We start from the raw sequence: 288,358 nt of genomic DNA on the forward strand, positions 1-288,358 counted from the left end.
GCCTTTCCTTACCCCCTCTCTTCCCGGTCTTTTTGTGCTAGACCAAGGGTAAGGGCACTTGGTAGGCCTTCTTTTGACAGCTCAGAGCAAGAGGCAGAAAGCTTTGGAAGGTGTCAAATGTGTTATGTTGCTGTGTCTAAAAAATGGTGTTATTTCTGTGACTGTCTTTGGAAATATACTTGACCCTTGAACAACACAGTTTTGAACTGCGAAGGTCCACTTATACACTGATTTTTTTTTTCACTAAATACATGGACATACTGTAAATGTATTTTCCCTTCATTATGGTTTTCTTAATAACATTTTCTTTTCTCTAGCTTACTTTATTGTAACAATACTGTATATAATACATATAACATACAAAATATGTATTAACCGCTAATGTTATCAGCAAGGTTTTCAGTCAACAGTAGGCTATTACTACCAGTTAAGTTTTGGGGGAGTCAAAAGTTATACATGGCTTTTCGACTGCATGGGGATAAGCGCTCCTAATCTTCTTGTTGTTCAAGGGTCGACTGTACCTTTATTAAATGTACTAAGCTTGTGCCTCTTCTTGGTTACAAATCTTAGCCAAACTTGTCTCATTGTGGTGTTGATGATTCTAGTCTACACCCATAACTGTATGTATATGTTGCACAGCAGTTTGAGGGCTCATGTGCATTTCCAGCCCCACCTAACGCTCATCACTTCATTCCTGGGATCGCCATGCTTTTAGCATCAAACCTCGTGTTTGACCAGGGTTGGGTGATGTAAATTGTAAACCCTCCTTAAGATTGTGACATAGAGCTTGTTTCTGGACTTTCTCTTAGAGCTTATGGGTCTCAGTGAGACTGTTTTGAATATGAAATAACCAAAGAATCTTTTTTTTTTTCCTGGATAACCTCCAGTATTATCTCAAGTCCTACTCAGAAGTATAACTTCTCTGGGGAATGCTTCTTTGATGAAAGACTTGCCCTGAGACTGGTCCTCCTGAGTACCTTTATATCAATGGTTCTCCATATCCCACAGCTCATGTGCTTATGAGTTGGGTCTAGACTGATAATTTTTAGAAACTAGTATAAGCTATGTCAAATATATTTTGAGCTTCTTGTATTACTTTGCCCAGTTAGCACAACTCTTCTGCTGGTTTCTCTCTTTCATTCCTTGTTTCCTTAATCCTGTACAATAGGATAAAAACGTATACCTTGGAGTACAGTTGTGTCTGATGACACGTACATGTATACAAGCAACTAAAATTATAGATGTTGGGGTGGCAAAACTCCAGCCAATGCCCAAGATGTTCATAGCTGCAAAATGTTAGGTAAATTAGACTGAGAGTATCATCGCCTCTTTCCTAAAAGTTCCCAGACACAATTCTTTCTCAAAAATGAGGTTTGGACGTATTCGAGAAAAAAATGAAAAAAGTTTAAAAACTCTTTCTGCTAGAGTAAGACAAATGGCTTTGGAAGAGGTACTCTTAGGACAATTAGAGTGAGTAATGTTAGAGTCATGAAGACAAAGAGAAGCTAAATTCAGGGCCATGTGTCCAAATAATTCTGATTGTTTAGACTCCAACCCTTTTATTTCCTTTCCTGGGGTGGCCCAGACTCATGGCTGGGGGGTATGCATCTCGTCCCTACCCAAGTTGTATTACCAAGTTTTCCAGGAAAGGGAAAGGAGGTCTGGAAAAGCAGATATAAGAACAATTAGCTCACTGATAAATTTTATTTCATTTGTCTTTTCAGAAGTCCTCTGTACAATCTTGTTTTAAAAACCTGGTATTGAGCCCTATACCAGATGCTCTGTGAGACAGACATTGCTGATACTTCTACCCCTGGGGGATGGTTTTAATCAAGTTTTATCCTGCTAGCCATCTAATATTAATTTAAAATTTCTGAATGCCCCAAGAATAAGGGCAGGATTCATCATTAAGATTTCTAAGAGGCACCTTAGCTGAGCTGCTGATAAATGAAGCCCAGGTCCTTTCTCTAAAGCCTCTCTCCCTACCCTTTGCCCCTCAAGGAGAGGCTGGCTTATTACTGCAGAGTTCTGTCCATTGATTGGGTCAGCATTAATTTCTTCAGTGCCGGATAATGCCGCACTTGGAGTATCTTCCTTGCTTCTTTCTCTGTGCTGAGTCCCTGCTGGGACCAAGGGAATCGACAGGCTGAGCATGGGGCAGCCAGATTCAGTGGGTAGACTGGCATCCCCTGGGTGACAAGCAGTGCTTTTCCTGTTTGCTCCATCAGACATCTAACGTTTTCCCTTGTTAATGAGGTGGGCCCCCAACTCCTCCACTGTGATTTCGTTTCTGCACATTTTCTAACTATCAGGCATATTAGATCAAAGAAAAGAAGGATGAAGATGCTTATGAGGCAGACTGGAGAGGATACAGCTCCCTGAAGTGTGGCTTTGATCCAGACACTAGGGGGTCCCTCGTTGGAGTCACTGGCTACAGTATTTGAATAAAGTTTGAAATGCTGTAAGTGATTTTTGTTAATAAAGGCAAAGAAGCACACAAATCAAAAGTTTCAGATTGGAACACAAAAGATACCTTAAACAAAAGGATTCATAGCAGTTCAAAATAACGGAGGGGAACAAAAGTATACCAGATGAATGTTAACACATGGAAAGTGTATCTGTGACTCTTAATATCAGCAAGGTGGAAATATGGCACAAAATATCAAACGACAAAATGAGGGGCAGTTTATAATGCTACAGGATATACTTCATACTAAATATGTTATGAATACTTATGAACCAAATGCTGTAACAACAATCATAAAAGAAACAAGATACAAACAGAAATACCCAGAAACACTACTGATAGACAATTGTAATGCAACTCACTCAGACTATGATGGATCAATGGTCCAAAAATGAGTAGAGAACTAGAAACACTAAATAACCTAGTAGTTTCTTCATGTTTTATCCAAATACTTTTAAAAAATGGAACTTCTCAATATTTGCAAATGAAGCAACTGACAAAGGATTAATCTCAAAAATTTACAAGCAGCTCATGCAGCTCAATATCAAAAAAACAAACAACCCAATCCAAAAATGGGCAGAAGACTTAAATAGACATTTCTCCAAAGAAGATATATAGATTGCCAACAAACACATGAAAGAATGCTCAACATCATTAACCATTAGAGAAATGCAAATCAAAACTACAATGAGATATCATCTCACACCGGTCAGAATGGCCATCATCAAAAAATCTAGAAACAATAAACGCTGGAGAGGGTGTGGAGAAAAGGGAACACTCTTGCACTGTTGGTGGGAATGTAAGTTGATACAGCCACTATGGAGAACAGTATGGAGGTTCCTTAAAAAACTAAAAATAGAACTACTATACGACCCAGCAATCCCACTACTGGGCATATACCCTGAGAAAACCATAATTCAAAAAGAGTCATGTACCAAAATGTTCATTGCAGCTCTATTTACAATAGCCAGGACATGGAAGCAACCTAAGTGTCCATCATCGGATGAATGGATAAAGAAGATGTGGCACATATATACAATGGAATATTACTCAGCCATAAAAAGAAACGAAACTGAGTTATTTGTAGTGAGGTGGATGGACCTAGAGTCTGTCATACAGAGTGAAGTAAGTCAGAAAGAGAAAAACAAATACCGTATGCTAACACATATATATGGAATCTAAGAAAAAAAAAAAAAAAGGTCATGAAGAACCTAGGGGCAAGACGGGAATAAAGACACAGACCTACTAGAGAATGGACTTGAGGATATGGGGAGGGGGAAGGGTAAGCTGTGACAAAGTGAGAGAGTGGCATGGACATATATACACTACCAAATGTAAAATAGATAGCTAGTGGGAAGCAGCCGCATAGCACAGGGAGATCAGCTCGGTGCTTTGTGACCACCTAGAGGGGTGGGATAGGGAGGGTGGGAGGGAGGGAGACGCAAGAGAGAAGAGATATGGGAACATATGTATATGTATAACTGATTCACTTTGTTATAAAGCAGAAACTAGCACACCATTGTAAAGCAATTATACTCCAATAAAGATTAAAAAAGATAAAAAATGGAACTTCTCATCAACTACGTGCTTATCCTGAGATGCATGTCATACCAGAAAGACAGGATAGACTCCTGACTTCATTATTGTTCTCTGATTTACCAGTTTGCAAAATAATGGGTTGTTCATCGAGCATCCTCCAAAGGTGATTGACCCCATGATTTTGTTTTATTCTATTATGAATTCATGGTTTTAAATATGCTTGATGTATTTCAATCCAGTAAAGGTATTATTCACACTGACATTCAAATTGTCCCATCTTTGTTCACTAGGAGCATTTTCAAGTTGATTCCTGAGTCCTTTCGACATGATAACAAGAATCTTTAACCTCTCCTTCAATTTCTGATACGACAGGATGACTCAGGCTTATTGAGTTACCTCTCACCCAAGGTTGGAACATAGTCATTTCATCAAGGAGAACTGGTTCCTTTGAAAATAGATTTTAGAGATAAAATCTGCATTCTAAGAGTGCTCAATGTTTCTAGGCCTTTTTGGTGGTCAAAATTATATAAAATATGGTATATATGTAAATATAATATATAAATATATAATATAATCATATATATTTAAAATAAATCATGAGTTCGTATTGAAATTTCAAGTTCAAATTTACAGCTAGAGGGATTTTACTTAGCTTTTCCAATCTCATATTTTTATCTGCTTTTTCCCACACCTAAAATTCTACTTTCTAAAATCAACATAATTACCAATTTAATACACACATAGCAGTCTCAATACCAACAATACACACATAGCAGTCTCAATACCAACAATACCAACACTACCACCAAAGATATGATTACTGAAAATAGGTTATAATTTTGGGGGGCTCTCTTTGTCCTTACAGTCCATCCGCTGGTGATATATAGTCAAATTAAGGTATTTTAGAGCCATTTGAAATAATTTCTCTTCTGTGCAGTTTGCCAGCTTGGCATACTATTGTGTTCCTTTGTTTCATTTTGCTTTGCTTTCAGTTTGTAGGGATGATTTGTAAAATTTTTATTCTGTTTTATAGTTATGTAACATATTTACATGGTTTCAAAGTTAAATGTACAAAATGTGGTATACATATATGTGTATATACATATATATATATTAAATTTTGTGTGTGTCATGATCTCTTATATATTTTCTAGAAGCTTAGTTGTATTTTTTTAAACATCTTTATTGGAGTATAATTGCTTTACAATGGTGTGTTAGTTTCTGCTTTATAACAAAGTGAATCAGCTATACATATACATATATCCCCATATCTCCTCCCTCTTGAGCCTCCCTCCCACCCTCCCTATCCCACCCCTCTAGGTGGTCACAAAGCACTGAGCTGATCTCCCTGTAGAAGCTTAGTTTTGATCTTGGTTTTCCAGGACTCTCAGTGGTTCTATGAGCTGAGCTACTGAATGTCTTTTTAATAAACCCTTTTTTTTTTTTTTGCTTAGTCTACTAGGCTTGGCTACTGTTGCTTGCAACTAAGAAGCTTAACTGGTACTGCAGGAGTAGCTGTTGGATGGGCAACTGAGTCCATTTGCAGATTGATCTATACTTCCTGAAACTAGTTTTGCATGAACAAAATCTCAATGTGTCGATTTGAAAGTTATTAAAGTGTCTGTTACACCTTTGCCACCCTCCTACCTTGTCCTATATTCATGTAACTAAGGGACACCACACAAGTGCTTTGCCACAAAATAGACATGGGAGAGGCTGGCATAAATTTTAGGTATCCACCTCGGTTGGCATTCTGTTTCATTTCTGCCTTACCCTGTTATGTACAGTCTTATACACATTTCAAGAGGTTTGTTGTGTTCTCTGAGGCCTGTTCATGACTCTGCTCCAAAGGAGGTTGAGAGGCTTATTTTCTCAAGAGTCTCCACTTAATGTGTTGTGGCCACCAATGTGCTCTTGGAGAGCGATTCCTTTTATTAGATTATAAAACACACAGTGCAGTGGCGTCCATCCTCCTTGCAGAATGCAGTGACCTCTGATCTAAATGGAATATCACTTCCTCTGTTTGAGTCCAGTGTAAGTCTGAATTGAGACGTTATCACAGAGAAGTAGTTGAGAGAGAAAGTACTTCCTCTCAAGTACGCTTGAGCATACATGGTGCCCTGAAAAAAGTGAGAGATTTGAACTTTGCGAATCTGTGATCTAGTGGTGAAATATAGAGATGTCATATCAAAATAGCATCACTTGGCTCTTTTCCATGCTAAGCGTCTTAAAAGTTTCTAGACATTTCTGATCATGTTGTGTATTTTCTCCTTGTTCTTTGGCAGCAGAAACACCTTTTAATGCCTTTTCAAATTAGGCTATCACCTTCCACACAATCTTAGTTTTTTATAGAAGATGGTATGCCTTAGGTTGTATTTTTCCAATGTTCTGTGGAACATTTTCCTGTGGGCATTTGTAGGCATGTACCCAAAATATTCCAAATTCAAATGAATTTGGGAACTTCTACAGAGATTCACCCTGTAGAGGAATTCATGTAGCCCATGCGAATGTCAGAGCATTTCAGCCACAATGCTGCTCTCCAAGCATGGGTGCTAACGTTCTTCATAGCTGTGCTCACCTAGAACATGGCTTGGAAGTAAAAACGGTGAATATTTACTGGGGGCGCAGTTCTTCAGTTTAGTCCTACACAGTTCCACAGCATCATGCAGTTAATCACACAATCCTATACAGCTGGTATACCACTGTGCTATTCTACAGGTGAACAAAAACAAAGGAGGCACAGAGATATTAAATACTTACTCGAGAGCACTTGGTTAAATATACATTATATAGTAAATGAAGGAGCCAGGAATCAAACCTAGACATTCTGACTTTTGAGTCAATTCTGAACTACTATACTTGCTGCCTTCTAATGAAAATTGCTACCCGAGAAGTATCTCAATCATTCATATGTTTTTATGACACATCTCATAAGGTTAGTGAGGCTTCAGATTGTCTATTGTAAAGGATGCTCAACATCACTAATCATTAGAGAAATGCAAATCAAAACTACAATGAGGTATCATCTCACACCAGTCAGAATGGCCATCATCAAAAAATCTACAAACAATAAATGCTGGAGAGGGTGCGGAGAAAAGGGAACCCTCTTGCACTGTTGGTGGGAATGTAAATTGATACAGCCACTATGGAGAACAGTATGGAGGTTCCTTAAAAAACTAAAAATAGAACTACCATACGACCCAGGAATCCCACTACTGGGCATATACCCTGAGAAAACCATAATTCAAAAAGAGTCATGTACCACAATGTTCATTGCAGCTCTATTTACAATAGCCAGGACATGGAAGCAACCTAAGTGTCCATCGACAGATGAATGGATAAAGAAGATGTGGCACATATATACAATGGAATATTACTCAGCCATGAAAAGAAACGAAATTGAGTTATTTGTAGTGAGGTGGATGGACCTAGAGTCTGTCATACAGAATGAAGTAAGTCAGAAAGAGAAAAACAAATACCATATGGTAACACATATATGTGGAATCTAAAGAAAAAGAAATGGTTCTGAGGAACCTAGGGGCAGGAGAGGAATAAAGATGCAGAATGGATTTGAGGACATGGGGAGGGGGAAGGGTAAGCTGGGACGAAGTGAGAGAGCAGCACTGACATATATACACTACCAAATGTAAAATAGATAGCTAGTGGGAAGCAGCCGCATAGCAGAGGGAGATCAACTCAGTGCTGTGTGACCACCTAAAGGGGTGGGATAGGGAGAGTGGGAGAGAGATGCAAGAGGGAGGGGATATGGGGATATATGTATACGTATAGCTGATTCACTTTGTTATACAGCAGAAACTAACACACCATTGTAAAGCAATTTTACTCCAATAAAGATGTTTAAAAATTTTTTTGCTTACATATACATATACATATATCCCCATAGCTCCTCCCTCTTGCATCTCCCTCTCTCCCACCCTCCCTACCCCACCCCTCTAGGTGGTCACAAAGCACCAAACTGATCTCCCTCTGCTATGCGGCTGCTTCCCACTAGCTAGCTATTTTACATTTGGTAGTGTATACATGTCAGTGCTGCTCTCTCACTTCATCCCAGCTTACCCTTCCCCCTCCCCATGTCCTCAAGTCCAATCTCTATGTCTGCGCCTTTATTCCTGTCCTTCCCCTAGGTTCTTCAGAACCATTTGTTTTTTTGCTTTTTAGATTATGTGCTAGCATAAGGTATTTGTTTTCTGTTTCTGACTTACTTCACTCTGTATGACAGACTCTAGGTCCATCCACCTCACTACAAATAACTCAATTTCATTTCTTTTTATGGCTGAGTAATATTCCATTGTATATATGTACCACGTCTTCTTTATCCATTCATCTGTCAATGGACACTTAGGTTGCTTCCATGTCCTGGCTATTGTAAATAGAGCTGCAGTGAACATTGTGGTACATGACTCTTTTTTTTTTTTTTTAATTATTTATTTATTTATTTATTTTTGGCTGTGTTGGGTCTCCGTTTCTGTGTGAGGGCTTTCTCTAGTTGTGGTGAGCGAGGGCCACGCTTCATTGCGGTGCGCGGGCCTCTCACTGTCGCGGCCTCTCTTGTTGCGGAGCACAGGCTCCAGACGCGCAGGCTCGGTAATTGTGGCTCACAGGCCCAGCTGCTCTGCGGCATGTGGGATCTTCCCAGACCAGGGCTTGAACCCGTGTCCCCTGCATTGGCAGGCAGATTCTCAACGACTGCACCACCAGGGAAGCCCACATGACTCTTTTTGAATTATGGTTTTCTCAGGGTATATGCCCAGTAGTGGGATTGCTGGGTCGTATGGTAGTTCTATTTTTAGTTTTTTAAGGAACCTCCATACTGTTCTCCATAGTGGCTGTATCAATTTACATTCCCACCAACAGTGCAAGAGGGTTCCCTTTTCTCCACACCCTCTCCAGCATTTATTGTTTGTAGATTTTTTGATGATGGCCATTCTGACTGGTGTGAGGTGATACCTCATTGTAGTTTTGATTTGCATTTCTCTAATGATTAGTGATGTTGAGCATCCTTTCAGGTGTTTGCTGGCAATCTATATATCTTCTTTGGAGAAATGGCTATTTAGGTCTTCTGCCCACTTTTGGATTGGGTTGTTTGTTTTTTTGATATTGAGCTGCATGAGCTGCTTGTAAATTTTGGAGATTAATCCTTTGTCAGTCGCTTCATCTGCAAATATTTTCTCCCATTCTGAGGGCTGTCTTTTCATCTTGTTTATGGTTTCCTTGGCTGTACAAAAGCTTTTAAGTTTCATTAGATCCTATTTGTTTATTTTTGTTTTTATTTCCATTTCTCTAGGAGGTGTGTCAAACAGGATCTTGCTGTGATTTATGTCATACTGTGTTCTGCCTATGTTTTCCTCTAAGAGTTTTATAGTGTCTAGCCTTACATTTAGGTCTTTAATCCATTTTGAGTTTATTTTTGTGTATGGTGTTAGGGAGTGTTCTAATTTCATTCTTTTACATGTAGCTGTCCAGTTTTCCCAGCACCATTTATTGAAGAGGCTGTCTTTTCTCCGTTGTATATTCTTGCCTCCTTTATCAAAAATAAGGTAACCATAGATGCATGGGTTTATCTCTGGGCTTTCTATCCTATTCCATTGATTTACATTTCTGTTTTTGTGCCAGTACCATACTGTCTTGATTACTGTAGCTTTATAGCACAGTGTGAAGTCCGGGAGCCTGATTCCTCCAGCTCCGTTTTTCTTTCTCAAGATTGCTTTGGCTATTTGGGGTCTTTTGTGTTTCCATACAAATTGTGAAATTTTTTGTTCTAGTTCTGTGAAAAATGCCAGTGGTAGTTTGATAGGGATTGCATTGAATCTGTAGATTGCTTTGGGTAGTATAGTCATTTTCACAATGTTGATTCTTCCAATCCAAGAACATGGTATATCTCTCCATTTGTTTGTATCATCTTTAATTTCTTTCATCAGTGTCTTATAGTTTTCTGCATACAGGACTTTTGTTTCCTTAGGTAGGTTTAATCCTAGGTATTTTATTCTTTTTGTTGCAGTGGTAAATGGGAGTGTTTCCTTAATTTCTCGTTCAGATTTTTCATCATTAGTGTCTAGGAATGCAAGAGATTTCTGTGCATTAATTTTGTATCCTGCTACTTCACCAAATTCATTGATTAGCTCTAGTAGTTTTCTGGTAGAGTCTTTAGGATGCTCTATGTATAGTATCATGTCATCTGCAAACAGTGACAGTTTTACTTCTTCTTTTCCAAATTGGATTCCTTTTATTTCTTTTTCTTCTCTGATTGCTGTGGCTAACACTTCCAAAACTATGTTGAATAATAGTGGTGAGAGTGGACAACCTTGCCTTCTTCCTGTTCTTAGAGGAAATGGTTTCAGTTTTTCACCATTGAGAATGATGTTGGCTGTGGGTTTGTCATTTATTATGTTGAGGTAAGTTCCTTCTATGCCTACTTTCTGGAGGGTTTTTATCATAAATGTGTGTTGAATTTTGTTGAAAGCTTTTTCTGTATCTATTGAGGTGATCATATGGTTTTTCTCCTTCAATTTGTTAATATGCTTTATCACATTGATTGATTTGTGTATATTGAAGAATCCTTGTATTCCTGGAATAAATCCCACTTAATCAATGTGTATGATCCTTTTAATGTGCTGTTGGATTCTGTTTGCTAGTATTTTGTTGAGGATTTTTGCATCTCTGGTCATCAGAGATATTGGCCAGATGTCAAAAAATTTTTCCTTTTTTTGTGACATCTTTGTCTGGTTTTGGTATCAGGGTGATGGTGGCCTCATAGAATGAATTTGGGAGTGTTCCTCCCTCTGCTATATTTTGGAAGAGTTTGCGAAGTATAGGTGTTATCTCTTCTCTAAATGTTTGATAGAATTCTTCTGTGAAGCCATCTGGTCCTGGGCTTTTGTTTGTTGGAAGATTTTTCATCAGTTTCAATTTCAGTGCTTGTGATTGGTCTGTTTATATTTTCTATTTCTTCCTGGTTTCGTCTCCAAAGGTTGTGCTTTTCTAAGAATGTGTCCATTTCTTCCAGGTTGTCTGTTTTACTGGCATACAGTTGCTTGTAGTAATCTCTCATGATGCTTTGTATTTCTGCAGTGTCAGTTGTTACTTCTCCTTTTTCATTTCTAATTCTGTTGATCTGAGTCTTCTCCCTTTTTTTCTTGATGAGACTGGCTAATGGTTTATCAATTTTGTTTATTTTCTCAAAGAAGCAGCTTTCAGTTTTATAGGTCTTTGCTATTGTTTCCTTCAATTCTTTTTCATTTATTTCTGATCTGATCTTTATGATTTCTTTCCTTCTGCTAACTTTGGGGTTTTTTGTTCTTATTTCTCTAATTGCTTTAGTTGTAAGTTTAGGTTGTTTATTTGAGATATTTCTTGTTTCTTGAGGTAGGATTGTATTGTTATGAACTTCCCTCTTAGAACTGCTTTTGGTGCATCCCATAGGTTTTGGGTCATTGTGTTTTCATTGCCCTTTGTTTCTAGGTATTTTTTGATTTCCTCTTTGATTTCTTCAGGGATCTCTTGGTTATTAACTAGTGTATTGTTTAGCATCCATGTATTTGTATTTTTTACAGATTTTTTCCTGTAATTGATATCTAGTCTCATAGAGTTGTGTTTGGAAAAGATACTTGATACGATTTCAATTTTCTTAAATTTATTGAGGCTTGATTTGTGACCCAAGATATGATCTATCCTGGAAAATGTTCCATGTGCACTTGAGAAGAAAGTGTCATCTGCTGTTTTTGTATGGACTCTCCTATAAATATCAGTTAAATCTATCTGGTCTATTGTGTCATTCAAAGCTTGTGTTTCCTTATTAACTTTCTGTTTGGATGATCTGTCCATTGGTGTAAGTGAGGTGTTAAAGTCCCCCACTATTATTGTGTTACTGTCGATTTCCTCTTTTATAGCTGCTAGCAGTTGCCTTATGTTTGAGGTGCTCCTGTGTTGGGTGCATACATATTTATAATTGTTATATCTTCTTCTTGGGTTGATCCCTTGATCATTATGTAGTGTCCTGCCTTGTCTCTTGTAACATTCTTTATTTTAAAGTCTATTTTATCTGATATGAGTATTGCTACTCCAGCTTTCTTTTGATTTCCATTTGCATGGAATATCTTTTTCCATCCCCTCACTTTCAGTCTGTATGTGTCCCTCGGTCTGAAGTGTGTCTCTTGTAAACAGCATATATATAGGTCTTGTTTTGGTATCCATTCAGCGAGCCTCAGTCTTTTGGTTGGAGCATTTAATCCATTTACATTTAAGGTGATTATCGATATGTACCTTCCTATTACCATTTTCTTAATTGTTTTGGTTTTCTTTTTGTAGGTCCTTTTCTTCTCTTGTGTTTCCCACTTAGAGAAGTTACTTTAACATTTGTTGTAGAGCTGGTTTGGTGGTGCTGAATTCTCTTAGCTTTTGTTTGTCTATAAAGGTTTTAATTTCTCTGTCGAATCTGAATGGGATCCTTGCTGGGTAGAGTAATCTTGGTTGTAGGCTTTTCCCTTTCATCGCTTTAAATATGTCCTGCCACTTCCTTCTGGCTTGCAGAGTTTCTGCTGAAAGATCAGCTGTTAACCTTATGAGGAGTCCCCTGTATGTTATTTGTTGTTATTCCCTTGCTGCTTTTAATATTTTTTCTTTGTACTTAATTTTTGATAGTTTGATTAATATGTGTCTTGGCATGTTTCTCCTTGGGTTTATCCTATATGGGACTCTCTGTGTTTCCTGGACTTGGATGACTATTTCCTTTCCCATATTAGGGAAGTTTTCATGTATAATCTCTTCAAGTATTTTCTCAGTCCCTTTCTTTTTCTCTTCTTCTTCTGGGACCCCTATAATTTGAATGTTGGTATGTTTAATGCCGTCCCAGAGGTCTCTGAGACTGTTCTCAATTCTTTTCATTCTTTTTTTTTATTCTGCTCTGCAGTCGTTATTTCCACTATTTTATCTTCCAGGTCACTTACCCATTCTTCTGCCTCAGTTATTCTGCTATTGATTGCTTGTAGAGAATTTTTAATTTCATTTTTTGTGTTGTTCACCATTGTTTGTTTGCTCTTTAGTTCTTCTAGATCCTTGTTAAACATTTCTTGTATTTTCTCCATTCTATTTCCAAGATTTTGGATCATCTTTACTATCATTACTCTGAATTCTTTTTCAGGTGGACTGCCTATTTCCTCTTCATTTGTTTGGTCTGGTGGGTTTTTGCCTCTCTGCTAATGCGTGGGGTTGTGTTCCTGTCTTACTAGTTGTTTGGCATAGGGTGTCCAGCACTGTAGCTTGCTGGTCGTTGAGTGGAGCTGGGTTTTAGCATTGAGATGGAGATCTCTGGGAGAGCTTTCACCGTTTGATATTATGTGGAGCCGGGAAGTCTCTGGTGGACCAATGTCCTGAACTCAGCTCTCCCACCTCAGAGGCACAGGCCTGACATCCGGCTGGAGCACAAAGACACTGTCAGCCACACAGCCAGGTATGTGGGGAGTTTCTTGCCTTTTGGGAAGTCTGAGGTCTTCTGCCAGCGTACAGTAGGTGTTCTGTAGGAGTTGTTCCACACGTAGATGTATTTCTGATGTATTTGTGAGGTCTTCTGCCAGCGTACAGTAGGTGTTCTGTAGGAGTTGTTCCACACATAGATGTATTTCTGATGTATTTGTGGGGAGGAAGGTGATCTCCACATCTTACTCCTCTGCCATCTTGAAGTATTCTCCTCAAGCAAATGTTTGACATTTATTTTTCCATTCAACTCAGAATCCTTGATGACCTCTTTTGCTCTTCATTCACATTGCTAGATTGCTGAGAGGATGGTGTGAAGCTTTTGCTAATCTGAAAATTAAATCAAATCCTTTCCATTTTGAGCTTGAAATTTTAAGTGTCAGTGATTATTAACTAATCAGAGAGTTAAGGCTGCCTAATAATCAGGGGCTTTATACAAGATGACAAATCCATTTGGTGACAGTTTCTTTTTCCAAGCAGTTTTCACCATGCAAATCAAAACTCCTAACCAACCTGGGCCATGTCTAGGCTGGGCCAAACTTGACTAAGAATAATTTGTATGCTGACATGGCTCTTTGTCCCAAATAGGAAAGATGAACCCTAGGTGACATATGAAAGTAAATTACCCCCTCAACTCAGCTAATACCTCCGTTTGATTTTACAAGTGAATAGACAGAATTTGGTTGCTGGTGTTTGTTTCTTTGACAGAAATCAGAGGAAAGGGAAGGTTTCTATTTTGCCCCCTGCTCTTTCTGTTCCTCCCTTGCCCGTTTTCTCCCTTGGATGCAGGGAAATTCAAGGGCAAATTGGGTTGTAGACTATAAAGAAGGTTCTCACATCTCCCCTGCCCTCCATCTAGATCAGCTCAGCCACGCAATATGGCAAACTTAGATCATTTTCAGGAGTTTATGAAGAGTCCCATAGCTGTGGTCTGCTGTGAACTGTGATAGAGTTCTCCTCCTGTTATTTCCATTTTAGTCTTTGAAACTAAAAGCTTTCAGAGTGATCAGGGAGATGAGGGCACTGGGTCCACACATTATGCTCTTTGTCTCCAGTGATTATGGATCCCATGGACTCACTGCACTTCAGTCCAATTACTGTCATTATCGTCAAGGATTTGGCGGGACTTTGTCCCTGGGAGTTAACTTCTAAGACTTGGAATTTGCCAAGTGATAGGAGTGTCTTTATTGTGAATCAATCAAGTTTGCCTACATAATGAATCCTCAATAAAACTCTGGACACCAAAGATTGAGTGAACTTCCCTGGTCAACAATGCTCTGAGTATTGTCACACTTCAATACTGGGAAGGGACCACGTCCTGAGGATGAGAGCTTTGCATTTGGAACCCTCACAGACTGTGCCCTATGCGTCTTTTCTTTTGGCCGCTTCTAATGTGTATCCCTTTGCCATAATAAAGCTGTAATCATATGTAGAGCACTTTCAGTGAGATCTGTGAGTCTTTCTAGTGAATTATGGAACCTAAAGTGGTTGTGGGAACATCCAAATTTGTAGCTAGCTGGTCAGAAGTGAGGGTGTCCCTGGGGACCCCTGAACTTGCTGCTGGTTCTGAAGGGAGGTCAGTTTTATGAAGGACTGTGCCCTCAGACCTCGTGGCCTGACAAACTCATTGGACTGCTCTTCCAAAGCTTCCAGCCAGGCCTGTCTTTGCCTATCAGAAACAGTACAGGCTCAGCTCGTATCACAGTGAATGAACCAAGACCAGTGCCACATCTGTGAAACGCTCTCTTTACTCTCCCCACTGGCTAATTCTTCTGTTAAATAGCTTGGAATATGTTCCAGTTTTTCGTATACAAAGTGGCCCCACTTAGCAAATAGCACTCCACACCATTATTAAAAATCACAGTTAAGAAAATAACAATTAATGCTGTGTCAACATTTGCTAGTTGATTTGATATTTTTATACATTATGAAATGTTACTATCAGCCACCACACAAAGTTGTTACAATAGTATGGTATTCCTGCATGTACATTACATCCACATGATTTATTTCTTTTATAGCTGGAAGTTTGTACCTATTAATCCCCTTCACCTGTTTTGTCTGTCCCCCTTCCCCCTCCCCTCTGGCAACCATCAGTTTGTTTTCTGTATTTATAAGTCTGTTTCTGTTTTGTTTGTTCATTTGTTTTGTTTTTACATTTCACATATAAGTGAAGTCACACAGTATTTGTTTATCTCTGTCTGACTTATTTCATCTAGCATAATACCCTCCAGGTCCAACCATGTTACTTCAAATGGCAAGATTTCATTCTTTTTTATGATTCAGAAATATTCCATTGTATATATATATATACCACTTCTTCTTTACCCATTCATCTATCAATGGACGCTTAGGTTGCTTCCATATCTCAATTATTGTAAATAATGCTGCAGTGAACATAAGGGTACATCTATCTCTTCGAATTAGTGTTTTCATTTTCTTTGGATAAATACCCAGAAGTGGAATTGCTGGATTGTATGGTAGTTGTAGTTTTCATTTTTTGAGGAACTGCCATACAGTTTTCCACAGTGGCTGCAACAATTTACATTTCCACCAACAGTGTACAAGTGTTCTCTTTTCTCCACATCCTCTCCAACACTTGTTATTTGTTGTGTTTCTGGTAATAGCCATCCTGACAGGTGTGATGTGGTATCTCATTGTGGTTTTGATTTGCATTTCTCTGATGATTAGAGATATTGAGCGTCTTTTCATGTCCCTGTTGGTCATCTGCATGTCTTCTTTGGAAAAACGTTTATTCAGGTCTTCTGCCCATTTACTCATACTTTATATTGAGTTGTATGAGTTCTTTATGTATTTCGGATATCAATCCTTTATCAGATATATCATTTACAAATATCTTCTCCCACTCAGTAGTAGGTTGCCTTTTTGTTTTGTTGGTGGTTGCCTTCACGGTGCAAAACCTTTCTAATTTGATGTAGTCCTATTTGTTTATTTTTGCTTTTGTTTCCCTTGTCCATGGAGACGTATCCAAAAAATATTTCTAAGATCAATATTAAAGAGGTTACTGCCTATGTTTTCTGGTTTCAGGTCTTACATTTAAGTCTTTAATCCATTTTGAATTTATTTTTGTATATGGTGTAAAGAAGTAGTCCAGTTCGATTCTTTTGCATGTAGCTGTCCATGAGACTGTCTTTGCTCCATTGTATACTCTTGCCTCTTTTGTGTAGATTAATTGACCAAATGAGTGTGGGTTTATTTCTGGACTCTCTATTCTGTTGCACTGATCTATGTGCTTGTTTTTGTGCCAGTACCTTACTGTTTTGATAGCTGTAGCTTTGTAGTATAGTTTCAAGTCCAGGAGTGGGATACCTCCAGCTTTGTTCTTCTTTCTCAAGATTGCTTTGGCTATTCAGGGGTTTTTTTTTTTTGGTTTTGTTTGTTTGTTTGTTTGTTTGTGGTTCCATACAAATTTTAGGATTACTTGTTCTACTTCTGTGAAAAATACCTTTGGTGTTTTGACAGGGATTACATTGAATTTTTAGATTGTTTGGGCATTTTAATAATATTTATCCTTCCAATTCACAAGTAGGGTATATCTTTCCATTGATCTGTGTCGTCTTCAATTTTTTTCCTCATTGTCTTACAGTTTTCACTGTATGCTCTCAGAACATACATGTCCCAACATGTAGGTACATTTCTGGAACTGGTAGCACTCTTTGTTTTGGTTTCCCAAGTAGATACTGAGAGAACTTGGATGCAAAGAAACACGAGGATAGAAGTGGAGAAATGAAAAAGGGAATGTAAGACAGCTTATAAAAGGTGAATTAACAAGCCTGTCACCACAGTAGGTAACCAAACTTAATCCTGCTTGGGAACTCTTGAAGTCTGAGTGAATTTGTGCTTCTGAGATATCTATAGTGGCCTTCCCCAACCCCACAGGAGTATTTATACAGCAAATTCTATTAGTAATTCAATAGAATTACCAAATTCTATTGTTAAGACTGTTGTGCTTGCAGCCTGCCTTGGGCATCATGGGCTCTAGTTGCTAGAGAAAGCCCCCGGGGAAGTGGAAGTCAGCATTTCCCACACTATAATGGTTAGACATGAGAGGTTATGGGTGGACACTGACAAGTTCTGTTATACATTCCTCATAGTGACGGAAACTCTCTCCCTGTGCTGTCTAGTACAGTAACCAGAAGCCACATGTAACTATTTAAGTGAAAATTAATTAAAATTAAATAAAATTAAAATTTTATTCCCTCAGCCACATTAATTGTGTTTCAAATGCCTCATGACCGTATGTAACTAGGGACTACTACATTAGACAAAGTGGATATAAAACATTTCCATTAACAATAAAAGTTCTTTTGTTCAGCACTAGTCTATGCTGTTATGTAGGGAAGTTGGGGAGATATCCCTTCTAGAAAGCAATTTGGAAAAAAAAAATCAAAAACCTTATAACTGTTCATACCTTTGACTGACCAGTCTTAATTGGTCAAGGAATTAATCCTTGAAATATCTGTGAGCCATCATGAATAAAGATGTTTATTGTAGTATTATTTTTAATGCCAACACACCCACACAAAACCAGAAACAATTTAAACATTCAATATTTGGGGTGGGCTAATTATACTTCCATAAGTTGAAATGCTACCCATTAAAAATTATATTTTACAAAGTTGAATAAGGTGGAGAAATTTTTTAATAGCAGGAGAAATGGCAGAAATAAAAAATAAAAATAACTATGTACTATAGTCTTAACTATATTAAAACATATACATTATAGGGTTTAAATATTTTTCTATCTATCTTACATGTTTTCCACATTTCCTATAATGATAATGTTATCTCTATAGTCATAAATAAAATTAAAACAGTACACACATACACACAATTGTTAAGGTCTTTGAAATCTTTGTTTTCTTTTCTCAGTCATTGATAATACTCTTAAATAGAACGTGACTACAGGCTGAATTGAGGTGACAGACACTGGAGATATTCCCCCAGGTTTGATTTTGCCTTACCACAACTTTTCAGGTATGATTATTCACCCATTTTAAAAATTCCTTTCTATCTTGGCACCCAACCCATATTTCTATATCTTGACCACAAGATGTTAATAAGATTTCTTTAACCAGGACTGAATTTGTTCGTTCAGCTTATTCAACAAACATTTGTTTAGGAGCTGTCGTCCTCTAGCTGAACAGGAAGGGTCCTGGGGTTTTGCACACTAGAGGTGGACAAACATCACCATAGCCGTGAGCACAGCAGACCCTGTCTTGGGCGCGGCTGTAGGAGTTTGACAGTCCCCTGTCCCCTTGCCCCTGCTTGGCCCCAGCCTGCTGAACCTTCCCACCAGAGAGTCCTTTGGGTTTGACATTAATGCTCTAAGTGCAAAAAGTTCCAATATCATACCATTCATCCAATGGTCTCAAAAGAATCGCTTCAGCATTTAGGTTCTTAGGAACTCTTTAGGGAACTTGGTGGAAAGAAATCTGCATTCTTCTCTTTAGTAATTTAATTGACACTGTTCTGCATCACAGCTTCTACTACATGAGTAAGATATAATACCATGGAGTCATTCTTTATTTTATTTTATTTTTTTTTAAAGTTTTATTTATTTATTTATTTATTTTTGGCTGTGTTGGGTCTTCGGTTCGTGCGAGGGCTTTCTCTAGTTACGGCAAGTGGGGGCCACTCTTCATCGCGGTGCGGGGACCGCTCTTCATCGCGGTGCGCGGGCCTTTTCACTATCGCGGCCCCTCCCGTTGCGGGGCACAGGCTCCAGACGCGCAGGCTCAGTAGTTGTGGCTCACGGGCCCAGCCGCTCCGCGGCATGTGGGATCTTCCCAGACCAGGGCTCGAACCCGTGTCCCCTGCATTAGCAGGCAGACTCTCAACCACTGCGCCACCAGGGAAGCCCTCATTCTTTATTTTTAAACTTTGGCTCCTCAACAGATCACAATTTATTGTCAAACATTTGGTAGTATTTGTATGAGCAGGTACTTGTATTATGAACCACGACTAGAGCAAAATAATTTCTCCAGCCATGAAACTTGCCGATATTTCAGAGTCTGTAGTTTGATAACCATTAAAATTGTCGCTGTGGGGATGTTTTCTGACTTTTTTTCTTTGAGCGTCTCCTATACTAGCTAGCATAGCATCTACTATACTAGTTCATTGACTCATAGGGAGCTGTGCGTTTTACTAGCTCTGCATTTTACTAACTATTCAGTTTGCTAGCTATGAATTTGCTCATAAGGAGCTCTGCAGTTTATTACTCCAATTAACTGATGGCTTGCTCTGTGCCAGGCATAGTACTAAGTGCTAGAAATACAAAGCTGGATACTACACAGTCCTTATCCTCAAAAATCATATAATGGGGAAAACCCAGGTTCATGATCAAACAATATTATTTCTATGTGATGAATGTCATAATAGAAGCATAATATGATGTTACAGTGCACCGAATTCATGCTTTACCACCCCCTGTTTCTCTTAATTCCTATGACTTACTTAATATAAAATGTGTCAGCACACAGGCATAAACCTCTGTCCAATAAATCAGTAGTGTAAGCTATCAATTTTTCATTATTTCATAGCAATTAAATACCAGGCTCTGGGTCCCAGTTCCACCAGAGTAAGGAGAAAGACAACCAACCACACTCCTAATCCCTAGGCCTGTGCCATGGATCCCATAACTTGGGCGCTGAAATATTGAGGGGGAGGGGACAGGTGGCATCTGGCCTTTGGTGGTTCGATACACAATTTCCCATCACGACATCCACTGTGCCCATTGACACGGTCCTTGGGTCCAGAGGCTCACTATTACATCTGGGCCACGATTGGGCACACGAAACTTGGTCCAGGCCTCCCAGGTCACATCTGTGCAGACTCACAGCACAGCAGTGCTGGTCCCCGGTATTGCTCTCTCCCTGTCAGTGCTACTGAGATGGCAGAGGTAACCCCCAATCCCCGAGAGAACTCTCCCTCCAGTCTGGGGAAAGTCCTCCTCTGTTCGTGTTTTACCAGGACACTCTCTCTAAGCCTAAGTACCTAAACTTCCCTTAGGGCCCAAGCTTTTGCTTATAATAACCAGGAACACCTGTGCTCATTTCTGATTTCTACACTGCCATGTTCCTCCCGAGTGGCAATGAGCCCAAAGCCTGCTTGGGAGAGGGCTGGTAGTGAGGAGGGAGAAATGTGTGCTTGGGAATTACCCCAGATGCACAAAGAAATGCCTCTGCTGAGCACTGTCTTCTCACACCTCCCACCTGCAGGCCTCCAGGAGAGCCTCTCTTGAGTTGATGGCATACAATTCAAGAGGAGGCTGAAAAAGAAAGTGTTTCCATGGCAAAGTCTTTGCTTGTTTCTGCAAGTCTGTTCTCTCTGCCTCGCTTTATACCAGTTCTCAGCCCTGATGCACACTGGAATCACTTGGGAAAGCTTTACAAATTACTAATGCCTGTGAACCCCGCCTCCAGAAATTCTCGTTTAACTGGACTGGCATGGAAGCTGGGCACAGCCCCCTGGAGAGGAACATGCAGTCAGAGGTAATGATTGAAGCATTACTATATCCATCTCCTCCTGGTCCTTCCAAGCTCCATTTTCTAGACTGCCCTTTGCTTCTCAAATTTTTTCACATCATGACATACAGAGGAAAAAAAAAATTTTTAGAGAGCAATGGGCTGAATATGAGAGTGTTTGGAGCCTCTGTACACCTGGAAGAAATGCTAGCTATGGCAAAGAGAGAAGTCAGTTCTCACCGCCTGTCAACAGATTGGAGGCAACCAGAGTGCCCAGACACTGCAGCTGAGCCACTCTAGGTTAAGACAGGCAACTGCCCTTGTGTTTACAACCTGTATGTCTTTTCCTTCAAAGCATATTCACACAATAAATGTTAGTGTATCTGTGCATTGAAATGTTTACTCAATAGCCTTTGAGGTCCTATTATGTGTTTGTTGTTAGCGTTCAGCAGAGGGAATACAAAAATGAAAAGACATAGTTGTCACCATGCAAGGGCTTCTAGTGTTTTTTAGGATGAAAGTGCCTTATAGGTTGGTCTCATTAAATATAATTCATTTTACTTGCCTTACTGGGCCTGATAAAAAGTGCATTCTCATTCAACTAGCTGTGCATCCTTGGGCAAGTCCCTTAACATTTCTGAAACCCTTTTTTCCTCCATCTAGGAAATGAGAGGATTTTGCCCGATCTGGATGATCCATGTAAGGTCTCCATGTCTGCTAACGAAGTAGAAAGAAATCAGAGTATGTTGAATGATTCCTCTGACATTTAAAACCATGAAAATCAAGTTACTAAAGCAGGGACTTGAACAGATATTTGTACACCCATATTCATATCAGCATTACACACAGCAGCCAAAAGGGGGAAACAACCCAAATGTCGATTGACAGATGAAAGGATAAATAGAATGTGATATAAATATACAAAGAAATATTATCCAGCCTTAAAAAGGAAGGATAATACAACATAGAAAGCATTATACTAAGTGAAATAAGCCAGATACACAAGGACAAATATTCTATGATTCCACCTATATGAGGTACCTAGAATAGTCAGATTCATAGAGAGAGAAAGTAGAATGGTGGTTATCAGGGTGAAGGATAGGAGTTATTATTTAATGAGTAGAGAGTTTCAGTTTGGAATGGTAAAGCAGTTCTGGAGATTGATCATAGTAATGGTTCTGCTCAGTGTGAATGTACGTAATGCCACTGAACTGCACACACAAAAAGGGTTAAAATGGTAAATTTTATTTTATATATATATATATATATTTAACCACAACAAAAACTATTTTTTAAAATGAGGTTACTACATTTATTTTACATTCTTAGTTTTATGAAAAATCCTTGTAAACACAATAGCACTACATTAATTTCAGTGATATTTACATGATTATTTTTATAAATTGCTAAAAAGTTTTTCTATGATATAATTTATGCCTAATGACATGTTAGGTTTGTAACCATGTAACCATGGTTTGTAAACTTTGACCTGTTGCGCCCTAAAAACTGGAAATAAGTCATGATGAATATTTCAATTGCTTCTCAAACTTGGCTAATTAGAAGGACCACTAGAAATGATTCAAAGTATTTATTACTGGGACTTACCCCAAGCCACCTGAATCAGAATCTTCTGGGAAAAAGCTTGGGAATCAATATTTTCATGAAGTCCCCCCGGTTGACTCTTATATTAGATAAGGTGGGAAATACATTTTTGAGATCAAATTCTGAATTCTGAGTTCAACTGAGAGAGAAGCAGGTAATCAGCAGCACCCAGACGCCCCTCAGCAACACCTCTTACCCCTCTCCGCCCCTGGTCTGCCTGTCAGGTCCCACCAGGTGACAGCTCCACTAATACTCTTTCTCGGGAAAGTTGATGCTGTGCTGAATAACTGCAAATATTTCTGCAACAATGGATGGAAAACTGTACTAGGAAGAGAACAACCTGATGTGGATAACTCAACAGGGGATTTGGGCAATTGGATTAAAAGGGTAATGTGATCAGTAGACAATGAATCTACGATTAAGCCAATAGCAGACTGACAGCTTAATTCACTTAGGCATCTCTCCTTAGCATTTTACTAGGAACAAGTGCCCAGGCAAGCATTTTTTAAGCTGTATTCTAAATGCCAAGAAATTTGAAATGACAAATTAGTTTTAGGCCTGGTTGCAGAAATATGGATTGTTTTTTCATATTTTAATCTTTTGGGGAAGACCTAATTTCTGAATCCAATTTATTTTTCTTCCTCTTCCCCCAAAGTACTCTCACCGTTACTCTGGTGTGCCACATTTGTTCTCAAATGCAATCAAAGGATGGTAGAAGTGAGTAGGATGAGAGTTAAGACTGAAATGTGGAGAGTTTTACAAATTTACCATGAAACAAATTTTAAAAACGTGTTTACCACGTTTAACATGAAAACTTTATTACATTCCTACAATCTTTATTTCCAATATGATTATCTTATTGTAACCGAGCAGGACCCTATGGGGCCTTTCTGGGACAGACCCTTGCCCCATATTCTCTGCTCTAGTTCCTCTCTGAAGTACCTAGATAATACTATCTGATGCACATTTACCGGTTGTTTTAGAGATGTGAAACCCCCCACCAAATGGAAGACACGAACTACTTGATGACCATGAGCACATAGCCCTCAGGCCTCCTGGAGCCTAAAGATTGATAACTAATCCCTGTGACACAGCCCTGTTACCTTACCGTCAGCCAATCAGAGAATGTGCATGAGCTGATCACACACCCCGGGACACCCCTCCCTCACCTGGCCTTTAAAAAATGCTTTCTTGAAACCCATGGGGAGTGCAGGCTTTTTGAGCACTAGCTGCCCTGAACTCCTTGCTTAGTGCCCCGCAATAAACACTGCACTTGCCTTCACCACAACCCGGTGTCAGTAGAGTGGCTTTACTGTGAGTGAGCCAGTGGACCCAAGTTTGGTTCGGTAACATTATCATTTATTTGTTATCATTCACTATAATCTCTTCCTCTCCTCCTTACTCTCTCCCCTAGCCTGGCTTGCTCCCTTGTTCAGTTTTGGTTTCATTCTCTCTGTCTCTCTCTCTCTCTCTGTCTCTCTCTCACACACACACCTCACACACAAACTCAAGCACACACACTCAGACTGACCAGTCAACTATAGACTACCAATTGGTACCACTTTGACTGTTTTGGCCAATTTTTTAGGAAGAGTGGCTTGGTATCAGCAAAATGTTTGAACATTCCAGCCTGTCTTCGGAGAAACCCAGGGGTGACAGAAGCATGAGCGTTGGTCTCTCAATCTGTATAAATCTTGTAGGAGAGCTACAGAGTCCTGTGCCTTTTTCATCCCCACACCTCCCACGTGTGGCTGCAGTGACAACGCATTAAGAAGATCCTCTACCTTGTGTCCTCTTCCTCCAGAAGGGACCTAAAAAGTCAGACCAACACTTGGTGTAACAGATCAAGAGAGCCCAGCTTGGCTCTACCAGCTAAACCTTCTAGGAGGCTGCAGAAATCAACTGTCACGTGCTCTAACAGATGAGTGACTCCGAAGAAAGAGTTTAATAACTGTAATGTTTTAATAGCATCCGTTCTTGCCACCATACAGAGCTATAAGATAAGCAGTTCTCACCTGTACTATTGCATACCCATTGAGCTATGTAAGAAGAATTACAGTAAGCCAGGGTCTATGATCAATAAAGTGCCTTTTACTTCAAGAGTATAGTTACCAGGAAACAAAAGCCCCAACATACCAGGGCTTTCTGAAGCACAAAGCTTTGCGTCCTTGACTTTGATTCAAGACCTAAATTCTAATATATGTATTATCATCTCCGCCTTAAGTTTGCTGTGACACATGTTTTTCTGATAGGTATTATTTCTTCTAGGACTTAACAAAAAGTTAATTAAGAACTAAGTGTATTCAAAGATAATTATTGTGCACATATATGCACACACATATATGTATACACATACATATATATACATGTATATATAGGTAGTTATCACTCTTCTCAAAACCTTCGTCCTTCAAGAGCTGACAGTCATTAGCTTTCCGAGATCCAGCCTGTTTCAAACTTGCTATATGCTTCCTATACCCTACACCTCCTCAGAGAGTGTCTTACTCTTCTTTCAAGGAAGCAGCCTCTACCCAAATTCTTGCCGTTCAGAAATATGAACCCAGTGTTGCAAGAACATCTGATTTTTCAAAAGAAACTAAGATTCCAGATTTATAGGTGAAATCTTCCATTTTTAAAATGAAATAAAGGAACCAAAACCACTTCGATGGGCTGCATTTGATCCAGTGCTCTCTCTTTTAATTTTCTGATGTAGAACAGATGGACTGAGGCCTCTCCAGCAATGATCTATAAATATCACTTTTTACCTTTTATCTTTAAAACCCTAACTTTCCTGAAAATAACAGTAACATTCTTACATGGGAACGATTTTGAGAGTAGCAAATCAAAAAATAAAACACATTGATTGCACCAAAATGAAAGAATCACTTTTATCTATGAGTATGTTTTCCCAGTCTTTGTGTTACCTTTGTGTGTTATTCTATTTTTATTTTATTCTTTGTACAAGTTGAATCATACTATTTTAAACCGATTTTCACTTATATATATTTCGCAACTATTTCTCTAAAACACAGTCTTTAATCACTACATATTCCATCTTAAATATAAATGACCACAATTTATTGGTCAGTTCCTGTTGCTGAAACTTAGTTTGTCTGATTTCTTTGCAATTCTAACTATTGCTTTGGCAAACATCTTTGTGCTCATTCTGTTAATATCCTCAGGGTAAATTCTTAGAAATGTTATTTTGGGGTCAAAGCATTAGAGTATTTTGAAGATTTTTGATGTATATTAGTAGTCTTTAAAGTTGGATAGATTGGGGTTCAAATCTACTCTTCCCCTCACCATCTATGAGATCTTAGGTGAATTACTTCTGTAAACTTCAAGGTTTTCATCTATAAAATGAGAATAATACGTCAGAATAAATTGTACCAGTTTATACCTCCCTTAGCAATGTGTAAGAGAATGTTAGACCTCTTGCTAATCTTTTTTCTCACCTTTTCTAGTAGAATAAATAAGAATGATATTTAATTTAATTATTTTATTTCACAAAATGTGGCACATTTTTAGATATTTAATTACTTAAAATTTTGTTCATGAATTGCCTGTCCCTATTTTTCTATTGATATATTTATCTTTTTATTGGTTTTAAGGAATTATTATAGTCTCCACAATTTTATGTGACATATATGTATATATGCACTTTTTCATTTTTTTGTGGTCATATCTATCAATCTTTTTATTTTATAAACTTATTTCAGATTCATTTAATTTTTAAATTTAATTTTTCATATATAATTATTTAACTCATCCAAGTAATTTACTTTACAGGTGATATGAGGTAGTGTCCCAACAAAATTTGTTGAATGATCCCTTCTTTCACCACCAACTTGAGAAAACATCTTTTTAATACTTCCATATATTTCTGTTTTCAGGTTTCTATTCTGTTTCAATGATCTGTCCTCTTTTGCTCCAATACCATGTTTTTATATTTATTATAATTTTATACTTTTGAACATCTGGGAGTGCAAGTCCTTTTGCCAGGCATTTCTAGCTCTTTCTGTCTATTTATCCAGTACCAGTACCATAGTAAGTAACAGTATATAAACACATTTAAATATTAATTGGAATTTATAGATTAATTCTGGAAGAGTCTTCTCACTTACAGATTCAGTTTTTGATAAAAGTTGACAGCACAGCTCACAGTTACCCTCTCTGGCCAGAACCCAGGGGATGTAGTTCATGTTGCTGTTCCATAAGCTTTGACAGTCAACTAGGAAGAAGCAAGGATGCCGCAGAAGTCGGACTGAAAAGCCAAAAGACCTGGGTGTTTGTGACTCAAAAGTCCCAAAAGACCTGAAACTCTGATTCACTGCTATTTTTGGTTCATTAATTTAATTAAACCTCTCAGATACATTGCTGTTTATTTTCTTTATAAGTGTATATTTATTACACTTTTTGCTGTTTATTTTACACTTTATAAGTGTAAAAACAAAAAATTTAAATGACTATTATTGTGCTCCCCACTTCTCCTCTCCCTCAAATTTTGGGGGTGGTGTGAATCACAGAGACCTCTGATAAGTTTTGCTGAACAAAAGGAACCAACCAAGATTTATTAGTAGTTTTCAGAAAATCAAGGTTCAATCAGTAAGTTCAACTATAAGAAATTACTGATCTTAGACTCTTGTATGTACAAAAATGGCAATTTCATATGGCTTAGCTTAATGTATACTGACAGTTCCTTTTGGTGTGTTTCACTTGCTTGGTGTCAGCTAGCTTTGTACATCTCGCTCCCTTTTTGCCCACGATGTATGAAAAAAATTAAAACTCTTATTTCCAAATTTTTTGGAAAGACTAATATAAATATCTATCTTTCTAAAATGAAGAAAAATTGGTCCATATGTGAATGTTTAGTAAAAGTTAAACCATTCCTTCTCATGTGCAATTTACGTCAAGAAAGACCACCCTTTCCTGTAATTCATCTGGCTCAGCTGCATAAATAATCTTTCTGAAACATGGTGTATATGATCAGCTCAATGACTTCTTTCTCAAAGCTTAAGTATATCTATAAACTCTGAACTCAGTATTCCAAGCTCTCCAGCGATCTTTCCGACCCTCTCTGCTGTCACCCCCTACAATGTGCTCACCATTCTCTGCAGTGTGGTCCATTTTCAGGTCCCAAAACATAACTTGCTTATTTCTGACCTTTTACCTGTAGTTCATTCTATTGATCCCATTTCTTCTGGCTCTTTCACTACCTAAACTGTACCTTTTGTTCAGATTCCAAATCAAGATGCATTCCTTTCCAGGAGGGTGGGAAAATTCAGCCCTTAGTGTTATTTATAGCACCCATTATAATTAACTCTATATTTATATTCTGCTTATGTACGTGTATTATCTTCTTGGTAAGGCTTCTAACTTCTTTGATGTATCACCATTCACCTAGCTCTGAGCTATCTAGGCAGTAAACCTTTTGATGACTAAGGTATGCAAGGTATTCTAGTTGACGATTCCAGTTTTCATTCCTCCTGGTCTGGTGATAGTTGGAATGAACAACTGCCCAAAGCAGATGAGATGTTATGCTCCAGTGGAGTTCAATGATATCATTGCTTCATGTCAAAGCAAGGCTGCTACCCAACAGAGCTGTCTGGACATCGCTCCACGTGACAGCCACATCCCTATTTTTGTCCCTCGATTTTCCTTCTTTTTCACCAACAGGACCTGATTTTTGCTAAATGGCTGGTTCCTTCAAGTACAGCCATGGCAGGAGATGTCCTTTCCCAGAGCAGGACGATGAATTGATCCAAGAGAGTTAGCGCTTTTAAAGATCTTTTTGTTTTGTCTCAGCTTTTGAACTCTGGGAAAATAAAAGTAAAAGTGCAAACAAAAGGGAAAGAGACAAAATATTTTTACATTTTCTTAAAAAGTGTTTATTTGTGGCTGATGTTGTTGTATATTACATTGCTCTTGAAGATTACAAACCACACCCACAACAGTCGGCATTATTATCTTCCTTTGGAGTTTTAACAAACTTATTAAATAAGACTTGCCCACATTCAGGTTGCTTTAGCTAAAGTCTTGCCTCTCCCTGGCTTTAATTAGATGAGATCCTTTAATATTTAATACCAATTTATTTAATTGAAATATAATTTAATCAAATAATAAGACTGGTTTGGCTGGAGTATCCCAACAGAATACTATTATTAATTATTTTTCTTTTTTTATTATTGAGTCTTAAAATATTTAGTGATCATACTTGCCCTCACATTTCAAAATCTTCAGATGTTTCTGAAACTGCTGGATACGCAGTAAAGCTGCTGGATACATCTTTTCACATTTGCCATATCTTTTATTCCTTTATGATGTATAAGATCATAAATAATATATCCATTATTTATGTGAGAGGAAGTTTTAAGGTTGGTGCTTAAAGATGTTACATCACCTAGGCCACGATATTATTTTATTTTATGAAATATTCAGAAAAACAAATGGGTTATACTATACTTATTTTAATCTTATTATTTTGTATGAGGTTATAATTTGATAACTGTTTTGTTTTACCCAGAAGTAGATTTTGTAGAAATCTGGGAATTAAAAAATCCAAAAGGTTTCCAAGGATTCATTTTATTTTCAAATTTCCTTTTATCCTTCCATGGCTGTAGGGCAGTATCTTCTGCTCTGCATACCTTTTAATCTTGAAGTTTAGAGAACTGTTGTCTTTTTGTTCTCCCTCTTCTACTTTTTTTCTAAGTCCTACTCTTTGCAAGGAAGCCAGAAGTGTGACAGGAAGGTGTGATTTTTAATTTACACCAGAGTCTCGCAAATAATGACTTTTCACACCCTGCTTTTGCTGCTTAGCCTAGGGGAGGAGTATTGAGGCTACTGTCCTAGCAAATTAAATCCACTGCTGTAATTTGGGGCTATGTTTGTCTACATTTAACCGTTGTTCTCAATTTTGCAACTTGGTGTTTGTGAATACTTATGAGAATGTGTCTTATTACTTTGAAGTGTCCTTGTTTTTTAGGAAATGATTTTTGAAGGCTGTTATTTTTTCAGATTGTCAAGAATGAAAGGTAAACAGGATCTCCCGTTCCACCATTCTAACTGTTGGAAATTGTGACATTCAAACACACAAAAGTGAAAAATACAATAATACTTATTTTGAGAACTTCTAGCAATAATATTTAAATATATGATTTAATAAGTGTTTTTTATCTTTCCTTAAGATTCCATTTCTCTAAGAGTAGCTTTTCCTTCTGTCTTTATGGGAGAGTTAGTATCTTACTGTACAGGTAAATCTATATCATTTAGTTTGAAAGATGAAATCGAAAGTAATGTTAAAAAGATTTAAATGTTTTAAGTTTTTCAGTTTCTCCCCAGTCCATTGAAAGTCATTTGGATTGAATTGTAAAAAACAAGGATGAGCTGCCTAAGGGAAATTAGAAAAATTATTGTAATTGGCATATTGTTTTAAGTTTTCTAAGTGGTAGAGAGAATAGTGGCATACAAACATAACTGAATAGTTAAAGAATATATCTTGCAAACTTTGTATACTCGTTTCACTTACAATTATTGACATACTGGATTGTCTTCACATTTTGAATCTACCGACTAATTTTTTTTAAGTTTTCAATCAACGTGTTAGTTTGTACTAGTTATTTTACGAATCATAACGGTGTTCAATAAAGTTCTAGAACTGAATGGAATATGTAAGAATATTATTGAAAGTAAGGAGAGAAACAGATTCTCCTGAGAATTTGGCTCCTACTTCCTAATCTTGTTAAAGCAAAGCAATCAGAAGCAGCTGCAAGCTCTCTCTCCTCCATGGGGAGCAGCAAGGGGTTAACCAGTCTTGGTTTACTAAGTATCTTTGTCAGGCTTTTATCTGATCCTTCCTCCCTTCCTCCCCTGCCCACCCCTTTTGTAAATGTCAACAACTTCCTGATGAGCCTGGTAGTGGTGAATTTCACACCTTCCTTTTCTTTGTGAAGAAACCTGGGTGTTAATGGTACAGGATTGGGTACCATTGTATGACTCTGGCCGTCTGTGAGTAAAGCTGAGGGATGCCTGTGGAAAAAAAGTAGGAGAAGGTGAAGAAATTTGAGAAATGAGACCAGGAAATAGGTTCAAATTGGTCTCATTTTTTTAAAGAGTGTTTGTTTTATTAGCAACTTTTAAATGTGTATTAGGAAAAGAATAATTTTAAAGAAGCTTAGCATTGAGAGTCTCAAAGAGTCTGGCAAAGAAAGGGCTGAGATTAGAGAGCTGATTGGTAAAAATAAATAAATAGAAGAACAACAGTCAGAAAGAAAAACTGAAGACTCCTCTTTTTATTCTACAGGTGTATTTACAGGCTACAGCAATGGAAACTTGGTCAGTTGATCAGGTCTGCAGTTGGTTGGTGGAGAAAAACTTAGGAGAGCTAGTTCATAGGTTTCAAGGTGAGTTGTTTACACTTTCAAAAATGTTAATTGAGCAGTTTAGATATTGAGTGTCCTGTGTTATTGATTTTTTTTTTTTTTCCTAATGCATGTGAACATTGATGTGGAGTTGCTGCAGTGGGAAACTCATTTCTCTACTGACTGTAGCAGAGTTTGCGTTTGACCTAGTATCCACGAGAGAATCTAATATTTCAAAAAGATCTCAAATAAGATAAATCTTGAGTAACTTAAAATACATATTTGATATATGCATTTGATACTGCTTCTGTCTATAAATATGCAGCTTGTGTATTTTTTGTGCAGCGTTGCATAGTGTTGGGTTTACAAGTATGGAATATTGCCTGGTAGGTACCATGAAGAATACTTTTCCGAAAATATTTCTTCCTTATCAAAACAATGTCTGGAAAGAATCGGGAGAGGGGAGGCATTAACGTGGAAGTAAAAAGTTTTTATTGTGACTCTAGGTTGTGGTACTTTCTTAGGAGCAAGCATGTATTTGGAATTATGCAATATTAGTGTTCTATTTTTGTCAAAAGCACAGATAATTTTATAACTGCAGAGCACAAGTTTAGATGCATCTTTTAATACCGGAAATAATTCTGCCTGCTCAGAGTGCCGTGTTTTACAGCGCTTTACCCAGCAGACAGGTAGAAACATTTTTTTTCCTTTTTCCCAGAGGAAGAAGTAAGTGGGGCCGCTCTTCTAGCGCTTAATGATCGAATGGTTCAGCAACTGGTAAAGAAAATTGGGCACCAGGCTGTTCTAATGGATTTAATTAAAAAATATAAGCAGAAGAGTCAAGAACTGAAGTCCCCTGGAGAAACAGCCCTGGTCACGCAAGCAGAAGCACCGCCAGAGTAAGTGTTCATGAATGGCTTTATTTTTGCTGTGCTCTCCTGATGATGGCTGTAGCGTGACATTTGGGGTTTAAACCTCTTTGAAAATTGTGGCCATTTTCAGATTGTGTGTACAGTGACACTTTTTGCAAAGTTTTATGAGTCAAGATACTTTTTTTTTTTAAATGCACCAGTTTTTTAAACACTGACTCCGTTTGTTAAGGAAGACCTATAAGCCCAGAGTTCCTACATAGAAAGCTCTATAACAAGCAGTTAAAATGTACATATAACACCAGCAGAAATGAACTCCTGCAGCTTAGGTCTTAAAGCTAGTGTTTGAGAAAGGCATCTTTTTCTGCTCCTTTGCTTTTCCCAAAGCTATTTGTGTATTTATTTATTTGCCAAGGATTCCTTATAGTAACTAATTTATATTCTCCTCTAGAGGCCTTCATAATATAATTTGCTAAAGACTCTTGCTGCAATGGATTTTTTAAATTTCTCAAGAGTATTCTTGGAGTACTGAATGCTATGATAGCATCCCACAAAAGTCATGTAGAAAAATTTGTGATGGCTTTGAGGTTTAGGGATGTTTTTGTTTGTTTTTTATCACTGACTTCTGCAATAAAAAGGAATGATGACAGGAATTATAAAATTTAAAATTTCACTTTGCAATTCTATGCCCCAGGATCATCTCAGGCATTCTGTTTTGGTTTTTCTGTATTTGAGACTTTTTGCAAGGTTTCTAAGTTTAAATAATTACTGCAGACCAATTATTAATTTTTAAAGTAAGATTATGATGTTTGGTGAAATTCATTCTAAGTTTTTACTTTAAGTTTTTCAGGTTATATCTGTCAAACTATATATTTCTGTCTTGCTCTGTTATAAGCAATACAATGTTAGAGAGACCTGGCTTAAGTAATTTGACTTCTAGAATATTTGGATATTTGGGACAAGGAGGGGGATAGGTAGACTTGAAGGAATGGTCCACAGTTGGTCTGGAGATTCTACCATTTGATTTATTTGAAGGATTTCTTCTAAACATTGTTTTGACCTGTCTATGTAAAAGATATGTGACTTTTGTTGAAGTTCCCATTGTATGCTTTTACTCCTTTCCAGCAAAGGGAGGGTGTAAACCTCAAATAGAGCTCAAAGTAATTTCCCAGCATTCTTGAATGAGTTGGACTTTTGAGCTGGAAGTTCCCCTCAGTTGACTGGAATCTTGATATTGCCTTAGGCAGAGCTTGGAAGAAAACAGACACCCTTGTTTCCACTGCAAATCAGTTTATAATGTTCTCTAGTAAATGAGAACTAACTGGACTGCCAGGAAACCCGGGCATCATTCCTGGTTCTACCACTGACTTGGATTGATTATGTTAAATGTTGACACTCCTGTTGCTTCATCTGTAGGTTGTGAAAAGTAATACAGTACTTAACTCTGTGTTAATTCACACTGATCTTAGGAGTAACATAGTCTTTGAGAAAATCTCTCCTCCTTCTCCCAGACCAAAATAGTCTTTTGCTAAATATTAAGCTGTGTTAACCTGGTTAAGAAAGCCATTTTCAAATGTAACCAAGACTTGGAACACTGGTTTTCCAGGGACTGAGTGGGGGCTTTTCACCCATTAAATAGTTAACTCTAAGGTTTGTGCTGTCTTGCATTCAAATTAAATTATTCTGGTGCAAAATCACGATTGCAGGTGGGTTTATAGGTTATAGTTTGTTAACATGTTTATTGGCTATATTTGCTTATTGTCAAATATATAGTCACTTGACAAATATATTGTCCTATGGGAATCATGATAATAGAGAAAGGTATGAGAATATGCTATTTATTTAATACGCTATTTAATTAAACCCTTTTAGGAAGTGCTTAATAAAGATAGGAAACTTGGTGTAGTAAAAAGAACCCTGAAGCTAGGTATTAAAACACTTGATTTTAAATCCCTGTTCTGATATTAGCTACTCATCTAACCTTGGAGATTTGCTTGACTTTTCTTAGTTTCAACTGTAAAATGAAGTGAGTAGAATAAATGATGCTTAAGGCTCCTTCTAAATGGTTTATAAAATGGCATTCTAGATCAGAAATTGCAGATGGGTTTCAACTTGCGTATAAATTTCCTTTAATGGCTAATGGTTGCCTGGTATGTTATTTTGAAAAAAACTTTACAGGCCACATCTGGACAGGATATTTGGCATCCTATTCAGACTTAGGCAAATGATAGGAATATGTAATAGGTAGGAGTATCTGCAGTTGCTTTTTGGTGTCGTTCTTGTTGAAGCTGGTAGAAAAATCACTGGACAGGAAGTTGGAAAGTTGGAAGTTGGAAAACTGAGGTCAGCTGGTGTTGCTACTGAGTAGCTTGTGGTGGTGAGCAAGTTGTTTTCCTTTCAGGGCTTTAGTTGTATCATTTAGAAAATGAGGGTGGTGGGCTTCCCTGGTGGCGCAGTGGTTGAGAATCTGCCTGCCAATGCAGGGGACATGGGTTCGAGCCCTGGTCTGGGAAGATCCCACATGCCACGGAGCAACTAGGCCCGTGAGCCACAACTACTGAGCCTGCGCGTCTGGAGCCTGTGCTCCGCAACAAGAGAGGCCGTGATACGTGATAGTGAGAGGCCCGCGCACTGCGATGAAGAGTGGCCCCCACTTGCCACAACTAGAGAAAGCCCTCGCACAGAAACGAAGACCCAACACAGCCATAAATAAATAAATAAATAAAATTTAAAAAGAAAGAAAATGAGGGTGTTTGTTAGTGAAGTGTGGTTCAAAGATCATGAAATTTTACAGATAATAAAATGTCCCCCAAAATGACAGGGAATAGAGAAAGGATCTGACACAGAGTTCTTTTTTTTTTTTTTGCCAAATAAGAATATTAACCAATAAAAGTGAATTCTGCTATCACTATTATTTCATAAAGGAAAGGATTATCATAACACCATTTATAAATGTGATGGATTGGGGAAAACAGCACTGTGAACTGGCATTGTCTGTCTCCTGGCATGTATGAACCGAGTGAGATAACCTCAGAGGATTTCTCTTTCAGTTCTCTCAGTCAGGACTCTGAAGTGGAGCTTAAAAGTGGACACAGATCATAGTGTTTCTACGGGCTGACTCCTACTCTCTGTGAGAGCAGTAGCTGTGACCCCTGTTGAATAGCCCCTGACCCACCTTTTCTCTCTTGGTGACAGGGATGAACAGTCCTCCAGTCGTGGGGAGCAGATGCCATCTTTCTATCCGGTTGAAAACCATAATAATGATCCGATTGACCAAAGAGTACTGAAACAGAGGTGGGATTGACAACTTCTAAACATTTGAAATCCAAATGATAATATTTGCCTTTATTTTTGTGAGGTTTCGTGTGTTTAAATGTATTTCTGAGTGGAAGCTATTTGTTTTTCTGGAAGGGATTTTTGTAAATCAAGTGATGAAGATATTTGGTAAGAGGTGAAGGTTAAACTTTTTGATCTTCACATTGAAAGAGTAAAGTTTTGAGATGATATCATGCATCTTTCAATTACACGTTGTTAAGGAAAAAGATGATTTCTGTGCCCTACACTGTCCAGAGTGATTGGCAGTAGCCACAGAGATGGAATTTATTCAGTAAATAGTGTCCTATAGAATATGCCTTTTGTGGAGTCTTTGAGTTTCGGATTTGAGTTTTATAGTTGGTGTCTTAACTCGACGGCTCCTGATGGAAGCACTGCTTTGGTAAACATTTCCTCATATTCCTACACTGGAATTTTGGGCTGTAGTATTTCAATATACGGCCTACGCTGGAACAGAGGAAAACTATAGACCTAGAGAACCAGACCCAGAAATGTGGCGCTCAGACAAAGTTCTGAGGGGGACTGTAGGTAAGATACGGTCCGAGAGTCATGGCGGCCTATACAGCATTTTCCAGCCACCTGGCCTGTGCGGTTCAAGCATCACTCATGATACCTATTGTTTGCAGCAGCTGATGAGCAAATGCTTTTCGTTAAATGTACTGTCACTGAAAGGAGAGATGTCAGCTGGCGTAGAAGAATAGTCAGGCAACAGTCAAGCCAGGGTGTGGTCCTTTATAGTTTTTACAAGCCCTTTACATTATCATCTCGTTTAGTCCACACAGAAGTCCTGCAAGGTGGGCATTATTCTCTTTTATGTGAATGAGTTAAACTGAGATTTAGAGAAGTCAAGGGGCTTCTAGCTAGGTTTCCCAAATGGGCTGTTCTCACCTCAGCACAGAATCTACCGCCATCAGGGTGGGAGCTCAGGGGACCAAAGGCAGCAGCCTCAGCCCCTGGCTGCCTGCCCCCAGAGGCCCCGTGAGTGCAGGAAACACTGCACCTTTGGTCAGGAGCTCTTGCAAATGGGCTTCAGCTCTGGGCGTCCTCTCTGTTCTCTTTCTCGCTCCACCACCTTCAACCTCGCACTCTCACGCCTGGGCTCAAAGTCTCCAGCTGCCCAAGATGTCCCAGTGTTAGGGTCCATCTTCCTCCATGCCATTGGTTCCCATTCGGGGTGGTGAGCAAGGAGGTAGAGGGCGATGTCCTACGTGGTCTTCCTGGTCTGAACTATGGTTCAGAAGATGTAAATACATTTTAATGGTGGCTTCATTCACCTCCTTTCTATTCATGGGAGCTTGTTGGTCCCAAGTGCTGTCTTTGATGTGGTGCCAGGTGTGCAGAGTCGGCCGTGCGTCCTCAGCGACCCCTTCAGGAAGCTGCCAAAGGAAGCCGGGCCTTCTCTGACTGTTCAGCAGAGACAGGAAGAGCGATGATTAGTCCCAGTGGTCCAACCCTAACACCGCTGTGAATTAGTATCCAAACTGCAAAACGGGAATAATAAACACAGTACATTCCTCATGGTGCTCCTGTGAGGACCACTGTCTAAAAACGGATGATACCTGCTCAGTGCTAAGCACAGTGGAAGCACCTGGAAAGCACTCAGTGTGTCACCATCTACGCAGCACTGCTCCAGGCAGTAATCCCACGTGCCTGAGGACTTCTTTCCTCTCCCTGCTTGCTGCCTGTGGGAAAGGAGGATGCCACCTTCTACAAGTTCTCTAGGTCATTTCCCTTCCTCAGCCCTCTGGTGATATTCCATTCTCATACGGTCCTGCGATGCTGGCCAGGCAGGATTATTATTCCCCTTTTTTTCACGAGGCTGATCAAAGACACAGCCTGTGCTCCAGGGTATGTCTCATTCTTTATAGTGTCTGGCATGGAAAAACACAGAATTGGGTTAGAAATGGAGAGAAATAAGAGGGTTTGGAAACCAGAGCCAGTACTCTCGTATCTTTCTTCTAATCATAAAGTCTCTCCTAATCTATATGACCACCAAGGTACCCATCACTATCCACAAGCACCGCAGAGTTAAACGTGTCCAGCAATGAGCTCATGTCCCTTGCCTTAGCATATATATAGGTGTAAGAAATGCAAATGTACTCAAACCCAGTGCCCTGGGTACAGAAGCACTGGTGCTGGGAAGCCAGGGGTGAAGATGTCCCTCCCTCTCGTGGATCCACATGATGGCTGTCGCCGTCTCTCTTCTGCTTTCCTCATCCGTTTCAGTCCCTTGCTTCTTCCTATGAGGATGGGTTACCCTACTACTCATGGCTGCTCTGCCCCATTCAGACTGGCTGGCCATAGCACTGCCTCCAGAGGAAGTTCTCCCTGAAAACATCTCAGCTCGTTCCAGCCAACGGACTCAGCCTTTCAGTGTTGCTTAGTTCAGTATCTGGGGAAGAGGAACTGAGGGGTCTCCTGTGGATCAGATGTCCCCTCCTGAGCAATCAGCTATGTGTGGGCAGATGAGGACAAGGCAGGGGTACCTGTTTTAAATATTTTCACTCTGGTCCTGCCCTTTGTCCAGGGCTGTGGAATGGAGTGGGACAGAAGATTCTCTCCCTTCCCAAGTCCTATCTCAGACAGTGGCTCCGTCATCCAGCCGTGTGAGTTAAAAAATCATTGGAGCCACCCTTGATCCCCTCCTCCTGCCCTTCTGCCTAGGGTGCTATTCATTCAACAGGTGTTGATTAAGAGCCTATTGCATGGCCCTGGGTCAGGCTGTGTTGTTCCCTTCCCTCCCCTACCTGCTCATTTTTGAAGACTCTGCTCAAAGTCCCTCTGTTGGAAGGAAGCCCCTCCATTGATATTCCAGGTCAGGCAAGGAGCCCTTCAATGTATAGCATCCTCTACATCTCTCTTGCTTCACTTGTAAAACTAGATAATGGAACTGATCACTTTAAAGTTTGTATTCCTTCCTTAGAAGCACCTCCTGGACAAAGACCATACCCTTCTGTCCTTGTAAACACAGCATTTGGCATAGTTCCTGACACACAGAGGCTAAATAGGAGTTTTTAATTGAAATGAGGATGCATGGTCCAATGAAAGACTGAATATATCTTCATGGGACAGGATAAATATTCGAATAGCATCAATTTCTTTTTAGACCTTTTTGATACAATTCCTGCTGAATATGCTAATTTTTTTTAACAGAATTAAACTCCAGGAGTTTATGTGCCCCTCACACATAACAGGCTAGAAAGCTGATGGTTGGCTACTGCTTTCACGAGGCAGGGAGGGATGGTGGACCAAGTGCCAGCTTTGGGGTCTCACACACCTGGGTGGGAATCCCGACTCTTCACTTGTTCTCCAGGGGTCTCTGAACAATGTGTGATGGGCACACCCACCTGCTCGTGAGATGACAATTAAGGTACTGGCAGCTGTCATCACACCATACATGGTGGCCGTCATCATTCTTGTGATATTTTTTCCCAAGTTCCCTAAAATGAACATGTGTTTTCTATCCAGATTATTTGCAGACAAGAAGTCAAAGAAGGCTCTAGAGGCAGGACATTCACGTGACTTTGGCCCTTGAAAAGATGTGTGTGTCCCAGTGGATGAATTCCAAGTCTCAAGGAAACACTAGGGTGCTGTGACACAATGCAGTTTTCTTTGGTGCTAGGTGACCCCGTGCTCTTTACCGAATTGCTTAAATGCCCTTGCTTGATGGAAGGCTTATAAGGTCCCATCCTCAACATGTGTTGGCGATCCTTTAGAAAGACTTTTTTTCCCTGCTATTCTTCATTTTGCCTCTACACTATTTGAAACCGTTTGCTTCCCTTTTAGTACCTAGTAAGGCATGAAATCAGATAAACAGGTAGAGGTTTCCTAAATGTCACTTTAAAAACACTTGGCTTGAACTTTAAATATATGCATGCAGATATTTTGCTTCAGCCTTTGGGTGTAATTATAAATTAGTCACAGTTTCACTCATATTTAAAAATTATTTTAACGATGATTTTTTTCTGGGTCTGGCTACTGCTGTAAGATGTTGTAGAGTGATCTTACCCACCTGCCTGTGCTCAGGAGGGAAAATGTCAGAGGGTCCGCACTTGATGTATTGTTTGTAGTCACTGCCACACACACAGCCCAGATAAGGGGCAGCACACTTACATATGCATCTTATCCAGCACGTCGTAACAAAGGGAGGTTCAGTGAATTGCACCAAAGACAACATAGGTGATAACTTGTCACATTTAGATGCTGAATCCCAGGTCAGTGAAACAACAAGGATCCCTCAGAGTGAAGTGCAGGATCCCACATCTCCTATCCCACAGGTGTAGAGAACACCCCATACCTAAGGGTTGTGTGTTTGGAAGTGTTATATTATAACTCTATCCCTTGATTGGAGATTCCCAGTGCACATTAACATAGTAAATGCTACGAGGAGTCCTACAGTAAGAAAACCCCTTTCATTCTGTCTGGCCCAGAATTCTTTCTTTGTGTAACAGCTATTAACGTTACAGGAAACACCTTAGGAAATACTGACTTAAAGATGTCTTACTTAAGTCAGGATTCATTCATTCATTCCATAGTAGATACTTACTGAGTGCTTACTCTGTGCCAGGCACTGGTAGACACAGAGGATACAGGGGTGAGCGGAGCAGACCAAGCCTCCCGGCTCACAGAGTTCACGTTCTAATGGTGGGGGGAATAACAAATACATATGATATTACATTGTAAATATGTTTAAGTGCTACGAAGGCCAATAATGCCAAGAAAAAAGGGGGGAATAGAGAGTGAGTGGCGTGTGTATGCGCATATGTGTGTGTTAGCTACAGGAGGGTTCTATTCCAGACGGGGTTTTCAGTTAAGTTCTTCAACTTTGACTAAGTAATGCTTGAGCAGAGACCCACATGAAATGAGCTAGAACTGAAATTTCCTTCAGTGGAAGATATCTGTGGACCCAGCCAAACAGGAATTACAAAATCAGGGACAGTTGGGCTGACGTGACTGATAAATAACTCTCTGACTCCTGCCCATTCCCATTAAATCTAATGGGACGTCTTCGGAGAGATCAAAATAAGCTGGATTTCTAGTCTCTTTTTCCCTTTCGTTCAGTCCAAAAGTTACTAAATATATCCCATGAGCTAGGTATTATATGGACAGTGGGTGCAGCGGGGGCAATTTTGTCCTTGCCTAGGGGCACTCAGAGTCTGACAAGAAAGATACATAAGTTAATAACTGCAATATTGAGAAAGAGATGCAGAAATAAGATATGCACAGCGTACAGAAAAAGCACAGAAGAAGGATAAATAAGACTTTCAGGGAAGTGAGTATGGAGAATGCCCCTGGGGGAAGTCTGCACAAAAACCGAGGGAGGATTTTGAAACATGATTAGAATTTCATCTGAAGGAAGATGAAGCAAGAGAAGAAAAGGACATTCACAGCAAAGCAAACAGCACATGCAAAGGTACAGGCACCTGAAACGGAATAGGGCATTCTATTTGGAATAAGTATTTTTGGAATGTGAGAGATAGAAGCAGAGGAGATGGACTTGCTGGGAATGGTGAGAGGTGCTGTTAGGGAGGTAAGGAGCCTCTGTGCTGTGCCCATGGACAAGACAGTGGTTTTTAACCTTGACTGTACATTAGATTCTCCTGGAGGACTTAAACAAAATTTAGCAGGGCCCTAGACCGTGCTCCTCAAACTCTAATGTAATGAAAGGTCACCCAGGAATCTTATTAAAATGCAGATTCTAATTTAGTAGGTCGGGGTGGGGCTCAAGATTCAGCATTTCTAACTGACCCCCTAAGAAATGCCAAGCTGTCCTAGGACTACCCTGTGTAGTAGTAGCAAGTCATTTCTGGAGGTGTATAATAGACTGGATGCTTGTGTCCCTCCAAAATTCATATGTTGAAACCCTAATCCCAATCTGATCGTATTTGGAGGGAGAGGACTTCCGGGAGGTAATTAGGTCATGAAAGTGGACGCCTCATGGATGGGATTAGTGTCATTAAAAGAAGAGGCCAGAAAGCTAGCTAGCTCTCTTTCTGGCACGTGAGGACACAGCAAGAAGACAGCCTTCTATAAACCTGGAAGAGGGCATTCACCAGGAACCCAACTTTGCTGTCACCCTCATCTGGAACATTCAGCCTCCATAACTGTGAGAAATTAATGTTTGTTGTTTAAGCCACCCAGTTTAATGGTAATCTGGTATAAATCAAGTTACTTGAATCCTTACAAATAGGAAACTTTTATTTTTATGACGCTACATAGTAGAGGAACTGGCAAGCCACAGCCTAGGTGACACACAGTTGGGAGAAGACTGTCAGTCTTTGTTGTTGTTTTTTTTCCACGAAGCACATAAAACCAGCACTCTGGGCCAGATTTGAGAAGTGAATTTTACACCTCCATCTCCGTTTAGAAGTTGCTCTGAGGATGTATGCTGTTCACTGTGAGGTCAGGATTCAAAAGCTAGTAGTATACAGGTAGATTAATAGAAAGCTGCCCTAGATCCATTCAACCCTGGACTACCAGATTTTGATAATTCTGAACTACAAAATAGTAGTCCTCAACCATTTTGCAACAATTGTGTAGGTAATGTTTCATTACTTTTTCTTTGGTATGAATGAGGAATTAAAAAGAAAGAGGGACTCAGACATGATAGCTCCACGAGATCTGTTTTTGTGACTGTCATGCTAATAAGTGTAAATATTGAGGGTAAAAGCCAGAAGTTTCTGGGTCTTTGTCCATCTCTCAATACCAAGAAGAATTGGGGAATAGGAAGAAATAAAAGATTTATGTATTTTATGCTTCTTTGCTTGATTAGTCAGGGCCCCAGAAGTTCCTGGGTTCTTGAATCTCGCATTGGCAAGCAAGGACCAGGAGGATTTGAGAGGTGCCAGTTTGTGCCACAGCAGAGTGCCTGATGCCATCTTTACCTCTACTTTATGCTTGATTATGTGTTCACACATGCCTTTCAGAAACTAAATTCTTCTGGATGTCTTGTAGATTAAATAGCAGCTGTGATAGCCCAGAGCTATAAAACATAAAAGCAATCATCAAAATGCTGAGAATGTGGAGCAAACATTTCCTGAATTAGTGGTGGTTACCATCAGTTGCAGCAAGAAAGCAGCATTTCCTTCATAGTCCTTGCATGTCTTGCAGTGACGTTCACTATTTTCAGAGATGGCATCTCACCTTGCTCATTGGCATGTATCTCTTTATTGGGCTTTTCAGAACGTCTTGTTTACTTTGTTTTCTTACCAGTGGAAAGTCTTGCCTAGGTAAAGTAAAGCAGGTAATTGTCAGAGTACTGGCATCCTAACACAGAAGCAACATTTCTGTTTAACTTTGTCGTTTGGTGAAATTTGGCCCCTATTTTGAAGATATGCATTATGAGGTCCTTTTCTGTCCTATGGTAAGATGATAGGAAGTTCTTTAAACAAACGTCTAAGCCTCCTCTAGCTTCCTTTCTCTTCTTCTATGTTCCAAAAACACTGAAACTTTTAGATGTTGCTGTGGTTACATGCCATTTAGTTTCAGAGTTGATAATACAAAAATTGGGCATCCCAATATATACCATTTTCAGTGTATAAAGTCTGCAAGCTTGGGTGTGGAAAAGAATAAAATGAATGTAGGCTTGTGGAACACAGTCTTTCAGGTAGGTCCCTGGAGAGCATGGTATTTGTCGCTGCTTTCTCTTCCGATGGTGGGAGTACTGCTGCTGATGGTAGTGGTACTTTAGATGTGAAGACTAAGACCGGTAGTGAGAAAGGCTGTTCTTCACAGCTAAGTCCTCGCTTGTCTCTTGCTCTTCTTCCTTGAGGACCAGAAAGCAATACCATTTTACAAGACTAGAAAAGCATCACAATCCCTCAAAGTAGCAGATTATCTCCAAGCTGGGGCCCCTAGAAAAAAGTGTCATTTGTTACCTAAATTCTAGGAAAGCAGGCATGATTCATAACGACTCCAAAAGTCAACCAGAAGTGAGTTGAGTGTGATGTGAATTCTGCCCTTTGTTCTGTAAAGAATCCACATGCGATGCAGCTGAAGCCTGGTGAGATACTGAGAAAACCTCTTTGGGACGTTTTTTTCGGTGATGTTTGATCATTTTGTAATTCTCAACAGCCACAGTCTAATTCCTAGGTACGCTTTGTATATACAGAGGACTCTACTCCAATCGCCAGATCTGCCTCTCTTGCATTTGGGTCCCACTAGTTTTCATATCTCAAACTTGGGGGCTTAGTGATGTGACACTTCAATTTCATGTATGAAAACACAAGTTTATGGAACTAATGTCTGCCTTTGCTTATCTGTCATAGAATGTTACATTTAATGTTTTGTATCTCTCTCAAATGTTCCTAAAACTTTCTACAACATTTTTGTTACAAACTGTTCCACTCAACAATGACATAGGGAAATCAAAACAGATAAGGAGCCAAGACATAAGATGACTACTCACAGGGCCAGTGCTGGACCAGGTCACGTGGGAGATTCAGACAAGAAAGACCACCCAAGAGGCAGGAGAGTGGGGAAGAGAATCCACCTGGGGAGAGGGCTAAGATGAGCCAAGAAGATCGAGGGAAACTTAGGGCATTGGGGTGAGAGAAACAACTGCTAACACATGCATAGTGTGGCCTGAAGACTTAGTAGGCTTGAACCTTGGCTGGATCTGAGAATTCACATTGGATACTAGCTGATAATAAAATGGCACACAAAATTGGACCATATTATGAATTGTCCTAATTATTAAGTTATGTAACTGGAGATAAAACAAGTAGTCCCTACCCTCATGTATGTCTCTTCTGCTCCCTGCCATGGCTCAACATCTGCCTTCTGTACATTGAGATTTTTTCTTAAGAGAGCTTTAACTTTATGGGGATTCCCTTGTATGTTATTTGTTGTTTTTCCCTTGCTGCTTTTAATATTTTTTCTTTGTATTTAATTTTTGATAGTTTGATTAATATGTGTCTCGTCTTGTTTCTCTTTGGGTTTATCCTGTATGGGACTCTCTGTGCTTCCTGGACTTGATTGACTATTTCCTTTCCCATGTTAGGGAAGTTTTTGACCATAATCTCTTCAAATATTTTCTCAGACCCTTTCTTTTACTCTTCTTCTTCTGGAACTCTATGATTCGAATGTTAGTGCATTGAATGTTGTCCCAGAGGTCTCTGAGACTGTCCTCAATTCTTTTTATTCTTTTTTCTTTATTCTGCACCCTGGCAGTTATTTCCACCATTTTATCTTCCAGCTCACTTATGCATTCTTCTGTCTCAGTTATTGTGTTATTGATTCCTTCTAGAGTATTTTTAGTTTCAGTAATTGTGTTGTTCCTCACTGTTTGCTCTTTAGTTGTTCTAGATCCTTGTTAAATGTTTCTTGTATTTTCTCCATTCTGTTTCCGTGATTTTGGATCATCTTTATTATCATTACTCTGAATTCTTTTTCAGGTAGGTTGCCTATTTCGTCTTCATTTATTTGGTCTTGTAGGTTTTTACCTTGCTCCTTCATCTGTTATAAATTTTTTTGTCATTTCATTTTTTTTTTTTTGATGGGTGGTACTGTATTCCTGTCTTACTGGTTGTTTGGTCTGAGACGTCCAGCACTGGAGTTTGCAGGCAGTTGGATAGAGCCGGGTCTTGGTGCTGAGATGAGGACCTCCATGAGGCCTCACTCTGATTGACATTCCCTGGGGTCTGAGTTTCTCTGTTAGTCCAGTGGTTTGGACTCGGAGCTCCCACCACAGGAGCTCGGGCCTGACCTCCGGCCTGGGAACCAAGATCCCGCAAGCTTCCTGGCACAGTTAAAAAAAAAAAAAGGAAGAAAGAAAGAAAAAAAGGACCAGTACAATATCAAAGAATAAAAAACAAAATAAAATTAGAAAGATAAAAGATATATTAGGAAAAATAAAACTATAATTGAAACAACTGCAACAAGGTAAAATAAAACCACAACAGAAAAAAGGAAAAAAAATAATATAAAAAAGGTTTTGGGGGGGGGGGGCGGGGAACAAGCCAAAAGGAGAGATCACTAACAAAGTAAAAAGAATAAAATAAAATTAGAAAAATAAGAGATTTATTAGGAAAAATAAAAATATAAAAGTATCAACAACAATGAATCAGAACCCCAATCTAAAAGAAGAAAAAAAAAAGAAAAAATAAAACCTTGGCTATGGGGGGGAATTTAAGCAGGGGGTGGAACTTAGGTGGGGGCGGGGTTTAAGGTGGGGCAGGACCTAGGCGGGTGGGGGGGGTGACCTTTGAGTGTGGGGGGGTGACCTTTGAGTGTGGGGCGGGGCCTCTGCTTAGAACCTGCGCAGAAGGGGAGAGGCAGCATGGGGAAAGGAGGGCTTCTGGAGTGTGGAGTTCCGAGTTTGGAGGTAGGGCCCTGGGTGAGGGTGTGTGAGTGGGGTTTAGGCCCTACAGGCTCCCCGGTGCCTAAGTGGACAGGGAAAGCGCTGGCCCCATTCCTTTCCATTCCTTCACATGCCTCCCCCACCATCTCCCCCAGGGTCTCCCCTGTTGACACTGGACCCCTAACCATGGGTGGGTCCTGGGGTGTAGGCACTCCTCCCCTCCCCCAGCCACCCCTCAGGGTGCCGTCCGAGAAGTCCGGCCTTTACTTTTGCTCCTCCTTCCCTCCCTCCCACTCCCTCAGGACCCACGTGGCTGGAGGGGGCCTCGGTGGGCAGAAGGTCAGGCCCGGGATCTCAACAGTTTCCTGGGGGTCCAAGTGGGCAGGGGAACCTGTCCACACTCCCTTCTGATCCTCTGCCCTCCCAGTGGTTCCCCAATTTCCCCCTTGGGGCGTGGGATCCCTTCCCCTCCCCCAGCCACCCCTCAGGGACGCCAGTCCCCTCCCGCCTCCACTTCTCCTCCCCCTGCACTCCCCCCACGCCCCACATCCTACCCGGTCGCTGTGGGTTCCTCCCGTCCCCTTAGGTGTCCGTGGTCCCCCACCGGTGCTTGGTAGGTGCCCTAGTTGTGAGGAGACGCGAATTCCACATCCTCCTAGTACGCCATCTTGACTCCACTCAGTCAATGAGCTTTTTCATGAGAACCTCCACCTCATAATTTTTTTTAATTAGCACATACTGCAGTAATAATACTATTATCATATGTGTCAGCTTACCCTTATTGTAAGTTTTATTTTATTACAAATATAAACTCTACATACATACTGAGTGTTCAGTGCAATAGACTCTGATTAGTTAGACTGGGAAAAATCCTAGCCATTAACATGTTTTAAAAGCTCTCCAGATGATTGTACTGTGTACCCAGGGTTGAGATCCATTGGATTAAAGATCTTTGTTCTGTGGTGGTATCTTGGTGAAGGGCACTGGCTCTGAGGTAGGAACAGAAATATCAACATCCTCTTAGTCTGGGAATTTTTTCTGCTCTGTGCACTTACTTTAAGTTGACTTCTAGGGTGTTCTGCCCAACTCTACCTCAATAAAGATATGAATAATCTTAACCTCACAGTAAAGTTTTTAAAATCCAATGCAAATATTGTTTTATGGATGGGAAGTGATTGTGCCTGCAGTTATCTGCACCTAAATTAGAGTGTATTTTTAATTTCTGATTCTAGTATTCTGTGTAATACTAGTTTTGACTTGTATTAGTTAGCATAGCTTGTATTCTATTCACTCCCCGAATATCTTGTTAAATTGTTTTAATGTAAAGAAAAGGATAATTTGATGCCCCTGATTTTGTCTAATTAGGAGCAAGATGGAATATCTGGCTTTGATAGAGCTTGTATGTGTCTAGTTACATTCTAGGTATTTGACAGAAATAAGACCATGCTATATAGTGCCTACCCTGATGTTGAAAAGACATACAGAAAAAATATATAGAACAAGAAGGTAAAAATTGCCTCCAGCCCTATTTTATAGCATTGGAATGTGGAAGTTATCCATTGATGTGGTACTAAATAAGACATGGCAACCTCACAAGTCTAAAGGGGTCATGCAGCTAAATTAGCTTGAAACTCCTGAGGAAAAGGAGATAGATGTTAAAATCTTGTACTGAAACCAAGTTAAACACCTGCACAGTTGCAGCACCTTTCAAAAATCTTGGGAAGGCACAAAATACAGCAAACAAAACTTGCCATTACTTTACACCCCCGGTTTAAGTAGATAAGGGAGAGATCATGGGAGAAAGAAATAATAGAATAGAACAGGAAAGGAAATAGGGATTGTAGAAGAGTATTTGCCACCTAGTACACCCCCACTAAATATTGGTTGAGTAAATGAATGAAATGAGAGAGGAACACTGGAAAATAATTTGGGCTGAGGCAAAAATTTCTTCTGGGAACGGCCTGTTGCTGTACTGAAGCCAGCATTGAAATTATCGGTGTGCTCATTTTAGCCAGGACATCTTTTCATCGCCGATGCAGTTATTGCCAAAGAGGGAAAAAAAGGAGAAAGAGCTTATCATGAAAAGAGAGGAGAGTTCTTTCTCCTCTTTTCTTTATTCCCCATGTTTCATTATACCTCTTGCATTCTTACAAAATATGACCTAAAATTCTAAAGGAAACCTGGCCTTTCGAAGCTCATCTGAATTTTATTTGGACTACTAAGGCTTCCATGCTTGTACCAGAAAATTAACCTACTTAAGTTAACTTAGGAAATCTTCCTTTGTCTTCTGCTTGGCTTGCCTCTATTGCTTCACTTCCATTCCAATCAATCCTATTAGTGAAATGGATTAAAATCTATCTATTGTCTCTGGTAACTTGCTTGGAAATTTTACTTTTTATACACTGGATCAATCACTAACTTTAAGGTTTTAAAGTGGTTCTGATATTTAATTTTATAAAAAACCTTATTGAGGTGTAATTTTCATAACATAAAATTCACCCATTAAATTATACAGCTCAGTTAATTTTAGCAGATTTATGCGGGTGTGCAGCCATTGTCACAATCCATTTTGGAATGCTTTCATCATCCTAAAAATTCCCTGGTGTCCTTTTTTCAGTCAATCTTCACTCCAACCCCCAGCCCCAGGCAACCACTGATCTGCTTTCTGTAGCTATCATTTTCTGTAGCCTTTTGTAGCAACTTCATCTGAATGGATCAGAATATCTGATACTTATTTTAAATTTAGAGACCAAGTTTACCTTATTAAAATAGCCAAGAACAACTAAATTAAGTGACTCTTGTATTTCACTACAAACAGAAGCCAAATAAGTTAATTAGAGAAATTTTCTGAATCAGGTGCTAAGACTTTATCATATGCCTCATTTGCTTTGCTGAATTGCAATTTACTCTCTCTTAGTTAGATACCTTGTTCAGTTTTGAGCTATGCATTACATATTAACTCTTCAAGATATATGGATCAATATTCTTTCCAACTTCAGACTTTATTCTATAGTCTATACTGTTATGACATTTTTCTCCAGGATGACAAGTATTCGTGTGTGTGCAAAGGAAAAGAAAACAGAGATACCCGATGAGGCCTCAGACATTTGCAGGTAGATAATTGGATGGAAGATGGATTGATGACTTCCATATATTTAGGTCTCAAGAAAGTGGTTTCTGTCATAAGTTCTCAGGGTGTAGAGAATTAATAAGTTGCATATATTTGAAACAGAATTTCACTCTTTGTGTGTTTTTATTTAACAGAAGGAATGTGAAACAGGTTCTAACAGGGAATAAAGCCTTACAATGGACTAAGTCCTATGTTTTACCGGAGTTTCCTTATGATGTCAAATGCATGTTAGCAGAACAGAAGTGTCCTGATCACAGCATGAGGATAAGGATCATTGAGTTTCTCCAGGCTGACATGACGAAGTATCTGGAAGGCTCACTGTGAGTAATAACAGGGCAGACTTGCTGCTTTGAGAGAGGGTGTGTTTTCAGAGTAGACTTGAATTCATTTGGAACCGATTCTCTTCAGATTTTGCATGACATATTGGTAGTAAGTCCAACATTGCCCAATATTTGAATGTCTACGTTGTCATATAGAAAGATGTGAAGAAAAGTGAATGTAATTTAGACTCATCTTATGAGGAGGAACGTGGGCTTCTTGAACTGAAAAATGTCCTCCCTGTCTCACCGAACAGGTACCCCACCACCCAGCAGTATAACGACGTGGTCAACGCCCTGCTGCAGGCCCACCCTTTCCTGGATGAGGACGGCTGTGGCTTTGTAAGTGACAACGTGGAGCCCTTCTGTTTCTCTCAACCTTTCTTAAAATAAGAACGTTGTATTGTCCAGTAATCTTATGCCTCTTTCCCCTTTCCTCAGTCTCTTTCTGTCTGTTTATCTGGGTCTATCTGTTTCTCTTTCTCTGTCAATTTCTCTGACTCTGTCTGGTCTCTCTCTGATTCTGTTCCTTTGGCTGTCTCTTCTGTCTCTCGCTGTCAGTCCCTGTTTTGTTCTAAGTTTTGGTCTTTCTTTCTCTTTTCTATCTCTCTCTCTCCCCTCTAGCTCTGTTCTTTTTGATGACTTCTCTGTGTCTCTCTGTGTTCCTTTGTCTTCTTTAAAAAAAAAATAACACTTTATTTTTTAGAGCAGTTTTAGGTACACAGCAAAATTGAGTGAAAGGTACAGAGATTTCCCATCTTCCCCCCTGACCCACACATGCACAGCCTCCCCCATTATCAACATCCCCAACCAGAGGGGTACCTTTGTTACAGGGGATGAACCTATATTGACACATCGTTATCACTCAAAGTCTATAGGTTACTTTGTTTCTCTCTTGGTGTAGTACATTCTATGCCATGAGACAAATGTATCCATCATTATTGTATCATGTGTATGTGTACTGTTTTCACTGCTCTAAAAATCCTCTGTGTGCCACCTGTTCATCCCTCCTCATCCTTCTTCCTCTTCTTTCTCTCTCTATGTCATCATCGTTCTGTCTCTCGCTGAAAGCTGTTTGGAAGCTGGTGTGTAAAGATGAGTCTCTAGGAAGGATCTTTGAGAGATGCGATACGTGGAGAGAGAAGGCTGTGACTGCACCTCCATCAGGGCTTTCATCAATAAAGTGGTTCTTGCCTTTGTTTAGAGCCGGTGGAGAAGTGGTCTGCTTTTGAGGTCTTGACCTCCAGCCTCACCTGGCCCTCTCACATCTCTGCTGTTCTGACAAAAACAGATCCTGGAGGTGTTCTGGGGCAGCAGTTCTCAACTCTGGCTGCACATCAGGATCCCGAGAGATTCTGGTTTAGTTGATCTGGAGAAGAAACCCTGACACCTTAAAGTTCCCCAGATGATTCTGATGTGCAGTCAGGGTTGGGAAACACTGCTCTAGAGGTTTCAATACAAGCTTTGCTCTCTGGGTCTGCAAGTCTCTTGGCTTTAAAAGCCTGGGATATCCATTGCCCAACAATGTGAGTATGCGTAACTCTACTGAACTGTACAGTTAAAAATAGTTAAGATGGTTAAAAAAATTGAGTGTATTGTGACACTGGAACTATATGATTTAAGGGACAATTGTTGGGTACATAAGATTTGCTGTCTATTAGTCCTTATATCTCTATATGCCGTATACGCATACATTGGTAGTCTTATCTAAATAAGATAGATGTCTTTTGCACCTTACTATAGCAGATATCTCTGAGAAAAATTTTTTGCTGTACTTTCTTGAAGACATAGTGTGTGTCTTCAAGACACACACTGTGTGTGTGTGTGTGTGAGAGAGAGAGAGAGAGAGAGCATGCACACAGCAAGGAAGCATTTGGTCATTTTTAGGACTAACTTTATTCTCAACTTTTTTTAATTGAAGTATAGTTGATTTATAATATTGTAGTAGTTTCAGATGTATAGCAAAGTGATTCAGTTATATTTATATGTATATATATATTTTACAGATTATTTTCCACCATAGGTTATTACAAGATACTGATATTCTAAACTTTTTATTTCAAAAGTTTTCAAATCTACCCAGGAGTTGAAAGACTGCTGCAGTGGGCAGCCATATACCCTTTATGTAGCTCGAGGTTTCTTAGTCTGCGCAGTATTGCGTTTTGGGTGGATACTTCTTTGCGGTGTGGGCTGTCCTCTGCATTGCAGGGTACTTAGCAGCACCCCTGGCACTCACCAAGTGTGAGTAGTACCCCTTCACCCAAACTGATGTAACAACCAACCGTGTCTCCAAACATTGCCAAATGTATCCTGGGCGGGGGGGCAAAATCTCCGATGATTGAAAATCACTGATTTAGATTCACTAGGTATTACCATTTTGCCACATTTACTTTTCCTTTCTCATATTTATTTGTTTGTTTTGACTGAGCATCTGAAAAAAAGCAAGTCGCAGTTGCCACTCCTAAATACCTCAGCATATATCTTACAAGGATAAGGAAATCTCCTACCTAACCACAATACCATTTTTATACCAAAAGAATTAACAATAATTACATAATATCATATACAATCCATATCCCTGTTTCTTCAATTATTGAAACAAAGTTTTTAAAATGGATTTTTGACTTTAACATCTAATCAGAGATTATGCATTCCATGTAGTTACTGTGTCTCTTTAATTTCTTTTTGTCTCTAGGATAGTTTCCCTTCCTTTTTTTTTTTTTTTTTCATGATATTTTCTCTTTTGGACAAGGCTAGTCCAGTTGCCGTGTACGATGATCCACATTTTGGGTTTGTCTAAATGTTTCCTAATGATTATATTTGGGTTTACAATGTTAGGGGAAGATCTGCTGGTGATATGTGGACTTTTCACATATCCGATCAGGAGGCCATAACTTCAGGGTTGTGTTTTATTTCAGAGTGATTGGAGGAGAGCTGTGTCTATGTAGCTCTTTCCACACCCCCTCTAGCTGGAAAAGCATGGAGAAGAAGGATGATTGTTCAATGACGAAAAGATTTTCTGTTGTGGCATCTGTGTCAGGAATTCTCTGTGCCACACATGTAGCAGATGCTCAGGGCATGCTCCTTGATTGACTGCTCATGTGGACCACTGCATTGACTGGCCCTTTTTTTGTTCCTATCAGATACTTGCTAAGGAGAGAAGGGAGAGGCTGGAAAGAAGACATTGGCAATTAAAAAATGTCCTAGCAGTTGATTGCTGTAATACCTCCCACCAAGTCCGCAGGTTTAGAAGCCCTTAAGAGCTGTGGGAAACATGAGGGGGAAAAAAATGTATTGGCACTAGTTCAGATTTCAGGGCTAAGAAAAATACAAGCCATCCATTATTTCTGTGCTGTTGTAAAACAGCAGTGGCAGTGTCCAGACCCACAAGCCTGTGGGAGGTGAGGAAGTATCTCTGACTCATACATACCCAGGTGCTTAATTGGGGCCGAAGCTGCCTTCCCAACCCCCAAGCCCCAGTACTCCTCACCAGGGCTGCCAAGGGTTTTTTGTTATTTTTTTTTTAACATCTTTATTGGAGTATAATTGCTTTACAATGGTGTGTTAGTTTCTGCTTTATAACAAAGTGAATCGGTTATACATATACATGTGTTCCCATATCTCTTCCCTCTTGCGTCTCCCTCCCTCCCACCCTCCCTATCCCACCCCTCTAGGTGGTCACAAAGCACCGAGCTGATCTCCCTGTGTGAGCAGCACTTTAGTTTACAAATGTCTTCTATGAAGTAGCTCTTCATTTGAGTCTCCCCCTAACCCAGGGCAGTTGACAAGACTAATCTTCTTATTCCATTATAGTTAAGGGAACTAAGGTTGAGGGATTACTTGTTGAAGATTTCTTAGCTAATACGTACTGGAGCTAGTCCAGCATCCTGGGTCTTTCCAACTTAGGTCCCAGTGCTTTATCAGGGGCAGGAAATAGCTCTTATTGAGACTTAAACCAAGGAACTGGGAATGACAAAATCTAAGTGCCAGACACTGGACTAACATGATCTCAGTGGCATTCCCATTTGCCTGAGCTCATAAGATATGCCCAAAGTCACCCAGTGACTTAACCTATCTAGTGGCCAAGACTAGGAGGCAAATATGGGCCCGTGTAGCTACAAATGGCCATTCTTTCCCTGCACCCACTCTTGGGCCTATTCAAGTGCATGGCATTGCAGGGAAGATGAGGGGCTGAAAAGAAGCCTTGAGGCTCAGGTTTGGCCACTCCTCACACAGTGAGATACTTACCAAGCAAGACCAAGACTCAGAGTCTTGCTTCTAGTCTGTTGCTCAACACCTGGGTCCATGTACTTCACAGAGGACAGACACAAGGCATCTAGCGTTTATAGTTTCCAAGATGCACCAAGCACTGTGCTGGGTTTGGTGAGCAAAGTAGACCCAAGACCTTCTTCATGTGCTCACAGCCTAGGGGAAGGAAAGAATGGAAGGAAGGAAGAAAGGAAGGGGAAATTTGAAGAGAGGAAGAATGAAAAGAACAAAAAAAGAAAAGAAACAAAAACATCACATAGATGAGGGTAAACTACCAGTGTGATAAGTGTTGACAAGGAAAGGTGAGCCTGATAACCAAGGGAAGTGAGCCGTTAGGGAGGCCGTAAGGGAGTGATGGCTGAGCTGAGATCTGGAAACAGAGCAAGCTTTACCTAGATACCAGCAGGGTAGGCGAGGAGAGGGACAGAGCTTTCCAGGCCAAAACCAAAGGCCCAGCAGAGGGAAAGAATGTTAGCAGTGTTGGTGTGTTGAGGAAGAAGCCCAGGTGTGTCCCCAAGTTGTTAACCATGTCTCTGGTCTTCCAAGCCGTCCACATGCCAGACAGATTCTCTCAGAGCACAATCTGACCATCCACACTTCCCACTCGATGTGGCCTAAGAGGGCTTCCTAACCCAGCTCTGCAGCCACTTTCTACAAAGCTTTAAAGGATACAGACACCTGGGCTCCTCTCAGACCTGCTGAAGCAGAATCTCTAGAGTCTGGCTAAGCACCAGCAGCACCGCCCCTCGGGAACTTGGAAGAAATGCAGATCCTCAGTCCTGCCCCTGACCTACTGAATTAGAGGCTCTGAGGGTAGGACCCAGCAACCTGTGTTTTAACAGATCCTCCAAGAATTGTGATTCAGGCTGAAGTTTGAGAACCATTGCTCTAGAAGAGAACTTCTCTGTCCACAGAGAGGGGTTTGAAAGGATCCGGTTCCGGATTACCTTGAAGCTCTTTTTGGGGTAACCACGCCCTTCAGGTTGGGGCTGACTTCTCTATTTTCTACACCTTCTACCCTTGCACATCTTGAGCTCTCTGTTCCTGCCATGCACAACTCTTGGCAGTTCCCCAAAGGGCACCATCTCTTCCTCTCCTCTGTTGCACACACTGCTTCATCTGATGATGCATTTAAAGAAAGCGCGTCAGTCCATATATGCATACGCCAGTATCAGTTCTTTTCTAGAATCCAACAGGAAAGTGGAGTGCATTGTGGAGACACCAGAGTAAAGTGGAAAGTATCCAATTTTAGGAATTAGGAAATCTAGACTCAAGAGCCAGTATATTTAGCTATATGACATTGTATATAAATACACACACACACACACACACACACACATATAGCTATGTACTATACAAAATATCAATATATGTATATATTTATAGCATTATCACAAGATTATTGTGAGGATAAATAGAAGAATAGATATATTATTTCTATTACTGTGATGGGAAAATAATTTCAAGCCCAAAGGTGATAGGCAAAGATTTTATTGTTTATATAGGATTATTCCAATCTCTTTGAAGATTAACTGCCCTGTTTTATAATTTTACACAGTTTTTATGGAAACGAGCCCTCAAAGATCGTTTTAAATATGTTCGAAGACCCATAGAAGATGATGAACAAGTGATGAGAAATAAGTGTAAATTTGGACACCGAAGAGGCCAGACAAGGAAATCTCTTGCTGATATAAGATTTGATGAAATTAAAATCGTCCAGATAAAAGTAAGATTGACTCTTTAATTGTTCTGACAGTGTATTGGTTGGTTGATTGATTAAGGGATAATAAATGCTAGCATTTAAAATAATTAAAACAAAATAAAATATCCTTTTGAAAATTTGAGGTGTGGGTCAGAAACTAAAAAAAAAAATCTGTTTTGTTTTTGTGAATGAGAGTATTTCCAAAAGAGGACTTCCAAAAACGGAGCAGAGAGTGTTATTGAACATCGCAAGTTTATTCTTTCACAGTCTTCAAAAAACCTGGAGAAACCCTAAAGTTCTGGATCTTTGAATAATTTCTTTTCCTCTCATCCTAAAATGTATCCTGCGTTCTTGCTGTTCTTATTGCTACAGAAAGTTTTTTTAATACTCATATTGTAGGGGTCAAGTTGCTTCTGGTTTCAAGGTTTCAGAGTGGAAGCTAATCCACACGCATGGGTCCAAAACCCCATACTGTTCTCACTTTGTACAGAGGCGGCCAGGAGGAGCCACAGGCAAAGGGCCCCAGGCAGGGCCTGGAGAGTCCTCCCTCTGCAGTGGGTTTGCTGTACATAATGTTCACGTGGGTCCTAATTACCTGCAATTCTATAAATATTCCTTATCTACCTCACAGCCCCCAAGTGTTCTCAGAAACAAAAATGTCCCCTGCTAATAAAGTAGATTGAGCTCCTTAGGAAGGATGTCCAAACTATCAAGTTATAGAAGCTAAATCTCATGTCCTCCCCAAAATCTCTTTTCACATCAATCCAACATGAATATGTAAATATAATTTTTCACTACAGACACGTTTATGTCAGTGAATGTACTTGGTGTAAATATGCTGTTTTCTTCTTCAGCTGGTATAGTTATCTGATATTAATAGAGCAACCTGTCAGATCATCTCAATTTTATTATCACTACTTATAAGCACCAGGGGACGGGAATATTTTTTAACATATTTTGTAAACTGTTCATCCCAGCATTAGAAGTAAGAAACATTTTAGATGAAGGAGTATTTTGAAATACCTTATTGGGACTTCCCTGGTGGTCCAGTGACTAAGACTCCGCACTCCAATGCAGGGGGCCCGGGTTCGATATCTGGTCAAGGAACTAGATCCCACATGCTGCAGCTAAGAGTTTGCATCCTGCAACTAAAAGATCCCACGTGCCGCAACTAAGACCTGGGGCAGCCAAATAAATAAATAAAAAGAAATACCTTATTATAATTTTCAAAGAGATTTTCAAATGACAGGCCAGTTAAGATAATATAATTTTATGTCTGCTCTTTGATGAAAAGACAAGACAGATGAAAGTTACCTAAATTTAGTGTAATTTTATAGAAACTTTAACTGCAATATTCCAATTATAAACTGAAATCATGATAAGATAGAATTACATTCATTTTAAAATCTTTTATGTTCTTAAAATAAAAAGCCACTTTGTAAAGGAACATAATTATATTGTACATATTTTCAAAATATGTGATTTTCCATATACTACAAATGGAGTTCCTTTATAAATGAATTAAAATTTTACAAATTTTACAATTTAAAATTTTACAAATTTTAAATTCAGTTTTCTTTCTTTCCCACCACATGCCACCAGAATTCATGCACGTCCCACCAAAATTCATTGGAATGGATGAATGGTAAAATCGGAAAAGTAGCACTTATCCCCAGCAAGGGTAAGCCCAGGGGGTCAGAGGCCACCCTGAGGGACACAGGCTAAATGGCAGCTCCTCTCCTATGTTGACACATCATCACTGACCCAGTTTGTACAATCATCTTTCCGTTCTTTCTCAAAACCACCGCAATTCTTCATGTAACTGCACCTTTTGTTGTTCCTGTCTTGGAGTCTCCCAGACATGCTGGAATTCTAAATTGAATCCTACTAAGGCCCATGCAAGGGTCTTTGCTACAAAAAGAACAGGGATTGAATGTACCAGGGCCCAAGATGAGTTGATGTACCAGGGCCCAAGATGAGTTAAGTTGCAACAGAATTTAGTTTTGACCTTCCTGCCAACTGGGGCAAAAAGAGGTCATTGTTCACATCTGAAGAGGCAACATTTTTCCTGCCAAGCAAATCTAATTCATAAGGATTTACTTTCCTCCCTCTTACAAATGGAGCTACAAATTGCTGATTCTTTGAAACACTGTAGCATCCCTGTTTATGACCTCATGTTCTGTAAAGCCAAAAGCTTTGAAGGATGGAGAAAATTTTACACTAGAATATTACATTACAACGTGTTTCTGTGTTTTGTACCCTCCATGGTGATTAAACAAATGGAAAAACACTAAGAAGAGTAGAGGGATAAATCCATTGAATATACCACTTATCTCATGGGATTTTAAACTTCAGATGAATTGCCTAAATTATTTTGGGCTTCATTTTGGATTTCTGATAGCTCCTTTTTAATGTCTTTATGATTTCTGAAAATTAAAGATAGTTGGATTAAGATACACTGTGACAACTTTCACATCTTTTAAAATTTCTTGACTGGGCACAGCATTTCCATAATATAGAAAAAAGTTATTTCCTGTGCTGTAGAGATGGAAAATATTGGTGCAGGCAAGACGCCAGGAGGCAGGCCGTTCCCTCAAAGGCAGGGAAGTGGGTTTGGCTAAACTGGAGGAAGGTTTTGGGAAGGAGTAAGGGAGGGGAAGAGATTTTTCATTCCTTTTGTTTCTGTTGTTTGTCCTTTGGTGGTTGGAAGGAATTTACCAAAGAATTGATGGTAGATGCCTCAACGAAGGACAGTGTGTTTCTTAGTCCTGTCACGTGGGCTTCTGCAGATAACCAAGCAGCTGCAGAATTTGTGTGAGTTTGAGCTTAGGTCACAGATCTTTTGTCCCCAACCCTCCTCCTCCCTCAATCTCCAAGGTCAGCGTGGCACTGCTTAAACTACGCTACAAAACCCAAAGCTTCAGCAGCATCAAAACATCCACCCATGAGTCTTAAAAATGCCTGGGTTCCTCATATTCTACTCTTAAAAAAACTTATAACCATGGTATGCAGATGGCTATACTTGTCAGAATACCAGACTGTTTCCAGATCAGTCCTACAAAATACTGGTTTTAAATGCAATGTTTAAAAATCCTTTGCCAACCTCACGACCTCATGTCACTGCTGCTTGTAAATCATGCTGTCAAGTGCAACATAAGTGACGTTGCTTCTTATGCATCTGACTTTTAGCTTTAGGTCCAAGCAACTTGTAGCCCTGTGAATTGAAAAATCTGTTTGCTTTGCTTTATTGCCTTTTATTATACTTCTTCTAGTATTTATAAAAGGAGACATAATTAGATTCTCAAAACAGAATTAACTGAGTAATTTCTTTTTTTATTGATGTATAGTTGATTTACAGTGTTTCAGATGTACAGCAAAATGATTCAGTTATATATATATACACACACATATATATGTTCTTTTTCAGATTCTTTTCCATTATAGTTTATTACAAGCTATTGAATATAGTTCCCTGTGCTATACAGTAGGTCCTTGTTTACCTATTTTATATATAGTGGTGTGTATATGTCAAGCTTAAACTCCTAATTTATCCCTCCCCCACCCCCTTTCCCCTTTGGTAACCATAAGTTTGTTTTCTATATCTGTGAGTCTATTTCTGTCTTGTTAATAAGTTCATTTGTATCTTAACTGAGTAATTTCTTAAGTTGCTGACAACATTACCCTGTTTAAATGATGAAGACACACTGGTTTTAAGAGCTTACAGGAATTGTATGGAGCTGCATGCAGAGTAGTGGAATTAACTTTGTACTGTATTATTTTTTGTGCAAAACCTCAGGTGTTAAAGTTGAGTGAATCAAACTCCTCACCTCATGGCACATTATTGTCATTGTTCTGTGCCAGGCCTTTCTCTTGTTCTATTCACTTCTTTTTGTGCTCGTTCTTCTGCCCTCTTCCCCACCTCTGCTCTTGGGCAATCCTTCTATTGTGTTTCATCTGTATCTTTTTGTTTGTAAGGTGTTCTAAAATGTGTACTATGATTTGGGGTGTATACATATTTGACCCAGTGAAAATGGTATTCTATACCCCATTCGTGTTTCACTTTTTCACTGACACCCTCTAAGACTCATTCATGTTACTATGTATATTTCTAGCCCATGATTGTAACGATTATTACAAGCCCTTGCCTCAAGCCCCTCAACGATTGTACTGCAGAGAACGCCATTATACCTGTCTGGTTATGGACTCACCTGTGTGTTATTCCTTTGGCTTGTCCACCAAGAAGTGGAACTGATGGGGCAGAGGGCATGCAGGTAGTTAATCTGACCAATTACTTTCTAGAATGATTTTGTTAGTCTCACTCCCATAATACTGCATATCCCTGTCTTCCTGCCATTGCTTGGCACTAGCCAGCCTTGTGAGTTTTGCCAAGTCTAATAGGTATAAAGTGCAATCTGATTCTTGTGATTTGCATTTCCCTTGATGACTAATGAGTCTGAGCATCTCTTCATGTGTTTGTTAGACTTTTGAGTTTCTTCTTTTAGAAAATTACCTCTTTAGATCCATTGCCCAGTTTTTAATGGGTTGGCATCTTTTTCTTGTTAATTTGTAGGAAGCAGTCCTTCCCATGCCCTAAGTCACAAAGATATTCTACTCTTTCTCTTATTAAGTTTATAGTTTGCATTTTCATGTTTAGATCTTTAAGTCATCTGGAGTCTGTCTTTGTATATGCTATTAAGTAAGGATAGCCATAGGGTGAGTTGCTCTTACAACACCAATTACTAAACAATCCATCCTTTTTTTATTTATTTATGGTGGTACTTTTATTGTATGTTAAGTTCCCCCAAAAGACTTGGGTGTGTTCTGGGCACTGTCCCTTATTCCACTGGTCTCTCAGTCTACTCTTACGCCATTGTCACATTACATTTGATTACTTAGTGTTTATTACTTAGTATCACTTAGCACTTAGTGTACAGACATTACTGGGGTGGTTCACCCTCATTTTCTGGAATAAGGGGAAGGACAGGGGTCCTTGTCTCAAGAACCCACGCTGGGACTCCTTTGTAGCACCTGCCTTCTCATAGGAGAACTAGAGCCTGGTCTAGGGGTGCTGAGCTCAGGTGGGAGGGTAGGACCAAAGGAAGGTTCTGAGCATCTGCCCGTGCAAGGAGCATCAGGATAAGCTCTGTCTTGCTCTTGTGGAGAGCCTGCTGTGACAGGATGGAGGTGGCCTATGGAGGCATCCTGCTCCTGTCATCCTGACCCTGGGGTGGAGTGGGGATGGCAACTGGTTGACATAGGGCACTGGACCCCGATCTTCACACTTACCCAGCCTGATGCACATCATTTCTCGGAAATCTCTTCATGCAGAGGATTCCTTGGTGGTCCCTTTGGACCTCTGCTGACTCCTAATTTATCCGTCCCCCATCCATGCCCCATTTGAAATATCAGGATGTAAACATACTTTGAAATGCTTAAACTCATCTTTAATGCTTTTTGACTAATGCACGCATTTTCTTTTCTTAAGTTATTGAGGTTTCTTTCATCCAGTAGAGGCTTCGACTTATTACCATAAACTTTTCACTCTTGGGATATAAGCTGACTTTAATAATAGTCATTGCTTCTTTCAAATTTTTCTGATAAAAACCTGGCTTGAATCTTTCATGTGTCCAGTCTTTCACATTTAATGCCTGATCTTTTCATCCACTTTGAAAAGATTCTCCTCTGTCGTTATGGAGTAGATTAACTCTGAAATGGATATTTGGTGAACATTTATTTTGGTTTCTTGAAGCAGTACAGGAAGGACTTTGAATTTTCCACAGGGGCTTTTGCTTTTCTCTCTTTCTATTTTTTTTTTTTCCTAATTGCAATGAAGTTCTCTCAGTTTGGAGGCTATTAATGTGACCTTTAAGTGCACAGCTTATTTTATCTTTATCAGTTAATGTAGTCTACATTTTGGTTTTTTTAAAGAGTTTTAAGTAAGTAATTTAATCCTATCAATCAGTTTCTTCAAAATTCCTTTTGATATCATCTTCTTGGAGGTTTTCATTTTATGCATGATTTATTACATCCAGCTCCAAGTTCTTAAAATCCATGTTGTCTTCTCCAGGAAGAGCAGTCACTCTAGTCTTCCAGTTCCTTGTTTACCATCTGTTTAGTAGCTCTATTCATTATTGAAAGTGACATACTAAAAGCTCCAGCTACTGTTATTACTGAATTGTCTCTTTCTCCCTTCCATTCTATCAGTTTTTGCCACATGATTTTGGGGTTGCTGTTGCTAGTGTATATAAGTTTATAATTGTTGTATCTTCCTAATGGATTGGCCCTCTTCCCATTATAAAATATCTTCCTTTGTCTCTAGGAACAATTTTTGTCTTAAAATTTATTTTGTTTCATATTAATATAGCTATTCTGTCTCTCTTTTGGTTACTGCTTACTGGTATATCTTTTCCCATCTTTTTACTTTCAGTCTACTTATGTCTTTGAATCTAAAGTGTGTCTCTAGTAGACAGTATATATTTGGATCATTTTTTAAAAATCCATTTTGTCAATTACCTAATGTGATTAGTGATAAGTTAGGATTTATGTCTGCTATTTGTTTTCTATGTCATCTTTTTCTTGTTACTTTATTCCTTAATTACTGCCTTATTTTGTGTTAAGTAAATGTTTTCTAGTGTACTAATTTAATTTCCCTATTGTTTCTTTTAGTAAATAAACATTCATAGTTATTTCCTTAGTGGTTGCCCTGGGGATTACAACTAACATCTTGATTTATAATAATCTAGTTTGGATTAATATCCATTTAATTATAACAGCACATAAAAACTTTGCCCCTGTATAACTACACTCGTTTTCCTTTTATACACTGTATGCCCATCAACACAGAATTTATAACTCTTGCTTCATGCAATTGTTTTGAAAACAAGATGGGAGAAAGAAAGAGTTACAACCAGAAAATACATTGATACTGTCTTTTATACTTAACCTGTGTAGTGACCTTTACCACTGCTCTGTTTTTTCATGTGGATTTGAGTTACAGTCAACGTTCTTCCATTTTAGCTTTAAGACCATCTTTAGTATTTCTGGTAGGGCAGATCTGCTAGTGACCAATTCTCTCACTTTTTATTTATCTGGGAATGTCTTAAATGTCTCCATTATTTGAAGGATGTTTTGCTAGACATAGAATTCATTGAGGGAATTGATTTCTGGTTTGAGAATTGGGTGTTCCAGTGTTCAATTGTTATGGTTTTGGCTATAGCTACCAGAAAACCCTGTCTGAAATTGGCTAAAACTATAAGGAGAGCTATGCTCTCACATAGTAGGAAACCCAGAGGTGGATGAGTGTGGATATGATTGCTGCTCACCAATTTAATCAGCTCGTCTCCTCCAGACAATCATCATGTTTGTACATCTCCACTCCCTTGAAGTGAGATGTGGCCATGAGACTGACTCTGATCAATGGAATGTGAGAAGAAATGTCAAGCGCATTGAAGATCCAGTATGCAGTGCCCCATCTTTCCCCTTTCTTTTGCAATGATGACTGATATTCTAGATGGTGGAGCCAGTTTCTTGGGTGAAGAGGGTGAGGAGCTGGGCCCCGAGAGGGACATTCACATGAGTGATAAACTTCTGTTGCCCTAACGTTTGGGGGTTGCTAGATAGAGCCGCAGTATCTTGCCTATCCTGAGTAATACCAGCGGCTCCAAGTACAGCATGTCAGGCTTTGGACCCACATCTCAGTGATTCTCCTGTTCCAGGGCAGGCTTCATCAAGTGATGGAGTTTTATGGACTTTTCTCAGAGTCTAAAACATGAAGAAAACCCAATATTTTGCCCGATTCTGATATGAAATATCTTATCAAACATACACTGGGAATGTTGCAGCAGTTTCTGTAGAGAGGTTAATTTATGCTTTTTTTTTAAACTTATGCTATATCTAGGACAGGAACACAGGGATTTAATAAGTGATTGTGGGGTGCATCCAAAGTCCTCCAGACTTTTGTTAAATAAATAAATAGATAAATAATAAACAAACAAACTGCCGGGTGTTAAATTACTAACACTATACTTATACAGTAGCCCCCGCAACATCCACAGTTTCGCTTTCTGGGGTTTCAGTTACCCTCAGTCAACTGTGTTCTGAAAATATTAAATGGAAAGTTCTAGAAATAAACAATTTATAAGTTTTAAGTTGAGAGAGAGAGACCACATTCACATAACTTTTATTACAGTGTATTGTTATAATTATTCTATTTTATTATTATTGTTGTTAATCTCTTACTGTGCCTAATTTATAAATTAAACTTCTCCATAGGTACGTGTTAAGGGAAAAACATAGTATATATAAGGTTCAGTACCATCTGTGGTTTCAGGCTTCCAGTGGGGCTCTTGGAACATATCCCCCACAGATAAGTAGGGGGCTACTGTAATTCATTTCTCTCTTTAAACATTTCTTTTCCTACTTGTTGGGTATATATGTACCCAGTGACTTTGAAAGTCATGAAGTAGTTTTCTGTGTTAGCTTTCTTTGGCTTACAAATACGATGGAATTGAAAGTCATGCAAAAACTACTTAGTCAATGCTAAGGACATACACTAGGTTTCTTTTGATTTCTTTTAGGGCATTTACTGTTTGTTTCTTACTGCACCTGACATAATGATTTATTGTATAAATACTAATCATTTTTATAGCCCTTTCCACAGATGTTTCTCTCATGGTGCAAAACTGAACAAGAAGCAAAAGTTGAAGAAAAATGTTGACAGTTAATTGCATTCTGGATATAATGCAATTACTGCCATCAGCAGGTGGCACGTTTGCTAATACTGTGAAGTTTTACAAGTCAGCTGTGCACTTGGAAACACGGGGCAAAGTCAAAGCAGTTTCCCCGCTGATTGACTAAGACACGTGACTGAACGTTAAGGAAAGAGACTGTTCAAGTTACACAGGGAAACATCGTTTCCAAAGTCAATTTGATGACAATAGAAGTGGAAACAGGGATGACTGGAATTTGGTATGAAGAAAACTCTAGCATCTAACACAGCACTGTTCAATAGAAACATAATACAAACCACAGATATAATTTAAGATTTCCTAGTAGCCACATTAAAAAACGTAAAAAGAAGCAGGCAGAATTATAACATTAAGAGTATAGTTTACTTAACCCAATATTATCATTTCAACATGTAATCATTATGAAAAATTGTTAATGAGATGTTTTACATTCTTTTTTTGCATACTAAGTCTTTGAAATTCAGTGTTTCCAGCACACATCTTAATTTGGTCTAGCCACAGTTCAAGTGCTCCATAGCCATATGTGGCTAGTGGCTTTTAGACCGGATAACTCAGATAAATACCCCCTTAGAGGAATTAGAGGGTTAAATGACACTCTCTGGGGAACACCATAGTTAGCAGGGAGCATGACCAGTTACTAATGTCAAACCCTTGTTGCATTTCTGGGATAAATCCAAGTTAGTTGTTCCTTGTTCCTAATATTTGCAACTTTGTTCATGAATGAGATTGACCTGTAATTATCCTCTCTCATACAGTTCTTTCAGGTTTGGGAGTCAAATTCATAGACATAGAGGCTTCGTAGAATGGGTTGGAATTCTTCATAGAATTTCTTTTTTTTGACTCCTTGAAAAAATCTGCATAAATTTGGTATGCCCTCTGTTTTGAAAGTTTAGTAGAATTTGTCTGTGAAAACCTCAGGTCTTGGTGTTTTCTTTGTGGAAAGACTTTTGTCTTCTAATTAAATTTATATAAGGGTCTAGGAATTTCTTTTTAGTCTGTTTGTATGTTATATTTTTCTAGGAATTTGTTCAGTTGGTCTATGTCTTGCTAATCATCCTATGTTCACAGATAGTGGATCTACCTGACGCTTTCCTAATATGCTTGTAGAAGTCTTGATATAGGAGCCTTTTAGGCTCTTTACCATTTTTCCATCTTTTACAGGTAACATCTGCTCACATTCTGGTCAGCTAGACAGTTCGTCAACTTGTTGATTCAAGTGTAGTTCAGCCAAGTGTCCGCTCAACTAACTTTTCTAGAAAGATTTTTTTCTTGTCTCCTCAAAGCCTATTGATTACCTTAGATTTTTAATGAGAATATGTGAGGTACTTTTAGCCACCCCACCCCATCCATTGTACCCAAATGCATAGCGAATATAATTGACAGCTTCATGATTTAGCATCACAAAATACCCACCATAATTATTTTGAATTTGGATTATATGGCATGGTACTGCAGCCCTAAAAAAGCATTTAAGAAGGAAAAATACAAACAATAACAATAACAAAAACTTAATTTAAAACCTTTTATCTCTTCTTAATATTTTGTCTTCTAAAATTTAAATGCATAGGACTAAATGACATTTCTATTCAGTGTGAACATCCTGGATAATCTAGGTTTCCACGTAAAAAGGTATGTAGGAAATGAAGTAACTCTTAGATCTGTCAAGAGAACAGATTATGGGACTTCCCTGGTGGTGCAGTGGTTAAGAATCCACCTGCCAATGCAAGGGACACAGGTTCGAGCCCTGGTCCGGGAAGATCCCACATGCTGCAGAGCAACTAAGCCTGTGCGCCACAACTACTGAGCCTGCGCTCTAGAGCCCGCGAGCCACAACTACTGGAGCCCATGTGCCACAACTACTGAAGCCCACGCACCTAGAAGCCAGTGCTCCACAACAAGAGAAGCCACTGCAATGAGAAGCCCGCCCACCGCAACAAAGAGTAGCCCCTGCTCTCAGCAACTAGAGAAAACCCGCGTGCAGCAGCAAAGACCCAGTGCAGCCAAAAATTAAATAAATAAATAAATAAATAAATTTTTTAAAAAAGAGAACAGATTATAATTCCAGAGTCAGTAATTAACTGTTTGATTTGTTCACAGCGTCAAAGACATTTGTTAACCATGTTCCAAGCCAAGCATAATGCTACATAGTAGTGCTCACCGTATGAGTGAATTGTTGAGTGTGCCGTAATAGCCCATAATTCAGGTTTTCATGAAGCATTAAACTGCCACTTGAAACATGGAACATATTAATATTTTGAAAATATTTTGCAGGAGGAAGCTGTTTGTTTAGATTATGAGGTAGATGAACATATTAACTGGTTCCAGCAAGAATATGTGAAAACAGAAAAGGACTGGAGCGAAATTGATAAGAGGATGAGCCAGACTTTGGAAATAAGAAGAAAGTTGATCGGCAGCAGAACACCTCTCAAGGACATTCTTAAAATGTTTCCTTTCCTGAAGTGCCCCTATCAGGTATTTGCTTATAATAGTCTGATTATAATGTCCAAATTGATTTTTGTCTCTTTCCTCTTGGAGTGGTAGCAGGACTATGCAGCAAGATGGTGGTTATGAATCTCAGGAGAATGCGTGAGGCCCAAGGGGTACAACTAGGACCATTTGGTAAAAATTTCTGGAATCATATTCTGATAACACACACTGGCTGCCTTCAGCTTTGAAGAGTTCTCCATCACTGGACACATTGTGGAGGCAGGGGCACCACTACTTTGGGGTATTTTGACAATGGGAAACATTTTCCCTTTGCATGCATTTAGACAATCAAGATAGTTTATGAGATAACTGTCAGCATGCAACATTACTCAAAATCTATTTCCTTTATGATCCCAAATCATTTCATAAAGTGGTCTTAAAATATACGAAGTTTATGGGTAAATCAGACACCCTGCCATTTAGTTTATTTAAGGTGGCCATTAAAGGGTCCTATTACAATTTTAGTGTAATTTTGGCTGTAGTATATAATGAAAGACTGTTCAATGTTTTTATCTGAGAATACATTTCACGGAGGAATTCTGTAGGTGCAGTCAACCAAACTGGAAATGAAAAGTTTTACATGCTTTTCTTCTTCCAAAAGAAACTGAAATAAGAATTTGCCTGCATGCTTTATTTTAATAATAATGTCTATAGCAAACATCTGAGTGTTTGCTACATAGCAGCTATGTTCTCAGTGCTTTACATGGATTATTTTATTTAATTTTTTCTCAGCAACCCTACCTTATTTATTGCTTGCTTTCTCCTTAATCTTTGGGTTGCTAGGAACAGTAGTATACGGTAGCCTCTAGCTGTTAGAAGAGTGTGCCAGATTGACGCACGTACAAAATATACTTTTAAAGTGAAAAACTGTTAAACTGATAGTCTATAAACTCTTTAAATGTAAGGAGCATGTTCTGAACATTGTAGTAGTTCCCAAAGTACCTAGCAGAGTACTGTGTGTAAAATACAAATGAAGTATTGATTTTTTTGAATTCTGGATGAGTTAGTAGATGGTTGGTGACTTAGTCCAATCTAGCTGCTATAAACAAAAATACCATCGACTGAGTAGCTTATAAACAATTGAAATTTATTTCTCCCGGTTCTGGAGTCGGGGAAGTTCAAGATCAAGGTACCTTCAGATTTGGTGTCTGGTGAGAGTCCACTTTCTGGTTCATGGATGGTGCTTCTTAGCTGTAACTTCATATGGCTGAAGGGCAAGCTAGCTCTCTGGGGGCTTTTGTATAAGGGCACTAATCCCATTTATGAGGACTCTGCCCTCATGACCTAAGCACCTCCCAAAGACCTCATCTCCTAATACCATCACACTGCTAGGTTTCAACATATGAATTTGGTGGGGGACACAAACATTTGGTGGGGGACACAAACCAAGGGGACTCTTGGTCCCCTTCATGTATTTCACCCATTCCCCATCCCCTTCCCTCCGGCAACCACTAGTTTGTTCTCTGTATCTGTAGGACTCTGATCTTGATTAAAGGGGAACATACAGGATGTCTCTCAGTTTTCTTCCTTGGGGTTACTTTCTAGATCATGGCACAAAAAGGTGAAAGCCAAGCAGAATGGTGGTCTCACAGAGTTGAACAGTTAGAGGTGGGAGTTTGGGAATGATGAAGTAGTTGGTATTTGCGAGACAGGGTACTAGAGGAAAGATGGAGGGCAGAAGTCCATGGAGGGATCCCCCAGAGGTCTTTGGCTGAGAGCTGGACTGCACAGGACAAGACTGCACAAAGCTGCGAAGAGAGGCTGCCACAGGACGGCAACCTGTAAGCAGAGGCCACACGGTGTTGAAAAATAAGAATTCTGGCCCAGTCAGAGCGGGAAGACCTTGCTGAGAGTCTCGGGCGTCCATCTGAGACTCCAGAAAGTTCATACTTTATGTCCAAGATTTGAGTTGGGGCCATTGCCTAGAACTAAGGACGAAAACCAAAATAAACCAAAATAAACTCGTTCAAACAAACGATAAGATTAAGTCTGACAGAACCAGAAGGATCAACCAGAAATTTAATTGCCTGCCAGAACAAAATTTAACACTCTTGAAAGGAACACAATTTAATTCCGACTCCCTACTAGTGGTCACTAGGGGTAATAGTGAGTGGTGCCACTCCAGTTTCCACCCCTGGATTCCTGGACCTGTGAATTCTGGCTACGAGAGAAACAGCACCATATATTGGGCTCTGACTCAGCGCATATACAGCTCCTGGAGAACCTTTCCCCAGCCCTACAAGGAACTGCTACCTAACTGGTGCTGTAACCAAGTCTTCAAAAGGCCATTTCACCGTTCCATCAAGCCAGCTGCTTCAGGATGGTGGGAACACGGTAAAACCAGTGAATTCATGCAGCATCACTGTGGGGCATCTTAGCAGAGAATGGAATATGTATTTTAAAAGAACCAAATTGAAATTCAGAACTGAAAAGAACATTTATCTGAAATGAAAACATTGGATAGGGAAATGCTTATTGGGAAATGCAAACTAAGGGTCTGTGAACTTGAAGATAGAAATGATCCAATCTGAATAGAAAATGAAAAAGGATTAAGGTTCATAACCTTTGGGACAAAAGGGGTTGTAGAGAGAGGGGCTGTTCTGTGACTGACCATTCACGACTGGGGGTTTGGCTACATGAGGTTTGGGGAAGATTTGAGCAAATAAGTAAATATTGGGTTGGCTATTCTGTGACTGACCATTCATGGCTGGGGGTTTGGCTACATGACGTTTGGGGAAGATTTGGGCAAATAAGTAAATATCAATACATCCAGGATAATGGGAGCCAGGTTTTCGCTGTTGAGAGAGGATGTAAGGGAAGCACGGAGGTTGGAATAAGGCCTGTGTTGTTGGGTTGGAATTGAAGGTATCAGTGTGAACTCATGGTTTTTAATACTTATATATAGATATTTAAGCAGATAGATGTATGTCTGTGTGCATGTATATACAAATATGTATTTCCTAGCTTTGTTCTGTAAGAAATCCTAGAACACCAGTGAAGCAATGAGCACATCAAGGGCTGAAATCTTAGTTTTTAAATATCATTCTCCATTAAAAGGAACCCGGGGCTTTTGGAGAAATAGCTGACTCCAAGGCTGAGGCAGAAAAAATACGAGATGAACCTGAAATATTGTGTAGTGCCAGAAACTAAGGAAGTGCTCACAGACCAAGAGGCTATGTCGAGAGGATTCAGGGGTCAACTCCTACTGGCCGAATCTGGACAATCTGAGCATTAATATAAATAAAAAAAGGATTAGAGTTATGATCATTTGAGTAAAGAGGAATTTATTATTCTGTAGTGATACAAATAAATGAATAAATAATTAATGTAGGAGAAGAGAAAGCTACACCGTAGAGTAGAAAGCCAATAAATTGAGAAAGAATTATGGAATTAGAAAATCACCATTTGGCAACTATCATATTCAATAGTAATACTTGATTCAGGCAAGAATCATTGGTGGATGTGAAATCTTATGGCTGAAAGACAGGAAAAAATATATTTACATCAACTCAAGGGAAACTCCCCTTAAAATACAACTATATGTTAATTAATAACATATATATTAATTAACCTGTCAGATTCCATCTTCACCGAGTGATAAGTTAGTATCTTCAATAATGGCACCAGTTACCACCTTCTGATGGAGAAGTGCCAGCATTCTTGCCATAATTCATAAATCATGAAGAAACATCATACGAACCTAGAATGAGGGGTGTTCTGCTAAGTAATTGGCCTCTACTTTTCAAAAATGTCAGGGAATTTAAGAAAACCAAGATGCTGCTTCAGATTGAAGGAGGCTAAAGAAACATGGTATCTAAATCTCACATGTTCCTGGATTAGGTCCTGGATTTTAAAAGAGCATGACTGCAGCAACGGGCAAGTTTGAATGGATTAGATGTTCCTGATTTTGATGGTTACGCTGTGGTTATATAGGAGAGCATCCGTGTACTTCTAGCTAAGTACAAGGAAGAATAACATGCAATGAAGAATTAAGGGGTAAGAGGGCATCATATCTACAGCTTACTTTCAAATGGATCAGAAATGTTAGCCTTGGGGGAAGTTGCGAGCTCTGTTTACTCTTTCTGCAACTTTAAGGTCGACTTGAAATTAGTTCTTTTTAAAAAAGGTTAAAAAAATTCCTAAGCTGTGAGCCCAAGGAAGTGGACAATATTTACCTTCCTCATGCCTCACTTCACATCTCCCTGCTGAGAGAGGTTCTTTGCAGGGTATTAATCTAAATTAGTCGTCCACTGAGTGTTGCCTGATAGCAGAGCCACTATGTCTTTATGAGAATGTGAATTCCAGTTTTCCAATAACTTAACTTTTGGACCTAATCTTTGGGCAATTTATGATCCACCAAAATACTCAAGAAATGATGAGACCCAGTGCGTAGTATATAACTGTTCCTTATAGTGTTTTAAGGAAAGTGATAATTACATAATTCCTACTAGTGTGGGTGATGAACAGTCTTATAATGCCACTCTGTCAAAAAAGTTGGGAGGGGGACAGTGGTGGTGGACTTCTCCGAAGGGAAGAACTTAGGCAGTGGCAAGAAAAGGTGGTTTTGAGTAAAGGGGTTTCCATACAGGTAAACTGTTTTTGCTTTCACCTTGTAGTCAAATCTCCTAGACTCATTTTGTTTTTCACCCTTTATTTCTGTCTGATCTTGAGTCTACATCCAGTTTTAATTCTACAGGCTTAGACGTTTGTCATGTCCATTATTTATTTCTTCCTATTCACTTCAGGCTTTCATTCTTTTCTCCTCCTCCATCCTAAGTCTTTATACTTCCCCACTAAAGCTAATCAAATATCTAGTATATAAACTAACATTCAGAGCTTAATATAATTCTAAAGAGTAATTTACTTCCTTACATTCTATACATTAGCTTTTCTTGTGATCTTTTTCTTTTTTCAGCTGTTCAGAGAATTCCAACTTCTTACAAGAACAGATATTTATAAGAAAACAAGGCACATTTTGGAATCCTATTCAGAAAATATACTGGCTTCTTTTTCTTTGGTGGACAATCCAATCAATATTGCATTGCAAGAAAAAATGAAACAGCATACAGATGAAGACATGTTGAAACGTTAGTAAACCTAAGGGATAGGGTGATGTGGTCTCAGTTATCTGTGTAATTCAGGATAATTAGGAAAGCTATGCTTTGTAGAATTCAGTAGAATTCAGTGAAACAACATGTGGGAAAGCAAAAAAGAATTTCTCAACTAGGAGGAGTTGAGGTATAGATTTTAAAAGTACACTTGATATTGTAAAATTATATTTAGGAAACTAGTAACCTGTTAATTTCATACACAAGGTAATTTACAAGCCACAAGGTAAAGTACAATGAAATCACCCTGGCTGAGGGACAGAGAGTACAGAACTCTTATCTTCTCCTGGCAGTGATCCGGAGGGCAGAACAGGAGATCTTGAATGTTTATTAGAAGGGGATGTTGGCTTAAAAAATGGTAGGGAAACACTGATCTAAGAAGGCTAGTTTGTTCTCTGTAGAAGGTAACAAAAAAAAATCCACATGTTTTGATACTGGCTTTACTTACAACAATTGGTAAGAGCTTACTTTTACTTAGACTGTGAGCCTGTTTGCTTTGACAGATATGAAGATGACAGCCACCTGTTTACTCCTACCAGATGTTTTCGGGGAGGATCCCAGCCTTTTTGTCATTGTGAATGAGAAGGTATGCGGTATGTCAATGATCACTGGTTTGAGATTTCGTATCTTTCTATGATCATTTATTTGAAGCACGATGGTGGCCTATTTTGAAGTTATGTTTTGTCATATTTACAAATATGCTAAATTGCAACAAGCTCATATATTGTAATATCATGGTTAGATTGAGGCATCTTGTATTATTTAGCTAGTTTACACATCATGGGGTGGTGACTACTGTAATCTTTTTTTTTTCAGGTGCAAGTGTCCACACCCGTGTTAGAAGTTAAGAACCCTTTCAACATGGATGTCTGTGAATTTTCTTTGTATTTAGAAAAAGAGAGACTCACAAAGGTGGATGACTGTATTACAGCCTTGGCCACTCTCATAGCTGCCTTCCATGTATTTGGGATCGAGTGTCCAAGAAGACTGTCCCAAACCCTCAACTTCCTAGAGACACTGATTTTTGATACGCACAGTCCATATTTTCCTTCTGTGAAAGAAAAGGAAAAGGAAGTAGGATTTCAACACCCAGTCACTTAATAGCATGCCAAATATTTTATCAGAATTGATCTCTGGGATGGCTGAAACTATTAAAAATTGTTTTGATTTAGTAGAGGTAGGTATTAGAAAATCATCTTGTCTCTAGGATTCTAATGAATATCAATGCCTTCTATCCTTACACTTCGATACTGTAATTCTTTATTGAAATTCTGTAATAAAATACTACTTAAAGAGATGTTTATTTTGAGTTCTAAGCAATTCCAGTCCAAGTTAACACTTTCAAGGGTGCATTAGTTTTTAAAAGACACTACGCTTCATATTTTCTTAAATCCTTCAGATTAGGGTATGGCCTTGCACTTAAGTCAACATGCCCCCTTTTGAAAGACTTAATGCCCAGGAGCTGCACATTTGTGGCCTGTGGTTCTGCCTCTGGTCTGAACATTGCTTGGAAACATTTTGGGCATTTTAAGAAGATGCTCGCACTCCCCAGTTCCTCTTTCCCTCAGCTGACCTGCCCTGGGGGGTGTTTTGGTTTCCTTCATTCATACCTGTTGAGAACCCGGGCTGCTTCATTCCTGAGGTCTCACTTCTGGCCAATCTTGCTGGCACAGGTTTTGATCATCTGTGACCCGTCTTCATCTTTCTCTGCTTCCCTCCCTTGAGATGCAGTGATGTGCCTGGTCCTTGTCTCCCCACACGGTTTCTGGTTTTCCTTCGCCTTGACCTCATCTGCCCTGGTTGCCCCTTGGGCTTGTTTTGATCTATAATAAGGATCTTGCTTTTCACTCCCAGCACCACTTGGGCCCCAGCTTCTAGCTTCCAGGTCAGGACCCTTCCTAGACTGGCTCTCCAGCCTCTCTCAGGAGCCCTGGTCCTGGTGCCTCACGCAGCCCAAAGCCCCATGTTGTAATTCATCCAACATTAGCTTTAAGGTGCCCCTTATTGTCATCATCACAATCTCAACATTACTTAGTTTTTTTTTTTTTATTAATTAATTTATTTATTTTTGGCTGTGTTGGGTCTTCGTTTCTGTGCAAGGGCTTTCTCCAGCTGCGGCGAGCAGAGGCCACTCTTCATTGCGGTGCACGGGCCTCTCTCTGCTGTGTCCTCTCTTCTTGCGGAGCACAGGCTCCAGACGCGCAGGCTCAGCAGCTGTGGCTCACGGGCCCAATTGGTCCGCGGCATGCGGGATCCTCCCAGACCAGGGCTCGAACCCGTGTCCCCCGCACCGGCAGGCGGACTCCCAACCACCGCGCCACCAGGGAAGCCCTAACATTACCTAGTTTTGACAGAACTGGTTGGTTTAGAGACTGAAGAATTTAAGTGTGCTAATAATTGCACCACAATGCGATGGACATTTCCTGGGTTACTTCATCAAATAAAAATTTTTTTTTAAAGTTTAATAAGAAAAGGGTTCATATGAATTACTAAAGAAATATTTTTATAGCACGTCTCTAGAAATACTGCAAACTACTAGTATCTTTCTAACTGTTCATTAAGATGCTCAAGTCAGTGGAGATAAAAGAAAACGAAAGGTCAGCTGTCCCCCTCTGCCATGACTATCCGCTACTTACGTGAGAATGGACAGCCAGTAACAATTCGGTACGTTTCATTTTTGAATAACTATTCCCAATTCTACAGTTTCCATTTCTTCCCTTTCACTACAATGTGCCTTTAGTTCCTTACAAAAAAGAGTTTCTTTTATTTCCTCCAATTGTTCTCTCCCCACTCCCGTTTTTTGTGTTTTTTTTTTAACCATCTTTATTGGAGTATAATTGCTTTACAATGGTGTGTTAGTTTCTGCTTTATAACAAAGTGAATCAGCTATACATATACATATGTTCCCATATCTCCTCCCTCTTGCGTCTCCCTCCCACCCTCCCTATCCCACCCCTCTAGGTGGTCACAAAGCACAGAGCTGATCTCCCTGTGCTATGCGGCTGCTTCCCACTAGCTGTCTATTTTACATTTGGTAGTGTATATATGTCCATGCCACTCTCTCACATCATCCCAGCTTACCCTTCCCCCTCCCATTTTTTAAGTTTCAAAATCTTACTCCTCTTCTCCCAAATGAAATTACCAAGTTCTTGAGAGAGTCCTTCCCCTTGGAGGTCCACAGTCTCTATGGCTGGCCTTTTTTTTTTTAATATTGGAGTAAAGTTAACAATGTTGTGTTAGTTTCAGGTGTACCGCAAAGTGATTCAGTTACACATATACATGTATCTATTCTTTTTCAAATTCTTTTCCCGTTTAGGTTATTACAGAGTACTGAGTAGAGCTCCCTGTGCTATCCAGTAGGTCCTTGTGGATGATCTATTTTATATATAGTAGTGTGTATATGTCAATCCCAAACTCCCAATTTATCCCTCCCCCCACCTTTCTCCTCTGGTAACCATAAGTTTGTTTTCTAAGTCTGTGAGTCTGTTTTGTAAATAAGTTCATTTGTATCATCTTTTCTTAGGGTTAGCCTTGAAAGAAAGCCTCTCTTTGTTCCTTTGGGCTGGGGGCGGAGAGATAGGGGTGGAGCTGCAGGGTAACTGCAGTGAAATTTGGCTCGAACATGACAGACATGCGCTGACCATGAGGGCAGAGACTCCCATAAGCTTCATTGTCTCTTTCAATGGTGTATCTGTCTCCAGTGGACAGCATGGCCATGCCACTTGGCAAATATTCAATATTTATTGACCAACCTAATCCTATTTTCTTTGGAAGCTGAGTCCACTGAATCTAGAAGTTGCAAAATAGCAACCTGGAGTAATATTTCAACCGGTAGACGGGACGGACTCCTTTGGCTTGTAGAGTGTTTGTAATTTTTTAAAATGCCTTTATAGATGGGAAGGTTCTGTCAAGTTCCACATTCCCCATCCCTCCCTTTTGTCTTACTCCAAGCCTGCCTCTCTCATTTCAGGGACCTCCCTGTCATCCCGGCTCCCTATTTCCTCTCTTAAAACTTAGACTATACTTAGACTATATCCCAGGGATGGAATGGTGAAAGGTTTCCTTTTCTTGTGGTAGACTCTTCCACCCTAATAGGGATGCTTAATGCCTTGCCTCTAACATACAACAACATGCTTCTTAGAATGAGCAGATGTTTTCAGTAAGATTGAAAAGGTTCCTCTGTTATAATACATGCTTTAAACTAGAAAGGAAAAGTCCTCAATGCGTGTGAGTCCTACTTGACGTAACCATAAAATTTTTTTTTTTTTTTTTTTTTTATAAATTTATTTATTTATTTATTTATGGCTGTGTTGGGTCTTCGTTTCTGTGCGAGGGCTTTCTCTAGTCGCGGCGAGTGGGGGCCACTCTTCATCGCGGTGCGGCCTCTTCTGTTGCGGAGCACAGGTTCCAGACGCGCAGGCTCAGTAGTTGTGGCTCACGAGCCCAGTTGCTCCACGGCATGTGGGATCTTCCCAGACCAGGGCTCGAACCCGTGTCCCCTGCATTGGCAGGCAGATTCTCAACCACTGCGCCACCAGGAAAGCCCTAACCATAAAATTTTTGATTTTTTTTTCCTTTTTGTCACTCTTCACATCATCTGGGACATAGTTTGACAAACAATTCCAAATCCTACAGATTCATTCATTACACAGGTGCCCATATGTTTGATATTGTTCCTGCTCTCATATGCCCCTCCTATCTGACAAGGTTTCTTAAGAATCATACATATATAAAAAAGTATCTGCAATTAAGATTTTATTTCATTCATGTCAGGTATAACAAGTACAACTTGAATGTACAAATTCTGAACAAAAAAGGAGAAAAGAACTAACAACAAAAAACTTTTTTTAAAGCAGATTTATGCAAAGAAATGAAGGGGGGGGTCATGGGCCCTGTTTTACCTTGAATTATGACAAAAGCAAAGGACCACTCATAGACTTCCAATGCAGGGGGGAGTATCAAGGGAATCCTACATGATAAAAAAATGAAAGCAACTAAGGAAAGAGGTGGACCTTTCCCCAGAATTCAGACAACATGCTACAAACTTACTTTCTACTTTAAAAATAGTTCTTAAATAAATATCCAATCCTGGAATTAAAAGTTACATACATAGGCTGATAAAATAATTTACCTTTTGCGTTGGAAATGCATTCTTGCAAAAGAAACACTACCAGCTATCAGTTTATAGGTCATCAAGGGCTTTCATTTAAAGTGCATCTGTATGCTTCTATATTGAGGAGAAAAGAGTCTCTCCAAAACAGAGCTCCTTGAATAACTGCTCTGGGAAGGTCACCTCCCTCATCTGTGAGCATTTAGAATCTTTGTGTTGACTGGGGTTGCTCCCTCAAATCTCGCCTCTTGGGTAAAATCTATACACTCTCTCTTCAGCCAATCCTAAAGAAAACCTTTGGGTTTGGAGGACACTGCAAAGGTCTGAGACAGAGCTCTTTCCAGGTTAGTGTTTATATCGATAGAATGAGCCCTTCATCACTGAAGAGCACCACAGTTATTTCAATGACAATTAGAAGCTCAAGATAATCTCATAAATAGTTTAAGATCATACAAACAGCCCCCCAATATAACTGCATATTCCTTTGATATCACTGGAGTCCTGTAAACACACAGGGCACCACGATGTATGAGACTGATGTCATTCAAATACATCACCTAATTTATTTATGTTTATATATTTTATTTTTCAATTCCATTATTTATATACACGTTTTTGGTAATTAAGTCAAGATGCTGGTGAAAATTAATTTGTTTAACATTTCATAATTGCGTGCAAAAGTAAAAACACTGATTTAAAGAAAGGTAATTTTTACAACTATTCAGCCCCAACAAATTATGACAAGCAGTTAGGCAATATCATGACTTGCAAAGTTATACTTAGCATAATGTTGCAATTCAAAATATGGCACAGAATTAACAATACAGATAACAGTCCCACTGGCTAAAGTTAGCCAGGTTTTGACGAATTTGGTTTAAGTTGAAGTTTGATTATATAAAAAGGTTCCTGAAAGTATTGAAAAAGAAACAGTGTACATGAAAGAGAATTCAACAATGTTTACAAAATGCCAAAAGTTCTTACTCTGCCCTCCCCCCACCCCCGCTTTTTCCATAAATAATTAATGAAGTCCCCCTTCCCTCCCACCCCCCAGCCTCAAAAAGATTTACAAAGATAAATTTAGCTCAGTGAACAGAACCGAAAGATGACTGTTGTTAGACAGTACCTGGTTAAAAGCTCAAGCACTTTCGTAAGAATTCATATATATTGTCTCTTAAGGAATATAAATAATCTGACAGCATTGCTCTTTAGAGTTTTGGAGACTTCTCACTTAGGAGTTACAACTGTCTTTGTGCTTTGAGTAAAACATGAGCTTTAAAGCAGAAAGCTGATGGTGTTCAAAATTCACCATCTTCAAAGTTCATTGTGAGAGTTCTTCTCTGCGGCTTTGAACATCAGGATAGAATTGAAAATTTTGAGAGCAGGGCCCAACTTAATGCTCATAATTTTCACAATGTCTGTTTGGGTCATAAGCAGAAATGCTTCTCCATCAATTTGCTAAAATGGGAGGAAAAAGACAAAAGATTGTGAGTTAATCGGATGTAGGATTATGGGACATATTCAAGGTTCAATTATCAGCTGTCTTCTACACAGTAACACTAAAATGGCACAGATGGGCAGTTCATGTGTACAAACAACAGTTCCTCGTAAGTGGACCTTTCTTATCTACAACAACACCCCCAAATGTGGACTGGGAACAAAGTCAAATTCATTCATCTGAAGAATCAGCTCATAGGAAAGTGGAAGGTGCTCATATCTTTCTGTGATTATTCTGACGTAGGTGCTGAGTCAAGAATAATTTGGGAAAATCTAGGGTGCCTCAGATCCAGTTCTTATCAGGGTAGGTTTTAAAATGAGAGATGAGAATAAGTACATAAATACTTGCGGATAAGCAAAGGAATTCAGGCAAACACATCAGCTACATGCCTTCCACCATGAAGAAAAGAAAATCAGTGATAACATTCATTTTTAGAGTAGCCACAGTTATCCTTCAAATACAGAAGAAAAGGAATTACTAACAACCAACAAAGGCAACCACCAGTATAGCTGAAGGAATGTAAGCCTGGTGGGAAGAGTTGTACACTCTACGCTGATTCTTCTACTACTTGGGTAACTGTAAGAAGCATCCTTCCTCTCTCTGGGTCCCTTCTAAGACTAAAAGTCTACACTTTTACAGAATAGGATACTGTGAGGTTCAAAGATATAACTCTGTGAAGATGATGTCTGGTTCAGTGGGTAGAGCAAAGGAGTAGTCTTCTTATTGTATAATTTTCAGCTCTTGGGGAGTCCACCATCTTAAAAAAATTAATTCACTTCTCTTTGTCTTCTCATTTTGTACAAAAAGTAAAATACACTTTTGCTCTCTGCCTCAGAGGACATTAGAAACCTTGACAGCAGTGTACTATTATGGGCTGAATTGTGTCCCTCCCAAATTCCTATGTTGGAGTACTAACCTCCAATAATCTTAGAATGTGACCTTATTTGGAAACAGGGTCACTGCAGATGTAATTAGTTAAGATGAGGTCATACTAGAGTAGGGTGGGTCCCTAATCCAAGATGACTGGTGTTCTTATAAAAAGGGGAAATTGTGACACAGACACACATAGAGAGAAGACGATGCGAAGACAACAAGAGAACACCATCTGCAAGCCAAGAGAAGAGGCCTGGAGCAGCTCCTTTCCTCACAGCCCTTGAAGGAAGCTACTTGCCAACGCTATCATTTCTTGTGTTCAGATTTCTAGCCTCCAGAATTGGAAGACATTAAATTTCTGCTGTTCAAGCTACTGGTTTATGGTATTTTGTTACAGCAGCCCTAGCAAACAAATACTACTCTAAATTCTGTCAGCAGTTCACTAAATAAAGCCTAATGTAATTAAGTTGCCATTTCTTGAAATTTTCCCCTTTCCTCTAAAAATAAAAACCTGTAAATCTAAATTGCTTATATGCTTAATCAGTAAGAAGGAGAGTCATCTTATACAACTTTAAGTAACAATTATGTGGAAAAAGTTTGCTAATTTTCAGCAAGGAAACACCCTGCTGTCATAAACTAGAAGTAAAGACATTGCAATGTTAATTTCTAAGTGTAAGACAAGTTAAGTGGCAGCTATGAGAAACATTCTATTGTTTTTTGGAAACATTTGCTTTGGTCTCATTTGCTTGTGCTGTGACAGGTCTCTGATAAACAAGTCCAAGCAGAGAGGCAGATCTACTAACACTTCACTCAACCCAGACAGACCTTGGTAGAATGAAGGGTCTGATAGAAGTCGTCTAAGACATTAAGTAAAATGTCAACATACTGGGTTCCCAGGGAGCTCACTACAAAGAGTGAATGGTTTATTATAACCTTGGGCCCTACTGAGTCTTCTTCTGGGACTAAGTTAAGAGTTTAAAGTGACAGATGACTGATGAAAAGGAACATTCAGAGAACTATGAGGCAGGAGTCTGAAAGCTAGGAGTGGGATGAGAAGGATAAGTTTTGGTGGATTATTATTTTTAAAGCTACCCTGGGAAGAAAAAAATCATCTTGAGGCTAGAGCCAAACTTTAGTATATTACATACAAGCTGCTCTGATGTGTAGCCATAAGGATAAGCCTCAACTGGAAAGAAGCAAATAATTTAAGAAAGTACTTTCTGAAAACAGTAATTACTGCAATGGATTGCTGGGTTTATTTTTGGTTTATGCTTTTGTAATGCATATAAACTGGTCTAGCTCCAGAGATTAAGTATCTTGCTAAAGGCCCACAACTCTGAAGGAGGATTTGGAACTTGGGGTTCCTGCCTTCCATTTCATTGCTCTTTCCACTGTGCACTCGTGGTTCTCTTCCAATGTTGTAACTCTGCAAATCACAGCGACATGCTCTTTGAATGTCTTTCTCAGAGTGTAAAGGTATGAGTATATTCATTCAACAGAAACTTATTAAATACCCATTATAGTCTACATATTATTCTTGGGCCTGGGCATATAGTACAGACTAAAACAGATAAAAACAAAACTAAACAAACAAATAAAAACTCCTTGTAGAGCTTACATTTTAGTAGTAGGAGACAGACTATAAGGAAAACCATAAGAAGCCAATTAATTAGTAACTAATTCTAAAAGGTGATTAGTGGTATGAAAAAACTGCGAGTCGGGGAGATGAGTGGACAGTAGGCCAGGATGGATGTGTGGTGGCAGGTGGCAGATTGAAGGAGGGTAGTCAGGATAGGATATTGAGAAGTGGAGTAAGCCATGTGAACACCTAGAGGAAGAGCATCCCAGGCAGAGGGGAGAGCCAGAGTGTACCTGGATGATTTGAGGAATGGCAAGGAGGTCTGTGTGTGGAACAGTGTAAGCAGGGGACAGAGTGGACCAAGAGGTCAGGCGGTGAGAGAGGTGATGGGGTGTCAGACTGTCACCCTTGTGAGGCTCTTGGCTTTTACTCTGATTTAACTACCGGAAAGACCTGAACAGAGGAGTGACGTGATTTGACTTGATCATGTAGCAGAATCAGCCCAGCTATGTTGGAAATAAATTATAGAGGAGCAGGGACTTCCCCGGTGGTGCAGTGCTAATGCAGGGGACACGGGTTCGAGCCCTGGTCTGGGAAGATCTCACATGCCGTGGAGCAACTAAGCCCGTGCACCACAACTACTGAGCCTGCGCTCTAGAGCCCAAGGGCCACAACTACTGAGCCTGCGCTCTAGAGCCTGTGAGTCACAACTACTGAAGCCCACGTGCTTAGAGACCAGGCTCCACAGCAAGAGAAGCACAGCAATGATAAGCCCACGCACCGCAATGAAGAGTCGCCCCCGCTCACCACAACCAGAGAAAGCCCGCGTGCAGCAACGAAGACCCAACGCAGCCAAAAATAAAATAAATAAATAAATAAAATACTATTTAAAAAAAAGATTATAGAGAAGCAGAAATAGAAGCGGGGAGCTCGGCTAGGAGATTATTGCTTTAATCCAGGTGGGAGAGGATGGTGGCTCCGACCAGAGGTAGCGCTGGAGGGGGGAGAGGGAGCTGGAACACTTATATGCTTTTAAAGTACATCCAATAAGGTTTTCAACAGATTAAATGCGGAGTGTGTAAGAGAAGGAGTCATCCAGGATGGTTTCAGATAATAGCCCACACCTGCACTTTGCCTCTTAGAGATGACTTACAAGACTTTAGCTAGATTTGTTTTCTCGTTTTCGTCTAGGACTCAAAACCCACAGCTGCTGACCTGGTGAGACATGTGAGAGCAAGGATCATGTCCTATTATCTCTGAATTAACCCTCTTACTAGAGCATTACATGGAGTATCATACACATGGTAGGAAATTAACAAGATTTCACAGGGTGAATGAATAGCGGAATGAACATATGAATAATACATGTGGACAGAGAACATTCATTGCCTCCTTCTTCAAAAGAAGGCTCTGCCTTTGAGGATATTAGGTGCCTGGGGAATGTCTCCAAAGATAATATGAAGAAAAAAGTTATTCAAAGAAATAACATATCATTTGAATTTGAATCTTACTTAACCTAAATAACAGAGCAAATCTATAAGGATTGGCTAGATATCAACAGAACCAAAAGTAGAATTTATAAAACAGATGTGCTAGAAATTTATTTTTTAAATTGTTTCATCATTTTCAAAGGTAATGTTACTACATGGCTCTTTCAAGGAAAGAGCAACAGCTCCCTGCAGGAATCTAAGTCTGCTCAGGGATCGAAAATCGACTGAGAGTAACCCACAAAGACACTTAGGACCCGGGCCTTAAGAAACTCAAAATCTGAATAACTGCAAATTCTTTAATTTGACCTTCAACTAGAAAGAAGACAGAACATTTCTGAAAGTAAGAACATAAATCAGAAAAAGGCTGATGACAATCAGATCCTTGTGCATTTTAACAGGCATTCACATAAAGCATAAATGGTATCTAATAGTATAATGACATTGGCGACCGATGGCTCAATTCTTGGCTGTGCCGACACCCTTGCAGTGTTCTTAACTGAAAGTGTGCTATTTGAACAGTGGAGGCTAAGCATAGGAGCAAACAAGGTATCTTATAGCTGCAGACAGCAGATGCTGGACAAAGGCTTCTGAGATGACTCAGTCCTCATTGTACCTTCTGAGATCAGGGTGATAACTGACTGTTCTGCTTGGAGGAGATGACAGGCAAGTGGCTTATTTTTAAAGGTCTCTAGTGAAAAGAGTCTCCTGCTTCTAGTGTAGTTAGAAGTAGAATTCCTTTTTGTCCTAATGTTCACTAGAGGTGGTATCATTATTAATCATCCCTTATATTGAAGTTTCGGACAGGCAGATGAACACAACTAATAAAATCATCTTCCAGCAGCAGATGGTAATAAATGTAATGAATATCAGTTAGTATAAACATCACTGAGAAATGTATAAGATCTAAGGGATTGTTTTAGCAGTAATGGTACTATTAATTATCAGCATCAAATGAAGTTAATCCTGGTGTTAAAATGATGTTTGAAAATAAAATAATGGGAACTAATTTTACTTTATTAAAAATGAAACGTTGCTTCTTTCTTGCGTTGGTTTCTTTCTGTGCTATATACTATACAAATGCATGTTTTTAAGTTTTGTGTTTGTTTTCTTAAATAATGAGCTTAGTGCTACTGCTGTGGGGCATCAATAAAATGGCACAATTTCCTTTGCATCTAATTTTATACAAACACATTTTTATACAACTGATTAATGCTGCTTGTTAGACAACTCGGTATCACTTTGTCAGTTTCAGCATAACCCGTCTCTTCCTTCCTCTGCCAATTTAGAACATTTCACCATTCACTGCCTTTCAGTGCTTTGTCCCCCCCTTAAGTAACATACTGCAATTTAGTGGAATACTTACTTCGTCTTTAAATACCTTTCCATGTTCTTCACATCCAGGTAGGCTCTGTATGAATTCTGACACCTGTTAAAAATATGATCAAAATTCCAGTTTAAAAAAAGAAGCCGGGGGACTTTCCTGGTGGCACAGTGGTTAAGAGTCCGCCTGCCAGCGCGGGGGACACGGGTTCGAGCCCTGGTCCGGGAGGATCCCACATGCCGCAGAGCGACTGGGCCTGTGTGCCACAACTACTGAGCCTCTGTGCCACGGCTGCTGAGGCCCGTGTGCCTAGAGCCCGTGCTCCGCAGCAAGAGAAGCCACCGCAATGAGGGGCCCACGCACTGCAGTGAAGAGTGGCCTCCATTCACCACAACTGGAGAAAGCCTGTGAACAGCAACGAAGACCCAACGCAGCCATAAATAAAAAAATAAATAAATTTATTAAAAAAAAAAAAGGGCCACATCAAAAAACAAATCTTTAAAAAAAAAAAGAAGCCGGAATCTAAATGCTACAGGTTCAAAATATTTAACCTATACTTTCATTGTTTCTCTCAGAATAATTTCTTCTCTTTCAGAAAAAAAAAGACTAAACCCCACATGCATTCATGTTGCCCTCTCCTTAAGCCAGTACTACTACGTCTGGCCCCTGGCAGACCAAGAAAATAAAATATACCTCATCTGTGCTCCATTTGGAAACTTTACTGGCAGGGATGCCGGCTACAGTTGGGAGAAGTTTGCTCTGCTGCTCCCAGCGCAAGGGCAGACATGGAATCGGGGACTTAAAGGACAGAAAGACCGCCGACCGCCGCTGTGCCTGCTGTACGCTGGGTTCTTCCCGGGCACCTGGTTGACAGAAACAATCAGGAAGTCGCTCTCTGAAAAGCAGCCAAAAAAGCCCCCAATGCCACGTGTCACCCCCAAACAATGAGTAGCATGGAAACAAGGTAAAGCATTGGTTCAACATTACATTCACTGAATAATTACACTCTTGTTCATCTTTACTGAAAGTCACCATAAGAAACAACCTAAAATTCAACTGACATGTTTGCCACATCACCCATCACTGAAGACATGCATCATTACTCATTCAACGTTCCCTCTTTAATGCTTCAGATAAGAAATCTACCCCCGAGCTTTAGTGACAAGGAAAATAACTCTCACCCTAGGGAATTATATTTGGTTCCCTTTTGGCTTTGGATGTCCTAAAAGTAAGAGCCAAGTTGCATGCTCAAGTCCAGCCACTGTGTTTACCCTGTAGTTACCATACCTGTTCTTTCGTTTTACTTCAGCCCTGTTTTGTTCTTCCAATTTCTATTTACTAATCACATCGACTTTTTAAATAGCCAACTTATTTTTTTTGAAAGGGGATATGAAATTATTGCAATAAAAATAAAATAGCATAAAGGCAAATGCTTTTGTCATTCTTCATTTGTGAAGATCAAAGTTAAAACTACAGAATATTCTATTTATCTTCTAGTTCTTCTGAATCCAAACCTAGTTTACTGCTGCTCTTCTAAAACAGCCGTTTTCTAGCAAATGTTTTTTTTTTGTCCTTGGGACTCTTGACTTAGAGTTTGTCCGTCATTATCTCCGTAAGATCGGATCCTTTAGAACGGAAATCTTTTCTGAAAACTACTTACTCAAAGCCCATCAGAAGAAGGCACCTCCCCACACTTACTCTCCCCTCTGCCCACCAGCTCAGCTAGGAACTGAAGGTGGCAGCACACCTAGAACCCCCTCCAATCACACCCCACCCAGCAAGGAAACCACTTCCCTGACTTCGAACACCATCGCTTCTCTTGCCCTGGTTCTGAACTGTAAGTTTGATGAAAACTTGGTATCTGGCTTCTTTCTCTCAGCAGGGTCTGTGTGATTCATCCACATTGCTGTATGTAGTTGTAGCTCACCTGCTCTTTGCTGTGTGGTTTTTCATTGTTATGAATATTTCACAATTAATTTGGAGCTGATGGACATTTGAGTTGTTTTTAAGCTTTGGCTAAGACCGACATTGTTGCTATGAATGCTCTTGTACATATCTTTTCTTGAATATATGTATGCCTTTCTGTTGCATACATACTGAAGAGTGGGACTTTGTGGTTATAACATTTGTGTACATTAAGCCTCAGCAAATTCCACCAGTTTTCCAAAACAGCTGTATAGTACACACCTACTAACAGTATAAGAGTGTTCCAAATGCTCCATACATATTCTTATCAACATGTGGTACTGTCTATCTTTCTCACTGTAACCCTTTTGGTGCGGGTGTCATGGTATCATATTGTGGTTACAATTGCATTTGTCTGATGACAAAGTTGACAATCTTTTTCTATGTTCATCGGTCATACAGAGAACCTCTTTTGTGAAGTACTTATCTATTTTATGCCTATTTTTCCATCAGGTCATCTTGCCTTTTTCTTACTGATTTGTAGAAGTTATCTATATATATATACTCTGGGTAAGAATCCTTTCTTGAAAATATGTATTACTTATATCTCCTCCCACTCTGTGTCTTCTTTTTACTCTCCTAAAAAGGTCTTTTGATAAACAGAAGTTCTTAATTGTAGTAAAATTTATTAATTTTTTCTTTTAGGGCTAGTACTTTTGAAGAAATCTTTGAGAAATCTTTGCTTACCCCAAGGTCCTGAAGATAGCATCCTCTGTTTTCCTCTGAACACTTTATGTTTTACCTTTCACGTTGAGATCATAATCCATCTGAAATTTATTTTTGTGTATGGTATGAGGTAAAGATCAATATTCATGTTTTTTTTCCACATGGATTTCTAATTGCCCAACCATGATTTAAAGAAAAAGACCAACCATCCTTTCCCTGCTGTACTGCAGTGCCAGCTTAAAAATAATTCTAAATCTGTTTTCAAATATTCTCTTCTGTTCCACTGGTCTCTTCACACTGACCCACAGACTTTAATTACTCTCATTTTATGAGTGTACTGATATCTGCGATCTAGGTCTTCTTCAAGACTCCTTGACTATCCTTACCCCTTTGCATTTCCAATTTTAGGATCTGCTTGTTAAAAAAAATGCTAGGATTTACATTGGGATAACCACTGAATATACATCAATTTGGTGAGAGATAACATCTTCACAATATCAAGTCTTTCAATCCAAGAACAAGGTATCTCTATTTATTTGGATCTTAAAATACCCCTCTTCAATGTTCTGTCATTTTCATGTAGAGGTCTTGCATATCTTTTGTTAAATTTATTTTTATGTGTCTGATGTTTTCTGTTGCTATTATAAGTGGTAAAGTTTTTTAAAAACTATTTCCTACTGTTTTATTGTGGATCTTTAATAACTTTTCTCTTAAACTAGCCTAATCTAAATTTGAATTGCTCTGAATGTTAGAAAAGTCGTTATACTGAATTAAAAGAAAAAAAAAATCTATCTTACTGGAGCTAACACCCACTGGTCCTTGCTCTACCTGAGTGAGCTCATATAGAAAACTGTGTCTGCTCCCCATGAAACATTTCAATTCTTCAAATATTTTATAAAAAAAAACCCTTCATGGTCCTTCTTTCCACATTTCATCCGTCGAATCTCATATAATTGGTTTTAAGGTTTTAGGTCTTCATCCTATTTTACTGAAAATCTATTATAAGCCAAATATATAAACCTGTACCAGTTTGTCTTTATTCTTTTAAAATTGCCCAGAGTTCAAGAAACTTTTTTTGCATAAATATGGGGTAACTTAAAAACACTCCTTAATCTCAGACAGTCCCAAGAGTTCAGCAATTATTTGCAACACATTATTTGTAAATCCTTCAGGAGATGGACTTACATGAAATGGTAAGAGTTCTAGTTCCACACTAGAGTAAAACAACACAGTCTACTTTGTAACTTGTATTTGGATTGCCTGCCACAGAGTGTCAGTTTTTTCCAAAGCCATACACTTTCTTCTATAACTATTTATGTTCTGTTGACACTTGGCACTGTTTCCTCCTTCATTGAAGCTCCATTCTATGTTCATTCTAGTCCTGCTAAAGTTGTATTATTCACAGTTCATTTCTAATGCTCCTACATCATTATTCCTTAGAATAATAACTGAGCCATTCTAAAGAAATGACTAAAAACCCTAAAGCTCCTATATTTCTGGTAGCGTTTGCATGTCTTCGAAGCTGACATTATACATAGGCCTAGACTCATACACCACTCCAATCCTAATACCAGTTTTGCTTCCTTCACCTTAAGACTCCCCTTCCTTTTGCTGATTCTTTCATGCTGACTGATGCCCAGTGTTATTTTCTGACGAATGGGGCAACTGTAGCATTTACCAACCACAGAATATGCCATCTCCTCAGAAGATGTTAGGTTCACGCTCCCAATCCAAAAAGGATAAAGAAAACAACTTCATTTGAGTGGATATGTATTTGATCCTTTGAAATGCACAGAAACGTGACACCAGGTTTTTATTTTAACATGTGATATAGACTAAAATAAACGCACAAAGACTCTGGCTCAAGTAGTTGGCTCAGTGCAAAGAGTAGGGAAGAGTAGGTTTGAATGTGTATAATGTGCTTTAGAAAACAAAGCTTTTTTATTCTGGAAGACATTTCTGCCAATAGCATTTTATGAGGGTCAGATTTCTCACCACCCTCCTCTCAAATGATTTACCTGCATGAAAAATAATACTTTTTAAGGAGTTCTCAGTATTTTTTGAAGTTTGCCGAGAAGAAAATTTACCCAAAATATATGGTCAAACTTTTTCTCACTACTCCCACACCTTGACTCTCCTTCCTCCTGGGGAGAACAGTAACTGAATAACTAGCCCCCCAGAACCACCCTTGACCAAGATAAGACCTTGGGAACAGACACTCTGCAAAGGAGAGCAACAAGACACATGAAACCTGACTTCTTGATACTGTCGAGTACCATTAAATCCTGGAGCAGCTACCTTTGAACCTCCTCCATGTGAGAGAGAACTAAACTGCTTTTACCTGATATAAACCACTTGTATGTGTTTTATGTCACACACACACACACACACACCCCCCTAATCCTAATCACTACCAAGGTTTACTGCAAGAGCGTTCATAATAGTGAGAGACAGGAAATAACTAGCTTAGATATCCACTAGAGATTGGTCCGTTAAATGATGCTGCATTGATTATCGATCCACAGAGGGAATATTTAATATTATTTTGTAATTAGTATAAATATTTGTGTAAAAATGATTGTAATATTATGTAGTTAAAAAACTGCAGGTTACAAAGTAGTTAGTACAATATTTCAGATATTAAAAAAATCCCAAAGAAACTCCCCAAAATTCAGAAAATGGTGTTAGAAAATAAAATTACAGGGCTTCCCTGGTGGCGCAGTGGTTGAGAATCTGCCTGCTAATACAGGGGACACAGGTTCGAGCCCTGGTCTGGGAAGATCCCACATGCCGTGGAGCAACTAGGCCCGTGAGCCACAACTACTGAGCCTGCGCGTCTGGAGCCTGTGCTCCGCAACAAGAGAGGCCGCGACAGTGAGAGGCCCGCGCACCGCGATGAAGAGTGGCCCCCGCTCGCCGCAGCTAGAGGAAGCCCTCGCACAGAAACGAAGACCCAACACAGCCCAATAAATAAATAAATAAATAATAATTTAAAAGAAAATTACAGATAATTTTGATTTTCTGCTATTTGATTCCCTGTATTTTCTAATTATTCTATAATAAATGTTATTTTAACAATAAGTTATATAAAACCAGAAGCCAATATTGAATAAGCTACTTATTGTTACTCAAAAATAATAACAAAAAAATGAAAGCCTCACTTTGGTGACTTGGAAAGCAATTTAATGCATTTTTGGAAATATATTATTAAAACATCAATTGCTGGGCTCCCTTAATATCAGAAGCAAGAAAATATTAGATGGGAGTAGCGTTAAGAGAAATAACTTTGTGGATTTTTGGTTTTACTGCTATTTCATCTCTCTAGCCAATTATCAAATGAGGAATATTTTTCTTATGTTGATACTTAATGGATGGATAGTAAAGCCCTGCCTCTACCATTTACATTTATTGTTTATAATATGGAAATCACTCATTCAGCAATTACTTATTCAGCACTTACAATGCAATGTGGAGGGCTACAGCAATACAGCATATTCTTGTAGACTTTCTTGAAATGATGTTTTTTTTTTGTTTTTTTTTTTAATTTTATAGCTACTTTAATTATTTATTTATTTATTTTTGGCTGTGTTGGGTCTTCGGTTCGTGCAAGGGCTTTCTCTAGTTGCGGCAAGTGGGGACCACTGTTCATCGCAGTGCGCGGGCCTCTCACTATCGCGGCCCCTCCCGTTGCGGAGCACAGGCTCCAGATGCGCATGCTCAGTAGTTGTGGCTCACGGGCCCAGCTGCTCCGTGGCATGTGGGATCTTCCCAGACCAGGGCTCGAACCCGTGTCCCCTGCATTAGCAGGCAGATTCTCAACCACTGCGCCACCAGGGAAGCCCCTTGAAATGATGTTTAATAGATAATAATGTAGTTATCCAAAGCAGAAGTTTGCAAATACAAATGTCTCTCAGTTCTGGTTGAGAATATAGGTATTAAAATCCTTGATTTGGCTTAGGGTAGGAAAAAGTGAAGTAGAAGATTAACCCTTGTAAGAAGACAGGTCTGATAAAGGTGATCCTGAAGAAATATATCCTCCAATGTTTCATGCAGAATCAAGACAATAAATCTTCAGAATAGAGACCACCATCTAAACCAAACATGAAATCTCCCAGTAGAAAGAGATGTCTTCACTACCATGGCGCATGAGAACCTGCTTCCTATAGGGCTGTTCCCATTAGGGCCCAGTAGAACCACTGCAGAACCACAGTAGAACCACAGGGAGGGCAAGATCCAGAGAAAAGGAAAAGTACTCTTCATGCTGCTCCTTGCTGCTTTCGGACTCAGAGCCCACTCTGCTTCCTATTTCCAAGTCTGAACAACGCTAAATCAAGAAGCCACAGCATGACTTACCATTTGTCCTGACTCATTCCTATCCCTTGAAGCCAGTGACAGAAGTGAGACCAGAATCTCCAGCTGCCTTGTTTCATTTTAGTTTCAAAACAATGCTAGGAGGTAGCTATCCCAAAGATGAGGAAAACACACTGTGAGACAGGGCAAAGCCAAAAGCCACCCTGTGAGATAGGGGAAGCATCAGAAAGTGGCCCTGGATCTTCTGTCTCCTAATAACAAAGTACAGGGTCATGGTCAAGGGGGTGAGTTTAAGAGTCTGATATACATGGATTCAAGTCCCTGTTCTGCCACTAACTAGCTCTAAATTTTGGCTAAATCAATGTAACAGGATCATTGTAAGGATAACATGATATTTAAAAAAATGCTTATTCCAGTGTCTGACATATAGTAAAGACTCAGCAAATGGGACAACTTATTCCTATCTTGAGAGAAAGGCATGCCACTGAGAGTATACTGAATATAAAAAGGTAAAAATGACAAGGAGTCAATGACCCTTTTAAGCTAATATTCCATGAGTCTATAAAAAAATGCTCTTAATGTGAAAGGAAAAAAAGCCAGAAGAAATGGGATACATCTGTCAACCAAGTTTTTTTTAATGGAGTTACTAACTGGTGACTAAATATAAAAAGGATGAACAATAACAATGATTGGGTAAAATAAATGGATCACAGCATCAAGGAATGTGGATAAAATTAGCTCCAAGATCCTAAACTCAGGCGTGAAAAATATTTGAGGATCATTTCAAGGTTAACAACCAAAATAAAAACCAATTGCTATGGAAGCAAAAAGCAAGCCTGATTTTTCAAGTGAGAATCTAGTACATTACAAAATAAAATTCAACTCTTTCTGCGTATCAGCACCCGTGAGAGAGAATGTTTGCAGAAGGGAAAAGAAAATTACACGTTTCCCAGGAATACAGGAGTTTAAATTTGAAGGTCAATTTATAGGATCCTTTATTAATGGGCCTTCCTACAATGGAGGAAATGAATTAGTTTATCTTTCAGGCAAAGGAGACAGAAGCCAACAAAAAGAAAAAGCAGAAAAAAGTGATGCATTGTATTCAGTAAAGGTCCCCAAAGGTCAAATTCAGTAGCATAGTGGCAATCATCAAAAAATCAAAAAGCCTCATAATTACACATATTGTATGGAATTAAATTGAATTAACTGAAGAAACAAGGTAGGAAGATGTTTTTTTAGGGGGAAGTGTTTTTAAAAATCAATTTGCTCTAAGACTCCAAACAAAATAGTTCTCATGGGCTTACTGAATCTTAAATCCTACTAGCTATAAGGAATACAGGGTGGCTTCTTTTCAGACTCCTCTATACTAAATAGTGCACAAACTGCAAGAAGGTTTCTCTCCTATCCCCTATGCCACCCCCCCAGCCAAGCCAGATCTGGGAAGGGCTGCTTCCACCACTGGTGAATGGCATTGTGAATGAACACTGGTGAGCACCTACGAGGCTCAGCATATCTACCTGACCCTCAGGCTCAGGTGTGAAAGAGGAATTCTACTGGCACCCAAATGGGAGCATTGAGGGGTAAGTGTTCTTCACAAAAAACCTGGGGAAACTTCTCTGCACTCAAAAATGATAAAATAAAAAACAATCACCAGGTGCCTCTGATAAGTTCTACAAAACACTGGGAGAGGAGCATTGATTTATTGACAGAAGAGTTTCATGATTTTAGTAAGGCACAAGGGAACATGACCTCTACAAAACAAAACAGGCTATGAAAAGAAAAAAACAAGCCAGTGCAGGAAATTAAAGGAAAATAAAAACCACTATTAAAATTCATGTTAAAGGCAGTAACTAGTAGACTTGACAGAGCTAGAGTAAGACATTGCAACTTGAGAAATATGTCTAGAATATCAAAAAATGCATAAGCTGTTGAAATATTAAACTACTTCCATAGTGGCTGGTAATAGTCCCCTCCACCCTCAGCAGTCAGGCCCTTGCAGGACTTCCCTAAGATGCTGCAACCAAGTACAGCAGGGAGCTTCCAAACTGCTCCAGCACTAAGGCTGGTGTTTGTTTTAACTGTCCTGTGCAATGTTGGCTGTCAAACCAGTTGTTAAATATTTTGAATATCATCCTTTGGATCTAACCCAAGAGTAAAAGGTACTACCAATCAAAAAAGAGAACAGAACAAAAGTAATAATAAAAATAATAACTGAAGGAATTTTTCTGGATTAAAAAAAAATCCTGGATCTAAAAAAAAAAGTAAATAAAGTGCATGACAGCTCAGGCAAAACAATGAAAGAAGACTGAATTTAGGAGCCAGATTCATTGTCTAAAACCAAAAGATTGGATTGAATTGGGCCTAATCCCACATATGTGAAAGGATGTTTTGGTTTGTTGTTCAGTTTTTTTCAGTTCTGTTTGATTTTTCTTAAAGGAAAGTCAGAGACCAAATGACTAGCTAGGTGTAGTGCACACTGTGGTGGGCTCCCCCTTCGGAACCCAGAGATTCATTCTCCTACCTGCTGACTGCTGATGCCTCAGAGCTACCTCCCTCTCCGGGAACTGCCCTAAGCCAAAGGGGGGCTCCTTGTCTGAGGACACGGCCCCTCTCAGCCAACATCCAAGGACTGGTCAATACAAAGGCCTGGTCCTCATGCCTAAATTTGGGATAACTCGGAAGGGTCATCTGGAGCTCCTTTGTGGGATCGACTGAGGCTTCTGCTGTAACTGCATCACAGCTCATTCTGCCCACTGTTGCTTCTCTCACTCTCTCATTGGTATCGTTCCCAAGAGTACCCACCAAAAACCTTCTGCACACAACACTCTCAACGTCTGTTTCCAGAGAGCCCAAACTGAGACACTAGGTCATGGCTCTATTGAGACCTGAGAGGCAGGAGGACAGAAAAAACTAAACACACCCACCCACTGACTAGGATCTGAGATATCACCAACATCACCAAGATACAGGAGCCCTCAGACACCATAAGATCTCATTTTGGACTGAAGGATCATGGGGTCCAGGGAAAGACAACCAATAAACTCTTAAATGGTAAGGTCAGGAAGTGAAATTCAAATCTTTTCCATACAACATGAATCTGGAAAAAATTTTCAAAAAAAAAAAAGAAAGAAAGGAAATCTAAAGCTAAGAAAGCAGTTAAATAAAAGCTGATAATCATAACATGATTTCACTACAGTAAAAATTAATTTTATGAAAGTTTTACATAAAATGTTTCAAAAATTTGGAAATGAAGGAAAGTCATCAAACTCATTTTAGGAGGCTAAAACTGGATGAGATATTAATATGCGAATCTTACTTAGGAACATATGTGCAAAAATTCTCAAAGCAGCTTGTTTTTATGAGGCTCCTTTTCACTAATGAAAAATAAGACAGTAAGTAAAATATGCATATTGAACTGTAGGTTTTATGGGTGACAAAAATAATAAAGAGTTATATATGAATCCTAGCAGTGTTTCTTTGGAAAGAACTGTAAAACTCAGGCAATTCAAATAAAAAAAAATAGGATAAAAATATACAAAGTTTGAAAAGACATAAAACTACCACAGAAGAAGAGAGAACACCACGCATATCATGTTAATAAACCTGAAATTCTCCATTAATTAGACTATTTTCAGAAAAAAATTATCAGAATCAGCTCAGCAAATAAAATGAAAAGTGAATTACATCACCAAGTTAGGAAGAAACTGAAAAGGTTGTCAAATTATTACTCCCTCAAAAAGTTCAGAGCCCAGAAGATTTTATTATGAATCTATCTAAACCTTGCAATGATCAGATAATTCCATGCAATAGACACTCATTTCACAATACTACTACTACTTCTGCTATTACTTCTACTACCACTAGCAGCTAATACTTTGGCCACTGATGCATTTATTCCTCATAATAATCCAGTGATGTGGGTACTATTAAGAAACTGAGGAACAGAGAGTTAAATACTTTTCCCAAAGCCAGCCACACAGCTAGTACCGGTGGAGCTGAGAAGAGAATGAAGGCCGTGCTCCTAACCACCATTCACAAAGAAAGGCTGCAGCCTTTGATTAAGAACCCGATATACTCGGATGACAAAAGCTTGTTACTGTACTCAATCCCCATAACAACTGTGGGAGGGAGTTACCATCATCAACCTTCTGGACAGATAAGGAAACAAGCACTGAAAGGTATTCCATGAAATGTCCAAGATTACACAGCTAGCAGGTGGTAGATCAGGGATGCAAATCCTGGCCATCTGAAGGGTTTGTATGTGGTGCAAGATGAAACACCATAAAACATGCTGAGGACAGCAGAGAATATAACTTTTAAATTAATCATAAGTTACTGCTTTATGACAATCAGATATGGAAATCAAAGCATCACTTATGGAATAGGTCATTATACGCAAACAGTCCTTAGGTGCCATTCTACAATCTTATAAATAGTCTAAACCAAATAAAGCACATGACAAGCAAAGTCCCAGGGACAATCATTAAAATCATAATCGGGACAACATTGTCCTATAAAAAATAAATAATAATTATAACACTATGCGTAAAGTATAAATACCATCTGTACTGTAACAGTCATTACGACTTCATTGTTCAGTTAAACCACTGTAATGTCTATTCAGCAAAGATGTAAGACAAATTACTTTCTCCAATACAACTTAAAACTTTTGTTCAAGCAATTTCCTTTTCATTTTGTGGTACTAGATTAAGACCATATTAGTTCTATTTGAATTTCAACACATTCTGAGATGAGTCTGAAACATATGAAGCAAATGACATCAACAATATCAAAAAAATTTACGACAAGGACCAAACAGAATGCCTTATCCAAACTTTATATACAATATTGTACAGATATGTGAAAGAGACTGTAAATACAGGTCACAGATGAATCCATATCATTATGAAGTATACACCAGATTTATCCTGAACAATAAACTTTTATTGCCTGTGGTAACAGAACCAATCAAACGAAGTTTATCTTTAATATAAAAGGGACTGCTACATTCCAGTTAAGTTTTGATTGTTGAGTATTAATAGTAATACCCATCAATAATATGAGATTATTATGGGTACCTGTGGCTTCATGTGATGTCCTCATTTCACTCTCTGTTCTCTCTTCAAAGTCTTCTTTGACATCAGCATGCTGGTCTCTGAGAAAAATAGGTGTTTTAATATTTTGTAATAGAAACGTTTAAAATGGGAAAGCGGGGGTGGGTGGTAGTGGTGGGATGAACTGGGAGATTGGGATTGACATGTATACACTAATATGTATGAAACAGATAATAAGAACCTGCTGTATATAAAAAAAATAAAATAAAAATTTAAGTACAAAAGAAAAAAAAGGACTGGCTCAACACTGCACCTCAGCAAGTGTTTTTTTTTTTTTTTAATTTAAAAACAAATGATACCATTAAAATGTTAGAAAGGATTTTCGGTTTTACTAAGAAGCAATTAATACTAAAAACACCTATAAATGTTCATTTTCCTCATTATCAATTTTCATTTACTGTTCAGAAAGATTTTAAAGCTAAGAATGGTATTAAGGTTAACTATTCTGGAAAATGTGGCTACTGGATAGCTCAACTTCAAATTGGGACATGTATTCATGAGGAATTTTACTTGTCCTGTATGGTAAGACTACAGTTTTAACAAAGAAAATGGTTTTAAAGTCCCTACCATTTAATCAAGTCACTATATACTACTCAGCTCCAGAGTTTGAGATTGAGGCTGAGATTGCCCAGGAGAATCAAACTCAAGTCTAGGAAGCTCTTCCTGGCTTAATCAGGTCAAATTCATAGGCTGAACTGATTCCACCTCTCTCTGACCAGGAATGAACTAATGCTAATCTAACCATGCCAAGAACGCTCTAAAATGGAATGGACCCATTCCAATCCTAATTCAGAGCTTTACCCTGAAGTCAGCGACAAAAGTGGCTTTAAAGGAAACCAGGCACAGGCTACTTATATTTTCTTTAAAACTAAACTTCAGGGATTTAAAAATTTTAACCTAATGTATTCCGTTCTCAGGGTTCAAAATAAATCCTTTATAATACTCTATTATACTCTGTACTTATGATGTTCTGTTGTTTCAAATGCTGTTACCTTTACAAATACATCCTTAGTTTCTTGAAGACTCAGACCACACTTCTGTTCGGTGTTAAGAAAAGGGATAATACCTTTGAAACCAAATACCCCAACAAAATATAAAGGAGTTCTATAGTCTTAATTACCAAGGCACTAATTTACTCCCTTTTTGTAACAATAATAATTTAACACAATGCTGCCAACACAGTAAGCATGAGATAAATAAAATGTTCACTAGTTCTTAGAAAGATCATTTCCAGGGACACATGAAATTTCACTGGAATCTGAGCTCCCTGGCTTACTTCATACTAAAAACAACTTATCGCAACTGCTGAAGAATACTTGCTTATTTGAGAATGGGAAGAATCACCGTCATTTTGCAATAAAAAATTTTTTTCCAAGAGAAATCAATTAATGACTATGGAGGCTCTTACTCCATAGAAAGTAGGGGAGATGGAGGTATAGTGAAAACAAATAAGAAAATCGCTGATAACTGGAGAAAGGACACGAGTTAAAGTGATAGTAGAAAACTGCCTTCTCTGTAAACAGTGTTGAAGTTAGACTTGGTAATTACATGTTAACATCAGCTTATTATGCTAAAATTAGCTTATGTGATCTTCTGAACTTGTTTCATATTAAACTGGAAATAATAATCTTTGAGCCCACAAATCTATCCCAGTAAGTACTGTGGCCACTGAAATAAGTGGTTTGTGGATGGCTATATTAATAGTTATTAGAAACAATCACACATTAGAGTGACATAACTTAAAATTGGCATTTCTCAGAGTCAAAGAAAATAAATTCCCAATTAATTACTGTAGATTGCCTAAAAGCTTTACTGAATGGTTAAAAAAAAAAAAAAAACCAACCAAACAAACAAAAAACCAAACTGAGCCCAAAGGCTAAAATTATATCTTAGAATTTTCTGTATATTTCAGTTTTCATGGTTGAAATTGTCCACTGATAATTAACAGTTACATGTTTGTGGTTTCAATAATGCATATTATATTTTCCTTTAAAGTAAACTTTATTAAACTAAAGCTATAAGACCTAAGTATGAGGAAAGTTCTCCTGTATTCTTATGCCCAAATACAATGCCAATGACTTATTTTATGAAATGTAGGAAAAGGATCATTTTCTAGGAGGGAACAGAGATAGAAAAGGAAAATAAGATGTTTGAGCCCAAAAGTTTCTTTATCCTAAATGTGCCATAATCCATCGCTGAAGAGAAGCAAAAAAGAAGCTTTCTGCTTGTATATTCATGTTCCTTCATTATAGAAGCGTGTTCAGTTCTTACTTTCCTTACTTTAACTCATGATATTTCATTAAATTTAACCCATATAAACTTGGGAATATATACATATGGATATTTATCTTCACCGAGAAACAATTCCAATGCAGGACTCCACAAGAAATGTTCATTGAATGTTGTATTTCCAATTAATAAATTGATTTTGCTAACTCCTTAAAATTAAAAGTGACTAAGCCCCTTTGGGTTCTGATGTTTCCTTTAGCTGGGGTGGGGTCAATATGAATAGTCTGTTAGAAGGGGTATTACGAAACAGATGGATGAACAGAACCCCTGAAGGAAACAGAATCCTGACCAAGCACATCCAGAAATGTGGAAACAGTATTAATAAGAAGTAATAATAAGAAAACTTAACATACTTAAGAACATATTATGCACCAAAGATTGGTCGAGTTCTTTACATGTCCAACATTTCATAACAATCACTGGAAGAAGGTTCTGTTGTTATATCCACTGAAACTTAAAGAGGTTAATCTCAAATTTTCAGGGCAAGTATAGCACCAGGTCTTACTGACACCAAAATCTATAATTAGATTTAATTATTATTTGTTTTTTTACCCTTGTGTTTTTCCAGAATACAGTAAATATCCTTGTTACATGCAGTTAAAGGGAACTTGCCTTCTAGTGTCATAATCTTATTTTCAAACTGTCTTTTATTGATAAGGTCAGGAATGAGGAATCTGACTCACTAATATTCTTACTTGTTTTATATTTTATTTAAAATAAAAATCACTTTCTCAACTGGGCAACCAATATTTCTCTCACCTATAAGGTTAGAAATTTCACTGCTAATTCTCACTGAATAGGTACTGTGATTAATTTCTTTCTCTATGCAAAAATGAAATGCTTTATCTAGGATATCGACTTCCCAAGCAAAAAGTTATTCTAGCTGCACAGTCTTCCAGTTATAAACAAAACATGTTTATATCACAATGTCAAAACTCTGTGATAATATTATAACACACTCTGGAACAGAGTGCAAGATATGCTTGTTGACAGATTTTTTTTTAATGACAACCAAAAATATTTTTGTTGTATTTTAATATGACAATTTTCCTCTACTTTAAAACTCCTTTATCTTCTCCTCTTGATCAACATTTTTCATTACAAACAATTTTGTTTAGGAAGGGAATACAAGCTGAATCGTAACATGGAGAAAGCAGCCCAGCAGTGGTCTTGATGATCTTTGAAAGTGAATAGTCCTGGTTCAAATTTCAGCTCTGCTACTTACAAGTTCTATATGACCTTCAGCAAGTTACTGAACTTCCCTAATCTTCAGCTGCATCTTCTGTAAAACAAGGATGATAAATCCTTTACCTCACAGGCTTTTTGAGGACTGAATAAAACAATATATAGGAAGTGCTTAGCATACAGCCAGACACATAAGTAGGAGCATGATAAATGGCAGCTATTACTATTTAAGAATTACTTATATTTTAGGATAAAATTATCTACTGACACCTATTTTCTTTAAGTAACCTGTTTTTCCTCAAGTCTTAAAACAGCCTTTAGAGTAATGGTTATGAGCCAGCCTACAGTCAGACTGCCTAGCTACTTACTAGCTGTGTAACCTGTAACCAAGAGAGGTCTGTTTGCTGAATGTGGATGTAATAATAGCGCCTACCCCACATAGGCATTATGAGGGTTAAATGATCTAACATAGCTAAAAGCACCTAGAAGAGTGTCTGGAACACAGCAATTTCTCTTGGGATTTTAGAATTTTCAACAACCAATTTATTTCAGCATTTCTTTAGCCTGAATTGAAATATGATCATAACTAAAATCTTACTCAAGAATATTCTTTAGGCTTTTAATTAAGACAGTGGAATACACTCAAATGGAAAAATGTTTTCTTTTTGAGTCAGCATTCTCTTTTTCTCTGTAATTATGTGTCATGCTTTAGATGTCTTACGATCTTACTCAAATGAGATTTGTGGTAAATATTAGTGAAACAAACATTAGAAGAGTAAATACATAGTAACAGGATAGCATTTGAATGCCAACAGCTGTTTCTTCAATTTTATTTTTCATTTAAAAACAATCCCTAGCCCATTATGTTTCAATCAGTCATCAGTTCGTTAAAAGTAATATTGAAACAATATGAAACAACTATTTTGCTTCAATTCAGGGATTTCAGCCAGCTCTCTAACTCCAGCATGAGTTTGGCTTGGCTCGTACCTTAAAACCACCCCATCCTTCTCTTTCCAGAAGAGCTTATTCTAGTCTCATAGGGGCTTTGTCAGAGCTGCAGAGGACCTGTATTCCCCAGGAACAAGTGGGGACACAGTGAATGTACTGAGAGCTGTAAAAAATGTAGGGTTTCCTATTTTGAATGTTAAAAGGCTGTCTCTTTGCATGTCCCCAGCATTTTGAAAAAAAAAATTCTGGGCTGAGGTCACTCACAGGTAAAAAATCAGAGAATGGGAATCTCAAGGTTGTATGTTAGAGGAACTGTAAAAGAGAACCTGAATTGTCTCCAAAATGCCCCCTACAAACTGTGCTTAATGGCTTCAGGACAAGGAGGTCACCATCTTCAAAGGGATTCGGAAAAGATGGCAAATAGAACCAGTGCAATTAAAACTTCCATGTCTACAGTTAACATTCGAATGAAGAGTTTTTATAACCAAATCCCTTTTGAGACTATACATGAACAATAGTTTTAATAGAGTTTGCATAAACACAGCCCAGGAGAGATAAGCATAGTTTACTATTTATCTAATGACTACGAATAAAACATTTTGATTAATAAGGCTATTAAATTAAAATTTAGCATAAGGAACATATGTTAGTGAAGAAAGGAATATAATGAGTAAGTAAATAATAGTGGATGTTATCAAGATGCCAAGGAAACTCCCCAGTAAAATGAATTCATCAATTAATTAATCAATTCTCTTATAAAATGAAAAGCCCTAACCAGTAAGGTGAGATCTGGGAAGTAAAGATCATGTAGCATAAGAAGAGCAGGACTGCATTGCTTTCATGCTGCTGTCATATGAAAGAGAACAGATATCGTTGCTTTTCTACTATTTATAAAAGAGTCTCCTGAGTCAAGAATAAGTGCTATTCAAGGAGAGAAAAATCAGACTCTGTTACAATATTGTTCTAACAACTTCCCAGGCATCAGCAGTAACACGGTCATCTCTTCCTTACGCTCTGAATGGTTGCCTTGTGTCAGAGCAGTTGGCATCAGGACTGCGAGTGTTTTAACCCAAACCCAGCTTCTCCCTGGTGCACACAAACGACGACACAGATTTGACTCAGATTCCCAAGAACTGGAATATTTGAAAATTTCCACAGCTCCTAATCTGTATCTGGCAGCCCATCAACAGAAGGGGGGAAGAGGCTTTACAATAGGCAGGGAATGACCCAGTCATTAAAGGAACTTTCTGAGTAGTCAACATCAAAGCCCTCAGGACCAGAAAACCTTAGGAAGCAAAACAAAGTTTCTGAAGATTCCTAATTAACTTTTGTAATCTTTTAGAACTTCTGGCTCTAAATTAATTTTATTCTACTAGATTTTACAGTTTTGCAAATAAAGAGATGTATACATGCTTATAGTTCCATATTTTATGTTAGCCTGTATTCCCATCTGTTTCACAGGGCCCTTCTCATGGGTACAGATGGGCAAATCTGATTCATCCTAAATATATAAATTAGACTGAAGCTGCAATTCCTGTAACTGCTCCATGTAATTCTGAGAGTAGAAACACTAGACCTACAACTTGAAAAGCTGTTTTAATGGCCTATAAAGAACTGAATTGAATTTTTTCATTGGATATAGGTTAGTAATGGGCATTTGCCTTGCAAGGTAATACAAGCATTAGCAGGTATTTTTAAAATGCTTTATTGTACTTCTGTGGTTATCCCTAAGCAGGCGTAAACAACATGGAACCTTAAAACATTATGTGGTTTTTAATAGCAATAGCACCTAATTTAGAAACACAATTACAAGCATCTGTAGAATATATTTCATGAGAATAAGACTATGTGGGATAGACGCTGATGTTCTCTATTTGGTAACACATTGTGAACTATTACTCCAGAGAAGGGTCTTTATATTCAGTAATGATTCTCAAGGCCTGGTTTATAGATCACTTGCATCCAATCACCTGGGGATGCTTGTTAAAAATGAACTGGGATGCAGCTTACATTTTCTGAATCAGTATCTCTGGAGATGGTACCTCCAAGGTTGGATTTTTTTTTTTTTTTTAGTAATTTTTAAAGTTTTATTAATTAATTAATTAATTAATTTATTTATGGCTGTATTGGGTCTTCGTTTCTGTGTGAGGGCTTTCTCTAGTTGTGGCAAGTGGGGGCCACTCTTCATCGCAGTGCGCGGGCCTCTCACTATCACGGCCTCTCTTGTTGCGGAGCACAGGCTCCAGACGCGCAGGCTCAGTAGTTGTGGCTCACGGGCCTAGTTGCTCTGCGGCATGTGGGATCTTCCCAGACCAGGGCACGAACCCGTGTCCCCTGCATTGGCAGGCAGATTCTTAACCACTGCGCCACCAGGGAAGCCCCCCAAGGTTGGATTTTAACAAGCATCTGATGCTTCTGATGCAAAACAAAGTTTGAAACCCACAGGTTTTATTCAGATAGACAGAGAAAAATAAACTTTCTTTTACTCAGCTGTAGACACGTAGAGACTTAAGGTTATTGGTCCCCAGGAAAAGCTCCTCCACTGATTGGCAGAGCCCAGCCTCACCATCTTGCTGCCAGGAGCACGGCGAGGGCAGAGATGAGTGGCTGCTCTCCCAAGTAAGGAAAACATCTCACTGAAAGCTCTAGACGCAACACAGACGCTCCTTACGCATCTGATGAATGAATGGATAACTGGGAGAGGATTACATCCTCACGTTTCTATCTAAATACACACTGGGAATTCATTCATCAGCTGACCACCCATCTGACGAGTCTCTGTAGGAAAACAGACCCAAGCGTTCAGCACACCCACAAAAGGACTCAGGGTAGAGCCCTCTTAATGTGGGGCAGAGCTTCCCAGCTAGGATGCCCTGATCCTTGGGTACCAGTGCTCTGAGATACCGTCGCCTGTGGCCCCGGCTCTTGCCAGCCAGAGGCAGCCCTCTGTGTCATACAAATGTGGTCGTTTCCACAGTACCATTTTCTACGTGGCCAGGTAGTTAAACAACAGTTTGGGAAACACTGCCCTAATTTATACAAGTGTAGGTATGTGTTTGGGGGATTTACCTCTTAGACATCCAGTGTGGGGATTTTACAAAGTTGAGAAAGTAGGAAGTTTTACTGGAATGAAAAGAAGGTTATGAAGCAGTTGCCTCTTAGGTTATGTGACTGATAACGTCTCCTTTGAAGGCTGGTGGATGATTCATGGTGGCCTTCCAACCTCACTGAGTGCCAGGTAGTGTGCTTGGTGCTGAGGGCGTCTCAGAATCACAGAAGACGTGGCCTCTGCCCTTGTGGAGCTTATCATCGAGCAAAGTACACAGACTCGGAGAAAGTATTTACGCAGAATTGTCAATTGTGTCGGGATGTGTGACACAAAAGCACATAATAATGAGGAATCTGACCCACCCATGGTCTGGAGGATCAGATAAAGCTTCCCTAAGGAAACTGGGAGTTAACCTGGAGCCTGAGAGGTAAGAGACTCGCTAGGAAAGTGTAGGAATGGGGGTTCGAGGTAGAGAGAAAAGAATGTTTGAGGACCAAGGTAGCTGAAGCATTAAGTTTAAAAACAGCCTAGTAGAGAAAAAGCTGGCGAGTTCAGCAGGGGCCAGATAACACTGGTTTTGTAGGCCATGTTCAGAATTAGGGTCTTAACTCCAAGGGTAATGGGAAGTCGTGGAAAATTTTAAGCAGGAAGATATACTCCCAAGTGAATTTTTTAAATGCAGACTCCTAGGCCCTAGCCTGAAAGATTCTGGCGGGCTGGGCTGGGCCCTGTAATCTGAATTTTAGAGATCTCAGGGAATCAGACGTGGAGTCAGGTTTGGGAAGCATTGCTATGGAACACTGGTTGTCCATGGGTCTATCCCAAGCAGGTGGCCTGTGAACTGGCCCTTAAAATACCAGTTATGGTATGAAAAGGACACACATATTCCTTGCATTGTTCATTTACCTGGCCCTATTATGTCTGCTCCTGGATCACAAGCCACGCCAGCACACTTCACTCTGGGGACCGGCTGGCATTTGAAATGGGTGAATGGGCTCGTGCAGCAGACATTGTCAGGGCCTGGCTCATACCTCCTAGCCACACGCTACCCCTTCAGCGCACAGCGGCCGACTCCTAGCTACCTCTCACCTGCTCTGCCTTCCCACAGGATTTACTGGGGCCCTGACTGCTCTGCCTGCTGTGCAGCAGGGGACGTGCTGGGAAATTAACTCATCCTTCCTCCCCTGGCAGCCTAGCTCCGTGACCGAAGAGGAGCTGGTGTTTTAAAATAGCTCAGCTCCCTCATCCCTACGGTGGGAAAACCTGAGATGTGTGCTTTACACAGCCTCCCAGAGTGCCGCCAGCAGGGCTGTGTTCCCGCTGCCCACAGTGGTAGCTGGTGTGACAATGAAGCTTCTACTGGCTGTCTTCCCTCCCCGGTCTCACCTCTCCTCTGCCCTACTGGCGTTTTCCTCACCTCTCAAGTAAACCACTTGCCATCAAATCTCTGTCTCAAGGTCTGCTTCTGGGGGTGCAACTGTCTCTTGCTGTGCCAAATGCCTTTTTTTTTTTGAAAAAAGTAGAGTCTGGCAACCAATTTTTAGCAAATTGTTAAGAAGGATGCAAAGAAAATGTGTTAGAACCTGACTGGGAAATTCCATCTACATGAGCAATGATTATGCAAAAAGAGGAGAGACCGTAATCTGACATTATGAGAATCATCTTGTTTGAGTGCTCTCTACTCAAAGTTTAACCTAGGAATATTAAAAAAAAAAAAATGGGCCAGCCTTACTTTGCTCCTCTGAAATAAAATAAAATAAATATTGTGAAACAAATAAGCAACCTATTCCTCTTGCAACAGCACTAATAAAAACTACCATTTATTGAGGGCTTACTGCTTATTAGTCACTGTTCTCAGAGCTTTGCACAGCTCACGATGTCATTCTTAAGTCCAGGTGAAAGAATCAGTGATCAAAAAATTTTATGTTTGCTATACACACTACTATATATAAGATAGATAACTAATAACGACCTACTGTACAGCACAGGGAACTCTACTCAATACTCTGAAATGGCCTATATGGGAAAAGAATCTAAAAAAGAGTGGATCTATGTATAACTAATTCACTTTGCTGTACACCTGAAACTCACACAACATTGTAAATCAACTATACTTCAATAAAAAATTTTTTTTTAATTTTAAAAAAGAAAAAAGTAATTAAATATGTTCATACAGATTCACTTACAGCAAAGAAGCCAGATAACTTCAACTCTATTAATTCTACATTAAATCAACCATCCTCAAGCCTTAAGATGAGACTTCTTTGTTAACAACCTTTCATTTGTTAACATCTGCTGTGTTGCTACCCCATGATCATTTATATCTAAAGTACCATGTATCATTTTGATTGTTGTTGAGAACTAGTGACTGCCTGGAGAAGAAAATAAATAAAATAATCTGAAGCCAATTTTTAAAAATTTAAAAGAATAAAATCTATATTTAGAAAAGTAAATAAATCGATGTTATTTTGGCTATTTTGGAAATGTTGTTTTTATGCATAATGAAGTGCTTAGATTGAAATATCATGATGTCTGTAATCATTTCTTAAAAATACTTAGCATAAAAAGTAAAGCAAAAAAAAATCTCGGTCAAAAATGTTCACCTTAAAAAGTCTGGGATCATTAAGGGATTGTCTCCCTCATGTTTCCTTTGACAACATATAACTAATTAAATCTCTCAGGTTACTACTAGCCTCAAAATAAATAAATAAATGAGCCAGTAAATAAATAAATAAAATAAAAATAGTTAACCTGGAAAGTTGAAGATGAGAAGAAATCTGAATAAAGTCTTCAAAACCATGAATAACATAACGCTCATTTACCAAATCCCGGTACCCCTGAAGCAATTTAACTTTAACACAAATAAGTGTAAATATTAATTCACAGAGAAGTAATGGCAGGTTAGAATTCACTGAATCAAAAGACAGTAGGGGCTAAAAATCTATGTAATGTAAAAATTATTTAGATATCAAACATGTGTCATGGGTTACGACAGAAACCTTAAAATCTCTAAGACTGTCTCCTTAATGACGGGTGATGATGTGAAGAACCACGCTCACATCCTCACAGAAGACAGATCCCTGGAACCGTTAGATCCACTATAAACGCCACTCTTTTCTAGAGATCAGACTTGTGGTTACCAGAGGCAGGGGATGGGGGAGGGGGAATTGGAGGAAGGCGGTTAAAAGGTACAAACTTCCGGTTACAAAATAAATGTCTTAAAGATGTACAGCATGACGACTACAGTTAACACTGCTGGATGGTATATTTGAAAGCTGCTAAGAAAGTAGATTCTCATCACAAGGAAAAAAAACATTTTTTTCTTTTTTTTTTGGATGTACGTGAAGGGATGGATGTTCATTTACTGTGGTAATCATTTCACAATATACGCAAGCCAAGTGATTATGCTGCACACCTTAAACTTACACAGTGCTATATGTCAGTTATATCTCAATAAAACTGAAAGGAAAAAAATTACTCTTTTCTTACAAATATTTCGAGTTAAAAAGGACCGCAAAAATCATCTAAACCAACTAGGTCTTTCTGCTGTGAGGAAACTGGACCCAGGTATCCAGCCCAGAGCCCAGAAAGTTAGTGAAAAGCCTGTGAGATGAAACTGCCAGCCCTTCAGAGTATCCTGTTAAAACTGTAAACAATATCTCAGCTTTTGAAATCTAAACTTCAGGGATCCTTACCTCCTTGTGAGTCAATGAACTCTGTTTCTGTAATTATTACTATGTGAATTAGTACTTTATTTGTCTTAAAGTAAATTTCCTCAATATCTGATATGCCCTCATTATAGGGCACTGAGTTGGGTACATGAATTTATGTTACATTAGTCATGGTTTTAAGGATGAAAAACAAATCATCAGGGACTTCCCTGGTGGCACAGTGGTTAAGAAACCGCCTGCCAATGCAGGGGACACAGGTTCGATCCCTGGTCCGGGAAGATCCCACAAGCCACGGAGCAACTAAGCCCGTGTGCCACAACTACTGAGCCTGAGCTCTAGAGCCCGTGCGCCACAACTCCTGAGCCTGTGCTCCATAACAAGAGAAGCCACCACAATGAGAATTCCACGCACCGCAATGAAGAGTAGCCCCCGCTCGCCGCGACTAGAGAAAGCCCATGAGCAGCAATGAAGACCCAACGCAGCCAAAAAAAAAAAAAATCATCATTGTTGTTGATAATTAAGGAAGTTACAGCTCTCCCCAGTCCATAGGGCGAAACTGCTTTTCTCTAAGGATTTTGATACTTTAAATGCCATTACTCCAATAACACTGCTGTGAGCTGAGAATCAGATTTTTTTTAAAAAATTTTTTAAATTAATTAATTAATTAATTTTTGGCTGCGTTGGGTCTTCATTGTTGCGCGCGGGCTTTTTTCTCTAGTTGCGGCGAGCAGGGGCTACTCTTTGTTGTGGTGCATGTGCTTCTCATTGCGGTGGCTTCTCTTGTTGCGGAGCATGGGATCTAGGCATGCAGGCTTCAGTAGTTGCAGCACGTGAGCTCAGTAGTTGTGGCTCGAGGGCTCTAGAGCACAGGCTCAGTAGTTGTGGTGCACGGGCTTAGCTGCTCCGTGGCATGTGGGATTTTCCCGAACCAGGGATCGAACTCATGTCCCGGGCACTGGCAGCTGGATTCTTAACCACTGCGCCACCAAGGAAGTCCAAGAATCAGATTTATTCATTCAAATGTTCACTTGGTTCATCCATGAGAATAAAAGTTACAAAATATTAAAATAATCAAAGAACTACATTGTCTTAGATTTTAAAAACTCTCCATAAAAGAAAGCCCCAAAACCTAAGTGCTAAGGATCATCTTTCTATTAATGTTTTCTTTTAGTAATATCTTTAGTTAATATAAAGGCAGAGACCATTTACTTAAAACATCAAACAAAACTTGGTTCTTTACTTAATAATCAACGGAGGTTAAAACATTCCAACTCAACTCTACAAGTGATATCAACACCAAATGACTGAGCATACAATACAACAAATATCCTAATAATTAAATGAAATAATGTAGATGCAAGTACTTCGCGTATAATGAGCACTAAAAAGAAATAATGTCCATTCTTCACAGGGAATCTACCATCTTCTTTGTAAAGGATGCTTTTATACAAATATTGATCAGTTCACTCAGAGTATGAATTGGCATGAAATAAAATGGGGATTTCCAAACTTCTAACATCAAGCAAGTTCAACTAAAAGATGAACAAGTAATACGATATCCTGCCTGATTTGGACATACTTTTATAAGTACCATCGGCCTCACGTTAATTAAGTCAGGTGCATTTTCAATAATGTACGAGAAGACATCACTACAGAACATAAATCACCTAAGGAAAAAAAAGTCTTCCAACTACAGTACCTCTAAATAATATTACTAATATTACCTAAGGAAAAAAAAGTCTTCCAACTACAGTACCTCTAATAATATTACTAATATTACCACTTTAATTACCTGGTTTCAGGAGATGAAGAGATTTCATTTGTGTCTGCCCTTTTACTTCTTGGAAATGACGGACTAGCCGGAGGCATCTCACCACTTAAGCGGTCTGGGAAAATTCGGTCTTTATTCAAATTGATTTCTGAGTAGGGACAGGTGGCAGCACTAAAACATGAAAAATTAAAAAATAACGAAAGGAAAGAACACTCCTGTTAGAGCATAATTACTTCTTCCAATTAAAATGACAAGCTAAAAACATAAAATGCAAAAATTTAACTGAATATATATATTTACACAGATTAAACATACAGTATGAAATATTTTATCTTTAAAACATAATTTAAGTATATTCTGATAGAAAATATGCCTCTGCATTCGATTTTTAAATGCAGTCTTTGGAAGTGAGCGATGGTCACCGAAGGACTCCCTCCTGTGTTGTCCAAGGGCAGGGCCTGTGCATATCTCTAGGAACCATCAGCCCAAGAGAGAAATGCTTAACATAGGAGGAGGGTTGGTGATAGAGGTGGGACAGAGACAGAGTGATTGACAGATGGAGCAGATCCCTTCCTAAAGTGATCTTCCAGGCCCAGGGCCATCACAAACTGTTTCATTTCCTTTATAACAGCTGCTACCCTCCAAAGGAAGGAGGTTCCCCCCATTTCCTGTCTCCAGGCCCATATGTATACCTGATATCCTAGGAAAAAAAATCAATCGGTAGCTATTCCCATCCCTAATATGAAAACGGACCAGAAGCCAACTTGGATAGTAACCCATCTAGCTCCCTTCCCTTCTATCTGTGACCACTGGTTGGTCTCTCAGATTCCACGTGGGGATCATTCCTGTTATCCAAGCAAAGGGAATCTAGGTCACTAACTGTTAATTCAGCATTAAGTCAGCATACTCCTGTGCCTGGGCCTCAGCTTTCCAGTCTCCAGAAAAACTGGGCAGCCTCTATCTCAATACATAATCAACCCCTCCAACTAACTCCCTATCTTGCCCCTTGGTTTTTAGGAAGCCTCCTGAAATCTGGAAATGATTGGAACTTAGGTAAATTATATTAGTGTCTTGCATATTCTTTTCCTCAGGTTAGGTACTATTTGGAATGTTGATAATCACCTAGGGAAAATTTTTAAACACTGACTTTCTGCCCTCTACCAAGAGAATCTGACACATCCTCCTGGGAGGAGAGAAGAGTCTGCAAATGCTCCCAAGTGATTCTGATAATGGTCTATAAAATTTATCACAGATACCTTGTAAGCAAAAGTACAATCTTTATTTTCTTTACTTACATGCTACTTTGATATCTATGCAAAAGAGGAAAGTAAATAACATTTGATCATGTGTTGACATAAATGTATATAATGTTAACCCAACAATAACAAAAACAATAACCAGTGATATTTATGGAGCATTTACTATATACAGAGCACCATGCTAAGTATTCTACATTCAGTATTTTACTTAATCTTTACAACAACCTACGCGGAAGGCTTTTCACGTGACAAACTAAGCTTAAAATGGTTAGATAACTTCACTCTTGAATTATTTCATTCATTTGATCGACAAGTATTTATCAAGTAACTACGATGTGCTAATTACCTTCCTAGCCATGGGAAACACAGTCAAAATGAAAAACACAAGCTGTCTACTCTCATGGAGCTGATATTCTAGAAGGGGATGGGCCATACATGATTTACACAAATAAACTGGACAACCCCACACAGTGACAAAAGCCAGAATATAATGTAAGAGAGACTGCGGGGCTGCGAGGGGGGTGGTGAGGCAGGGCCTCTCTGAAGAAGGCATTCCAGGAAATGGGAAGAATAATACAACATAGGGAAAGCCAGGCATGAGCAAGGGAAAGACAGACCAGCTAGGCTAGAGTGAAGTGATGAAGGGCAGGAGATGGTGTAGAAGCAGGCAGGGAAGTATTATGTAGGCGCTAGCAGGTCATAGTCACCAGTTCATATTTTTATTTTAGGTTCAATTTGTAGCCATTGGAGGACCTTTGAATAAGGAAATGATAATGGTTTGATTTACAACTGAGAATAATCACTCAGGATTCTTCGTGGAGAGAAGATGTCAAGGCAGCAGAATTGGAAGAGAAGTTATGTAAGAGTAAAGATACAATAGTGACTTGAATTTGTGTGGTTGGGATGGGGGTAAAGAGGACCATCATGTATCCTTTGAGATCCCTCCTGTAGATGGGCTGGAGATGGGGAATGATATAAAGGAAGTATTCAAGGTTTTTGGCTCGAAGAACTGGGTGGTAATAGGGACGCCTCTTTCTTTTTTCTTTTTCTGAGATGAGAATGACCAGAGGGAAGAAGATTTGGGGGCAGGATCAGGCATCATGGAATGTTTATTAGACATCCAAAGAGAGATGCTGCTTGCCCATGGTCACACAGCAGTGAAGTTGCTCAGCGAAATGAGCATACTATTTTATCCATCCTATTCAGAATGCACACACTGTTTTATTTCACTTTACTCATTTAACAATGATGTGAAGGAAAATTCATTGCCAACTACAATTTTTTTTTTTTGAACAATACCTTTCAAGTACTTCATGGGATCCTTCATGGGATATTTGTACTAATCAGTGTTCACAGATATGAGTGACAACAACCAAGTCTATCTTGAGCAGAAATGAACTTATTGCAAGGGCACTGGACAGCTCAGCAGGAAGGCTGGACAATCAGGCTCGGGCAGGAAGCAGGGTCCAAGCAGCACCTGCCCCTCCTAAATGATCTGCACAGGATGAGGCTGCTGGGCTACAGCATTCATCCCTCTTCTCAGCCCCTCAGCCACTTCCATACCTCACCCAGTCCTCCATTCCACGGAGGCTGCAAATAAGTCCGATCTACCTTCACGTCACCCCTCATGATGGAAGCCCCAGATGGCAGCATCTGCTGGGCTACATTTAGGTCTTCTGCCCACAGGCCCGAGGAAGGGGATCCTGTGGCTCCCCTAAGGGAGGTGGAGCCCTGCCTGACCCTGATCTTGGTTTCAGGCAACATGTAACTGTCTTAGGGCTGTCTTATAATAAATGTGTTTAAACCAAATTCATCTTTAATAAACTCCCTTCCCCTGGAAAAGAAAAAGAAAAAGGATAAAAAAACACAACTACCTCCTCTTCCTGCTCTTGATTCTTGGTTTCTGATAAAGGAAATGTATTAACCAACTCAGATCGTGGTCATCTTTGACTCTATTCTATTCTTTCTTCCTCAAACTGTGTATGTATTTCTACTGCAAATTTATCTACTTAAATTTTGTGGTAGCAGGAAAAAAAATCCAAATATATATTTTTTGGTTTCTTTTGACGGACAGTATGCTGCTCTTCCTAGAATATCGCAATCATCAAATGTTTGACTCACCGTTAAACACCTGGCTTTACGATTATTGACTAACTGTATGTTCACTTTGGAATTTATTGGATATGAAGAAAGTAAAGAAAATGAAGGTCCTGGTCCTAACCCCAAGCGCCACTCCAATACAGGGAAGATTCTTGGATTTTTAGATGGGCTGGGTCTCCAACTACACACTATAGTGAACAGTTACAGTGTAGAAGGCTTATATTATAAGCTCCATGAGGGAGCCCCTTCATCTGTTTGTTGATTAAGTGAAGGAAGAATATGTCTCTCTAGATCACCATATGTAAACCTGGGTAGCTCAGAGAGAGGCAAGACTGCAGACCAGAATGAGACTTGCCACCTAAATATCCCCCGTTTCTCGATTGCTAGGGCCAGAGGGTAATTTCAAATTCTCACCCTGAAGTAGGGGAAACAATCACAGCCTTCCAAGCAAAGATTTACTAATGGGCCACGATGATCAATCAAGGCAACCACACGCTGATCAGTTATAGATTTTGTGCTAACACCTTCTCTCCTTCTGAACCCTGAGAAAACTCAAATGGGTTTACACACCTCTTATTCTTACAACTACTCTGGGGCAGAAAGGGAAGGCAGCTGGTTCCCACAGTAGGAGGTGATTAAAAAAAAAAAGAAGATGCCACAAAATGCAAATGAAGTGTACACAGAGGGATAGGCAATGCCCCAGACGGATATCAGAAATCTGGTTTTAAATGTGCTCTGCAGCTTTATCCACAAGGAGCAGGCATAACTTGGAAGACTCCGTTTTCTCATTTGTAAAATGAAGATGACAACGACAAACATTACCACAGACTGAGTGCGTTACCCGGGCTGCGTGCTTTACTTGCATCACCTCATCTAACTCCCACAACCCTGGGAAGTCACTCCTATTCTAATGCTCAGTTTATAGATGTTGAAACTGAGGCTTTAAAAAGGGAACTTGCTTAGTATCATCCCATTAGAGTATGAACTCTGGCTGTCTCCTAATCGTTACACTACACTGGCAAAAAGTACCTTGCAATTTCCTTATGCCTAATCCGTGACCCATCTGAGAGTGCCATCTTCTAGCAAGGTGCTACTGTCACGTAGCTAATATAAACTGAGGCAGTACTTAACCTCTCTGGGCCAATTTCCTCACTTTTAAGTTTATAAAATTCATATGCAGTTTTAAAATTGAATGACTTTATCAACAGAGCAGTGCTGATCAAACTTCTGTAGAAAAAGTGGGTTCTCATTAGGCTTATAATCATTTCTAGTTTCTCGTCTACTAAGTTTCTAGTAACAAAACGTAAGTAAGGCATGGCTCACGGCACAACATGTGTACTTAGTCATGGGCACACGCATGTATACGTGTACACACAACTCTACCATTACGCAGTTCCTCAGAAGGCAGGGGAACAGATTCACACAGGATTACACAGCTCTCTACCGTAAGGACTTTATTAGGGTGCACGCTTGTTCTATTAGCAAATAATTCCGTATCTGCTATATATACAAATACTTGTCCCACTGGCCACTGTAAGAAGGCAGTTTTTCCTTGTAAAGACTGGTCCAGCTTATTAGGAAAGGTGGGGAAACTGCCATGTTCACTGCTTTCCACTGCCACCTTTAAAGCCCTTTTAGTTATAAATACACTTATTTAAACAACTGGACAATGTCTTCAGTTTTCTAAGTGCTCACATAATCATTCTCACACTCTGTCGGGACAAGAACCTATAAAATACATGCTCTATCCAGCCACTGTGCTTTGCATGAGAGTCTAGCGGTTAAGAGTAGTGACTTAAGTGCCTCAAAAGCCTGGGCTGAATCCCGGGTCTGCCACTCTCTGATCCTGGGCACTCTCTCAAGCATTCTAAATCTCTCCTCCCACTTCTGTAAAACAGAGATTAGAACAGTGCCAGCTTTACAGAACTGCTGAGAGAATTAAATGAGATAACAGATCTAAGTGCCTCGCAAATAGGAAGCCACAAAAAAAAATCTTGCCTAGGATTATTATTTTAAAAGGAGAAGAAGAGTAACACTTAACCCCTACTGTGTAAAAGACCATCAGCAAAAATAAACAATAGCATTCAAAACTCCATAATATGCCCCGTTTATAGAGGCTCTCTGCTTCCCTCAGGAAAAGTTGATGCTTCTCTCCGAGTGCTGCTCATTCATGCCTCTCCAAAAATCTGTTTGTACCACACTGTTCTCCTTAGAAGCAGGGGCCCTCTCCTCTGTACAGCCCATCACCTAACCCAGTATCTGCATACAGCAGACACTCAATAAGTGTTTGTTCCATGAATGGATGGATGCTGAACGAATATGATGACTATAGTTTGCAGGTATAAATCCAGAGTTACCAATTTTTTAAAACTCTCCATGGACTTTATAAATACCCTTTAAGGTTGCAGGAAGTACTCTCTGTTTTTTTTCTTTTCTTATTTAATTTCACCAAGATAAAATCTTACACAGGAAACATTTACTTCTGAAGGCATTAGATACGTAGAACATTTAGTTTTATATAACTTTAGTTATCCTTTAATCGCCTCCCATTATGACCTCTCGGTAGGCCAAATGAATGAATCAACAAAGGGAAACACCATGACACAACCAATATTAATGCTGCCTTGCTAGAGATAGAATTAAGTCATCTGGCTCCTGAACGTCCCTAGAAAGGAGAACACCATATCCACATCCAACTCACTCCCTGACTGTTTACATTTTAACACTGAAAAACATCACATTCTTACATTTCATTGTTGAGAACACATTTCTATTTCTAACACTTCTTAGATCAAATACAACTATTGTAATTTCTGGAGACTCTAGCAACACATGCTAGTCAAAACACTGGCTTTTGCTTACATGTTCATAAAATTGATTATTCGTGCCAAAAGAGCAACTTTCCTTGTTATCTAAGCAAAGAACGCATGTTTTGATTTATGTGGTTTCTCAGTAGATTAATCCAAAGAGAATTTTCTCGTTATGTTTTCCTAAGCACAGCATTCTCAGTAAGGACAAAAATAAGCGCCAGTGAAATGAACCTTTTAAAGAATAGCCATGATGCAGCAGCTCTTCCACAAGTCTACCAAGGAAATGGAAAACAGGCTGTGACTGGTAAGGATTAACATCCCGCCAGATAAAGAGCTTTGAGTGCTGAAAAGAGAACAGCATATTCAGGGAGACTAAGAAAAGCCAGCTGAAAGGGCTGAAAAGAAGGGAATATAGGACACGGGCAGGAGCTGACACTATTTCTCTGGATCGCATCCCTGACCCAGAGTTATATACAGATCTGCCGGTTATGTCTGATACGTGACAAGGAAATGAACACGACTCCTTTATCAATGCATGGCTTCTAAGCCATGAGGTATACTTCTTCCTCTCTCATTCCAGAAAACAATGAGTCATTCTCCACTATGGTTCCAATTATACTGATAGATTTTTTTTTTGGATCACATTTCTCCATAACATCTTTCATGATTCTCCCCATAATTTCTCCCTTCATTTAGCAAATACAACACTTCATCTTTGAAAAAAGACTCCAGAGATAGTCACTGAAACTTTGTGAAATGGGTGTGGACCAGCTGAAGGACCCTCAGAGGTCCACAGCACACTTAGGGAAAGGCAGTCTTAATGAATGGCTGGTGCCATCAGGCAGGGGACAGGGCTGTCACCACAGACCTTGCTGTGACAGGCAAACCTCTCTGCTCTCCTAAAGAGATTATGGACATTGTTACAAGGTGGATTTTCTTCCCAGAAGACCAAAAAAAAAAAATTCTTTGTAAATTTTTCATTGTACCCCCAAAAACATAATGCCAGTATTCACCCATTTTTAAGATTTCGTTTTTTCCTTCATAATTTGAGCAAATTGCCTTTGGTTCAATGAACATCTTGGGGTTGTACAGTAGAGAGGTACATATGTCAAAGTTTCAATATTAGTTACTATTTTGTATCTTATATTTTAATAAAATTATGTACAGCTTTTATAGGTCCATTAGTCCCTGAGTTCTTTGAAGGCTGGATCTGTGACTAATTCAGGGAGCCGTGCCCTGAGAGTCAGTGAGAGGGGGGTGGTCAAGGGCACAGTTAGACTGGGCACCATTCCTGGCTCCCCCCTCACCAGCAGTCAAGTAGGCAAGTTAGAAAAACTTCTAGAGTGCCATGGTGGCTTCATCAAAAAAATGGAGGAAATAATAGTTCTATATTATAGGGTTGCTTGAAGGTTATCCAATACATGTAAAACAATTAGTGCAAAGCTCAGAGAGAGTAAACAAATGCTCAATAAATCTTACTGAAAAAAAAAAACCCGCTGCTCAAAAATATTTACTAAATGAAAGAATTTATAGATATATAATGGAAATTTAGCATACTAATGAGTTTTTGGACTTATACACAGTAGTCACTCCCTATCCGTGGTTTTGCTTTCTGTGGTTTCACTTATCTGAGGTCAACCAAGGTACGAAAATATTAAAGGAAAAATTCCAGAAGTAAACAATTCACAGGTTTTAAACTGTGCGCCATTCTGAGTAGCGTGATGAAATCTCACGCTGTCCCACTCTGACCTGCCAGGGAGCAAATCACCCCTTAGTCCAGCGTATCCCGCCCGTTAGTCACTTGGTAGCCACCTAGGTTATCAGATCCACTGTCGAGGTATCACAGTGCTTGTGTTAAGTCACCCTCACTGTACTTAATAACAGCCCAAAGTGCAACAGTAGTGATGTTGGCAATCCAGGTACCCCAAAGGGAAGCCGTGAAGCGCTTCCTTAGGTGAAAAAGTGACAGTTCTCAACCTCACGAAGAAAGGAAAAAATCATATGCTGAGGTTGCTAAACCCTACAGTAAGAACGAATCTTCTATCTGTGAAATTTTGAAGAAAGAAAAAGAAATTCGTGTTAGTACTGCTGTCGCACCTCAAACTGCGAAAGTTAGTGTGTAATAAGCACTGAGTTAAAATGGAAAAGGCATTAAATTTGTACAATGAGCTATTTAGAGAGAGACCACATTCACATAACTTTTGTTATAGTGTATTGTTATAATTGTTCTATTTTATTATTATTGTTGCCAATCTCTTACTCTGCCTAATTTATAAATTAAATTTTATCACAGGTATGTATGTATAGGAAAAAACATAGTACATATAGGGTTCGGTACTATCTGAGGTTTCAGGCATCCACTGGGGATCTTGGAACATATCTCCCACAGGGATAAGGGGGGTAAGGGAGATACTACTGTAATGCCTAAAAGTAATTCAGCTGCTTTCACTTGCCAATACTGAATCACTTCTAAGATGCAGTATTTTTCTGTTCCTTTAATCATACAACTTTTGGTGTGCAGTCATACAAGCCATGAAAAGGATTTTTAAATGGATATTTGCAAATGGAATCATTATTCTGTCTATGCACAGACTTTTACTCTGGAACACACTGAACCCCATAAAAAAACTTGGCAGGAGTGTTGCAAAAGGAAGATAAGCAGCATTTGAGGCTGCAGAGATTTAAGAAAGAGGAAATTATATAAAGATAAAATAATCACACCAATTTAACAATTCCTATTAATTCTTAGAGGAACAGGTAGTGAAATCTTCAGATTTTTTAAAGACCTAGATTCACAACCTGTATAAACTAGGTGAACAAGGAATCATTTTTATTACTGGGCCATCCAATTAACATACAGTTAGAATACTTATACTGACAAATTATTATTTTAATATGTACGTGAATTAGGTGATGCCTCTGTCCTCTAAAAATCCCAGTTAAATCACAGAAATTTCTTACTATTTCAGGAATATTTTAACGTGTCTACAAAGACCCCAAATTGCCTAAACAATACATCAAGTTTCAAATGTACAAATTTGGTCTCTTTCTTTTAAGTTACTTACATGTGAGAGAAAAATATTGAAAAACTCTTTATTTTTGACAATGTATTCTGATGTTTGTCTATTTATATTTGTGCCTTTTGTGATCTTTGCTGCTAATCTACAATAATCTCACCTCTCGATATTCAAATTGTTGTCACCCAATCATAGAATATTCTACCAAACAAATACTTCAACAAGGCCTGCCCTCTTCTCATTATTAATAGTCAACTCAAAACGACTATTTCAGAAGTTCAGTATCTATAAAACTAATCAGGTTGCCAAGAAAAGCCAAGTACCTAGAGTAAATCTATTTTAAATCATGAACGCATTCTTTCCCAGGCAAATTTAACTACAGATACACTCTTCATTTTTACATGGTCACCATGGTAACCACTTTTCATACGGATCTGAATGCAGAATTAGTTAATATCTATTTAGTATACATAGAAATCATTATCTTCCACATACAAGGGACAGGCACCCTCTGACCACGTAAGGAATCTCTACCTGAGTGGCAGCACCACATACCTGTGAGGGCCCAGGTGTCTTGCTCTCTTAAAATGGCCAATCCCTTTACATCCTGGGGTCGAGCATCCACCGTGTTCTGAGGCTTCCATTAATTCTAAGGGGCCTATTAAAAAGCCAAAAAAAAAAACAAAAGCAAAAATGTAAGGCTATAAGAGTCAAATGTCTTGGATCAGAATAGGGAAAAAAAATCCAATTTTTCAATAAACATGTATAAACAGAAAAAGAAGGTCCTACAAAATTAAAAATATGTTTAAAGTCTCTACTTCTAAAGGTTTTCCCCTAGGACTTTGTTCACACTTCAACAGTGAAATGGTAACCTTTGATCCAACACTCTTTCAAAATTTCACAAATTCCAGAGATACCGAAATCTAAAATAATGAGATGATTCTAAACATTTTGATCAAGTAAATAACATAATTAATATATGAATACCTGCACACTGTGAAAACTTCAGAGAATACACCAGAATACAGAAGAACAGTTACGGATCCCCTCAAGCAACTCCCCTCACATTTCATTCCTTTTCCTGACTAATCATGTTAATGTGTAAGCTTCCTAGATGTTCCAAGCATTCCCACATGTATCTACATTTGTATATATACATGTATCAAGTTTTTGGTTTTGTTTTATTTTGCCACATAAAAGGCACAACATAGATATGTACGATTCTGAAACATTCTTCTTTGGTCTTTAACTTCATGTCTTATAAATCTTTCCATCTCAATAGTAATATTTTTATGACTGTTGCATTGTAGCTGTAGCATGAGTGCACCATAATTTATTTAACCAATATTTGTTTCCAAGGTTTATTATTTTAAACATACTGTAGCCGATACCATGTCTGTGCATTCTGGTGCCCTTATGTAGCTTCTATGTGGCATCCAGAAGTGAAGCCACCAGGTGGGGAAGGCATGTTAAATTTTTAAGAAACCCGACAATAATGTATTTGCTACATTTTTCTTTCTACAATGTATTTATTTTCCTCCAAAACTGAGATCTGGTATGTCAAGTTCTCAGTGTACCTTTTTAAAAAAATTGAATTTAATTGAAATTTTTATTGAGGTGACTGCAGCTTTGCATGCAGTTGTATGTAATAATACACAGGGAGATCCCTTCTACACTTTGTCCAGTTTTTCCCAATGGTACTATTTTGCAAAACTACAATATAAAATCACTATTAGTATATTGACATTGATACATTAAATTTTGATAGTCTGACAAATTGTCTTCCAAAATTTAGTACTAGTTTTAAAAGATGATGATACTGTTAAATAAACGAAAGTCTAGAAACACTCTACTTTTTCAAATATTAAATCTTTTCGTTTATGTATTTTTGACTATCAGGTAACTAAAAATGCAGTAAGAGGCAAAAGGATTAACCAAAGAAGAAATGTACAGTAGAGAAGTATTGGGTTGGCCAAAAGGTTTGTTCGGTTTTTCCCATAAGATGGTTCTAGTAGTACTTAGTTATCTTTAACTTATTTCAAAACAATTTTGTTAGATTTTATGTGACAGCTGTCATATTAGCATGCATTTAAAAAAAGACTTATCAGAATTGGTGAATTTTTGTGTAGCCATTTTAATACTGAAGATGGAAGAAAAAAAGCAACATTTTTGGCATATTATGCTTTATTATTTCAAGAAAGGTAAAGTGCAACCAAAATGTAAAAAAAGATTTGTGCAGTGTATGGAGAAAGTGCTGTGACTGATCGAACATGTCAAAAGTGGTTTGTGAAGTTTCGGGCTGGAGATTTCTCACTGGACGATGCTCCATGAGACCAGTTGAAGCTGACAGCGATCAAATCGAGACATTAATTGAGAACAATCAACATTATACCAGGTGGGAGATGGCTGACATACCCAAAATATCAACTATCAAATCAAGCACTGAAAATCATTTGCACCAGCTTCGTTATGTTTATCGCTTTGATGTTTGGGTTCCACATAAGTTAAGTGAAAAAAACCTTCTTGACCATATTTCTGCATGTGATTCTCTTCTTAAACGTAATGAAAACATTCCGTTTTTAAAACAAACTGTGATAGGTGATGAAAAGTGGATACTGTACAATAATGTGGAACGGAAGAGATCGTGGGGCAAGCGAAATGAACCACCACCAACCACACCAAGGGCCAGTCTTCATCCAAAGAAGGTGATGTTGTGTATATGGTGGGGTTGGAAGGGACTCCTCTATTATGAGCTCCTTCTGGAAAACCAAATGATTAATTTCGACAAGTACTGCCCCCAATTAGACCAACTGAAAGCAGCACTCGATGAAAAGCATCCAGAATTAGTCAACAGAAAACACATAATCTTCCATCAGGATAACGCAAGACCGCATATTTCTTTGATGACCAGGCAAAAACTGTTACATCTTGGCTGGGAAGTTCTGATTCATCTGCTGTATTCACCAGACATTGCACCTTTGGATTTCCATTTTTAGGTCTTTACAAAATTCTCTTAATGGAAAAAGTTTCAATTTACTGGAAGACTGTAAAAGGCACCTGGAACAGTTCTTTGCTCAAAAAGATAATTAAGTTTTGGAAAGACTGAATTATGAAGTTGCCTGAAAAATGGCAGAAGGTAGTGGAAAAAAAGGGTGAATATGTTGTCAATAAAGTTCTTGGTGAAAATGAAGAATGTGTCTTTTATTTTTACTTAAAAACTGAAGGCACTTTTTGGCCAATCCAATAGAACGAGAAGGTAGAGGAAAAGAAAATATTAAGCACACTACACAAGAAAATGGAAACATTTCTTTAGGTTATCACTGTGTCTCTTACTCAAAGGAGGCTGAAGAGGATGCCCGGTTTTTGAACACCAACCGACGGGGTGAATATCAGGAGAATCTGCATCTATCCAGTAATCATAGCAACTATTCCAGCCATCAAAGTGAACCTGGATAACAAAAAGAAATTAATAGTATAATTTAGGTCACGAGAATTCCTACAGTAAAAGTTTTGCCCACCATAACCATCTTCATTCTCTTCTAACTTATATAGTACATTTAATATCCAGATAAATTATTTTAATTATTCAAATTACTTCATCCCAGTATGAGAAAAGAGGTACTGTTGAACTACCTTCGACATATTATCTAACCATAATTAAATGTCTTGCCAAGGGCACTTTTTGGGTAATACTTCTACAGACATATTACATGTATCTCTCACTACTATAAGCAGTTTGAGTACCTAACATCTTCATATGAGCAACACTAAACACCCAATAAATATTATTGAGTAATGAATAAATCAGGGAAGGGAGGGAGGAGGAAGGGAGAATAGAGAGGCAAGACCTTTCATATAAACGTCAAGTCTCCTAGAATTATGCTAAAAAAGACTTTAAAAATTTCAGTGGATGGACACCCAATTTACAAAATATGCCTCCATCAAATGCATTTTAAAATATTTTTTCTCATAAATAATTACAATATGTCTCAAAGAGATTTTACAGAGTGGTCAGGGCTACCAACTTTATTGGCCACCATGTAAAAGGGCAGTTAGTCTTTCAGGCATGGTTACTAAGGATCAGCTACATATCTTTCAAGTATCACATATTTTTTATCTTTTAGAAGGAAAGGATATACTAAAATGTTATATTTTATTTTAGATCAAGTTTGCCAGCTAGATTTCCTTCTTAAAGTCTATGAATCTCTTACTACTAAAAACACAATAGATGCCAGATGGATAAAAAAATCCAAACATTGAAAACCGAATAAAAGTTCTAGAAGAAAGCATACATTAATATATTTATCTTGGAGTGCAGTAGCCTTTGTAAGCAAGACACCAAACTCAAAAGCCATAAAAGAAAAGATGGATCAATTCGAGTACATCAAAATTTAAATCTTCACAATGGCAAATATTGCTGCTGGCAAGATGGAAAACCCAAAAGAAACCTGAAAAACACATCTGTTAACATGTGACAAAGTACTTCGTTCCTTAATTTGTAAAAACACCATATATCAGTATAAAAAGATGAAAATTCTAACAGAAAAGATGGAAAAGATACAAGTGGCTCATAAACAAGAAAATAACTTGTTAGTAAATACGTGAAAAGACAATTTCACTTATAACTAAAAAACTACAAATTAAAATCACAGGATGAAATTCTTCTCCTTTCAACCTGCCAAAATATTCCATTTTGGTGACTTCTAGAGCTGATAAGTATGAGAATAAATGGATGTTCTCATAGACCATTGACAGGAGTCTTGACTGGTGAGATATTTCTGGAGAGTTATTTGGCAATAATGGATCAACAGTTAAAATATATCATCTTTGACTTGATAATCTAAATAACTCAACTCATTGTTGTAGTAGAAAGCAACCAGAGTGTCTACCATCAGGAGACTGGTTAAATAAATTATGGTATATTTATATGATGGAATAGTACAGAGTTATTAAGGTATGTATATATGGGTTCAATATAATGTCCATTGCACTGACTCTACTTTCTCAAGCTTAGAAATTAATTCCCACATGCCACGGAGCAACTGGGCCCGTGAGCCACAATTACTGAGCCTGCGCGTCTGGAGCCTGTGCTCCGCAACAAGAGAGGCCGCGATGGTGAGAGGCCCGCGCACCGCGATGAAGAGTGGCCCCCACTTGCCGCAACTAGAGAAAGCCCTCGCACAGAAACGAAGACTCAACAGAGTCATAAATAAATAAATAAATAAATAAAAGAACGTGAATTTCTTTATAAAAAAAAAAATTTAATTTAGATATTATGAACAGAGGTAACAATACAATTCTCTAAGTAGCAAATGCACTTAAAAACTGCTACCTAATCATTTATATGTGGAATCTAAAAAATAATACAAACGAATATATATGCAAAACAGAAAGATACCCACAGATATAGAAAACAAACTAGTGGTTACCAGAGGGGAGAGAGAAGGGGGAAAGAACAAATTAGGGGTATGAGATTAACAGATGCAAACTACTATGTATAAAATAGATAAGCAACAAGGATATATTGTACAGCACAGGGAATTATAGCCATTACTTGTAATAACTTTTAATGGAGTATAATCTGCAAAAATACTGAATCACTACACTGTACACCTGAAACTAATAAAATATTGTAAGTCAAGTATACTTCAATTAAAAAACTGCTATCTGAAATTATGTGAACATTAATAATATATACAAAATTAATATTAACCCTAATTAATATTCTTACTCTGGCAGCCCAGATGAAATAAATTTATTAAAGTTTATATAATTTCATTTCATCTTTACTACTTCAGTCCCTGGCACATTAAGAGGCTTTAAACAAACAAAAAATCAGACATTCTAGTAATGGTAACTGATCGCTTTTCTCTTGCTGGGTCCTATATTGAAATGAAATCAAATGCCTAACAAAGAGAAAGAGAGGAAGATAAACAAACATACCACACAAAATATTTAAACATTGTACAGAACATAAAAAGACATCCAAAAATATTTATAATAGAAATGTCCCAGTATAAAAACAGTTAAACATAAAAGCAACTCAGCAACAAGGCTGAATTTAATTAAAATTCTAAAGAAAACAGACTATTACGTATCAAAGCATAGTACAGATGATTTAACTTACACATATTTAAAATTATAGTTTAGAAAACTGAATACATTTTTTAACCTAGGAGTGTAATTTGGACCCTTTATAAAAACTTAATACTCGTTATTGAAAATTTCAAGATTAAGACATAATATTTTTAGAAAGCACACTATTTCTTTTTTAAAAAAATGATTTAGTTGTATTTTCTGTTCAGGTGAAAGGCAACTCAGTAAAACACATTTTAGACCCAGGTGCTTATTTCTGCTCTCTTCTGAAATGAAAGTTATGTTTGAAAAGGTATAAACCCAGAAGGACAAATGGAGACGGAAAGTAGCTGATAGGTGAGAAGTGGCGACGATGTACGTGGAGGGCAGAAGCAGATGAAGGAGTGCTGACCCACTGATAGAGAGTGGGTGGGTTGCAACCCAGATGCCTAGAGAGGGAATGCAGGCCCAGAGTGAACTGGCTCACAGTGCAGAACCCAGAAGGACTCAGTATGGAGGCAGCAGGTATGTGAGGAGGTCTGGAAGATGACAGCATTGGCTCAAACTCTGAATATGGAGTGGTTAGACCTCTAGGTCTGATCCTCTATGCCACCCACCAAAGTAACTGCCCCTTCAGCAACCCTGCAGGAGTAGAGGCTTACTTTCTAGAGACATAAGCATGGAGGTTTTAAACTCCAGGACAATGGTGACGGGCCAGACAGAAAGCACAGGGACTGAGTGAGAGCCTGTATCCTCCGACCCCATCCTTCTCCCTGCCTCACACAGCGGCCACCAAGTTTGCCCCTCCCTAGGGAGGAGACTAGAAGAAACGGAAAGGCTCTAGACCAAGAACCCAGATGCTGAAGAATGGGGACCTCCCTATGAAAAAGGTGGCTCTCTGCTCTCTTTTCCCACATGAAGCCCAACAGCCAATAACGCCCACCTTTTTGACTAAAAACAACTAATGTTAAGCGCCTTTTCTTACTGTGAACAGCCAATCAAGGACTTGACATTTGAAGAGAGGCTCTAATGTGAAAGCAGAAGCCAAACTAACTCAAAGAGGAATTTAGAGAAAATAAAAGGAAGCAGAAGGAAAACTATCACTGGTGTCCTCAGATAAGAAACAATATTGCTTCAGGAAATAAAAAGAGGATGCCATTTTGAAAGGGGGGAAGGGAGAAGACTAGAAAATAAGAAAAAACTCTTGAAAATTAAAAAAAAAAATACTTGTAATTAAAAATGTAATACAGGATTTAAAAAATAGACTGGATATCTCTAAGCAAGTAGAAAAAAAAATCAGAGAAGCATAAGAAAGAAAATATAAGAAAATTAGGGGGTCCATCCCAGAGGTTTAATACCAGAGTAGCAGGACTTGCAAAAGAGAACAGTGAGAGAGAAGGAAGTCATCAAAGCAATAATGTAAGAACATTTCTAAAAACCAAAGGATATGAAACTCCACAGTGAAAGGGTATTATTAGTGCCCTGCATGATAAATGAAAAAAGACCCTCACACCAAGGCACGTCACCACAAAACATCAGAATATCAGGGACAAAGATGGTCTTGAGAGTTTCCAGAGAGAAAAGGTACATCACCCAGAGAGAAGGAACCCAATGGCCTTGGATGTCTCAAAAACCAGCACTTGACGTGGGAAGACAGCAGAACAATGCTTGTAGTTTCTGAGGGGAAATGATTCTCTACCCCATCACAGTATGAATCAAATGAAAGGCTAGTATATTGACATGTTCAGATATGCAAAGAGTCGAAAAATATGCCTTTCATACATCCTTCCTCAGTAAGTTACAAAAAATTTGTTTCAGCAAGGTAAGAGAGTATACAAAGAAATACAAAGCATGAGACTCAGGAAAAATGAATATACAATATAGTGTGTTGGCAAAGAGGCGTCTCAGGATGAAAGCTGTGTGTGAGGCTGAGAGAGTAACCACGCTGATCAGAATAGGTGGCTGTTAAGCTGTGGGAAGAAGGGTCCAGGAAAAAAAGAAAGATATAGATGCAAGATTCAAAAATACACTTGAGCTTTTCGACCAAAAGACTTGTCAGATTTATTGGAGCATTTGTTAAAATCTAGTAAGAACACAGACAATTTAAAATCAAAATACAGATTAATTACTGACTCTAGGAAAAACAAAGTATCATAAGAAAAAGACTCCTCTGCTCAGCAGTGAACAAGATTTGTTTATAACAGTAAACATGGAAGAGTGAAAAAAAAAAGAACAAACACTGAAATAATTACTGAAAGGATAAGGGGAAGGGAAGGATGACAAGATCTAAATCCTGAACTACCAAAACAGGAAGGAAATAAATATATTTAAAGTTGATGGATTCAGAAATAGCAGAATGCAGCTATTATTTTTTTAAACTGCAGATCAAATGTCATGAGCAACAGCCAAAAGAGTTGAAAGTTCTTGCCTCTGGGGAGCCAGACCTGGCGGTGGGGATGGAGACGGCAGAACAATCTTAGGTTGTCACAAAAACATAAAAGACAAGAGCAAAAATATTCTTGTCATTTTTCTTCAACAGCAAAATATACTAGGTTTAAAAAAAATTAACTGTAATAACTCAGTGTGAAATATTATGTATTACATAACTTAAAAAGTTGATTTTATTTAACTTAAGAGTTGAATTTTATCCTTAAGAAACTTAAAATATTACACTACACTAATGACTTCATCTCTATTTTCTGCTTTCTTGTCCTTCCTGAAAAAGAAAAAATAAGCGTTCTTGCTATATCATCTCCCATATTATTAGAAAAACTTCTACTGTTGAAAGTGTCCTGTATTTTTACAAGTCTCTGATGAATCCTCAAATTGAGTTACTGTCACCTGTTCACTAACCTTTTGTGGACTTCATAAAAAAACAGATATTTGTCCACTGGTTTATGTTTAGCTATGAAATTCATTCCAGTAATTATAAAAGATGATTGTCAACTATATACCTCATTAGCCAGTTCTTTTTTGTGTATTAAAGATTGACCTGGATGTTGTACTGGAAAGAGAATTCAGCCAGAAGCAAAAAGAGCTGCTTTTCTCATTAACTAACTGAACCATCCACTTTAGAGTATTTGACCCCTCTGGACCAAAATCACAAAAGTAATATGTGTTCCTGAAACCAGGTAATTAAAAAGAAAAACCTAATCACTTATAATCTTAACAGAAAATCACTGTCATTATTTTGCTTTGTTTATTTCCATAACTGCTTATGTATGGGTGTGTGTATATATATATATATATATATATATATATATATATATACACACACACACACATATATATATACACATACATATGTATATTCTTTTAAAAGACAATACCAGACATTATATATAGTATTAAACCCGAATTTCTCACTTGCCAAAATTAAATATTCTTCTAAAATATGAAACAGCATGTAGACGTACAGTCATTTATTTTTACCCATCTCCCACTCTGCTTATTCCCAATGTTAAATACCATAAACCACTGGCTCTGTTATATCCTCCTTGCAGCTTTTATCTTTGCATATTCCTTTTGGTTATTCCTTTAACATAAATTCCTAGGACTGAAATTCCTGAATTAAAAGGTAAACAACATTCTAAGACTTTTGATGCCTATCACCAAACTGCTCTTCAGAAAGGCTGAGACACTTTATACTTTCACTAGCTGTATATGGGAATAAACTTTCTGCACCCAAGCCAAAAACACTTCTTTTTTCAATTCTGACCAATTTGACTTATAAAAATAATGTATTACTTAATTCTACATTTCTAAGGAAAACTAACAAGAAAACACACTTGAAAAAGATTAACACAGGTCTTCCATTACTTATAAAATTTTCTAAAATGTTATATGATTACGCAATCTTAAAAATAGTGAATTACATGCTAAAAGTTCTATTTTATGGAAATGCTACATTTGTACAGGATTTTCATGTTATTTATAATTTATTTTCCTATATATTATCTCATTAGAGATACATGAAGATCTGATTTATTATTATTTAAAGAACAGGAACTTAGACTCCTATAGCTTAGGACCGTGACTTAGTTCTGCCACTGCCCAAAATTAATAAGTAATTTATTCTGTGCCTCAGCCTCATCGATAAAGTAATGACAATAACATAAATCTCCCACACTGTTATCACCACAAACATCAGATAATGGAGGAATACTCCTACCCTGTAAAACTCCATGTAAATCTAATGTCTTGCTGCTATCATAACTAGTATTATTCTTAACAGAAATTCTAAATGATCCTGTGAGGTAAGTAGAATGCACATCATTCTGGTTTGAGAGTGAAGTTAACGCTGAAGCCAGAAACAGAGACGAGAGCCTGAAGCTCCTCACCCGGAACTGCTACTACACTTCACTCTATCGCATTTGGACATGGACTGAACCCATCTTCTTATACGTTTGTTTACTTTATGAGAGGTACTTGACTTTTATTAATCTAACTCTAATAAAATCTGACTTTATTTATAAAAATATTTCTCTTAACTTGTCCTATATTAAAAAGCAGGATATTCTGAAAAGTCGACATGCACTATACCCCATAAGAAAACACTGACCTTAAATATTTTTAAAAAAGAACACACTACTGGAAAATGAAGTATTATATCTTCTCCTGAATAGATTACCTTAATATGATGTATCTACTTTTTTCCTCCAAATATATACTTAAAATATTAAAAGTCAGTCATAATTAAAGAGAAAACTTATGTAAAGTAAAAAAGTGGAAAGATACTGACTCACAAGGATGTGCGCAGCCACTTAATTTGCATATTTCTATGGCTTTACTAATTTAATTCTCAGACTTCACAAATTAAATGTCTGCTAAAGTTTTCATCTAAGATGTCTTGTTAAAAAAAAAAAAAGACAAAACAAAACCACAACAGAACACTTACTTTTATTCGGTGATCATCCGTGTCTGCAACTGTTGCTACTCTAATAAACATGGGATTTCTTTTGTCTATGATCTCAAGCTTCATTTTTTTCTGGAATCCATGTGGAGGTTTCTGCCATAACAGAAAATTTTATACAGTGAGATTCAGAGGAAGGGAAGGTGAACTCTATGTCACAAAGACAGAATTAAAAAAAAAAAAAAAGATGAGCTATTACGAGAACTAGCCTTTCAAACTCAAGTTCCTAGAATGGCTTTCGACCTCACTCTCCCTATCGAAAAAATAATCCCAAATCACATGGCCAAGCCCACAGGCAATAGAAACAGCCTGAGCAACTAGTCACAGGAGCAAACAGAAAGCCAAAGATCTTAAGATGAAATTCAAAATACTATGGTTTTTTTGATTAGCCATAGGAATGACGAGTTTCTTCTCATTAGTTGGAGGTGCCTTGGCAAAAATCAACAAACATGAAAATTATTTTTAAAAAAGAGGGAAGAACCTTCAAGTGGCAAAGATGAGACACAGAGATTAGAGGTGGTAGTGAGACCAAAAAGCAACAGATGTCTTTTTAAGAAGAGAATTAGCAATCAAGACACGCAAGATGGAATTGCTCTACTAAGAACAAGAACGAGAATGAGGACCTACAGCTACCTACACCTCAACACTCAGCAAAAACCCATCAGCCTCTGAAAAACTTACAGGCAGAAGGCAAGGTGATTGCTAATGGGTGTAATAAAAGTGTTACTGTGAAAATCAAGTGTGAAAATTATGTAAAGGATGCAGAACAATTAATGCAAGGTACTTAAAGGCCAAACGAGAGAAATCTTAATTTTCTCTCTGATATCACTGTGACACTAGATATGCAGACTGAGCTTGATGTAATTTTATCCAGTTCAAAGCAAAGTGCAAAGCAGCTCTTCTTTGTACGAGGCTATGTTAAAGTTAGAGAGTCAGGTAAAATCCATAAATATGACATGACTCTAAACATTACTCATTTATAAATCCTGAATTTACTCTCAGATGGAATCATACATATTCTTTGATATGGCTTTTCTTCATGTAATATAGTTTTTCCTCTCAAAAATTTTGATGTTCTTTTCTTATGTATTTGGGTCCATGCCTACTAATTAATTCTATCATTAAACATCCTAGAAATTTATGCACAAAAGGATCCATTAAAGAAAAATGTTGTTTATGATAGACTGTTCACATTTTTTTTAAAAAAAATCAAGTATTTAAAATATCTTTCTTTTCCTTTAAATTCATGGGAAAATACAAATTATAAAGATGTATGAGATTTAAAAAATTTAAAAATACATTTCATTTCTTATTCCTCCCTTGCACACAACTGAGGTTAACTTTGAATCTTAATATGCAAGAAGCAATGACCCAGAGTTAGAAAGATACTATTATAAAAACAGACGACCTTGCATTTTGGTAGTCAAACATGCTGATTTATAGCAATAAAAGAAAAAAAAAAAAAAGCCCAGCATCTCAGCTTGTCATAAACAAACCCAAAGGAATGATCAAATATAATTTTCATTATAAAACAATATCTCTTCCTGTTTGGTCTTTCAGAATATCTAGCTGGAAAAACAGAAGTGTGCTGTACAACCAACTCACTGCAAACCAATTCAAATATAAGTATTTTCCAAGGAGACTTTCAAGTCCAAAATGGAAGTATTTTTTAGATGCCAACAACAAAACCCCCAGTAACAATTTTGCCTTTCAAAACTGTAAAAATTCAGAAACATCTTCTTTGGTCTTCTGTTTCTCTCCTATTCCTGTTCACGAATACTCCTTCTGTTCTTAAATTTCAATGACTGAACACTATCATCAACACAAATTAATCAAATATTGTAAAATATAATATCTCACCACTTTGAAAGCTCTTGCAGGAGCAGGTAAAGAATTGGTTTCTTCTAAGTATTTATCCCAAGAAAAATGTTTCACATTTGGATAACCTAAGAGTAAAAACAGTAAATCCTATCAGGTTTAACCAAAATGATAGTGAGAACCACAAACCGACCTATAAAATTATGAGATATTGTTATCATTATAATGAAGAAAATTATGTTCATATTACACAAAATAACTTTAAACTGGCTACACATTCAGAACTACTTGTAATAATGAAACCATTTTCATCTAGATCATGATGTCTTTATTAACTTTTAAATGAAAATTTAATATATACAATTTGCATTCTCAGGTAAGGATAGTCTTAAAACACAAAATACACACAAACATAAATACCCTTTAAAGTCTAGCAATTTTCCTTCTAATAATCTAGGAAAAATTTCATATGTGTATACAAAGAAAATGCACCATTGTTTGTAAATGTGAAAATGTAAAAACCAGTTAAATGACCATCAATATAGAAATGTGCAAAATATATATATATAGTAAGTGTAAAATAGAAAGCATTTATTAAAAAGAATGAGGCACGTTTATATATATCAATATGTGAAATATTCCACATAGTCATATTGTTAGGCCAAACAAATAAGTTAAAATAAATCCTGGAACACTATTAACAAAATGTCTAAAAACAAATATCCTTCCTCCCTCCCACCCTTCTTTTGTTTCCTCCAGAGTCCAAACCCAGTAGGAAGACATGAGTAGGAATTAATGTTGGCCCAGTAGGGTAGGAAATTGGCTACTTTATATAGTCCCCTTTATGGGGACTGAAAAAATAAGTAAATATACTGGAGACAATAGAAGCCAGATTTCTCACTGGCTAAAAAGAGAGGTATAAATATGAAAAGTGAAAAACCAGAATGAATTCAGTGGTGTTGGATGTGAATTGAAGCTAATGGTATAAATTCATGGTTTTCAATATCTACAAATGCATATAGAAATACACATAAATTTTTTATATGTTTACATAACTATATTTCCTATGTCTACTAAGAGGCCGGAAGCAGCATTAGTCCAGTAGCAGTGAGCACACCTAGTGTCTAGGTCTTAGTGTCTAAATATCATTCTCTATGAAAAGGAACCATGGAGTCTGCGAGAAATGGGTGACTTCAGGGTTGGGTCAGGGAAAGCACAAGATAAGCCTAGCTGTAGCAGAAAATAGGAAATTCTCCAAAAAATGATAAAAAAAAACATGTCAAAAGGACATAGAAATCAGCTTAAAGGGGCTCCCACTGGCCAAATCTGAGAAAATCTGGCCATAAAAATAAATAAGGTACTGTAGTAATGGATTATAACCCATTGATGACAATAGTAATGTATGGGTCCATGCTGATATAAATAAACTGAATGATAAATAGGAAGATGAGAAAACTATTCTTTGCAGAAGAATGTCAACTAATTATGTACAAGGAATGATGAAATCAGAAAAATTACCATTTAGCAACTGTCAGAATAATTCACACTAGAAATATCAACAGATGCTAAAATTAGTGAGTGACATGGGAATGAAGTACAGGATATTTATACAATCTCAAAGTGTCTCCCCCAGATACTTATCAGTTACAGAGAGAAAAAAAAAACGACATCTGTGAAGAAGCCTGGTAACTACCACCTTGATCAATTACTAGTAAAAATCAACCAGTAATGACACAAACGGACATCAAGTGCCACCTGAGAGGATGCAATGAGAACACAGCACTGTTTCTGTGATATTCCTGCCAAAAATGCATACCCTGGGTCTAATTACGAGGAAGCACCAATCATGCCCAAATTAAGTAATATTCTACAAAATGACTAACCTGTAGTCATTAATTCTCAAGCATATGGCGGTCATAAAAGTCAAGCAGAGCCAAGTGAAGGAGACCAGAGAAATATGACAACTGAGTAATATGCCTGATCCTTTGGCTATAAATGACATCACTGGTACAACTGACAAACTTGAATGGGTCTCTGGTTCAAGGGTATAGATGATCCACTTACTGTTCTTGCAACTTTTCTGTTCATTCTACTGAATTATAAAAGTCCATGAAAGGAGACAGAAGACTTGGTAATCTGCCTCACATCAGAAGTCACTAATAATGCCTCACACCACCCCTTCCCAGGGTACCTAACCCAGTGCTGTGAAGACACAGCCAGGAACCTGCTGCTCACTGGTCCTGTTTATTTACTGGATCCCTGATGATGACAAAAACGATGATAAGAAAAAAAAAGATCATTATCAAACTGGGAAATCCAAAAGAATCCTCACAGCAATTCAGATGGTGATAGTGGCAATCACTATTCACGGCTCCTAATATGACATAAGCCACAGGACTCAGGAGGACTGAATGGGAGAAATCTTCCAGGCAGCAACACAAAACCATTTTGGGCCACAAAACCATTAATACCTTGCTTTAACACTTTACGGTTTATGTAAATGCTCTTTCATCTTCAAAACAGCTCTGTAAATCAGTAAAGGACAGGAGCTTTTATCTGTGAACATGGGAGAAAACTCAGAAAGTGGAAGGGACTCGCCTTCCCATCACAGGAATGGTTGGTGCCCTGAGTGAATAAAAGATCAGGTACTAACTGAGACGCAGTATCAAGGAACTGGGGACAAGCCTAAAACTGACACCAGCTGGTAGAATGGAATAAGGCTAGTATTTGAAGCTCCAAGCTGAGTCTTTATGCTTACATGCTGCAGGCAACAACCACACAACAGCTCCTAACAAACCAAGGAGGCATCCTTTCCCTGTGATAATGACAGTCTTCATCACTCACAGGAGTATCCACAAGCAACCACATATACCACAGTGATGCTCTGTGTTAGCTAACCACCCCGTCATTTCATATAAGCAGTAGTCACGGCACATTAGTGATATGCTCAAAAACTCACTGCCTTATGATGAAGCCACAGAATCTGTTCTTCAGCACATGAAAATAAACTCAAATTGACATAACAAACAGTAGACCCACAATCAACACAAACCTGGAGGAGTAATAAGGGTTCTTCGATGTTCTTTACACCAACCAACTGGATGAATGTGTGGGCTAGAGGCTTCACACCTGTAGGTTATATAAATTTAAAAATCGTAATTATCAGGATAAATTCTCAAATACTAGTAAAAGTTCAAAAATGTTAGAGATTGTGAACACCTTATACAGAGTTCTATGTTTTACAATCTATCTAATTTGAAAAAAATATTTGCTATACCAAAGGATTTTTCACTCTTCCAATATATAAGTACCAAGTAGATTTTTATCAGATACATATCGTATAAACTTGATACCAGGGAAATAGTTTTTGTTCCCACACAAATTGTGTTATATTCCACAACTTCAAAAACAGCAAAAATTAAAAGATAATAAATTTGTGTGAGTGTGAGTGAAGGGAAGCCCAGGACATTTGCAAGGTTTTGGGCATGGCCACTAGAGAGTATACTTACCATTTTTTGAGACAGGAAGAATGCAAGCACAGCCTGACATTCCAAACAGTGAGTGAAGAGTTCTGTTACTAACACGTTTAATAAACAGGTCAAGAAGTAGATAATGAGCACAAAAATTTGAAGTTCAAGGGCAAGATCAAGGCTAAAAACACATACTTAGGAGTCATCAGCATTTGGGATTGTATTTAAAGCCATGAGCAGAGATGCGACCATCCAGAAAATGAGTACAGAGAACAGAAAACAGAAGAGAAGAGACAAAGAAGTCCAAGAGAGAATGACTAGTAAAGTAAGAGAGAGAAAGAAAGATGAAATCGATTAGGTCAAATGCTACTGCTAGGTCAAAGAAGAGACAAACAAGAACTGATCACTGGATTTACCAACATAAATGTCATTAGTATACTTGAAAAGAGCTGTTTTGGTGGAGCTGGGAATGGGAAAGGGCAAAAGCCTGAATAGAGGGGGTTTAAGAGAGAGTGGAAGGAGGAGATTGGTTCAAGATGGCAGAGTAGAAGGACGTACTCTCACTCCCTCTTGCGAGAGCACTGGAAGCACAACTAACTGCTGAACAATCATCTACAGGAAGACAATGGAACTCGCCAAAAAAGATACCCCACATCCAAAGACAAAGGAGAAGCCACAATGAGATGGTAGGAGGGGTGCAATCACAATAAAATCAAATCCCATAACCGCTGGGTGGGTGACTCACAGACTGCAGAATACTTATACCACAGAAGTCCACCCACTGGAGTGAAGGCTCTGAGACCCATGTCAGCCTTCCCAACCTGGGGGTCTGGCAACGGGAGGAGGAATTCCTAGAGAATCAAGACTTGGAAGGTTAGCAGGATTTGATTGCAGGACTTCAACAGGACTGGGGGAAACAGAGACTCCACACTTGGAGGGCACAGATAAAGTAGTGTGCGCATAGGGACCCAGAGGAAGGAGCAGTGACCCCATAGGAGGCTGAACCAGAACTACCTGCTAGTGCTGGAGGGTCTCCTGCAGAGGCAGGGGGTGGCTGTGGCTCACTGTGAGGACAAGGACACTGGCAGCAGAAGTTCTGGGAACTACTCCTTGGCGTGAGCACGCCCAGAGTCCACCATTAGCCCCACCAAAGAGCAGGGTAGGCTCCAGTGCTGGGTCGCCTCAGGCCAAACAACCAACAGGGAGGGAACCCAGCCCCACCCATCAGCAGACAAGCAGTTTAAAGTTTTACTGAGCTCGGCCCACCAGAGCAACACTCAGCTCTACCCATCACCAGTCCCACCCATCAGGAAGCTTGCACAAGCCTCTTAGATAGCCTCATCCACCAGAGGGCAGACAGCAGAAGCAAGAAGAACTATAACTCTGCAGCCTGGGGAATGAAAACCACATTCACAGAAAGACAGACAAAATGAAAAGGCAGAAGACTACGTACCAGATGAAGGAACAAGATTAAACCCCAGAAAAACAACTAAATGAAGTGGACATAGGCAACCTTCCAGAAAAAGAATTCAGAATAATGACAGTGAAGATGATCCAGGACCTCGGGAAAAAAATGGAGACAAAGATCGAGAAGATGCAAGAAACGTTTAACAAAGACCTTAGAAGAATTAAAGAGCAAACACCTAGAAGAATTAAAGAACAAACAGAGATGAACAATACAATAACTGAAATGAAAAATATACTAGAAGGAATCAAGAGCAGAATAACTGAGGCAGAAGAACAGATAAGTGACCTGGAAGACAGAATGGTGGAATTCACTGCTGTGGAACAGAATAAAGAAAAAAGAATGGAAAGAAATGAAGACAGCCTAAGAGACCTCTGGGACAACATTAAACACAACAACATTCACATTATAGGGGTCCCCGAAGGAGAAGAAAGAGAGAAAGGACCCAAGAAAATATATGAAGGGATTATAGTCGAAAACTTCCCTAACATGGGAAAGGAAATAGCCACCCAAGTCCAGGAAGTGCAGAGAGTCCCAGGCAGGATAAACCCAAGGAGAAACATGCCAAGACACACAGTAATAAAACTGACAAAAATTAAAGACAAAGAAAAATTATTGAAAGCAACAAGGGAAAAATGACAAATAACCTACAAGGGAACTCCCATAAGGTTAACAGCTGATTGCTCAGCAGAAACTCTACAAGCCAGAAGGGAGTGGCATGATATATTTAAAGTGATGAAAGGGAAGAACCTACAACCAAGATTACTCTACCTGGCAAGGATCCCATTCAGGTTCGACAGAAAAATCAAAAGCTTTACAGACAAGCAAAAGCTAAGAGAATTTAGCACCAGCAAACCAGCTCTACAACAAATGCTAAAGGACCTTCTCTAAGTGGGAAACACAAAAGAAGAAAAGAACCTACAAAAGAGACCTGATAACAATTAAGAAAATGGTAATAGAGCATACATATCAATAATTACCTTAAATGTGAATGGATTAAATGCTCCAACCAAAAGACACAGGCTCACTGAATGGATACAAAAACAAGACCCATATATATGCTGTCTATAAGAGACCCACTTCAGACCTAGGGACACATACAGACTGAAAGTGAGGGGATGGAAAAAGATATTCCATGCAAACGGAAATCAAAAGAAAGCTGGAGTAGCAATTCTCATATCAGATAAAATAGACTTTAAAATAAAGAATGTTTCAAGAGACAAGGAAGGACATTACATAATGATCAAGGGATCAATCCAAGAAGAATATATAACAATTATAAATATATATACACCCAACATAGGAGCACTTCAATATATAAGGCAACTGCTAACAGCTATAAAAGAGGAAATCGATAGTAACACAATAATAGTGGGGGACTTTAACACCTCACTTACACCAATGGACAGATCATCCAGACAGAAAATTAATAGGGAAACACAAGCTTTAAATTACACAATAGAACAGATAGCCTTAATTGATATTTATAGGACATTCCACCCAAAACCAGCAGATTAGACTTTCTTCTCAAGTGCACATGGAACATTCTCCAGGACAGATCACATCTTGGGTCACAAATCAAGCCTCAGTAAATTTTAGAATACTGAAATCATATCAAACATCTTCTCCGACCACAACGCTATGAGATTAGAAATCAATTATGGGGAAAAAAACATAAAAATCACAAATACATGGAGGCTAAACAATATGTTACTAAATAACCAAGAGATCCCTGAGGAAATCAAAAAATACCTAGAGGCAAATGACAATGAAAATACGATGATCAAAAACATATGGGATGCAGCAAAAGCAGTTCTAAAAGGAAAGTTTACACCAATACAATCCTACCTCAAGAAACAAGAAAAATTTCAAATAAACAATCTAACCTTACACCTAAAGGAACTAGAGAAAGAAAAACAAACAAAACCCAAAGTTAGTAGAAGGAAAGAAATCGTAAAGATCAGAGCAGAAATAAATGAAATAGAAACAAAGAAAACAATAGCAAAGATCAATAAAACTAAAAGCTGGTTCTTTGAGAAGATAAACAAATTGAGAAACCTTTAGCCAGACTCATCAAGAAAAAGAGGGAGAGGACTCAAATCAATAAAATTAGAAATGAAAAAAGGAAAAGTTACAATGGACACCACAGAAATAAAAAGCATCCTAAGAGACTACTACAAGCAACTCTATGCCAATAAAATGGACAATCTGGAAGAAATGGACAAATTCTGAGAAAGGTATAATCTTCCAAGACCAAACCAGGAAGAAATAGAAAATATGAACAGACCAATCACAAGTAATGAAATTGAAAAGGTGATTAAAAATCTTCCAACAAACAAAACTGCAGGACCAGATGGCTTCACAGGTAAATTCTATCAAACATTTAGAGAATAGCTAACACCCATCCTTCTCAAACTCTTCCAAAAAATTGCAGAGGAAGGAACACTCCCAAACTCATTCTACGAGGCCACGATCACCCTGATACCAAAACCAGATAGAGATACTACAAAAAAAGAAAATTACAGACCAATATCACTGATGACTATAGATGCAAAAATCCTCAACAAAATACTAGCAAACAAAATCCAACAATACATTAAAAGGATCATACACTATGATCACGTGGGATTTATCCCAGGGATGCAAGGATTCTTCAATATAAGCAAATCAATCAATGTGATATGCCATATTAACAAATTGAACAATAAAAACCATATGATCATCTCAATAGACGCAGAAAAAACTTTTGACAAAATTCAATACCGATTTATGATAAAAACTCTCCAGAAAGTGGGCATGGAGGGAACCCATCTCAACATAATATAGGCCATATATGACAAACCCACAGCAAACATCATTCTCAAAGGTGAAAAACTGAAAGCATAAGATCAGGAACAAGACAAGGATGTTCACTCTCACCACTATTATTCAACAGAGTTCTGGAAGTCCTAGCCACAGCAATCAGAGAAGAAAAAGAAATAAAAGGAATACAAACTGGAAAAGAAGAAGTAAAACTGTCACTGTTTGCAGATGACATGATACTATACATACAGAATCCTAAAGATGCCACCAGAAAACTACTAGACCTAATCAATGAATTTGGTAAAGTGGCAGGATACAAAATTAATGCACAGGAATCTCTTGCATTCCTATACACTAACAATGAAAGCTCAGAAAGAGAAATTAAGGAAACAATCCGATTCACAATTGCAACAAAAAAGAATAAAATACCTAGGAATAAACCTATCTAAGGAGGTAAAAAACCCGTGCTCAGAGAACTATAAAACACTGATGAAAGAAATCAAAGATGACACAAACAGATGGAGAGATATACCAGGTTCTCAGATTGGAAGAATCAACATTGCGAAAATGACTATACTGCCCAAAGCAATCTACAGATTCAACGCAATCCCTATCAAATTACCAGTGGCATTTTTTACAGAACTAGAACAAAAAAATCTTAAAATTTGTATGGAGACACAAAAGACCCCGAATAGCCAAAGCAGTCTTGGGGAAAGAAATGGAGCTGGAGCAATCAGACTCACTGACTTCAGACTACACTACAAAGCTATGGTAATCAAGACAATATGGTCCTGGCACAAAAACAGAAATATAGATCAATGGAACAGGTTAGAAAGCCCAGAGATAAACACACGCACCTGTGGTCAACTAATCTATGACAGAGGAGGCAAGGATACACAATGGAGAAAAGACAGTCTCCTCAGTAAGTGGTGCTGGGAAAACTGGACAGCTACAAGTAAAAGAATGAAATTAGAACACTCCCTAACACCATACACAAAAATAAACTCCAAATGGATTAAAGACCTAAATGTAAGCCCGGACACTATAAAACCCTTACAGGAAAACATAAGAAGAACACTCTTTGACATAAATCACAGCAAGATCTTTTTTGATCCACCTCCTAGAGTAATGGAAATAAAAACAAAAATAAACAAATGGGACCTAATGAAACTTAAAAGCTTTTGCACAGCAAAGTAAACTACAAACAAGACGAAAAGACAACCCTCACGATGGGAGAAAATATTTTCAAACAAATCAACGGACAAAGGATTAACCTCCAAAATACATAAACAGCTCATGCAGCTCCATGTTAAAAAAACAAACAACCCAATCAAAAAATGGGCAGAAGACCTAAATAGACATTTCTCCAAAGAAGACATACAGATGGCCAAGAAGCACATGAAAAGCTGCTCAACATCACTAATTATTAGAGAAATGCAAATCAAAACTATAATGAGGTATCACCTCACACCGGTTAGAATGGGCATCATCAGAAAATCTACAAACAACAAATGCTGGAGAGGGTGTGGAGAAAAGGGAACCCTCTTGCACTGTTGGTGGGAATGTAAATTGATACAGCCACTATGGAGAACAGTATGGAGGTTCCTTAAAAAACTAAAAATAGAATTACCATATGACCCATAATCCCACTACTGGGCATATACCCAGAGAAAACCATAATTCAAAAAGACACATGCACCCCAATGTTCATTGCAGCACTATTTACAAAAGCCAGGTCATGGAACCAATCTAAATGCCCATCGACAGACGAATGGATAAAGAAGATGTGGTACATATATACAATGGAATATTACTCAGCCATAAAAAGGAACGAAATTGGGTCATATGTAGAGACATGGATGGATACAGAGACTGTCATACAGAGTGAAGTAAGTCAGAAAGAGAAAAACAAATATCATATATTAACGCATATATGTGGAATCTAGAAAAATGGTACAGATGAACCAGTTTGAGAGGCACAAATAGAGACACAGATGTATTGAACAAACATATGGACACCAAGGGGGGAAACTGGGGGGCAGGGGTGGTGGTGGTGGGATGAATTGGGAGATTGGGATTGACATATATATACTAATATGTATAAAATAGATAACTAATAAGAACTTGCTGTATAAAAAATAAATTAAATAAATAAAATGGAAAGCCAAAAAAAAGGGAGAGAGTGGAAGGAGATGGGAATAGCTAACTCAAAAAATACATTTAAGGGGTTTTGTTTTAAAAGGAAGCAGAGAAATGAGAAATTAGAAAAAGGGAGGTTGTTGGGTTTTTTTAAATTTGGGACATACTTAGGGGAAGCTGGATGAGGCATATATGGAAATCTCTGCACATTAAGTTTAGAATTACTTCAAAATAAAACTTTTTTTTAAAAGATGGGAAATATCACTTCATTTATTCAAGACATATATGCTGAGCGACTACCATGATCAGGGCACTGTTCTAGGTGCTAGGGCTACAACAGCTACCAAAACAAACAAAAATCCCTTCTCCTGCTTGGGTACTGTAGGAATAATTCAAAAGAGAGGGATGACCTATCAATGCAGAAGAAAACTCACTCTGTGCGAGGGAGCAGAAAAGCGTAAGAGCGGGGGGACATCACGCACAGTTAGAGAGAAGGTTCGACAGAGATCAGAAAGGTGGGGAGACAACATGGTGGGAGCATGTGGACCTCTCTTTTGAGCATGTCTATTTTGTCAGTGATACAGGAAGCAAGCTGATCAACTGAGTGGGAGAAAAGGAGAGGGGTTGTGAAAGATTTGAGGGAATAAAAAGGGGAGTGAAATTTCCTGGAAGAATAGACAAGGACATGTAGCAGGATTATGGGGCAGGACTAAGGGCCCGGTTGAAGTTAGCAGTCATGAAAGTGAGTTAGGCCAGTCAGCACGTGGCGTCTTTCTCCAGCTATATTCAACCGCTCAGGCACAGGCAGAGAGTAGGCAGAAAGTCAGATTCAACCAGAATTGGGATTTTGCCAGGCAAACACAATATAAGGAAGTAGAGGCTATACTTACAAGGGAGTAGTTATAACAGTATTACAAAATATACAGGCATCTTGAGGCATATTACAATTAAAACCTTAAAAAAAAAAGTTGGTAGAACATTTCCCATCTGTGTTCTCAAAGATGATAGGAATCATGAAGTTTAAAAAAAACGTCAGGACCCTACGATCAAATATTTGAGGAAAATAACACATCTCCCTCTTAGAGATTTACAAAATACATCATTGGCATATTAAAGACTGAAGTTATTCTACACCAGGCATACTTCACCTTATTTCACTTTGCTTTACTGTGCTTTGTAAAGATCACATTTTTTACAAATTGAAGGTCTGTGGCAATCCTGTGTCGTCAGAAGATGGTTAGCATTTTTTATCAATAAAGTGTTTTTTAATTAAGGTATATACATTGCTTTTTTAGACATAATGCTATTGCACACTTAACAGACTACAGAGAACTTTCCAGGAAATGTTGTAAGTGAACTAACACACAGTCACCACTTTCCAAGTCAATCTTTCCAAGTGAGCAGCTCTGACCAGTAACACAAGATGAGCTGATGGAACCCCAATTTAGTGCTGATTTTTCTCAAAATCATTTCAGTAGAAAGTACCTTTAAATTTATAGTTGAAGGTTTTTATTCACTTATTGAATATCTCCTACCCACCCTCCCTTACACTATTATTTTTCTTAATCTATATAGGGTTACATGTGTATGTGTATGTCATTATTTTAGAAATGTGAAAGGAAGACATAATGCCGCCCAGTTCATATGGCAATTGGTACATTTCTTACACTATACATTTTCATAAAAGATATTTTAATACCCAATTCCTTCCGAGGCATTATTATAAATTGTATAAGCAAAACTATGGAGCTCGATTTCCAGCTGTACTATTCTTTCCTAGACAATTATTTGGTTATGGATTATTAGTAATGATGCAGCCTTTATTTTAGAGAAATTTTTATTTTATTCTAGGGAAAGCTGTTAATTGATACAGGGATCCTTAAAAATGAAAAAATAAGTATATAATACTTTAATTTTTTTCTTCCCAATTTAAGACAACTATCAAGTACTTCTAATTACCTGTCAGGTTCATGTTGATTGAAATAAAAGCATTAGACATAATTAACTCTTTTGATTCTACTGGATTTCTCTATAAATTACAAGTAAGGAAAATACTGTATCATATTTTGGCGACTCATTCCTGTATTGCCTGAATCTTATATAAGGTTTTAATATTATTTAAATATTGATCAAAGTCACCGTCTAAAATAAACCAGGAAACTGTCTCAATAATGAAAATAAAAATAGTCCTATTTTATCTAGTTTACTTATAGCTCCTCAATAAACAAACAACACTTCCATCAGAAGTTGGAAGGCTGTGAAATCCTTTGTTACTATTGAAACACAAGTCATCTCTTAGTCCCATCTAGTGTTCAGAAGCAGAAATGTAACCAAGAAAAAATATATTGAAGAACAACTAATGGTGAAAAGTTTGGCAAACCGTTGCTCCCTGTGCCTTTCCTTTCTTTCTTTGGGGTTTTATGTGTATTGTTAAAGAACTCCATCTCAAAAAAAATTTTTTTTGAAGTCCACTTCACAAGCAAGTGCAAATTATTTATGAAGGCTGCTAAGATCCAATCAGATCTAGACTGGTAAATAATAACAGAAGTAATAATTCATGAAAAATCCATGTTTGTAATATAAAGTGAGCAAACATTAAGATCCTCATTTTATGGAAACACTGAGAGGTTAAGCGATCTTGGGTTAAAAAGAAAGGGACCCTGGTTGTATCAGTCACAGCCAAAAGCTAAACAAAAGTAAGGCACACATGCTGGGCTCCCCGGATCTCGGCAGAGAGTCAAACAAGAACATTTCAAGACGCTCACTTAAGGAAAACCTCAAAGTCTTCATTCAAGCAATGGTTTAGATTCTTTGAAGAAATACAGCACTCTTGGCCTCTCTCACTCCCTAAATCCAGAGCATGATGACTGTCAATTTATTTCCCAGGGCCCACTTTCCTGGCTCCCACTCTGTGCTAACTCTTCAGGGCTTCCAACACTCGGTTTTACTACTAAACCCCAAACCTCATCATACGGAGTCATCATAGTTCTCCTTTTCATCCCTAATTCATTTCCAAACCCATTCCCCACAGTGGCTATTTTCAATATTCGTAATTTGCTTCAAGATTAAAACCTGATTTCACTAACACAGTGACTACTAGGAAAAGATAAAGGAGGTGCCACCTCATCACTCTCCTGTCAATTTTCCTTTCCTGTCTTCATTTCCTCCATGAGTGAGAATAAAGCTTATTTCTTCCCAAGGCTAGCCCCTCCTACGGGACACGGTATCCTCAATTATCCAGTCTCAAATGTCTCCCCTCTCCCTCTACAGTGGCTTCCTTCCTTCAACCAAGCTCAACACTCTCTGTGTGCAGGAAACCCTCCTTAAGGGTTGACACCCCCTCAGGCAATAATCCACTTTCACCTTCAGGGCCAAACTTCTCCGCTTGATGTCCTTTACAGCTATCTCTTTAACCTTTTGCAAACTGGTTTCTGTTTCTAAAATCCTTATTTTAATCCTCACACCACCTTGTGAGATAGGGACTATTAATCCTTTCTGCAAAGGGGGCAACTAAAGCTTAGAGGAGTTAAGTCACTTACTGAATCCCCGGGCTGCCATACCCCAAACATACCCTTTTTTGCCCCATGGGCTTAAACATAAGCAGTGCTTTCCTGGAATATTTCATCCCAACATCTAAGTACTAATTCCTATCATTCTTCATGGTCCAGTTCAAATCCCATGTCCCCAGGAAGACAAAAAGAAGAAGTTTGCAATCCACTTGGAAACAATCAGTAAAAGGTCCCAGCCCCATATTTGTTCTAATTCACTAACTCAATGCTTCTCTTTTTCATAGATCTGTTTGATGATTTTTCAGCCTAACTCACTGGGATATCAGACTGAAATTCAAAGACGGCTGAAGTGGCAACCTCATTCTAGTCAACAGTCGCCTAAGTCCTGTTGTCATGGTTTCCTGGTTCCCAAAAGACAAGGTCACGTGAAAATAACATTTGGGGGGGGGGTTGGGTCACATATTGCTATTATTTATGATTATTATTAATATTATTACTTTGTTAATTTTTTATTTTATATTGGAGTATAGTTAATTAACAATGTTGTGCTACTTTCAGGTGCACAGCAAAGCGATTGATTCGGTTATACAAATACATGCATCTATTCCGAAAATAACATTTCTTTAAAGCAAGATTCCTTCCCAGGGCCTGAGGGAAGAGAGGGGGTGACTGCTCATTGTGGAGCCCAGCCCTCACGCATCGGAAGATGATCGAGGGAAAGAGGCCACACGCTGCTCCGGGAGGATGGTGGCATCCTCACTGGGAGGGCTTTCCTTCTGCCATCCTTAAAGTTCTTTCCAGTATTCCAATATTCTGTGATATTTAGGATGATTCCTAAGTCTAATCACTGTCAAGGGGATAGAATTAAACGACTACCAACTACCAGTGATAAAAGCACAGAGGAAACCCAGAGGTAAACCAATTATTATTCTAATATATGTATATTATTTCCTTCCATTAAAAACTACTTCAATCCTACATAAATTTAAATCCCACATAGCACTCCTCTTTGGAAGGAAGAAATGTTTTACTGCAATTAAACATGCAGTACCACAAATGTGTGTGTGTGTGTGCGCGCACGCGTGTGTGTGCATGCGTGCGTGAGCGCTTTCAAATTCCCACTAAGGTAAAAAGAGATAAGATCACTGTCCAATTCAAAGGGAAAAAAATCTCATTTCCAAACTATTTTAAATTGGGAAAGCAATCCGATTTGTATCCTCAATTACATACCTAAGTAATTTATGCAGATACAAACCATTCCAAAATTCGAAGATCAAAGAACATAATATTTAATAAGGCTGGAGAAATTCCAGTGCACTTAAGCAATTTTCAATGTGCCTTAATTGTATATTGAGGCAGAGAACACACCGTTATTCTTTTTCTGACAATTAACAAAATATAACTTCAAGAGTTAGAAGTATAAGTATATCCTCAAAGTACATTCCATTCTAAAAATAATTTGGTTGTGCTCATAAGAGTACAAAATCAGAGCTGAAAGAGATCAATTTTTCCCCCTGCTCTTTCTAATAAGAACCCAGGATGCTTCCTAGTCCCTAGGCATTTGCCATCAAAGAAAAATGTGACAAATTCTTCTAGAATTCCTCATTACTTTTTTCCAGAAGAATGTTTTTAAAGGAAATACATCTTACGTCAAATAAGCAGCTTACACTTTTAAACCCTGTAATACTTACAAGACCACAAAAATAACTGAAACTAACATCCACCCATATTGTTTAAATCAGGCAAAAGCTCTAAAAAAAATTCTCCCTAAATGAATCAGAACTTTAAAAACAAAAAGCTCTCATTTCAACAAATTCTAACTACTGCTTTAAAGTATCATTTATTAATAAAAGGACTGTATCCTAGTCATCAAGTTGGTACTGCCACCATCACAGCATATCAAACACAGGAGGGAGAAATATGTTCCTCCCAGGACAGATTACAGTATTTCTGAATTTACAGTTTTCTCATCTATTCACTCACTCAAGATAGGTACACATAATTTTAAATGAAACAAAAACCACCAGTTTGCAGAAAATACGAAAAAGAGAAGAACATGTTAAGCAATACCATGAGGATTCAATCAGCAAACCCAGAATGTGGGAGACTCAACAGGAAAAACAACCTGGTTTCTTCAATAAAAGTTACAAGGGGAAGAAAATGATGGAGGAATAGGAATCTATAAATTAAAATTGATCAAGAGAAACATCAAAGCAATCATAAAATGTGCACCTTATTTGGACCTAAAGCAAGCAAGCAAGCAAGCAAGAAAAAAAGAAAACCAAGACAATTGGGGGAGAATGTTTAAGTATGTTAGTGACATTATGCCATTTATAACTTTATATATTTGAAGAAAGAAAAAGAGTATCTTTAGAAAAGACATTCACAGATGAAATGCCATGGTATCTGGAATTTGCTTCAAAGCAATCCTGGTGTTGGGAATTTAGGAGTAGGAAAACACAGGAAACAAGACTGATATAAATTGGTAACTGCTGCTGGTAGGTAATGGCTGCAGGAGGGTCACTCTGTTATTCTCACTTTTGTATATACTTGAAATGGTTTATGTTTCAATAATAAATTTGATTGCAAACTGAATAAAAAGATATCCTATGAGGAAAATTATGCTTTGCAGAAAAAAGCTGGGTTAAACATACTAAAATATTGACAAGTACTTGACTCTCTGCGATGTGATCATGGAACTACTTTAAAAAATTCTGTGAAAACCATATGTAACATGTAATTCAGATTTTAAAAATTCACCGTTTAAAAGTCTGAATAGCAAATGGCTTTCACTGTCTCTCCTTTTTTAAAACAATGCAAGTAAAACTGATGCCTGTCTGAGAATCCAATTTGAGGATTAATGGAAATTATTGATGGCTCTACTGAATATTTAAATATACACATACTGAAAAAGACAGGAAACAAGCTTTCCTGAAACTGAGCTACATTTATATAAATTAAACTCCATTTGCTACTGTAACCTTAGCCTTATTTTATAAAGATGTCTGTCACTTCTCATTGTAAGTATTCTCCAGAAGGAACTAAACAGTGCAGAAATGACTTTCACCAGCAAACTGAATTGTAGTTTCATCAATGAACATGAATTTGGTATGAAAAGTCATTATTTCAATTGCTTAATCAAAATCTCATGATTTGATTATAATTATTTTATGATTATGTAATTTTATAATTACGTTGCTCCTACCACTTTATGTAGTATAGTCAACACCCATAAGGATTAAAAACAATATTCGTCAATTAATCATTTGTATTCAGCAATTATAAATAGTTAAGTTAGCTACTGGGCATGAAAACATGAAAGGAAGATTAAAATGTTTTCCTGAAAAATGAGATGAAGGGGAAGTGTGAGTCTGTGCATACATTCACGTGTGAGTGTCTGTTGGGAGTGTGGTATGAATTGCACTTCCACAGGAGGAAGTCAACTAAAACACAAATCACGAAGTAGAATTAAAGGATGTTATTTAGAAATATAGGCCATATGGAACAGGTAAAAAGTTAAAAATCTGAAATGGGAAAGAGTGGGACAGAGCACTGTTACTTTAGTCATAAGCTTTGCATTATTACTGTTTTTAAATCATGTACTTGGATAAACACTCAATTAATAAAGCACACAGCAATGGAAAAAATGTCTTACCAATAGTCATAGCTCTCATCCCAGTTGTCAAAATGTACGAGGAAACGATTGTCCACCATATCTGTTACCGTAGCAACACAGATGAATGCAGGGTTCTTTTTGTCTACAGCTTCAAGCTTCATTCCAACTCGAAAGCCTGATGGGATCACTGTCTATGAAACATACAGATTTAATTAGAGATAAGCACACACTTAACAGCAAGGACCTGCACCCTCTCTGCACCTCTGCTTGAAGGCCTGGCATCCATCAACTGTATTCACATAATTTAAAAATCATGAACCACTTTTACAGCAGAGTTGCTTTCCAACAAGCAGCAATAAGAAAAATGCCCTGTTGCTACACCCAATTAACTATCTGGACCTTTAAAACTTACACACCCACAACCTCGCAAAGTTAATTAACTTTAACACGTGTCTTGGTACTTTAGATGACTACACGAGTTAGGCAAGTTTTATTTACTGTAGAGTTTACTTTCAGTTTTTCTTTTCCTTTATTACAGACTTAACATTGAAAATTATTTCACACAAAATAAGCACTTAAGTTAAAAATGTGTGTAAGTCAGTATAAATTCACTCCCACTTCTGAAAAGGTCTTACAAAAGAGTACTCTATTGAAAGTAGGTCATCTTCCTATACAAAAGGCTGCAAATTATTACAACTTTGATTCAACAATACAGATATTATTCACAATAGCACGAAAAGAACTGGCTATTAACACATACAGCCATTCAAAATAGTTTGTAATATAAAGAAATCCACAGATTATCAGCCATCTGGGACATGAAACTAAGACAATAATAAGTTCAGTAAGACTTAGTGCTTGAGGTGCTGCAGGTGTAAACATTCCTTACAATCTTTTGTGAGGAAAAGTATCCTAATCTCAGAGAAGTACTTGAATATCAGTTATATCAATCACAACACATTACAAATCATTTCAGCCCTTCTAAAAAAAATCCTTCTGTCCAGACTGAAGCGCACAGATACTATTCTAATCACTTTAAGCAAAGTAGATGTTATCTCTCTTTTTACTATAATTATACAGCTATCATTACAAAAATGTGGACAGCCATGTATCTGAATATGTTAGAGTGAAGTTCTGTCTGAGTCGAAGGATCAGGCACTAATGCTACACAGATACTGTTACTACATATTTAAGCCCTGAAATTATTTATCAGTGTTCTGACCGTAAATATTTGAGTATTCTAAGGTAGAGGAATCTAGAAATAGAAAAATTAATTGCCTCTTAGATACCGAACACACAGCCCAAGATTAAGTTTTGTGCTAGCAATGCACAGAATTTAAGACGATGGTTCAAGGCAGTGGATCAAATCCCTGACTGAACTCATCACCAGAGAACCAGACACGGATGAGGAAACTTGGAGCAGTGACAGCAGGCAGGTTGCTGAGTTCTCCACCTGACTGACCTTCCTCCCTTGTCCTGACGGAGAATGACGCCGAATGACTACGCAGTATTTACATTTCAGCAATTAAGCTATCCTCTCAATTAAGACATTTTAAAAATAATAACCTGGCTCATTATCTCTATTAATTACCTGAATGCACACACACACACATCCCTCTCCAGTTCTCTAACTCAACCTGGCGTATGTTCACAATTTGATTAGAGAATGTTTCAGCCGTGACTGATGCCCTCAAAACACCCGGTTAATGTCATTTCCCAAATGAGGGTATCTGGGGTGGGTGAGAAGGTTTTTCCCCACTCCTGATATTTATTTGGAGGGAATTCCTAAGTGAAACATGACTGCCTCTCTCTACGCTCTCACTCACTGTCCCTAACTGGTGAATCTGGAAGGAGGAACTGGTCACACCTTGAAGAGTAAGCTGGCCTACAGGGCATAACAGTCTCCACTCTGCCCCTCTAGGAGCAAGAGCTGTCCTGCAAGAGGGTAGTCTGCCCTGGTCCAGTGCTTCTGGGCTTGGCTGGTGAGGTGGGAAGGGCCAGTAAACCTCTTTAACCCCAGGGCTCAGAATCAAGAAACTCATCTGCCAGCAGATATAGGCCATGCATGTACTCCAACTGAGCCCTTACACCAACTATAAAGATGAGACTTTGGTTTTCCACCTGCTTGCTCTCTGTTCTTTCCAATGAGATCAGAACTGGGGCAGGGAAGAAGGCTAACATATCAGGCCTCCTCAGAGATGCCAACAGGTCAAGAAGTAGAAAATACAAACACATCCAGACTTTGCTTCTGTTACACTGCGGAACAGAGCTAGAAGCTGGAGAGAAGATTTAAATGATAGTCTCTAGCATGCAAATCTAAATGGGGCTACATGCATCTCACTATGTGAATCCCATTTGAACGGTACTCCTAAAGTCAAGTGACAATAACAATGAAATGTCACAATTTTTCTTATGCACCTTAACTGTAAATTATACCTAGGTTTTATACTATGTTGCCTTTTATTATTTAACAAAAAAAGACAGCCATGATATGGCTAAAAACAGACATTCATTCATGATGATTTTAAGCTAATTTTAAAGTTTAATTAAGATAAGAGCACTGTATTTACCAAAGCTATAAAATTTATTATAGTTTCTTGTTATCCCTTGTAATTTATCTAGTGAAACACTCAAAAGCCACTTCCTGTGAAAGGAAAAGTATTTTGGAGGTACTTACTATATTCTGATTTTCAAATAATGACTTGGGAGCAGCCTGAGCTTTGCACGTCTTGAGATAAGTCTGCCAATTAAATTCTTCTTCTTTATACCCTAGGGTAAGCACATATAAACACACAGTAAAATACCAAAATATTTCACACTTAGCTTTCCCTTCCTACTTTTATCTGTAACTCCAACATGCCAAAATCAAGCAATCAGGTGACTCTTTAAATAGATAGTATTTAACTCATAATTTATATCTATGTATTTTTATACACAGGGTATTTATTTCCAACAAATTATATTATTTTTTTCAATTCTGAATGAATGGTAATGGATGAAAGAAAAGGTGTAAGAAAGCAAACATATATTGTACTCAGATGGACTTCTTTTTATTACCAGACCATTTCTACCAGTATTTAGGTAGAATTCCTCAGCAGTGAGCTAGAGTAGTTGAGTTCTTTGTTTTTCCCTCACCCGTTCTACTCTGGGAGACTAACTTGTAGGAACAAGTGGGAAGCTGGAAAAAATGGTAATAACAACAGATAAAATCTTTCTGGCCTGTCACCACAAGAATGACAATTCAAGATTTATGAAGTAAGCATGTTGGCAAATTACAATAATGGAAATGTCCTTGTCTTAATTTTCACAATTTCATGTTTAATGCTGGTAAAGCCAACATTTTCTTCAAAAAGGAAACTGAGCATTTAATTTTATCTACTCATGTGCTCTCTTCTACTTCCATCAAAGTCCAGAGGCTGGTGTGAAAGGAACAGCTAATAATTCACCATATATAACAGGCCAATTTATACAAAGGCTTACAGATTTTCTTTTTCATCCTTATCTTTTCTAGGTGCTTCTGTTTGATTCTTCAGTTATCTGAAAATACTATTCTGCCATTAATTTTTCACTTAAAACCAAAGGATAGCTTGTCCATTAAAACCCAATAACCCTGAGACAGGCCAAAAATATCAAACTAGTAACCTGGTTCTTTGACATCAAGCAAAAAATACTGAATGTAATATGAAAAGGAAGGAAATAAGAAATTATTAAACATATTAGGGATGAACTGAAAAAGATGGGATCTGTTATTCTTGGATGTTTTGTAAACATGGAACAGACAGAAGCATTGGCAGACTGTAATATAAAGAATTTAATAATAAAAGAGTAAGTGCTATTAGTCCAACCCCCAGCTAAACTGATTTTCAGTGTTATATTCTCCTTTCCAGTCTCCTAAATATTCAGATATGTAAGTTCAATGCATAATTTCTCAAGAAATTTTTTATTTACTGAAATGTCAGTAAATACACTTAGCTATGTAAACAGGTTAGAACTAACTTTTCAATCATATTTCAAGGATGTATTTGTGTGTGTGTTGTGTGTGTGCATGAAATAGAAATCTGTAGCTAAAACCTGTAGTCAAAATTAAGTATCAAGCAGATGTTATGTGACATGCAAGTAAGTACGTGGACATAGTTTATTCTCCTAAGTAGGATTCTATTTTTTAAATTTCTTTCACTTTATTTTATTTTATTTTTAATTAATTTATTTATTTTTGGCTGTGTTGGGTCTTTGTTGCTGCGCACGGGCTTTCTCTCTAGTTGCGGCGAGCAGGGGCTACTCTTGGTTGCGGTGCGCGGGCTTCTCATTGCGGTGGCTTCTCTTGTTGCGGAGCACAGGCTCTATGTGCGTGGGCTTCAGTGGTTGTGGCTCACGGGCTGTAGAGTGCAGGCTTAGTAGTCATGGTGCACGGGCTTAGCTGCTCCGCGACATGTGGCATCTTCCCGGACCAGGGCTCAAACCCGTGTCCCCTGCATTGGCAGGCGGATTTTTAACCACTGCGCAAGCAGGGAAGCCCTAAATTTCTTTCACTTTAATAAACATTTTTCATCATTAACAATAAGCTTAAATTTGGGCCCACCTGAATAATCATAAAGTCTGAATTCTTAAAAATCTAAATTAAGATGTAAGAAAATAAGTGTTTCAGAATATAAAATGTGAAATTAAAAAGTGACAGTACCTTTTGGAGGATGGAGTTTGTGGCCAGTTTTCTCACACCACCCAACTGGGTGAATATCCAGAGCATCTGCATTTACCCAGAAGTCATAACAATCAGAATATCCATCAAAGTGCAGCTTTATCCGGTATCCACAAACCTGAAACAGGTAAAGGAGGTCGATTAAAGAACAAAACAAAACAAAAAACCCAGAATATTTCTGCACATGTACAAAAGTAAATTAACATGGATGTCAAGTATGATACGGATTATGTTCACCAAAGCACCCTCGTTAACAGCCACAAAAACAAGTGAACAAATAGCAAAATCTAAAGGCGAAGGCTATTACATTGGGAGGAGCTGAGCTACAGTGTTCCGGCATCATCCTCAGTTCCGCCAGGAGCACATGGATCCTGGGTGACAATTCTCCCATGCAGACAAGTCCTCTGTTCATTCCCTACATTGTACAAGCACGTGCTACCAAGGGGAGCCGGCAGCACGGGGTGCACAGCTCCTGCAGGGTGCCAGAGTGGGTGCCCTGCTGGGCACTGGCTCAGTGCTAGCTCTCTGTCCTCTATAAAGCTCCACACACAGCGATATCCAGCCAGACCTCGGCTGGTGCAGACACGGGGAGAAGTCAACTTATTCTCCTCTCCACTAGTAGCAGAGTGGGGAGAAAGAAAGAAAAGCCTCCCCGATTCATACTTAGATGAGACAGGCTCCCTGGAATCCAGTGAAAACTCACTCTGTGTAACACATGCCGAATGCTGATACCACATTATCTGCCTAAATTAGGGCCCCACTCGGGGGAGTTCTCAGTTAAAAAAAAAAAAAAAAGGTTATGTAGGTTTATGGGGCCTTCGCTGGGTCACGCTTGGCCTTGGGCTCTCAAGACAGTTCAGCCTCTCAGTCTCCTTCCCACTAGCACAGCAGATGTGTTCAAGTGGAACCACACGCCACACCAGACCTCTGACCACGCCAGGGCACCTGCCTCGCAGAAGTCTGAACAAGAAGCTTGAGATTGGAGTGCAGAGCCAGGGCAATTCACAATACCAAAGTAATCAGGAAGCTGTACAGTTACTGCCATGAAGAGTTCTCTAGGGCATACTGTTAAAATTCAAGTGGCAGAACAAACTTACAGAGTGAGTCACAGTTTATGAGAAAAATTATATTCGTGTGAGTCCATGTATGTACTTTTGTATGTTTGTGTGGGTATATGTATGTTATTATGTGTGTATACATATATACATACGCCCACACATACACACATAAATACATACATGGACTCATACACAAAAGTATATGTATTTAGATACACACATTTATATACATACTTACACACATATATATGTAAATTCACAGTAAAAAAAAAAAAGTCTGGAAGGACAGATGCCAAATATTAACAATGATTTGTTTTGCAAAGTGGGAAAGAAGAGGCAAAAGGGAATGATGGATTTTTAAATATTTTATTTTATATATTAGTATTTTAAAAAATAGAAGGTATTAATGCTACATATACAAAAGTGAAAATAAGCTGACTCCCCCCAGAGAGATAAGAACACCCTGCAGAGCCGAGACTGGGGTCTCTAGAAGCACAATCGTTCGAGAAGGGTAGGTGGCCGCCCCCCACCCATCCCATGCCAAGGAGGAGCTCAGGGGCTGCTTCTCTTATAAGCCTTGGAGCTAGGCAGGCCCACCCTGCCTTACACTCAGTTGTCTCTGGTCAGTGCCTAAGAAACAAGCCCCTTCAGTAATTTATCCCTTCAGTCCTTCAGGGTCATACTGCTCTGAGCTTCTGCCCCGTGCACTCAACTTCCCACTACTCCCCCCATACTCTCTCTACTATATCTTACGCCCTCCGAAACCCTTCAGTAAACAGCCTCCTCCATCCTCAACTTCCTTGCTCAAAGGCACGTCTGGTTCTTCCCTCTGAAGCCTTCCCTCAAGCAGAGGCTACTCCTTCTCCTACTCTCCATCCCTCCGAGGCCCAAGCGTGGCCTACTGCCTCAGGCCACACCACGCTCCGGGGCCTGCTCTTCACCCTGCTCCTCTGAGGCCTGGGCCATGTGGCTGTACCACTTCGCCCTTATCATCCTGCATACTACCTCCCAAACATCCCTCGTCACTCATCACACTAAGCACTGGCTCACTCTCTTCCTTTCCATCCTGAGTAGCTCCACCAGGCACACGGATGACTCAGCCAATACCGCAGCTCTTGCTCCCTGCATTTCCTCTTCTCCCACGGATCTTGTCCCATCAGAAACGGCGCTGCCTTTCAACGATTAAATTCAAACATCCATTCAGTTTGCTAACCCAGTTACTCCCGATACACTTCCTTCTGAATCTCAGTGAAAACTCTGGCATCTCACATTGATTCCTCTACTTTCTCTCTAGCATCTTCCTTTCTCTGGAGCCTCCTTCCTTAGCAGTCACTTAAAATATTTTATCAACATTTTAAATTGTTGCCCTAAAATGTTGTCTGACAAAACTCCATTATCCCAAGTATCCACCCAGTCTGCACCTATACCTGGTCTAGGGACTGGTGCTAAGGGAAAAAGATGACACACAGTCAATCCTCATTATTCATGGTTTCCGTATTTGCAAATTCACCTTGATAAAATACATTTGTAACCCCAAAATAATATTTGTGGGGTCTGGGGACATGCGCATGCACAGAGTGTGAAAAATCTGACTCACCCATCATGCAAGTTTCCAGCTGAGGCTGAACAAGGCAAGATGCTCGGCCTTCGTGTTTCGTACCTCACCTAACAAGCAAGTGTCCTTTATGTTACCTACTTATTTAGTGCCATATTTTTTCATGTTTTGTGCTTTTTGTTGTGATTTTGCTATTTAAAACCGCCCCTAAGCATAGTACTGAAGTGCTAGGTAGTGTTCCTAAGTACAAGAAGGCCGGCAAGTGCCTGACAGGGAAGATATGTGTTAACAGATAAGCTTCATCAGGCATGAGTTACAGCGCTGGTGGCCATGAGTTCAATGTTACGGAATAAACAATAGACAAACAGGTTGTCTTCAAACAGAAACATAAAACAAGATTAGTGCTGATCGGCTGACGAGAATGTTGTGACCAGAGGCTCCCAGGAACCTAACCCTGTATTTCCCCTAAGCGCAATGGTTCAGTAGTATTTACGGAATATAACTACCATAAATAACGCGAATCCAATGTACCTGTTTACCGCACTCTCCCTACTGCACAGCAATCCTTCTAGTCGCGCCTGGCCGGTTCCCTCTCCCATTCTTCACAATGGCCTTTTTAAACCTCCTCCCTCTCCTTCCGCTACGAATCCCACCATCTCTATCTTCAATCTCAGCTGAGGATTTACCTCTGGAAGTTGCCTCCAAACTGGCAAACCTGCCCATGCCCACCACACCCACCCTCTCCTGCTCCCCCCTGCAGAACCCAAGGAGAGACTCCTCCTGCTGGCGAAGGCTTGGACCTCCTCATATACTCTGGATCCCATCCTCTCCCATCCCTTCTTTGTCAATTATCTGCTCTCTCTGAGCCTTCCCATCCTCTGCTCCCCAATGACTCCTTCAGAATTCAAGCATTCTCTAGCCAGTCTCTTCTCATTACAACAAAAAGGGAGGGATGAGGGAGAGGGCAAGAAAAAGTAAAGAAAAAACTATCTCTTAGGCTTAGACAAATTCTTGTACACTCTCGGTGAAAATCTAACAACTGATAAACTTTTTTGGAGCCCAAAATAGCAATATGCATCAAAATTTAAACATCCTTAACTTTCAACCTGGTAATTCTAGGGATGGTTCCTACAGACATACTCACTATGCAAAAAACAAAACAAAACAAATCAAAAAAAAAGCAAACAAAAAAAACACTGAAATATAAAAGGATGCTCACAGAGGCACTGTTTGTAATAATGAGAAAGTGAAGACCACTCAGTTGTTCATCAATATGAGAACAATTAAATAAACTGCAGCAATTCAGTGAAATGGAATACTACTCACAGGTTAAAAATATTATATATGTATAATATAATATATAAGATACAGTGTCACAAGAGCAAGTTGCATAATATTATGTATGATATCACTTACATGTAAAAAAGAGAAAGATATATTTATACATATTTTTACATGCAGAGAAAACATCTGGAAGGAACACCATGAACTCATAAGTGCCGTTATCTTTGGGATACAGAATGAGGAAAACAGAGGGTGGACACAGAACTTCAATATATACTCTTACACTAGCTGACATTTCCAGGATGAGCAAACATTACTGTTATGATAAAAAAAAAACTAGACAAACTAAAATAAATTTCCTTTAAAACCAAGAGTTGAAACACACACACACACACCCCTCCCTTAAAAAGTTTCCCTTGTCTTTTACAGCCAACTTCTCAAAAGCAGTCTAAACTTACTGAATGTTTTCATAAATCTCAACTGTTCTGAGAACTACATAAGCTAATACATGGAAAACACTCAGCTCAGCATCTGTCCCATGGTACACGCTGTGGAACGGTATGTTATTATTTATGGTGACTGTCATCATCCTGCTATCAGACGTGACTGTGTTGTGTAGGAGCCAAACCTCTTACAAATCCACTAAGTCACTGAAGGAAAACTATGATAACTAAAACTAATACACAAGATGGTCTTATTCTTTGAGGAAAATTTTAAAACATACATTCCCCTGACTCAAGGAAGAGAACAAGAAGGAGGCGAGCACATAAAGGAAAAAAAAAATTCTAAGAGCTCTCAGTAATATATTGGACTAAGATATACCTGATTGACCTGGACATCTTTTCCCGAAAAATTTCAAAGAGATACCTTGAAATACTGAAAGTAATATAAATATCCGTTGGTCTGTTCCTTATGTTAAGGAACGTGGTATGGTGAAGCCTATGGCGTCAGACGGACCAGGGGTCAAATCCTGGTTCTACTACTTTGAAGCTGTGTGGCCTTGTATACCTCACTTAACCTCTCTGAGCCTCAGTTCCTTCATCTATAGAACAGGGATGAAAAGGAGTTCTTGCAAAGATCAAATGAGGTAATGTTTACAAAACGCTAAGCACCGCGCCTGGCATAAAGTAAGCACTCAACAAATGGCACCTTTCCCCATTATTAAATCCCTATAATCACTATTTTGTTTTAAAAATAAAGATGAGGCAAAGCTTACCTCAGCCACAGTGAGGACGCAGTACACGGACTGATGCTCAGGGTCCACGCCTTCTAATTTCATGCCAACTTTAAACCCATTTTTGTTATATGGAAAAGATTGGTACTAAAATGCAAAATGACAGCAGTTTTAGTGAGTGATCACCATTCTTAAATAAGGACTATATAACCAAATACATAAGCAACTCCTAAAAATCCAAAAGAAAAGGATCACTCGGTCATCTCATGGAAAAATGGACAAAGACGATAAACAGGTGACAGAAAAGGAAATTTAAATGTCTTACCGATTTAAAAAGGTGATCAACCTCCCCCATAAGAGTCATACAAAGTAAAATTACGGTAAAATATACTTCACCTACCAGACCGATAAAGATCGAAAAGTTTGGTTACAGTGCATTGGCAAGGCTCTAGGGAAAGACACGCACACAGACATCGCTAATAGGGATATAAACTTCTACAACCTCTAGCAATCTCACGATATCCATAAAAAAGAACATTCTCTTTGACTCAGCAATTCTAATCCCGGGAAATTACCCAACAGAGATAGCCACATATGTGCTAAAGGAGAGGTGTACGAGGTTACTCACCAAAGCATTTACTTACCAAAAGACTCATGTATATATATTATACATTCCATATATACATATAGCATTTCATCTTATAGCTGTTCCATAATAATTTAAGGTGGTCCCTACTGACTGACACATATATGTGTGTCATACTCATGTAATATATATGACATACATATATGACATATATGTCAATCAATAGGGAGCAGCTTACATTATTATGGAACAAACATAAGATGGATATATACTATGCATCAGTATAAAAGACTGATGAAGGGGTCAGATGAACTGAGATGGAATAATCTCCAAACTAAGTTAGACAAAAAAGCAAAGTCCAAAACAGTATGTGACATATGTTATCATTTGATTAAAGACAAGGAGAGGAGGATTTGTGTCTATATATTGCTTATATGTACATATAATTTTCTTATAGCGCCTTCATGTTTTAATCACATGAATGTATTACTGATTCAAGTAATTAGCTGTATTTAAGCTTTTTTTTAAAAATTGTAAAAAAGTCTATTCTGCAAAGGACCAAAGTTGCAGAAAATAATTATACAGAACAAGTCATATGCAATGACTATTACATATTAAATATTCTAATGTAGATGTAATCATCCCAACATTTACTATTCACCACTTTTTAAAAAAATTTTATTGAATACTCACCACTTCTTAAAAACTCTGTGTTCATACAAATATAACAAAGTATTGATAGCAGATTTATTACATACCATGATTAAATATAATTAAATCATTTAAACCAAGGGTCAGCAAACTACAGTCTAAGGGACAAATCCAGCCCACCACCTGTTTTTGTAAATAAAATTTTACTGGAATACAGCCATGTTCATTCATTTATATATTGTCTCTAGCTACTTTCATTACGAGAACAGAGTCGAGTTGTTACATCTGAGACCACATACCCCATAAAGCCTACGATATTTTCTATTGTCCTTTATGGAAAAAGTTTACTGACCCCTGGTCTGGCCTAGAGACAGAAGTTCCCACTCAGAACTACTTTTATTGATTTTAAATCACTTATGATAAAATATTTTTCTATGGTTATATAGTAACCCATCTTTCGATGTTTTGTTGTGATATTACGTAAACCACAGTAACTCATTTTTATTCTCCCAAAGACATGATGTTGACATGAAATTTTACGCCAGTTCTTCTTTATCTACTGATTTTTCAGTAGTAGTAGAAACATCCCTTTTAAAATCAATGAGTGAAAGCCTGGTAAATATTGAGAAGAAAGAGCAGGCGCGTGTGTGTGTGGGGGGGTGTGGTCATGCACGTGGCACTGGGGAAGGTGTGCGTATAAATGCTAGCTGCCCTCGGAGGCACCCCTCCACATGTGAAAAACAATATGTTTGAGAAATTATCCCAAGTCACATTTCCTAAACAGACAGTAGAAACGGCAGTACCAATTCCAGAGAAGCATTATGGACAATGTTTCTAGAAAGGCCTGTACCTCCTTGAACAGCTTTGCTGGCACTGCCACAGCTTTTTCCTCTTCCAGGTAGGACGCCCAGCACCAAGCTTTCTTTCCTTTAGGAGGCAAACCTGAAAAGCGAATGAGACTAAAATGACAGAATTCCCAAATCTAAGAAATCAGAGTGGTACACTATGAACTCTCACTTCCCTAACTATCCCCAGGCCTGGCTCTTCTCTTACTTTCATGGCTGGTATTTCTCCATCTCTTTTCCTGGCTCCTCTTCCAAAGAAATGAGAGCTAACAAGTGAGCTGTGTGTATATCCAGGTGTGAGTGTAGAGAAAAGAAGCAGAAGAACTTAAGGTTAATGAAGAAGATGTAGTAGGAAGCCAAGAAAGAACAGTACCACGGAAGCTACAGCAAGTAAGAGCTTCTTCTAGAAGCAGGATGCTCAAAATTTTTTTCCTAAGGAATCAAGAAGTTGAGGACTGAGAAAAGGTCAGTGCACTGAGTGGTCAGGGATGGACTGCTAATCCTTCTCCATGATTAAAAAAAAAAAAAGGGGGGAAAAAAATGAAGGTGCCAAAGGCCAAATTGAAGTAGCAAAAGAATACATAAATGATAAACATATGGAGTCAGCTAATATCAATTTTATTTGGGATTAATCTGACAAAAAATGAAAATGAAAGAAAGGGTATAACAGCTTGATGGGTATTAAAATTGGGGGAATGGTATTTTGGGGATGAGACTGCAACAGGCAATGATGAAGCCCATGAAGAGGAAAAAAAAATGGAACACCTAAGAGGGGGAAATGATTGAAGGGACAAGGTCACAGAAGGGTCAGAGCCCTGAGAGTAGAAATGAAGGGGAAGGGAGAGTCAGGATAAAGACACTTTTGAGGCAGAGTGCAGAGTAACTGAGAATTTACTCCCTTTAATTTCGGTGACATAAGATAGAAGGTCATCTCCCCCGAAATGTAAAAGTTAGGTTGTGTGCTTGACGCAGGTAGAAATACCTCAAACTCTTTTTGAGGAGTTAAGAGCTGAATGAGTGAGGAATGCAGCCAAACCCTGAAGAGAAGCACTGGGTTCAGGCCTCGATTTGCAGGGACAATGTGACTGGCAGGTCGGAACGGGACTGTTCAAAGTACAGCGACCTAACATGGAGGACCGGCCAGGCAGATGCGGCAGGTCCTTTCTTTGCATACAGCCTAGTGGGGCACACGGAGGCATCTATGGAGATGACCCAAGGTCCACGATGAGTAAAGCAGCGAGTTCATCCACCAAGTACTGAAGGGCAGGGCCTCATGAGAATAAAGGACTAGATTCCTCATGAGAATAAAGTGTTCCTTGAGGAACAAAGAAAAAAAAAAGGTACCAGGTCAGGAGGTCATGGTTGAGAGGAAACTTTAAAAATCTATAACCTTAGGAAATGAATAAGAACAGAGGTTTTAGTCAAAGTGCATAAGTAAAAGATACCTACTGGATGGAAAAATAAATAATGGAAAATGGTCTCAAGTTTGCCCTGACACTACTCAAAAGCTGCTAATTTCCACTTTTCCCTCTTATCTACTTCTTCTAAACTCTAATTTTTATTGACACAATTTAATCAAAGAAAACCCCCAAACGATCCTTTAACTGCCACAGTGTGCATTACAATTAAGACTAAAATGTCTACTTGCCTGAAATATTTTCAGCTTCATAAAGTTACAAATAAAACCTTCCTTTCATCAACTCACCCTGCTTTAATACAGCCGAATCACCTCGCCTTTTCCTTCGGGCTCTCTGCGAACCCCTCAGGATTCTTCCATCTTGTTTGTTCTCCTACAATAAGGAAGAAAAGTTTATGATTTTAAAAAGTTCATGAAATTGGCACCAATGAAAAGTTAGAGAGCTGTCGGAAAGCATTATTTTTTGGGGGACTCTTCTTCAATTTCACTTCATAACTTTTAAAAGAAAGTAAGAATATAGGTCACTTGAGAACTATGCTGCTTTTGGCCTGAGGTCCTTACAAAATAAGAACATTTCCAAGAATTACACTCTGTTATAGTACAGATACAGCTCCCACCTCCTTGAAACACTTTCTTCTTTCAGCTCCTGGACCACTCTGTTCTGGTTTCCCTCGTACCTCACTGGCCTCTCTTTCTCAGTCCCTTTGCTGACATCTCCTGCAACCTAATCCCCTTCTCTTCTTTACCTAATCCTTCTCCCTAGGTTTTAAAGATCATCTGTCTGCCGAATATCCCTCATCCATATCTCTAGCCCTGACCTCTTCCCTGGCTCCACATTCATGTATCCAGATGCTTACTTGGGATCTTCGCTTGGATGTCTAATAAGAATCTCAAACTCACGAGGGCCAAAGGACTCTAGATTCTATACTCCACTCTGGCCTTCCCATTCTCAAGCAATGGCATGATTATCCAGTCAATAGGTCAAGCCAAAAAGCTAAGAGTTATCTCTGATTCTTCTCTTTCCCTCACACACCCTGACAACCCTACCTTTAGCATCTATCTCAAATCCACCGACTTCTATCTTAAACAGCCCTCTTATTCAGTCACTGCAATAAACTCCTAACTGGTTTCCCTGATTCTACTCTTGCTCTCACATGTCAAAGCAGAGTGATCATTTTAAAACATTAATCATATCAAAGTACTCCCCTGCCTTCAACTTTCCAATGGCTTCCTATCTTACTCAGAATAAAGTGAAAACCCATTACTCTGGTTTACCATAAAGCCCTGGACCACACAGAACTCTTCAGCCTCATCTTACTCCATTCTCCCCTAGCCCTCAAGGCTCAACTACCTTGTCTTCTTTATTTCCTTAAACAAAACATGCTACACACATTCTTACCTTATGGTCTTTTCCTTAGCAATTCCACTGCCCCATGGGGCTCCTCACTCCCAACTTTACATCAGGCTCCTTCTTATTATTCAGATCACATTGTCCAAGCCACCCTCCCTAGGAGGCCTCCCTGATAACCCAACTTAAAGCAGTCAGATCACCTTAATGCCCTATTGTAATTCTCAGCATAGCGCTCATCATAGGCTGATATTTCCCCTGTTTATTTTGTTAATTTTATGTCCCCTTAACAAGAATGCAATGTCCCTGAGAAAAGAAACCCTGTCTTCCTGCTGTCTTATTCATCCCTGCATTCCCAACTCCTAAAACAGTGACTAGCCAATAATCGTTGCTCAATATTGATCTTAAGGAAAATGCTTTGAGACCTCAAAGTTCTCTTTTCATATAGAGTTACTAGTAAATATTTTAGAGAGGGGATGTTTATGTTTTAATTAGCATATTTGGAATTAGTTTTAGCTAAATATACCTGACATTTATCTGCCATTTTATACCTACTCACACAGTTTTATGAGATCTGTCTGCAAGTTACCAAAATGGGATTGGCATTTTGCTGTCAAGAGGAATCTAAAATTCGTTTGCGAAACTGAAGGTTCTCCTATTGCCTCTCTCACTGCAGTGATAAATTCCAGAACATCCTACTTCTTCACCCTGAGGAAGCGGTACTACTATTCATAACTCCCATCTTGAGATGAGGACAGTGACACAGAGAGGGCAGGTGGGTAACCTCCTGATGGTAAAACAAGGTCACGGAACCAACATCTGAACTCAGGTAACTGGCTCCAGAGCCAGTGCCTTGGAGCACGGTGATACCCGCGAAGGAGCAGCCCTGTGGGTACTAACCAGCTCGTCGTCTCGCTCTTCCTCCTCCTTGGAGTCGGCTTTCAGAGACAACTTTGGCTTTTTCTTCCGACTGCACTTAGGATCTTCCTCTTCATTGTCTTCTCCCACGTCCCTTTCTTCCTTCTGATCTCTGCTGAATTTATAAACCCAAAAGAGTGGCAGGAGACAATACCCATCAAATATCTGCATGTTGATTAGCAACACAAAAATCATTAAAAAAAATATTTAACCACCGGGAGAATGGTGTACATATTAGAATGGTGTACATATCATAGATAAGAGACACTTCAAACCACCATCATGTATAACACTGTCAAGATAGAAAGTGGAAATTAGCTTACGTATTAATTTATATAATTATTATAATTATCTAATTAATGATATAATTTTAAAAGGGCACCAGCACTACAGGTGTAACAGGTTCTAACAAGTTTAAAATTATTTGTCTTCCACAGCTGCCATCCAGACTAATAAAAGAATCAATTATTTGGAGATAGTCTAGCCTTCAGGGGCAATTTTAAAGCAAGGATCTAGCAATTATTAAGAATGCCAAGTCCAACTGAAAAAGGCCAAGTGTAACTTTGTAAAACATCAGGTGGCTAACAAAAACAGACAATTCTCCAGCCTGTTCTGATTAAAACACATGGGAAACTCCACTCAAACATAAATGCCAAGTCATTTATTTGTAGTATACAAGTACGTACAGGAAATACACCTTGTTGGTGATAAGCTGACCTCGTCAGACAGTTCCCAATGGCAGTCACACCACCACCGTCAGTCACAGCTGACGGCCCTGACTCGGAATCCTCAGTCCATCCTGAGATCAGCAGTAACACAACTACCACACTACTCACTATGGCCATTCAGCGGATTCTCAGTCAGGGGAAGCTTCAGTCCATTTGTGGAGTTTTAGCTGAATTACCTAAGACCTCCCAAAATATAAACAAAAGTGTGTTTCCACAAACATGAGTGTCATTAAAATGTGTATGTAGCCCAAAGAAATCTAAATACTCTTGGCTGGGGAGCAATCAAATTAATGTAAACAAAAGGCTAAAGAAAGAGGCAGAGGTTGTATTGCAGCTAGGACGTGAACAGCACAACTCAGTTCAGACATGACCAAAGACACCAGCCCAGTAGTGGGATCAGGGTCCAAGTGTCTCCAAAGGGAAAGTCTCTGGGGGAAAAAAGATATTTTTGGATGACAGACATCAGAGAGCACAAAACCTCTGTATTCCCAAGCACCAGGCCCTTGGACTCTAAAACTCATTTTATAGATGGAATGGGGGCAAAAACCTACTTGTCTTTGATATGCCGAGCACAATTCTGGCTGCAATAGTTTCCTCCAGAAAGACACTCATCTACGTTGCCATACTGACAACAGTTCTCACAGAATTGAAGCCCTTCTACTTTCACTGGATCCTTCAACCTGAAAGGCATCCCAGTCTTCTCAGAAAAGACTAGAAGACGAAAAGAAGGAAAAAAATTCAAAACCATGACAGAAATCATTGCAAAACACATTTAGACTTTTTCTTCTAATAATTTTGTTAGCAACACAATAAAAGAATAATGTTTGTTGAATGAATGAATGAATGAATGATCAAACTACATAGCGCTTGGGAGGGAGAAGAGGATGGGCTTGACAGGAATCACTCAAATTATTTACATAACACACAAAAAAATTCTTCAGAAAAGGTAAACAAAGGCTTGTCCAAGGTCTTTTCTACAGAGTTCAAAGTAAAATGAAGAAAATTTCATTAGTCACTAAATTCAGAAGATGAAACCAACCATCCATTGAACCCTATACAGCTGTATCTTTCTGACAAAATTTTAAAAGGGTTATCTATGTTATACTGTGTTTTTGATGAGTGACTCTTTTACTTAATGGGCTGAATCAACATCTTTCTATTTTACTTTTAATGTAGCAGATCTCCTAAATCATAATTATCCATATTGTCTAGGAGCTCACATTTCCTTTTGCTTGAATCGTTAGGCTAATCATTCATTCAGCAAACATTTATTAGGCACCAATTTACGCTAGACACTGATAATGACAGTATAGACCTTGCCCAAGAGAGCTCACAGTCTAGAAGAGAAGACAGACAAGAAAACCAATATTTATAATAAAATGTGATACATGCAATAATTGAAGCATGAACAAGTTCCAGGAGTAGTACAGAGGAAGAAGTGACTCATCCGGCCCGGGGGGAGGTCAAGGAAAGATTTTCTGATATAAAGCCTCAACAGGGTTTTGAAGGCCAAAGAGGAATTTACCAACTGGACAAAGAGAGAAACGGTATCCCAGCCAGAAGAAACAGCATGAGCAAAAAAGGCAAGAAAGCATGAAACCACATGATATGTTGGGAGAATTTTATGTAATTCAGTGCTGCTGGCCCTGCCAGAACACAGCATACAAAGAACAGAACAGAGAGCAAAGACACAAAGCAAGCAGGTGGGTGCGGGTCACCCAGATCTTTGTCTGTTTTGCTAAAGAGACAATAAGAAGTTGGTGAAGTGTCAGATAAGCAATCTACACAAGTTCCTCTGACTTCGGTGTGTGGGATAAATTGGGGGAAATCAGAAGCAGAGTGATTCTTTAGGAGCCCGTCTGCAGTAATTCAGGTGAGAGGTGATTAGGCCCTAAACTAAGGCAGTGGCAGTGATAATAGGTAGAAAAGGCCAGATCTGAGAGATATTTAGCAAATAAAAACCAGGAGGATTAAGTAACAGGCTATGGGGCTGGGAGAGAACAAATTCAGGATGACTCCTAGATTTCTTGCTTGTCCACTGGGTGGATGGTGCTACCATCAATTGATATTACGGGCTACAGAAGAAAAAGCAGGTTGGGGGGGAGGGGAGAAAGAAATAGAAAATGAATCGCATTTCAGACATGTGGAGTTTGAGGTACCTGTGGGACATCCAGGTGGAGATGTCCAGTAGGCAGGTGGAAATACGGGCCTGGAGCTCGGGGGAGAGGTCGGGGCTGGAGATATAGATTTAGGAGTCATCAGCATATAGGTGTTAGTTACAACCATCGGAGTAGATGAGAAAAAAGTGGCAGGCTTTTGGCTAAATCACCTGGGTAGGCTATTACAACATGGATTTACTTGATAATTTCCAATTAACCTTGTGCTATGACAGATCTGGCATAAAGAAAGAAGACACTTTATAGTTATTTTAAAATATAAAAGCTGGTTCCATATTAGTTTCGTCATAGAAATTTACCTAAGAATATGTGACACAAAGATCACCCAGGATTTTCAAAGTTCCAGTCTATTATAAAACCTTAGATATTCTTACATTAAAACTCTTCAAAAAAAAAAAGAAAGGACAATGCAGATGACCTGTTCTTACCTTCTTGAGCAGTTGGTACCATCCAAGTTGTGGTAGCTGTTGCTTTTTTAACATTTTCCATCTCACTCTCATCTGTAATAACTTCCAAGGCGCCAAACTCATTTACACGGAACTAGCGACAATAGTAGAAAGAGGCAAAATTTACAAAAGTGCTCAGAAAAGTCATCATTTAATGGCTGGCACATGAAGTCTTTAAGCAAATGAAGTACATTTTTATAAAGTTAATTTCAACAATTATATCCAGAAAAGCCTGCTACCACTATTAAGCCCTTTGCATTTACCAATTTTGGAATTTCAGGAAGGGGGAATAGAACAATGCAACAAAGAACTTCTTAAGGATACAAACAACCACCCCTGCAGTGTCCTATGGAGTTGCCAGCTCACTTATACGGCTTATAATTTCAAACACTATTTTTTTTTTTTTTTGCTAAGACTGTTTTTCTTATTTCATATTACTGCTTATTTGATGATCAAAGTTAGTGAAAGGAGAATTACTGTTTTCCCAGGAATCAACGTGTCTCACCCAAGTTCACCTAGTTCAAAGAGAAGGAATATCATCATTCTAGAAATTGTGACTTGCATGTCCCTCTCCCCATATTCCAAGATATGAGGAAGGAAGGCTGAGCACGAGTCATGGCACCCCCGGCCCCACACCTCCTCTTTCTTTCACTGCTCTTTAGAATTCTGTTATATTCATTCACTTCTAGTCCTCCTAAACTAAACCGCTGGTAACATCTATGAGATGTGAACAAGCTTACTAGCTTCAGGCCAATTTTATCACTAAAAAGTAAGGGCATCTTGATTTCATGGGCATTTTTGACCCCAAATATTGAAAATTTCCTCTCACCTCATGGCAAGCCTCAAACCAAGAATTCTTCTGCAATCTCCTGGACATACAGTTTATGTGTTGAAGACTTTTAACCACTACCTGTGTGCAGGGGCCCCATCCTCTTTGAAACAGCTAGGTTTACTGTCACATTCATGAAGGTCAAAGTTATTCTGTATTCCTTCTGTTTTTCCATAAAACAGAATGACATTAGGGATCCACTAAGCTTGACAGGGGATGAAGAGCTAGAAAGCTCAAAATTCAAAAGGATTATAAACCTTTCGGCTTAAAGTTTTTAGATCTCTCACAGAAATACAGATGAGCATGCAAATATGCAGTATTTAAATGAGGCCTTCCATTTCCCAATCTAAAAATCTATTTGTTCAACATGCCAACAGAAAGATTTATTTTACCAAACTAGATTCAGACTACAAGTCAGAAACATCATAAGCAAAATTTACAACTAATTATTCTTTCCACCAGGTGAAAACAGCACCTTAAACAATTTTCTGCACATAGTCTACAATTATTAAAAGCTTTCTAGACTGAACAAGTGACATAGTTACGGAAGGTGAAAATGTTTTCTCCCTATTTCATATTCCAGATACAAGTTCCCAGGTAACATGTATATACTAAACCTAGTGGGTTCACCTAAAAATGTCAGTTTAGGAGGTGGTAAAAAGTCAATTGGAAGGGAAAGAGCTAAAAATAAGTTTACTTTTTAAAAAAAAATAAATTTTTAAATGACCAACTCTGAAACCAGAATATTTCAAAATAAAGCTGACAGTACCATCTACTGGGCAAGAGTAGAAAAGCCAAGCCATCATGATTATTAATTAATGATGTTAAAAACTATGGCAGAAAATCAATTCTGAATGAAAAATTTTTAAAAACTGGCGTCAGCCCAGGTAAGTAAGTTTACTTTTATTATATGTTGATGTTAATTTAAACTTTTTTGACAAATACAAAACGTGGGAAATAGCACAAAACATTTACATTACACAGAAAGTCTCCTGTGGCTTAAATTTCCAAATTGCTGCTAAACTACACCTTAGCATTTCAAACACTGAGAAAGAGAACACAGCTGAGTGGAATCTTCAAATCAAAATTCAGACCTATGACACCTGGGAGTTTTAGGTTCAAATACTTTCAAAGTTAAAAGGTAATATTCCCACATCACAACACTTAATTCCAGTTATCTTTTCCCTCTCGTAATAGTTATTGCCAATAACTGACCTACAGTCTAAGCACAAAGTAAAGATGCAGTGCACTTAGGAAAATGGTTAACTCCCGTAAGCCAGGGACCCATGGACGGACTTAAGGGGTTGATAAATCCCAGGAAATATATGCAAAATTATGGTTAAGGGCACATATATATTTATCTGGGGATAGAGTTTATAAGTTTTATCATATTCTCAAAGGCATCCTATAACCCTGAAAAAAATTTAAAAATCTACTCTAACCGAAGTTACTTTATTTTAAAAATTAGAACATTCTCTAACACTATATACAAAAATAAACTCAAAATGGATTAAAGACCTAAATGTAAGACCGGATACCATAAAACTTCGAGAGGAAAACATAGAACATTCTTTGACATAAATTATAGCAATATTTTGGGGGCGGTCTATCTCCTGAAACAAAGGAAATAAAGGCCAAAAAAGGGGGGACCTATTTAAACGTAAAAGCTTTTGCACAACAAAGGTAATCATCGACAAAAGGAAAAGATAACCTACTGAATGGGAGGAAATATTTGCAAATGATATGACCAATGAGGGGTTAATATCCAACATATATAAACAGCTCATACAACTCAACACCAAAAAACAAGCAGCCCAATTAAAAAATGGGCAGAAGAACTGAATAGCCATTTTTCCAAAAAAGACATACAAATGGCCAATAGACACATGAAAAGATGCTCAACATCACTAATCATCAGGGAAATGCAAATCAAAACCCCAATGAGATATCACCTCACACCTGTCAGAGTGGCCATCATCAAAAAGGATACAAATAACAAATGTTGGCAAAGATGTGGAGAAAAGGGAACCCTCCTACACTGTTGGTGGGAATATAAATTGGCGCACCCACTGTGGAGAACAGTGTGGAGGTTTCTTGAAAAACTAAAAATAGAACTACCATATGACCCAACAATTCCACTCCTGGGAATATATCCAAAAACCCAAAAACACTAATTTGAAAAGATACATGCAACCCAATGATCATAGCAGCGTTATTTACAATTGCCAAGATATGTGAGCAATCTAGTGTCCATCAACAGATGAATGGATAAAGAAGATGTGAGAGAGATATATATATCACATACTATATATTATATATATATAAAACACACACACACACACACACACAATGGAATACTATTCAGCCATAAAAAAAAGAATGAAATTTTGCCATTTGCAGCAACATGGATGGACTTGGAGGGCATTATGCTAAGTGAAACAAGTCAGACAGAGAAAGACAAATACTATATGGTATCACTCATATATGTATATGGAATCTAAAAAATATTGATACAACAAACTAGTGAATATAACAAAAAGAACCACACTCACAGATATAGAGAACAAACTAGTGGCTACCGGGGGGGTGGGGTTGGGGGGCAACATGGGGTAGGGCATTAAGAGGTACAAACTATTAGGTATAAAATAAGCTACAAGGATATATTGTACAACATGGGGAATATAACCAATATTTTATAATAACTATAAATGGAGTATAACCTTTGGAAACTGTGAATCACTATAGTGTACACCTGTAACTTATAATAAAAAATTAACCTCAAAGTATTTTTAAAGTATCCTATCATACGCAAAAAGACACAGGGATCAATTTTTTGACTTCTCAATTTTTTTGTCTTCCACAATGTTACTACTGTAAAAAATGTTGGACAGCATAGGCTGTTAGTTAGGTGCTGCTAACATTACTGAGTTCCACTGATGAAATTCCAGGAAGACTGACACATTTCCTAACATTTTTTTCCCCAATAAAATACTCAAATTCCGAAATTGGTAATGCTTTTATGAATGGTGCTGCAACTATAGAAACTTGATATAATCACTTTTTTTTAAGTTGTTAGTTCCTTTAAGCTAGACATCTAAAAAGCACTATAAAAAATTAGCAACTGACTCCATTCTACAATCAAGAATGTCAAAATTATAAACTTTACAAAAGGGCTTTATTAAGCAAATCAAGCATATCAGCGGACACTGTAACTTCTGTTAGTGGATACATCTAGGTCAATCAGAAAACAATTACGCCTGAAATATATAAGGGGTTGAAAAGGTTTTGTTTGTTTGCCTTGGCTTAAGCTACCTTTTATTTGATTCATTCTCTTTATTTTTGCTTATAGAGGCAAAGGATCTTTAGCCTATTTGCGCCTGTCTTTAATAATAGATCATTAAAAGACACTGCTGAGATTACTGTTTTCATTACTTTCAGTGTTGAAACGGGAGTTCTACTTAGCAATCTGTTTTAAGGACAAAGATATTTAGTAACTAAACTGTTCTGAACGTCAATCAAGACAAGGCAAAACCCAGCAATAAGAGCGCAGTGAATTTTCCAGTTGGGTTTCTGCATCGCTGCTGCTGGGTCTTGCTCTTGGTTAAGTGGCAACTATTCTTTTGAGATAAGATGCTATCACCCTCAGGAGGGTACTGACATTTTACTGAGGGACTCCGGAAGACTAAATCCTTATGACCCAGAGGAATAATTCTCTGCAGATAAATTTCAGAAATCATAAGAAGTTTAGGCAGAGAATCGCTTAGGGACAGCAAGCCCTACCCTGCATCTTTCCACAAGCCTTACCACCTAGTCGCCTGCCTGTTCTTACAGCTGGCCCTGAGCTATTAATCTACAAACACAGATTTGCCTCTTAAAGGAACAAATTAGGCAACGGTCAAGTTTACAAAGCTTGTTTAAGTAAAAATGTCTTGTTAATGACTACAATATTTTCAAGAGGGCAGGTGGACACTTGTTGTTCTTCCCTAACACTACACTTTCTGATGCTAGCCCCTCTTCTGTATGCCCCTTTCTCTCCCTCCTCCCATCCCTGCCCCCAAAAGTCTTCACGCAGTTTCCCACCTATTTTCAGGCACCTAAACCTCACATGACATCTGCTTCCAAAGACTTCCTGATCCCTCCAGCTAACATAATACCTCCTCTAAATTGCTGTAACATTTCCCTTTCATCTCTTTTGATATGAAAACATTTCTCTTGTTAGTAGAATGGCAGTGGTAAGAGAATCAATTTTAAAATCAGAAAAGCCTGGTTTTAAGACCCAGTTCTGCCAGTAACGAACTGTCTGACCTTGCTTGAGCAAGTGACTTAAGCACTCCGGGCCTCTGTTTCCCCATCTGTAAACTGACAACAGTGACAGAAACTCCCTCACATGGGTTAAATAAGAGAATTAAAAGATGTAGGTCAAGTGCTCACCAGAGAATAAGTTCTCTATTCTTTCTGCTACTGCACCCAAATAAGGAGCTTTTGCGCTCTGTCTTATATAAGGGTTGGTTAGCCCAGTGTGAAGGGGGGAATGGGGATGCCAGCAACAGGGACCAGTAAAAAGGGACCAAGGTGTGAACTAGTTGGCTGGGCTGGAAACAGGGTGGCACAGAGGAGTGAAATGAGATGCAGCTGGAGAGGAAAGTAGGGGCTAGACCACCAAAAAACTCTTGTGGTAAACTTAAGGGGTTTGAACTTTATCACGAAGGATACAGGAAACTGCTAAAGGATTTTAAGCAGAAGAGCGATATCACTTGACTGGCCAGCAGTCATGAGGCTTTTACAGAGAAAAGTTCTTTCAAAATGGCAATAAACTGAAGCATATTAAAACCTGTTCCCATGATAAGAAACCGACTCCTATGTATTAGCTGAATTAACTTCAGCTGGCTATCTTAGGGATTGCACATTAAGAAAGCCACATGCCTTCGCCCATTAAAAAAAGAGGAAGCTTCCAGTGTCAAATAGGCAGAGCATGATGCGGGAGAGTAAATTGCATGATTTATTCAAAGTTCTTTCCAATAACTTAATTATGAAAAATCAATTGCTTAATCAGATCTCTTAGGCAACTCAAATTTTAATATGAGGAGCAAATGAATCAGAAATCCTAAGCAATATAATCAACTGGCTAGTCTTTGAATCTCCTCAGATAAAAAGGGTTATAAAGTAGAAAAAAATTTTTAATTATTTTTTTAAATAGGGTATCTGTCAACAGCAGATAAAGTGAATTGGATACATGGCAATTACCCAAGTAATTAGATGAGTCTAAAAATCAAATCAAATAACCCACATTATAGTACCCACTAAGTGGCTTAATTATCTGATTACCTTTATAAAAGTAATAGGTTAATTCCTAAAATCCATTGCTTAGAAAACCTTTAGGCAATCTAAATTTCTTAGGGATGGAGACTTCACTCTATTGTCAAAATCTAGCTGAACAAAAATTATAAATTTCATCATCCACCTACATGGAAAAAAAATAAGCCATTCAGAAGGAATAAAAATGTACAAGAAAAATAAGACGCTGAAGCAATAAAAAAAAAGGCAGTTTACATAATATACCATAAAGCAAGAAAAGATACAATTTGTTAAGTGTTTTACATATATTACTTTTTTCAATCCTTATAACCAGCTTATGACATAGATCCTATAACCCCATTTTACAGATAAAAATTGTGAAACTTAGAATTTAAATAACAAAGCTCATTTAGCTAATTATGTGGCTGACACTATCAGAATCTTGAACAGTTTTTCTTTCTCAAAAATTTCAGCAGTCTATTTCCATCATATCTAATCCAGATGAACATTTGGAGAATGTTAGAGAAGATAAAACCCTTGGCATTCATTTAATTCCTTATTTTACCAAAGAGGAAATTGGCCCCAAAGAGATTAACTGACTTGTTCAAGGTCACATAGAACTAAAACTAAAAACCAAATCTCCTTTCCATATTTCACTAAACCTCACTGCAATATTTTTGTTAAACTAAACTCAGATAGATATGTTGGCACACTGCACTTAATTAAACCTAAACCAACTAAAATCTAAGTATTTTTCCAACAAGAGGTGGACTGTCCAAATCTCACCACTGAGGATGGGCTAGAACAGTTTTGGCTCAGATACTTGTCAAGTGGCCACTAAAAGGGATTGGATTCCAAGAAGTCGGTATTAGGGGGCAGGAATTTCTATTCAAGACAGGCCAGACTGCCAAGCACTAGCAAGGCAAGCCAAGAGACGGCCAGTTAGGGAGGTCGGATGTTCAAACACCTGAGTGACTAAGTACAAACACAAAGTCTAAAGGGCCCCAGACAGGTTCAAGGTCCCAGAGATAGGATCAGAGCAAAAGCAAATTAGAAATGAGAGGTGGGGGGGCTGGCTTCCCAGGTGGGTGCTTGCACAACCCTGTCCCAGGCTGCAGCAGATGTGGTCCTGGAGTGGCTCTGGGGGGCTGGGGAAAAGGGGCAGGGTGAGCACCTAGAAGAGGAGCAGACTGAAGCAGTGCTCTCTGAGGAGAGTTCTCAGCTATACAAAAGCAGTCTCATTTACAGGAAGGACCAGCTTCTGAACAAGTGATTACACAAAAATCCATATTTACAGTTTACAGTATAAATAATTTAAGGGAGGTGAACGGTCCTGTTTATTCAATATTTTAACATTATCCAGTTTTAAAATAAGAGAACTAGGACACAGGGAGTGTGGTTTTTCACTTCAAGTTACAAAGCCCATGACTACAAAAAATATACAAAGCTAGACCTTCTAAGTCTACCACTTTTACATTTTACTGGCCATCCTGATAGACTAAAACCTGAAACCATCTTCCTTGAAGCTATACATTAATTTCTACAAAATGCGTACAGATTGCAGAAATACTTCTAAGTCCCCTACCCCAAGTGACAAAGCCTTCTGCCAAACCATCAGCAGTTTGTCATCTTGAGATGCTGAGGACCAAGCATCATATAAAACTACAGCCACTATGCTTAATGCTTTTAATCCTTATTTCACATATGTGCTCAAATTCATTTTAATAATAAACACACACACACACACAATTTTATGTAATAAAGACAGCTTACCTTTAAATCACTTCCTGGTAATGTACCTACTCCATCCTTCCAATCCATAACACTGAATACATCAAATTCTTGACCACTTGTGCTAGAGGCAGATTCAGTCATGATTTTTTTTTAACCTGGAAAAGGAAAAAAGGGCATATCACTGAATATTCTACATACAAATCAGTTTTTATTTTAGTGGTCATTGCTTCAGTTTCCCTTAATTACATAATTTTCTTGATCATAATATCCCATATCCAGAGATTTAGAAATAATTGCTTCAAAAATATTTTTCCTAGTGAAAAATACCATAATTAATATTTTTCCTAGTGAAAAAAAATATTTTTCCAAGTGAAAAATACCATAATTAATCCATGGTAAATTACAGGAGAAAATATATGAATAAAAGTTCTAGGTTAAACAAAAAGTGCCATGGTAAATTTTTGCTATTGTTAGAAGAGGAATTCATTGTTTCATAGCATATTCACTTAGAACAAAAAATCATGATGACATATGGATAGAATTCTTCACCCTCTAAGGAGTTCCCCCTACCCCAAGACATTCGAAAGAGAGTAGATGTGGATAAAGGATAGTATCCAGTATAAAATGTTGAAAAAGAGGCCATTTAGATTAAAAAAAAAGAAAAGAACAAGAAAATTCAGTCCATTATTGAATGCCATCTACACTAAATTTGACAGTTAAGTCTGTTCTATCAATACAATGAATATACAGTATGATTGATTCTTTCATGAAATTGATTTATTTAACTCAGTTGAAATATCTGCCAAGTTGATGTTCTGAGAAATAGGAAAACAGTCTCAAAATGTACAGCAAACACAATTAGGCTATGTTAAGATAACCAATTTGGCTAGCTACGCTGTGATAATGCTCTTAATTTTCATTTTCAAAACAAACTTTTTCGTAATCATATATCCATTGGCGGTAGTATTGATATTGTTATTCTGAAACTGCTGTCTGTGTGGTATGGGGTGAAACAAATAAGTAATTATGTTGGTGTCACTGACAAGTGATCAGAGATCAATGGGTCCTAAATCTAAATGGAAGTATCTGTATAATTTCATGATGCATTTTATGTTTAAAAAATATGCATATTTTCTAGCTTTGCCCACTGACAAACTCTAGAAACAACCACCAGTCAATAGCAGTTAACAGCCTAGTGTTCAGATTGTGGTCTCTAAATACCATTTCTCCCAGGCCTTCCCAGAGGTGGCAGGAAATGTGCAAGATGAGCCTGGAACATCTTGTCAAATAAAAAAGCAAGGAAGCTATCAAAGACAGCAGAGGTCATACCAAAAGGACTCAGAAGCAAACTTGAAGAGGCTTCTGTTGGCCAAAGTAAGGATATTAGCTGCAGTGAATTGAAACACATCAAATAAGTTTAAATCATTATGAGTTCACAACGATATTCAAAACAAATAAACCAACCAAGAACACCTCATTGATCACCTTTTGATTATACAAGGGAACCAACCAACTTATTATTTGGAAAAAGAAACAAGGACTTATCCTGCCCATATTGCATGAGATCGATAACAACTGTATCTCAGGGTAACCAAATCATTGGTGAGAAGAAGTTTCCTTTCAGAAAAAAATTCTTGCTAATAAATAAAGAAGGAATGATGGAACTGAAACACAGCCATTTGCAACCATTAAAATAATGACTCTAGCAACGACCATGAATGCCTTCTAAGAATACCTACCAACCCAACACCATCTATGAAGTATTCTTACCAGGAAAAAACTAAATCAAATCTGTTGTGATCAAGTCTATTTACAGGAAATACCAGAGACAAAGGAGCATGTGAAATCACACCATAAAGACATAAGAAGCAAAACATGGATTGTACTGGGAACCCTGAGACCTTTCCAAAAGGTCCAAGAAATCAAAATTACTTTCATAAAAATATTAACACGTTATTTGCCCTCTTCACTATGTTGATATTTACACTGATGATGCAAAGCAATAGTGGATAAAACTGCTGAAGCTGTGGCACCCAGCTGCAGTAGCAGTCATTTTATTCTTCAAAAGCATGCACTCACAGTAAACAAATGTCAGATTCACTAAAAACCACCTTTGATGAAGTAAAATAATAAATTTTATTAAGTCGATATTTGAATATATATCTTTTTAATATTCTGTGTGATGAAACAGAAGTATGCACAAAGTGCTCGGGCATGCCAAAATACCAAGGCCGTCTCAAGGGAAAGCACTGGTGAATTGTTTGAGATGCAAGCTGAACAAGCTGCTTTTTTTTTTTTATGTAATCCCACTTTTACTTAAAAAACGATGTTTATTCAAGTTTGGATATTTGGAAACTATTTTGTCACACTGACAGCATTCGTTACTAATGATACAATTTCAGCATTTTGGAAAACCTGTATCCACCACCATGAGCTTGACAGCTTCCCAATAGCTATAGACCTTTCTAAGGAGATGGGTGGTGATATTCATGAATAGGATTTTTTAAAATATTTCACAATGAAGTATGTCAATATTTGGAAGATCTACATAATTCAGTGAAGTGATATTTTCCAAATGACCAATGCTTACAGTTACAAAATTATGCATGGCTAAAGAATCCATTCAAAGTGCAACACAGACTGATGGATTTTAATGTGACAGAGCACAGAAAGCTCACTGATAGGATTTCAAATTGCACACTGCAACTAACCTTTAAGAAACTACCACATATCAAGTTTTGGTGTAATATTAAAGAAGAGTGTCCATCATTAAATGAAAAACTTAAAATAATCCTCCCTTTTCCAACCCCATACCAGTGTGAAGCAGATTTTCTTCATATGTGTCAACCAAAACAAAATATTGCAACAGACTGAATGAGAAGCAGGTATGAGAATCCAGCTATCTTCTATTAAGCAGACATAAAAGAGATTTGCAAAAATGTAAAACAGTGTTACTTCTCTCACCTTTTCTTTTAAATTTTGGAAACTGTGATTATAGTTTACAAAAATTGTGCTTATACATACTAAGGTAATCAGTTTACTATGTTAAAAGTAATAAATAAATAACCAATATACTTTAATTTCTAATGCAGTAAATATTGATACATATAACACAAACAATAGCTCTTTGGGTTTTTCATTTTTTAGAGCATAAAAGAGACTTGAGACCAAAAACTCTGAAAACCACTGCTACACAGGATTAAAAACTTGTTTTCTGGGCTTCCCTGGTGGCGCAGTGGTTGAGAATCTGCCTGCCAACGCAGGGGACACGGGTACGAGCCCTGGTCTGGGAGGATCCCACATGCCGCGGAGCAACTAGGCCCGTGAGCCACAATTACTGAGCCTGTGCATCTGGAGCCTGTGCTCCGCAACAAGAGAGGCCGCGATAGTGAGAGGCCAGTGCACTGCGATGAAGAGTGGCCCCCACTTGCCGCAACTAGAGAAAGCCCTCGCACAGAAACGAAGACCCAACACAGCCAAAAATAAAAATAAATAAATAAATAAAACAAAAAACCACACACATGATGTTAAAAAAAACAAAAAAACAAAAAAAACTTGTTTTCTGCACACACAAAAAATTGTAAGGAGTAACTAATAAACAAATGAAAGAGGAAATTTGAAATTTAGATTGAGACATATTAACCAATCGCAATACTGCATTTCATAGATCTTGTTTTGACCCTGATTTAAATTATTTTAAAAAAAAAAAGATTATTAGGGACTTCCCTGGCAGTCCAGTGGTTAAGACTTCGCCTTCCAATGCAGGGTGTGTGGGTTTGATCCCTACTTGGGGAGCTAAGATCCCACATGCCTTGGGGCCAAAAAACCAAATCATAAAACAGAAGCAATACTGTAACATATTCAATAAAGACTTTAAAAAATGGTCCACATCGGGCTTCCCTGGTGGCGCAATGGTTAAGAATCCGCCTGCCAATGCAGGGGACACGGGTTCGAGCCCTGGTCCGGGAGGATCCCACATGCCGCAGAGCAACTAAGCCCGTGTGCCACAACTACTGAGCCTGCGCTCTAGAGCCCGCGAGCCACAACTACTGAGCCTGCGCGCCACAACTACTGAAGCCCGCACGTCTAGAGCCCGTGCTCTGCAACAAGAGAAGACACTGCAATGAGAAGCCCACGCACTGCAACAAAGAGCAGCCCCCGCTCACCACAACTAAAGAAAGCCCGTGCGCAGCAACGAAGACCCAACGCAGCCAAAAATAAAAAGAAAAAAGAAAATTTAAAAAAAAATGGTCCACATCAAAAAATCTTAAAAAAAAAAAAAAGATGATTGGACAGGAGGAGAAATATGAATACCAACTGACTATTTGATATTAGAGAAATACCACTGCTTTTTTTTGAGGGATGATGACGATACATACTTTAACGAGGGGAGGTCTTCCTTGTATTTTAGAGACACAAGCTGAAATTGTGAAATGAAGGGATATAAGGTGAGGAAATTGCTACAAATTAATTAAGGGGTAAAGTGGTGAAATAAGACCGGCAACATGTTGGAACTGTGAAGATAAAGACGAGTGAAGGGTCCAGGGTGGTTATTACACTACATTCCACATTTTAAATAGTCAATAGGAAAAAAAAAAAACAAAGCCCTGTGTTTCTTTGAATTACAGCTATCTTCTGTTGGAGTTTACTAGATGCTTCAATATTCTTTCTTCCTTTATCATTAAGACTTAATCCTCAAAACAGGAAATAGGTTGTAAAGGCCTGAGGAAGAATTAATCTAAGAAACAGTAAAAATATGAAATAAATTAAGACTCATACTGAAGTTCTCTATGACTCCTACCTCACTAAATACATAAAGATCAGCAACAAACCTGACTTTCTAAGGTAGGAGTGGCGACTTTTCCTGATAGATAGTAGAGTGATAGAATAATTTTCCCCCTGGTGGATAAACCAGGTAAAATCTGAGTGATCCTTTAATAAGAAAAATTTTTCATTTATTCATTCAATCGCATCTTCTTCCAGAAAAGGATTCAAAACATCAGACAACTTACACAAATTATTTCATTTATTTGTTTCTCACAGAAAGATGGGTTCTATCATCCCTCTAGTCGACACTGAAAAAAGTGCAGAGTTCAGTAACTCACCCAAAACCATACTTGGTGGCATACCCAGGATTTTAACCCAGGTCAGTCTGATTCCAACCCTGGGCTTTTTTCTCAACCACTGTCTTGTGCTGTCTCAAAGTCTTACCCCCTCTGAGAATCTGGCTAAGCCTACTTTTCCCCATTTTACTTCTTGGAACACAGCAAATCCAGAAACCAGTTTACTAGGTCCAAAGTTCTCGATTTATGCAGATCAGTACAACATGTATCCTTTTTAGTAAAGTGCCATCAAATATATGCTTATTAACAAAATGTCATTGAGACACATATTCAACACAAATAGATTTTTGGTCTTTTCCTACCTAAAAACCATAAATGTATGAAAGTTACATCAGCAAAAATGCTGTCTGTGACTAGGAGGAGGAATAGAAAATAGGAGTAATCTAAAAGCTATCACTGTACAAAAGCTGCAGTAAATGTTTATTACATATTTTAGGAAATAATTAGAATATGCTTTTGCTATACAAAACACTGGTAATGTTACATAGTATACTCTGCCTGCAAGCACATATCTAAAATTTATAAAAATTGTTTCCATCCGTTGTTTCATTCTAAGGCTTGTGGACATTTTGTATAAAATATAATAGCATAAAAATATTCACTACATTGTCCTTTCCTTTATCCAATTGTGAAGCCACTGGCTACTTTCACTATCACATGAAGTCTGAACAGCTACGATAGATTAGGCATTTTCCCACCATCTCCTAATCAGGTAGAACAACCAGCAACCAATATTATTTGAACAGAAGCTGGTTTTATGACACCCTAAATCGTCCTCCTTTTTCATCTTCTGTAAGTGTGTGCACTTGTACACAAACATACAAAGTCCTTTCACTTCAACAAATTGTGCTTCTAAGAGTTAAGTAATTTTTTTTTTTTTTTTAGTACTTAGAAATGCTATGCTCTATATTTTCTTTAATTTTCACCTGGCACTGGTCCATCATCCCATGTGTAACCTGTATTCCACGGGCCTAAAAACCAGGTAGATAATGGTCACTCACAGTACAAGTCACAAACAGTATTTCTCATTTGCAGAAAATCACACCCCAAATCTCTTGTTAATGCTGCTGAGACTTCCTAAGGAAGTATCTTAAATATGTGCCATGATGGGTCCTCTGTGTTATTAGCCAAGATGTACCACTTTTCTCCTAACCTCTTCTAAATGCTAATGGTCTCCAGCCACTGCTGATGTCAAAAGGGACAGCTTTCGAGATCAGATATCCAGCAAATGCATCCATGCAGCTTCTGATTCCCACTCACCTATGTTACGGCTGACAATGGCTAATATCAAGGGTACTGACACCCAATGTGCTCCCACCAATGCCCACTGTGGATGCCTCATCAAGGAGCTGATAATTTTACTGAAGGTGAAGACCATTACTGTTGGCACCAATGCAAATGTATTATACTCCCGAAGTCCCTCTTTTGTGAAACAGTTCACTTCAGCTTTTACTCATTTTTATTACAATTTCCTTGCCCTAAGAATTCAGCAAAAGGGCTGGAGGACAGACTAAATGACATTTTAACACTGTCCTCAGAATTACCTCTTCTCTCTCTCCTGCACCACGCCTTGTCTCTAAACCAAAGCTGTGCAACTTGACTCTCCCTGGGAATCATGTATCGAATGGATGCACTTCCTCAATCTCTCATGCAAAGAAATCTCTGGAAGCCCTAGCCTACATGTACCACTAGTAATCTAGAAACATTAGGTGGTGATGAAATTAGTTAACACCTTACATTTAAAAATCCTATGTTATAAGAATATGGAGATGCAAGCCCTCTCATATACCGATGGTGGCACTATTGATTGAACCAACCTCCATGGAGATCAATTTTCAAGAACATATCCTCCAATTCAGCCCTTCTACCTCTAGAAATTTATCCTATAGATACTTACATGTATAAAAAAACGTAAAAGGTGATTCATGGACTAGAGCACTGTTTGTAATGTTAGAAAACTGGAAACAACCTGACTGTCCATCAGTAAAGGACAATTGTGGTACAGCCATATACAATGGTTAAAAAACAATGAGGGGGACCTCCCTGGTGGTGCAGTGGTTAAAAATCTGCCTGCCAATGTAGGGGACATGGGTTCGAGCCCTGGTTCGGGAAGATCCCACAGGCCACGGAGCAACTAAGCCCATGCGCCACAACTACTGAGCCTGCGCTCTAGAGCCCGCGAGCCACAACTACTGAGCCTGCGCGCCACAACTACTGAAGCCCGTGCGCCTAGAGCCCGTGCTCCGCAACAAGAGAAGCCACCGCAACGAGAAGCCTGTGCACTACAACAAAGAGTAACCCCCGCTCGCCGCAATTAGAGAAAGCCCGCGCGCAGCAACGAAGACCCAACACAGCCATAAATAAAAAAACAAAAAACAAAAAACAAAAACGAAGAACAATGAGGAAACTCTTTACATTCTGATATAGATAGAGCTCCAAGATACTGTTAATACTACTGATTTTATGCAAGGTATAAAAACTGTGTGCTACCATTTGTGTAAAACAAATGGGGTATATATAAATACGTGTATTGCTTATATATGCATAGCCTATCTTTGTCAGGATTTGTCAGAAGCTGGTAACACTGGCCGCATCCAGGAAGGAGCAACGACTGACTGAAAGACAACCAAGGGAGGGAACCTGCTCTCTGTGTAGTGTACCCTTTAGTACCTGTTGAATGTTTAAACGTGTGGGGTTTTTCTAAGAAAAAAAGTTACATTAAAAAAAAATGTTTTAAAATCCTGTTTCATATTTATTTAAAATACTCCATGTTTTGAAAGGCACGTCTTCTTACGAAGATACTTAGCTTGTTACTGATGCCAACAAATGAAGCTATAGACTAGAAGGTGCTAGGAAAATCAACTTCCCCAAAGCTCTTGGGTAATTTAACTCGTAGGTATTTAACTATATATGCAAATGTATCAGCTTCACAGATGGGTGAAAAGAGAAAGGGTAGGGTTCACTTCTCCACAACTGAGGTATCAAAAACATACAGTAGAACCTTGGCACTCACAGACTACTTATGGTTTCTACCATTCCTGAGTGACAGCTGAAGTTCCCATGACATTTAGTAATTTGCCATTTTGCAGAGACACGATTCTGAATAACACTCCATAAACTGAGAGTCCCGGCCAAGGTCCAGGTGCGCTCTGAGTCACAGTGCTTTGTCTGAGTGCTATGACCACTGTAAATAAAGTGATAAAAACTTTGTTTCTTGTTAAGAAATGAAACAAAAGCAACTGCTAGTTGATTCTAGTGTTGATGACAGAACGAGGAGAATACGGAAATGTTTATGAAAGTGATAGGTCCCAGCCACAAAATAGAAGTTTCGGATAAATCAAAGGCTGAAATGTCAAATGCAATGATGACTCAGACACACTATGTGAACAAAACTACCAAATGCTCCAAAAGGAAATAAGTAGAAAAGATGTGTGAATTTGTTTCAATAAGTGCTCTCGACAGCACAAAAGTTGCTCATCAAGCGAGATAAGTATTTAAGGTCTAGAGAGATCATTTACATTTTTCAGTTATACTTTAGTAATTTGAAGGGAGGAATTACATGCTACAATGATTTTTTTCAGGTTGAGACTTGGCGATGGTCTTGGGCTGTATCCCTCACAAATGTCAAGAATCTACTGTATCTTATTTTGACTGGAGATAAACAGAGTCCTTCATAATCCTTTCATAGGATTCCTCCCCTCACATCTTCCAGGAGAGGATAAAATGGTGGCTTAGAGTGGGAGCAGAGACTCCCCCAGGGCTGCACTTCTACAGCAAGTTCAAGGTGAAGAGGCTGCCTGGGGCTGTGATGGAGAGAACAGTCCCCTGAAAGATAAGCAACCCAATCTAGTACGTTCCAACATAAAGTAAGAGAGTGGGCCTTGCCTATAAACCAAAAGTCTGGATCTGCAGATAAGGTGAGAATTAAAGATTACTAAAGAAAGTGTACTAACTGTAGCCTGGCCATTCCTGCTCAAACCATTGTTTTCAAAATATTACAGTATTTAAAAGAACGGCTCGTTACTGTTCACTAAGACCAGTTAAATGGTTTTAATAATTTTACATGAAGTTGCTTTTTTAGAATTCCATTTTATAGCTTTACAGTTAACAGGTGCATTTTTCAAAAATAAGTTACAGAGATGACAAGGCCAAGAGCTGGCAGTAGTTGTAAAATGGGGGTAGACGTGACCTCAGAAGCAGCAACTGAGAATCAGATTTAAATTCTGTCATTCAGAGAGATGCCGGGGCTGAGATCTCAGTGCCTGGTGTCAACGGACTAAACTCATCAGTTTTGGGTTCAAGAGGGCAATGTTATCTTTTGTGAAGAGTAAGTCAGGAATGTTAACCCTAAAATCATGACCACGAAAGAAACAAAAATGATCGTTATGCAGAAGAGTAAGATGGCAATAAGGAAAGTCAGCCTCCACTGTGGGGATCCAATGCCTTGTTGCTAGGATGCCCACATTAATACCATCAACTGAAGTTGGCTTTTGGTGTACTTTGTAGAAATCATCAATCACTAACCAAATGCTGTCTCTGGCACATTGTGACATTCTCAAAAAAGTCCTAAGCGTCATCTTCGGTAATATCATCAAAACGGCCTCTGCCCACTGCTAAACACGTTATTAAAGTGGCGTATAAAACTGTTTTGGGCCTCCCCATCCCCACTCACCCTGCCCCTTGTCATCCTTTCATAGACAGACGCAAATCAAACACGTCATGCATCATCCTCAAAACCTGCCACTCTCTCTCAAGTTCCTCTTTCCATCCCTCTCCCTTTCCTAAACAAACCACAGCCTTCCTTTCCTCCCTTCAATTCACTTTCCAGAGATTAACGATTACCTATTCTGTGACATAAGACCAACTAATCCCTTGAAGCCTCAATTTCCCCACCTGTAAAATGTGGCAAATAACAGAACTTTTCTTCATTGGGCAATGGTGAGGATTACATGAGATAAGCCAGGTAATACCTCAGCACAGTGCCTATCCCATAGTAAGCAGTCAATAAAATCTTAACTTTCTACTCTAATTATCTGGTTTAACAATTATTTGCACTCATGAGAGTCGCTCTGTGACCTCAAAAAATTAGTCAGTGGCTTTTTTTTTCCCTTTCCCTTCATTTTATTTCAATGGCATCTCTTATAGTAAGTCACCTGTGTTCAAAGCTCCATCAGAAGATGTCAAGATCACTACATAAAAGTACATGTTGCATTGTTAATAATAATAATACCTATATTTACATGGCTCCAGAAATGACTAGCTTTCTTCATAGAACAATACCTCTGAAGTAATGGAGAAGGATTTGCTGTGTGGGGAGGGAGTTGGACCCAAAGGCCAGGCTCTCTCGGCCACCATGCTGGGCTGGCACCACACTGTGGACCAGGCTAAGGCATGTAAACAGGATGAGATGAAAAGCTAGGGCCACATTTCTCAAAGTCTGCCCCTCAAAACTTTTAGACCATTTCTGCATGTCCCGTGATAAAAGTTTTGCGGTGAGGGAGATGTGTAACCCCCTGGGGTCTTAGGGAGACGGATGGCGCATGTCAGCAGCAGTGCAGCAATCTGTGAAGTGCTGTCTGAGCCCAAGTTTCCCACAGTCACTTAGCCTTGTGGCTCTGTTATCACAGTACAGCGAGGTCCATGGAATCCCCTTTTCGGAAAATGCTGAGTTATAGAAAATAAATTCAAGAAACAACATGAGAGCAGGCAGTATTTTACAGGGTAGAATTTATTCATCTTCAGGTTAGAGTCAACTACAGACGTGCCACCTCCTGCCTGAGCTCCCCATCTGCATCCATGTGCTGAGATTTGTAGTGTCTAACACTGGGGAATGCCCTCAGGACCTAGAGTCCAGGCTGGAGAAAGTGATCCTGAGAAAGACAAAACCTCTGCCTCCTGAGGTCTATCTATGGTTTTCTGATTTATTCTCTAATGGCCTCCTATGTACTTTCATGACACCAGAGAGGGACACAGCCTGTAACGGGGGAGCTCACATACCCACAAACACACGGCCATGTAGGGGTAGTCACACAAAGCCAACCAGCCTGACTCATTCCAGAGATACAAACAGACTGGAGCTGGAGGGTTTCTTCTACGCTTTGCCATTTTAAAGTCTCTTACCAATACTAGACCAGTTGACCCTCACAGCTACCTTTTAAGATGGCCAAGAATTCTTAGCCTCATTTTACAGATAAGAAAAGATCACCCAACCAATAAACGGACTTCTACCTCCCAAGACAGTGCCCCTCAAACTATACCATAGTGCCCAACACATTGCATTTTAGTCAGTAAAGAAGCCAATCTAATGTAAAGGTGAAAAGCACAGCAGCCAGAGTGCCTGGGTTGAATCCTGGCTTCACAGTTTACTAGCTGTATAATCTTGGGCAGGGTACCCAACCTCTCTTGAGCCTTAGCTCCTTCATCTAAAAAATGGAATAGGAATATCTACTTCATATGGATTAAAAATTTTTTTAATTATGCATGTTAAAAGTGGTTTGTACTTTTTGGACACTCAGTCCACAACAGCTACAGTTACTTTGAAGAAAAGAAACAAGCTGCTCTCCAGTGTCCACATCCCCTCCAAACATGGGTTTACCAGATGTCTGAAGTATCCCAGGGCAGAGGAGTTGATAACTGTGCAAAAGCCAATACCTTTGCACCACAAAGTCCTATTTGATTTCTCAAGAGTCCAGGGGTGAAGGTGGAGAAAAGTGGAAGTTAAGAACTGTGGTAGGATTCTGGGATTTCATGGACAAATAAAATTTCAAAATGAATTTGGGAAACTGATGAAAGGTCAATAAGTATTAGTTTTCCGAAGCTCTTATAAAGAACATTTTAACAAGGAGAAAAGTATGAAGGACATAATCTCTGAACAGCGACCCAAGACTAAGCCACTGGCAACCTTACTGTGACATTTTTGCTGAGGAGGCATAAAAGCTTCCTTGCATACCAACTGTGGTTCCAGGACCTGCTTTCAAGAAAGCTAGTACAGAGGCAAACAGAAAGCACCGTAAGAGATCGCAGCAAGAGGCCAGGAGGAAAAAGAGGGATGAAAGCTATGGATCCTCTCCAAAGGGGACTCAAATGACTACAGTGAGTCTTTCTCTGTACAAGTACTGGAATATGTGTATGTAAGATGCCAGGAGAAGAGGGGCTGGAAAGGCAGAATCTATACCCCAATTATAATACTTATTACATCATATCATGATCATTTACTTACAGGAGGTTTTGGAGGAAAGAAAACTGGATTTATTCATTTCGCTATCCCGTGTGATTATCCACAGTAGGAATCAACAAAAATTTATCAAATGAATGAATAAAATAGAAGGGGAAAATTTAACAGACTAGTTGTGGGCAGGGGCTGGGGAGAGAGGAAATCAGGAAAAGATCTTCATTTGTCCATCTATCTCTTATTCTCCAGTGAAAATTCTAACTAACAACGAGGCTGCTAAGTATTTATTTACCTCTTTGGCAGAAGGATAACATTCCTGCTCCAAGAAACCCTCCTTATTTAAGTGTCAGTGAAGAATACATCAAAAGAAGTTAAATTCAAACCTCTTAAACAGGCTTATTCAATAAGGATAAGAGAAAAATCTAAACTCACACCTGAAGCATCTCTCAACAAACACATTTTGCTACAAAGAAAAATTTTCCTTTCAAATCAAGCATGACAGATACCAGCTTTGATATTCTACTCACTCTGACTGGCAAGAACTCTGAATCGCACACATACTGGAACTGAGATCTGTTGTGGAGAGATGTGAAATTTTGCCCTGAGGGCCCAAGTTCATAGACTTTTAGGCAGGTAAAACTCTAGATCATTTCAATGTGAGAACTGAAATCTCAGTAGCATCAAGAACAAATCCTTGGGAATCTGGGTCTCCTGTCCATATATATGCTTATATAGTAGATGCCTTCCTTTAAATATGAAATCAGTTATTAGGACAGTTCCTTCTTATTGATACTTTTTCAGAAACACCCCACCACCACCAGTAGTTATCTACTGGTCATGTTTTAATGAAAACGACCCTAGTTATAACATATTGATGGTTTCTCTGATTTGCTACCTTTTCTGCCATGGAGATTACATGCAAAGGGGTAGTCACTGAAGGCAACCTTTATGAAATCTCAACTTCCTGCCCTTCCGTTTGTTACTGTAAGAAGGATGAATTATTTGAGATTCTGTGGCCTAACCTACTTACTTCCTCTGAAGGAGGAACAGAAAATGAAAAATGCCTTTCAAGAAAAAAAAATGTACATAGAAAATGAAATCACAAACTGACATTAACAGTCTTACAGCATATTTAATATACTCTCTTCAAATGCTTTTATTTGAAGTTCATTTTCAGTGTACAGACTGTATCTCAATTTGAGGCAAAAATATCCTGAAAAGTGCTATCATGTCATCAACATATTACACTAGTAGTGTAATAATAGAAATTTTACACCCATTAGAGGGATTCAAGGGAATAAAAAGAGCAAGAACCTGTCTCACACTGATATTTCCACGCTTATGCAAAATATGCATGAACTTAAATTAAAAAAGAAAACTAAAAGTAGTATCTTGTTCTTTTTTCTTATTTTACTTCGTAATTTTTAAAATGCTAAAAGCAGTATCTTTTTTCTTATTCTGCTTCATATTTTTATAGAACATAGAGCTAGAATTAAAAGATTTACACTTGATTTCTCTTTTGCATATAATAAATTAGATTTGACCAGATTTTATTTCTGTCACATAAGTCATGTCTACAGGGCTTATCCTGATAACCATTTGTAGCTAAACCCCTTATCAATAGATTGAACAGCTAGGCCTCCAATCTGCCAAATAAGACCACTAACCAATGGGGTGAAATTATCTAGACCACTTAACAAATGGTCCAGGGATCTCAATTCACAGTTCAGGGTTCAATCAGTATAACAGATGGGAGAAAAATAATCAACTGATTTTGGTGCCTGAACCATCCTACTGAAAGTGTTTTAGGAACTGAACTGGTTTAATTCTATAACATTTCACATAACATAAAGCTATAGTCCAATCTTGAAAAGGCCTGGCACACAGCAGGTACTCAAAAAAATTTACTGGATGACAGTGTTTCAACAAAGGAGAAACAGGCTGTACACCTGAAACTAACACAACATTGTAAATCAACTATACCCCAATAAAAATGTAAAAAACAAAACAAAAAGCAAACAAAAACAAAGGAGAAACAGCCCATCACCCTATAATCAATGCCTGCAGTAGCATCCTTCCAAGTCAGACAAAAGCTCTGCTTGATGGACCACGACTCAGATAACAGAAATATTATATGACTCCCACTGTAATCCTGAACCACCCAATGAATCAAAAACTCTTCACTTCATTTTGTAAATGGGCCTACTCTTCTAGTTAAAGAGTATAGTATCAGTAGTTATCGTATTTTGGTGAATATATTCTTAGTCATATTCCGTTATCTTTATTAAACTTTGATTCTAACACTACATTCCTCTCTACCCCCAGCTTCTCACCACCATTATCTCTATCCCTCATTTTAATTTTCTTCTTTTATAATCAGAATAAATTCCATCATGTTTTGAGCTCACAAAATGGTAAATTTAGGTCCCAATCTTTTGATTGATGACTGATTGATTTACACTTTTTGACAACACACCCTACTGCCTTATCAGGTCTCTTCCTATACAGAACAAGTGAAATCTTTTTATATATAAGCCCAGTAATTCCCAAAACTAATCTGAGTAATGTTTTATTAACAGTTAGTGATCATTTCAAGGCCATGAACTAGACCAAGGTGTTCTTTTCAGTATAACTCAGTCTTTCCCCAACTTTTAAAAAAAGGAACAAAAAAGAGGAAAGTGAAGAGACAGTGTTTTCTTCCCGTAATTTTTTCTTACACCTGTTCGCTATTGCTCATCTTAGCGAACCAACGTATAAGAGCAAATACATTAATCTGGAAATGTGTTTTCTTAGAAATATTCTAAGAATTACTATTTGGAAAATTAGAAAGTTAAAGACATAACAAAACAAAAGCCAGTGTCATTTTCCCTGGTCCCACCCCTTTCAAAGTGCATGATATGAACTAAGACAAGTTACTAAGTATCTCTGAGCACCAGTTTGCTCTAAAAGAGAATTAATAATACCAAATGCTCAAGGTTAGTGAAAGTATTAGGGATAATATTCAGTGTCTAGAACAGTACCTGGGCATACAGAAGGCACTCGGTAAGTTTTTGTTAGATGAATGAATGAGCGAATCAATGAATGAATATAAAATATCTAGCTTAATGCTTGACATTCAGAAGGCACTCAATACACAATTACATTGACTGTATCAACACTTCACAGTGTTTTGCAGAGGGCACCCTACCTTCCAGGTCCCTACCTTAGGAAACACATCCAGTAGTACCACCATAGTACTTAACTGTATTCACCTCTATCTACCTTTCACTAGCACTGAACCATGGCTTTGTTTTGGTAATTACCATTGTATGTGTATAGATTATCTCCTCAACTAGATTATGAACACACTGAGGCCAAAGACTGTTGCTTTCTCTGTAGCCTCAACAAATTCATTCATTTCACCCTATTCTAAGTATTGATTATGTGAAGCACTTCCCAAAGGAGACATACACAAAATAGATACTCAATAAATATTTGTGGACTGACATAAAACACTGACTTACAGAAAGAATAGTAAATAATAATAAAAAGGTTTTACTATAATACATATGTAATTCTTCTAACCACTACCCAAGTCATTAACTATAAGTCCACTTCTGAGTAAGAAACTGGAGCCACATCCAGGATCACCCAACTTTATACAAGTTCCTCTCAAAAGTCCTTGTTCTTTCCTTCAAACCACCCTGTCTCCTACAAAAGGACTTCTTAAAGGCTTTTTTCAATTCGACTTCATAAATCAAACTCCTGGGGTAAGCGTGTAGGGAACTCATCAAGGGCAAAGACCTAGTCTTTCAGTGTTCAGCACAGTAAGAGCTCAATAAAAATGAGTTAACTAGTAGAAACATCGCTAGAGAGATTACTCAGGTTACCCAACCTTGGGACCCCAAGGGTACCCTTGTCCACACCACATAAAGTAACTTCTTTTGTAAGTTTCCCATCCTATTATAAATAGCCTTTGTTGATATATGTATTTCTTAGAAATAAACTACCAAACAAAACAAACCAGTGGAATTTTTCAAGAACCAACCTTCGATTACTCAGGGACGAATTAAACAGGACATATATTTCTTCTTTCCTTCACTATGGGGTTTTTGGGTTCTTAGCATATTGATTGGATAATTTACAAGAGAAGTGAGATAAACTAAACTAAAACTTGTCAGAGTTTGTCAAGTTCAGTATCATCAAATGGAAAACAATGACAGATAGTACTTGTTTTCTTTTTTCTATGTAGATAACAGTTGATTAGAATTAGAATAAAGCAGCAAAGAGGTCTAGAAAACATAGGGGGGAAAAAGCCCTACAGGTAGCTTCCCCTAAATCCACAGTCATTTGCAGGACCCATTTTCTGGCCCCGAGAGTTTAAATTCTTACTACTCCAGTTACCTATTTTCTCATCCTCATTTCCCAGCAGATTCACACAACTAAACTATTAATTACAGCACATGAATTCCCCTCACACCAACCCTTCTACTTTCATCACCCTACCATTTCCACAATTTGGAATCATTTTATATTTAAAAGTATTTATTTTATCTACTCCTACGTAGCAAATGACTAGTTTGGGATAAATAAATCTCAATTTGTATTCAACACCATGTTAAAAACATGGTCCCTTCTCTCAAGGAGCCAAAGCTGTAAAAGAGAAACTACCATTTTCCTAAAGAAAAGAAATATCCCCCAGAAGTATTGTGACAAGTCCATATAATATATAGACCAAAAACTAATCTAATAATTTTAGCCAGGAATTAAATCACTCTGTTCAGCTCTTAAAAACCTACCTCCTGCCCTTTTCACAAAACCTGGCTAAGGTGAAACGGTAATATGACAACCATTTCAAACATTTGAATAGCTCTTCATAGTGCTCAAAACCTTATTTTATTTGATCCCTTCAACAAAGAAACCAAGGCAAGCATTGTTGCTCCAGTTTTCCAGATGGGGAAATCTAGGCTGAAAGAGTTAAAGCGACTTACACAAAGTGGTACATTTAGTGGCTAAATTGTCTTCTGATTCCTATTCTAGTACTCTATCTACACTCACGATGATTCCCCAAATGAAGAAAAATAATCACTGTCTTCCACTCAGCACATCTAAACATGAAACTCACCATCCTAGGAAACACATTTCACTCTGCCTGAACTCAACTTCTGTCTGGGCGATCTCCTTGGAGCCGTTCTTGCCCCCTTGTCTCTGCTGCATCACCTACGTGGACATCTATTTATTTTGCTAATTATACTACTCAAGATGATCCACAAGCAGAAAATGACAATAAATTCCCTTTTAACAATCATTTTTATATTGGTATTTATTCAGTAATGACATCGAGACCACATCTACCCTGGTTATAAGGTGGCTCAATAGGGATTATTAGTCCTGCTAATTTATTTTGTTTTCTTTTGTTTTTGCCAAACAAGAATTAGCAACTCCTTTAATACTCAAGACAGAGAAGGAAAATGAAAGGCAGAAAAAGAAAGGGAAAGATCAAAAGAAAAAAGGTATACATAGTAGAAAGCACTACAGTAGCACAAATGTACTTTGATGCTCTAGCCAGAGAGGGCCCCCCTTTGCCTGAGAATGACCTTTGTCCTGAAAGTAGGCCCTGGATTATTGGAGACAAACCAGCACCCTCCAAAATTACCAAAGGGATCTCTACTGGACAACAGCTGTATTCCCTGTGGTGATATGCTTAAAAGTTGACAAGTTTATGATAACACACTGGAAACTCACTATAACCTATGATTCAATATTTGGCACAAGTCAGCCCACCGTTGGACTTGAGTCACAGAATATAAGTTACTTAAATATCCCCAAAGATCTTGTTGTGAATTTCACCTACAAAATTTTACCAAGTTTCAGAACCTGCCATATCACTGTGTACTTATACAACAGTTATATTAATTCACAATTGCTTTGTTCTAGTTTTCCCACTTTCTCAATTCCAAAGAATAAAGCTATTTATTTTCAGTAGAAAACAGGTGCTATTGGAGTGTGAATTAAGAATCTAGCAAAAAGCCAGTCCAAAGGTTATCCAGAACAATCTCTTAACTTTTCCTGTTTTAATTGGAGCCTCAATCACACTCAGTGTCAAGACTTTCACGCATTCAAAGCGGCCCTCACAAAATGATGTTTTTCTGCCAACCTTGTTCCACACTCTCCTCCCTCATCCCCAAATGCAGCTTTTAACATTTGCAAGTATATCAAGGAATTTGTTTCAACATGCAACTCTTACCTAGTTGCAGTGAAGAAATAATTGTCTGATGGTCTTTAAGACTGTCGTCCACCCTCAAGACTTCTTCCGGAGGTCTAGCATTGATTTAAAGGGAGGACAAATAAAATCAAAATATTGTCATAAAAAAAAGAAGCCTTCAAACCCACAATTAATATGCATAAATTTTGAATTGCTGATTTATTGCATAATTTCGTACATTACCACTTGGTATGTTAAAAAAAAAAAAAAAAAACTAGTTCTGGATGAGATGAACTAGATTTTATCATTTATATCATTGCCCTCCCCTAAATTCCCCCATTAAAGTCTCTCCCATTGTATGACAAGCAGATGAAAGTTACAAGGGTCATTTGATTCAACTTTCATTTCTCTCATTGCTTTTCTTAAAACTAAAGTTACTACGCAGAACACACACTGGCAAAAGAATAGATACTATGTAAGCAAGTTTTGTCCATATATCAAATATTTAAGCGTTTAAATCACAAATTATACAAAGCATTCAGAAATAATGTCTTTTGCAGTGAAACAAAATTACACTCTTAGCACTAAAAGGGGCCATTTATTTTATGACTATATATAACTGTATGTTTAAGAAACTAAATACCAGCCTTAAATTATATTTATTAGAGAATAAAATGATCAGCTCACATAAAAGGCAAATTTCAACCAAAGGTCTTTCTCATTTTTTCGAAGTTTTAAACACAAATTGCACTTTGCATTTTTATTAACGTTCAAATGAAATTATCCGCTGTGACTCCTGATTAAAAGTTGATCAAATGTGTAGACAACGATAAACATAGAAAACAATTGCTTCTAATCCAGAGAGTGACCAATCTCAAACCCCAGAATAAAAGCGAAGTGTTTTTTCCCATAGAAGTAATGAAGAGTGGAAGCTGTAGAGTCTGGGTCCTCAGATCTCATTTGCTCTCCAATGTACTAAACTTTCTATTTCTGCTCAGCATCCTCTCACACAACATCTGGCTGCTCGCTCGGGTCGTCTAATTACTTCCACGTCTGAACGGACTACGTAGCTAAAAGTAAAGGCCAAAGTTTGCTCTCGGCCTTCCGAACTTAAAGATGCGTTTAACCACTAGAGGTCTCCCCTTGGCCAGTTTTGTACGTTCGCTATTTTGCTGCACTTGAAACTTTCCGGAGAAATGCTCTACTCGAGTCAGTGTTTTTCTAAAAACTTGCGCAAAAATCCACGCGACCGAGCTAGCCAGTACAGAGACTCTCGGGCTCCCCAAACCAATAAAGCTATTACAAACAACCCTCTAGGAAAATCAAAATTAATATTCGACGCACTCGCTCCAGCCGCTCCCCCCCCGCCCCATTCTTATTTCTCATCTCAGTTTCCCTGAACTTAAACTCAGAACAATCAAAAATCTATTTTTGTTTCGGTGCACTCTGAAGGATCTCTAACGCATTTTTCTGGCGGTAGACCCGAGGTGGTAGAGGAGCGGGCCGAGGGATGCAGGGAGGGGGAAGGGCCGTGCTCACAGCGCCCGAGGAAGTTGCATAAGGAAAGAGACTCCGTTTTTTGGGTCCCCTCAAAAAATCGGCAGGGAGGGGGAGGAAAAGGAAGCGGGGAGGGGGGAGGTAGGAGGGAAACCGAAGCGACGTTTACCTTCGTCTCCCCGTGGAAGGGTGGGGTAAGAGCCACGATCTTCGCGACCCGGGAGGGCGGCTCGTTACCCCCACCTCTCTCCGAGCGCAGACGGACAAACAGATACCCCCACCCCTCCGCGGGGAAGGCGGGGAGGAAAGTGCCCGCTTTTAAACTTTCTCTCACGGTCGCGCTTGGGCCGGGCTTTGACCAGAAAGGGTGGGGGAGACTGGAGGGCCTTTTTCTTTCAAGGTAATTAAAGTTTTACCACCAGCACAGAAGTTGCGCCCCCCTCCCCCGCTTCCAGGGCTCACAAGTTTTCCTCCCGCTCCTCCCCCCCCCCCGCCCCACCAGCTCGCGGGGCGCGCGGCGGATGCCTCGGCTCCTGCGCTTCCCGATCCCCACCCCCGCCGGCCTCTACTTCCCCCCGCCGGGCCGCCGCGGCGCGAGGACGGCCCGCCGGGCCCAGGACGCTAGTGTGCAAAACCCATTATCCCGGAACGGCACACGCACGCGGCGCGAGGCGGGCGGCGGCCCCGCCTCGGACCCCTCTTTGCCTCCCCAGTATAAGCACGGCGTAAACAAGTTGCAGGAAAAGCAGCCCCGCGCCTCCACCCCCCCCAACCCCCGCCCGCCTCCCCGGCGCGGCGGCCGCCGCCGCCCGCCGCTACCGCCGCCGCGGCCGCCGCCTCCCGACACACGCCCGCGCCCGCACCCGGGCCGGCGCGGCACGGCGCGGGGCGAATGCAGCGACGGCGCGGGCTCCCGGCCCGGCCCGCGAGCCCGCGCCCTGCGCCCTCCCCCGCGCGGACGGCCGCCGCGGGCCCGCGCCGCCTCGCTTCCCGAAGCACTTTCCTGCCTCGGGCAGAAATAAACCGGAGGGTTTATTTTTGTGCAACTTTCCCAAAATGGCGGAAATTGGAGCTGATCTATATGAAATTCTCACACAGTCGGTCGGGAAGGGGGAGGCGGCGAGGAAGAAAACGCAAACTCTCGGCCGCCGAGCCCGCCGCGGGTCCGTGAGTGTGTGCGTGCGTGTGAGTGTGCGTGTGCGCGGTGGGAGTCGGGGAGGCCTTTCCGCCGCGCGCGCACACACACACACACACACACACACACACACACACACAGAGCACACGCCGGGGAGACGCGCCTGCACATTCAACCAGTCCATTCTCCGCAGCCCGAGCGGGGAGAAAGTGGCCCGGCCTCTTTTCCCACTGCCTCGGTCTCCCGTACTTGTACTTCTCGCGCTCGCTCGCTCGCTCTCCGGTGCGCGCCCGGCACAAAGGCCACACGGGCGGAGGGGGCCGCAGGGGCGGCGCGCGGGGCTCGCGCCTCTCGCCGCACCGATCCGCGGCCCCGGCCGCCCCCGCCGGCGCCCCCAGCCTCGGCCGCCGCGCTCGCCGCCCGGGCTGCGGCTCCGCGGCGCCCACTCGGGCACGCACCCCGGCGGAGCCCGGCGCCGCCGCGCTCCCCACCCCGCGCCCGGTGTCATGAAAGCGACCAAAGTGACAAGCTCGGGGGGCGCGGGGGAGGGGGCACACACGCATCTGGCCGCCTGCGCGCGGGCGAGAGCCCGACGCGGCCGCCTCGCCCCGGCTCCTTTCCGCACGGCCCCCCACACCCTTCCCCGTGTGCGCGCAAAGAAAAAAATACAAGTCTCTCCTCCCCCCATTTTTTCCTTTCTCTTTTCTCTCTCTTTTGTTCCTCTTTCACACTCGCACTCACTACTTAAGAGTGAGATGCCCAGAGACTCCCCCTCCAGCCGTTTCCGAGTCACTTGCCCACTTTTTTCCCCAGGATTAAGTTTTCTTCTCTTTCCCAGAGGCGCAGAGAAGTGGGGGAGAAACCCCTTCTGTCCTTTCCCCTCCCCTGATCTGTTTCACAAGACGAGGGTGCGCTTCCTTCTCTCTATAGGTCTCTTAACTTTCATCCTCACCCAGAAAAATAAATGAATGGCTTTTGCACGGACAAATCTTCAGATTAATAAGAGATTAGATCCGATCAACCGCTTCTTACCCCCAAATTTTCTCTTTTTTTTTTCTCCGTCTCACGAGTAGTCCTGACAAATGGTCCAGGGCTGCGGGCGCACTGCGCATGTGCGCGTAGAGTCAGGGCTGGGGAGAGGGGAAACTGCGCTGGTGCCGGTGCCGCCGCCGCCGCCGCCGCCACCGCCACCGCCGCCGCCGCCGCCACTGCCGGGGAAGCTCGCTCTGGCTTCCCTGTTAATGCTGCTGCGCCTTCGCCGCTGGAAAGCAGCATTAAAGCGGGTTGGCAAATGCAGCAGCCCGCAGACACTGTTTCAGGTGCATCTTTTCAATACCCTTGTCACCGGCTCAGGGCTGGTTCAAGAACAATCAAAACAAATATGAAAGACTGCTAAGGTTATAAATTTCTTTGTCTATTTTTCACTTTACTTTTTTAAAAAGGCATTTCTCAGAGCAGCTAATCCACCATATACTGTTAAACGTATGCTTTCAGCCATTAAAGAGTGGGGCTTAGTCTTATACGAACACAACCCAAAGGCTAAATGCATGCTACAGGTCATGAAAAATAAGAAATAAAGTTTTAAGTTTTTACGCCCTAGAACCTCCCCCGCTTTTAGGACTGGAAGAATACATTATAAAGTGTGCATGTGAAGTGTGCACGTGCTTTGCGTTTCTTAAGTGTTGGTCTTTATTGACAGCTTAAACGTGTTAGGCCTCTGTTGTGAAATATGTTGGGATACGTATGTCAACTTAGAAATCAGTGTTAAAGTCCTCTGTCCTCTGGCAATGAGCAGGTCGAGGACGACCCTCTGAATGTATTCAGTCAAGATGGCTGAGCGGTCCTAAATAGCAAAACCTGTCTTTGCTAAGGCATCAAAACTAGATCAAGGGAGGGTATTGTATTTCGGTATTGACAGCTTTCCACTTATTGACTACAGGCCTCCTTTTGGGCTGCTCACCATTCTCCTTTTCTACTAGATACAAGTACTTAGAAAATAATTCAAGAAATTGAAATTGTGATAAACACCTCTATGTCAATAACGGAGTTTGCTTCGCGAGAAAAAATGTAGCACTTCAGGAATGGTGGAAGCAGGTCTTACATTTTGCTGGGGTGGGGAGATAAAGTAATGCCCCCACCCCGCAGAATGGACTATTTAGTTTGCATCTAATAAAGGGTAAAGGAGGCCCTTTTCCAAAATTGCTGCCTGAGGCCTAGAATTTAAATATATCACAGATGGAAATTCTGTATTAAAAATCCTTCTCCAAAATGTAAGTAATAATATTCTCGATTGAATTTTTTCACTTAAAGAATGTTCCTTGAACCAGTTTCAGAAAATAAACTGTTAAATTCTTTCCTTAGGACCATGAAATTACCCTAGAGAAGCAGACTACCCGAAAATGTCTTCTGTTGGTATAGTGACCAAATTCTCCAAACCAAAAACCAGGATATATGGCTTGACATGTACTCAAAACAAAGGAACAAACTCTGTGAAGCTGAAATGAGTTCATAAAATATGCTTCATATTTTGGGAAACAGTTGGTTTAGGGATGTGAAGTGGGGAAGGCTGGGTTAGTGAGAACTATAGATAATATCATTGATTTCACCCACCACATCCAACCTTTTTCTGAGTTGCTCCCAAACAGCCTAATTAACTGATCTGAATTTCAGCTTCTCTCCTTTTCTCCCTAGCCCTTGAATAAGCAGTGAAATGGCCAAAGGGAGAGAGACTACAGGAAGAGAAAGGAAGCAAAGCCAGGGGGCTATGTGCAAAACTAAGACCTTACCCCAAAAGAAACTAAAATTAGTTTTAGATTCCTCTTTCTAAAAATCCATTTTAGATTTGTTCTCTCTAGATAATTTCTGGACGATGTTTCTACTTCACATATATTTTCAGAGATTTCCACAGTCCATAAACTTATATGCAAGGCCTACCTTGTGCTAATCATGCTACAAGGTGTTGGGGATAAACAGATGATCAAAACTAGGCAACAAGGAATTCAGTCTGGCAAAGGGGACAGTCTAGTGCACTGGGCATCGCTTTACAGCGTGGAAGGTGTTGTACTAGGGGTATGCAGAACAATTATAACTGAGGAGCATCTATGGCAATAGGAAAGGCTTTCCAGAAAAGGTGATAACTAAGCTGATTCATGAAGGACAAGTGTCCAGGGTATGTGGTTCTACTTTTTTCTCTGGGAAGGCGATCCAATCAGAGAAAGCCTGAGTAAAGGTCCAAGGGTTTGGAGAGCAAGGCTTGCCTGAGACCTATGCACATGTCGAGATTCACTAACAAAAATAAGGACGAGTTGAGGCTCTCTACAATACGTTGTCTTTCTCCCCCAGAGATCATCAGTAAAATCTCAAAGATTTAATCTAAATTGTTCCCAAGATGTGGTTCCGGATGGGAAATATTTTGAAGGTACTCATATGTAAGGGTAATGCTACCAGATTTTTCTACAAAGAATCCATCGGTGTTACCACCTGAGACAGGTGCAGAATATGATACTAGAATCTAAATAACACTGCATTATTCTTTATATAAATTGGTAGTATTTACAGAACCTTTCTCCATCTGTTCCCTAAATGGTAGTATACTAGTAGAAGCTTTTTGTTGTTCCTTCACACTTCCACCATTCAGTCACTGGTTAGTAATTCACGATGAATCCCTTCTTTCCAGCATCCCTTAATCGCATCACTCTCCACCACTCTCCCCACGTCCCATCCCACCCTGCTCTACCCTAGCACACGTACATACCTAATCCATCCTCAGACCAGGTCTGTAACTTCCCTGATGTCCCAAACTAAAGTATTAGCCACTCCTTTACTTTTCTTTATATTTATTTATTTATACCCAAACTTGTGCCCTGCCCCCATGACTTCAGGCTATTCCATTTCTAAATATTCTGAAGCTTAAGCCATTTTACATGGAAAATGTTTTAAATCACTGTACTCACTTTTTGAGGCTTCTCATCACCTCCCAGATGAAGGTCATTCAAAACCTTTCTCACTATACTCCATCCTGTAACCTCTACTCTGTGTGAATTCAATTTAGAAACCTACATTCCCTTTTCCTAACACGAAGCTTGTTCTGCATTGACAGGACACAGTCCTTCCTGGAAAAACTCAAGGACGACCTCCTCCACCAGCCAGCCCCTCATAAACGGAAAGTGACCAGGAATGAAGTCCAAGAGATTTTCATTGTAATCCAGTTCTGCCACCACCCACTGGGAACTATTAGGCAGGTCACCTCATGTTTCAGGGTTTGAATTCTCTCACTAGTTACACAAAGAAAAGAGAGTAGCAATTGATTTCTGAGATCTCTTTGAAAGCCATGTCCCTTTCCATCCTTCCACATAACAGTAACATTGCCACATTTTAGTACAAATAATACTGAACCAAGGAAAGAATTTTAAGTAAGGGGTGAAAAATCCATCCATCTGCTAAGTATCAGGATGTTATCAGTTTATAGCTCATTCAGTTGGTTTAGGCCCGGTACTAATGAGATGAAGGTCATGAGTTCCATTCCCTAATGGCTAGTTAGTTTTGATCTGTTTCATAGCCACAAACTTCTTTCCTAACCCCAGTTTCCCATGTTGTAACATGTGCTATTGGTCACAATTCTTAAGGTAAAATTGAATCTTTCCATAGAAATTTTCTTAAATGAACAATACTTGAAATCGTTCTTTCAATGTATTATCTTACTTTTAAGTGTGAGTCACATTATTTATTTTTTTAGCCTATATAATTGTGTGCTCCATGTTATTCCAAGTATAAAAATGACATTACCATTGATTTGGCCAAGATTCTTATTATTGATATTTATTTATAAGAGCTGAGTTTGATTTTCTTGTTAGTGTTCTAGATAACACTAAAATGTCCATATAGTACTCTAATTTGAATACTGGTAATCTTTACTGTGACACATCTGTATACATTTATAGCAGAGAGCTTGTGATAGTGAAATGTAATTGAAATGCTGAGAGTAAAAGAAAAAGGATCTGTTGCTCATCAGGTAAGGAAAGGATCATAATGTAAATCTTAAATCCTCAACGTCTTGAGGAAATTAATTCTGGATAGATGTGAATATTTATTATAATTTTGTTTAGATGCAAAGGTAAAGTTAGAAATATGACAGACATATTCAAAAGAGCAGAATAATATGGGACTATAAACTGGCTTCTAAATTAAAAGGAAAAAGAGCTTATAATTTTCCATAACACACTTACTCACTTAAAGCCTAAATTTAAAAGCCTTATAACTAAACAGTATTAGAGGAACAAGCCAGACTTCAGAACATGTCTGTGACAGTAGCCTCTGATACACTTAGACCCTGGTTCTAGAATGTTCTTTCCATTTGACCTGGCCTCCTGGCCACAGCTGACTGGTCCAGAAGTGGGCATTTAATCCAAGGACTGAATCAAGTAGGGGTGGCCTATGAGTCAGCAGGGAGTGCTTCCCCATGTGAATAAAAGTGATGAAATGGAACAGTCTATTCTCACGCTTGGCCATATGAACCGGAAATACTGAAGATGAAATTAGTTGATAGGCATTACAAAAACTAAATGATTCACAGAGAGGAAAAAGGTAGAGTGCAGGTACCTTAGCTGTTAGGCATTAGAAACTATGCATAAGTAGAAATCATAAGGTAGAGCAGAGCAGAAGTTAGCCAGCCAGATAAAGATAAAGGTGCTAGAGCTGCCCTGGGCTCTACATGACCTCCTATCCCCAAATGTCATTCTAGTCTTGGAAAGGCCTGGCCACTTTGGGACATCATGAAAACCACTTACATAGCTAGAATTTCTGTCTTCACTAGTATCACCATGATAGCTCCCCATCCCTTATGAAAAATTGAGCAGTTTTTTGAATTGAGTAGATAAACAAAAGACCCATAGCAACAGCATTATGTATGCAACAGCATTCTTCTTTTTAATCTTACAGATTTAAAGGGGACCACGTTAGAAAGTCAGTTTAGTCAGCCCAGTACCCAATCACCTTGTGCCCATTAGTGGAACATGCAGGCCAGACAGTAAGGATCAGATCCCAACACCATCACTTGCTAATGTGTGATCTTGGGCAAGTTGCTGAACCTCTCTTACCTCAGATTCCACGTCTATAAAATGGGAATATTTACAGTACCTAGCTCATGAGGTTGTTAGGATTTAATGGAGTAATACAAGACTAAACCTTGGCATGTGGTTAGTAATCAATAAATGTTAGCTTGTGAGTTGGGGGTTTTTGCCTGAGTTGTTCCCTGCAATATTCCTAACACCCAGACTTGTACCTACACACAGTTAAGTATGCAATAAATATTTATTCAGTGACTTAAGGAAATACTATTATGTGAATTATTAGGTCCACTCTTTTACTTGCCCCTTTCCCAGCTGGTTACTAGGCCAGAGGTGTCATGTCACAGGCGTGCCCATGGACAACATCCTCCTAAAAGTTCCTGAAAGCATGTAAACAGAGAGTGCTAATGGAATTCATAGGCCCTATTTCAAAGGAGCCTGCTGTTCAGAATATATTATCTTTATTTAGCATTTATATTACACTTTTATATTTTCAAAGCCCTTTTCAGTTTTTTAACTAAATATTTGTTATAACATTCCTACGTTATCTTTCATAAGGGAGGTAACTGAGGCATGGTTCCAATCGTTAATACCTATATCTAGAATAAAATTCATCACATAAATACAGTTAAGTGTAACTGTACAATAAAAAAAAAAAATCTGGAACATTACTTTGTTCATGTAGAATGCCGAATGGAATGTCAGCGTTCGAGAAGAAGACAATCTGTTACTTTAAATTATACTAGCTCTGCCTTTCACTTGGTTCTATTTCAGGAACTAGAATCAATAGAAAGGTTTTTAAACTGGGGTTTCTCAATGGGTTTGAAGACTGTAAGGAATAAAATTTTGAAATTCAGTATTGAAACATTTCACCACATCTCAGTAATTTCCCAATCTTTTTCTACGAAAACCTCTCCAAGAAAGTAGTTCTTTCCTCCTGTCAGTGTGTTGGGGGTTTCTGTATGCATGCCCTTGGAATTTGTAGACAGTGAAGAATGAAAGGGTAAAAATCAGTATACCATTGATGAAATCAGTCAAGAGTAATCTAGTTTAAGGAGATTTGGGAAATGCCCAAATCCAATCAGGTGTCTCTGTGGAGTTGCAGGAAAGTCTGAAAATGTATTGGACTGAAAAGAGATACTGAGTTTTGGTCACTATTCTGATTGGCTTCACTACAGATTAAAGTAATCCTAACTCAGAGGAGCCCTCAATAAAGCTGGATGATCTATTTCTTTGACTCTAGTTGACTTCCTCTTCTACAGCCCAACCAGCTGTGTACAAACCTCAAGGCCAGATTCCACTCCAGGTTTCTTCTATCCCAATGTAAGCTCCTTCAGCTCTTCCCTTCAACTTCTAAATCTCTCTCTTTTCCTCTCCCATCTCCAGGGAAAAATATCCCTACTTCTTCCCCAGGCCGTCTCTCTAAATGTGCTCTTGATCACACCCTCTCTCTATTCCTCCATAAATTTTCATTATTCTCCCGATATTTACAGTTTGCTATTCTCCACTGGTTTTCTTACAGCCCCCAAATATGCTCATATCTTCCCAGTCTTAAAAAAGAAAACCTTTTGTCACTTCTACATCCCTTCAAATTCTGTCTCATAATCTCTCCTTTCCTTTGCTGCCAAACTTCTTGAACAAGTAGTTTGCACTCAACTTTCTTAATTTCCATACATCTGATTCATTCTTTAATCCACGGACGTTACTGAATATGCTTTCTTCTTTTAAAGTCTCCAATGACTTCCTAAATGTCAAATCTAGTGGCCACAGTCCAATTCCTATATAAGTGCTTCCTAGAAGCACTTGACAAGTGTTGACTAATCCCTTCTTTGAAACTCTCTTCTCACGTAACCTCTTTGTCAATTCGCTTTTCTGGCTGTTCTCTTGTCCCTTGGACCTAGTCCCTCTTTCTCCTCCCACCTGATAAATATGAGTCCTTCTGGAGTTAAGTTCTGGTCTTCCCTTCTGTTTTTATACTCTATCCTGAGGGAACTCATGTACTCCCTCAGCATCATTTGAACTCATCTTTGTGTAAAGAACTCCTGGACCGTATTTTTGTTCATGAGCATTCTACAGAGCTTCAGACTTACATTTCCACTTTCTTGAGCTATATAAATCCACGTGGATATTCTATGTGTTTGAAGACAACGGAATAATGTGGTGGTTTAAAACAAAAAAAAGCTTTGGGGTTAAACCTGTGTTGGGGTCCCATTTCCACTACTTAACTAGGTATTAGTAACTTAATCTACCTAAACTGAGTTTCCTCCCATGCCCAATAATATCTGCTGTACTGGCCATTATCAAGATTAAAGGAGATAATGCATGTAAGGTGCCTAACACATGAGCTTAATGAATGGCTTCTTTCTTCTGCATTCTCCATCTCAGTTTATAATGTCTCAGTCACTGAGTGCCCTCAGTCACTGATTTAACTACAACTTCCTCTTGCTGCCACCCGTATCCAGTTGGTCACCAGATCCTACTGATTGTTCCTCTATAATCTCTCTCCTCTAATCCCTCCCTGCCTTTTACTATTTCCTCTGCCACTGCCCAGCCTGGTCTCCTGCCAGGCTTATTACCCTATGTTTCTAACTACATCCTTGCCATTACAATCATTCTCCTCGAGTCCAGAGTTAGTAATATTACTCCCCTGCTCCAAATCCCTAAATAGTTCCTCAGAACTTTAGAAAAAATTTATCTCACTGGTCTGGTATTTCGTGCCTTTCAAGCAGTGGAACAAACTGGCCTTTCTATCTTCAGCCAGTACACCCCACAAACCTATGCATAAGCCACGCCAAGCAAACCCAATACATTGTCACCTGTCTTTGCTTTTGTTCATGCTATTTCCTAAGCTTGAGATGCCCACCCTCTGTCCCCACTTGACCTATCGAAATTTCTAACTCTCTCAAACAGATATTTGTACATCCATGTTTATAGCTGCACATGCACAATAGCCAAAAGGTGGAAACAGCACAAATGGCCATCAACAGATGAATAAACAAAATGTGGTATATACGTGCAATGGAATATTATGTAGCCTTATAAAAGGAAGGAAATTCTGACACATGCTATAACATGGGTGAACCTTGAAGACATTATGCTAAGTGAAATCAGCCAGTCACAAAAGGACAAATATTGTAGGATTACACTTATCTGAGGTACCCAGAGGAATCAAATTCACAGAGACTGAAAGCAGAATGATGGTTGTCAGGAACTATGGGAGGGGAAAATTGGGAGTTGTCATTTAATGGGTACAGTTTCAGTTTTGTAAGATGAAAAACGTTTTGGAGATGGATAGTGGTGACAGTTTTTTGGCAACAATGCAAATGTACTTAATGCCACATAACCGTACATTTAAAAATGGTTAAAATGGTCAATTTTATGTTATGTATATATTACCTCAATTAAAATTTTTTCCTAACTCATCTTAAGTTACATATATTAAGTACCAGGGACTGTGCTAGGCACCTGGAATACAAACAAACAAACAGATAAATAATAAAGTGCTACCTGTCCCACAAGGGCAGATAATCGAGAAGGCCTCAAATTCTACCTCTACCGTGAAAAACTCCAGGTCATTACACTTGAAATTTAAAGCTTTCTTCTGTCTCTACCTATTTTAGCACTTGTCACATCCTGCTCTATATTACATCTGGTCCTCCTAAACGTTTGTCTCTCTTCTGAGATAATAAAATGCCCTAAGGTCAGGAGCTCTATCTTATCTATTCATTTTTAAAATCTATCATAGCACTTAATACAGTTCATTGCACATAATGGAGGCTCAATAAATACTTGTGGAGTAGAACAGAATGAAATGGAAGTTAAATTCAGCCATCAATGATGTTTCAGGCCGAAAATGACACCACCTCATAGACAGGCCTTCCTCAAAATGGGCATACTGACCAATAACATACTCTAACACGAAGATCAAAGGAGAGCCCTGCCTCTATAACACGACTACATCACTCAGTACCAGGTACTTACAGCTGTTCTGGATTCCATTTATGATCCTCAATAAATGGGCTATCATCTCACATTTGAATGAATTTTCTAAAATTTCAAATTTAAAGCCATGGTTTAAACATAGATGGATGGACTTAGGCACTGTCTGGCATGTTTAGTGTCTGAACTGTGAACCGATCATTAAGAGTTTTGTGAAAAGAGGTATAGCCACTAACAGTTGGTTTCCCTTCCTGACCCACTGGAGTTTGGAGGAGTCCATCTGACAGCTGGTTTGGTTTTGAGTACGTGGCAATAATAATCAGCACAAAGAGCACTTAGGAATCTACAACTTTCTATCTTCTGATAACCCTTTAATTATAAATCATCCAGGTAGCATCAGACACTTAAGACTATTTTCTTGAGTACTAGGAAAATTTTTCCTTCATCAAGGTGGGATTTCTCTTTTCATCTTCAGGAGCAGAGTTCTCTGTTTTACTGTCTAGATGAGACTTAGGTCCCCCGGTGCTTAATAATTATGCCTAATAATTTACTGAGTGATTACTGTGTGCCAAGAACTGTGTAAGGCACTTTCCTTATATTATCTCAGTCTTCTTGGCAATGCTATGAGATAGCAAGGTGGATTTCTTTTTTTGTGACTACCCTAGATTCTTTTCCTCTTCTTTCATTGATAGCACCAACTTTCCCTTTAGGGAGCTTGCAGACTCATTCCATGTAGCCTCGGGTACCTGTCAAGTCCACAGCTTCCTAACATCAAGGAATGGGTGGGTGATGGAAATGAGGCCATTTAGACTCTGTCAGGAGTGTTGATTATTGATTCGTGGGCCGAGTGACAAGAGTAGCTGGCTGTAGGTAAGTTATTTCAGAGTGCACTCCCCCAAATTCCTGAATGATATCCGCAGAGTAGCCCCAGTGCCTGTTTTCCCCCAGGCCTGATCACTTAGCTTTTCCTTCAACTTTTCGACATACTAAATTTTGTTCTAATAAATTCTGCTTTTTAAAAAAATCTAATTTTTAGCCAGAATCAGTTGTTGGTAACCTGAAGATCTGCCTCATAAGGTAGTATATTTGTTTCTATTGCTGTGTAACAAAGTATACCACACTTAGCTACTGACAAATACACACATTTATGCTCTCACAGTATCTATGGGTCAGGGCTCCAGGCATCGCTAAACTGGGTCCTCAGCTCAGGGTCTCACAGGCTGCAGTCAAGGTGACAGCCAGGGCTAAGGTCTCATGTGAGGTTTGGAGGTCTCTTCAGAGCTCATGTGGTTGTTGGCAGAATTCTTCTCCTTGTGGTTGTAGGACTGAAGTCCCTTTTTCTTGCTGATTGTCTGCTGAGGCTGCCTACTGTCAGCTCCAGAGGCCCCTGCAGTTCTCTGCCACATCCACAGACCTCTCACAACGGGAGAGTTTGCTTCTTCAGTCCTGGCAAGATTAAAGAAGCAAACATTGAATGTCTCTCTCACTTTGAATGTCTCCCTTCAGGGAGGCCCTGGACCCTCCTTTAAAAGGCTTACCTGATTAAGTCAGGTCCACCCAGGATAATCACCCTTTTGATTAACTCAAAGTCAGAGGATTAAAACCTTAATTACATCTGAAAAATCCCTTCTCCTTTGTCACATAACATAATCTAATCACTAGAGTAAAATCCCACACATTCATCCCACAGTCAAGGAGAGGTGATGAGACAAAGAACACACACCAGCTGGGGGGAAACTTGGGGGCCAGCTTATAATTCTACCTAACACAGATACCTACTCTTATTATCCCCATTTTACAGATGAATAAACTAAGGTTTAGAGATGTAAGTCATTGGTCAAGATGACAAACTTCTAAATGTTAATGTCAAGTTTTGAACTAGGCCGATGGCCAGTGTTTAAACTAACTCATGGTATTCTTGAAATGATTTTTATTTCCTTCATCTAAATCTTCTTGTGCTTGCAGAAACTTTTCTGTGTTTTTAAGAGTTTGTCTAGCTTTTTCCACCTTTTCTGAATACTCTCATTCTCTACATCACATGTCTGTATAGACAATGAGGGCAAGCCACTACAGAGATACTAAGGCATTTGACATCTTTAGAACAATATCATACGTGAGTCATCATGCTAGACAGCATGAGAAAACCCAAGGTGGACCCCCAAGAAACGCATTTTCTGTCAGAAGATACAAAATCAGTCAAAAAAGTATGAATACATGTGGGAAAATAGTAAAAGAGTGCATAGAAGAGGGAATAATGAATTCTAACTGGAATGAAAGGATGAGAGAAGTTTTCTCAAAGGAAATGAATAGGATCTTGCCTTATAGGAAAGTGAGGAGGTGGCAGGGAACATGGGGAAGAAGCTTCCTGAAGCTCCAACCTCTCATGAGTTCCTCCTCACTTGATCCTTGCTCACGTAAGTAGACACACAAGAAGTCTTTTCAGAATTAAAAGTATGATAATGTTACCCCACATCTTGAGATTCTGCTTTCTTTGGTTGACCTAAGGTAGTTTAGAAACCAAGGAAAATAAATCAATTTTGATCAAAATATAGAAAAATAATCTCACACTAAATAATATCATCTAAAGCATGTTTTCACTGGGCTATTAATGTGTATATTATACCAGCTTATTGACTGTACTTTTCTTATGTGATTTATCCTATTACTTTTTGGAGAATCCATTTTTTTCTCTTAGGCCCAAGGTGCCATTGATGGCCAGTAAGGCAAATAGCACTAGTATCACTAGGGAAGGTACAGAAAACAGAGGAGAAAATAGCATTCTAAATTACATCAAACCATAGTATATCTATACCAGAAATACTATGTGTATTTGTTTTGTTAGAAATTTTATATGAAACAGTAAAACAAATGATGTGAAAATAGGGCTGTTTAAAGTAGTTGCTAGGATATTGGGGACTTTTAAATTAAAATTTCCAGATATCAAGAGCCCATATTTCAGCTAAATTTGTCCTTCTATTTATTCAACAAATAGTTATTGAGTATCTACTATATGCCAGGTAATATACTAGGTTCTGGGAGTAAAACACATTAAATAAAACACATATCATCACTCTCCTTAGGATGTAAAATATAGTGGAGATGTTATCAATAAATGGGCAATTATAATACATCACAATATATTCTAGAGAAATACTGGTGGCAAAAGTACAAAAATAAAGAAATATCGTAGAGAGTACAAGATGCTTTGGGAATAAGAAGGAAAATAATTTTGTTGAGTTTAAGGGAACCTTGTGAGGTTTTCTGGAAGAGGTGGCATTTAAGTTGATATGTGAAGATAAAATGGGAGAATATGGGACACCAGACAATCAGCCAAAGATCAATGAGTACTAAAAAAATTGTGAAGCTTATCTGGGGACAGGGAGGAGGTAACGAAGGACTTTCTTTAAATTTATTTGAAAATGTTAAGATTAAAAAAAAAAATCCTCCTACACAAAGATGCTTCATTATATCACTTACCAGCCCAAATCTATGAGCTATACACACTTACCTGCAACGTCTAGGCAAGAACTTATCTTGCTTCTCTGCAACAGTCTTTGCCTGGAGTTCATCTCCACTAGGCTCTGAAATCTTGCTTCTGCAGTGACAAGCGCCATCTCCTTCACCGGCCACTGTGAACTTGGAATTTACAAATGCTGGAACCTTGTGCTTATTGGTGCAGTCAGTGCCAGCTGCTTCATGGCCTCCGGCAAAAGAACAAATCATTTCAACTATAGACCAAACAAATGCCAAAACTTACAACTTCTCCAGAATTACATCCATGATATCGAACATTTATGGACAATCAACAGTATTCCTTATACATTACAATAGATTTTATAGCTTTTTTAATTTTTATTTTTTAAAGTCAATGTTTGCTCCAAAATGTGTAAATTACATGTATGTACGTATGTAAGTACATACCATTCAACTCTGCTATACTCACCTGACCACAACATACATATAACATTGATGTTGTCTATTTTCATAAAGCTGTAATAGATTACTATTAAAGATTACTTGCTTTTTTTTGGTTCAAAAAAAAAGCATGAGCTTATAAGTTTTGTAACATATATCAAAATTACATATGCACTTGAATATTTGGCCAACATTTCTACTCTCTCCTACATAGCTTCCCACATGTGTGTGGCATGACATAGGTACAAGGTTATTCATTGTGGCATCATCTCTAAGAAGAAAATAACTAAAAATTCATCAATATAAGACCAGGTTTTAAAATTATGGCAAATGCTTACAAGGAGATAACATGTAGCCATAAAAAGAATATTTATATGTCCTGATAATGGGATGATTCTGAAGACATGTTGTTAAGTTCAGAAAGCAAGGTGCGGGATCAGTGAGCATAGGACGTTTTGTATAAGAAAAGGAGAATACATAAAGAACATACATATATATACATATATATTTAATATATGTTGCTATAGACGGCATGTTAGTGTCCCCCTAAAAGTTATATGTTGATATCTAATCCCCAGTGTGATGGCATTAGGAGACGGGGCCTTAGGGAGGTGATTAGGTCCTGAGGGCAGAGCTCTCATGAATGAGATTAGTGACCTTAAAAATGAGACTCTGGGGAGCTCTCTTGCCCCTTCCATCATGTGAAAACACAGCAATAATGAACCCATTACATGTTAACATAAATATAATATTTTTATTAAAAATAGCTGGGTTTTTCAAAATAAAAAGTTAAGAGTGGCATATTTTTGCAAATCTCTTGGATGTCTGGCTTACTAGAAGACATCTGGATTCTCATATCTGCTTCTGCATTCAATCTATTGTGATACGTTGTTCTGGCTGAAGTATAAGAAGAAAATATGGTTTCACACAGTTAAGAGGTTGGAAAACAGAAGTATTTCAAAAGGCTTTTTAGATGATTGTAGCTATTCTTCTTTGTTATTACGCCAAAACTCAACAATAGTTTTTTAAAGGTTAACTGCAATGTAGTATCTGAAACTATCAAAGAGCTATTCATACCCAGTTACATTAAAATCCACTGGTCTGCCTTGCACTTTGAATACTTCTTTTACCCCTGCATGATTTTTTAAGATCATGCATTGGCCATTTGGGAAATATTGGTCCATTGAGTTATATATGTCTTCTAAAGGCTAACACATCTCATTTTATAACATCAAAAAATTGCATTTGCTGTATCACCACCAATTTCACCAGAAAAGTTTTTTGATACTGTGAAGTTATTGAGCTCACACGGGTGGATACAAGTTTTCCAAAATTCTAATTTTTAGTTAAAAGTTCAAATTTTATAATTTGCAGCTTATACTGTCATTTGCTTTTCTTGAATTAACCGGCATATTTTGTTCATTTTTAAGATAATGTTTCCAAAACAATTGCATGAATAACCATAGTTTGCCTGTCATTCTCTCAAGTAAAAATGGTGTTCCATGAAAAATGCAGCTTTGGGTTTGCAACTCAAACGACCACGCAAGTGCATTCCCTTGAGACAACCTGGTACTTTGGTATGCAGCAAAAGTGTTTCATGTGTACTTCCCTTTGCATCAGACAGAATATTAAAAAGGCACTCAAGAGTCAAGATTTAATAAAATTATTAGCTTTTCCTGCTTCATCAAGGACATTCTTAAGTGAAATTTGAATGTTTTTAGCTGTGAATACATGGTAGGGAAGAATACAATGACTCCTAGTACAGTTTAGTGCTACTGTCTTGACTCATGTCAGGGTGCCAGTGGTCTTATCCACCACTGCTTTTCCATCACCGGGGAAAATGTCAACAGTAAACATGGCAAATGTGCCTCATTATCATTATAAAAATAGTTCTGATCTCACAGACCCTCAGTGCATCTTGGAAACCCACAGGGGTCCGTGGATCACAGTTTGAAAAATATTAGCATAAACAATTTCTGGATTAATAAATTAGAAACTGGTAACATTATTTTCCTTCAGTGAGGAGCACTGGATAATTGGGGGACAGGTGTGGGTGGAAGATGTTCCACTGTATACCCTTTTTACTTTCTGAATCTGAACCAAGAGAATGTATTAGTCATTCCAAGATAAATGTAGAAATGATTTTAAAGAGCATAAGAAACTTGAAAGCTGGACAAAGGAAAGTAAGGTGACAACTTGTGTTTATACAAGGATAATATTCTGCATGGCTGCATAGTCGCAAAGCATCTGGCTGGTATAAAACTCAGATGATTTTAGAACCATTGCTTACAAGGAGGCTTAGCCTAGAGTCATTGGTTAGGCTCACAAACTGCTAATCGGCCCAGTAGTTCAGGCATGGAGAGTAAGCAGAGGACTTGAATAAATCACATTATAATTTTATAACAATAAAACTCAGGGAGAAAAGTCAGAAAGCTGTATGTTACTGCAACAATTAAGGACATTCAATAGTCCCTGATTACCACTGACTTTTCTTTCCCCAACAGTCCCATCCCTACTCCTAAGCAATAAGTCTACATGACAAAGGTAAGTGCTGGTCACGTGGAAGGAGCGGCCCTTTTCTATGAACCATCATGTTTACATGTATCCTAATCTCGGCCTACCTGACCCACCTTGCCCTTCTATCATCTAAAGCAACAGTCATACACTCAGATGCCCAGAGGTTCCCAATAGGTAATGAGTCAGGCAGGCCAAGAAGAAGAAATCCATTGCCCTCTGTCTTGTATATTTCCACTTACGGTAGGAAATGTTCCTCTTGACCCTACCACATGAAAAGCAAAAGTTCAGGTGTGACCATAAATGGGAACTGACAGCTGGCCTCTGTGTCAGGAGGATAATACCTGGTGGGACCCTGGTGAGGCGAAGCGCACAGGCCTATGTCAAGAGGACACCTGCTCCTCAGCTCTTCTTAGCAGCTTTGGATCTGGTGTTGCCATTGGACATGTACACTTGGTGTGATTGTTGTCTCTCTCATTTTACAAGAAAAGAGAAAAATCTGGATGCTTTATGGGACATTTTCTAAGTTTTGAAAATAGGGAACTAACTGAAAAAAATCTTTTAATGGCTGTGTGCAGGCAAAGAACATCTTGGCCAAAGAAAATGTGCCAGTGGGCTGATTTCATAATATAGGCTTATAGCTTATATCTCTGATCTAAATTAACTTTCTAATATCTTTGTGAATGCCATTTGGGCCCAAAGAAGGTTCCATTGCAGCTGACCTGTTTCTCTTCATCAGGGAAGCTCATTCTAGCTAAGGGTAACTCCCCAGTGAAGGGGAAAAAAAAAAACTACCGACAAAGACAGTTTGGTGGTACACTAAATTAAAAGGGCTCAACATCCTGATAGGTTCACATCTCACATGAGATGGGCTGTGAGTAGCACCGGTGATCTTGAGAACTCTACTTGCATCAGAGGAGGGGAGCTCCATTTTGCTATCTGTGTCGCCAACGGGAGACAAGAGCTCAGACAACCACACAGATACACTGCTCTGTAGGCACAATACTAGCCCATCACAAGAAATTTTCCTATATAAAAACCCTGATCTTTCAGTCTCAGTCAGTGTTAAGGAAGGCTATCCTAGGGAAGCCAACCAATGCCTAGGGGCCCAGCACTTGGTCAGTATCCAGGGCTCCCAGTAGTGTGGTCCAGTGATAGGAGAGAGACTTCTTAACCAAAACAATTTGATATATATCTTGGCATGAGATGCATACCCACAAATTCTGTGCTTCTGCATCTGGGGTCACTGTGGCCCACTAAAAACATTTAAAATAGTCCTCTGGAATTTCTGATGACTCTACCTTTGGCATATTAACATCCAAAACACAAACACCTATGTCATGTGCATATACGCAGGATAGATTTAACGGTCCAGAATAATTGTTTCAAGTCCTCTTGACACCCCCCTCCAAGCACCCCTGGGATAACATCATCATGTATTTTATCACTGGCTGCTCTCCTCTTCCTTACTAAGGTACAAAATTGTCTTGGTGGAAGTATATGCCCTCACCAAAATGACATGTATTATCTTTACATGAGAGGACAATGCAGAAGTATTTTACCTCCACAGACTGTCAACTACTTCATCTACCTATTCTAGAAAGAAAATTCTGTTCAGACCCTTCCATCCGTATGTATGTATCTATCTACAGCAAATCACAGACCATTGGCCAGGCAGAAGAAATCTTACAAAACTCATCTTCCTAACAATATATCTGGTCTACCACACTTGCTCTGTGCAGAACTCATTACAACTCTCCACCAAGAACACACTCTCCTCCACAGTAACAATAATTTGTACCCCTGTTACTTCCTTACCTCACCATCTTTCCAGCAACTGTTGAGTGCATGAAATCACTCCAAGCCACCCAAGAAGAGGTACAAGACTTGCTTGAACATGAGAAGGAACGAAAACCAAAAGCAATGGACCTAGAAGACAAAATCAGAATCAGAGATACCATCTGGCATTCTTCTTAATGCATTCATACTCCTTGGCTTTATAGACTTGCCAGAAGACTGTTTCTCAGGACTGCCAAAGTGAGGAGAGCGATAATCACACCTCAAATTCTGATGAGAATAATTACATAAGGAAGTCTCAGCCCTAGGAAACTTCTGATTTATTTGGTGAACTTGGAAGTATAAAAATGAATAGTCTAATATCGAGGCAAAAAACCAAATCACGTACAAAAGAAAAAAAAGAAACAGGTTGGCATCACATTCTTTTCCACAGCAGTATTCAATGCCAAAGAAATGATAGAGAAATGTGAAAAAGAGTTCTGAAGTAAAGAAAGTAGGACCGAAGAATATTTTCCCAGGCACGGTGTCATGTAAGTGAAAACAAACATACTTTAAAAAGAAAGAGCTCAGGGAATATAACACACTGAGATTTTCTTGTAAAGTAAAATATATTTGATGACAAAAATCTAGCTGATTAAGAAATGAATCAAAATTAAAAACTGGGAAATGGATAAGTGGTAGCAAAAGTAAAAAAACAAACACGTGAGCAATTAAGCCATTTCCAAATAGACTACTGGAAAATACAGAATACAACTGCAATAAATCGTGACAGTATAAAAATAAAACAACTCAAACAAGGCAAAACTGAGAGGGGTATGAGACAACAAGCGTAAGAGGGCTGCAGTCCTCATCTTTCATAGCAGTGAGTCAACTGACACTGTCTAAAACCAAAACATTCAATTGAAACAAGAAACACAACCATTTCAATCTCTTATTTTTTAACAAATTCGCTTTTAACCTAAGAGAGTCTTTTTTTAAAAAAGGAAATAATGTATTTTGTGACGAAGAAACGTATTTGAAGTCCACAAATTCCTTTAATTTTTTCTCTCAATGAAAATTAAAGCCATTATTTTTATTTTTAAAATGAGATCATTTAACAAAAGTCCATTCATCCATCCATCCAATCAATTATCCTTATCACATGCATTCTGGATGAATGTTGACCTCTTGAGTGGTGCAATGTGGCAACCCAGATGCTTTCATCTGTATACATGTGTATATATTTTCTACACATCTACCATGTGTGGAACGATGGTTAGAATGATGTCCCCCCTAGTGTTAATGGTATTTGTTGGGGGTAGGATTTGAAGTGATTGTTTCAACTTTCTCTTTTGCATTTTTCAATATTGCTGAAAATTTTTAAAGCATCTATTCTTTTTACAAAAAAAAATCTTTCTTTAAATAAAAACAAAGAAATACAATTTGAAGCAAACTATTAACCTTGAATACTCCCCCATGTATAAGGCAATCATCCAGAACCTATGTTTGTTTTCACCCCCTTGCTTCAATTTGATCTCCCCAGCTACAAACTCTTGACCCTGCAGTACCAATTTTGAGTCCACCACTCTCCTCTCTATCTCCCTTATTTGGAACCTAACTTTCTGCTCTGGATTCCTATTCATTCTCCAAGTGTCCTGGAGGAAGTATGCTGCTGTTTTTGCTGCCTAAAGACTTCTGCAAGTCTGATATCACAGTATGTAGTGAATGTTGTTATTTTACTCAGTAATTAAGAGAGCCCTAGGATTTTAATTAATTTTACCATTTTGTAACACTACATAAAATTAGAAAGTTTTATTTTAAATTGGCTATCCAGGATCTGAACTCCTGCCTTTATTTGGGAAGTTCTCCAAGCTATGAACCTCTGTTCCATGTGCACATGGACGCTGAGAAGTCCAGAGCGTGCTCTCACAGCACCTCCATCTCACACACACCCAGACGTACATTTGTCCAGTCATTTGAACCAGCCTGAGATTTCAGTGGGGTGAGTAAGGCAATGAAAGAGGGTGAGTGGAGAATTTATTTTAGCGACAGCAGCCACAGCAACAGTCACTAGAAGCAGCATCGACTGCAGCATCGTGCCTTGTGCTGGTGGAGACAGGTGGGTGAGCTGCAGCCTCCATTGTTCAGCCGTGGCCGTGATTCTAGCTGCTCAGCCTTCCTTTGTTCCTGCCTGTTTTCAAAGCCTGGCATTTTAGTCTTCCTGGAAATTCTGTGGGCTTTCCAACAACCTTTCAATAGATTCCTTTTTTGTTCCAATCAGCCTGCGTCCGCGTCTATCACCTGCAATTAAAAACTTTGACCTATGCTGTACTTACACTATGATTCTACGTACTTGTATTTTAAATTATTGGTATGGGACCTCCAGACTTAAATTCAAATTTGGATGCTCGTCTGCATTGCTAATTCTGCCTAGGCTTTTGACAACCCTGTTTATTGAACAATGGACTCCTCCGTTTTCATTTTCTAGTAATACATTCAACGGATAGTCATTATGCTTAACATTGTGCTGAAATCTGGGGATTAAAAAAAAAGAAAAACAAGACAGTATGTTTACCATCAAGGAATTCAAATTCTAATGGGGAAGCTAGACAAGAAAATGACAAGGTGGTAAATAGTGGAACAAGGAAGGGCACAGGGTGTTACAGAAATACAAAAGAGGAGTCCAGAAGAGTAGTACCGGAAGAGTCAGGAAACTCCATCCCATGAGGGGATCTGGAGGGAAAAATAGAAGGGAGCCAGCTGAAAAGGCACAGGCAAATGACAGGAAAGATATGACACCATGTAGTTTATTCAAGAAGCCTCATGCAAGTTGGCTTTCTAAAGTGACAGGTGCTCTGGGTGTGTCTGTGGGCTCCGTTTCTCAATCTTGCGTGATCAGCAGAATCACCTAGGGCTTGTTAAATATTGGATATCTAGCCTCTTCCTCCAGGGAATCTGATTTGGTAGGTCTGGAGTGGGGCCCCAGGTGACTCACATAAAAGGGAAACTTTGTCCCGAGGAATGAAGCTGGAGGCAAAACTCATGGGACTTTGTATGCTTGAAAGTTTGAATTTTATCCTAATGGCAAGGTGAAGCCACTAAAAGATTTTAAGCAGAGTGGTGATAAGATCATATTTGCACTTTAGAAAGTTCATTCAAGCAGCAGTAAAGACCTGGAAGAAAGCTTAGATTAGCAGTCAGGAAATTCGTGGCAAGAAGACCAGTTAGGTTATTAAAAGTACTCTGGTTGAGAGATAATATGGATCTGAACGAAGGCTGTCATCTGCAAAACAGAAAGCATCAACAGCATACAGTTTAGTGTAGCTGACTTAGTTGCTGTTAGCCGTGAGTTAAGAGGAGTCAAACATGGTGTCTAGGCTTGGGACTTGTATACTTACATAGGTAGGGGTGAAGTTCACCTGGATGAGACAGAGAAGAGAAACCCCAAAAATTAAAAATTGATGAGTTCAGTTTTGGCCATGTTGAATTTGAAGTGCACATGGCATGACAGCCAAATATCTTTGGGATCTTATATACACGAGTCTGGATCACAGAACATGGATAGGAAGAGAAGGTATAGACTGGCTGTCCGTCAGATATAGGTGGAAGTTATATCACGGTGCCATTAAAACAAACTGGTATGAAGGCAGTGGTAACCTGGCCATAAAGGCCCGCTTCAAGTTGCACACATGGCAGGGAATTGATCTCAATATTCCACTCATCTGGAGACTTATACAAAGTGAAGACTCCTGGGCCCCAGTGGCTGAGGACTAAGGTAGAACCCCCAAATCTGTATTTTTTTAAAGAAGCTTCCTAAGTGATTCCCATGAGTAACTGGGTGTGAGAACTACCATACAGGGCAGGAGTTCCCAAATTTACTGCACATTAGAATAATGTGGTGAGCTTTTTAAAGTCCCACCCTCGTACCAATTAAATCAGCATGTCTGGGTGGGGACCAGGTGACAAGATTTTTTAAGATCCCTAGGTGACTCAATGTGTTGTAAACTCTGGGAACTACTGATATAGATTACTGATAACTAGATTGGGCCAAATGAAGTGTTTGTACATAGTAGTCAAAAGCAGGGCAGTCCTAGGTCTAGGCATGAATACAGTCAAGGAGCAGAGTCCAGATCAGAGCTGAAGTCAGGACCAATCAATCATTGGGTCTGCCGAGAAGAGGAGATAAGTAAAGTTGACCCATGTGACCTTCTCAGAAATGGGTTTAGAGCCCTAGCTATAACTTTAATGAGCTTCTATGAATAAAAACAGTGAAATAAAGAGATCCAGTTCCTCTTATTTCTGTGAACTGACAGTTGAAAGATTCTAAGTAAATTTATTTGAGATTTTAGGTAGCAACAGAAGGAGAATTAAAGAATGCTGAGCAAACCTTGAGGAACATGGTCCCTTAACAGGCAAGCAAAGGAGCAGATAGTACTGCTTAAGGGGAATGGGAAGGCAAGCCAGAGAGGTAGGAGGAAAATCAGTAAGAGTAATAACGCAGAAGTTAATGGCAGAGAGGACTTCGAGGAGGGACTAATCAACAGTGTGGAATGCTACAGAAAGAAGTGTTAGGAAAACTGGAAAATGGCAATTGGACATATCTCTCCATTCATCTTTGAAAACTACTGGAGGGTAGGATGCTACTTCTCCTGCAACCTGATTGATAACCACTATCCGAACCTCATGACTGCCGCATTCTTGAGCTACGAAGGGAGAAGTACTATTCCAGTGCAAAGCTCATTATCATCATCCTTTCTCAAGCCCACATTGCACAAGAAGGATCTCATTTCTAACAGAAGCATCCCGAAACAGGCCTCTAAAATAATCCAAAGGAAAGGAATAAAAGGCTGCCTGTGAGCTCTGACTAAAAGGAGTAAAATGCTTAGTTTAGAGAGGTGAAGGCTGAGAGGGCTGTGATTGAGGCATCCGATTAGTCATCAAGTCTTCTCTATTCTACCTCTGCACCGCATCTCATTTCCATAAACTTATTCCCTTCTCACTTCCATTAGCCTTGTCCAGTCCCCAGTATACAGCTCCCTTACTGGCCACTGTGCTTCCAGAGTCTGGCTCAGCCAATCCATCCCTCACACTGACCACACTCACGCAGCTCTCTCCTCTTCAGGTGCCCTTTCCTCATCCTATTCCTTCCCACAACAAACCAGCCACGGACTTGGGCTCTGAGATTGCCCTGGTTTGTGTCCCTGTTCTGCCACTTATCTGTCACTGCGACCTTAAGCAAATAACTTAAGCCCTCTGTGCCTTATTTTTATCACCTGTAACAGGGGTAATAGTAGTTCTTACTTCACAGGAACGTTATGAGAATTAAAAGAGCTGGGCATGTAAGGTGTATGGTTAACAGCTGTGTAACGTTATTAATCTTGCTCAGATTCTGATTTCTTATCTATGAAATGCCTGTGAGAATCTTGTCTACCTCAAATTGTTACAGAGATTAAATTAGAAAATGCACTTAAAGTAAATCAGCATAGTTCCTGGTACCATCAACAAATGGTAGCTGTTATGGTTTTTAAATCCCAAGTAAAATGGCACCTGTACCACGAAGGTTTCCGAAGAAGTCCCAGTGGAAATAAATCATTTCTTCCTCCATGTTCTGCTCTTCATTTTGATTTTAGTATGGCAATTATTTCCCTCTCTTTTGTGCTCTTTTTCTTTTCTATTCTTTTCTGTATTGTTATCACTTATTTACATCTTCCTCCTCCCCACCGCACCAGATCATTAGACTGAGGGCAGAGACTAAGAACCATATTTTACTAATCTCTGTAATTGTTGTGTAATACCATGTAATACCATGCCATGATTTTCAAATTCACATAGTAGGCTCTAATTTACTGGTAGCTGAATGACTTTACTGACATTTTTATATTGGGCTTTTTTTTTCTTTTAAATATATATAGTAAATTTTAATGATACTTGGTACAGATGCAATGAAAATATGGGAAAACTGTAAATTGGAGTGTAAATTGGAGCAATCTTTTGGAAGAAAATATGGCAACCAGAGTTTCCAAAAATAGGGTACTGGATAGAGTATATTGATACAATGGAATAATGTGGAATATTATCAAAGCTATATTAAAAGTGTGTATCTATACATATACATACTTGCTAAAGATCTCTAAAATGTATCATAAACATTAAAAAGGTATAAAACTATGTAAATTGTATGCTCTCTTTTGTGTAAAATTAAAATAGATGTGAATTTATGCAGATTTATGCTTTTTAAAATTAGGAAGTATAATAAGCAATTGTTCACTTGGAGAGTGATGGTAGGGGAAAGACGGAAATGAGGTCTTCCACTTTTCGTTTTGTGACTTTCTGCACTGTTTAAATTTTATAACCTCATACATGCATTATTCCTTATTAAAGTGTTGATGAGAAGGGAGATTAGGGTCTACCCCTTTTTGGTTGTTTTATTCTTTGTACGTCAGTGTATTTTTTAAAATGTATTGCAAAAATTTCCTCCATATTAAGTGTTTTTCAAACCATACTTTAATAGATGTGTGACACTCCATCACGTGATATATATCATGATTTATTAACCCTTTCAGTTGAGTATTTAAGTTGTTTATGTTTTGGCAGTTATAATACTCAAACGAGTATTTGATTATTCTTAGTTCTGGACACAGAATTGCTGAGGCAGTAGCAAAATTTTGTCATTGACAACCCTTCTAGGAACAGTCGGTCTTAGGATACTCTCCAGGATGCCTTGAAGGGCTTACTATGCAATTTTGGAATTACTGATAGAAATTTAGAAGAGCTGAAGTGCTCTGCATAATAGAGAAGAATTTTGAACCCCCAGAGGCAATGGCAGGTCAGGGAGAGGGGGTTGGGGACTGGGGGCAGAGAATAAGACAGAGAAACAAGATGTGAGACTGTGCGCTCCAAGGACACGACCCCCTCCCTCTGAGTGGATTTCTTTTGGAGACTTGTGAAGAAGTCGAATTGTTGGAAAGAGAAACAAAGACAGCATACAAACAAAGGAGCCTAAGGCCGATTATACTGCAGGGCATAAACCTGGGAATTAACAGGAACCATTGGAAGGACCTGAAGTTTCATGAATCAGGGGACTGGGGATGGAGTCAAATGTAACTAACTGGGTTTCTCAGTGGCAGGACTTTCCACCCCCTCTTTATAGCACACACCGCTCCTCTGAGGACCTCTGTGTTATTGGCATAATAAAATCTTGTGATTCATAGAACCAAATTGCCTCCTGAAGAGGATGTACACATTATGCTTTCACCAGATGTGGAGGAGTAGGCCTGATTCACCCCACCATCACCAAGAGTGGGTATTATAGCTTTTAAATCATTAGTGATTTAACAGAAAAAAGGTGTTCTCATTGTTTGTTTACATGACTTTGCCTTTTGGAAAGGTTAACATTTTTTTCATATTCATCCCATTTCTTGGATAAAATAGAAACGATCAAACAGGACCTTCTTTATCATCCCACAATGATATAATCATAGCTACCACCTATACAGCACTTGGTAGGTGCCAGATATTCTTAAAGTGCTCTTATAAATGTTAACTCATTTAAAAATTCACAAATCTATGACATAGGTAATACTTTCCATCCATTTCACAGATGAAGAAACTGAAGTCCAGAAAGCAGAATTTGATCAAGCTAGTAAGTGGAAGGAGTTGGATTTGAACCTGGTTTCATAGTCTGGCTTCTAAACTTTCCACCATACTACCTCTTTTTCCTTCATCCATCTTCTACAAACCTATTTGCATTGTCATCCTTCCACTGCTTTCAGCCTTTGAAAAGTGTCAGAGACCAACCTTTCCATTCTCCTTTGGATTACATCACTCCTCACCATCTAAGAATTCTCATTCATCAGTTGTCTCCTGTCTTGTTCATCTTCGACCTCCCTTCAGCCCTGATATTATTCATTCTAAAAAATAAAAATGAAAACAAAACAGTCACACTAAGAAGCAAGCAAACAACAAAACCTGGCATGCCTATATTTCCTTACAACTACCAGAGCTTTTTCTCTCTAATCTTGTCCACTCAGAGACTCAACTGTGCACCCTCCGTTACTTCTCAGCACATTCCAACCTTGCTTCAACCAGCCCACTGAAACTATGTTTGCCAAGTGTAGCAGTAACGTTAGATTTTCCAAATGCAATGGCTCCTTCTTTCATTTAATCTGTATTTGATACAGTTAACCATCTCCCTCTTTGGGATATGCTACACTCTGGTTTTCATTCTATCTCTTCCATCTCTTCTTAGTCTTCTTTGTAAGCAACTCTTCCTATGCCTAATCTCTAAATCTTAACTTTCCTGAAAATTTAGACCTGTGATTTCTTTTCTTCTCACTGTACATACTCTCTCAAGCTGACCACATCCAGTCTCGTGGTTTTAAATATTATCTCTCTGGTGATGTCTCCCTAATTTGTCTTACATGCCAGCTCCACTGGGATGTATATCAGGAATCTCTAATTTAACTTATCAAAATTGAATTTTTTATTTTCTTCCCAAATCAGAGAACTTCTTCCTTACCCTCTAAACCTAGTACATTCTATGAGGTCAGGGACCAAGATTGTTTTGATCATCACTTTATACTTAGAACTTGACATGGTTATTTATACATAGAGAGTGCTCAGAAAATATTTAATGAGTGAATGAATAAAAATTTTGTTTTTGTTTGAGATGATAATTCAGAAACCAAACTTATTTACCTATAGACCTATAACTGATTAATAATGTACATTCAGAATTAGTGGAAAAAATAATATATGAATGAATGATTTTGAAAATCAGAAAAAAACTTTATTTTTCCATACCTAGGTCTTAGAGTTGAAAGGAAACATAGTTCAAATCTCTTGTTCTGTAGATGAGGAAACTAATGTAGTTTACTTGCCCAGTATGACATCAGTTTGCCAGAGCTGAAGCAGGACCTTACAATCTTATTACCATGCAGAATACTGCAAGATGTTTCAAAATTGTGTATAAATTCACTATACTACATTTGTGTATGTGTATATACATTCATACAATTAGTGTGTATATATATATATATATATATATATATATATATATATATATATATATATATATATATCTCTAACTAAAAACATTTTAGTTATTCCCTATCAACCCCCTCCCCAACAGTAACCCCAGAGACTAGAAAAGTGCCTGACACATAATGGGTGGTCAATAGATATTGTTGACTAAGTGACCTGCAGTCTTTTAAACTTAGTGACAACTAAAATAAACCATATATTTTTTGCTTTAAAAACACAGTCACCTCTTTTTTTTAACAAACACTCCAGAATGCATAGTATGAGAAGTATACATGAGATTATAGGTGCAATGGAACATTTGGAATTAGGCTTGTTTTTAAAAATCTAGGACCTGTGGGGCTTCCCTAGTGGTGCAGTGGTTAAGAATCCACCTGCCAATGCAGGGCACACAGTTCGATCCCTGGTCCGGGAAGATCCCACATGCCGCAGAGCAACTAAGCCTGTGTGCCACAACTACTGAAGCCTGCGCACTGAGCCCATGCTCTGCAACAAGAGAAGCCACCCCAATGAGAAGCCCGCTCACTGCAACCAGAGAAAGCCCGCACACAGAAACAAAGACCCAATGCAGCCAAAAATAAAATAAATAAATTTATTTTAAAAAAATCTAGGACCTGTGATTCTTCTAAAAATGGGGGCAACCATTTCTTTCCAGTTTCCTATCTGTGCCAGGTACTTTACACACCATGTCTTGTTTACTTCTGGCAGCCCAGCAAGACAGGTATTACAGCCATTTTAATGGCAGGAGAGAGCAACTCCAAAAGAACAAGGGATTTATAGAGAGTTATATACTAAATATCAGATGGGATTTAAATCCAAATCTGAAGCCACAGCATAAGCTTTTTCCCTCTGATGAGCTATGTTTTCCAAAACAGTAAGAAGAAAGTGTTATTTTCCCAAGGATTAGACTACTGAGTTCAACATAATTTTGTGTAGCACAGGGCAGAAGGAGGAGTAGAATTAAACTAATTTCTTTCTTTCAAAATGAAAATATATGTAAACATATACATATAAAAAAACTTAAAGTTCATATAATTAAATTCTAACTTATGTTTTGATTCAAGTTTATTGAGGATAATTTACATAAAATAAAATGCATCCATCTTAAGTTTACAGTTTTAATGAGTTTGACAAATGTGCATAACTTTTAGTCATCACGCAAATCAAAAAATATAATATTTCTATCACACATAAAGTTTCATCACCTCTTACTTCCCAACCCCAGGCAACCACTGACATGCCTTCTGTCATTTTAGATTAGTTTTACCTAGTCTAAAATTTTATATAAATGACATATTTTGTGTTTGGCTTTTATTACTCAGCAAAATGTTTTTATACGTTTTATATGCATATATATTGCAGTTATCAGTAGTTCACATCTTCTTAAAGGCAGGACCTAATTTTTTTTTTTGTCCAATCTGTCAATATCTTTCTTTTAATTGGGGGTGTTTAGGCTCCAATTAACATTTTTTTAATTTAAATTTATTTATTTTATTTTATTTATTTTATTTTTGGCTGCGTTGGGTCTTCGTTGCTACACGCAGGCTTTTCTCTGGTTGCAGAGAGTGGGGACCACACTCGTTGTGATGCGCAGGCTTCTCATTGCGGTGGCTTCTCTTGTTATGGAGCATGGGCTCTAGCCGCGTGGGCTTCAGTAGTTGTGGCCTGCAGGATCTACAGCGCAGGCTAAGTAGTTGTGGCACATGGGCTTAGCTGCTCCGCTGCATGTGGGATCTTCCCAGACCAGGGCTTGAACCCGTGTGCCCTGCATTGGCAGGCAGATTCTTAACCACTGCACCACCAGGGAAGCCCTCCAATTAACATTTAATACAATTACTGATACAGATGGATTTAGTCAGCCAGCTTATTGTTTTCTGTTTTTTTTCCCACTGTTATTTTGTCCCACTCTTCCCCCTTTCCTGCCTGATTTTGGATTATTTCACTATTTTTTTCAGTATTCCATTTTATCTACTGGTTTTTAAGATACACTTTTTTTCATTTTTTTAAGGAATTGATCTAGGAATTACTCTATCTACCTATCTATCACCTTTCACAGTCTATCTAAAGCTAATATGACACTAACAGTTTCATGTAAAATATAAAAACCTTTCAACAATATAGACAGCTTACCCTCCCCCTGCCATCCTTATGTTAGAGATATCATTATATTGATATACATTGAAAACAATGCATGAGAATATTATAATTTTGTTTTAAAAAGTCATATGTATTTTAAAACACTCAAAAGGGAAAAAAAGACATATTTATTCAGATATTTAGCATTTCTGATGTTTGTTATTTGATCTGAAATCAAAATTTCCTTCTAGCACCATTTGCTTCAGCCTGGAGGCCTTCTTTTAGCATTTTTTATAGTGTAGGGCTGTTGGAAAGAAATTATTTTAGTTTTCTTTATATGAAAATGTCTTTATCTTGCCTTAATTCTGAGGGATATTTTGGCTGGATATAAAACTCTGGGTTGATAAATTTTTTCCTTTCAGCCTTCGAAGATGTTGTTTCATGTCATCTGGCCTCCATGGTTTCTGATGATAAATCTGCAGTCATTCAAATCATTGCTACTCTGTATGAGCCATTTTTGTATAACTATTCTTAAGATTAAAAAAAAATCTTTAGTCTTTCTGCAGTTTATGATGTGTCTAGCCATGGTTTTCTTTTTTTTTATTTTTAAAAAATTTTATAGAGTTTTTAAAGGTTACTTTCCATTTGCAGTTATTACAAAACATTGGCTATATTCCCTGTGTTGTGCAATACATCCTTGAGACTACATTACACCCAAAAGTTTGTACCTCCCGCTCACCCACCCCTATATTACATCCCCCACTGGTAACCACTAGTGTGTTCTCTGTATCTGTGAGCCTGCTTCTTTTTGTTATATTCACTAGTTTGTTGTATTTTTTAGATTCAACATATAAGTGATATCATACAGTATTTGCCTTTCTCTGACTATTTCACCCAGCATAATGCCCTCCAAGTCCATCCATGTGGCTGCAAATGGCAAAATTTCATTCTTTTTTATGGCTGAGTAGTATTCCATCTTCTTTATCCATTCATCTGTTGATGGACACTTAGGTTGCTTCCATGTCTTGGCAATAATAAATAATGCTGCTATGAACATTGGCTGCATATATCTTTTTGAATTAGTACTTTTGTTTTTTTTTTTTGGATATATGCCCAGGAGTGGAATTGCTAGGTCATATGGTGGTTTTATTTTTAGTTTTTTGAGAAACCTCCATACTGTTTTCCATAGTGGCTGCACCAACTTACATTCTCACCAACAGTGTAGGAGTGTTCCCTTTTCTCCACATCATTGCCAATATTTGTTATTTTTGTTCTTAGCCATGATTTTCTTTGAAGTTATGCTGTTTGTAGTTCTCTGAGCTTCCTGAATCTGTTCATTTATCTCTTCCACAAAATTTAGGTCATTTTTGACAATTATTGCTTCAAATATTTTTTCTGTCCCAATCTTTTATTCTTCTTGGATTCCAATTACATGTACATTAGACTGTTTGATATTTTCCCACAGTTTCCTGAAGCTCTTTCTTTTTTAACTTTTTTCACTTTGTTCTTCACATTAGAAAATTTCTATTGATCTGATTTAAAGTTCACTAGCTCTTTTTTTTTCTTTTTGGTCGTCTATATTCTGCTATTGAGTCTATCCAGTGAAAATTTTATTTCCATTGTTATATGTTTCAATTCTAAAACTTTCCATTTTATTATTTTTTATAATATATGTCTCTACTGAGATTTTCTTTATTTCATTCATTTCAGGTGTGTTCATCTTTACCTTATTGAAAGTTATAATAGCTATTAGTAAAGTCCTTATCTGATAACTTTGATAACTTCATAATTTTAGAGTTGGCATCTGTGGATTGTCTCTTCCCCTGAGAATGGTTCATATTTTCCTAGTTACTTTTATGACAAGTAATTTTGGGTTGTATCCTGGATGTTGTGACTTGTATGATGTCTAGATTTGGGGTTCTATTATAATTCTCTGGAGAATATTGACGTTTTTGTTTTAGCAGGCAATTAACCCATTTGGGTTCATGGTAACCTTTTTAATCTTCTTTGAGTGGTGGAACAAATCTTAATTTATTTCTCTGAGCTTCTGCTGTGAGGTTTTGAGTCTGTTCCATGTATACATGGTTCTGGGGATTGGCAGAGTCTTTGTGCGTGTTCATAAGCACAATTAGATGACTCCCTCTTCTCCAGCTCTCTTGTTTAAAATTTTTCTTCACTCTGCAGTTTGCCTAGCCTACTTTCCATATTTCCTTTACCAAGAAGTATGTCAGGGATTCTCTAGGAAATCTAGCTACTCACACTATTGCATGACTCTGAGTCTATCTTGGGAAAGCTGCAAACAACACCAATAACAACAGCAACAATAATTGCAACTGCCACAGTGAACTCACCCCCAAAACCACAGTAAACTCCCCACCCCATGCCAGTCACTTCTGTAAGTTTGATTCTTCTCCATTATCTGCCTGCTTTTTTTATTCAACTCGTCAGAGTTCTCAGATAGTTGTTTTTAATATTTTGTTTATGGTTTATTATTATCATGGGAAGAATGGATTTTTAGGGAGCTTATATTGCCTTAGCAGAATCGGAAGTGATTTTTAATGATGTTTTTTGAGGATCAGAAGATTTTAGTTTTAATGAAGTTTAAATTATTATTTTTTATTTTGTGGTTAGTGGGTTTTGTGTCATGTAAATGATACCTTTGCCTATCCCAAGATCATGAAGACTTTCACTTATGTTTTCCTTCATAAGTTTTATGCTTTTGGGTTTTCCTATAATCTATTTCAAGTTAATATCTGTGTGTGTTAGAAGATAAGATCAAGGTTAATATTTTTCCACCTGGATTTTCAATTTTTTCAACACCATTTCTTGAAAAGATTATTCTTTCTCCATTGAATTACTTTTAGGAACTACTTTAGGACCTTATCAAGTAATCAGATATGTACAGATCTCCTTCTGGACTCTATCTTCTGTTCTGCTAAACTATACGTCAAACATTATACAAATCCTATTTCGATTAACTTAGCTATTAAATCTTGAAACCAGGAAGTAAAAACCCTCTATTTTTCTTTTTCTTTTTCAAATTATTTTGGTTACTCTCAGTCCTTTGTATCTTCATACAAATTTTAGAATTAGCTTATCAAACTAATATATTATTGATCAACAACGGCAAGAGTGCAGGGCTTTGCCTTGTCCATGATTTTAGAAGAAAGGCATTCAGTCTTTTAGCATATTATATGCTATTAGTTATAGAGTTTTTATGGGAACTTTTTATTAATTTTAAGAAGTTACCTCTCATTTCTAACTTGCCAAGAGTTTTATTTTTCCTAATAAAATGGGTGTTGAATTTTGCCAAATGCCTCTCTGCATCTATTGAGATGATCATATAATTTTTTTCTTGTTTATTTTGTTAATGTGGTGAATTATCTTGACTGAATTTTGAATATTAAACCAGCCTTGCGTTCCTGAGATAAACTGTAATTTGTGAAGTGATGTATTATTATGTTATGTATCTTTTTTTTTGATTTGCTAATATTTTTACTAAAGATTTTAATTCTTATTTTTTGGCTTATGCTTACTAGGAATATCAGTGTGTAGTTTTCTTTTCTGGTAATGTCTTTGGTTCAGTGTCAGGGAAATGCTGTGCTCATAATATGAGTTAAGATGTGGTCCTTCCTCTTTGTTTTTTAAATAAATTTGTCTACAATTATATTATTTCTTTTTAAATGTTTAAATGTTTGATAGGATTTACCAGTGAAGCTATCTGGCCCAGAGTTTTTGCTGAAAATTTTGAAATTATTGTTTGATATATTTAACAAATAGAGAGCTATTTAGAATTTCTATTGCTTCTTGAGTGAGATTTGGTAATTTGTATCTTTCATGGAATTCATTCATTGTATGTAATTATCAAATTTATTCTCTTAAGATTGCTCATAATATTCCCTTAAGATTTTTAAAATATCTGTGGGATCTGTAATGATTTTCTCTCTTTTATTTCTGATATTGGTAATTTTAATTTATCTTGTGATTTCTCTTATTTTCTTGTTCAGTCTAAGTAGCTGTTTATAAATTTTATTGGTCTTTTTAAAGTACTAACTTTTGTTTCATTAATTTTCTTTGTTGTTTGATCACTGGTGTCTGCTCTTATCACTACTGATATTTCCTTCCTGCTAAGTTACTCTTGATTTAATTGACTCTTTCTCTAGTTTTTTAGGATAAAAGCTTAGATAATCAATACTAGAGCTTTTTTCTTTTCTGGCATGTGCTTTTAAAGTTATTTCTCTCTTTCTAAGCACTGTTTTAGCTGCATCCTTTAAATCTTGTTTGTTGTATTTACATTTTAAAAATTCAGTTAAAATATATTTTTCTTGTGATTTATTTTTGACCATGGGTTATTTGTGCGTTGTTTATTTCCAAAAATTTGGAATTTTCCACACATTTCTGTTACTGGTTTCTAATTTAATCTCATTACTGTTAGAGAACATATCACATATGCTTTTTAAAAAATTTTTATTGAGATATAATTGACATATAACGCTGTGTAAGTTTAAGGTTTACAGCATGTTGATGTGATAAACATATATTGCAAAGTGATTACCATTACCACCACAGTGTTAGCTAACATACTATGTATGTTCTCAGTCTATTTAAATATATAGAAACTTCTTTTATGTGTTTATACACTAAACTTTTTTAGCGTATCATCTATTTTAATAAGTATTTCTTGTACAATGGAAAAGAATGTATATTCTGCCTTTGTTTGATATAGTGTTTTCTAAATACCAATTAGGTCAAGTTGGTTGATAGTGATGTTCAGCTCCACTATATTCTTGCTAATTTTCTCTATTTAATCTATCAATTACTGAGATAGTATTAAAGTTTTCAACTTTCATGTGTTTTTGTCTATCCCTTTATATCTGTCAGTTTTGGCTTTATATATTTTAAGCTCATTATTCTATATATACACATTTGAGATATGTACATATTTTTGATACCTTGCTCCTTTTACCATTTTGAAATGTACTTCTATCTTTGTTAATATTCTTTGTTCTGTGATGTATTTTTTCTGATATTAGTATTGCTTCTCCATCTTTCTCATGATTAGTGTTTGCAAGTTTTTTTTAATTTTAACCTATCTGTATCTTTATATTTAAAGTGTTTTCTTTTACAGACAGTATATAATTGGCTCTTGCTTTCTAACCAGTATGACATTTTCTGCCTCTTAATTGCAGTGCTTAGATCATTTACATTTAATGTGGTCAACACAATGACTTTTTATTCTACAATGATATTATTTCTTTTCTTTTTTTGTTCTATCTGTTCTTTGCCTTTTTTCTTCTTTTCCTGTCTTCTTTTGCATTTTCACTGTTCTGTTTTATCCACACTTTTGGCTTATTATCTCTATCTTTTCACTTTATTTTTAAGTGGTTGTTCTATAAATTACTATATGCACCTTTTTTTTTCACAGTCTTCCTTCAAATAATATTATACCAATTCACCTTTAAGGTAAGAACCTTAAAACAGTACACTTCCATTTCCCTTTCTGTCCTTTTTATTATTATTTTCATACATTTAATTTTTGCCTATTAGAAATGTCATAATACATTATTATTTTTGCTTTAACTTTATCATTTAGGAACACTGAAAATGAGAAAAGGACTTTTATATTTATTGGCATATTTACAATTTCTATTGCTCTTCATTCCTTTGTATATGTATAAGTTTCCTTTGGTGTTAAATAAATATTCTAAATTGCTATCTCCTTTCCTTAGCTGTCTTTTTCTCAAACCCTTTGTCCATTTAAAAAATTGAGTTGATTACCTTTTTATTATTACTTGTAAATGTTATTTATAGATGCTGATTACCAATCTTTTATATGCTTTGCAAATATTTTTCCCCCAGTTTGTAACTTGCCTATTTATTTTTACAATGTCTTTTGACAAACAGTAATTTTTAACTTGGTCATTTTTTTCTTTTATGCTTATTGCTTCCTATGACCTAAGAAAACTTTGTGTACCACCAAATCACAAAGACATTGTTATATGTTTTCCTCTAAAAGCATTATGGATTTGATTTTTATCTGTAGGTCTATGATCCATCTTGAGTTAATTTTTGTATATGGTGTGAGATTGGTGACTAGTTTTAATTTTGCTTATATTTTTAATTTCTAGAAATTCTATTTGTCCTTTTTTGAATCTGAAATATCATTTATTATAACTTTATCTTCTTTATTGATATCTCTAAGCCTTTTAAAAATTTCTTTAAGCATAGTGAGCATTGTTATTTTATACTGTGTGATAATTCTTATAGCTGAAGTCTTTGTGCATCTGTTTCTGTTGTTTGTTTTTTCTGTTGGTTCTCAGTCACAGAGCTTCATTTCCTTATATTCCTCTTTATTATTTATTATGTATTGAACATTATATTTGCAAAATCTTTGTGGAAATAATCTGAGATCTGTACCTTCTTCCAGAGGATTTACATTTGCTTCTATCAGACACTTGGGGGCACTGCCAGACTAGGGCTGTATTCAACCACTTTGAGTAATTTTAATTTGAGCTTTAAGTCTATTTCAGAGTTTTGTTTTGTTTTGTTTTAATTTCTGGTTCACCCTTACCTTGATGGTGTAGCCCTGTGAAGTGCCAGCTTATTGTAGGAAGAACGCCTATCTTGGATGAGTTATAGGTTTTGATTTCCTTTCCCCTCACCCTATGAGTTGTCAAAACTAAGCTTCCACCTTTCAAGAATCAGAAAATGCCCTAAAGGCCAAGGCACTTTTGAGTTAATGGGACTAATCTTGGTTCTTATTTCTTTCAGTTTGGGCCTAGAAATTTTTTACTGTCTCATCATGTCTTCTACGCTTTCAGGGAGATATTTTTTACATTTTATCCAAGCTCTTTAGTTATTTCCATCAGGAGTTGATCCAGGTTCATCTGAATAGCACATTCTGCAATTGCTAGCTGACAAAATTTTTTCCCCCAAATGATTAACCACTTAGTCAATAACATTTGTTGAAAAATGTATCTTTCCACACAGGTTTCAAATGTCACATTTATGTCTTACTCAACAAACACATTGGTCTATTTCTGACCCTTTTCTCTATTCCAATCGTTTCTCAGTATTCCCAGTGGAGACATGACAAGGTGTCTCCTATCCCAACTTCCTTTCTTGGCCTTCTTTAACTAATAGACTAGATTTTTCAGGTGATAGAAAAGTACTTGCCTCAAATATTGGCCTAAGACACTCTCATGTATTCCTCACGGGAATGCAAAATAGTATAACCTTTGTAGAGGAGAATGTGGCCTCATCTAAAAAAACAAAAACAAAAACAACTTCTTATGCATTTCTGCTTTGATGCAGAAATACCACTTCTAGGAATTTACCCCAAAGTTACACCTCAAAATATCAAAAATTTATGAGTACAATATTACTTGTTGCAACATTGTCTGTAATTGGAAAATACTGAAATGACCTAAATGACCATACAGAGAAAATGGCTGAATAAACTATCATACATCCACACAATGGAGAGCTGTGAAGCTGTAAAGAAGAGTGAGGAAGAGCCCTATGAACAGATATAAATTTCTATGAAACACAGTTAAATGAAAAATGCAAAGTGCAAGAGAGTTTGTATAGTATACTATCTTTTGTATAAAAAGAAAAATAACATATACACATATCTGCTTATTTTTGCAACAAGAAACACTGAAAGAATAAACCATAAACATAAAATTGGTTTTCTTTAGAGGTTGATAGGAATAGGGTAAGCCATTCAATATTTTAAATATTCAAAAGATAAAATTAAACTTAAAAGGACAAAAAAGTAAATCACTAACTAGTATGTAAACAGAAACAAATAAGCCTAAATATAAACCAAAATAATAAAATAATCACACGGAAAAAAACCGCATAATTCAAGTAACTTTGAACACAGTACTCTATACATCTTCAATAGGACATGGTCTATTGACAAAAGGACTGTAAAGAATTTTTGAACTTCACTCAGTAACTAGTTTGTTACTGTTAGTGGCATTAGTGTGTCAATTATAAAACTACACTGCATGTATTTATAAGATACAGCAAATGAGTAAAGATATTCATTTTGTTGGTTACCAGGGTTCTCACTGTGGGAGAAGGGAGATATAAAAAATGATATTGGGGAAGGGGAGAAACAGGATAAGTACATAGTCTCAGAGTATTTCCCCATAGATTACTTATTAATTACAAAGGGGAGGAATAATAACTTTACATGGAGAAACTGACAGATACCACTTTAAGAGATCAAAGTCCACATCACCAATATTGGGAGAAACTGATACTGTGTGCCCTATGATACAAAGCACTGGAAAGAAGATAATATAACTTTTGTGATATTTCTGTCAAGAATGTCTAACCTTCATCTAATAATAAGGAAACATCAGACATACTCAAACTGAGGAACAATGTATAAAACAACTAATGCATATTCTTCACAAATATCAGTGTTGTGAAATATAAAGAGAGATGGAAAGCCCGCTCCAGATTAAAGAATAAAGAGACATTATAACCAAATGCCATTCATGATCCTATATCAGATCCTGGGTAAGTGAAAAAAACTGGACTAATTAAATATTAACTGTATATTACAAAACAAAATTTATTTCTGTTAAATTTCCTCTATTTTATAAACAAACTGAACCATGATCATAGATGATATTGTTCTTGTTTTTAAGTTATGCAAATTGAAATATTTAGGGGTAAAGGAGTATGATATCTGTATCTTACTCTCAAATGATTCCAAAAATAATAATAAACTGTGTATAATATATATGTATATATTCATATAATGCATATATAAACATACATACAGACATATATGGAAAGAGTACATGTGCTACAGCAAATGTGAGAAAATGTTAACATGGGAAGCTGAGGTTTTTAAAATGTAGGCATAGGAATCTGAGAGTTTGGCATGGCAATCAGATTTGGTCTTTGAATCTTTAGTTTACGAAGAAAATGCCTTACTGCTTCAAGGTACTCTGTTAGCATACCATCTAAGGGATGATCATGTAGAACCCAGAGGACGCAGACCTCTGGTTGGTATATGAAAACATGGTACAGATACTATTTTAAGAGATTGGTCAAAATGGGCTTATGATCAGGAAAAAAACATATTAAATCTTCAAGGAGATATAATTTCAAATTCATCAAATGGGCAATCATTTAAAATCTTCAATTCAAAGGACTGAGGAAATGAAAACTCGTAAAATGGTAAATTGGTATAATTTCCAATGGTGAATTAGAAATTAAACTAGTTATTCATCATATATATCATTCTGAATCCAAACAGGGTACAGAAACCACATAATTATTTGAACAGGGGAAGTTTAATATAAAGAATTGCTACTCCGAGATTGGTTCAAGATGGTGGAGTAGAAGGAGGTGTGTGCACTCCCTCTTGTGAGAGCACCAGAAGCACAACTAACTGCTGAACAATCATCGAGAGGAAGACAGTGGAACTCACCAAAAAAAGATACCCCACATTCAAAGACAAAGGAGAAGCTGCAATGAGATGGTAGGAGGGGCGCAATCACAATAAAATCAAATCCCATAACTGCTGGGTGGGTGACTCACAAACTGGAGAACACTTATACCACAGAAGTTCACCCACTGGAGTGAAGGTTCTGAACCCCACGTCAGGCTTCTCAACCTGGGGGTCTGGCAATGGGAGGAGGAATTCCCAGAGAATCAGACATTGAAGGCTAACACGATTTGATTGCAGGACTTCGACAGGACTGGGGGAGACAGAGACTCCACTCTTGGAGGGCACACACAAAGTAGTGTGTGCATCAGGACCCAGGGGAAGGAGCACTGACCCCATAGGAAACTTATCTAGACTTACCTGCTATTGTTGGAGGGTCTCCTGCAGAGGCAGGGGGTGGCTGTGACTCACCGCAGGGACAAGGACACTGGCAGCAGAAGTTCTGGGAAGTACTCCTTGGCATGAGCCCTCCCAGAGTCTGCCATTAGCCCCACCAAAGAGCCAGGTAGGCCACAGTGCTGGGTCACCTCAGGCCAAACAACCAACAGGGAGGGAACCCAGCCCCACCCATCAGCAGACAAGCATATTAAAGTTTTACTGAGCTCTGCCCACCAGAGCAACACCCAGGTCTACCCACCACCAATCCCTCCCATCAGGAAGCTTGCACAAGCCGTTTAGATAGCCTCATCCACCAGAGGGCAGACAGCAGAAGTAAGAAGAACTACAATGTGCAGCCTATGGAATGAAAACCACATTCACAGAAAGATACACAAAATCAAAAGGCAGAGGACTATGTACCAGATGAAGGAACAAGATTAAACCCCAGAAAAACAACTAAATGAAGTGGAGAGAGGCAACCTTCCAGAAAAAGAATTCAGAATAATGATAGTGAAGATGATCCAGGACCTCAGAAAAAGAATGGAGACAAAGATCGAGAAGATGCAAGAAATGTTTAACAAACACTTAGAAAAATTAAAGACCTAGCAGAATTAAAGAACAAACAAACAGAGATGAACAATATAATAACTGAAATGAAAAATACACTAGAAGGAATCAAGAGCAGAATAACTGAGGCAGAAGAACGGATAAGAGACCTGGAAGACACAATGGTGGAATTCACTGCTGTGGAACAGAATTAAGAAAAAAGAATGAAAAGAAATGAAGACAGCCTAAGAGACCTCTGGGACAACATTAAATGCAACAACATTCACATTATAGCAGTCCCAGAAGGAGAAGAGAGAGAGAAAGGACCCGAGAAAATATTTGAAGAGATTAGAGTCAAAAAATTCCTTAACATGGGAAAGGAAATAGCCACCCAAGTCCAGGAAGCGCAGAGTCCCAGGCAGGATAAACCCAAGGAGAAACACGCCGAGACACATAGTAATCAAACTGACAAAAATTAAAGACAAAGAAAAATTATTGAAAGCAGCAAGGGAAAAACAACAAATAACATACAAGGGAACTCCCATAAGAATAACAGCTGATTTCTCAACAGAAACTCTACAAGCCAGAAGGGAGTGGCTTAACATATTTAAGGTGTTGAAAGGGAAGAACCTACAACCAAGAAAACTCTATCCGGCAAGGATCTCATTCAGGTTTGATGGAGAAATCAAAAGCTTTACAGACAAGCAAAAGGTAAGAGAATTCAGCACCACCAAACAAGCTCTACAACAAATGCTAAAGGAACTTCTCTAAGTGGGAAACACAAGAGAAGAAAAGGACCTACAAAAACAAACCCAAAACAATTAAGAAAATGGTAATAGGAACATACATATCAATAATCACTTTAAATGTAAATGGATTAAATGCTCCAACCAAAGACACAGACTGGCTGAATGGATACAAAAACAAGACCCATATATATGCTGTCTACAAGAGACCCACTTCAGACTTAGGGACACATACAGACTGAAAGTGAGGGGATGGATAAAGATATTCCATGCAAATGGAAATCAAAACAAAGCTGGAGTAGAAATATTAATATCAGATAAAATAGACTTTAAAATAAAGAATGTTACAGGGAAGGACACTACATAGTGATCGAGGGATCAATCCAAGAAGAAGATAGAACAGTTATAAATATATATGCACCCAACATAGGAGCACCTCAATACATAAGGCAAATGCTAACAGCTATAAAAGAGGAAATCGACAGTAACACAATAATAGTGGGGGACTTTAACACCTCACTTACACCAAAGGACAGATCATCCAGACAGAAAATTAACAGGGAAACACAAGCTTTAAATGACACAATAGACCAGATAGATTTAATTGATATTTATAGGACATTCCATCCAAAAACAGCAGATTACACTTTCTTCTCAAGTGCGCATGGAACATTCTCCAGGATAGATCACATCTTGGGTCACAAATCAAGCCTTGGTAAATTTAAGAAAATTGAAACCATATCAAGCATCTTTTCCAACCACAGCCCTATGAGATTAGAAATCAATTACAGGGGGAAAAAATGTAAAAATCACAAACACATAGAGGTTAAACAATACATTACTAAATAACCAAGAGATCACTGAAGAAATCAAAGAGGAAATCAAAAAATACCTAGAGAAAAATGACAGTGAAAACACGATGATCAAAAACCTGTGGGATATAGCTAGTGGGAAGCAGCCACATAGCACAGGGAGATCAGCTGGGTGCTTTGTGTCCACCTATTGGGACAGGGAAGGTGGGAGGGAGACGCACTGGGGTGGGATAGGGAAGGTGGGAGGGAGACGCAAGAGGGAGGAGATATGGGGATATATGTTTATATATAGCTGATTCACTTTGTTATATAACAGAAACTAACACACCATTGTAAAGCAATTATACTCCAATAAAGATGTTAAAAAAAAAAAACTATGGGATGCAGCAAAAGCAGTTCTAAGAGGGAAGTTTATAGCAATACAATCCTACCTCAAGAAACAAGAAAAATCTCAAAAACACAATCTAACGTTAAACCTAAAGGAACTAGAGAAAGAACAGCAAACAAAACCCAAAGTTAGTAGAAGGAAAGAAACCGTAAAGATCAGAGCAGAAATAAATGAAATAGAAACAAAGAAAACAATAGCAAAGATCAATAAAACTAAAAGCTTGTTCTTTGAGAAGATAAACAAATTGAGAAGTCTTTAGCCAGACTCATCAAGAAAAAGAGGAAGAGGACTCAAATCAATAAAATTAGAAGTGGAAAAAGGAGAAGTTACAATGGACACCACAGAAATACAAAGCATCATAAGAAACTACTACAAGCAACACTATGCCAATAAAATGGACAACCTGGAAGAAATGGACAAATTGTTAGACAGGTATTACCTTCCAAGACTGAACCAGGAAGAAATAGAAAATATGAACAGACCAATCACAAGTAATGATATTGCAACAGTAATTTAAAAATCTTCCAACAAATATAAGTCCAGAACCAGATGGCTTCACAGGCGAATTCTATCAAACATTTAGAGAAGAGCTAACACCTACCCTTCTCAAACTCTTACAAAAAATTGCAAAGGAAGGAACACTCCCAAACTCATTCTACAAGGCCACCATCACCCTGATACCAAAACCAGACAGAAATACTACAAAAAAAGAAAATTACAGACTAACATCACTGATGAATATAGATGCAAAAATCCTCAACAAGATACTAGCAAATAGAATTCAAAAACATATTAAAATGATCATATACTATGATCAAGTGGGATTTATCCCAGGGATGCAAGGATTCTTCAATATATGCAAATCAATGAATGTGATATACCATATTAACAAATTGAACAATAAAAACCATATGATCATTTCAATAGATGCAGAAAAAGCTTTTGACAAAATTCAACACCAATTTATGATAAAAACTCTCCAGAAAGTTGGCATAGAGGGAACCTACCTCAACATAACAAAGGCCATATATGACAAACCCACAGCAAACAGCACTCTCAATGGTGAAAAACTGAAAGCCTTTCCTCTAAGATCAGGAACAATACAAGGTTGTCCACTCTCGCCACTATCATTCAACATAGTTTTGGAAGTCCTAGCCATGGCAATCAGAGAAGGAAAAGAAATAAAAGGAATACAAACTGGAAAAGAAGCAGTAAAACTGTCACTGTTCACAGATGACATGATACTATACATAGAGAATGCTAAAGATGCCACCAGAAAACTACTAGAGCTAATCAATGAATTCGGTAAAGTTGCAGGATATAAAATTAATGCACAGAAATCTCTTGCATTCCTATACACTAACAATGAAAGATCAGAAAGAGAAATTAAGCAAACAATCCCATTCACCATTGCAACAAAAAGAATAAAATACCTAGGAATAAATCTACCTAAGGAGGTAAAAGATCTGTGCTCAGAAAACTGTAAGACAGTGATGAAAGAAATCAAAGATGACACAAACAGATGGAGACGTATACCATGTTCTTGGATTGGAAGAATCAATACTGTGAAAATGACTATACTACCCAAAGCAATCTACAGATTCAATGCAATCCCTATCAAATTACCATTGGCATTTTTTACAGAACGAGAACAAAAAACCTTAAAATTTGTATAGAGACACAAAAGATCCCGAATACCCAAGCAGTCTTGAGGGAAAAAAATGGAGCTGGAGGAATCAGACTCCCTGTTTTCAGACTATACTACAAAGCTACAGTAATCATGACAATATGGTACTGGCACAAAAACAGAAATATAGATCAATGGAACAGGATAGAAAGCCCAGAGATAAATCCACACACCTATGGTCAACTAATCTATGACAAAGGAGGCAAGGATATACAATGGAGAAAAGACAGTCTCTTCAATAAGTGGTGTTGGGAAAACTGGACAGCTATGCGTAAAAGAATGAAATTAGAACACTCCCTAACACCATACACAAAAATAAACTCAAAATGGATTAAAGACCTAAATGTAAGACCGGACACTATAAAACCCTTAGAAGAAAACATAGGGAGAACACTCTTTGACATAAATCACAGCAAGATCTTTTTGACCCACCTCCTAGAGTAATGGAAATAAAAACAGAAATAAACAAATGGGACCTAATGAAACTTAAAAGCTTTTGCACAGCAAAGGAAACTACAAACAAGACGAAAAGACAACCCTCAGAATGGGAGAAAATATTTTCAAATGAATCAACGGACAAAGGATTAATCTCCAAAATATATAAACAGCTCATGTAGCTCAGTATTAAAAAGCAAGCAACCCAATCATAAAATGGGTAGAAGACCTAAATAGACATCTCTCTAAAGAAGACATACAGATGGCCAAGAGGCACATGAAAAGCTGCTCAACATCACTAATTATTAGAGAAATGCAAATCAAAACTGCAATGAGGTATCACCTCACACCGGTTAGAATGGGCATCATCAGAAAATCTACAAACAACAAATGCTGGAGAGGGTGTGGAGAAAAGGGAACCCTCTTGCACTGTTGGTGGGAATGTAAATTGATACAGCCACTATGGAGAACAGAATGGAGGTTCCTTAAAAAACTAAAAATAGAAGCACCATATGACCCAGCAATCCCACTACTGGGCATATACTCAGAGAAAACCATAATTCAAAATGACACATGCACCCCAATGTTTATTGCAGCACTATTTACAATAGCCAGGTCATGGAAGCAACCTAAATGCCCATCGACAGATGAATGGATAAAGAAGATGTGGTACATATATACAATGGAATATTACTCAGCCATAAAAAGGAACGAAATTGGGTCATTTGTAAAGACGTGGATGGACCTAGAGACTGTCATACAGAGTGAAGTAAGTCAGAAAGAGAGAAACAAATATCGTATATTAACGCATATATGTGGAATCTAGAAAAATGGAACAGATGAACCGGTTTGCAAGGCAGAAAGAGACACAGATGTAGAGAACAAACGTATGGACACCAAGGGGGGAAAGTGGGTGGGGGTTGAACTGGGAGATTGGGATTGACATATATACACTAATATGTATAAAATACTTAACTAATTAAAAAAAAAAGAATTGTTACTCCAATTCTCTGTTAGAATTAATAAGGGATTGGTAGTAAGAAGTGAGTCTAAGGAACACAGGGAGAGCAGATGTAAGGAGTAGCCACTACCCTTGGGGCTGAGACACATGCCCAAGGGAGAGCTCGTACCCCTCAAAGCTGAGATCTAGACCATGTTGGAGAGGGCTCAGCATGGTTGACTGGATGGATGAGAACTCACGTGATGCCAGTCCAGTGGAACTTGCTGGAAACTCGCCCTCTGGAACTTGCCAGAAATCCACGCTTGAGAGTGCTGAGGAAAGCTGGTCATAGGAAAGTGTCTCGCCAGAGGCACTTTGCAGCAAAACCACCTGAGGGGTCTTCCAGGGGTAGCTGCTGGCCACTAGGTGCTGCACACTCCCATGCATTGCAAGAGTCTGGTGCGGGAGAAGCTCTGCACGCTGCAGAAGCCACGCGCTGCGGAAGCTGCCCGTGCTTTAGGAAGCTGTCCACACAGTAGCAGCTTGCTAAGCTGGCACACCAGAACCAGGAAGCAAAACCCTGTCCTCCTGCAATGCCTCTCCATCATCCTCCTCTGACGTAACATTGTACCAGCTGGCAAAGGAAGGGTATTTAAAGGTCCTGGCTCCATTTTCACGGAGCTGGCAAAAAGGATGAATTTGGAGTTACATGACAATAAATAAACTGACAAGATGATACCTAGAAGTGTTTCACGTGTGTATGTCATACTATTAGGATACAATTCTACAGAAAGGAATGATCTCATCTGCTTCCTGGGTCTCGTTAGCACGCACTACGGGACAGTCTCTTCGGGGCACCGACGTATGAGAAATTGGCATCATAAGTCCTTAGGTCACTTCACCCAAGAGCCAGACTCCTGGGAGAGAATGGCCTAGCTTGGGTCAGGTGCCTACCTCTTGGTCAGGGTATCATGATGTTCATGGTCCCACCAAAATTGCAATAAATGGGCCAAGAGCAAGTTTCCCCCAACTGCCTCCCCCCCTGCAACCTGTTGGAGGTGTAGTTATGGGAAAACGCCATAGATGCTGGGTAATGAAAACTAACAGGTGCCTTCAAGAGCAGGGGCTGGCAAACTACAGCCGATGTGTCATATCTGGTTTGCCACATATTTTTGTATGACCTGTGAGCTAAGAAGGGTTTCCACATTTTTAAATGGCTGAAAAAAAACTCCAGAAGAATGACAATATTTTGTGACATATGAAAATTATATATATTCAAATTTTAGTGTCCATTAAGTCCAGGCATACCTCATTTTACTTAGTTTCACTTTATTGCGTTTCACAGATACCATGGGGTTTGTTTGTATGTTTGGTTGGTTTTTTTGATACTGTGGTTTTTATAAAGTAAAGGTTTGTGGCAACCGTGCACTGTCCGATGACAGCTAACATTTTTCAGCAATAAAGCATTTTTTTAATCAAGGTATTATGGTATTTTTAAACACAGTGCTACTGCTCACTTAATAGACTACAGTATAGTGTAAACATAACTTTTATATGTACTGGGAGACCAAAAATTTTGTGTGACTCACTTTATTGAGATATTCACTTTATTGCAGTGGTCTTGGTGGTCTGGAACCAAACCCGCAATATCTCTGAGATATACCTGTGAAGTTTTATTGGAACATAGGTGCATTCTTTAAGGTATTATCTATGGCTTTGTGTTTTCATGCTACAACGGCAGAGCTGTGTAGCTATGACAGCCCCTGGATGGCCCCCAGAGCCTAAAATATTTATAGTCCGGTCCTTTATAGAAAAATTTCCACACCTTACTCTAGAGTCTTTCTACTCAAAGTGTGATGTGGAAACTGGTATGCAGAGTATCAGGTCTCACTCCAGATCCACTCAGTCGAAATCCACACTCTTACAGGATTCCCAGGTGATACGTATGCACACTGAAGTTAGAGAAGCACTGCCTTAGAGAAGATAAATTTGATTCTGGGGTGGGGCCTGTTTTGTTACTGTTTGTTATTGTGTTTATCAATAGCCAATATATGTGAGGGCTTGTGCTTCACAGTCATTGTTAATTAGGCTCTTTTCTATTTTCACACATCACCAATATGTTAAATCTACCTTAGATAATAGAGGTTTATGGTAAGAATACCCAGGAAGCAAGGAAGAGCAAGATACTAGTTCACCTGGCCTCAGGAAGATCTGCGGGAGCCATTCACTAGAGGTAAAGATCCAACAGTAGCCCTAGTGGTCACAGGAAGCTCTGGCGATCGAAAAGCTGTTGCAGATTGACAAGATGCTTAAGCCTCAACTACTCCATCACCCTCTCGACCTTTGGGTTTCTGCTTACTCAGAATTTCTACAATCTTTTACTTCTGACCATCTGTAGGGGTCCCAGAGGGGTCTAGGTATTTTCAGTAATAGAATAGAATTGGATAGAAAATAGTATGTATTATATATAAAAAGAATAAGATAAGGACTAGTTTCATGGAAATTTGCCAGTGTGTGTGTGTGTGTGTGTGTGTGTTCTGGGTCACCATGTAAGACATATTTCTACTATAGTCAAGATGTTTGAAAGCCCTAAGAGACCATCAAGACTAATTCCAAAAGGCTCTACATCTCATCACACAGCCAAGCTCTTAAGATCATCCCTTATTTTTTCTGGGATTCTTACCTACATACAACGTTCTAATTTGGTCCAGTTTTGCACCCCCTTGCAGGTCCATCGACCCATTTTACCCTCCAATACTCACAGCATGTCATCAGTTAAATACTGTATGTCTTTGAACTCTTCTCTGAACCTTCTTTCTCTCACTGTAGCCTGACTCTTCCTTGAGGACTCAGCTTCCCCTAAAACCCTGACAAGTGATGATTATTTATTCTCCTGTATTCCACAGATTGTGTGGTCTTGAGGTAGGGTCAAGCATCCCACATCCTTGTTTCCCACTGCCATTTCTGGAAAAAAAAAAAAAAACCTGTTTCTTAAAACAAACAAATATGCAGAAATACCCAAAAAAGCCTATTTTGAGTGAGACATATGCCATCTGATTCAGGGTTATTATACAGTGTTGTGCAGGCAGAACCTACACAAGGCTGGAGGACGATGGCTATGGCCAGAGGAAGGGCACCATTTTTAATTTGCACAGAGACATAAACCATTTGCTAAGCCCAGTTTCAGCAAAGCTGCATTTATCAACAGGGTGATTTTCTAATTTCTGTGAAGGCACCCACTGTACGAACTAGCAGTCATCCTGATAGACCACATCATCTCATTATTGTAGACATCTATAGTATTTCCTTCATTCACTGGAAATTTTATCCCTGAATTATTACCTTTCTCTCTACCACTATTGTAGTCATCATTCTTAGTAATATCAGCACCCATATAGGAACCAACTACCCATAATGTAACCACTTCCAAAATTTCAATTTCAGATATCTTGCTGTTAAACCACTCCCTGACACCTTTCTAGACCACACCCTTTGGTATGTCTATTTCAACAATTCTTCAAGCCCACCAAGATCTCCCTTCAGTATCCACACCTTGGTTAAAACCTCAATTCCTAGTGAAATCTGATTTTCTGTTTTTTCTTCTTTTTCATCCTAGATGCTCAAAGTGGCTAAAGGAAAACTGAGTGACTATACAGACTGCTGGCACTTTATATCATATCTCAAAAAATTCAAATATTCTCTCAATACAATTTTGCAATGTTATTACATTTCCTTGATCTCTTTACTCCCTAAGACATCTATTTCATGCCTTCTCTTCTGTCTTTAAACCTCCAAAATATCTTCCCCATTTTCATCCTTAGCCTTTGACTTCGCTTTATGTTTTATCCAGCAGGTATGTCCTCATTATCCCTTCACCAACCTACATTTCAAGGACTGTGGATGGTCTGAGATCTTACCCTACTTGTAAGCTAACAAGTTAGCTTACCACAGTGCCATGAACGCCAGCAGAAGACACATGACTCCTCGTCAGAGACAAAGAGCTTTATTACTCATAGCATGGCAAACAACATGTGCATCAGCATATTTACTCTCAGTTCCCTCTGTCCCATGTCCCTCACACATGAGCCCAGATGGATGCTTGTGCATGCTATTGGTTGTGTTACAGGAGAGGAGCCCTCAGACTAGGGACCCATATCTTTTATAATAGGCAGCAAGCTGGCCTACCTTTTTCTCCAGAGGGAGACAATATCACTATTTTCCAAGGCTGTTCATTATACCAACACCCTTGAAAAGATATTTGGAAACAAACAAGTCAGTGCCTCTGTCTGCAAAATGTGCAAAACCATGAGTAACTCATGAATTGTCTCCCAATACTACTTGGTTCTGGACCATAGTCACTTTCCTGTCTATGCTCTCTAAAGCTTCTCTACAAATTCTCGTCTTACAGAGGGAATCCCATCTCTTTTGCCTACTCCTTGAGGTCTCTCTTTCACGTTCTTTTCTCTACTGGATCATTCACATCAACTAAATGACGTAATAATTCCTATAATTTTTTTAAAAAGAGAAAGAAAAAAAAAAACTCTTGACTTCATGTCTCCCTCCAACATCTGACTTGTTTCTCTTTTCTTCCTCAAAAAGTCATATATACTATCTCTTTCCTCAGTCTCATTTTCTTCACCTTCCACCTCTCATTTTATATTGAATCTACCCTAGTCAAGTTGTGCTCCCACCTCTCCACTGAAACTGTTCTTGTCAAAGCCATCAATGAGGGACTTTCCTGGTGGCACAGTGGTTAAGAATCTGCCTTCCAATGCAGGGGACACAGGTTCGATCCCTGGTCCAGGAAGATCCCACAGGCCACGGAGCAACTAAGCCCGTGTGCCACAACTACTGAGCCTGTGCTCTAGAGCCCGAGAGCCACAACTACTGAGCCTGCATGCCACAACTACTGAAGCCCGTGCTCCCCAACAAAAGAGAAGCCATCGCAATGAGAAGCCCACACACTGCAACGAAGAGTAGCCCCTGCTTGCCGCAACTAGAGAAAGCCTGTGCGCAGCAATGAAGACCCAACCCAGCCATAAATAAATAAATAAATAAATATTTTTTTTAAAAAGCCATCAATGACCTCCACATTGCTTAATCCAATGGTCAATTCTGAAGTCTTATTTTAACTGACCTCTCAGCAATATTTGACACAGTTAATTAGTCTTGGTCTTCTTGAAACACTTTCTTCACTAATCCTCCTAATTTACCCTCCACATCACTGTTTGTCTGCCTCTCTTCAGTCTCCTTTATTCACTCCCATTGTGATCTCATCCTATGTGATGACTTTAAATACCATCCATACCCTGATGACTCCTAAGTGTATTTCTACTGCCTTACTCTCTTCCCAACCAAATATTCTTATATATGACTGTGTATTTACCTTTTTCTCTTAGATGCTTAAGTTTAACAGGTTCAAAAGTCAAAGTTTTAATCTACTAATTCCCTCCCTGACACCCTCTATAGATCTTAATTCTCCTACAGTCTTGCCTATTTCAATAAGGTCACCACCATTAACAAGGTGTTCCCACCAAAAACCTTGGAGCCTTCCCTGATTCCTTCTTTTCCTCACATCACCATATATAATCCATCAACAAATCCTATGGATTTTACCTCCTAAATGTATTCAAAATCCACCATCTCCACAAACATTCTATTACAAGCTGCCATCATGTCTTTCATGAATAGACTTCTAACTTGCCCCCTATTCTATTCTCCATGCAGTATTCAGAGTGATAAAAATCCCCAGTGACTTTCCATCACATTTAGAATAAAATCCCAGGTCCTTGCCACAGTCTACAAGGACTTCCATAACGTACACCCCACCACCACCTCTTTGACTTCACTCTCCCCCTTCCTCACTACTTTCCAGCTACAGAAAACTCTCCCGGATTCCTCAAACACTTCACACATGCTCTCCCCACAGAACCTTCGCTTTTGAAGTTCCTTCCATGTGGAAAAGCCCTCCCCTGGATAACTGTATGACTCACTTTCTCACTTCTTTCAGATTTCTGCTCAAACGTCTCTTTAATAGAAAGGACTTCCTTGAACACCACATCCCAAAATAGCATAATCTGCCCATTACTCTCTATCCCCTCATCTGCTTTATTTCTCTTTGTGGCACTTAGCACTGACATTATACAGCTACTGAATTTCAGTGGCTCTGAGATGTTATCAGTTGAAACATGTGCCATTACTTTATATACCCATCAAGATAGAGAAATTCTGACAAATAAAATCACATCATCTTTCTTATCACTTAGAATTATTTTATACTCATTAGAAATGATCTTTTAGACTTATTTAGATATGTTTTGTTTTTTAAAAAATCATATATCCTTTACACACAGAAAGGAAACTGTAAGCAAAATAAATCAATTAAATTATATCTAAGACATCTTTACCTTCAGAATTTAATATTCTGATATATTCTTCAACTCATACTCAATATCACTGTTTTTCCACACACTATCTCACTAATAAAATGCAACACAGCTTCATCTACCTGTGGGTGTCTTCCTTTCCTAGGACCCATAAAGTAAGAAATATAGAATTGTGGTCATCCTTCAAATAATATTACTTGCTTCTCTAATATCAAATTTATGTCTCATTGCTCTATTCCTGAGCCTGGCTGTCTACACAATAACTTTTCTTTTTCAGCTATATAAGAATACCACATTTTGAAGACATTTTCAGTATTTAGAGTGCGTACATACAGTACCAACAATGCACATAATTCGGTTGTGTTTGTAGTTCTAAACAGGTAACTAAGTTCACACAGGAAAACGACTCTGTGACTGTTCTCTGTCCAACTGTGGTTGTAAGATGCCAATGACTGTAAAACGCATTCCATTTTCAGAAATTTTAAAATTTGACAAAAATGCATGTCTTCAAATCAATTAAATATAACACGTGTTTGTCTCTCCCACCAGAATATGAGTACGAGGAGGGCAGGAAATAGTTTGGTGCTGTTCACTGATTATATCCTCATCATCTAGAAGAGTATTTAGAAAATAGTAGAAGCTCGAGAAGTGTCTGTTGAATAAATGGATAAACTTCTGCCTCCACTACTGAAAAAGGTAGTATTTTACACTTAAAATCCCCAAGACAGAGGATTCAATTGACTTAGTCACCATCCAGCGTCAGGTACCCCTGCTGGGGGGACGTCTATTTCTAGGCGCCTCACAGATCGCTGATGAGCCATCTAGGCATTCGCATGTGTAGATGACCATCACTGACACAGTCACCCACCTTAGAACCTTGTCTGCATTAACCACGGCTTGCAGCGGACACCTAGAAAAAGACAGAAAATTCAGCCCTTCGAAATCTGTGAGATTTCATTACAACTGTGAAGCCTTCCAAAAGGTCCATGTAAGGCAAGTACTTCAAAGCCTCAAAGAAAAGTACAGAACAGCTGGAAAGCACCTCATCTGGTCTGCCTGATGACCATTTGTTTTTTCATTTAATCCCCACAACAACCATCTGAAGGAAAATTCTTTTCAACATTTTACAGATAAGAAAATTAAATTAATAAAATGAATAGGTCTCTTATTCAAAGCCGCACAATGGCATATTTAATGCAGATTGTGTGTATTTCTTTTTTTTTTTTTATAAATTTATTTATTTTATTTATTTATTTTGGCTGCGTTGGGTCTTTGTTGCTGCACGTGGGTGCGGGCTTTCTCTAGTTGCGGCGAGTGGGGGCTACTCTTGGTTGCAGTGCATGGGCTTCTCATTGCGGTGGTTTCTCTTGTTGCGGAGCATGGGCTCTAGGCACGTGGGCTTCAGTAGTTACAGGGCATGGGCTCAGTAGTTGTGGCTCACGGGCTCTAGAGCACGGGCTCAGTAGTTGTGGCGCACGGGCTTAGTTGCTCCTCAGCATGTGGGATCCTCCCAGACCAGGGCTCGAACCCGTGTCCCCTGCATTGGCAGGCAGGTTCTTAACCACTGCGCCACCAGGGAAGCCCAGATTGTGTGTATTTCTACTTTGTGATGCATCTTCCAGGTGCCAAGCATTGGGCTGAGGGATTTAATGGTGAATAAAAGCAACTGTGGATCCTGAGCTCATGGAACTTAGAGACATTGATCAAGGGAAACTTAGTCCCCATACTCAATGTGCAACAAATATCAGAGTTCTCTAAATCTACTTAATTCTGACTGCAAGCATCTAGCCTACATTTCAGTGTCTCTTTTCCTGCCTACACACACTCATAGGCTAAGCTGTACAAAGGTGTTGGGGAATAAGGTTACACCAAAGCATCTGGAAGCCCCTGCAGTCATCAGACTGTACTGGTTTTTGTTCAAGATATTCATTATCCCTTGTGCATATGGTCCTCTTCTGTCCAAAAGTTCTACATTTATCACAGTGGAAGTACAGGGATCTTTGTCTAAGCTAGAAACCCATGCCTGGATCCCTCCTCCTGAGGTATAACATGCAGCCACCCTTCTTCAGACCCTCACCACCCCTGAAACTGCCAGGGACCCACAGCCCCTCTCTCATTCACAATCTATAGAACTTCCTCTTCTTCTTGTCAGTCTCTCAAAATCATTTTTCTCCCCTGTAGCCACACTGCAAAATCCTTTCATTGGGCATTACCAAAAAAATGTCGACCTCAGGCATCTTTTGCCAAAATCTCTGATCAAGGAATTAAAAAGCCTGGCTACTTGCATGAAATAGTGTAAGAGAATACAGGTGAACAAATAAATTGGCAGTATATTGGCAAGACATTATTCTGCCTGTCTTCTCATCCAGTTGTCCCCCAAGATATGACCCAGGTCCCTGTTCCAAGTTGGGTTCTTCACATTGTCATGTACAAAGTGACACTTGCCTTGAGACTACGCACTTGATTTTATTCCTAGCTGCTCAGGGACAATGCCTCCCCTGTCCTGCTGTTTTACTTTCCAGTAGAGTGCAGGTATCTCCAGGCCCAGAGTTATGTAATAATGTGAGAGGAGGAAGGCCAGAGGTACAAGGATTATCTGCGATTTCCTATAATTCTCAAATATTAAATTATGTTTACTATAAGCCTTATAAAGGTGGAAAATGACATATATTTTCATTTCATTTCATTTATATACAGTAGTTCCCGCCTTATCTGCAGGGCATACTTTCTAAGACCCCCAGTGGATGCCTGAAACTGCAGATAGTACTGAAAACTCTATATATACTATGTTTTTTCCTTTACATACATACCTATGATAAAGTTTAATTTATAATTAGTCACAGAAAGAGATTAACAACAATAACTTAAAATAGAACAATTATAACAATAGACTGCAATGACGGTTATGTGAATGTTGGGTGGTCTCTCTCTCAAAATATCTTATTGTACAAATTTAACGCCTTTTCCATCTTAAATAAGCACTTGTTACTCACGGTGGCCATTTCTTTTGCAGTTTGAGATATGACAGCAAAACTAGCACAAATTTCTTTTACCTTCTTCACCATTTCACGGATAGAAGATTCATTCTTACTGTAGAGTTCAGCAATCTCAGCAAAAGATGTTTTTTCTTTCCTTATAAAGTCAAGAACTGTCACCTTTTCACTTAAAGGAGGCGCTTTACGGCTTCTCTTTGGCGTATCTGAATTGCCAGCATCACTACTCTTGGGCTTTGGGGCCGTTACTAAGTACAATGAGGGTGACTTGAACACAAGCACTGTGATACCAAGACAGTGGAACTGGTAACGGAAGCGGAGGTGGCTACTAAGGGACTAACGGGAGGGATACGCCGGACTAAGGAGTGGTTCGCTTCCTGGGCGGGACATAGCAAGACCGCGCGAGATTTCCGCACGCTTCTCAGAACGGCGCGCAGTTTAAAACTCATGAGTTGTTCATTTCTGCAGTTTTCCATTTCATATTTTCAGACTGCAGTTGACCGTGGGTAAATGAAATCGTGGAAAGCGGAACAGCAGATAAGGAGGGACTTCTCTACCGCCTGATTCCAAAAGGAATTTAAGGCAGCTAAGGAATCTAAGGAAGATATTTAATGACAAACGTTGAAACAAAAGGGGTTGCTCCTTAACCTGAAAATTCAGTTTAGCAGAGTGGTTCATTCAAAATGTTCCATTTAAGCAAGACTTAATTATGTTCGTATTTACTAATACAACATTTGTTCTTACTCATGCATTGAAGAGAGTTCTTGAATGATTTGTCAAGCTAGAAAGAAAAAAAGGTTTTGTTGTTGTTTTTTTTGCAACAAGGTAATTTGTGTTCTGTTACTTTTCTACATTTTCAGACATTTACTAAGCCACAAAAACTATGAGTGGAGAGGGAAGGTAGGCAATGTAAATAACATGTTTTAAAATATATTACCTGGGCCAATCGTTTTTAGAACAATATAAACTAAAACACTCTACTTCATGTGGAGAGAATTGGTGCTAACAAGTTTTTTTTAAAGTCTTAGTTTTGGCTGAGGTAACAAAGACCAACAACAAAACAGTGGTTTCTAAAATCTTTGATGTTCTAAGGAAGGGGAGGTGGTAGACCACCCCTATAAAAACAGATTACTTAAACCCCTATTTCATTACCCACCGGAAGGCATAAACTTCTTGAAGTTAAAGATGCAAAGAGAGAGAGAGAGAATTTCTTTGGAGAATGTTGTTGCAATCTTTGGGGTTTCCCTGATCACACCTTGTGAGAGGGGGAAATGGTGCCTTGTCATTCCCCCTTTACCTTTAGCCAAGCTAGAGAGGGGACTTTAAGGGAACCACTCAGAGAAGCTGACCTATGCTTTCCGAAGGTGAGGAGCATGAAGGCTGGTGGAGAAGCTGTACCTAGAGCAGCCCAAGGTGGCCAAGCAAGAGGGGGAAAGAGCTGTACTGGGAATTTCCTGTTTTTTCAGCAATAGTGGACACGGATTCATAAGTGCACTACATTTAGGCCATGTGGGAGGAAGCTAGCTTAGACACTTGTTGAATCAGTTTCAATAGCACTGCCTGGAAAGGAGTTCTGGTGATATGCTGGGACTAATGGACGAAGCATATGTAGCCTACAGGATTAGAGGCACTGCCTGTATCTGGGTGACTGCAGGGGAGGCCTCCAGTAAGAAGTGTCTTCAAGGAATCCAGGGAATCACCCTATTAGAGGATGCTACGGTTTGAATGTTTGTGTCCGCCCTGAAATTTATATGTTGAAATCCTTATGCCCACCGTGTTGATATTAAAAGGTGGGACATTTGGGAGGTGCTAGGTCCTGAGAGTAGAGTGTTCATGAATGGCATTAGTGCCCTTATGAAAGAAACCCCCTCAGAGCTCCCTAGCCAGGTTTATCCATGTTGTTGCATGTGGCAGAATGTACTCTCTTTTTTGAGGGTGCCAAATAATATTTCATCATATATACCACATTTTCTTTACCCATTCATCTGTCGATAGACAGTTGTGTGATTTTCATAAATTGCTTATTGTGAATAGTGCTGCAATGAACATGAAATTGCAGATATCTCTTCGAGATCCTGATTTCAATTCTTTTGGATAGATGCCCAGGAATAGGATTGTTGAATCATATGGTAGTTCTATTTTTAATTTTTGGAGGAATCTCTATACTGTTTCTGTAGTTGCTGCACCATTTTACACTCTCACCAACAGTGCAAGAGGGTTCTAGTTTCTCCACATCCTCACCAGCACCTTTTTTTTATAATAGCCGTGCTAACATTTTGCTAAGAGAAATAAGCCATATATATAATGACAAATATTGCATGATTCCATTTATATGAGGAAGCTAAAATAGTCAAATTCATAGAAGCAGAGTAGAAAGTGCCTGTAGCGAACAATACTGTATTGTGCACTAAAAATTGGCTAAGTGGGTAGATCTCATGTTAAGTGTTCTTACCACACACACACACACACACACACACAAAGCATGAGGGGGGGGGGATGAGAAAACTTTTTCAGGTGATGAATATGTTTATTACCTTTATTGTGATATATGCATATGTCCAAACTCCTCAAATTGTACATATTAAATATGTCTGGGGGCTTTGTATATCAATTAGAACTCAATAAAGCTATTTTTTTTAAAAAGAGGCATACTTAGTGTGAACTCTGCAGACTAATAGGTCACATCCTAATCCCATTCTCCTTTTCGTTCATACCAGGGATCTGACATTATCTCCTGGAAACAATGTCAAAGAGCCTTGAATGACAATGTAACTGTATAATTACTTTCCCTTGTCCTTTTTCCCAGTTAATAGTTTTAGGAGGCTTAGGTTTTTTCCTACACATATTTCTGTCTTTTGTAGTCCTCATCTTCAGACCCTTTGCCACCACAACCTAAAATTTAGATAAATTGTGTTTTTTAAAAAATACTTTAGTTTTTAGAGCAGTTTTAGGGTCATGGTAAAATTGAGCAGAGAGTGCCTGTATACTCCCTGAGAATTATACATATATAATTTTGTTATGTGTGTGTGTGTGTGTATATATATATATATATATAATTTTGTTATGTATACTGTACCACTATGGTACAGTATACATAACAAAAGTTACAATTTTAAGCATTTTTAGGTGTACGGTTCAGTGGCATTAAGTACATTCACATTGTTGTGCAACTGTCACCATCATCCATCTCCAGAATTTTCCATCATCCTAAACTGAAACTCTGCCCATTAAACAATAACTCCCATTCTCTCCTCCCCCCAGTCATGGTAACCACTATCCTACTTTCTATCTGTATTAATTTGACTACTCTAGGTATCTCATATAAGTGGAATTATACAATATTTGTCCTCTTGTGTCTGGCTTTTTCACTTAGTATAATGTTTTCAAGATTCATCTGTGTTGTAGCATGTGTCAGAATTTCCTTCTTTTTTAAGGCTGAATAATATACCATTATGTATATGTGCCACATTTTGTTTATCCATTCACCTGACGGTAGACATTTGGGTTTTTTCCACCTTTGGGCTGTTGTGAATAAATTTTGTCACTTTGAGAGTCTTCCACTGACTACTTCCTTCCAAATAACACCTTCCTTAACACTTTCATCCCTCACTATGCCTATTACTGGGCTAGCTTTGGGCTTACTTTGGAATACTTATCACCACGTGACACTTATTAGTTCTTTATTCAGAAACTTTCAATGTTTTCTTAGCTCATCCAGAGTAAAAACTCCAAAGCTTTACTTTCCCCACAAGACTGTCCACCGTGGGATTTCAGAAGAAAGTTAATGTGTCCACAATGACAGCCGTCCAAAGTTTCCCTTTATTCTTCATTGTCTGGAAAGTTGTTTGCTACTTTTTTTTTTTTTTTTTAATGTGCAAACACAAAGGAGCTCTTTAGTCTTTTTTTTTTTTTTTTTGTCTGTGTTGGGTCCTCGCCTCTGTGCGAGGGCTTTCTCCAGCCGCGGCGAGCGGGGGCCACTCCTCATCGCGGTGGGCGGGCCTCTCACTATCGCGGCCTCTCCCGCCGCGGAGCACAAGCTCCAGACGCGCAGGCTCAGCAACTGTGGCTCACGGGCCCAGCCGCTCCGCGGCATGTGGGATCCTCCCACATCAGGGCTCGAACCCGTGTCCCCTGCACTGGCAGGCAGATTCTCAACCACTGCGCCACCAGGGAAGCCCTGTTTGCTACTTTTTAATGACAGAAAGATTCTGCTCTGCCTCACACCCTTTGATGGTTTCTCCTGCTTCTTAGATCCCACAGCCTGATCAGCATGAGTGTTGAGGAAACCCAAGACCACAATCAAGGAAACAACTCACTGTAGGGTACGTTTACTGTTGAGAATCAAATTAGTAGTGCAGAAAATCTACTGGGAAAATGTGTCAGAACACAGAGCAAAATACAAAGAGGTGGAATTAATGAGGGAAAAAAAAACCAGGAGGACAGATCCAGGAAACCCAACAAGGGATTAATTCAACATGTGGGACTTCTGGAACTCAGAAGGAGGCAAATTGGAAGTAGAAATTAAATTATGAGATAAAATTTCCCTGAGCAGCAAGAGACTGGAGGTACAAATTAACAAGGTTTACCAAATTTTAGGAATTTGGTAAACCTTTCACTTCTAACCATGTTGGATTCAGAGGAACTGTGTTTACCTTCTCACATTAAATAACTAGAAAACCAGACAATGTATATGCAAACATGATCACTGAGAAAAAAGGGATCAAATGACCTGAGCTCTATAAATGTCCCCACTTACATAGTTTGAATATCATATTGAAATTCCTGGAATTTAAGAACAAACAATTACAAGACAGAGAGAACAGAACATGTGGGAGAGTGAGAAAATAAAAACATTCTAATTCCCAGGTATGGGAAGGAGAGAAATAAATAAACAAAATATATAGGATTAGAGAGAGTTGTTATATTCTCATGATAGGTAAATATGGATTTAGCTATAGGCTTAATCACCAGCAGAATTTAAAGAAGAAATTCTAAATTACCAAATTTGAAAAAGCAATAAAGAAAACTGTGACATTGACAGACTAGGTAATAAAGAGAGGAAACAATGACAACAAGGTAAAATATCCAGAAAGTGTATAATATAATGGAAGGAACACCAATTCTCACTAAATTTTTTATCATGGCCACATTAAAAATAATTTAAAAATGAAACTCATCTAAAACAGTTGCAAAGAAACATTGAAAATGAAAATCAAGATATGCACAAAGATATAGCAGGTAAATACAAACAGAATGCAGGTGTGAAGATATCAATATACAACAAAACCAAAAACGTTAAACATAAATGAGTCATTATTTTTTTTCTTAAACATCTTTATTGGAGTATAATTGCTTTAAATGGTGTGTTAGTTTCTGCTTTATAACAAAGTGAATCAGCTATACATATACATATATCCCCATATGTCCTCCCTCTTGCATCTCCCTCCCACCCTCCCTATCCCACCCCTCTAGGTGGTCACAAAGCACCGAGCTGATCTCCCTGTGCTATGTGGCTTCTTCCCATTAGCTAGCTATTTTACATTTGGTAGTGTATATATGTCCATGCCACTCTCTCACTTTGTCCCAGCTTACCCTTCCCCCTCACTGTGTCCTCAAGTCCATTCTCTACATCTATGTCTTTATTCCTGTCCTGCCCCTAGGTTCTTCAGAACCTTTTTTTTTTTTTTTTAGATTCCATATATATGTGTTAGCATACGGTATTTGTGAGTCATTATATAATGGTGAGAGATACAATTCACCTAGACTCAGGAAAGTTTTGTCCCATAATTTATGCATAATTTATGCACAAAATAACATATCCATCAATACATAAAAAGGTTTTATAAGTACAACTAGATATTTAAAGAAATATAGTAGAAGAATTTAATATACCTTTTCTAGAATGTGATGGTTCAAGTAGATAAATAATAAGTAAAGACATAGATTATTTTAATAATACAATCAACAAGCTATAAAAAAACGATGTCTTACATCAGAGAACATATATTCTCTGCTTAGATCCATGGAATATGTATAAAAATTAATCATGTTCTTGGCCACAAAGAAAACAATAAATTCTATAAAGTAGAGATTTTACAGACTACATTTTCTGATAATAATTCAACACAGAGAGAAAAAAATAAATCATCATCAAAAAATTTAACTCCTTGGAAATGAAAATGTGCTATTTTTTTTAAATAACCCTAAATCAAAGAATAAATCTTAACCAAAGGGGGAAGAAAATGATCTAAAAAGAAAAGAAAATGAGAACCCATAATACCAAAACCTATAGAACACAGTTAAGACAAAAGAAATGTTGTAGTCTTAGAGGCTTTTATTAAAAATAAAAAGAAGGATTAAAGATAAATAAGAAAAGCATCCAACTTATATGAGAACAACAAAATAGCCTGAAAGAAAGCAGGAGGATTCCAAGTTCCATGAGAGCAGGAACTTTCATTTGCTTATTTCCACAAAATGTTCACTTACTTAGAATAGCACTCAGTAATTATCTGTGATATCAATAGAAAGAATAAATAAAAACAAAAGCTTGTGTTTTGTAAAGACCAGTCAATAAATAGTAGGTAAGTGCAAATTAGGACAAAAGGGATAAAATAAATTGTGCAAAATTAAGAATGACAAAGAAGATATAATTAGAGATAGGGATACAATTTAAATGATTATAAAAGAATATTATGTGCAATTCTTTGGTAACGAACTTGAAAATCTAGAGAAACTAGATGATTCCCTGGAAAAAATATAACTACAGAAATAGCAGAAAGAGGCTTATTTCTTATACTTTCTTCATGGGCACTGAGACTTCTTGTTATTAGGTTGAGACCATAAGACTGAGATCCAGTCCAAGGAGTGAGAACACAAGTGATGTAAGCCACTTTCAGGGTCCGGCACCTAAAAATATCCTGCTCATTCCTCTAGTCTTTTTATCTGATGATTTTAGAAGACACATATTCCATATAGCTTAGCTACAAGCTGAAAGATGGCTCTCTGACCATCTCAAACTATGATGTGAGCCAGAATCAACTTTTAACATGTTAAGCTTCTGATATTTAGTGTTTTGTTACTGCAGTGTAGCATAGCCTATTCTGACTAATACATTTACCACATTTGACCAAGAAGTAATAGAAACTTGAAAAGAAGAAAACCCTTGTAAGCATTTGGAAAGATAATAAAACTTAACCATTTGAAAAAGCACAGGGTCCATATTGATTTTCAACTAATAGTAACAGTTAAAAAAACAAATATTTAATCTTAATACTAATACTTATTTTGGTATTAATACGATTTAATTTACTTAATATTTATTTTAATATTAGCATTCGGAAGTACAGGCATACCTCGTTTTATTGCACTTCGCTTTATTGTGCTTCACAGATACTGCATTTTTTACAAACTGAAGGTTTGTGGCTACCCTGCCTCGAGCAAATCTATTGGTGCCATTTTTCCAACAGCTTTTGCTCACTTTGTGTCTCTGTGTCACATTTTGGTAATTCTCAAAATATTTAATACTTTTTCATTATTACTGTATCTGTTATGGTGATCTGTAATCAGTGATCCTTGATGCTACTACTATGACTCATGGAAGGCTCAGATAATGCTTAGCATCTTTTAGCAATAAAGTATTTCTTAACTAAGGTACATTTTTTTAGACATAATGCTATTTCACGCTTAATAGACTACGGTAGAGCGTAAGCATAACTTTTATATGCACTGGTAAACCAAAACATTTGTGTGACTCACTTTATTGCAATATTTGCTCTATTGTGGTGGTCTGGAACAGAACCCATGATATCTCCGAGGTATGCCTGTACTAATCTTTTTTATTTTTTAATTTAATTTAATGTTTAAATTTTAAAATTAATTTTATTGGAGTACAGTTGATTTACAGTGTCATGCTAGCCTCCACTGCACAGCAAAGTGAACCAGCCATACACATACATATATCCACCCTTTCTCAGATTCTCTTCCCACATATGTGACCACAGAGTATTGAGTGTAGTTCCCTGTGCTATACAGTAGGTCCTTGTTGGTTATCTATTTTAAATATAGTAGTGTGTATATTTCAATCCCAATCTCCCAATTTACTCCTTCCCCTACCCCCCCGCCTGTACTAATCTTATTTTAACAATGCCAACTCAATATAAAGGAAAGCTTCTCAGTTCATTTTATGAAACTAATTTAAGCTTAATACCAATACCCAATACAGATAGTAGAGCAACAGGAACAAAAGTCATATAGGCCAAATTTATTAACGAATGTAGATGCAAATTTTCTAAGTAAATGATTAACAAATGAAACAGCAGAACATCAAAAAGAATGTTACACAACCAAGCAGTTTGTTCCAGGAATGTGTGAATGATTCGAAACGAAATTTTTCAATATAATCACTACATCAATACATCAATAACTTAAAGGAGAAAAGCCATGAATACATCACAGATGCTAAAAGTGTTTTAATAAAGAACTTCCTAATTTTAAGTGTAAAGTGGGAATTTAAAAAGTTACTGAAATATTATAAAGGTTACTTACCAAAACAAACACGACTGTCATCTTAATCATGAAATATTGATGGCAGTTGAAAAAATTGGCAATATTGTAGAAATAATCTTAATCCAAAGGCCAGTTCCTCCATAATCAATAAATAGTCTCTAAAAGTTAAAAAGCTCAACTAGTAAAGATTCTTAATGTGGTACTCCCTAGGACAAAGACCATGCGTACTTTATATATCCTAAATGTATTACTTTGACAGCTTTCAGACATATGTAATTTGTATCCCCTTCAAATTGCCTTTTTCAAATTTCCTAACTTTTGGTAAGGTCCATCTTCCCTGCCCCTTGGGAGCTTTAGGCATTTATCATATGTTATCACGTGAAACTGTTGAGTCAGGCTTGATTCCTTGACATATACAAAAACATCATTTTCTTATTCCAGCTTAATTGAGAAATACAAAACAGCTTAATACATTAATAGCTAAAATACACAGCCTCTATTTTATAAATAAAGGACTGAGAAGACTAGCATAAATAAAGACACAATTTAATTCTCTCATTATTTTTCATTGCTCTAGACATTTTAGTTGTTGGATCTCTCGTATGAATGTATTTAAACAAATGGGCTCCATGACTATTTTTGTGAGTTCCACAGGAGACAAATGGAATTTTATGAGTAAAACATAATATGTGAACAGAAGTTATTTATTATACTTTTGTTTTCCTAGATTAATAAAAATATTTAATCATGGTCCTACAAGTGTTTTCACAGAAGTATAAAATCATATAGAGTATCTGACCTAAAAGGGAATGGAGATATATCCAATATTTTTCTGATAACAGTAAGAAAAGAAAAGAAAATATGCACTTTCTACAGAGTAAAATTTCTTAGAGGAATCCTCAGGCCTTCTCTGAGCTAGAAACATGGAAGTTTCACTATATTCACTACAATGTTCTTCAGGCACGCTCAGTCATATCTAAATCTCAGTGATAGAAACACTTAATCTTACACTGACACCATCAAAATCTACACACAAAAGAGAAAAATTGAAATCACCTATAATAGTAAGCACCAATAACATTTGGGTTTATTTTCTTTGGATACACACACACACACACACACACACACACACACACACATAATGAGTTTCCTCAAACTACCCCAATCTGGAGTTTAATATAGGATCACTTCAGCAGTGTTACCTCTGTTTTGCTGCCTTGTGAAAGAGCAAGACCCCAGACCCTTGGAAAATCTTGCCTTGGTCCCAGTGTGTTTCTATGGTTTCCAGAGGGTGTCACACAGGTGCCCAGGTGCCTGCCCAGGTAGCTGCCACATGGCAGGCCCCAGGCCCCAGTGCTGTTTCTGCAGTGCCTGGCTGCTTTTTACTATCAAGAATTGCCCCGACACACTGAAGCCTTCAAGACTCCAAGCCAGGTGCAGGCCAGTAGAAAGGCAGAAAAGAAAGCTCCCTTCACATTTTATCTTACATCTGTTGTGGGCACACTGAAAGTGCCTCGGGTGCTCCCCAAGCTTCGCAAGGTCTTTACTTAAGCAGATCCTCCCACCTTTGCAAGAGTCCTCTGTCTCCCAAGACAAGCTCCAAGTCCATGGAGATGGAACCTGGGCAGATGCACGGCAGACGACACCCCTGGGCTCAGAATTACTGAAGCCTCTCATCCCAAGGCTTTGTCTTACAGTCAAATATGTTTTTCACAACTCCCCTTGCACTTAGAATGAATTATTTTCTAGGGGGTTCCTTCATTCCCCCAAGCAAACTGAAAGAAGCCCAGAAGGCCACCCACCAGGTCCTTAAGCCTGCCTAGACTTGCTTACATCTCAGAAGGTGACACACAATCCTGAACCAAAACAGCCCTCGTACCGCATTCACACTCAGATTCCATTTATTGTTTATAAAAGTGGGATCATGCTTATATGCACAGTCTTTACCTTGCTTTTTAAAATTTAATACTATGTGACCCATGTTTTCTATGTCATTAAAAAACTTTTCAGTTCTACGTAGAATTCTGTTTTATCAACAAGCCATCATACCTTTAACTAAATTCCAATTGTGAGACATGGAAGTTTCCAATTTTCCTGTAAAATGAAATTGCAATGAGCATCCTTTAATAAAAATTCTTTGTGTTTCTGTGTGGTTATTTCTATAGAATAAACAGCAACAAATGGAAATATTTTGTCTTGATCTGTACACCTAGTTGCCTTCCAGAAAGTTTGAAATAATTTTTATTTCCAGAAGTGTGAAAGAGTGTCTAATACACTATGCTTTAGCCAACACTGATCACTATGTTTAATTAATTTTTTAGTTAATTAATTAATTTAATTAATGTTTTAACTTTTTCCAATGTGCTAGAAAAAAAGTATCTTCTCTAAATTTATATTTTTTTAATGTTGAAACTTTTAAAAACAAGTTTCAACATTTTCCCGTGTAGGTATTGGTCAGTTTTATTTTTTTCTTTTGTTAAAAAACATGTTTTTGCACTTTTTAAAAAAACATTGTCTCCAATTACTCCATTGTTCTCCAGAACAGTTAAAAAAATTATTTAAATATAAGGGAAAATAAAGATGCACATAATTAAGTAAAGACTATCTTATTCACCAGTTTATGCTTTACCTGGTTTAAGAAATAAAAAATTAACAGTAGAGTTACGTCCTCATGAACCCCTCTTGATCACATTCCTCTCCTTCTTGACACCTCACCCCAACCCAGAGGTAGGGTTTACACACACACACACACGCACACACACGCACACACGTGCATGCATGCCCAAAATTCATATATTTACATATTCATGTAAACGTATTTTAAATATTATCATTTTCATAAACAGTATTGTACCTTATACATTCTTCTTGTTATTGAAAATTTCAAATAGTATATAAAGGTTGTTAGAATAAGGAGCCCATCATGCCTCTTCAACAATTATCAAGTCATTACAGATTTTACTTCAGTTATACCCCCGAACCACCCACCCCTCCCCTGGATTACTTTGAAGCAAATCTCAGACATCTGCAAATGTCTCAGAATGTATCTTTAAAACATAAGGACTCTTTCAAAAACACACATACAATATCACTGTCATAAGTAAAAAAATCAACAATAATTATTTTTATCAGAAAACATCAAATATTCCAATTTCCAGTTACCTTATACTTTTTGTTTTTAGTTTCTTTATTGGAATCAAGATCAAGATAAAATCCACACACTGTGATTGGTTTCATTCCTATTCTTTTATTCATTTTTATATTGGTGTTTTAATCCTTTTCATTGATTTTTAAGAATTGCTTATATAGTACACATATTTCCCTGTTACACTGTTAATACTAATGTGCTGTTTACATTTACATTTCCTTAAGTTTTTGATTTGTAGAAGTTATTTTTAAACTTTTGACGATCAACTCAACTTCTCCCTTTTTGAGGTGTTTCTTAGGAAGACCCTTTTCACCCCAATATCAGATTTTCATCTATGCTTTGTGCTGATATTTTAATTTTTGTTTTTACATTTAACTCATATCCAGAACTTAAAATTATGTTTAGTATATTATGAATTAGTGCTGCAACAGGACGATTTCCAAAATAGCATCTTTGCAGGGACATCCTCAATTTTCAGATGAGGAAACTGAATCTCAGAGATATTTTTTACAGAGCCAAATAAAACCTAGAATTTAAACCTCCCCCATTGCAAGCCAAGTCTGTTTCTCTTACCTCTTCTTATTTTTCCGTCCAAACCATAAAGAAATGGGTGGGGATCTCAATGATCTGAAGAATTTCTCAGCTATAGTGATTTGTTTTTACATCTTTATTGGAGTATAATTGCTTACAATGTTGTGTTAGTTTCTGCTGTATAACAAAGTGAATCACCTATACGTATACATATATCCCCATATCCCCTCCCTCCTGCATGTCCCTCCCACCCTTCCTATTCCACCCCTCTAGGTGGTCACAAAGCACCGAGCTGATCTCCCTGTGCGATGCAGCTGCTTCCCACCAGCTATCTATTTTACATTTGGTAGCATATATATGTCAATGCTACTCTCTTACTTCGTCCCAGCTTACCCTTCCCCCTCCCTGTGTCCTCAAGTCCATTCTCTACGTCTGCATCTTTATTCCTGTCCTGTCCCTAGATTCATCAGAACCTTTTTTTTTTTAGCTTCCATATATATATGTGTTAGCATACAGTATTTGTTTTTCTCTTTCTGACTTACTTCACTCTGTATGACAGACTCTAGGTCCATCCACCTCACTACAAATAACTCAATTTCATTCTTTTTATGGCTGAGTAATATTCCATTGTATATATGCACCACATCTTCTTTATCCATTCATCAGTTGATGGACACTTAGGTTGCTTTCATGTCCTGGCTATTGTATATAGTGCTGCAATGAACATTGTGGTACATGACTCTTTTTGAATTATGGTTTTCTCAGGGTATATGTCCAGTAGTGCGATTGCTGGGTCATATGGTAGTTCTATTTTTAGTTTTTTGAGGAACCTCCATACTGTTATCAATAGTGACTGTATCAATTTACATTCCTATTAACAGTGCAAGAGGGTTCCCTTTTCTCCACACTCTATCCAGCATTTATTGTATGTAGATTTTTTGATGATGGCCATTCTGACCAGTGTGAGGTGATACCTCACTGTAGTTTTGATTTGCATTTCTCTAATGATTAGTGATGTTGAGCATCCTTTCATGTGTTTGTTGGCAATCTGTATATCTTCTTTGGAGAAATGTCCATGTAGATCTTCTGCCCATTTTTGGATTGGGTTGTTTGTTTTTTTCATATTGTGCTGCATGAGCTGCTGGTATATTTTGGAGATTAATCCTTTGTCAGTTGCTTCATTTGCAAATATTTTCTCCCATTCTGAGATTTGTCTTTTCGTCTTGTTTATGATTTCCTTTGCTGTGCAAAAGCTTTTAAGTTTCACTAGGTCCCATTAGTTTATTTTTGTTTTTCTTTCCATTTCTCCAGGGGGGTGGGTCAAAAAGGATCTTGCTGTGATTTATGTCATAGAGTGTTCTGCCTATGTCTTCCTCTAAGAGTTTTATAGTGTCTGGCCTTACCTTTAAGTCTTTATTCCGTTTTGAGTTTATTTTTGTGTATGGTGTTAGGGAGTGTTCTAATTTCATTCTTTTACATGTAGCTGTCCAGTTTTCCCAGCACCACTTATTGAAGAGGCTGTCTTTTCTCCATTGTATATTCTCCCCTCCTTTATCAAAGATAAGGTGACCAGAGGTGCATGGGTTTATCTCTGGGCTTTCTATCCTGTTCCATTGATCTATATTTCTGTTTTTGTGCCAGTACCATACTGTCTTGATTACTGTAGCTTTGTAGTATAGTCTGAAGTCAGGGATCCTGATTCCTCCAGCTCCGTTTTTCTTTCTCAAGATTGCTTTGGCTCTTCGGGGTCTTTTGTGTTTCCATACAAATTGTGAAATTTTTTGTTCTAGTTCTGTGAAAAATGCCATTGGTAGCTTGATAGAGATTGCATTGAATCTGTAGATTGCTTTGGGTAGTAGAGTCATTTTCACAATGTTGATTCTTCCAATCCAAGAACATGGTATATCTCTCCATCTGTTTCTATCATCTTTAATTTCTTTCATCAGTGTCTTATAGTTTTCTGCATACAGGTCTTTTGTCTCCTTAGGTAGGTTTATTCCTAAGTATTTTATTCTTTCTGTTGCAATGATAAATGGAAGTGTTTCCTTAATTTCTCTTTCAGATTTTTCATCATTAGTGTATAGGAATGCAAGAGATTTCTGTGCATTAATTTTGTATCCTGCAACTTTACCAAATTCCTTGACTAGCTCTAGTAGTTTTCTGGTAGCATCTTTAGGATTTTGTATGTATACTGTCATGTCATCTGCAAACAGTGACAGTTTTACTTCTTCTTTTCCAATTTGGATTCCTTTTATTTTCTTTTTCTTCTCTGATTGCCATGTCTAAAACTTCCAAAACAATGTTGAATAATAGTGGTGAGAGCGGACACCCTTGTCTTGTTCCTGATCTTAGAGGAAATGGTTTCAGTTTTTCACCATTGAGAATGATGTTGGCTGTGGGTTCGTCATATATGGCCTTTATTATGTTGAGGTAGGTTCCCTCTATGCCTACTTTCTGGAGGGTTTTTATCATAAATGGGTGTTGAATTTTGTTGAAAGCTTTTTCTGCATCTATTGAGATGATCATATGGTTTTTATCCTTCAATTTGTTAATATGGTGTATCACATTGATTGATTTGCATATATTGAAGAATCCTTGCATTCCTGGGATAAACTCCACTTGATCATGGTGTATGATCCTCTTAATGTGCTGTTGGCTTTTGTTTGTTAATATTTTGTTGAGGATTTTTGCATCTATGTTCATCAGTGATATTGGTCTGTAGTTTTCTTTCTTTGTGACATCTTTGTCTGGTTTTGGTTTCAGGGTGATGGTGGCCTCATAGAATGAGTTTGAGAGTGTCCTTCCCTCTGCTATATTTTGGAAGAGTTTGAGAAGGATAGGTGTTAGCTCTTCTCTAAATGTTGGATAGAATTCGCCTGTGAAACCATCTGGTCCTGGGCTTTTGTTTGTTGGAAGATTTTTAATCACAGTCTCAGTTTCAGTGCTTGAGATTGGTCTGTTTATATTTTCTATTTCTTCATGGTTCAGTCTCGGAACGTTGTGTTTTTCTAAAAATTTGCCCATTTCTTCCAGGTTGTCCATATTATTGGCATATAGTTGCTTGTAGTAATCTCTCACGATTCTTTGTATTTCTGCAGTGTCACTTGTTACTTCTCCTTTTTCATTTCTAATTTTGTTGATTTGAGTCTTCTCCCTTATTTTCTTGATGAGTCTGGCTAGTGGTTTATCAATTTTGTTTATCTTCTCAAAGAACCAGCTTTTAGTTTTATTGATCTTTGCTATTGTTTCCTTCATTTCTTTTTCATTTATTTCTGATATGATCTTTATGATTTCTTTCCTTCTGCTAACTTTGGGGGGTTTTTTGTTCTTCTTTCTCTAATTGCTTTAGGTGTAAGGTTAGGTTGTTTATTTGAGATTTCTCTTGTTTCTTGATGTAGGATTGTATTGCTATAAACTTCCCTCTTAGAACTGCTTTTCTGCATCCCATAGGTTTTGGGTCATCGTGTTTTCACTGTCATTTGTTTCCAGGTATTTTTTTATTTCCTCTTTGATTTCTTCAGTGATCTCTTGGTTATTTAGTAGCATATTGTTTAGCCTCCATATGTTTGTGTATTTTACAGTTTTTTTCCTGTAATTGATATTTAGTCTCATAGCATTGTGGTTGGAAAAGATACTGGAAATGATTTCAATTTTCTTAAATTTACCAAGGCTTGATTTGTGACCCAAGATATGATCTATCCTGGAGAATGTTCCATGAGCACTTGAGAAGAATGTATATTCTGTTGTTTTTGGATGGAATGTCCTGTAAATATCAATTAAGTCCATCTTCTTTAATGTGTCATTTAAAGCTTGTGTTTCCTTATTTATTTTCATTTTGGATGATCTGTCCATTGGTGAAAGTGGGGTGTAAAGGTCCCCTACTATTATTGTGTTACTGTCGATTTCCCCTTTTGTGGCTGTTAGCATTTGCCTTATGTATTAAGGTGCTCCTATGTTGGGTGCATAAATATTTACAATTGTTATATCTTCTTCTTGGATTGATCCCTTGATCATCATGTAGTGTCTTTCTTTTCTCTTGTAATAGTCTTTATTTTAAAGTCTATTTTGTCTGATATGAGAATTGCTACTCCAGCTTTCTTTTGATTTCCATTTTCATGGAATATCTTTTTTCCATCCCCTCACTTTCAGTCTGTTTGTGTCCCTAGGTCTGAAGTGGGTCTCTTGTAGACAGCATATATACAGGTCTTGTTTTTGTATCCATTCAGCCAGTCTATGTCTTTTGGTTGGAGCATTTAATCCATTTACATTTAAGGTAGTTATCGATATGTATGTTCCTATTACCAATTTTTTAATTGTTTTGGGTTTGTTTTTGTAGGTCTTTTCCTTCTCTTGTGTTTCCTGCCTAGGGAAGTTCCTTTAGCATTTGTTGTAAAGCTCTGAGCTATAGTGATTTCAAAAGCAATTTGCTTGAGGTGAACCTGAAACACTCCAACCCAGAAGAAAAGATTATTTTCCAGAACAAGAATATAGTTTTTATCTAGAAAACTGAAGGAATATTCCTGTGTTCTATATCAGGGTTTGTAATAGAGACAAATACAAAACACATACCTTTTTTCCACTATTTGGTAAAACAGAAGAAAAGTTTCTCAAAAATGTAGTTAATAATACTAAGCCTAACTCTTAGTGCTTACAACATGCCAAGTACTATTCTGAGGGCTTTACAAGCACAAATTCACCAGAGTCTCACAGAGCCTCACAGTACCTCTGTGATGTATGTTCTTTCTTTGAAATCCCCAATTTACAGGTGAGGAAACTGAGGCATGGAGAAAATAAATAACTTACACAAGGTTTATTAAGAGATGGCAAGCAGTAGAGCTAGGATTTAAATTTTGGCAGCCTGGTTTTAGAATCTGCACAACCTGCTTATTATAGTAATTGTAATATGTGGTCCCAAGGCAGTGGTCACAGGTGCTAATCTGGCAGGAATAGGCTTTGGAGCAATCTTGAGTTCTCCATGCCTGGCAGATGTATTTAGTGGTACCAGGCAGGAAGACATATTCTGATTTCAAACAACGCTATGTCCTCCAACTGCCTGACTGTCTACACCCACACCCTTGTCTCTTAGCATATATATATATATATATATAAATTCAAGGACACATCTGACAACCTCTAGAGAAAGTAGATCTCTAAAGAAAACAATTAGAACATGAGACCTTTAGCTACAAGAGTAATTAAATAATGAGAGCAAGAGTGAGCAAGAAAGAGAAGAGAGGGTGACACATGAAGTTGACAGTTTTATTGTTACCCCTAAGATACAAGGCTTATTATAGGCAATGAACTATATTGGCTTACAGTTTGAATTTTATTTTGATCAGAAGCAGATATTTTCTCAAGCAACCCCAGCCACAGCCTTTTTGGCGGAAAGACCAAATGGCTGGCTACTCATGTACCGTTGAATGTCTGAGTATGTTTGGACAACTGAGTGCAATAGGAAAAAAGTCACAAGTCAGCCTTTTTGCTCCTGTATCAGCAGAAGAAATGAGCCTACATAATGGGCCCTTGAGATCGATAGGAAGAGCCCAAGTTACAAAGCTGCAGCCTGAGGCCCCGTTTTGCATTGTCCCTCCACGGAGCTGCTAAACTTAAAAAAAGAGAGAGAGACATTAGTCACCAAGAGGAGAGAGAAAGCAGTTATACTTTGTAGAACGTTCTAACCACGGATGCCAGGTAGTGCCCACAGAATTTCAAGTTTGGACTAAATTACACATTTCAGAAGGACCCTCTTCCCTCCAAAGCCTGTGGCTGAATTATCTGGAGGAAGCCATGGCTGCTAAAAGCCACAGAGACTGTGATCCATTTATGCATCAAATTCCAACCTGCCATTTCATATTGAGGTAGCAAAGCAGTTTCTACGCTGGGACCTCCACAAATTTGTGCACAAATATAGCCAGATATAAGGTGAAGGTAGTGGGGGAGGGATATGGCATCAGATAGCATCTTATCCTTTTTATAAGAGTGTTCTTGGAAACTTGAGGAAACCACTTAATTTCTCTGGGTCTTGGCTCGTTACACACACACAGGATAGTTTAACGAGACGCTAATTCATGTCTAGTCTCACTGATGTAGAATATTCAAAGGAATAAATGGGTAATTTCCAAGTACTTAATGCCAACATTTTATGTTCTGAGTTTGTTGCACAAGGAGAAATAAATAGGTTTTCTGTGTCTTAGAAGTCTTCCTAAAAATATCTCCACTTGGGTCTTTGGTGGGAGGTAGTTGGTTCTCCCCAAAATATGGGAGTTGTGGTGGGTGAGAAAGGATGGGTTCTAATGCTTGGACATGAGGGCGATGGATGGTTGGGGGAATGACTCAGTCCTGGGGCAGGGTTGGATTCCCAGAGGCTGAGAAAGTAGAGGAGTAGTGACACCTCAAAGTCGTGAAGATCCGTATTCTGTCACTACATGGCCCAGGATGTAGCAGGGCCAGCATGTGGATTCCTGGGCCTGAACACTAAGGGCTGTGCCTTCAGGACCAAAGCAAGCACCAGAGTGGTTAGGGGCAGCATAGAGGGAGAGGATGTGGAGAGTAGCAGAATGGTCCAACTTTGATACAACATATGGTCAGTGAATATCTTAAAGGGTTATTAATCAGGTATTAATCAGGTTTCTCCAGATGGGCAGTGACACACACACACACACACACACACACACACACACATATGATTATAGTGGCTGGAAAGTTTGGAATCTGTAGAGCAATACAACAACCCGGAAATTCAGGGAAGACTTGGTGTTGCAGTCTTGAGTCAGAAATCTTCAGTCTGGAAACTCAGACAGGATTCCTATGCTTCAGTCTTCATAGGCACAGTTACTGCTTCTTCGGGAAACCTCAGTTTTTGTTCAGCTGATTGGATGAGGCCCACCGACATTTTGGAGAGTGATCTGCTTTACTCAAAGTTTACTGATTTATATATTAATCACATCTAAAAAAAAAAAACCCTCTGTAGCAAGATCTATTCTGGTGCTTGACAAAACAATTGGGCATCATAGCTTAGCCAGATTGACAAAGTAACCATCACATGGACGATTACGATGGAAGGCCAGAAGTCCTCCCCCAGTGTTCCCTGTTCTGTGTGTGACCCTGAATCAAGGAAGGGGTAAGCACTCCAAATGATAAAGAACAGATTTTCAACAATCCTAACAGGTTTAGGGCCTAGAAAGATTTGACTGGACTTGGAAAATTAAGAAATTTTATTTTTTTCTTATGTACAAGGGTCATGGAGCAAATCCACAATAGTTATACACGTATGATGGAACTGAAAGATCTTCAAGGTAATTTCCATCTGTAAACATCCCATGATTTCATGATGTTATGCTGTTCTGACAAGCCTGAGATATTCTATTAGGTTGTTCTGCTTTCTGTAGCAGTATTTTCCAGTTATATTGGAATTACATATCCTATTTTCAAGAAAATAGTTGTTCATTTTTTCAGGTACAACCATTCTAAGTAGAGACTGGTGAAAGCCAATTCTTAAAATAATTTAAAATGTTATTGGCAGCTCTTTACTTAATATGAAGTAGATATATTCAATTTTGTCAGAACGTGAAACCTGAAAACACTCCAGATTTCTCATAATAGTAAGAGGAAATTACTGCATATATCAATTAAAATTTTATTCATAAGATAATAAGCCTTTTCATGAACAATCTCAGTAGGACCTTATTTATATCATGTGATGTGGTAATAATCCATTAATTCCCATTCTGTGGTAATAATCACCTTCATATTAATCTGCAAAGAGAAAGAGTTAAGCACAAACTTCTAACTCACAAAATTTATATCTGTAGTTTATGTTACAAGAAAATAAGAAAACATAAATTACAACAAAAGCAAACACAAATATTTTTGCTAAGTCCAGCTTATCATCCACATAAGGCATATAAATAGCACAATCCCTGGCAAGACAAATAATATGTATTTACTTATGGTAAGATGTTGGTGAACAAATGGATTCAGCTATTAGGTTCAAAGACCCGTGGTTATTATTTTGCTGGAACAAAATAGAAAAGGACAATTTTACCCTTCTGTGGAAAGAAACAATCTTGTTCTAGGAAACCAGTGGCTTGCCAATTCACAGTTCTCCTCAATTCTGACGTTAAATTTTAAAACAACAAACAAACAAGCCCTACACACCTACACACTCCACCGATCCACACACCCACACACAGAGTCTAACCAACATCTCTTTCCTTTGGAAAAGCACTAAAGGCCAGAAATGCTAATAAAGTTTACAACATAGTGGTATGATCTGAGCTTCAGTTTATTACTCTAATAAGGGACACAACAGCAAAGGAAGGAGGGGTGAAGCTATTCAAGCTGGTGCCCTAGAGTGGTAATGTAAGAAGTGATGCTTATGTTAGTTGTGAGACAGGGTGACAGTTCCTGCCATTGTCAACTAAAATCAGACTTCTTTCCACTTGCTTTTGTCTAAGCGATTGGAAGAACAGCATTAACAAGGGAAACCCCTTGTCTTAGTCTTGCCTCTGTCTGTATCTATCTGCACCTAATCCTCTTCCTAATCCTCTTGAATCCCTGTATTTTTGGTTTGTGTGTAAAATAATTTATTCAGGTCTCCATTTAACCGATCTTTCTAGAATGCTTACTGTGATGGAGGTGATGCTATGTACTAGGGAAACAAACAGCACATAGAGGGACACCCTCTTTTTTCTCACAAACAGTGACTTCAACAACAGTAACTCAGGTTTAACTACTGAAACAATAGAGGAAATGCAGAGTGACATGAGAGCCTAATTCATTCCTTATTTTGCTCATCAAGTTATTTACTTATTGAAACTATCCTCTTTAGTTCAGTGTAAACAAATTTAAAAGTAGAGACAGGCAAAAAATGGTGGAAGAGTGCACATGTATACCTTCTTCCTCACTCCCAATCCCTTAAGGAAATGACAGAAAAGATTTCATTTGTTTGTTTCTCAAGAATAAGTCTATATCAGTGCTGGAAAATGAGAAAGGATGTCCAGAAAATTAAAGTTCTAGGAAGATAAATAGAAACAAAATGGAATCAGGTTGATGAAGAAACAAGGTTAGAGAAAACCTCAGGCTAAAACACGGGGAAGAGCATATTTTACAGTGTTGAAGGAATTTCAGTGATTTTTCCATGCTCAGAGTCAACACATTCTTGAAATAGCTAGGCTAGTTGGGCACCTTCTTTCTCTCTCCCTTCCCACTTATTCTGAGTGGCAGGGATTAGCAGTGTTTGTCCCTGGATAAAATCAGAAAAACCCTCTCTGGAGGATGCATAATCTGCCACAGGAGGACAAGCGTTCCTCAGAGAATTGCCTGCCTTGGAGAAGCCGAGCAGAGCTTGGGGGACTCCTCTGGAACATTACCACAGATGCAAAGGGAAGAAAAAGGAAACGTGTCTAATGACGCTCATGGGACCCACCCTAAATTAAATCTCTCTTAATTTTGGTAACAGGAAGGGAGACCTCATCAGCCTCCCTAGCTTCTTCTTGCCTAGAATGAAACATGGTAGTTGGAATGCCCTGCCAACTTCACACAGAACAGAAGTCTCCTTTTTGGAGAAGGACTTAGTTGGGGAAGTAAAGCAACGCAATTCAGAGGGGATCTTAGTCAGTTGCCTAGTTACTAGTCAACAAATCTTTGTCGTGTCTGATTAAGACAAAAGTGAAAAGACAAAATTACCAACATAAGAAATGAGTAAGGATGACTTTTATATAGTAAATTTGAAAATCTAGGTGAAAGGTAAGGTTTTCTAGAATATATAAATGGTTATGTTTGACTGGAGAGGAAGTAGAAAACCTGCATAGACCAATAACCATAGAAGAGATTGGAAGGAGTCAAAGACCAGTCTTAGAAAGGCACTAGTCTCAGATGGTTTTACAGGTGAGTTTTTCCAATCCTACTATGGGCATTTTTCCACATTTGTCTCTACATTTAATACAATTCCATTAAAAATTCCTACAGAAAGTTGGAAGAAAATTAGGAAAACATCCAAAAAGATTCCTTACGTAATTTAACTGGAAGATATTTAACTTTATCTGTAATAGAAAATTTGAAAAAGGTAAAGTTGAAAAAAGAACAGACACATATCAAAACATAATGTAAAGTTATGGTAGGTGAAACAGTATAGCATTATCAAAATAATAGAAAGGGGTGAGTAGAAAACAAGATCTGGGAACAGACCAATTAGGTATAAGAATTTAATTTATAGGAAAGATAGATTTTCAAATCACTGGGTAATTATTAATCAATTCCATAATTGATAGGACAATTGATTAATCATAATAGAGCTAGCTCTCAACATACAACATAGACATATACAAATAATTCTAGATTGTTTTAAAAGTTAAACCTTTAAAAATATATCAATGTATTTATAAACCAGAGAATTTTTTTATAGTCCTGGTGTGGTAAAGAACTTCCAAAATAATGCACAATATCTAGAAACCATAAAGGAAAAGACTAACAGTGTTGGTTGCTTAAAAATTAAAATTTCATATGATAGATAAAGATGCCATGACTAAAGTTAAATCTGGGAGTTATCTGCAAAACGTATAATGACAGATGAATAAATTGTTCCTACAAATTGATTTTTTAAAATAGGGTAAAACTCCAAGAGAAAAAAAAGAAATATAAATGACAAATGAACAAATAAAGAGATGCACATGCTCACTAATGAGGAGGGAAACACAAATTACAACAAGAATTTTTTTTTTTACTCTTCACATTGGCAAAAATTAAAAAGGATTGTTGATATCCAGGGTTGGCAAGGTTGTGTGGAAACAAACATTGCATGTGGAATGGAGTTAAATTATTGCAGCTTTTTCTGAAGGACTCTTTTGTAATATTTCTGTTTCTTTAATATAGAAAAAATATCCTCACATGAGCATGAAGAAATATATACAGATATATTCATCACAATATTTTTTAATAGTGAAAAGACTGCAAATAAAAATTTACCAATAGTTCAATTATGATACATCTATAATGTGGAATGCTACACAGAACTTGATAAGTCTGTATGTAGTGATGTGGAACTATTTGTAATGTATATCTGTAAATTGAAAAAGGTAAAGTTCTGTTTAATCCTTACACTTTGATCCCAATTATGTTAAAAGAAAAAAATCCCAACCTATACATTTTTGTATGAATGTATATATGTACATAGAAAAAAAATCCAGAAAGATACGTAACACATTGTTAATGGTAATTTTGAGAAAGCAAGTTGGATTGTGGTAGCAGGAGGGTGTTGAAAGAGTATTCTATTTTTTTTCACTGTGCATATATATTTTTAAATAATGTTTTGTTAGGTAACATATTTTTAAATAATGAATATACATTTATGCATTAATTCAATTTGTAAAGCAATATATATAACCATGATACTAGTAAAATAAAAAAAAATAATTCAGGAGTTGTGTGAAACAGAACTTTGACTTTTTCATCCATATGATCTGTATTACTAGAATTTTTTTACAATAAAAATGCATTCATGTATTACTTGTATACTTTTAAAACTTAACTCATTAAAATATATAACCTTAATATATCAATACAAGATATATAGTTAAGTGACAGAACAAAAACAAACTGCAGAATAATACTTAACAGTAAGATTTCCCCAAAGGAAAAGTTCTGGAAGTTTACACACCAGATACAAGGAAAATGTATTTGTGTACTATTATCATAATTCTCAAAAAAGAAAAAAAAATAGTAAAAAGAAAATCATACTTTGTACAAATTCAGAACCTATTGCTTAGCTACCTGGTTGCAGTGGGAAAATTATAATCATCGTCTAGCCCCTGCCCCAGTAATCAGAGGGGATTCAGAGGTATTTCCAAGTTGACTCTGTACCCTGGTCACAGCTGATGGGCACAGAATTTGGGACCTGAGACAATTACCTGGTGTTTCAGTCAGTTTGGCCTGTTATAACAAAATATCATAGGGTAGGAGGCTTAAACAACAAACATTTATTTCCCTCAGTTTTGGAGGCTGAGAAGTCCAAGATCAAGGCGCCAGCAGATCCCATGTCTGGTGAGAGTCTGCTTCCTGGTTTGCAAATGGCCGTCTTCTCATTGTATCCTCTCAAGGCTGAGAGCAGAGAGGCAAGCTCCCTGGTGTCTCTTCATATAAGGGCACTAATGCCATATGAGGGCTCCACCCTCATGACCTATTCACCTCCCAAAGGCCCCATCTCCAAATACTATCACATTGGGGATTAGAGTTCTGACTTATGAATTTTGGGGGGACACAAACATTCAGTCTCTAGCACCTAATGAATGGGAGAGAGAATCCATTTCTCCATGTGGCTGAACCTGTGTGTATTTTCCTGTGGGTCTTGGAGCTGCAGGTATCATCCATCTTCTCTAACCCTGTGGACTGTGGAGCAGAGGTTGCTCAGCGGAGAAAGAAGCACGAATCAGGTGGCAGGGAGATGCTGAAATGAGACTTCTGGGAAAGAAGAGGACTTCCTACATTTCCACAAATCTTCGCAATTCTGGTTTCCAAAGTTCTTGGTCCTCAACTGCATTTCTCCTCTTGGGTTGAGGTCTTCGCTAACTTATTGTAAATCTCTCTTCCTCGCTGCTGTTTGCAATCAGAGGAAGGCAATGTCATCATTTCCCTGTCTGACCATTAACGTTCCAGTAAATTGGGTTTGTCAGATTTTCCGGTCCCTATGCTGTATCTATCCTATATAGATATAATCTGCTATTTGACACTATTTCAAAGTCGAAATAATGGAATCAGAGATATATTTAAAATGAAAAATGTCCATGTGCAGGGCACACATTTTCTTCCTTGTGTGCCAAAGTAGCAAACAATATTTAAAATTTTACACTATAGTCTTCCTGGGAGATTACTATAAATGCTGAAATATAAGGCAACGTTCCCCCCTAAGTTCTCTTTCAGAAGTTAGCTGTTTTATGATTGAGTTTCTACAAGAGTTCTCAGTTACTCTATTCTAGACACACACACAAAAAATGTGTTTGGTGAAGGCGAATTAGTCTGAAACATTGATCAATCAATTTTGGATGCTTATAGAAATCACCTGATAAAATCAGTAAAAAAGGACATAAAGAAATTTAACACTCTTTTAGTCATTATTTTCTGAGCAGGGGGTGGAGTATGACTTCACAGTTGCAAGTTTTAGGTTAATGTGGACAAGACTTAAAAAAAAATAACTTAAACAGGAAGTATGTGATTACATTGTGGATGCCATCGCAAACCTATTACTTACAAAACAAATTGAAAAACTAATTAATGACATGGGAAAAAATAAAGGATACAAAATTAAATTTATAATCTGATACAAAATTTTAAAAACATTTAAAAATAAAACATACAAGAAAGATTGCAAACAAATATTAGTCTGCAAACAAATATTAATCTGAAATTAATTCTTCTTTAGATTTTTTCAATTTATTTACAGAAAGCATGTATTACTTTTGTAATCAGCAATTAATTATAAAGCATTAACATAAACTTCTTGAAAATATGATTCTTAGGGAGATTTCTGTGTACCTGATGGGATTAATGTATAACTTTCATACAGCTACAAACATGCTTTTATTTATGAATTTGAATTAAATATTGAAAGTTATCTGCTTTATCTTCTGTTAGATATCTCCTGTTACCATGGGAACATTCAGGTTAATAGCAATGTTACAGAAAAATAATCTGTCCTAAAAATAATAATAATAATAATCTGTACTTAATCCACATGTTAAGCTTCATTTTTTAAGAATATTGACATATAGTATTTAAAATGTTTCAGCATACTTTGCAATTCTATACAACACAAAGTATTACTATTAAAATTGAGTCATCACTGGTATTTTCAGAAGTTATGGCATACTAAGTGAATGATTAATAACTTAATTGGTCAGCAACTTGTTTGTATTTGTATGTCTAATGTAATTGTATTTTTCAAAATAAACCAAGTAGTTTATCTGTATTTAATTCAGATTAAGGTGATTTCAAAAATAAGTAGAAAAAACTAATTTCTTTCTGAATTACTTATTTCATATTAAAGTGGTTTAAAAATTAAGTAAAACAAATTTGAGGGGAAACCATATAGGGTTAAAATCAAACCAGATTTTTGAAATTGGTTTAGGGATCAGATATATTTTGTTGTTGTCACTTAGAGGAAGGAAAAAAGAAAAAAGACTGAATCATGTGCTAGATCAACTGTGTCCTCTCCAAAATGATGGGGACAATGTGGTGAAGCACACAGTAGGTGCTCAATAGAGGCTGGGTGGTGAGCAACCTGAAATGTCTATAGGTTGCTGCAATCATCCATTCAGTTTCTCATGACTGTGTCTATGTTCATAGTGGCCCTTCAGCCTGGAATACCTTCTCCCACCTTCCTGCCCCTCCTCCAAGTTATCCCCATCTCTCCAGTCCTCTAGATCACTTCTTTATCTTCCAGGAGGTCCTCTCCCTTTGAAGGTCCCTTCTTCTAAAACCCTATGCTTACCTTTTCCCTGATACTTAGATCGTGTGATACTTTTAATACAGCTACTTCATCCCCCCAAGGGACAGTGGGCACAGAGGAGAACACAGTATAAGATCTTGGTCCCATTACGCCTGGGAGTGTCAAGAGAGCATCTCCTATGTGCTCCAGGTATCTGACCTTTCAATGGGGCTGTCTTGACAGTCATTCTGATGCAGCCATTTTGAGGCAGCCACTAGGATGCAGCGGTTTTGACTTCAGTCTTTGAAACAGTCCCTTGGGTGCAATGTGTTCCAAGGCAGGGACATTATGATGAGACATTTAGATGAAGCCTTATCTCAGTTTTTTCTTTTTAACAATCTGTATTACTAGGTAATGATAAAAATAAGCCACTTCACGCTATCCTTGGGAAAACTCATCCCATTTTTCCCTCTACCATAGGGCATAGTCTGTGATGGAGGGAGGCCAGAGATGAAAGGGGAACTGGGCTGGGACCACTGGCGGAAGCACGGTCACACAGTCTTGCTTCCTGCACTCGCTCATCTCAGAAAAGACCATCAATCATTCCAAGCAATGCGTCTGCTCATCTCTGAGAATTCCCTTGCATCTTGAATGAGCTGCATAAAATGTTCTCATCTCTCCCTTAAAGTTAAAGACATCAGGGAGAAGAATATTTGGTCCACATATATGATCCTCGTTCTTTGGACTGGACAGCACAATAATGCTCAATTTCTGACATTCCTCTCAGTAATACTAATAAAGCATAATTGCTATTGTAACAATTTATTATTAATCATAAATTTGCATTATTATTTCCTTAGAAGTTAACCCAATTCTATCATATTATAGGGAAAAATTTTTTTCATTTATAAAAGTAATACAAACCTGTAAACATTCAAATTATACTCAATGAAGTGGAAAACGTAAATCTCTTATAATCTTGGTGGGCCTCAGGAGCAGAGTAAGGTTTAGGGATGTTATATGCACTGCTTGGGAAAGCAAACAACAAACAACAAGACCATGATTTCACAGCTCTCCTAGGGCCAACCAAAAGTGTCCTCTGAATCAAAGCAACCTTTAAGCTGTAGCAACATATCCAGCTTCATGAACAGTTCCCATGAAGATTCTAGGCTCTTCTCTTGCTTCACTCCGCCCGTCCCCCTATACCTCTGCCCTTTGTCATTGTCCTTGGCTTCTGAAGTTACCAGGGTATGTCTCACCTTAGGGCGGCTGGTGTCCCAGATGAGAACAATGGTGTCAATGTTGAGATGCTACCTTTCAGGGCTCCCAACCCCACCAGTCTCAAGGAGCATTGCTGGGTTCCCTCTCCCAGACACTAGGTCACCTTTGGCCACTCAAAGGACCTAAGAAGCACTGTGTGTGCTCCCCATTCCCTCCTTCTTCACTGTTTCTACTTGTCTTATGGAGCCCTTTGGAAAAACAGCTTCTTCGGCTTCTGACTGCTGTTCCTCTCTCCTTAAGACTCCAGAAAGAGTGCAGATAATCATTACAGAGAGAGAGGGGCTCTGGAGCATACTGCCTGGGCTTACATCCTGGCTATGACACTTTGGGCTGTGTGATCTTAGTTAAGTTCATTAATCTCTCTGTGCTTCTGCTTCCTCGTCTGCAAGATGGAAATAGGAATTAGAGCGCCTACTCCAACCACAGAGTCTGTCTCAGTGTGCTAGTTGTTGGGATGGGCTCTTGTGAAAAATAAACCAATTAAGACCACACATAGTCCCTAGAACAGTGTCCAGATGTGGGCAAACACTTAATAAATGTTAATTGTTATTTTAAAAGGAAAAAAAGAAGAAAGCTAGTGACCAGGGACAAGACTCCAGGTTGTCCCAGTTCTCACCTATCAAATTTGTTGTGCACCTGCGCACAACACGTGGTCCCAACAGACTACCTTATATAACGAGACATCAGCCCGGATCCAGGTTTTATGTTTTCCTCTCCTCAGCCAGGGCCATCCTGCTACATTATTCAGTTTCTTTTTATACCTCCCCTGCTAATCACCGAAAGTGCAATCTACATTTCCCATCCATGTTTCCCCAGCACCGCGGCGGCAATGGACACACAGCAGTGCTGATAAGTGGATGAATGAATGGGTGGATGGATGGTGGTGGTGGTGTTTATACTGAAGCCATGAGTGCTGCTTCAAATACCTTCATCCAAGACTGCTCGGCTCCTGAAGTATATTTAAATGAATTTCATTTTATGAAAATTGTACTGAATCTAGAGTAGAATTAAAATAAAACATACAAGAGAACCTTCTTTTAAATGAGAAACTGGAAGGAAGAATATAAGGAAGATAAAGAATAAAAATGCACATGTTTTCCCCAGAAAGACTGAACACCCAATGAACACTTTTTCTTCTTTAGGGTTTTGTTTCAACGTCATTATCCCACCATTTAGAGGATATGATGACTTATGGTCTTAAAATGAAACAGTATATCACTTAAGTCTTATTTTCATGAAGATATTTTCTTCTAATTAAATTCAATACCATCCAGTAGAAGAATAGCTTATTCAACGATAACGATACATAGAAACGCTTTTCCATGTAACAGAGAGCTCAAATAAAGGGTTCATGTTTTTACTGTGAATCAAGGAAAAACACACTCTGGTTTTATAGGCTTTCTAGGCAAGCATCTTCTCTTAAATGAACAGTTTGGGCCTTATTTCACCAAGTGGAAAAGAGGCCTAAACCTGATTAGTTTACCATGGCTCATGATGAAACATAATCAGAGGGATGAAAATGGTTTTCAGTGAAAAAGATAGCGACCACCATTCTTTTAATTAGCGGCACTGAAGCCCTCCCAAACAAAGCAGGCAAATAAAATAAATAAATAAATGAAATGAAAAAGAAAAAAAACCCTTAGACACACTTAAATTATTGATGGTAGGCCTCACCATGTTCTAGGAGTCTCTGTAATTTATTCAGCCAATGTTTAGGAAACCCGTGGATTGTGTCAAGCACAAGCTAAGCCCTGGAAATGTAAAGATGATGGGGAGAACACACAGGTGCTACTTTCAAGCGAATCACTGTCTAGTAATTTTGGCACATTTCTTCTAGAAATGTGATCCAATAAGAAACCTAAAGGGAAACACCTGTATGCGTATATACACAAAGCTCTGTTTATTCACTACGGAAACATATCTGTTGGCTGCTGATTTAGTCAAAAGTAACGTAGTGAGAAAAATTGCATACGTAATTTATAATTTTTCTCCAGAAAGCTTCTATCCTGAATTCGTATCTGAGAGTGACAAACTCTACAGATAGTGATGGAGTAGTGTTAACAGTAGCAATCGTCTAAAACAATAGTTAGCCAAGAAGAAACAAGTCTTGTTATCCAAACTCATCCTTAAATTTTCAAAGCTTTTTAAAAAATCATCTCAATTTTAAGATGATTAAGACATGGAGAAGGAACTATTTACGTAAAAACATACAGAGGAAAGATTCAAAGATTCAAAGATCGGCATTGACATATATACACTACTGATACTATGTATAAAATAGATAACTAATGAGAACCTACTGTATAGCACAGGGAACTCTACTCAATGCTCTGTGGTGACCTAAATGAGAAGGAAATCCAAAAAAATGGGATATATGTATAAGTGTAGCTGATTCACTTTGCTGTACAGTGTAAACTAACACAATATTGTAAAGCAACTATACTCCAATTAAAAAAAACAGAAAAAAATCATCTCAATTTTAAGATGATTAAGACATGGAGAGGAACTATTTATGTAAAAACATATAGAGGAAAGATTCAAAGTTAAAAAAAGTCACATCTAGTGCCCAGATCTTGGTTTCTAATAACATTCTCCAATTTAAAGAACCAGAGCTCCTGGGAGAGATGGCTGATTCTAACACTGGGGCAGGAAATATACAGGATGAGCTTGGAGCGTGTTGTAGTGCCAGAAAGTAAGGCAGTGTTCCAAAAAAAAAAAAAAAAAAAATGGGTTTTTTGTGTCAAAGAGACACAGAAGCCAACCTGAAGGCACTCACAATGGCCAAAACTGGAACAATGCGAGCATCAGAATAAATAACAAAGTATTGGATTATGACCCAAGTATAAAATAAATACCTGTGAGTCCCTATGAAATAAATAAATGTCTGATAAATAAACAAATGGAAGAGAAGAGACAAACATCTCATATAGAAGAATTCCAAATAATTTATGTGCATAATTACCACTTCAACAGGCTAAGTATTAACTCCCTACCCTGGAGGTATGGGCTCTGCATGGTGAGTTCCTTCCAAAGAATACTGTACAGAAAGAGAGGGAAAGTATAACTTCACAGTGAAGAAATCTGTTAAACACCACTTTGTCCAGGTGATCAAGGTCAACATCAAAAGTGATAAGTTACGTGGATAGTATGTACCCTTGATGTGATATTATGAGGATGGCACTTTCCCTTTGTGGTCTTCCTCTCAAAAAACCATAACCTCATTTTAATCATGAGAAAAACATCAGACAAACCCAAACTGAGGAACAGTTAACAAGATACCTTACCAGTATTCTTTAAAACCATCAAAGTCTTCAAAAACAAGGGAAATCTGAGAAATTGTCACAGCCAAGAGGAGCGTAAAAAGACGTGATGCCTCAATGTAATATGTAATCCTGGATGGGATCCTGGAACAGAATAAGGATATTAGGTGAAAACTAAGGAAACTTGCATAAGGTATGGACTTTAGTTAGTAATAATGTATCAATGTTTGCTTTTATGTTCTGACAGGTGTACCAGAGTAAAGCAAGATATTAATGGAGGAAGCTGAGTACAGGGTACGTGGGAATACTCTGTCCTATCTTTGCAACTTTCCTGTGAATCTGAAACTATTCTAAAATTTAAAATTTACTTTAAAATAAACAAAACTCAAATACCTAAAGTCAGTAAAGAGTTGACACAATTATTTTCAATCAACAGTAATAGACCCATAAGTGCTAGAACAAATAATAAAAATTGACATTATCCTTTATTCTATTTACCATCTCATTACTGGATTGTGTAATGTGCTTCAGTTTAGCGTATGTCCCAAATATTTTGAAAACTAAATGATAATACAGAATTCTAATACAGTGACTTGTATCTTTGTACTTAAGTCTTCCCCCCATTTTTCTGGTTCCCCCCCAGCTCCCGATTTCAGGGACTTTAGACATTTTGAAAAAGTTTTCTAGCCATATAGATGCTAAAGCGACTGAATATTTTAATTTAAAATACACTTTCACAGCATGAATAATTTTCTCTGATTATTGTATTTTTTCCCTGTTTTCTCATGTGATTGACTACTACGGTATGGTATAGAAAGAATGTTAGAGGTCAAAACCACTCTGACTATAAAGAATGTGGTCACATTTTATGCAGACTTGAAATAGTGCAGAATAAGCACGTTAATGAGGTCCCAATTCATGTGCAAAATTTGAAATGATGTTAATTCCTCAAATTAGAAATCGATGAAGAATCATAATTCGAAAGCTGATGAATCAAATGCATTTTAAACTGTGTTTACATTACTCCCACATGGTGGCGCCACATCAGCTGGTGTAAAGCCTTGGCAAACCCTGAATTAGTCTTGAATTGACCGACTTTTGAGTTGTATGACTTCATCAGGAACACAGACTATAATCTAATTCTAGCCTTCATTTTACAGATGAGATAACTAGAGTCCAGAAAGGCTTTTATTCCCCCAAGTTCGCTCAGCTGTATACTACTGAGCCGGGAACAGAATAGAATGTAATTTCCATTACTTAGTTCTGTACCATGTATACATATATTCACCTGCAGATTAATTTCTACAACAAAATTTTGTGGGGGAAATGTACTTCTTAATGTCACTATAAAGTACATGCATGTAAATAAATGTCCAAAACATATTTACTAAAATCTTGACTAAGTACCATTATCCTTCTTTAGGTTCCTGAAAGTTTCTATACTGTGGCTTTTGCTTAGCAAAGTTTTTGCTAATGCAAGGCAATTCAGGAGCCACTAAAAGAATGAATTAGAATTATACAAACTGACTTGGAGAGATTTTCACAAAGTATTGTCAAGTGAAAATATAAAAAAATAAAAAATTATATTAGTTTAATCCTACTTGTATAAACCAAATAATAATAAAAATTAAAACACCTCATATGGTATGTATATAAATATACATGTCTGAAAATTATGTCAGTATAGAATTATTTGAATACAGTGAAAAATGTGGATGCTATATAAAGTCTTTAATATGAGTTACCTTTGCAGGGAAAAGAAAGACTCACGTGAGGGGAAAGTAGAAGAGAATGGAGAGAACGTCAAACAAAAACAAAAAAATTTACGCACAAAATTCTTACGTATGGTCACATTTATGCATTTATATAAAATTATATTTATGTGAATATATGTATAAATATATACACTTAAATACTTTGTTTTAGAATAAACAAAAGTTACTTTAAATAAGGAAAAAGAAAAATGAGAACCTGGAAAAACTTTTGTGATAAAAATGACAGCTAAGATAGTTAATATCCTAAAAAATAAAATAAAAAACCTCCTACAAAGCAATGAAAAATAAAACAAAAACAATAGCCTAATAGAAAAGTTGACAACCTAATACTTAAGACCACAAGAAAGCCATTTACATAAAAGAAAAATACATATGCTTTTACATAAAAATGCTTATTCCCATTTGTAATCAGGGAAATGCAAATGAAAACCACAATGAAATTTTGTTTCAAATTCATTATATTGGCAAAAAATTTATATATCCTAATGCCACATTTTGGCAAGAATGAAAAACAACAGGAACTCTTCTATACTGCTGATGGGAGTATAAATTGGGGCTATCACTTCCAAAGCAATTTGGCAACGTGTAAAGTTGCAGATGCCAAACGCTATGGCAGATCCACTCCCAGGTCTGTATATGCCGTTACATGTGGATGAAGAGACATTTACAAGAATGGTTATAGCAGGATTGTCTGAAAGAGCAACAATTGGAGAAAAACATAAATGAACATCAATAGTAAAATAAATTGTGATGTATTTATTCAATGGAGTACTAAGCATTAAGATAAATGAATGGATTTGAGCTACATAGATGTCATGAATGCATTCTCACAAAATAATGTTGAGGATAAAAAACACACTGCAGGGGAATACATGCAGATAATACTGTATGACATTTAAAAACATGCAAACAAATTATATACACATACATGTAGTTTGGGAGCACATAAATGAGTTGTAAGATGTTAAAAAATACTAAATTCAGGGCAGCAAATGCTGCTGAAAAGAAGAAATGGGGAAATTCTTCTAGAGAAAGGCACACAGTGGTCTTCATCTGATAGATGATGTATTTTTTAAAGCCAAATGGGATGTGCTTATGTTATTTTTTATTATCATTATATTTATATTTCTTATGTTTATAAGTATTTTACTAATCATATTCATATTACTTATTAATATTACTTTACAGTATTTTTAATACTCAACTCCCTCATAAGTGGAGTACTTATTACGATGACACTGAGAAACTATTTTTCACTTATCACAATAGTAAGATAAGCATTTTGATAATAAATTGTCCTGGAAAAGGTGCAGGGGCACTAGTACTTTCAGGAACTGTTGGGAGAATACATTTGTAAAACTTCTATCTGTGAAACAATTTGACAATATTTAGCAAAATTAAGTGCATATACATACCATTTGACCTAACTCATTCACTGTTAGGAATGTACTCTTTAGATACACTCAGGAAAGTACACAAGGACATGTATACAGAGCTATCCATTGCCTCATTGTGGTAGCAAATGGCTAGAGACAACCCAAACAACCTTCAGAAGAGGCTGGTTAGAAAAAAATGATTCATCTAAACAAAGGATATTATGCAGGAGATGAAAAAGAATGAGGAACCACTGTATGAACTGATATGGAATAGTGCCTAGGATAAATAGCAATGGGGTGGGGGGAAGGGAAGTAAAGAACATCTCTCTGGTAATCTACCTTTTGGTAACACTGGTGGTCTCTACTACTTGAAACTGGGGCTTGGAGACAGACAGGAGAGATGGATTTTTTCAATATTTCCTTTCGTGTTTTGAATCTTGTATCTCACGCGTTGTATTACCGTCAAACTTCAAAAGGTTCAGAAGCACAAAATTTTTTTAAAAAAGATTAAAAATGAAAGTAAAAACAAGAGACACCACTCATCCACTTCATTTCAAAGACAGCAATGGCACTTAAATTTTAATACTATAATGAAGGGGCATCAAATATTTTATATCCAAGGCCTAAGGCTTCAATTAATTTAGAGTAAATGAGTAACAAAAGGAGGAAAGCTTCCTTAAAAAGTGGCATTGGTTGGCAAGCGCCAGGCCCAAGGGAGGAATCTCTTACCAAAACAGCAGACTTTCAACTCCTTCTCAAAAGGGAGTAGGGATCATAACTTTAATAATTCAAGCATAAATTTTAGTAATTTGAGTGAGGTCCTGCTATCGGAGTTTTAGAACCAATTAATTAAGCTAAATACCTGCTGTTCTGAAAAGACATAACATCAACTTACAAATAAGCACAAAATACACCATGATTCAATGAATTAAAAATAAGTAAGAAAATGAGGCATATATTCATGTATTTTAAAAAACTTTTAAAATATTTATTTCTATACAATTTTAAAGGTTACTTTCCACTTATAGTTATTAAAAAATATTGGCTATCTTCCCTGTGTTGTACAACACATCCCTGAGCCTATCTGACACCCAACACTTTGTACCTCTCACTCCCCTACCCCTATATTGCTCCCCCCCTCCACTGGTAACCACTAGTGTGTTCTCTGTATCTGTGAGTCTGCTTCTTTTATGCTATATTCACTAGTTTGTTATATTTTTTAGAGTCCACATATAAGTGATATCGTACAGTATTTGTCTTTCTCTGTGCGACTTACTTCACTTAGCATAATGCCCTCAAGTCCATCCATGTTGCTGCAAATGGCAAAATTTCATTGTTTTTTTTTAATGCCTGAGTAGCATTCCACTGTATGTGTGTGTATATATATATATATATATATATATATATATCATATATGTATGTGATATATATATACATACATATATATATGTATATATCACATCTTTATCCATTCACTTTTTGATGGACACTTGGGTTGCTTCCATGTCTTGGCTATTGTAAATAATGCTGCTATGAACATTGGGGTGTATGTATCTTTTCGAATTAGTGTTTTTGGTATATTCAGATATATACCCAGGAGTGGAATTGCCAGGTCATGTGGTAGTTCTATTTTTATTATTCCTTTATTTCTTCTTATAGTTCTTGTTAATTTTTAAAGGTGATTCTTCCCAAGAATATTTTTCAATTTAAAAGAATCACAGCTTTAAAATAAAAAGCTTTAGAAATAAATGCATTAAGAAACAGAAAGAATAATAAAAATACTAAGTAAATCTAAAAGTTGATTATTTGGAAACAAGAAAAGAAAACAATAAAATAAAGAAGACATTAGCTAATGCAACTAAGATAAGGGGAGAAATACACCATTAGGAAAGAAAATGGGAAAGTAACTCAAATAATTGTAAGGAGTTACTTTTGCTCAGCTGTATGAAAAATAATGCGAAAACCTCTGAGAGACAGATTAATCTATAGGAAAATATAAATTATTAAAACTAACCACAGAAGAGGTAGAAAATGTAAATAAAAACAGAGAAAATGTAAAAAGACCCATCTTCTTCTCACTCTCCTCCCCCAAATTGTACAAGGCCCAGGTATTTCATCAGGGTATTTTCTGAAACTTTAAAGAACAGAGAACTCCAGTCTAATTAAACTGTTCCAGAACACAGACAAATTGGGAATACTTCAAAATTCTTTACAAGAAACTAGGATAATATCATGGCCAAAACCTGACAGAGATACTAATGGAAAACAACAGATCTATTTCACTTATGAGAACTGATTTTTTTTTTAATTCTAAAAAATTAGTAAGTAAAATTGATCATTTTAAAAAATAGTAATAGATCTTGACTAAATATGGATCACATCAGAAACATAAGAATGTTTCAGTATGAGCAAATCTAATAATATATTTCACTATATTGATAAATCAAATGAGAAAAATAATATACTCATCTTCACAGATGCTGAAAAAATATTTGATAAAATGTTAACATTTGTGATAAAAGTTCTTAATAAAATAAGGCTAGATACATTAATTATTTTTTACTTGATAATAAGATAATTCAGCAAAGTCCCTGGGACATATCCTTTCTATAGACAAAGAGTAACCAGTTTGAAAATGTAATAAATAGATAAAATGCAATAGCAAGAAAAACATAGAACAGAATACTTGAGAATAGACTTAATAAGAAATGTGCAAAACTCTGTAAAGGCAAGTTTAAAATGCTACTAAAGGACCAAAAAGGCAGAAAGATGCACAAAGTGTACTCTAGTCTTAAAGAGAAAGACACATTATAAATATCACTATTGTGTCTAAAGTAATCTATCATTTTTTCATGGTCTCAATTATATACCAATAAATCTTTTTAACTAAACAAGCTAGTAAACATCATATGTGAAGATAAGTATATGAAAATAATTAGGAAAATTCTGTGAAAAAAAATTCAGCCTTGGGGCAAGATTACCTACCAATTACAGTAATTAAAATAGTGTTGTACTGCCACATGTACACACAAAGAGACCAATGAATCCCCAAATAAAATTCAGTAAGTGATAAGAGGTGAGATTTCACATCACTGGGGAAAATTAGAATGTTCAATAAATAATTCTGGGATAACTGATATTTGCAAAAATGTAGTTGAATTTTCACCCCACCCCTTACATCAAAATAAATTTCAAAATGGGTCAAATATTCATAAATTAAAATAAAACTGTGACATTATTATAAGAAAATGGGAGGCCTTTTATGTAAACTCAGAGAAGAGAAAAACCTGCACATCAAAATTTCTTTAGCCAAAATTCAAAGATATATACAAACTAGGAGAAAATACTTGTGTCATGTTATAGACAGAACGTTAATAGCTTCACATTTAAAAAGGTGCTACAAATGAATCATTTAAAAAGACCTTTAAACACACTAGAAAACAGAAACAGTCCAGTACTGGAAAAGAAAATACTTACAACTATTAAAATGTGAAAAGAAGTTCAATACCACGAAAAGAAACTTGCCAGTTGAAATGAAAGTGAGCTGCTTCTCACCATATTTCACCCTTATTCTGTGCAAGATCAACAGATTTGATAATACACAGTTTTGGCAAGGGTGTGGAGAAACCCATACACTGTTGTACAGACTCTCTGGAGGCTCTAGCATCCATTAAAATAAAAAATGTGCATGCTCCTTGGTACATCATTTTCATTTCCAATAATTATTTTTACAGGTATACTTGCACATGGGGACAATGAAATATGTACAAAGATAGTTACTGCAGCATTGTTTTTACCAGCAAAAGTCTGGAAGCAGCCAAAATGTCTAACACAGGTGGACTGTTCAATAAATTGTGATACCAGAGTTCAATGAATATTTTAACAGAATGAGGCAACTCTATGTTCGTTATGAAATGGTCCACAAAATACATTGTTACAATTTGTGTTGAAAAAAGTTTAATTCATATATGTAAATAAATTTGCATAGGAGATCATATATTCCTAGACTACCTCTGGAAGTCTTCAAAAGAAACTGGTATCAGCCATAGCCTTTGGGGGAATTTTGGGAGGCTGGGGGTTCGTGTCAGATGGAGAATTGTCTTTTATATATTACTTGGTATCTTTTGAATTTTGTACTATGTGTATGAATTGCATATTCAAAAATTAATGAACAGTAGATTTTTCAATGTATTCAAGAGCAGATAGGATTAGTATTGATAAGTAGAAGATTTTTTTCTGATCTCCTTATATCAAAGGACACATGGTTTACTGTCTAGTTTATTTGAATCCTGAGGAGTTAGTATCAGGAATAAGACTAGAATTATAGTACAAATAAGCATTGGGGGAAAATGTCAACTAGGAAAGGGCTTTGGAAATTCTGGAGATCCGCACATTGTTAGCTGTCATTATCGCCATTATCCTTCTTTAATAAAATACTTGATGGCTTTTATTATGTAACTTTAAAAAAGGAAACCCGTTCCCATGTTTTCTTAACTCTTTAGTTATCTGATTCCAGGCAATTGTGGTTGTAAGTGCTAACTGAATTTTCTTCCTCAGGCCACATTAAGAAATCAGCAAAACCAGTCACCAGTAGATTCAGAAGGCTAGGAAGACAGTGGGGCATCTAAAAATCATGTCAGATGAGAAATGACTGAAGAAATTACTTTTTTTTCTGTATAGCTTTAGAGGAAAGAACTAGGATCAGTGAGTGTGGTTATAGGAAGCAGACTCTGACTTACTGTAAGAAAGACATTTCCAGTGATGAGAACAATTTGAAAATTTACTGGGCTCTTTTATCATTACTTGAGTTCGTTACCTCTCTAGAAATGCTCAGACAACATTATAGCAAGAAATCCCATGCACTTTATCAGTATCGTCAGTCCACAATACAATTGTGTCTTTGAGCAAGACTTTAAAAAGAAAATCCATTCCCTGCCCAATGTTTCTTACTCTTATTACCTCATCTTCTAGGTCACGGTATCCAGAATTATGACAGTTCAGCAATGAAGCAAATGTTTATCTCTTATAAATTTAATTTACTCCTTTGACATAAAAGATGCTTGGATAATG

The 288,358-nt window shown here is 38.2% G+C and overlaps 2 protein-coding genes across 7 annotated transcripts; one reads left to right on the forward strand and one right to left on the reverse strand.

Moving 5' to 3' along the window:
• The first annotated feature begins 30,889 nt into the window (after nucleotides 1-30,889).
• On the forward strand, nucleotides 30,890-72,304 carry SAMD3 (sterile alpha motif domain containing 3). Its single transcript, XM_036871994.1, has 11 exons — nucleotides 30,890-30,983; nucleotides 31,660-31,840; nucleotides 32,198-32,203; nucleotides 35,006-35,104; nucleotides 48,708-48,893; nucleotides 49,148-49,232; nucleotides 54,718-54,885; nucleotides 65,880-66,080; nucleotides 71,011-71,182; nucleotides 71,707-71,789; nucleotides 72,020-72,304. The coding sequence occupies exons 1-11, from the start codon at nucleotides 30,905-30,907 to the stop codon at nucleotides 72,302-72,304; spliced, it is 1,545 nt and encodes a 514-aa protein (XP_036727889.1). The 5' UTR covers nucleotides 30,890-30,904.
• Nucleotides 72,305-75,944: 3,640 nt separating this feature from the next.
• On the reverse strand, nucleotides 75,945-196,044 carry L3MBTL3 (L3MBTL histone methyl-lysine binding protein 3). Of its 6 annotated transcripts, none has more exons than XM_036872190.1 (23): nucleotides 193,918-194,154; nucleotides 192,294-192,367; nucleotides 173,813-173,928; nucleotides 165,898-166,009; nucleotides 165,452-165,526; nucleotides 163,844-164,003; nucleotides 162,547-162,679; nucleotides 160,587-160,671; nucleotides 158,887-158,978; nucleotides 156,842-156,946; nucleotides 151,711-151,846; nucleotides 149,710-149,801; nucleotides 147,072-147,223; nucleotides 133,084-133,160; nucleotides 130,074-130,159; nucleotides 128,199-128,309; nucleotides 120,560-120,674; nucleotides 117,782-117,884; nucleotides 108,062-108,211; nucleotides 95,092-95,168; nucleotides 83,765-83,934; nucleotides 83,114-83,176; nucleotides 75,945-77,768 (listed from the first exon to the last, which is right to left on the reverse strand). In XM_036872190.1, the coding sequence occupies exons 3-23, from the start codon at nucleotides 173,912-173,914 to the stop codon at nucleotides 77,625-77,627; spliced, it is 2,340 nt and encodes a 779-aa protein (XP_036728085.1). In that variant the 5' UTR covers nucleotides 173,915-173,928; nucleotides 192,294-192,367; nucleotides 193,918-194,154; the 3' UTR covers nucleotides 75,945-77,624. The 6 variants fall into 6 exon arrangements, with proteins under 6 accessions (XP_036728085.1, XP_036728090.1, XP_036728086.1 ...); XM_036872191.1 differs by lacking the exon at nucleotides 193,918-194,154 and adding an exon at nucleotides 195,916-196,044 and having other exon boundaries at nucleotides 77,367-77,768; XM_036872193.1 differs by having other exon boundaries at nucleotides 77,367-77,768; nucleotides 162,547-162,676.
• Between the last annotated feature and the right edge of the window lie 92,314 nt (nucleotides 196,045-288,358).

This window comes from Balaenoptera musculus, chromosome 12 (genome assembly GCF_009873245.2).
Source record: "Balaenoptera musculus isolate JJ_BM4_2016_0621 chromosome 12, mBalMus1.pri.v3, whole genome shotgun sequence".
NCBI classification, from domain to species: domain Eukaryota; kingdom Metazoa; phylum Chordata; class Mammalia; order Artiodactyla; family Balaenopteridae; genus Balaenoptera; species Balaenoptera musculus.

What these genes read in the sequence shown, in the direction of transcription:
- SAMD3 (XM_036871994.1), top strand. Translation starts at nt 30,905, where the DNA reads ATGGAAACTTGGTCAGTTGATCAGGTCTGCAGTTGGTTGGTGGAGAAA. An exon ending in CAAAGAGTACTGAAACAGAG is followed by an intron (nt 35,105 to 48,707) that starts GTGGGATTGACA and finishes TTTATTTAACAG; the next exon opens with AAGGAATGTGAAACAGGTTC. An exon ending in TTGTCATTGTGAATGAGAAG is followed by an intron (nt 71,790 to 72,019) that starts GTATGCGGTATG and finishes TTTTTTTTTCAG; the next exon opens with GTGCAAGTGTCCACACCCGT.
- L3MBTL3 (XM_036872190.1), bottom strand. Translation starts at nt 173,914, where the DNA reads ATGACTGAATCTGCCTCTAGCACAAGTGGTCAAGAATTTGATGTATTC. An exon ending in GATGAGAGCTATGACTATTG is followed by an intron (nt 133,161 to 147,071) that starts GTAAGACATTTT and finishes TATAACCTACAG; the next exon opens with GTGTGAAGCCTCTAGCCCAC. An exon ending in CTGCAAGAGCTTTCAAAGTG is followed by an intron (nt 128,310 to 130,073) that starts GTGAGATATTAT and finishes CTGTTATGGCAG; the next exon opens with AAACCTCCACATGGATTCCA.